At 43.7% G+C, this 288,358-nt stretch overlaps 3 protein-coding genes across 4 annotated transcripts in view; 2 read left to right on the top strand and 1 right to left on the bottom strand.

The window, feature by feature from the left end:
* The window catches only part of MAPRE2 (microtubule associated protein RP/EB family member 2), a 252,174-nt gene extending 146,625 nt beyond the window's left edge, over positions 1-105,549 (top strand). For both annotated transcript variants that reach the window (XM_075353292.1, XM_075353291.1), the window contains 6 exons: positions 12,745-12,872; positions 49,025-49,170; positions 73,206-73,419; positions 91,603-91,739; positions 96,755-96,913; positions 102,629-105,549. In XM_075353292.1, coding sequence (XP_075209407.1) covers positions 12,752-12,872; positions 49,025-49,170; positions 73,206-73,419; positions 91,603-91,739; positions 96,755-96,913; positions 102,629-102,706 — 855 coding nt within the window. In that variant the 5' untranslated portion in view covers positions 12,745-12,751 and the 3' untranslated portion in view covers positions 102,707-105,549. The remainder of the gene's footprint in view (positions 1-12,744; positions 12,873-49,024; positions 49,171-73,205; positions 73,420-91,602; positions 91,740-96,754; positions 96,914-102,628) is intronic.
* A 26,866-nt stretch (positions 105,550-132,415) lies between these two features.
* LOC142243841 (ethanolaminephosphotransferase 1-like) lies at positions 132,416-248,378 on the bottom strand. Its single transcript, XM_075316045.1, has 12 exons — positions 248,322-248,378; positions 225,415-225,519; positions 180,068-180,136; positions 172,087-172,195; positions 166,020-166,094; positions 163,031-163,299; positions 160,399-160,507; positions 146,319-146,367; positions 141,459-141,639; positions 141,102-141,284; positions 139,232-139,318; positions 132,416-135,684 (listed from the first exon to the last, which is right to left on the bottom strand). Exons 1-11 carry the CDS (start codon positions 248,376-248,378, stop codon positions 139,253-139,255), a joined length of 1,272 nt encoding a protein of 423 aa, XP_075172160.1. The 3' UTR covers positions 132,416-135,684; positions 139,232-139,252.
* Positions 248,379-263,286: 14,908 nt separating this feature from the next.
* The window catches only part of SPIDR (scaffold protein involved in DNA repair), a 667,795-nt gene continuing 642,723 nt past the window's right edge, over positions 263,287-288,358 (top strand). The window contains exons 1-3 of the mRNA XM_075353290.1: positions 263,287-263,365; positions 278,829-278,984; positions 284,439-284,508. Coding sequence (XP_075209405.1) covers positions 263,351-263,365; positions 278,829-278,984; positions 284,439-284,508 — 241 coding nt within the window. The 5' untranslated portion in view covers positions 263,287-263,350. The remainder of the gene's footprint in view (positions 263,366-278,828; positions 278,985-284,438; positions 284,509-288,358) is intronic.

The raw sequence follows: 288,358 nt of genomic DNA, 5'->3' as shown, positions 1-288,358 counted from the left end.
GATGACACTGCGCACCGTAGACAAAGGAACTTTCAGCTCTTTGGAGATGGACTTGTAGCCTTGAGATTGCTCATGCTTCCTCACAATTTGGATTCTCAAGTCCTCAGACAGTTCTTTGGTCTTCTTTCTTTTCTCCATGCTCAATGTGGTACACACAAGGACAGAGGATGAGTCAACTTTAATCCATGTTAACTGGCTGCAAGTGTGATTTAGTTATTGCCAACACCTGTTAGGTGCCACAGGTAAGTTACAGGTGCTGTTAATTACACAAATTAGAGAAGCATCACATGATTTTTCAAACAGTGCAAATACTTTTGTCCACCCCTTTTATGTTTGGTGTGGAATTATATCCAATTTGGCTTTATGACAATTTTTTTTTTCTTCACTGAAAACAAATTAAATGAAGATAATAATACCAAAGAATTTGTGATTGCAATCATTTTCAAGAAGAAACTGAGTATTATCTGACAGAATTGCAGGGGTGCCAATACTTTTGGCCAGCACTGTACATGTACACAGCTATGTATAAGACTTTGTAGACTACTCTTGTGGCTCACTTCCGTATGTGAACATAGCGAGCTGAAGAACGAAAATTATGGACCATCCTGAGTCTACCACCTTGTCGTGGTAGAATGGCTTTTATTAAACCGTTTTGATCAAAATAATGTCAACTAAGTATACTATGTTATTTATATGTACATTTTCTATTTATTTCTTTATATACATAGGGCATTTGCTCCTCTTGTTTTTATCTTGGGTTTTGTATACCTAGAGGTACCTAGTTTTATTGTAATTTTTCTTTTTTTTTTTTACAAAAATCAGTGCTACATGAATATATGATGTGTTGTATTAGATCTGAGCAGTTTGTAAACTAGTGGCTCAAACTCCGAGGGGAGAAGGGGGATGCAGCTGCAGAGATGTAGAGCAGCAGGGGAGAAAATTAGTTGCAATACTGCACAGCGCTTGCATCACACCAAAAGGGGTTTACTCTCCTGAACAAGCATGGAGAGAGAAACTATGCCATATAAAGAAACCAACACCGCAAGAAAAATCTTACAATTTGATAATTAAATTGCTGCACAATAAATCTATATTTTCAGTCTTTAGAAGTGACTGCAATTTTTTTTTTATTTATATTTTATCTAACGAAAAGCTACAATGAATATGACATCGAAAGCTTCATGTCATAAAATCAGAGCAAAAAATGTCTACCCTTGTACTGTGAGGTATGGTGTCTTTGATATAACGTTCTCATATTTTATTATAGACGGCTCACCCTCGTGACACCTGATTTACTAGATCATTTTACTCCATACAGTCCGTGAGTTGTAATCACTTCAGTGTATATTCTCTTCTAAAGACTGTCGGGGACCTACGTCCGCCGACTTATAAACCCCCATGTGTTAGATGAGAAAATATACTGAAACAAATTACTCATATTGTAACAATTTCTACCACACCCTTATGTGGCATTTTACAGGAAATCTGAGAAGCTTCTGTCAGAGAACTGTCCTCTCAAGAGCCAGCGAGGAAAGAGCGAGCACAATAAAACCGTTATACTGCGCAATCAATGCAAGAGCCGAGAATTCCCATTAGCCCTCAGTCTGCACCCATGAGATTTAACAGTGCATTTAATAAAGTGAGATTTCACCAGAGACATAACAGATAAAAATAGTTACAAGTGTTCCTGAAAGACTAAGTTACATTACTATAGCAACACGGCTGCCGAACTAAGCATTATATGAAGTGAAAAGTAGACAAGGAGACTGGTCAGAAGCACGTGGGTATAATGCGGACCCCCTTAGGAGTGTATGTAGCTGTGAGGGGGCAGTGATCTGTACACTAGCTAGGAGACGAGGAATGGGCAAATACATTGCATATGTTTCTAAATGAACATTATCACGAAAAGAATTCATGTGACTTGTGGTCCGAAGACAAAATGTTCTATCCAAGATGGTAAATATCAGAGCAAAAATGTATGGGACCGTGTCACATGCTGCAAGCCAGCTGGTTCTGATTTTATAGATCTGTATTGAATCCAGAGCAAAATATCTGTGGTGTAAAGTATCATCAAGATGCTTCTGATATATGTGTATATGTATGTACAGTGGGTACGGGAAGTATTCAGACCCCTTTAAATTTTTCAGTACATAGTTACATAGGTTGAAAAAAGACCTAGGTCAATCAAGTTCACCCTTCCTCCACCAGTTCTACATTTTGTCACTAAATCATTTATAACCAACAATGTTGTGTGCACTGAGGAAATCATCCAGCCCTTTTTTTAAAAGCGGTTATAGTATCTGCCATTACTACCTCTTGTGGTAGGGCAGTCACTGTGGAAAGCCCTAACTGTAAAGAACCCCTTCCTATTTAGTTACCAGAATCGCTTTTCTTCCACTCGCAGTGAAGAAAAGCGATTGGTGCCCCCTGGTCCTTAGTATTGTCTTTGGAAGAAATAAGCCATGTGCCAGTCCTTTATATTGACCACACAGTGTATTTATACATATAAATGAGCTCTCCTCTGAGATGTTTTTTTTTTTTTTTTTTAAGCTAAACAAATCTAACAGTTCCAACCTCTCATCATATGTGAGGCCTTCCATTCCTTGTAATAGTCTAGTTAACAGTCTTTGAATTGCCTCTAACTTCTGAATGTCCTTTTTAAAATGTAAAGCCCAAAACTGGATCCCGTATTCTAGATGTGGCCTTACAAGTGATTTATAGAGGGGTAACAATATGTTGGGATCACGGGATCTAATCTCTTTTTATACACCCTAGAATCTTGTTTGCTTTAGCAGCTGCTGCTTGACATTGAGTGCTGCTGCTCAGTTTATTTGTAATCAGAATACCTAAGTCCTTCTCCTGTTCTGTAGTCCCGAGTTTACTTCCATTTAATGTATACGCAGTTATAGGATTACTCCGTCCTAGGTGCATTACTTTACATTTATCAACATTAATCTCATTTGCCAAGTGTCTGCCCATTCTGACATCTTATCCAGATCTTTTTGTAATGTTGTACTATCAAGGTCAGTTTTTAATATCCTTCATAGTTTGGTGTCATTAGCAAAGACTGATACTTTACTATCAATCCCATCCACAAGGTCATTAATAAAGAGATTAAAAATAATTGGTCCTAGCACAGATCCCTGCGGCACCCCACTGCTGACTGCAGCCCATTTAGAGAATGTATCATTTATGACTACTTTGTTTCCTATCTTTTAGCCAATTGCATATAGTTTCCCCTAGTCTCTGCTTCTGGAGCTTTAGTTTAAAGCTATTACGTGGTACAGTATCTTTGCTTCATTGCAGCCATTTGATAAATTCAAAAAACTTCATTTTTTTTCTTCTCATTAATTTACACTCCGCACCCCATCTTGACAGAAAAAAAAACCAAGTATGGACATTTTTGCAAATTTATTAAACAAGAAAAAGTGAAATCTCACATGGTCATAAGTATTCAGACCCTTTGCTCAGTATTGAGTAGAAGTACCCTCTTGAGCTAGTACAGCCATTGGTCTTCTTGGGAATGCTGCAACAAGTTTTTCACACCTGGATTTAGTGATCCTCTGCCATTCTTTCTTGCAGATCCTCTCCAGTTCCGTCAGGTTGGATGGTGAACGTTGGTGGACAGCCATTTTCAGGTCACTCCAGAGATGCTCAGTTGGGATTAGGTCAGGGTTCTGGCTGGGCCAGGCAAGATTAGTCACAGAGTTGTTCAGAAGCCACTCATTTGTTATTTTAGCTGTGTGCTTAGGGTCATTGTCTTGTTGGAAGGTGACACTTCAGTCAAGTCTGAGGTCCAGAGCACTCTGGAAGAGGTTTTCTTCCAGAATATCTCTGTAGTTGGCCACATTCATCTTTCCTTCAATTGCAACCAGTCATCCTGTCCTTGCAGCTTAAAAACACCCCCATAGCTTGATCCTGCCACCACTATGTTTCACTGTTGGGATTGTATTGGGCAGGTGATGAGCAGTGCCTGGTTTTCTCCATACATACCACTTAGAATTATCACCAAAAAGTTCTATCTTCGTCTCTTCACACCAGAGAATCTTATTTTTCTAGTCTGGGAGTCCTTCATGTGTTTTTATGCAAACTCTATACGGGTTTTCATATGTCTTGCACTGAGGGAAGGCTTTTGTCGGGCCACTCTGCCATAAAGGAGCTCAACTACAGTGATCTTGGGGTTCTTCTTTAACTCTCTCATCAAAGCCTCTTCTCCCACAATTGCTCATTTTGGCTGGACGGCCAGGTCTTGGAAGAGTTCTAGTGGTCCCAAACGTTTCCATTTAAGGAATATGGAGGCAACTGTGCTCTTAGGAACCTTGAGTACTGTAGAAATTCTTTTGTAACCTTGGCCAGATCTGTGCCTTGCCACAATTCTGACTCGGAGCTACTTGGGCAGTTCCTTTGACCTCATGATTCTCATTTGGTCTGACATGTACTGTGAGCTTTGAGGTCTTATATAGACAGGTGTGTGCCTTTCACTGAGAACATTCAATACATTTTCCAAATCAAGTCCTATCAGTTTAATTAAACATAGCTGGATTCCAATGAAGGAGTAGAACCATCTCATGGAGGATCACAAGGAAATAGACAGCATGTGACTTAAATATGAGTGTCTGAGCAAAGGATCTGAATACTTATGACCATGTGATATTTTAGTTTTTCTTGTTTAAAAAATGTGCAAACATTTCTACATTTCTGTTAAGATGGGGTGCAGAGTGTACATTCATGAGAAAAAAAAGAACTTTTTTGAATTTACCAAATGGCTGCAATGAAACAGAGTGAACAATCTAAAGAGGTCTGAATACTTTCCGTACCCAATGTATGTGTGTACGTCTTATAGCCCCTAGGCAACTTCCTCTGATAGAGGAGAACTCAGACACAGCATCCTCCCGGATGAGCGAGCTGCCTGCTCTCCTCCTGCTGCACACTGCTCTGTGTGATTAGTGCAGAGCAGGGAGGGAACTGCCCGGACCTGAACGGACGGAGGCAGCAACAGCTGAGCAGCTGAAGGGCCTTCTATCCATTCAACACTGTTTAAACTTTAGGACCTATCACTTAAGCATAGTTATCTTTGTAGAAGATCCTTCAGCTGCTCAGCCTCTGTTCAGATCCCAATATATGTACATATATATTTATCACTAGCTGTAGTACCCGGGCGTTGCTCGGTATAGTAACTGTCTCTCTGTATCTTTCCCTGTCTGTCTTTGTCTGTCTGTGTCTATCGCTCTGTCTGTCTGTATCTATCTCTCTGTCTGTCTCTGTATCAGTCTCTCTCTATCTCTGTGTATCTGTGTGTGTCTCTTTCCCCGTGTCTGTCTCTTTCCCCATCTGTCTTTGTCTCCCTGTCTCTTTCCCTGTCTGCCTCTGTCTCTTTCTCCATGTGTCTTGCTGCCTCTTTCTGTCTGTCTCTCAGTCTGTGTCTTTCTGTGTCTGTCTCTCCACCGACATCATATTACCTCATACATAAGCTTCTTATACTATGAATGCCCTTTGTTCCTATAGCAATCAATCATAGCTCCTATTAATAGCCTGTAGCTCACAGCTCCATTTACTTTAATGTTTTTTGGAGACTAACTGTAAAGCACGGGGTTAAATTTTCTTGTCAATACATAATCTATGACGTTCCCTGAGTCACATGAGGCGTCTGTGCAAAATTTCGTGATTGTAAATGCGACGGTGCGGATTCCTTTAGTGGACACACGCACGCATACATACATACATACACTCAGCTTTATATATTAGATTTTATTTAGATGTATATTAAAAGCAGAAACACAATGAAAACTGGCAACCTGCCTAAATGAGTCTTTCAGTAGTAAATTCTGACCTGTAGAATATAAATTGAAATCTGATATATCTTGGACTAGTCAGCAGTGGTGGTTTTACATTGTGTCTCTTCACTTTAGCAGATGATGCATTGACTGAAGCTTCCTGATGGGGTAAAGTTGTGACAATGATTTTGTTATTACCAGCACTGCCAGCATTTCTATCCTGTCGGCTGAGTTGTGATTATTGGTCACCATTTCCTGCTCTGTCTTGGCTCTGCCGGATAATTCAGTAGAGCCAGCCTTTCCTCATTAAAATGCTCCACATCAAGCCTTTGTTCCTTTCCTGTTCCACCTCTGACCTCCATGTGCAGACTACAATGATACTGCAGTTTTGAATTAAAAAATGAGCTGGCAAACAAAGACGAAAAATCAGTTGAACATGCATGTTTTCTGTTGGGAAGTACACTGTATATGCTGTAAGTGATATGTGGCTATAGCTCAGGAAATAGAATTTTGCTAAGATAAACTACTATTTGCTGATGTGATTCCTACAATGAAGGGGCTGTAGCACCGCGGTTCCTTGAAGCGTTTTCCCTCCATAGAGCTACTGCAGTATAGATGTTGTGCAGATATTTCAACCTCCCATTCGCTAAAAAATGCCACGAAGCTCGCTGCCCCTTCATTTATGATAGTGCTGGATTATGCCCCTTAGACAAGAGTGGGGGGGGGAATGCGGCGCTTATCTGAGCGTAGCAATAGGTAATAAACGATGTGTGAGAGATTGGTATTGCACTTACCTGTTAGTCGGAATATAAGAACATATAGTAGGATTGTCCCCTACATGCTGAGAACCAGTGGCTGCCAGTCCGGTGATCTGTAGGAACCCTCCATTGGTTTCCGATCAGAGAATAGGGAGAGGGCTCCTTATTGTACCTGAAGAAGGTCTCACGGCTGAAACTGGTTGTATAGTGTTTATAATATTATTAAAATTCTTTCATTGGATCCGCGGGATATCATGTTTTTTCCCTGGATAGTCTGCCCATTGGCACTGTGAATGCAGCAGGCGCTAACCACTGAGGATTGCTCTCGCTCCTTCATTTGTTGTTGTGAACGCTCCGGCTAGTGAACCCCTGCAATCCGCAAGATTGGCATATGCTACTAATATGTAGTTATTTGCTGCCAGTTGAAGATTCTCAGCACTGACTTTTTTTACTTCACTATACCGTATGTGCGTCCAATTCCTAAGATGTAAATATAACAATTATTATCTGTTACAAAATTACTTTAAATGTTGCTTGTTCTCAAAAGGTTTCTTTGGGGTAAGTAAAAATTAAGCTAAAAGTAGTAAATGGCCTGAAATAATAGAGCCATTACTTAGCTGATGAATCGTTGGTGCCCCATCATCTGTGCTCCCCACCAGTCTGTTTACTGTCGCGTTTAGGTCACATGCTGTCTACCCATGTGACTGCTGTAGCCAATCCTTCACCTTAATGGTCCCATTCCATGTCATTAGTACACCACTGTTGAAGTAAACCGGCTGGCGGGAGCATCAGCAGTAGGATGATGGGATTTATCAGGCAAGTCATTTTTGTTTTATTTTATGGTGTTCACTGCCTTTAGCCAGATTTTTGTTTACCCATGGAACCGCCATTAAGTTTGTCAGCATATATGAATAGGCCAAACTGCTAATGAAAGGAGTTAGTTACTGCCTTTGTAAATAATACGTTTAAAGTAAGTTTTGTAGTCTGTATTTACAACCGTAATTTATTTGTGTAATAGAAACCACAGCCTGACACTGGATGTTCTGTATGACAGATAGTAATGGGTCCAGTGGACCCCTATGACCTTAGTCGGGTCTGTCAGGTCTTCTTGTGTTATAAATGGAAGAATAGAGTTGCCTGTAGAAAATAATGAGATTTGAGATGAAGGCTCTGAACAGTCTTTCATTGTGGAGCTTTACTGGTGTTGAATATTTCAGCTATTGGGAAGTATAATGTAGATAGTAATGTGCAATTTCTTTCTTACATATCATTTAACAGCATTTAGTTTGTTCGTTTTTGTCTTTGTAATATTTGCCAAGTTTTTGTCTAACATTGTGTGAAACGCATGTGTAGAATGTAGAATTTTGCCTTGATGCTCTATTGTGTTAACGATCTTCTTATAATAGCAGCTATCAGTTCTTGGAAGTGAAAACTGTGGAAATTGTGTATTGGAATGGCTTTGTGACACTTCCAAGTCTGTAATAACAGCTGCTGTTAACTGTTCCCCCCATAATCATCATGTACTTTTACAAATTACTTGGAGCTATTGGCGAGTGATCGGCAAAGTTTGGAATAATCTTTGCCACTTATAATAAAACTTTAGTTTTTTCTAACAAACTTAAACATTATTTCCAGCATTATTTACCTTTTATAGAAAAAAATATTGGAGAATAAATGCATGTTTACTATATTTGTTATAGGTTAAATTGGTGTTTGGACTCCTAATGGATTTTGCAAAATTATTTATGACCCCCCCCCCAAATCATATATTTTAATGACCTGCTGGTAACATAGATATTGCTGTGGATTTCGGACCATCTCTGGATTAAAAGATGTATGTTCGATCTCGGAAATGACACTAAAGGGTGCTTTACACGCTGCGACATCGCTAGCGATTGCTAGCGATGTCGAGCACAATAGCACCCGCCCCTGTCGTATGTGCGACATTTGGTGATCGCTGCCGTAGCGAACATTATCGCTACGGCAGCGTCACACGCACATACCTGTGCAGCGACGTCGCTATGACCGTCAAACAATCCCTCCTTCAAGGCGGAGGTGCATTCGGCGGTACCGCGACGTCACTAAGCGGCTGGCCAATAGAAGCTGAGGGGCGGAGATGAGTGGGACGTAACATCTCGCCCACCTCCTTCCTTCCTCATTGCCGGTGGACGCAGGTAAGGAGATGTTTGTCGTTCCTGTGGTGTCACGCATAGCGATGTGTGGTGCCGCAGGAAAGGAGGAAAGGAGCGACGTGTCACCAATCGCCGTTTTTTAACGATTTTGCGATCGTTGATTGTCGCTCTTTAGTGTCACACGCTGCGATGTCGCTACCGGCGCCGGATGTGCGTCACTAACGACGTGACCTTGACGATATATCGCTGTCGCAGCGTGTAAAGCACCCTTAAGGCCATGTGTACACAAAACAATCGGGATGAGCTGTAGTACACCACAGTCCCAAATTATTAGGATTACATTGATGCTATTTTCACTGACTTGTCATTGAGTATCAAATACAGTTATTAATTTAAAGGAATATCCTCACAATTAAGTTATTCCCTATGTATAGGATTAGTGTCCACTTTCTGATCCCTTGTGGTCCCGAGTGATCTTGAGAATTGAATTACGAATCCTGAGAACAACTTGTCTAAATGGAATGGAAGAGTAAATGCTCAACCTCCGCTCAATTGTTTATATCACTGATGGGAATAGCCACTTTACGGGGATATCTGTAGCAGTCCAATATACAATAAATGGGGTGTAGGTCGGGCATGGACACCTTTACACCATTTAGAAAGGTCTCTCCATCGTCTCATTCTTGGGATCTCTGGGGGTCCTTAACAGGTTGATCCATAGCGATCAGTAAGTTCTAACTCTCAACTGTGAGAATACCCCTTTTAATAACCATTTAGAATATAAAATTAAAATGTAAATATTAATAAGTGAGACTAAGGGGTACTTTGCACACTACGACATCACAACTGCGATGTCGGTGCGGTCAAATCAAAAGTGACACACATCCAGCGTCGCAGTCGATATCGTAGTGTGTAAATCCTTTATGATACGATTAACAAGCGCAAAAGCGTCGTAATCATATCATCGGTGTAGTGTCCGACATTTTCATAATTTTGCTGCAGCGACGGTAAGATGTTGTTCCTCGTTCCTGCGGCAGCACACATCGCTGTGTGTGAAGCCGCAGGAGCGAGGAGCATCTCCTACCTGCGTCACCGCGGCTCACGCCGGCTATGAGGAAGGAAGGAGGTGAGTGGGATGTTTACGTCCCGCTCATCTCCGCCCCTTTGCTTCTATTGGCCGCCTGCCGTTTAACGTTGCTGTGACGCCGCACAACCCGCCCCCTTAGGAAGGAGGCGGGTCGCCGGCCAGAGCGACATCGCAGAGCAGGTAAGTCCATGTGAAGCTGCCATAGCGATAATGTTCGCTACGGCAGCTATCACAAGATATAGCTGCTGCGACGGGGGGCAGGGACTATCGCGCTCAGCATCGCAGCATCGGCTTGCGATGTCGTAGTGTGCAAAGGGCCCCTTAGAGACTCATTGTTTTCAATCTAGTAGACTTTTATGGCTCAAAAAAAAAATATTAAAATGTGCTTCATGCAGAAAAAATGCTAATCCTTGATAGTCATGGGATAACCGTTCTCAAGAAAACACTACTGAAAGGAAATACTAAATGAGCGCTGTACAGAGCTATAAATAGAACACGACAGAAAAGCATTTTCCAGCCAAAGGACTATAAATAATGATACTGCAGTACGGAGGCCAGGTTAGTGCAGCGGTAATGGCTTCCCAAAAACAGTCATTAATGAAAATTGATAAATGACCACAGACCACCTATATAATTCTCCAATAGATTGTTATAATGTTAGCAGACCAACCACATGCTATTTTATACATTCGGCTGTATTTTTTGGAACTAGTCTTACCCAAGGTTTTCTTTTTTGTGCATTAGTTACTTAGTTACAGGCGGAACAATTTTCCCCATGATATATTAGATTGTAGTAAAAAATTATTAATTTAATGTCTAAACAGGTTGTCGGGAAAATGTTTTATTATTACTTTTTTTAAATAACTATAATTTTTGTATGCTAGGCTGAAAATCATGTTTGCAATTTGGTGTTATTAAAAATGTTGCACCATTTGCCTTGTATAACCACTGTATTACCCTAAAACTAAATAAACAAAACTAAAAATTCTCTAAAGGTGGCCAACATATTGAAAATAGCAATAAAATAAAAATTTCAACTGAACTAAATTGTCCTACAACAGTCCAGAATGTCTTCTAATTGGATCAGTCTAGAAGTGTTTGTTGTTTTAATGAGAAGAATAGAGGTGCATGCAGCACTATTAATTCAGCCAGAACTTCCAGAATTTGTGACTGAAGCTCTGACACCGTTTTGTACAGAGCACTATTATGGCCATTATCAAAGGAGTTTGCAGTACACACCTTTAACAAGTTTGTCTCTAATGTTCTTTCTAATCTCCTGAGACAACTCATTCCTCAGCTCTCTGGTCCATTTTCAGTGTGGTACACACACACGATATCAAACAGAACTAAGACTACTTTTCACTCTCTTAGGCCCCTTTCACAGATCAGTTTTTTGTCGTCAGTCACAATCCTTCGAATTTTAAAAAAAATGGATCCGGCAACTGATGCCGCTTGATTCGGGGTTTTTTTCTTATCAACTTGTATTAGCGACGGATTGCCTCATGTTTTATCCGTCGCTCCACGTATCCGTCGAAAATTGTTTGTCTGGCGGACGGAGACAATGGACAAAGTAACGGTTTTTTGTCTACGTTGAAAAATCGGACAATGACTGATCCATCGCCGTCCGTCTTTTGGTAGAATGGAAGCCTATGGGCACAGGATCTGTTGTAATCTGTCAAATGACAGAATCCGGCACCTGATTCCATTTTTTTTTTTTTTAACTGAGCATTCTCCAATTTATTATTTAGTATCAGCTAGTCGGATCCGTCAAAAAACGGATCAGTCTCATTAGTTTTGCCACAATCTGCGGCCGATCCGTCATTTTTTTACTTTTGTCATTTTTAAGTTATTTCAGTGACCATTGTGGGTTTTTCTTGCTTCTACATAACGGTGCTAACAAATTTGTCCATGCGTGTTCATAGGTTATGCAAAGCTGGGAACTGAATTTCATGTATATGGTTGGTCATGTATTTTACAGCTTCACAATAGCTGGTTAAAATTGTGTGGAGATTAACTAAAGACAAGACAAAAGAAAATTGGAGCTATTTCCTATAGTAAGTTCTGCTTTTCAGTGAAGTTCCATGGTTGTTATGGCCCAACATTCACATTCCCGCGTTGTTCTTCTGTGGGGTAACTATAGTGGTTCAAGTTGCACGTGGACCGTGGATCCTTGAAATTGAGCAAAAAAGGCCTTTTGACAAATGTTTTTTTGGGGTTTTTTTCAACGGTAATGAGTAATGGAACATTCTGTGTATCTGTTAGGTAGGTAGTGTGTGTATTAGTGATGAGTAAGTGTAATCATTACTATTCGCTACTCGCATGGATAGTACGGTATTCGGGTTACTCGTTACATTGCATTGTGCACTCTCCTCGCGATATTCGAATGTCCCGCCCAGCAGGCTTGGCGCCTGATTTGCAGCGACTAAACATGCTGGGCTTCTTAACCAATCACAGTAATGCCACAGCCATTTTGGTTGTGGCAATACTCTGATTGGCTGGCTCCACTTCATGCTTATCAATAACCGGCACGGGAGCGCGAGAGAGAGCCCAGATGTGAGTCAGAAATGCATGCAGGCATATTCTTCAGGCTCTCCCCATTCAATTTCATCACTTTCCCATCCCCCAGACCTTTTTGTTGGGTCCAGCAGAAAATTACTCGCATTTCCCTATTGACTTCCATTGTACTCACTATTCAGAACGAATACACGAGTATTATAAAGTACTTGTCACAAGTACAGCGATTACGATTATTTTGGTAGTCGCTCATCTTTAGTGTGTTTGTGTGTAATATATGAATGAATCCACCTAATACTGTTAATGTCTTTTATATCATAAATTGAAAGCAGGACTGTACTTTCACAAGCATTGTCTATTTTTGTCGCATTTCTTGGAGCCTCTTCTTCATGGGTTGTGGTTTTTGTAGTGTTATTAGATGCTTTTAATACTGATCTTATCATAAGGTTCCAGTCTTAATGTCATGTTTGTCTTTACAGCTGGGGAATGGCGGTCAACGTGTACTCTACCTCGATAACCCAGGAGACTATGAGCAGACATGACATCATTGCATGGGTGAATGACATTCTGTGTTTAAACTACACAAAGGTCGAACAGCTATGTTCAGGTACGAGATCCACTCTATATTGTAATAAAACCTGTTTGGGTCATTGGCTTCCAACAGATAAATAACATTTAAAGCACTGTGTCTATTTCTGGGTAAGCTGTCACATAACACGGCACATGCTTTTAGTATCAATAATACCTATAATATTGTTGTGATCCATTTCCCAGTGCCATCATATTACAAATGCTGCCTTTTTGTGCTTCTCTTACTATATTGTTTAACAATGCAGTATTGGTTGTGATAATTTGTTTTATTGATGTGATGGAATTAATAGAATCAGAGACCAAGTTGATTTATGAGGTCGTATAAATTGGTCAACCATATAGCGCTTTATTATTCTGAGAAGTAATACAATCCTTATTACAAGGCGAGATGGGGACTGAATTTTCAACATTTACTGGAAGTAAATTTGAAATATATGGCAATAAAATTCAACACAAAAACCAAGGGCATGTATGTTATAACATGAGGTTGTTATGGTTAAAGGAACACTACATATGAAGCCTCTTTTTGTTTGTTTGTCTCATACAACAAATAAAACTGATAAATGTCTAAAGAAATTTTGCCTCCTCTATTTGTCCTGTGTCTGGCTATATTACAAGAGGCTGCAGCAAGAGCCCTGCCCCCTAGCCCCTGGCTTTAGTTTAACAAAAGCCGGATCTTTCATCATTTCTAATGTTGAACTGCATGTGGTTGTGGCATAGAGCTGAATAAAACCTTTTTTTTTAATTAATATATATATATAATATATATGTGTGTGTGTGTGTGTATAATATATATTATATAAAAATGTGTTAATTTCTCTGCAATAGAGATTAAATTATAATCAAAGCTCTAGGCACCTAATGTGTTCACTTTTGTTATTGCCAAGTGGGTGTTATCAGATAGTTGTCACTGGGGGGTGTACTTGTACTCCCTCTATGAGTTGCTCAATCATAAGCAGGCAGCAACACAGTAGAAATAGACCCTCCCCCCAATAACTTAAAGCAGATTTCTCCAGGTCATACATGAGTAAGTGTGAGGGGAGGTGCAGTGCAGCTGAGTTTGGATGTGTCACATTACATGCCCTTCTATCAGCTCACCTGCTTTCATTGCACTGTCACCTCTGCTGTACTGCCTCCACCCCCCATAATGTCTGTCCAGAGCTAAGATATCAGCGTGTCAGTGCTCACACCTATGTCTATTGTGCTCAACTTATAATTGATCTGCAGTGGGACCAGGGTATCATTATCTCTAACACAGAAGTGGTCCAGAGCAGGCAGGTTGCTCCTGTGTGAGACATAATGACAGCAGAGCGAGTACAAGTTGCCAGACCTCAGCAGTCATAAATGTAATTACGTCTCACTCTGCGCTAAGGTGTTGTGGGATGTGTTCTTTTTCTTCTGTGTTGCTGCCTGCTTATGATTGGTCAGCATCATACAGGGAGAAGTACACCCCACCCAGTGAAAACTGTTTAGTAACAACCACCAGGACTTATCAAAAGCTAACTCATTAGATAACAAATACTTATATTGTAATAATCTGATAATAATGTGATATCTCTGCAACAGTAAGGTGAAGTAAAAAAAAATAAAATTATTCTACTCTACATCCACTATTACATCCTGTGTCCAATTGAACATGAAACATTTGGTGAAAGATCTTCTACCTGCTCCCACTCAGATTTCTAAGACAAAAAAAAATGCAACAGATCAGCAAGAGATTAGTTACCCCCTGTATTTTATGCAGGCGTTGTACAAGTCTATTTTAGGAACATTCATTAAATTATTCAGATTTTGTCAGTGTTTTTAGGCCATATTTTATGCATTAACATACTGAAAAATATGACTTTTAGACCGAATGCCATGGGATCCCCTGTGCAACTTTTACTGACACATAAAAATACTGGGATACTACTTATTTATCACAGATTTCCAACACTTTTCTAACTTAAAGAGAACCAGTCATCAGGATCATGTATGATAAACTAAAGGTATTGGCATAGAGGCGCCATTCTGCTGATTGAATAAGTACCTTCACTGTAGAATTCCACAGCCTGGTTATTCTTTAATCACCATTAGAAGTTTTGGTGCAATGAGCTGTTCATACATCGGGGTGGGATTGTAAATAGGGTCTCCATCTCTGCTACAGTCCCTCAGCTACCTCTGGTGTAAGTATCTTCATGCTATTTAAAATGCTGCACTGTTCTTAACCGTGGATGTTCCTTGCCTAGATTGATCTAGATCAGGCTTCAGTAAAATGCCACTGTTGTCGGCACATGTGCACATTAACCTCCCAGAAGGCTTCAAGAAAATGGCACCATGACTGTGCATATGCAGATTTAGATCTCGCCTCAATGATGACCCGAAATTTCAATCTGCGCATGCGCCACCACTGCACCATTTTCTGAAAGACTGCTGGGAAGTTGTGTACACATGTGCTGACAATGGAGCCATTTTACTGAAGCCATATCGATATGCGCAAGCGCTGCCCTTGGCTAAGAACAGCGCCGGTGAAGAATTTAACAGCATGAAGGTACTTAGACCACAGACAGAGGGGCTGTGGCAGAGATGAAGACCCTACCCACAGTCCCGCCCCAATGCAATAACCGTTCAAAACTTATAATGGTTAAAGAATAACCAGGCTGTGGATTTCTACAGTGAAGAGAACTATTAAACCAGCAGAACAACGCCTTTATACCCATAACTTTTTAGTTTTATTATGCCTGATCCTGATAACAGGTTCTCTTTAAGGAAGTGTTAGAAAACGCCTCTTTGATAGAATCTGATACACTTCATTCTTCTCTGTTCATAGACTAATAAATTATTTACTTGTACTTTTGTAACATTGCTTTTGTAACTCTTAACAAAAGCAAGAGATAAAGTATTTTGGATTCCTAAGAGAATCCTGACCCCGATTACTTTGTCTTGTCTTTGCAGTTTTTGGCGCCAAATTCATCAGAATGGTGCACGTGATTTTCAAGTTTGGTGCAAAGTCAATAATAGGCTTTCTACCTGTCTTGAACAGTTTTTGCAACTTTTGCAAAAAATGTGCCAATATATTTAAATATGAATGTTCTTAATATGAGTCTTGTAAATAAATCAAACAAAAAACCAAATGATGTGACACATGGTTTTTTTAATTTTATTTTATGCTTATGTGACTAAATTAGTTTGGGTAAATCAGTTACTGTAACCAAGTAGGACAGCAATTGAAAGTGAAATGGTATTTTCCTATTTTTGGACATTGTGTAGTTTCACGAGAACAGATGATCCTTTTGTGTGTAGGAGATATGGGGGTCTTGTTGTGTTACATTAAATGATTTGTAATGCCTATTAAACGTAATGTTTGTAGTTATGGCTCCCCTATACTTAATGTTTAAAGGGATTTTCCAGTTGTATGTAAATAACGGTTAAATCACTTTACAAATGCTAAAGGTCTACTTTCCAGTGTACTCTTGTGTTGTAGTTTGCGGTCGGTGACTCTTTACTTACAATCACTAATCCTTAAGGGGGCTTTACACGCTGCGACATCGCTAACGATATATCGTCGGGGTCACGTCGTTAGTGACGCACATCCGGCGCCGTTAGCGACATCACAGCGTGTGACAGAAATGAGCGATGATCAACGAGCACAAAAACGTGAAAAATCGTTGCTCGTTGACACGTCGTTCATTTCCTTAATATCGTTGCTGCTGCAGGTACGATGTTGTTCGTCGTTCCTGTGGCATCACACATCGCTATGTGTGACACCGCACGAACGACGAACATCTCCTTACCTGCGTCCACCGGCAATGAGGAAGGAAGGAGGTGGGCGGGGTGTTACGTCCCGCTCATCTCCACCCCTCCGCTTCTATTGGCCAGCCGCTTAGTGATGCCTCAGTGACGCCGAACGCACCTCCCCCTTGAAGGAGGGATTTTTCGGCAGTCACAGCAACTTCTCTGACAAGGTATGTGTGTGTGACACTTCTGTAGCGATAATGTTCGCTACGGCAGCGATCACCAAATGTCACACGAGCGACAGGGGCGGGTGCTATCGCGCATGACATCGCTAGCAATGTCGCAGCGTGTAAAGCACCATTTAGGTCCTTTCACCAAATTTTTCATGTTGAACTGGGCACATGATGTCGTGACTGCAAGGTGTAATTTAAATGTTTTCATTCATTATTTGCCTCTATGTTGTGGAGAAATTGTCAAAGTATTTGGCACTTAACATAAGTCCAAGTGCATGTTATTAGATATTTTTCACTGGGGACTTGTACTTCTCCCTGCAGAAGTTGCTATATGATAACACGTTTAAAAAACAAGAGTTTATTCTGGTCTTTGGCCACTATTACATCATGTGTCCAACTCAACATGAAAAATTTGGTGAAAGGTCCTCTAAGTGAATGCAACTGTATCAAGTCTAGGCAATACACTGAGCTAAAAAAGCTGCTATGATGCGCTTTTAATGCAACTATGGAACATGTAATTTTAACTTTTTTCTGAATAAAATTGATGTTTTAAATTTCTGGAACTGGATGCTGGATTATCTTCCTCTCCCTGAACTCAGCTAAAAAGCTGTCTGAGCTGAGAGGATAATAGGGTAAGTACAAGTTTGTAGCCTGTAATAATAATTTATAATATATTTTTTATTTCTATAGTGCCAACATTCCGCAGCTGTATACAATTCAGGGGGACATGTACAGACAATAAAGACATTTACAAATAACGCATTCAATAGATACCAAGAGGAGTGAGGGTCCTGCTCACAACCTTACAATCTATGTCAAATTTTCTTTCACTGACCGTAAATAAATTTCTGGAAACCGTTCAGGAATAGAGATGAGCGGACTTGCAGATAACGGAAACCAGCGGGTCCCTGCTTTTTTTTTTTTTAAAAAAAAATCCGGTTCCGGAGGGAGTATTGTATGCTGGCACGGCTATTGACCAGGAAGGCCTTGCTCTGGTGTGTTAGATAACAGAATAATGGGGTACAGGCCAGATGTAAATGTTAATTAGGGGGCTGAGAGGGGATTTAGGAGCCAGGAGCATCACAGAAAAAATGGAAGTGACGAGACGATTGATTGTAAAGGGGGGGACAGTTGAGGGGTTGTTAGTTGACCATAGATTTAGGTTGAATAGTTGGGTTCAGGGAAAGCAACGCTATAAGAACACCGAAAGAAAACTGAGGGCAGTTGGGGGGGTAGCCAACAGGTTTATAGTTAATGCCAAGAAGAGGACACAAGGTTGCGACCAGGCAATACATAGTTGTCAGTACGCATGCGGAGTTAAGGCAGGGAAAAGATCAGGGAAAGGCGCCAAGACACACACAAGTTAGAACATATAGCGACATAAATGTCCCGAGATGTTGGGATAATGGTTAAACTAGTCACTTGGAACGTAAGGGTATGTGCGCACTAGGCGTTTTTTTCACGCTGCGTTTTTATGTGCGTTTTTGTCTAAAAAACGCACCCGCGGCTAAAAAAAACGCGGCAAAAACGCATGCGTTTTTGCCGCGATTTGGTGCGTTTTTTGCTGCGTTTTTAATCAGTGCACAATGCCATTAAAGATTGTTGATGAAAAAAAAAAAAAAAGGTCTGTCATTTCCTTCTTCAAAATGTTCATTGTATGCAGGAGAGCAGACAGCTGCAGAACTAGTGTATGCAGGAGAGCAGACAGCAGCTGCAGAACTACAAGTCTCAGCATCCTCCATTCACTAGTGTATGCAGGAGAGCAGACAGCAGCTGCAGAACTACAAGTCTCAGCATCCTCCATTCACTAGTGTATGCAGGAGAGCAGACAGCAGCTGCAGAACTACAAGTCTCAGCATCCTCCATTCACTAGTGTATGCAGGAGAGCAGACAGCAGCTGCAGAACTACAAGTCTCAGCATCCTCCATTCACTAGTGTATGCAGGAGAGCAGACAGCAGCTGCAGAACTACAAGTCTCAGCATCCTCCATTCACTAGTGTATGCAGGAGAGCAGACAGCAGCTGCAGAACTACAAGTCTCAGCATCCTCCATTCACTAGTGTATGCAGGAGAGCAGACAGCAGCTGCAGAACTACAAGTCTCAGCATCCTCCATTCACTAGTGTATGCAGGAGAGCAGACAGCAGCTGCAGAACTACAAGTCTCAGCATCCTCCATTCACTAGTGTATGCAGGAGAGCAGACAGCAGCTGCAGAACTACAAGTCACAGCATCCTCCATTCACTAGTGTATGGAGGAGAGCAGACAGCAGCTGCAGAACTACAAGTCTCAGCATCCTCCATTCACTAGTGTATGCAGGAGAGCAGACAGCAGCTGCAGAACTACAAGGCTCAGCATCCTCCATCCAGGACTGTATGCAGTTTTTTGCCCAAAAAGAAAAAAAAAATGACATGGGCTTCGCCATATTTTTGTATGCTAGCCGGGTACAGCAGGCAGGTACGGGCTGCCCCCAACCCGCAGCTGCCTATTTGTACCCGGCTGGGAACCAAAAATATAGAGAAGCCCTTTTTTTTAATTATTTCATGAAATAATTAAAAAAAAAAAATGACATGGGCTTCGCCTAATTTTTGAGTCCAGCCGGGTACAACTAGGCAGCTGGGGATTGGAATCCACAGTGCAGGGTGCCCATGCTTTCTGGGCACCCCCACTGCGAATTGCAGTCCGCAGCCACCCCAGAAAATGGCGCTTTCATAGAGGCGCCATCTTCTGGCGCTGTATCCAACTCTTCCAGCTGCCCTGATGCCGGGTGGCTAGCTAGGTAATAATGGAGTTAGGGCTAGCTGTATATTATCAGCTAGCCCTAAGCCCGAAATTCATGGTGTCACGCCAATATTAGACATGGCCACCATGAATTTCTAGTAATGATAAAAAAAAACACAACACACAGAAAAATATTTTTATTAGAAATAAAACACAACACAATTAGTGACTCCATCTTTATTGAAATAAACCCCCCTCCGCAGTAATCCTGGGTTAGGGTCCCGCGCCGTCCAATCCGGATCCAATATCATCTGATCGGTTTGCTGGAAGGCAAAGCGATCAGATGATGTGTCAGGATCAAGTGCCTGAATCCCATCACACATCAGCTGATTGTATAAAAGCCGGTTATACAATCAGCTAATGCATCAGTGCCAAAAAAAAAAATACATACTCACTTATGTGCTGTGCTGATTACCGGCAGCTCCTGGAGCGATCGATTGGACAGGAGTATGATCCTATACGATCGCTGCCGGAGCTGCCGGTAATCAGCTGATGAAGTCCCCTGACAGCAGGATCAGCTGATAGCCGGCCGGGCGCGAAAAAGCCGGCGACACCGCGATCAGCTGATGCGTCAGGTGACTGCATCAGGTGATCCACCGCCAGGTCCTGCAAGCAAGGTCCTGCACCGGGGAGACTGCACACAGCCAGAGCGGCGGTACCGGGAGGAGCTGGGAGCGGGCATGGCATCGGGACCCTGCAGACAGGTGAGTATATGACATTTTTTTTTTCTACTGTTCACTTTGTTTTTCGCCGCTGCCTCCACCTCCTGCCTGTACATGGCGCCGCACGGAGCTGACATGCACAGGACGGGAGGTGGACGCAGCGGTGACGGTACCAGGAGGATTCCTGCTTCTGTGTTTAGCAACAGAAGGAATCCTCTTCCTGTACACGTCACTGTAGTGCCCACCCCTTGCGTTTATAGCTGCGTTTTTAGTCATAGAAACGCAGCTATATGCGTTTTTCATTGCGTTTTTAACATCTCATTGAATTCAATGAGTGAAAAACGCAGTGGAAAACGCAGAAATAATTGACATGCTGCGTTTTTGTGGTCACCACAAAAACGCAGCTAAAAAAAAACGCTGTGTGAGGACAGCACTTCTGAAAACCCATTGACATTGCTGGGGAAGCAATGTCACTGCGTTTTCAGCACAAAAACGCGGTAAAAAACGCCGCTAAAAACGCCTACTGCGCACAAGGCCTAAGAGGTTTGAAGTCTCCACATAAGCGCATGATGATATTACGACACCTTAAAAGACTGAAGGTAGATATCGCACTACTGCAGGAGACCCACCTGCAAAAAGGGGATTTTTTTCGTATGCAAAAATTATGGGTGGGGGCGGTAGTCGGGTCAGGATCCCAGGGAAGGAAGGCAGGGGTAATGATCTTAATAAACAAACACTTTACTCACGAAATAGTGTCCCAAGACAGTGATGATGGTGGGAGGTACATACATATCAAATTAACTAGCCCGCAGGGAGAGTTTAGCATACACAATATATACGCCCCTAATAACGAACAAAAAGCCTTCTTTGACTTTATCACCAACAAATTGGGAGTGGATGTAGACCCAAATAAGACAGTGGGGGGAGATTTTAATGCAGTAGTTTCAAAAGAGGAGGATAGGAGGTATGGCAAGGAACAAGGTAGGCAGAGTAGGAATACAAAGGGTTTGATGGCCAAATTACTGGAAGACACAAATCTGCAGGACAGTTGGAGAACGCAACACCCATATGAACGTGAATTTACACACTACTCACACCCACACGAAGCATGGTCAAGGATTGACTTTATGTTAGTAGACCAAAGACTCTGGCACAGGGTCAAGGATGTAGACATAGAGAACATGGTTATATCCGACCACAGCCCGGTGACCTTAGACTTAAATGACAGAATACAGAGGGGCTCGGATTATATATGGAGATTTCCATCATTCTTACTCAAAGATAAAGATTTTATTAAAACATTAAAGGAGTGGTGGGAGGAATATTGCGGCACTAACAGCGGGCACGAGGAAGAGGCAATGCTATTCTGAGAAACAGCGAAAGTAGTATTAAGGGGGAGACTGATGGGGCATGTAGCCAAAATCAGGAAACAGACGCAAAAACATTACCAGGAGGCAAGCACTAGTTTGAGAGAGAAATACACAAGGTACCTAGAAAACAAATCCCAAAAAGCAAAAGAAGAGTGGAAGGAAGCAAAACAAGAGTTTGACATGTGGGTAGGAAAACGAGAAGAACTAGTAAGGTCCCAGCATGAGGTTGACTTGCACCGATTTGGCAATAAGGCAGGTAAAGTGCTGGCTAACCTGGCAAAGGGAAGACGACCGTTGACGTTAATAGCTAGTATGACAAGACAGGATGGGACCAAATCGACGAATCCGCAGGAGATCAACCAGATCTTGGGGGAATACTATGCCAAACTATATAGTAAAGGGGATGAAAATAGAGAAGGAGGGAAGGAGTGGCTAAAGACATTAGGACTTACACAAATAACCGAGGACGAACTGACTAGACTGAACGCGGAAGTCACAATAGAGGAAGTGCAAACAACAATAGGAGAACTGAGTATACATAAAGCACCGGGGCCTGACGGGTTCAATGGGGAATTCTATAAAGTACTAAAGGAGGAAATATCACCGACGCTGACACGTATGTTTAATAAAATGTTAGGGGGTGCGGGAATGTCTAGCCACCTTAACACTGCATATATAAAACTTTTACCCAAAGGAGACAAAAATTTGAACAATCCAACGAATTATAGATCAATCTCACTAATCAACCAAGACCTTAAACTAGTGGCCAAATTGATGGCCAATCGATTAGCAGAGGTATTACCAAGGCTAATTTCTCCCGCCCAATCGGGGTTTGTAAAGGGGAGAGCAGCCGTGACAAACGTAAGAAAGGCCATGATAGTAATGGACGCCATCAGACACAGGGATCTACAAGGAGGGGAGTTGCCAGCCATGATCACGTTGGATGCTGAAAAAGCGTTTGATAATGTGCAGTGGCCATGGCTGGAAACAGTCCTAGATAATATGGGCTTCAGGGGAGCATTCAGAACATTTATAGGTATACTATATGCAAACCCTCAGGCAAGAGTGGCGACACCCGGATTTTTGTCACGACCCTTCTCTTTGACCAAAGGGACGAGACAGGGGTGCCCGCTGTCTCCTCTCTTGTTCAATCTAGCCATTGAGCCATTATCAAAACTGATCAATAGAGGAGACTGCTTTGAGGGCATTAACATTGGAATGGAAAAGGTACATTCAGCTCTATTCGCGGACGATATCATATTATTCATGAATAGACCACAGAATGACCTTTTAAAAGCAATACAACAGATAGAGAGATTTGGGTCTATGGCAGGTTTTCAATTGAACAAGACAAAATGTGAAATGCTGTTTCTGAATGAGCGAACCATGTCATCCCTGAAAACCTATGGAATAGGGGATAACATATGTGGGATACCGATAGCAAAAACTCACCTTAAATACCTGGGGATCCAGATGGGACGCCAGGTTGCCTCCATTTATGAATTAAACTTCAAACCGGTGATACAGAAAATAGAACGAGAGCTAAAGATGTGGGAGGGGCTGCTGCTATCTCTGCTAGGTAGAAACCACCTCTTAAAAATGATGAGTTTCTCGAAGCTGATATACCCAATGCAGACTATCCCTATATTATTAAAGCATGCGGATGTAAATAGACTGAATAAAGCATTTACAAGCTTCCTATGGAAGAGAAAAAGACCAAGAATTAGGGCGGAAAAACTAATGCTACCACTGGAAAAGGGAGGAATCAAGATGCCAAATGTGAGAGGCTACAACCTTGCATGCTTGATGAGACACGTAATAGACTGGCTGAGGAAGACAAATAGCTATTCTAACATAAAATTGGAAAGTGAGTACTGTAGACCATGGGACTTGGGGGCAATATTACACACGTCATTGGCCAATATTCCCAGGAAAATTAAGCACTCCCTGGTACGTAGGGATACGATAATGGCGTGGAAAGCAGTGAGGAAAAAGTTTAACCTGTCCTGGCGAATCTCCAAATACCTAAATATCTGGAATTTTCCGGAATTCCCAGCAGGGAGGGAAAACAAACTATTTCTAGAATGGAGAAATAAGGGGATCAGTGGGGTGAAGGATCTGCTCCATGAAACGGAACATAGGTGGTTGACCCTTGAGGAGATGGTGAACAGGTACGGGCTTTCCCCATTCCAAATCATACAATGCAAACAGGTGGAAAAGGGAATAATGGGACTATTGAGGGATGTTAGAAAAGAACAGGTAATGAATGAAATGGACCAATTTATAATGAAGGATAAACAGGAGATTACTATCTCCTCCCTGTACAAAGATCTGAGAACAGCACTGGTACCACTGCACTCGGACCAGGTCTGGGGAGCATGGGCACGACAACTAAAAGATACAGAGGCAGGGGAAAAGATACAGCAGGTATGGATGAGGATGAGGAAGGAGGTGATTAATGAGGGCTGGAGGGACACACAGTTTAGATTAATGCACAGAGCAATTTATGGTTTTAACATCCCCACCAAGCAGACGATGAATAAAATAGAACATTGCCCCAAATGTAAACAGCCAAAAACGGACTTATACCACGGGATTTGGCAGTGCCCACAAAGTCAGAAATTTTGGGGAAAAATGAAGACACTTATAGAAAAAGTATGGGAAGTGGAAATGGAACTAGACCCATTGTTATGGATTTTCCACCACAGGACTAAAAAGGAAGGAGGAGGAGATACACGGGGGACCACGATTCCAAGACTCTTTCATAATATTGCTATGATAGGGAAAAAGGCCCTACTACGCAGATGGCTCGAGGAATCTGTTCCATCAGAGGAGGAGGTGGTCAATCAGATTAAAAAGCTGCTCAATATTGAACAGTTGGAAGCCGAAAGAAATAAGGACGAACTAACGGGAAACTTTTTTAAAAAATGGAAGAGATTTATAGTACAACAGTATGGAGTTGCAGAAATACGGAAAGTGGTATCTCCTTTCACTAATACGGAATGGTATCTACTGGGAGACTTGCAAGGCACATTGGGAAAGCTGAAAATACACACGCAGTAGAGACACGACAGTAGGGCGAGACGAGGGTTTCAGAGAAATAGGGCTTCAAACGGGAATCAGAATATAGAGGAGCTGTGTGTTCTTTTGCGACTTATACCTGGTGTTCAGCGTATTAAAAATGTTGGGGGGGATAAAGTGGGAATAAAAGAGGGTGGGTTAAGACAAGGGTGGGTAAATTGGTAAGGTGAATTTATTCTTGTTCAAATGTTAGACATATTGTAATAATTCTGAAAAATGCAATAAAAATTTATGTTTAAAAAAAAAAAAAATCCGGTTCCGGTCCAGAATCCGGTACCCATATAAGTCTATGGGGACCAGAATCCGGCAATTAAAAATGTTGGTAGAAGGGATGGGGGGGGGATAGGAGCGTGTGTGGTGTACTCACCGAAGCTCCGTGTCATGGCGGCAAGCTGCTTCCAGGTCGGTCATTCACGTCCGGCGTGAGTCTAGATCGTGCACTAAAAATAAAGGTAGATGCTAGAATTTGCGAGCTCCTTCCAGGTATGACTTAATTTGTCACATAATAGGGTTGCGTGTTCAAAATACAGCCCGATGTTTTCCAGACGTAATAAATTATTTTTCTAAGGCCACGTGGGCATGGAGTTGTTTATAATAGAAACCGGGGTCTGGGGGTAAGATCCCTAGAGGGGGGGGGGGGTGGAGATGGGCAGATCTCTGCAACCATGATGTTTCCTCCTGTGCTCATCCTTTAGCCTTTTGGTTCATGATTCATGAACCAGGAGGCTCAGGATGAGCAGATCTCAGCGCCCGCAATGTTTCTCTTGTCCACTATAATCATGCAAGGGCGGAATGCGAGGAGGGGGGTGCCGGTGAAGCGCCCCCCCCCACCCCCCCACCCCTGCATGATTATAGTGGATAGGAGGAAATATCCCAGCAATCAGATTCATGTTGCCTGAACCAAGGATGCACAATTGCAGTCAAGTGTGGTTTACTCTGAAACACGGCAGTTTTTTGAGAGTAAACATTCTTTGGAAAGCTGACCAGAGACTATGGGCCTCCTGATTCATCAATGCTTTTGGGCCACAATTCTGGTGTAGATAGCTTTGCTAAGTCTCAACATTTTGGTACACTGCAAAGCTGCTCTAAAATTTTGTGACTTTTGGTCACAAAATGCATATTATGTTCTCACACCATTTTTACCCAGCTCCAACAAATTAGGTGGAGCTGGGGTATGGAACCCTTCACTAATCAAACTCCTGATGAGTGGCGGTGTTTGCTGCAGCTCAGATTTTATCCCAGCAGGGACGGGAGTAACATTTCTGACAAGGGTACAATGAGGTGAACACCACTTCAAGGCTCCTGATACATTAAGAGGCACATGGCTATTAATGAATTAGGTGAGGTGTGTACTCCACCCTACACCCTCATAAAAAAAAAAACGCAAAACGCTGGTCTTGATGAATCAGGCCTTAAGTGTCTCAGCTGACTGGTCCGAGGTGGGTCCCACCTTGGCTGCTCTCCGCACCAGTTGACTAATGGGTGTCTGCCCATGTTCACTCATAGGTAAAGAGTCCTATGTCAACTGGGACAGGGTGAGGAGAAGCCGCCTGGGACCCGCCATGGACAAGTCAGCCAAGCCAACTTTTCAAAGTATGTTTATTCTGAAATGCTGCCGCATTTGACTACTCTAGTAGTTGAACTGGTCACTCCAAATGACTGTACATAGGGTTAGATCTGTCTGTCTAGTGGAGCATGGTGGTAGAAGTCATCGCGGGATCCACCATGGACAAGTCAGCTGATGCACAGTCCCCGGTTGGCTTTTCAAAGAATTTTTACTCTAACGCTGTAGCTGCCTACCTGTGGTTTAGACAGTATAAATAGGATGAAAGTTTACCTTTTAAAGTGTACTTATTAGTGTTGAGCGAGTAGTTAACTATTCGTACTCGCTATTCTGTTAGCGAGTACTGTCCGCTACTCGCATATTCATTACGAGTAGCGGGCGCAATGTAAGTCAGTGGGAAATACTCGCTAAGTTGCGAGTAATCCAAAAGCCGTACTTTTCGCGCGAGTAGCGAATAGTAAGGTTTTCCAGTTACTCGCTATTTAACGAGTATTTCTCATTGACTTACATTGCGCCCGCTACTCGTAATGAATATGCAAGTAGCGGACAGTACTCGCTAACAGCATAGCGAGTACGAATAGTTAACTTCTCGCTCAACACTAGTACTTATCCTTCAGCTAACTTTTCAGAGTAATCTCTCCGTTCTAAAACCTGTGATCATCCCTTCTCAACATGCATGTTTATGGGGGAATCGGGGAAAATGGCTGAAACTGATTATTCTGGTTTTTGGAATAGATTAACCAAGAGTTGATTTATAATAATTTTCCCATTTCCTGGGTTTCTCTCTTGTAAAATGTATGATAATGCTTAGCTAAAAGCCAGTGGGGTAATTCTAGATGTTGCATTGGTCCAGGGCGCACAGAGGACCTCATTCCACCATATCAAGGCCTTATGGGACAGCATCCTTACAAATGCATTGTAATGGGCCTGAAGACTAGAGAAATCGCAGGAAGAGAGGCAGTTACCGTATTTTTTGCTTTATAAGACACACTTTTGTTCCCCCAAATTTTGGGGGAAAGTAGGGCGTGCGTCTTATAATCTGAATATACGGGTCCAGAGGAGGTGGGGGCAACTCTGGAGCCGTGCTGGGGTATGCTGGAGGCTGGTAGAGGCTTGTGAACGCTGCTGGAGATCTCCTGCTCCAGCTCATATAATATGCATAGCCACTGTCCATCACCGCGGTGCTGAAACCGCACCGCAGCAATAGGCTGGGGGAGTGGCGCATATTATATCTGCCTGCGCCCCCCTTTGATCGCACATGCCCCCCCCCTCCGTGTTAGATATCGCCTACATGCTGCTGCCCATCCTAAAATAAAAACTCTTTACTTGCCTCCTCCAGCGTGTCTCCCGGTGTCTCCCCGATCTCACTGCTGCCGCTGTTATCAGGCATGCAGAGATCGTCACTCTGCTGTGCAGATCACATGATCGGCACCGAGAACCAGGACATGCAGGAGCTGAGCAGCACAGAGGGAGACACGAGGGATTACAGCACTGGAGAAGGTAAAGTAAAGTGTTTTATTTTACTATGGGCAGCAGCATGGGGGCCATATCTAACACAGGGGGACGTGTGCCAGCAATAGGAGACCTGTGCCAGCTGTATTGGATGTGTGCCAACAATAGGAGACCTGTGCCACCTGTATGGGATTTGTACCAGCTATAGGAGACCTGTACCACCTGTATGGGATGTGTGCCAGCAATAGGAGACCTGTGCCACCTGAATGAGATGTGTGCCAGCTATAGGAGACCTGTGACAGCTGTATTGGATGTGTGCCAGCAATAGGAGACCTGTGCCACCTGTATTGGATATGTGCCAGCAATAGGAGACCTGTGCCACCTGTATTTGATATGTGCCAGCTATAGGAGACCTGTGCCAGCTGTATTGGATGTGTGCCAGCTATAGGAGAACTGTGCCAGCAATATGGGATGTGTGCCAGCTATAGGAGACTTGTGCCAGCTATAGGAGACTTGTGCCAGCACAGGGGGACATGTGGAATCACAGGGGGCGTGTGCCAGCACAAGGGGGCTATATTCAATATAAGGGGGCCATATCCAGATTAAGGGGGCTAATTATAGGATGGGGGGGCTATAAGAGACATATACCCTATATGATTTGTTAGACGGACACTGGCATTATAAGACTTACCCCATTTAACATTTAAAAGAAAAATCTCTTTTCCTTCACCAAATTTGGGGGTGCGTCTTATAATCAGGTGCGTCTTATAAAGCGAAAAATATGGTAAATGCCAGATTTTTTTTATTTTATTGATATGGTTTCTGATATGATTGGGGAGGTATGTTGGGGTCTGAACTCTGGGAAGGGAATGTATTAAAGACTTCACGTCATTTTAATTTATTTTTTTGCCCCTAAATCATCAGTAGTACACATGAAAATAAACTTTTTAATATAAGAAAGATCTACTTCTTTCTCTGGCAGGACTCATCAATCATTTTTAAGAGTCTCAATTCACAGGTAAAATCTGTATGAATATTACATTACAAAGATGGCAAGTACTACTGACAATATTCTATACAGATGGGAATCAGGAGGAGGGAAGATGTAGAGGCAGAGCTCCTCCGGCTTCTCCACCCTTCATTCTACATAGAATCTTATCAGTACTTTGCACGTTGCGACATCGCTACTGCGATATCGTCGGGGTCAAATCGAAAGTGACGCACATCCGGCGCCGGTAACGACGTCGCAACGTGTAAAGCCTAGATGCGTCGATAAACGATCGCAAAAGCGTCGTAAATCGGTGATCTGTGTAGCGTTGGACATTTTCATAATGTCGCACCAATAGGAGATACGATGTTGTTCCTCGTTCCTGCGGCAGCACACATCGCTGTGTGTGAAGCCGCAGGAGCGAGGAACATCTCCTTACCTGTGTCCACTGGCTATGCGGAAGGAAGGAGGTGGGCGAGAATTTTACGTCCCGCTCATCTCCGCCCCTCCGCTTCTATTGGCCGCCTGCCGTGTGACGTCGCAGTGAAGCCACACGACCCGCCCCCTTAGGAAGGAGGCGGGTCGCCGGCCAGAGCAACGTTGCAGGGCAGGTAAGTGCGTGTGAAGCTGCCGTAGCGATAATGTTCGCTACGGCAGCTATCACAAGATATCGCATCTGCGACGGGGGTGGGTACTATCGCGCTCGGCATCGCTAGCATCGGCTAGCGATGTCGCAGCGTGCAAAATACCCCTAACTCTCAGTAATGTATCAGTCCTCACTGAATACAGGTTTTACCTGTTAATTGAGAATCTTAAAAATAAATGATCTGTCCTGGAGGAGAAAGGAGCAGATGATGACTATGACAACACTGATTCTATTGCTATAGCGCCAACATATTCCGCAACACTGTACACTCAATATATTACAAAGTTGCTTTTTTTCATGCTAGTAATTTATAAAATAAAAATTTAAAATGACTGTTACTCTTTACAATGTTTGATAAGGGGCCACGCACTTTTTAATTATGCTCCTGTTGACCGCTTTCCCTTATAAACATTTACTATTTAATTTCCCTTCAGCTACTGTGACTCCAACTGGAAAGTAATAATCCCCACGGCTTTTTATCTAAATATTCCAGGAAATGTAATTTCCCGGAGTGTAAGAACGCTTACTAACTGACAGAAGGTTATCCTGGGGGTGGATAGCTGACCTAACCCTGACACATGTTCTTGGTGTGAGGTCACAGTCTAATGTATAACCCAATATTACCTCCAAAGTATTAAGTCAATGTATTCATTTTTAGTGGATGGCCTAGGATTACTTGTACACTATGTTATGAGATGTTCTTATGGGTAAATGACTCTGGCAGCTGGGGCTAATGAGAAGTCATTCCTCAATATTGTGTTTGTGTATACATTCTGAGGATGAGAATGTGCTATTCTTCATCCAAGATGTCTTAGTCCACCATACGGTTTGTAACACAACTTTGCAATGTTAGCACCGACAGTTCTTCTTTCTGGAGGCTACACAGATGTTCGTTATCTGTACAGTCCAACCAAATATAACCAGTTACAGTAATAACCTCTGGGTGTTGAGCAAGATGACTTCATTGATTTCGGGGATGGGAAATTCATCAGCCCATATCATTCCAATTTTGCAACAATGGAAACTTTATTTTCTTGTGAAAATGCTGTCCTCAAATCAAAATCTAAGTAACTGGATAGCCCAGATGATTTGGCCAATACTTATTGTTATATGACTATGGATTGCTTTGCTACAGATGTAAACTCCAGGGTGAAATAGGAATAAAAACGTGGCTAATCCCACACTGTTGTCGGTGAAAGAATCCAATATAAAAGCAGAGTTGAAAATAACAGGTGGTTTATTCAACGCGTTTCGAACTAAACTTTTACTACTACTTCAGGAAAGGCAACCAAAAAAAAGAAAAAAAAAATGTTTTGTGGTTGCCTTTCCTGAAGAAGTAAAGTTTACTTCGAAACGTGTTGAGTAAAGAACCTTTTATTTTCAACTCTGATGAAGGAACCCAATATAAAAGGTGGTTTATGCAACGTGTTTCGAAGTAAACTTTACTTCTTCAGGAAAGGCAACTAAAATTTTTTTTCTTTTTTGGTGGCCTTTCCTGAAGCAGAAATAAAGTTTTTAGTTCGAAATGCGTTGAATAAACCACCTCTATTTTCAACTCTGCTTTTATATTGGATTCATTCATCAAGAACAGCGCAAGATTAGCCATGTTTTTACTCGTGTTTTCCCCTGGATTTTGCACCTTAGCCCTCGTGGCTCGTGGTACATCAGCTGTACATGCGATTTACACTGGTCGTGGGTCATATAACCTTACCAGATGAGCTCTTTGCCTCTCTTTTAGTCTTCTGGTATGCTTAGATAAGATCCTATTGCGCTTTTTATCCACAGTTTTTCTTTCTTTGATGCAGATGTAACATATGTTATATCCTACCTTGCGTTAAAAAAAAAAAAATATGATCACATTTCAGTCTGATATCCACAAACCCCCATCTCGTAATTATTTTTCAGCTTTAACATGTGGTGTACAGTTACAACCTGCTCTTAGTTTGTCTTTTCTGTCCCTCATAGTAATATACATGCTGGATGTGAGGTCTGCATCCAGGATGCTGCAGCCTTTTATTAGGTTTTATTTATTAAAAATAAACTGAACAGGTTTTTACTATTTAATCTGAGAGCAGCATGATGTAAGGGCAGAGACTTTGATTCTAGTGCTGTCACTAACTGGGCTGCTTCTTGAAATTTCAATAAGATCTGTGTTTTATAAGCAGGAGATTATCACTAGAGGACTAGTTGTCTCTTGCCACATAGTCCTCCTGCTCTGCATAGCCTCACCCCCACCACTGATTGGCAGCTTACTGTATATTTACAGAAAATTGATAATCAGTGGTGTAGGCGGGGTTATACAGAGCTCAGCATTCAGAGAACTGCTAGACCTGCAGCAGGTAAAATTGGGATTGTATAAAAATGACATCAAACAACCCAGTAGGTGACACAATGGCTCTTCCTCTATTCCATGCTGCTCTCAGATTACTTAGAAAAAAACCTTGTGACAGACACCACTGGTTTATTTTTCTACAACTCCTGAAAGAGTCTTGTGCTTTATGACACTGACTTTGAGGAGTAACATCCAGTAATTTTCCCTCCCGGCAGAGCCTTCAGTGGGTGTTATTTTTATGTGATCTGCCTTTTCAGAAGCCTTGGATGCTTTCCCATCTCCATACTTTGATTTGCTGTAGACTGACACTATCTCCTTGCTGCTATCCCTAACACTAAGAGCAGAGAGAGGGAGCAGAGGGAGCCACCAAAATCAGGAGAGCGGTGTGCTGTCTAATCTATGGCAGAAACATCAGCACAACCAGTTTTGTGAAAGAGTTGCTCAGGACAGGGACCCTTTTGACATGACCCTGGTAGTAACAGTAATGCCATAAAAAAGGCTGTACGGTGCAGATCTAGATGTGACAAGCTATATAACATACCTAGAACATATTTATTTAGGGACCTATGTTGCAAACATGAAGGTAGGATCCCTTGACTAGCATACACCTTTGGCACATGGAGATGCAGTCCTCCGACTTTTTGTAGCTTTTTATAGACCTCTATAATGCTCATTTCCTATGAAAGGAAACCCAAGGGTGATGTCAGGAAGCAGATATTGTATATGTAGATGTCCTACTTTACTGGAATATTCTAGAGAGGATTACTTCTATTTGTCATTTTACAGCAAAAAGACAATGTCAATGATTTTTCAAAAAAGGTATTCTGTTTAATGTCTGTCTGACCTTAATCAGCGCTAGCAATCCAAAGAGCAATGTTTTATTGCGTTTTGCTTTTTTTTTTGCCAAAATGCATAATTTTGTGAACACATATTACTCTGCATGTATATGTATATTGTCTAAAGGCTGCTTTACACGTTACAATTAATCGTGCGATCGCACCCGCCCCCTATCGTTTGTGCTATATGGGCAATTTGTTGCCCGTGTCGCACAATGTTGTAACCCCCCCTCACACGTACTTGCCTTCCAAACGACCTCGCTGTGGGCGGCGAACATCCTCTTCCTGAAGGGGGAGGGACGATCGACGTCACACAGCGGCCGCCTAATAGAAGCGGAGGGGGCGGAGATGAGCGGGACGTAACATCCCGCCCACCTCCTTCCTTCCGCATAGCCAGCGGCCGCAGGTCAGCTGCAGTTCATCGTTCCCGGGATGTCAAACAGAGCAATCTGTGCTGCCTCGGGAACAATGAACAACAGGACGTTCAATTTTTAGAAAATGAGCGGCGTGTCAACCATGAACGAGAAGGTGAGTATTTCTGCTTATTCATAGCTGTCACACACTACGATATCACTAACTATGCCAGATGTGCGTACATCTCGTTAGATATATCTTAGCGTGTAAAGCCCGCTTAACTAGTGCAGATAATTTTACTTAATGGCGAAGGGCAATATGAATTGACAGTACTGTGCAAACGAGGCTATGTGCTCACGGGACCATGTACCGCGAATATATCCACAGGTACGTCCGCAGGTTGCCCACAGCAGCTCCCCGAAATCCGCAGCTATCCGTTGCGGTAAACCTGCGGACATTCATGCGACTTACCTGCAGACGTCCCGGCCTCTATCTCCGTAGTGGAGAGGCGGGACATCCGCAGGTATTTCCGCAGGATAAATTGACATGCAGTTACGTGCGGCTGCGGGACATCCGCAGCATATTCCACAGCCGCACATACTGCAGCCTAGACACAGATACTCCCCATGTTCCATAGGATAACATGGGGAGTGTCTGTACTTGCTAAAATCTGCAGATTTATCTAGAATATCTAGATAAATCCGCAGGTTTTCCGCAGCAAAATCTGCGGGTACGTAGTCACGTGGGCACATAGCCTTAAGATAGGTGTTGAAAAACAAATGTTGCAAAATAAAAAAAGTTTGATTGAAAAAAAAAAACACTTCTATTTTTTAATTATCAAAATGCAGTGAATGAACAAAAATGAAATCTAAATCAAATCAGTGTTTGGTGTGACCACCCTTTTTGCCATTAAAACGGCATCAAAGAATCAATCCTTGTAGATACAGTTTTTGATGGAACTCAGCAGGGCGGTTGTTCCAGACATCTTAAGGTACCGTCACACTAAGCGACGCTCCAACGATCCCACCAGCGATCTGACCTGGCAAGGATCGCTGGAGCGTTGCTACATGGTCGCTGGTGAGCTGTCAAACAGGCAGATCTCCCCAGCGACCAGTGACCAGCCTCCAGCGACGCGTGGAAGCGATGCTGCGCTTGGTAGCTAAGATAAATATCGGGTAACCAAGCGCTTGGTTGCCCGATATTTACCTTGGTTACCAGCACACACCACTTAGCGCTGGCTCCCTGCACTCGTAGCTAGAGTACACATCGGGTTAATAAGCAAACCGCTTTGCTTATTTACCCGATATGTACTCTGGCTACGAGTGCAGGGAGCCGGCACTGACAGCCTGAGAGCGGCGGACGCTAGTAACCAAGGTAAATATCGGGTAACCAAGCAAAGCACTTCGCTTGGTTACCCGATATTTACCTTGGTCACAGCTTACCGCAGGCTGTCAGAAGCCGGCTCCCTGCTCCCTGCAGATTCAGTTCGTTGCTCTCTCGCTGTCACACACAGCGATGTGTGCTTCACAGCGGGAGAGCAACAACTAAAAAATGGTCCAGGACATTCAGCAACAACCGGCGACCTCACAGCAGTGGCCAGGTTGTTGCTGGATGTAACACACAGCGACATCGCTAGCAAGATCGCAGTCGCATCACAAAAACCGTGACTCAGCAGCAATGTTGCTAGCGATGCCGCTTAGTGAGACGTGGCCTTTAGAGAAGTTCCCATAGATCTTCTGAAGAAGTAGACTAGCGCAAATCCTTCTGTCTCTTCATGTAATCCCACACAGACTCAATAATATTGAGAACAGTACTAGGTTTGTATGTTCTCCTCGTGTTTGCGTGGGTTTCCTCCGGGTTCTCCGGTTTCCTCCCACACTCCAAAGACATACAGATAGGGACTCTAGATTGTGAGCCCCAATGGGGACAGTGTTGCCAATGTATGTAAAGCGCTGTGGAATTAATAGCGCTATATAAATGAATAAAATTATTATTATTATTATTATTATTACTAGGTGGGATCCATATCATCACCTCCAGGCCCTTCTGTTATTTCCCTGAAGATATTTCTAAATGACATTGGCTGTATGTTTGGAGTCATTGTCCTATTGTTAAATCACACGTGAATCCAGATAAAAAGGGGAGATGTTGACTCAATCTTTGCATTATGTGTCTATGTGTGCCACACGTAGCATGGAGAACTGAAATAGGAGAAGAGAACTGTCTGAGGACTTATAACCTTGAGATTTGTTGATATTTTCAACAATTTTGGCTCTCCAGTCCAGTTACAGAGAGCTTGATGTTCCTTTGTCCATGGTGCACAATATGATAAAAACAAAACTTACAACCCATGGCACTGTAGCTAATCTCCCTGGACGTAGACGGCAGAGAAAAATTGATGAAAGTTTGCAACTCAGGATAGTCCGGATGTGGATAAGCAAGTTCCAAAGAAATTCCAGCTGTCCAGCAGGCTCAGGGTGTATCGACATTTGAAGTACTCAGAAACGGAAACAAAGAGCTGTATAGTTCTAAAGTGGCCAGCAATGAGTCCGGATGTAAATCCCATTGATCACCTGTGGAGAGATCTTAAAATTTCTATTTGACCTGTAGCTGTTTCCTAAAGAATATTGGTCCAAAATTCCAGTTGAGAAGTGTAAGAAGTTTATTGACATTTTTAGGAAGCGATTGATTGCAACTATTTATTCCAAAGGGTGTGCAACCAAATATGAAGTTGAGGGTACCAGCAATTTTGTCTGGCCCATTTTGGTGATTTTAAGTGAAATTATGTCCAATTTGCATTTTTTGTTTTTTTTCTGTTCCAATACACACAAAGGAAATAGACTTGTATAAAAAACATGTGTAACTGCATTAATTTCGTGGGAGAATTAATTAAATTTTCTGGAACAATTTCAAGAGTGCCACCACTTTTGGCCATGACTGTGTAACGTTGGCATCCCTGAATTGCACTGCTGCCTCCTTCCGGACAGGGACACCGACATACTCCCCTCCGTGGCTGCCCACGTGTTACTCTTGCTCCTGTTTCGGTACCCGCCACAGCTTCCACTTTCCCTGTCCTGCGTACACCTTGCAGGTCTCCTGGCCGTGTGTTTAACGCTCGCACACTCCCCGCTTCATAAAGGTGAAGCATGCATTCTCTGGAAGTGTCCTCAGCCTTTGGCGCTGAGGCGCTAGGTATTTAAGGCACCCTCTCTGTAGAGCGGTGTCTGAACAACTACAGAACCTGGTGTGTTTTGTACATGCTAGTATGTTGTCAGATCCATGTGATCATGTATTAACCTGAACCTGAATCTGACCTGTCTGAACCCAAATCCTTTCCGATCTGCACTAGTATTCAAACCAGAGCCTGTTCAGTCTGTACTTGCCATCCTGTCTACATCTGTATCTGAACCTATCCTGTCTGTACCTGCTGTCCTGCCTGCCCCTGAACCTGAATTTATCCTGCCTGAACCTGCACATTTACCCGAGCCTGTCCCGCCTGTGTATCTGACTCCTTCCCTCCTGCTATCAGTCCTGACTTCAGGCTGTGGCTTTTTCTCTGTCTCGCCTGCGGCCAGTTCAGACTCCAGCTTGTAGCTCCAACTCTGTCTCACCTGCTGCTGTTCAGATTAGCTACTGTGGACCCTGGAACTGCCTTGGAGTGGCACCTGGCTGGGAGCCACAGCGCAAACCTAACCAGAGGCTCTAAAGAAGACCAGGTAGCTGCTTAGTCGCACCGCTCTCGGGTAAACCCGGGCTCCATGGCCCAGGGGGTCCACACCCCCGTCTTGACCGTAATGATCACTTTTGCTCCGGCTGTAACAGACTGTATTTGTCTTGGAAAATGTTTTGTACCCTTTTCCTGACTAATAATTTTTGACGATGAGATCCCTTTGCTCTGTTGTTACTTGTTTACAGCGAATGGCTTTTGCTATACTATACAGCTAAGAAAATATCAGGAAAATCTTGCTAAAACATGATTTATTTTTTTACGGGGTTAAATGAAGACAACTGTGTACTGACTACTATTGAACATGAGTTTAAAGGTGATTTTGCTAATCCTGAACACAATCCCAACCCCAATTACCCAAGAGGGTGTTCACACCTATGCATCCACATTGTTTTAGTTTAGCTTTTATTTCCCTCTCAAAATGATTTCAGTTTGTCTGAATTGTTTTGTATGGGTGACATCAAAGGTGCAAACAGTTCTGGAATTATTCTTTATGGTATGACTTTTTGCTTCTCACAAAAACCTGGCATTTTAATATGGGTGTGCAAATGTTTTATAATTACTCTAGCTGGCAGAGGACATGAGTGGTTTTCACAGCGGCAGCTGCCCATATTTAAGTCAAGTAGGCCTGGTTTCACATCAGCGGTTTCCTGTCGCACTCGCAGATCCGGCACAAGGGCAGTACAGTACAATACAGTTCACTGGCAAGCTCCGGGCACATGCGGTCATGTGACCGGAGCATGTGACAGCATATAACCGGGGCTTGCCGCACTGTCTGTGAACTGTATTGTACTGTACTGCCTTTGTGCCGGATCCGGCAGTGCGGCAGAATACCGCTGATGTGTTTGTGCCCTAACTGAAATTTCTCCAAAATATGTAACCTAATATGGCCAGATCCTCAAAGCTTTTACTCTACAATGGTGGTGGCCAAGCTTTTAAAAGTTACAATCTTTTTGCGCAATTCAGAGCTGCATAAAAATTGTGAGTTTTTGCGTTTCACGCCATTTTGGATCAGCTCTGTCATAGTGGGCCTAGCTGGGGAAGGGTGAGGTGTGGCTTTACCCTCCATTGAATTCATCAAATCTGATGGGTTTTTCGATGCAAAAAATGCTGCGCCAGTATCTGACTAGAGTAACCTTTCTGGTGCAGTACATGCCACTTACAAGAGGCGCCAAAGTCATGCATCTCTTATTCAGCATTGTGTATGCTGTCGACTAGCAGAGCACGAGCTTGCACTACACCGGTCTTCATCAACCCCATTGTCTATAGACCTGATGTCATCCTGATATCATCACGACCAGATGTAATAATATAACAGATCAAGATCTTTTGGTTCTGTCAATTTGGTTGCCAAAAGTTGGGATCTGCTAATAAAAGAATTGATGATTGGTAAAGTATGCTTTTATATTCTTTGATTCTTATAGCCTATACAGTCTTCTTCTTCTTTTTTTTTTTTTTTCTTTCAACCGATTATTTTCATAATCCGATTCTATGCAGTCTTTATACATTTTACTACAGAGCAATGTTAAAATAATGCTTGTTCAGATGAAATTCCAAAGAGGTGCGCCATTTTCTATTTTAGTATTGTGGTCAGTTTACTGTAGGAACCATTGAAATACTCCTTATATGCAGTCACTGAATCTGGCAACTTGTACAGTACTAACCTTTCTACAGCAACAACTATTTCCTCCATTAATATATTATTTAAGATCCACAGAATCCTCCCCATAATCTACGGAAATTTAATCTACTACAATTCCTAAGAAATACTGTATTTCTCTGTGAAAATTTCCAAACACCAGCGGACAAACTCCAAGATTTTGTATTTCTCTATTTACAAATCTGTTTATTAAGCGATTGCTATGTAAACATTCTGATAACAATTAGTAATAACTTTGGTTCCAGAGTAGAGCACCGCTTTCGACATTTTGTAATGTGAAGCAGTGTTGCACTTGTGGTCTGCGCTAAGAGCTTCAAATCTATTTGTAGTGGAATGCCTCTATTTACAGTAGTAGAACCTGGGTCTATTTAGTAAAGTCATTATAAAATCTGGTGATACAACGTCTTATTTCTCTACTACAGCTGGATAGATTCTCCAGGGTCTGTCTTCTTGGCAAGGATCTACCTTGTGGAGGTGTGAATCTGTTGAATGTATGCACCTTATTATGTGTGTACGGTGCCGGAGGCTGGATAATTACACTATACGACTACATTAGTCCCTGAATAGCTTTCCTGACAAAGCATGATTAATCATTACAGCAAAACATATTGTAAATTGCTTTTGCAGTATCTCTCAACATCTGTATTATGCATAAATCCAGTCACCTGTTATCACCGTTTTCCTTCTGATCTTCCTTGTACACAATGTGCTTCAAGGAAATGCCGATGTAGATTTTCTCCTGAATGTTTTTCCAATTGGCACATAGACAGATATTTTTGATTAATATACAACTTTCCTTTCTATTTGTTCTGGCGTCCTGAGTAATACGGTTTTGTAATAGTTCCTGGCTACCCTTGTATTACTTAGATATTCACACTGAGAGTCACCTGTACTGTAGGCTGCCAAAACAAACAAAAAGCACAACATTATTTCTACAAAATAGATAAGTTATGCTCAGATTAAAAACCTCAAATATGCATTGAGGCTTATAGCATTCACTTAAAGTATATTTGTAACAAGGTTTAAAAATGCAAAGTCTATATATATATATATATTTATATTTATTATATATACCATATTTTTCGGTTTATAAGACGCACCGGATTATAAGACAAGACGCACCCCAAATTTGGAGATAAAAAAGGTAAAAATAAATAAATAGGGTCAGTCATACTCCGGTGGTGTCTTACCGTTGGGAGGCAGCAGCGGTGGTGGAGCGGGGGTCACAGGAAGCAGAGGCTGTGCTGGCAGCAGCGGCGGTGGGTCAGTGGTGGCAGCAGAAGCTGCGGTGGTTGTGTGGTGGAGCAGGCCGGTGTGGCGAGTGTCCCAGTTTGTCCGCTGTCTGGGCTTCAAAGAAATGGCGCCCCGGTCCGGCGCGTGCGCAGATGGAGCTCTCATCCAAGAGCTCCATCTGCGTACGCACTGACTCCCGGCGCCGTCATTTGAAGCCGGGACCGCAGACAGGATTGGACACCCATTGCACAGTCACCCGGCCGCACAGAGTGGCAGCCAGCAGACCACCCGCCCACCCACACTGACAGGCACCCGGTCGCTGGCACGCACCGCCAGGCACCCGGCTGTCCCCTCCAATTCACCTCCCAGTAAGCTATATTCACATTTTAAGACGCCCCCCTCATTTTCCACCCAAATTTTTGGGAGGAAAAGTGCGTCTTATAATCCGAAAAATATGGTGGTTCTCGAAGACCTGAAAAGGCTGGTATATTTGTGTTAAAGATTCATGTCACAACGGTTCTATACACCTTATAGAAAGTGTAAATACAATCTTAACCCATCTGATTGTCAGCTCCTCGGTGTCCCTCCTACTGCTTAAATCTCACAATGCTCTGTACCAGCAGCAGCTGTTACTGTTTGGGCAAAGATTCAATCGACTTGTCGCTGATTCACGAAGACTGGTGCTCGCCTTATTGTGCTAAGACTGGTTTTGTACCAGTCTTAAAAGGACTCTGTCCACACAGAATGACTGTACAAACAGAGTACAGGCGCTCTGTGCACTGTGGTGTGCCCAAACCTTTAAGTGCAACTTTCAACCTGGTTGTTTTTCCTCTATCTCCACCCTCCCCTTTTCTTTGTTTGAGAACTCTGGCTTATGCCACCTTCACATGTGCGCATAAAACAGTGAAAAACTGGGGCTGGTGTCATTGGTGTGCAGCCATTGTGTCATCGGTCTGATGCCATTGTGCCATCTGTATTTTTTCTGGTATGGGTAAAGAAATATAGAAATTATACAGCTTCTCCTATACTTTGCAATGTTAAGCACATAGAGCACATGGATGGCACACTGATGCCATCCGTTTGCTGTATGTGTTTTTCACGGACCTATTGACTTGTATTGGCCCTTGCCATCCATGCTGACAGAAAAAAGAAGATATGTCTCCATGTGGTTCACCCTGACACGTTTTGTGTGAAAATATGGATATGTGAAGATCACCATAGGTTATAAAGGGTACGTGTGTTATCGGTCAAAAAAAAAGATTCCACATGTACTGGAAATACGGACATGTGACGGGGGCTTTAATAGAGCTAGAGAAGGATGGCGATACATGAAAAACAAGTAAGTGGGAACTTGCACTTAAATGTTTGGCCCCGCCATGATGCACTGAATGCCTGTACTTGGTTTGAACAGTCATGATGTGCTGACAGTCCTTTAATGAAGGAGCTGGCTGAAGCACAGTGCACCTAACTTATTAAGTGGCGCATGCTGCTTATTTAGGCGCATCTGTTACTCTGAATGCACAAACCACCAGAAATGTTCTCCATACAGGGAATACATTACTTGAGTACGTTAGGCCACTGTAGGGATGTTCCTTTAGCATCACACCAACCCACCCATGATACTCCCATATTGCCATAGCTAGAAAGGACTGGCATGTAAATGGCAAATGTCGCAATATTTTAGCGCAACTTCTTAGTTACACAAATATATTGCGATTTATTAAGGTGTTTTCCTCCAGAATTCTGTCGTAAATGCCTTTAAGGTACTGCTCCCTTTAATTCATGAGCTCTCACACTCTCTAACTGGACTTTTAAAATGCTACTTTTAATAGCATTATGCCGCCAATCTGACAAGGATTCTAAAACAAGTCCACCAGCCTCCTCAGGTCTCTGAGATCTATTTAATCATGTTTGTAGTTTGTACAGTGCCTTGCGAAAGTATTCGCCTCCCCCCCCCTTGAATTTTTCAAACTTTTCCCACATTTCAGGCTTCAAACTTAAAGATAAAATTTTTTACATTTTATGGTGAAGAATCAACAAGTGGGACACAATTGTGAAGTTGAACGAAATTTATTGCTTATTTTAAACTTTTGTAAAAAATAATAAACTGAAAATTGGAGCGTGCAATATTATTCGTCCCCTTTACTTTCAGTGCAGCAAACCCACTCCAGAAGTTCATTGAGGATCTCTGAATGATCCAATGTGGTCCTAAATGACTGATGATGATAAATATAATCCACCTGTGTGTAATCTAGTCTCCATATAAATCCACCTGCTCTGTGATAGTCTCAGTGTTCTGTTTAAAGTGCAGATAGCATCATGAAGACCAAGGAACACAACATGCAGGTCCGTGATACTGTTGTGGAGAAGTTTAAAGCCGGATTTGGTTACAAAAAGATTTCCAAAACTTTAAACATCCCAAGGAGCACTGTGCAAGTGATCATATTGAAATGGAAGGAGTATCATACCACTGAAAATCTACCAAGACCCAGCTGCCCATTCAAACTTTCATCTCAAACAAGTAGAAGACTGATCAGAGATGCAGCCAAGAGGCCCATGATCACTCTGGATGAACTGCAGAGATCTACAGCTGAGGTGGGAGAGTCTGTCCACAGGACAACAATCAGTCGTACACTGCACAAATCTGGCCTTTATAGAAGAGTGGCAAGAAGAAAGCCATTTCTCAAAGATATCCATAAAAAGTGTTGTTTAAAGTTTGCCACAAGCCACCTGGGAGACACACCAAACATGTGGAAGAAGGTGCTCTGGTCAGATGAAACCAAAATCAAACTTTTTGGGCACAATGCCAAACGATATGTTTGGCATAAAAGCAACACCGCTTACCCTGAACATACCATCCCCACTGTCAAACATGGTGGAGGCAGCATCATGGTTTGGGCCTGCTTTTCTTCAGCAGGGACAGGGAAGATGGTTAAAATTGATGGGAAGATGGATGGAGCCAAATACAGGACCATTCTTTAAGAAAACCTGTTGGAGTCTGCAAAAGACCTGAGACTGGGACGGAGATTTGTCTTTCAGCAAGACAATGATCCAAAACATAAAGCAAAATCTACAATGGAATGGTTCCCAAACAAACGTATCCAGGTGTTAGAATGGCCAAGTTAAAGTCCAGACCTGAATCCAATCGAGAATCTGTGGAAAGAGTTGAAAACTGCTGTTCACAAACGCTCAAGTGCAAAACTGATAGACACATACCCCAAGCGACTTGCAGCTGTAATCGCAGCAAAAGGTGGCACTACAAAGTATTAACTTAAATGGGCCGAATAATATTGCACGCCCCACTTTTAAGTTTTTTATTTTTTATAAAAGTTTAAAATAAGCAATACATTTCGTTCAACTTCACAATTGTGTCCCACTTGTTGTTGATTCTTCACCATAACATTAAAAAATTTTATCTTTATGTTTGAAGCCTGAAATGTGGGAAAAGGTTCAAAAATTCAAGGGGGCCGAATACTGTATTTTTCGGACTATAAGACGCACTTTTTCCCCCCCAAATGTGGGGGGTGCGTCTTATAGTCTGAATGTGGCTGCGGGCAATGAGGGTGCTGCAGTGGAGCTGGTCATCGGGGGCACGAGCTGGTTCATTACATATGCACGCCCGTCCTCCCGCCCATCATCCCTCAGCTGAAGCCATCGCTGACAGGTGGGCGGGATGATGGGCGGGGGGTGCGCGCACAATTAACAGCCGGCATGCATGATCACCCCTGGCAACTACAGCCTGGAGGGATCATGTGCGGCTGTATTCACTGCACGGGGCGCAGTGAACATTACGGTATCACCGGTCACTTCCCTGCAGCACCGCGATCTCCTCCTGTCTGTCCCGGTCAGCTGATCTGTGTAGAGAGCGGTGAGCACAGTAATGACTCTATCGCTGTGCGCGCCGCTAGTCTCCACGCAGGTCAGCTGACAGGCAGACAACGGTGATGGCTCCACACAGATCAGCGGCGCTGCTGCTGCGGGCACAGACAGGGGGAGGAGCAATGCTGCATGGAGCGAGGAAAGGTGAGTATAAACTTTCTTTTTTTTTTGTGGGACACCGGATACATGCCATAATGCAGGATGGGGGTATTATAGCAGCATGCAGCCATATAGCAGGATGGATGCAGGTATATAGCAGGATGGGGCCATATAGCAGGATGGATGGGGGTATATAGCAGGATGAGGGCATATTCCAGGATGGCAGTATATAGCAGGATGGGGGTATATAGCAGGATGCCAGTGTACAGCAGGATAAGGGCATATATCAGGATGGGGCACATATATACAAGGATGGGGATCATATACAAGACAGGAGGATCATTACCAGGCTGGGGTACCTTAGTAGAGAATTTGAGGACATTACCACCATAACAGTGTCAGCAGCAGATCCTCGCCCCATAACAGTGTGTCATGACCACATTTTTTGCTTAAAATTTTATTTTCCTCCTCTAAAACCAGGATGCGTCTTATGATCCGGTGCGTCTTATAGTCCGAAAAAATACGGTACTTTCACAAGGCACTGTATGTAAAGCAGATCTGTCAACAGATTTCACAATACAATTTACTAATATATCCACTATTCTCCTTATGTCGACAGATAAGGAGATGTCACCGGATGTCATATCACTTTAATTGCTGCTGTTATTGAATGAGAACCTCTTACTGCAGTGGTTGTACTGACTGTACTGTAGCTGGGAATAGATGTTCAATTGCTACTTTAATATGCGAGAGATGCAGTTTATTGCTTCATTAATAAAGATGCTCCAGACAATATTATTTCAAGGGTTTTTTTTTTAATAGCTCAAAATAGGAGCTGATCCATGATGGGTCTGCAGTACTCCTCAAAATTTGATCTTGGTAACCTATCCAAAAGATGCGTCATCGATATCCTAGTTCAATAAGTTTGTAGCTCTGCAACACCAAGCTGAGAATGTCGAATTTGGTAATGTCAAAATCTCACCACTTTTCTAACATCCAGGGAATACCAGTTCCAAGTAAACCAAGCCAGGTTTTACTGTTATTCCATCCAGACTTAACCACATTCCACATATAGATTTAATTCCATTTCCCTGATAAACATTGAATATTGGCTACTCCTTGATAAGGGTTTCATAGCTGTTTTATGTCTGATGTAGAAATATATAGAAGAGAACCTCAAGATCTAATATATAAAGCTGAGTGTATGTGTGTGTATGTCCGCTAAAGGAATCCGCACCGTCGCATTTACAATCACGAAATTTTGCACAGACGCCTCATGTGACTCAGGGAACGTCATAGACTATATGTTTTGATGGGAGGATTTAACCTTGCGCTTTCCAGTTACTCCCCAAAATCCTGCCTCCATTAAACTGAATGGAGGTGGGAGCTACAGGCTATTAATGGCAACTGTCAGTGGTTGCTATTTGAACAAAATAAACTGTTAGTATGAGAAGCTTCTGTGTGAGATAATGATGTCGGTGGGGAGACTGATAGAGACAGACCGGACAAAGAGACAGACCGGGCAAAGAGACAGACCGGGCAAAGAGACAGACCGGGCAAAGAGACAGACCGGGCAAAGAGACAGACCGGGCAAAGAGACAGACCGGGCAAAGAGACAGACCGGGCAAAGAGACAGACCGGGCAAAGAGACAGACCGGGCAAAGAGACAGACCGGGCAAAGAGACAGACCGGGCAAAGAGACAGACCGGGCAAAGAGACAGACCGGGCAAAGAGACACACAGACAGAGACCTAGACACAGGCAGACAGAGACCTAGACACAGGCAGACAGAGACCTAGACACAGGCAGACAGAGACCTAGACACAGGCAGACAGAGACCTAGACACAGGCAGACAGAGACCTAGACACAGGCAGACAGAGACCTAGACACAGGCAGACAGAGACCTAGACACAGGCAGACAGAGACCTAGACACAGGCAGACAGAGACCTAGACACAGGCAGACAGAGACCTAGACACAGGCAGACAGAGACCTAGACACAGGCAGACAGAGACCTAGACACAGGCAGACAGAGACCTAGACACAGGCAGACAGAGACCTAGACACAGGCAGACAGAGACCTAGACACAGGCAGACAGAGACCTAGACACAGGCAGACAGTTACTATCTTGGGCAACGCCCGGGTACTACAGCTAGTAACAAATAAAAATCCAAGATCATGAGAACAGATTGTCAGTCGTTACATGTCTCTCACTGGTAACATCCCCTTTCATTTAAAATATATCTCCCTGAAAATCTGTCTCAGAGCTTATGTCAAGCCCATAGACCTAAAAAGCTAATGTAATGTGTAATAAAACATTGGATCACAGATATCAAGGTATCATTTTATTCAACCTTCTATAACCTACATGCCCATATAGATGGCTTAGGATTGATCCTGTTAACAGATCCCCTTTAAAAAATATGTGGCTGAATGTTGACCTTAGTTTATAGGACGCCAGTATTGCTGGAGAAACTCTTGGTCAGATAAGGCTGCTTTCACACTACGTTTTTTTAACATGCGTCCTGAACGTATTTTTAACGCAAAAACGGATCCAGTGCAAATGTGTTTTCATTTCAATGCATTTGCAATGGACTCGTGTCAACATGCGTTCACCTGCGTTTGCGTGCGTTATAGTGAGGATCCAGCGACTTGCAGTTTTTTAACTTTTTTCAAAAACGCTATTTGTAGCGTTTTTGAGCTGCGTCCAAATACTGTTTTTCACTGCATCCTGACTATACTGCACGCAAACGCATGTGAACGCTGGCATGCTGATAGACCGGATCCTGCTTGCTCTACTGAGCATGCCCAGAAACCAGCCTGGTATGATCAGTCTCTCTCTCTCCCCCTCCCTCTCTCCCCCTCCCTCTCTCCCCCTCCCTCTCTCCCCCTCCCTCTCTCCCCCTCCCTCCCTCCCCCTCCCTCTCTCCCCCTCCCTCTCTCCCCCTCCCTCTCTCCCCCTCCCTCTCTCCCCCTCCCTCTCTCCCCCTCCCTCTCTCCCCCTCCCTCTCTCCCCCTCCCTCTCTCCCCCTCCCTCTCTCCCCCTCCCTCTCTCCCCCTCCCTCTCTTTCCCTCCCTCTCTTTCCCTCCCTCTCTTTCCCTCCCTCTCTCCCCCTCCCTCTCTCCCCCTCCCTCTCTCCTCTCTCCCGCCTGAGAGCAGCGGACGCTCGTAACCAAGGTAAATATCGTGTAGCAAAGCGCTTCGCTTAGTTACCCGATGTTTACCTTTGTTACGTGTGCAGGGAGCAGGCAGCCCAGCTCCTTGCAGCTACGGATACTCGTAACCAAGGTAAATATTGGGTATCCAAGCAAAGCACTTCGCTTAGTTACCCGATGTTTACCTTGGTTACCAGCGTCTGCAGCTGTCAGATGCCGGCTCCCAGCCTATCACGTTCTGTTCCCCTCACTCCCGATCACATGACTTCAATGCCTGCCCATAAACTTCAAGTGACAGGATCCTGCAAAATAACACTTGCGTTTGCATGCGGTTTTCTTTGTAAAAACAGGATCCACTTTTACAGCAAAAAAAAGTTCATGACGCATGTTAAAAAAACATAGTATGAAAGCAGCCTAAAGTGTTCTGCATTCTAACGAGCTGGTTACATATGAATGTCTCTATGTAAGAGCTTTTTAGAACACTTTTTGGATTATTAATAAACCACAGGTAACAGCATTTCGAGCCCTCTTGGAGGAGTAGCCAATATTCAATCCGTAGCAGGGAAGTGGAATTAAATCTAAATGCTGATTGTGGTTACATCTGGACTGAACAATGGTAGAACCTGATTTCTTTCACCTGTCACTTCCCCTGGATGTTAAATGGGTGGTGAGTTTTTGACATCACCAAATTTGACTTTAATTCTCAGCCAGGTGTTGGAGCGCTACAGACTTTTTTTTTTTGCGAAATGTAAAACCCCAAATGATTGGATATACATGAACTATCCTGAGAATGGATCTTCAAAATCCTTGTATTATAAAGTCCCCTCAACTATATATACATGTTATTTTTGTTATACACTTTTTGTCAGGATTGCAATATCTGGCTCGATAGGGGTATTAAGCAATTAATGTACAGTAAGTCAAGATATTAGCCGATCAGGACAGGTATCGGGATCTGCATACAGACTGTAATTATCACAGACATATGACTCCAACTATAGGTACATTATTCACTCAAAAACTATATCATATATGTATGTACCTTTACCAGCTTGACAAGAATACAGTTCCACTTTATTCTTGGTGTCTGAAAATTTAGTGTTGCCCACTACTATAATATTGATCTATGTTATAATGGTGGGGGTCCATCACTCAGTAACCCCACTGATCAGCTGTTAATATCTCTGCAGAGGATGTATGCAAACAATGTAAAGCCCTAGAACAGCACATCCCTCCATACTTCGTAGTAGCCACCCTTAGGTATTACAACTCACCTCCAATTCACTTGCCTTGTTTATCTGTATTCAATGAGGACAGGAAAAGGATGCAGCTGGCAGGCAGTTCTGGCAGCAGCCTGTCTCTGTGAGAACAAAGAGACCAGGTGATTAAATTACAACTTATTTCCCCCAATATCATCCATTACAGAGATCACAACTGAGTGGAAAGAGGTTGCCCTAAACTAAAGACTCAATTATACATATGATTAAAGTTGGCCCACCCCACATTAGGTGGTCTTTCGGTTACACCATAATCAGTAGGTTGGGCAAACTTTAATCCTATGTATAACGGAGCCTTGGCAACCTCACTCCACCTATGTGTAGGACAATCTGGCCACCAGCTCCATAGACCATTTAGTACCAACAAATACTGCTTCAAAGACCGTATTCGTCAAGGTCACTAAAGCACCACCAAAGTTATAATTGTATACATTACTGCACTATAGAAGCACAGCATAAGAACATTGTAGAAACATTGGGTCTACGAGGGTCCCGATCCATTAAGGCTTTTACTCCATGTTCTGGTTTAAAAAGCTCTGAAAAGTTGCATTGTTTTGGCGCAAATAGAGGCTGCACTAAAATTTTATAACGTTTGCATACTCACACAATTTTTGCACAATTCCAACAAAGTAGATGGAGCTGGATCAAGACAAGGCCGTGACATCAGTCACTTGTCACTTTCATGATGAATGGTGGCGTTCAGTACACCACAAACCCTACTCCAGCAGGTACTGGAGTAGGAATTGTGGCGAGGTGCACAAATAGGTGTATGCCACTCATCCAACACTTCTCAGTCACAAAGAGGCATACAGCCTTGTCATGAGTCAGGAGCGTCTGACTCCAGCATGAGCATCTCCAGTCATAATGAATCTGGCCCTTTGTACTGAAAATATTGTGTGCACATAAGTCTGCACAGTTGCAGAAAACCTCCAGCTCCTATAAGCAGTCACAGCCTCCTCGGTACAGATTTCTTATATTAGTAAGAACAATGTTTACTTCTCAGAACATATTAGCTGTTCTCCTACATAAGGAGTTGGAAAGCACGGCTGATCACTTTGTGATGACAGCACACTACTGTTCCAATCTGTTAATACCCTCTGTATGACTCTCCTGGCTTCTCTCCACAGGTGCTGCCTACTGCCAGTTTATGGATATGCTCTTCCCGGGATGCATAAGCCTAAAGAAGGTCAAGTTTCAAGCCAAGCTGGAACACGAGTACATTCACAATTTCAAACTGCTACAAGCCTCATTTAAAAGAATGAATGTCGATAAGGTATAACTTTGCCAGAAAAAAATGGTTCATAGTTCCTACTGTTATTGCTGTCTGCTGAAAGTTTTGGGAAAGTGCAGTCTAGCTGGGTAATGACTAACATAGTGTGTGGCAACGTGCCAGAGCATGATTTGTATCTCCTCAGCATCTCCTGGGAAAAATGCAAAGCTGTCAGGTTTTCATGAGACCAGGCATCTGTCATTCAGTATGTTCTATGTAAGCATGGCTACGCAGGCCCTCAATCTTCATTGGGGCTATGTTTTTACTATTGCCTGGAGCTATGTAACCTTATAAGTTTGCTTAACCCCTTAATGATGCAGCCAAATTTAGTTTTTTTCACTTTGGTTTTCTCCTCCTCTTCTCCCGAGTGCCTTAACTTTTCTATTTTTAATGTCGAAATAACCATATGAGGACTTGTTTTTTTTTGCAGGACCAGTTTTCATTTTTACGAACACCATTTTCCCCCCTGAAAAACGGGAACAAAAAAAAATCCTAATAAGAGGTGAAAAAAGTTTTTTTTTAAAGAACTAAGAGTCCTCAGTAGTTGATACCTTTTAATGGCTAACTGAAAAGATGGTAATAATAGCAAGCTTTCAAGACTGCTCAGGTCTCTTCATCAGGCATGGTATAACACAAGTAGTCTCGAAAGCTTGCTTTGTGTTATACCATGCCTGATGAAGAGACCGGAGTAGTCTCAAAAGCTTGCTATTATTACCATCTTTTCAGTTAACCATTAAAAGGTATCAACTACTGAGGACTCTCAGTTCTTTTAAACAAACTTTTTTTTTTTTTTATCTCTACTGGCTAACACGGTACAAAGATATATTTTACCTGTAATAAGAGGTGGTGAGAAACAAAAAAAATAATAAGAAAGTACTTACCCCAATGGGGTGTGAGTAGGGCAATGTTAAACATGTGTAGTTAATTATTTTAGTGGCTTAAAAAAATTCTGAGCTTTGCTAAAAAAAAAAAAAAAAATTGGCCTTGGAAACTATTTTATGTTGATGATGCTGTGTGAGGGTTTTTGTTCTAATCTAGATCTTCATGTTTTCCAACCTCTGTATGAAATGACTAGGAACTGATCTGCAGTATCTGCGATAGACCACTAAACTGTATGACTAGAGTGGAGATGTTCCAATTCGTCTACTGTATACATCTGTCCACAGATTGTAACTTCTAGTGATGAGTGACCACTACCATGCTCAGGTATTTGGTACTCAAAACAAGCAGGTTGGACACCTGGACGGCCTCGACTGGAGTACAGAGTATAATAGTAGCGAAGACCTTCCGGGAAAATGCTTGAGTTTCCAATTGACTTCCATTATACTCCGTACTTGAGTCGAGCTTGTCTGAGCTGCTCATTTCAAGGACTAAGCATGGTCACTAGTAACTGCTGATCGGTGGAGTTGAAGGTTGTTAGACCCACCCCACCAATTTGATACTGTTGACCTATACTAAAAATCGATCTTCAATATCATATCACTTTAAGGCTAGGTTCACACACTGCGTTTTTTTTAATGCTGCGTTTTTGTGCGTTTTTTGCGGCACAAAAACGCACCCGCGTAAAAAAAAGCGGCAAAAAACGCACGCGTTTTTGCTGCGATTTGGTGCGTTTTGCTGCGTTTTTGCTCACTGCGTCTGTATGCGTTTTTTTTATCAGTGAACAAAAAAAAAGGTCTGATGTCATTTCCTTCTTCAGTATGTTCTTCATTCTCCACTAGTGTATGCAGGAGAGCAGACAGCTGCAGAACTACAAGGCTCAGTATACTCCATCCAATAGTGTATGCAGGAGAGCAGACAGCAGCTGCAGAACTACAAGGCTCAGCATGCTCCATCCAGGACCGTATGCTGGAGGGAGAGTCAGGGGGAGCAGACCTACAAGGCTCAGCATCCTCCATCCAATTGTGTATGCAGGAGAGCAGACAGCAGCTGTCGAACTACAAGGCTCAGCATCCTCCTTCCAGTACTGTATGCAGGATTTCTTTGCCCCCCCAAACAAAAAAAATGACGTGGGCTTCGCCATATTTTTGTATGCTAGCCGAGTACAGCAGGCAGGTACGGGCTGCCCCCAACCCCCAGCTGCCTATTTGTACCCGGCTGGGATCCAAAAATATAGAGAAGCCCTTTTTTTTTTTTTTTAATTATTTCATGAATTTCATGAAATAATTAAAAAAAAAATGACGTGAGCTTCGCCTAATTTTTGTGTCCAGCCGGGTACAACTAGGCAGCTGGGGATTGGAATCCACAGTGCAGGGTGCCCATGCTTTCTGGGCACCCCCGCTGCGAATTGCAGTCCGCAGCCACCCCAGAAAATGGCGCTTTCATAGAAGCGCCATCTTCTGGCGCTGTATCCAACTCTTCCAGCTGCCCTGATGCCGGGTGGCTCACTGGGTAATAATGGGGTTAGGGCTAGCTGTATATTATCAGCTGGCCCTAACCCCGAAATTCATGGTGTCACGCCAATATTAGGCATGGCCACCATGAATTTCTAGTAAAGATAAAAAAAACACAACACACAGAAAAATATTTTTATTAGAAATAAAACACAACACAATTAGTGACTCCATCTTTATTGAAATAAAGAACCCCCCTCCGCAGTAATCCTGGGTCAAGGGTCCCGCACCGTCCAATCTGGATCCAATATCATCTGATCGGTTTGCTGGAAGGCAAAGCGATCAGATGATGTGTCAGGTGCCTGAATCACATCACACAGCAGCTGATTGTATAAAAGCCATTTATACAATCAGCAGATGGATCGGTGCAAAAATAAAAAAAAAAAATACTTATGTGCTGATTACCGGCAGCTCCTGGAGCGAGTCTGATCCCGTCCGATCGCTGCAGGAGCTGCCGGTAATCAGGGATGAAGTCTCCTGACGCATCCGCTGACAGGTTAAACCGGCCGGCGGCTGGCGTCACCCCGAGACTTACGGTCAGCTGATGCGTCAGGTGACTGCATCAGGTGATCCTTCGCCAGGTCCTGCATCCAGGCATACGTACCCGGGGAGACTGCACACACCCGGAGCGGCGGTACCGGGAGGAGGAGCTGGGAGCGGGCATGGCACCGGGACCCTGCAGACAGGTATGACATTTTTTTTTCTACTGTTCACTTTTGTTTTCGCAGCCGCTTCCACCTCCTGCCCGTACATGACGCCGCACGGCAGCATACATGCACAGGACTGGAGGTGGAAGCGGCAGTGACTGTACCGGGAGGATTCACGCTTCTGTATTTACTGACAGAAGGAATCCTCTTCCTGTACATGTCACTTTACTACCCACCTCCTGCGTTTATAGCTGCGTTTTTGGTCTTAGAAACGCACCAAAACGCACCTATTTGCGTTTCTCATTGCGTCTTTCAACATCCATTGCACTCAATGGATGAAAAGCGCAGTGAAAAACGCGTTAATAATTGACATGCTGCGTTTTTGTGGCACCACAAAAACGCAGCTGAAAAAAAACGCTGTGTGCAGACAGTAAAAATGAAAACTCATAGACTTTGCTGGGGAAGCAAAGTCATGCAGTTTTCTGAGCAAAAACGCACCCGAAAACTGCGCAAAAACGCCGCAAAAAACGCACTGTGTGAACTTATTCTAAAACCTCTTTAACTCACCTGGCAAATTCTCTGTTCCTCAAGTTCTGAAACGCTGGGCTCAATTTACATAACCAGTCAATATCTCGGGTGAGAGCCACAATTGCCATGTGGCTAGATTAGCGTTATGCTTCACTCTGCAGTCAGAGATATCCCTCAGGAGACAAGCACGATCCTCCAGCTACTGATTCTAGCCAGCCTGATGCAGCTTTACAATGTTTTGTACCACTTAGGCATTGTCCACATTCACAGGATGTAGTTGCGCTGGCTGGACGGTGATTATCACAGATTCCAGCACTTCCCCGATGACTGGAAGTGAGCGACCGCAAGGAGAATTACATTTTCTCCCCGTTTCCCCTCTTCCAGTTCAAGAGCTGAACATATAAAACTTAATTTACCTCCAGATTACCACTATGTCTGCAGGTAGAGATACATGCAAGCCAGAGAAACAAAAAAAGTGGTATAACATGTATCTCTACCTTAGATTCAACCAGACAACATGTGTTGGATAACCACTACATCAATGCAAGCCAGAGAAACAAAAAAAAGTGGTATAACTCAAATATAAAACAAAATATTTTATTTCAAATATATAAAATCAAAACATAATATTAACAAAATTCACAGCAGTAAATCCTCAATAGAAGGTGAGCTGGTATCATACATATAGAAGTATATGAGACGTTCACAAAAACATGTCAGCAACAGTTAGTAATGGTATTCCATTCATGGTTTAGAAGAAAAAGTGTAACCAAACATCTATTAGGGCTTTAACAGTTAATCAGCCTCCGTAAAGGATAGGATGGTTATACCTGAGTCCGCAATGGGATGGAGACCTTGATTCCTGTCCCTATGGTTACCGTGCTGTCAAGACGATTTTGTCAATTACTGGAATCGGTAATTGACACTATGGAGAAATTATAGTTGGGATGGTCTGTAGACTGGGTAGTACTAATGGGGAAGATCTAGGCTGGACATCACGGGGTCCGGATGTTATGTGGGGGGTTTCAGGATAACACACTATAGACCCTGATTGGGTAAGAAAGATAACTAATGGAATAAGATACAGGATGGATGGCTTGCTGGTTATCCAGTAATTTGGGTCCTAACTAACCTTGTGAAGGGATCTGGGACAATTGAAATTTCTGGGTAACCGGTGATGCTGTGACATGCCTGTACTTCCGTACATATGTCTGTTCCTAGCCCTGCTCGCATGAAGTGCGGGTTGACGTGTTTGGCCAGTTTTAAACTGGCTATGGTTTAGCCGTACCTTATTGGTGGGGTGGGCTGAGCTGTTCTGAGCACTGACGTGATGGCTAATAACTGGCTCTTAATGTGATGAGCCGTAGGTGACGTCCCGGTGGGCGTATAATCCAGTCATCATGATGGCTAATATTGTAACTAGGGACGCCGCAGTACACCTACGCTTTTTGATGCATGCTCAGTTCCAGCATTATTTGTACGCTGTGCGGGCTGACGTGTCCGGCCAGCCGGAGACTGGATGCGGTTTTGCGGTGCCCCATTGGCGGACCGGGTGATTACGTCACAGCAAATGAGAGGCTCCCATTTGGAGGTAAACGTCCCGGTGGACGTATATTCTGACCAAATCATGATTCTTGAGTTTATTACGGCAACTAGGGACGCCGCGATACTTATATATATTTCAGTATAGGTGCTTTCTTAACACGACTTATGTGTTTTGCGGGATGACGTGCCCGGCCAGCCGGAAGTTGATCATAGCTATGCCGTGCCCCATTGGTGGTCCAAATACTGACATAAAGATCCATGATTGGTTATCAGTGCTATCAGTGTGATGAGCCGGAAGAGACGCCCTTAAGGCAGACACGCTGCTCCATGTACACAATCAAGTAACGGGGTCAGTACACATGTTTTCGATATTCAAGTGATTGCTTAACGTATATATATCCTCGATCCATCTTTGTCCAGCATACGTCCCCTGAGGAAGAAGGTGAAACGCGCGTTGGGACAGGCAGGTGTTGCGGTATCTATCTTACTGGTCAGTACATGGTTAGTTTCTGATGTCCATACTTTTTTAGGGATCATACTATCCTTTACGGAGGCTGATTAACTGTTAAAGCCCTAATAGATGTTTGGTTACACTTTTTCTTCTAAACCATGGATGGAATACCATTACTAACTGTTGCTGACATGTTTTTGTGAACGTCTCATATACTTCTATATGTATGATACCAGCTCACCTTCTATTGAGGATTTATTGCTGTGAATTTTGTTAATATTATGTTTTGATTTTATATATTTGAAATAAAATATTTTGTTTTATATTTGAGTTATACCACTTTTTTTTGTTTCTCTGGCTTGCATTGATGTAGTGGTTTCCAACACATGTTGTCTGGTTGAATCTAAGGTAGAGATACATGTCTGCAGCTGACAGATTTCCTTTAGGCTGAGGTTCCATAGCAATGTGTCACGCAACAGTAATTCACAGGCGTGAAACAACCAAAAATATCGGTGCAACTTGCTGTCGCATCACTATTTTAGAGCAATTTTGCTGTGATAAAAAGGACAAATCACAAATAAATTGCATGTCGTCACATGGTTTTCTTGAAGTGTATGGAAAATGAGTCGTGTGTGACTCGCAAGCAGCAGAAATATTGAATTAGTGTGGTTTCCATCTGTGCTGCTGAACTTGGCTGGTAAAAGATGTGGGAAACACAAATGATTCTTGCAGTTTATTTTCCACGCTTTTCAAGGTATTCCAACTTTTTCATCAGGAAAAACCACATTACAACATAATAAGGCACAGGCGTCTATATCAAGGCATCCACAATTTAAAAAGGTGGCAAAGATGAGCACATAACATCTCAGAGTTCACTGTCAGTTTGATTAAAAGAGTAACACTATATAAAAGAGAACATGGACAAACTATTTTATAACTGTGCTGACATGACATGTATATGCAAATGGTACAAAACTAGTGAGAAATATATATGTATAATTTATTTTGCGAATATTAAAAAAAGAAAATACTCTTTCTTTTAGATATTTCTATGTACGGTATATACTATGAGTATCGATCTCAGTCGTATGTGGAGGTGATTTCTTTGTGCATTTATTATGTTGTAATGTGGTTTTTCGTGATGAAGTGTTTAGAATACCTTGAAACGCGTTGAAAATAAACTGCAAGAATCCTCTGTATGTCCCACATCCTTTCACTAGCCAAGTTTAGTAGTACGGATGGAAGTCACACTGTATTTCCACTTTCTCCTGTTTCATCCCTCGTGTGACCTGCAGCAGCTGACATACCTTGAAGTTGTAGTGTGCTACACAACCAAATCCGGTGAGCACATACCCCTCATCATATCCAATGTTTGTACATTACCCCCGTTATTGGCGTTTGCTGCATTTTTTGCAGTGGTTTTTATTTTTCGGGTGCAGTTTACTTATATACGTTTTTTACAATACATGTTTCATAAAGTTATATATTATATCTTAGGGATTTATAACTGCAAATTTTACCCTCTTTCAACATGGAGGGGTGAAGTTCACAATGAATTAGCGCAATTCCACAACAAACTCCTCGTGTTACACAGATGCAGAAATAAGTTCCTTCCAGTGATCACCTTATTACTTGGATATATCCACTACATATATATTTATTTATTTTAAACTATCATGTCATTTTTACGAAGCATAGATGGAGATGTCTGGCAGTGCCGATAACCAGAATCTCTACCTTTTTTAGGTTCTTCTTTTACAATGCTGTCCCCAGTTTCTTGCTCACATATAATAATGTTAACCTGAATTTATTACGGTGTAGTTTGGTTCCTTTACTTTGAGATGCTGTCTTGCTTATCTTCTGCAGCTCAATTTCCATATTTCTCCCTTCCAATTGAAATACATTAAAATTACCATTTTATTCCCCCTTTACAATTCTATGAACAGTATGCAAATAAGCATTAAAATATACACCTTTATTGATATAGATGCTAAAAGGAGCAACCTTAATTACTCTAGTATAAACAAGTCAAGCTCATAAAGCCATCACCACCTACGGTGAATACACCATGGCCACTTGAGTCAGCCTAATGAAGGACATTCCAATCAGGGGTCCTATCTGGTGATGGCCACGAGATAATAAACACAGGGAAAAAACTAAACAAACAAACCAATAAAGTGACAATGCTGTGAGCAAAGGACAGTGGTCCAATTGACAAAAAAAAAAAACACAACAAAAGAAATAATACCTAAAAAAACAACAAATCAATGTGCGCTCATATTCCTGACAATGGTCAGTCATAGATAGACATTAATACACAATGGATTTTCTAGGTATTAAAATAGGAATGGTCTCACCCAGTCCTTTTTCATATGAGGGCATGCAGTCTCTCCATCCGAGTCAATAGAGTCGTCCACCATTTACTAACCCTACTACTCTTTGGATTCAGAAAATAAGAAATAACTGCTGCCCCAGACTTCCGTCCTAACAAGGACGGACCACATCTAAGGTCTCAAGCTGGACCCCTACGCTGACCCTGATGACATCACGACGCGTTTCGTCATTAAGACTCTTCAGGGGACACAGTAATTATCAGTCAGGTCCTTGTTGCCAGCCCTCACAAAACCATAGTGTCAGAGACACTATGGTTTTGCAGCAGTCATTTCTTATTTTCTGAATCCAAAGAGTAGTAGGGTTAGTAAATGGGGGTCGACTCTATTGACTCGGATGGAGAGACTGCATGCCCTCATATGAAAAAGGACTGGATGAGACCATTCCTATTTTAATACCTAGAAAATCCATTGTGTATTAATGTCTATCTATGACTGACCATTGTCAGGAATATGAGCGCACATTGATTTGTTGTTTTTTTAGGTATTTATTATTTCTTTTGTTGTGTTTTTTTGTCAATTGGACCACTGTCCTTTGCTCACAGCATTGTCACTTTATTTGTTTGTTTGTTTAGTTTTTTTTTCCTGTGTTTATTATCTCTTGTGGCCATCACCAGATAGGACCCCTGATTGGAATGTCCTTCATTAGGCTGACTCAAGTGGCCATGGTGTATTCACCATAGGTGGTGATGGCTTTATGAGCTTGACTTGTTTATACTAGAGTAATTAAGGTTGCTCCTTTTAGTATCTATATCAATAAAGGTGTATATTTTAATGCTTATTTGCATACTAATTATTTGGGATTGCTGATTTACAATTCTATGAACCGCCACAATCTTCTTATTAGCTTTTCCTTAGGAAAACATTACGTTATGTGACATTTATTGAACTATAATCAAATGAAAGTGATCCTATAGCAGAAACAACAGGTTAGTAAATAACACAGATATCTTTAAGATTATTGTCAAGGACAGGTAAAGCTGGTGTCACACACAGCGACAACGACATCGCTGCTACGTCACCATTTTCTGTGACGTTGCAGCGACGTCCCGTCGCTGTTGCTGTGTGTGACATCCAGCAACGACCTGGCCCCTGCTGTGAGGTCGCCGGTCGTTGCTGAATGTCCAGCTTCATTTTTTGGTCGTCACTCTCCCGCTGTGACACACACGTCGCTGTGTGTGACAGCGAGAGAGCGACGAAATGAAGCGAGCAGAGGGAGCAGGAGCCGGCGTCTGGCAGCTGCGGTAAGCTGTAACCAGCGTAAACATCGGGTAACCAAGGGAAGACCTTTCCCTGGTTACCCGATATTTACCTTCGTTACCAGCCTCCGCTCTTGCTGCCAGTGCCGGCTCCTGCTCTGTGCACATGTGGCTGCAGTACGCATCGGGTAATTAACCCGATGTATACTGTAGCAAGGAGAGCAAGGAGCCAGCGCTAAGCAGTGCGCGCGGCTCCCTGCTCTCTGCACTGTGACATGTAGCTGCAGCACACATCGGGTTAATTAACCCGATGTGTACTGTACCTAGGAGAGCAAGGAGCCAGCGCTAAGCGCGGCTCTCTGCTCTCTGCACATGTAGCACAGCGACGTTATGATCGCTGCTTCTGCTGTGTTTGACAGCTAAGCAGCGATCATAACAGCGACTTACAAGGTCGCTGTTACGTCACCGAAAATGGTGACGTAACAGCGACGTCGCTGTCGCTTAGTGTGACCCCAGCTTTACTCTAACGTTAAAGATAGCAGCAGTAAAAATTATATTTTCTGATGATGCTTTTAAAATATTATAAACTTGAGCAGTAATGTAGTATTTTAGTGTCATGCCAGGTGTGTCCATACTTTTAAAGGGTAAGAAAATGAACACGGATTTGAAAAGACTAAAGATGCAGGCAAAATAAATAGAGATGGCCAAACCCGCAGATGTTCGGGTTCGGTGAGTGCAACTTCGGGTTCAAGTCCGATTCGAGATTGAACCCGAACTTGAGCCACGATGTCAAACCCCATATATAAGTCTATGGGGACCTGAACTTGTGTGCTGTAAAATGGTGTTAGAGGGGCTGCGGGCTACAAAAGGAAGAAATATGGGAATTAGAGCAGGACAGTTATACTAACTGAGTCTCCCGCACACTCGTCACACTGCTTCCGGGTCGATAATTAACTCTCATGCATATTCACGGCTTCCCCCGCCCACCCTCTGTGACAGTGTCTGTGATTGGTTGTAGTCAGACTGCTGGCATGCCGGCATCTATGATTGGTTGTGAAGTGTAAAAAGAAATGGAAAAAATGGTGTAGGGTCCCCGGTATATTGATACCCAGCGCAGATAAAGCATTTACTACAGCCCCCAGCTGTGCATTATCTTGGCTTTGTATCAAAACACGAGGATACCCCATGCGGCTTTTTTAAATTATTTAAATAAATAATTTTTAAAAACTGTGTGCACCCCCAATTTCGATACCCAACCAAGATAAGAAAATCATCAACACATCTGAATATGTAACTCACTTCGCACTGCAGTGTGATAAAGTGCTATAGACTATCTAACAGCATGTAGGTATTTAGCAGCAAAACATTATAATGCAATAGAGTACTTATGTGTATAAAGCAACCAACATAATGATTTTGCATACACCACAACAACCACAGCAGATCAATCAGTTGTAAATCGATTTATTCCACTTACTATATATAGCATATTTGTCTTAATAAAAGTGCTATTGCAATAAGGTGCCTGAGGTACTGTATATATACGCATTAAGTGAAGATATTGCATGTACCTACAGTAGGTACGGAAAGTATTCACACCTTAAATGTTTCACTCTTTGCTTCATTGGAGCCATTTGGTAAATTCAAAAAAAGTTCATTTTTTTCCTCATTAATGTACACTCTGCACCCCATCATGACAGAAAAAAAAACAGAAATGTAGAAATTTTTGCAAATTTATTAAACAAGACAAACTGAAATATCACATGGTCATAAGTATTCAGACCCTTTGCTCAGACACTCAGATTTAAGTCACATGCTGTCCATTTCATTGTGATCCTCCTTGAGATGGTTCTACGCCTTCATTGGAGTCCAGCTGTGGTTAAACTAATAGGACTTGATTTGGAAAGGCACACACCTGTCTGCAGTGATCAAGGTTCCTAAGAGCACAGTGGCCTCCATAATCCTTAAATGGAAGACATTTGGGACCACTAGAACTCTTCCTAGACCTGGCCGTCCATCCAAACTGAGCAATTATGGGAGAAGAGCCTTGGTGAGAGAGGTAAAGAAGAACCCCAAGATTACTGGGGCTGAGCTCCAGAGATGGAGATGGGAGAAAGTTCTAAAATGTCAACTATCACTGCAGCCCTCCACCAGTCGGGCCTTTATGGCAGAGTGGCCTGATGGAAGCCTTTCCTCAGTGCAAGACATATGAAAGCCCGCATAGAGTTTGCAAAAAACAACATGTAGGACTCCTACACTATGAGAAATAAGATTCTTTGGTCTGATGAGACGAAGATAGAACGTTTTGGTGATAATTCTAAGCAGTATGTGTGGAGAAAACCAGGCACTACTCATCACCTGCCCAATACTATCTCAACAGTGAAACATGGTGGTGGCAGTATCATGCTATGGGGGTGTTTTTCAGCAGCAGGGACAGGACGACTGGTTGCAATTGAAGGAAAGATGAATGCCGCCAAGTACAGAGATATCCTGGAAGAAAACCTCTTCCAGAGTGCTCTGGACCTCAGACTTGGCTGAGGTTCACCTTCCAACAGGACAATGACCCTAAACACACAGCTAAAATAACAAAGGAGTGGCTTCAGAACAACTCTGTAACCATTTATGACTGGCCCAGCCAAAGCCCTGACCTAAACCCAATTGAGCATCTCTTGTGAGACCTGAAAATGGCTGTCCATCAACGTTCACTATCCAACCTGACGGAACTGGAGAGGATCTGCAAGGAAGAGTGGCAGAGGATCCCCAAATCCAGGTGTGAAAACTTGTTGCATCATTCTCCAGAAGACTCATAGCTATACTAGCTCAAAAGGCAGGGTGCTTCTACTCAATACTGAGCAAAGGATCTGAATACTTATGACCATGTGATATTTCAGTTTTTCTTGTTTAATAAATTTGCAAAAATTTCCACATTTCTGTTTTTTCTGTCAAGATGCGGTGTAGAGTGTACATTAATAAGAAAAAAAATGAACTTTTCTGAATTTACCAAATAGTTGCAATGAAATAACGTGAAAAATTTATAGGGGTCAAAATACTTTCAATACCCACTGTTTCTCCAGAGTATTTCCAGGTGCTTAGATGCATTTTTAAGTATGTGGACCTATAGCAGTATTTAAACTTACTCATGTGACTGCATGAGTACCTCTGTCTCATTTTACAGATGTCACATGTATATACATCGATCACAATGGCATTAATTCCACTGACAGGTAAAATTAATAACGTTATGACAATGGCACTTGACAGCTTGTGACCAGGGAGTTCTTGAAATCGATATGTTAAAAGCAGAAAAAAAAGACAAGTGTAAAGATATGTGATGACTAAATAATTGTGTCAGAGCATCTCCAAATGTATGCACTGGTTAGTACCTACTAAAACTGGTCCAACGAAGGACAAGTGGTAAATTGGTAATAGGGTTCTAGGTGGCAAAATCTCACTCATGTGTAGACCCTCACAGTGCTGTGGTCCATTGATGGAGGGAAGTGTTACCAGGCCCATCCATCAGATGCCTCCAGTATCCCCTAAGTACAGCATTAGGAACTAGTGTATGCAAGGTGCCAGTGTTGTTCATTGGTAGCGGCTGGTGCACTAGTCTGGTCACATTCCCATCAATCAGCGGCCATGTTTTGGACTAGAGCACTGCAATATGAGGCGTCGGCACTTCACAATGAAGAAATCTGTATTCCTGGGGTAAATGAGTTACTGCATGTTTCTTAACATTTGTAAAAAAAATAATACAAAGTGGCTATCCCCTTTAATGCAGGTTCTGAAACACAGCTGTCCAAACACCGAGCATACCAGCTTGGTTTGTGTGGAGCTGAATAGTCACACACCGGTCAGAGTGGCCACCAAAATGCCTGAAATAGGCATGCTAGTATCACAACTGGACCACAAATCAATAAAATAGAAGAAGGTGGACTGATCTAATAAATCTTGTTTGGGATGCCCATGTGTGTGTGCGCATTTGTTTGGAGAAGACATGGCACCAGGCTGCACTTTAGGAAGAAAGCAAGCTGGCTGACGAAACTCTGTGATGCTCTGGAAAATGTTCTACAGTACTGGTAAAACTTTGGATCTTGGCATTCATGTGGTTGTTACTGACATGTTCCAGCAACAGAAAACATTTCTGCAGACATGTCGCCACATTGCATACATTGTTCAGGATTGGTTTGAGGAACATAGCAGAGTTCAAGGTGTAGATGTGACCTCTAAATATCCCAGATCTCAATTCAATGATGCATCTGTGGTATGGGCTAAAAAAAAAAAAAAGTAAAATTGTCTTCCACTTTCTTGGTCTTGCAGCTTTCTTCACAAAATGAACAACACTTCTGCCCATACAGTGGCTGCTTAGGGAGGAACATGTGACAAGAAAGGTCCATTAGCCTCCTCAAATTGTAAAACACATGCTCCTTCAATAGTAGCCATTATATGGACAGACATGCTGTTCAATTTGTGAGGAAAGCTACTCTAACAAGAAAAGTGAAAAACCCTTATAAGGCCTCCATACACATCACAGAGACAGACTGAGACAGCCTTGGAGATCACTGATATATCCCACTGCTGCCACCAACTTCTCACCAACAGCACTCTGCTTCACCCAACAGTCAGGACACTTGTGCAATTGGCTGATGATTAATGTACAAGGCTGCAGCTGTTTTCACTACTAGGCCGATTATTGCGGAACTGACAGTGAGCATATAGTATATATGCAACCGATTCCTGTGTGTGTGTGTGTGCGTGTATGTATATATACGCACGCCCCCCTGACGAAGGCTAGCGCCGAAACGTGCGTAGGCGGGACCTGGCGTCATTTCAGCGGTGAGTGTAAATGTTGTCCGGTGATATACCTCTCTTTATATATTAGTTTCTTGAGGGATACTACCCACCATGGGGTGTACAATCTAGTTTATCCCTGGTACTGGGCTCCCTTGAGGCTATATTGAGTTGATTGTTTATACATTTAACCGGACATTAGGATTTTCCTCACTGCTCATGCACGCCACCTTTTGCACTGTTATGTAATTACACCCCTGCTCTGGTTTTACTTTTTTTCAATAAAGACTTATTCTTTTATCTGAATTTCTCTGATTCTTGTGTGTGAATTGGTTCTATATATTATATATGTATATATATATATTATATATTTAACCCCTTAAGGACGAAGCCAGATTTGTACTTAATGCCCAGGCCATTTTTTGCAATTTTGACCAGTGTCACTTTATAAGGTTATAACTCTGGAATGCTTCAATGGATCCCGGTGATTCTGAGATTGTTTTTTCGTGACATATTGGGCTTCATGTTAGAGGTAAATTTAGGATGATTTTTTTTATTTTATTTGTGAAAAAATCTGAAATTTGACAAAAAAATTAAAAATTTTGCAAGTTTCAAACTTTTAATTTTTATGCCCATAAACCGGAGAGTTATGTCACACAAAATAGTTAATAAATAACATTTCCCACTTGTCTACTTTAGATCAGCGCAATTTTTTGAAACAAAATTTTTTTGGGGTTAGGAAGTTAGAAGGGTTCAAAGTTCATCAGCAATTTCCCATTTTTTCAACAAAATTTTCAAAACCATTTTTTTAGGGACCACATCCCATTTGATGTGACTTTGAGAGGCCTGGGTGACAGAAAATACCCAAAAGTGACACCATTCTAAAACCTGCACCCCTCAAGGTACTCAAAACCACATTCAAGAAGTTTATTAACCCTTCAGGTGCTTCACAGGAACTAAAGTAATATGGAATGAAAAAAAATAAAAATTAACATTTTACCTAAAAATGTTACTTTAGCACTAATTTTCTTACTTTTTCAAGAGGTAACACCAAAAATTGGACCTCACACTTTGTTCCCCACTTTCTTATGAGTGCGCCGATACCCCACATGTGGTCAGAAACCTTTGTTTGGGTAAATGGGAGAGCTCGGAATGAAAGGAGCAGTATTTGAATTTTGGAAAGCAAAGTTGGCTGAAACATTGCGGGCACAATGTTGCTTTTACAGATCCCCTAAGGTACCTAAACAGCAGGAACCCCCCTCAAGTGACCCCATTTTGGAAACTAGACCCCTTAAGGCTTCTATCGAGGGGTATACTGAGCATTTTGGACCCACAGGTACTTCACAGATTTTGATAACGTTACTTTGTCATATTGAAAATTGTAATTTTTTTCTCAAAAATGTTGCTTTAGCATCAATTCTCTCACTTTTTCAAGAGGTAATTCCAAAAATTTGACCCAAATGTTTGTTACCCACTTTTTTATGAGCGCGGTGATACCTCACATGTGGTCTGAAACCTTTGTTTGGACAAATGGGAGGGCTTGGAACGAAAGGAGCAATATTTGAATTTTGGAAAGGAAATTTGGCTGAAAAAGATTGCGGGCACCATGTTGCATTTGGAGGACCCCTAAGGTACGTAAACAGCAAAAAACCACCACAAGTGACCCCATATTGGAAACTAGGCCTCTCAAGGAATTTATCTAGATGTTTGGTGAGTACCCTGAACCCCCAGGTGCTTCACAGAAGTTTATAACGTTGAGCCATGAAAATAAAAAAATAAAATTTTACCACAAAATTGTTACTTCAACCAGGTAGCTTTTTTTTTCACAAGGGTAACAGGAAAAAAATCACCATGAAATTTATTGTGCAATTTCTCCTGAGTTTGGTGATATCTTATATGTGGTGGAAATCAACTGTTTGGGCACACGGCAGGTCTTGGAAGGGAAGGAGTGCAATTTGACTGAACATTTGGCTGGAATAATTAGTGGACGCTATGTCGCATTTGGAAAGCCCCTAAAGTGCCTAAACAGTGGAGGCCCCCCACAAGTGGCCCCATTCTGGAATCAAGGAACCTCAAGGCTTTAATCTAGGTGTATATTGAGCATTTTGAATCCACGAATACTTCACAGAATTTGATAAGCTTAGGTTGCCATATTGAAAATTTTCATTTTTTTCACAAAAATGTTTCTTTAGCATCACATTTCTCACTTTTTCAAGAGGCAACAACAAAACGTGGACCCCACAGGTTGTTATCCAATTTCTTGTGAGCGCAGGGATACCCCATATGTGGCCAAAAATCTCTGTTTGGATATATGGGAGGGCTTGGAATGGAAGGAGCACCATTTGAATTTTGGAAAAGTTGAAATAAATTGTGCGCACCATGTCACATTAGCAGGGCCTCTTGGGTACCTATACATTAGAAACCCCCCACAAGTGACTCCATTTTGGAAACTGGACCCCTCAAGGATTTTATTCAGGAGTATAGTAAGCATTTTGAATCCACAGGTACTTCACAAAAATGTTGCTGTAGCAACAAATTTCTCTCTTTTAGGCTATGTGGCCATGATCCAGCGACACGGCGTCCAGTACACAGTGTCAGCCTTCCTGCAGAGATGTGAGTGTTGTCCACGGGAGAACACAGCTGCCCATGCCCACGATTTGGGTTCAGGCTGCTGTGGAGCTCTATGCTACCTGCAGAGCACACTCATCTCCGCAGCATAAATTGACATGCTGAGTCTCGGGAAGCTACGCCACAGGTCGGTTTATGCTGCGGAGAAAAGAAGCACAGTGGGCACGGGATTTCTAAAAATCCTTCAACTGTGCTTCTACTGCACAACGCAGCGTTATGGACGCAGGGAAAACACTCTGCGCCCAAAACGCTGCAAACCCTGATTGTGGGCACATAGCCTAAAATGCTACAATGGATGAATGGATAGATGTCAAACATATATAACGTCCCACCCCCCTGCATATTCTAAGCTGGCGCCCTTTAGTGCTTTTCATGTGGCACTAAAGGGTGCCTAGCCTTGTATTTAGCCCAAAAAGAAAAAAAAATAATTAAAACAAATGACGTGGGGTCCCCCCTATTTTTGATAGCCAGCTAGGGTAAAGCAGACAGCTGTAGCCTGCAAACCACAGCTGACAGCTTCACCTTGGCTGGTGATCAATTTGGAGGGCTCCTCAAGCTGTTTTTTTTTTTTTTTTTTTAATTATTTATAAATAAATAATTAAAAAAAAAAAACAAACGTAGGGTCCCCCCAAATTAGATCACCAGCCAAGGTGAAGCTGACAGCTGGGGTCTGGTATTCTCAGGGTGGGAAGAGCCATGGTTATTGGACTCTTCCCAGCCTAAAAATAGCAGGCCGCAGCCGCCCCAGAAGTGGCGCATCCATTAGATGCGCCAATTCTGGCGCTTCGCCCCAGCTCATCCCGCGCCCTGGTGCATTGGCTAACGGGGTAATAAATGGGGTTGATACCATGTGTGTAATGTCACCTGGCATCAAGCCCAGCAATTAGTTATGTCACGGCGTCTATCAGATACCCGACATAACTAATTGACAGTAATAAAAAAAAAAATTGACAACAAAAAAAAATTTATTTGAAAAAACACTCCCCAAAACATTCCCTGATTGACCAATTTATTGAAAAGAAAAGAAAAAAAAAATCCGCTGTAATCCATTTGGACGTCCCACGTCGACTCTGGACCTTCTAGAATATGGGGGGCACGTTCAGGGAACGTATCCCCCATTTTCTAGGAGTGCAGACCCTCCATTTGAGGAGAGTGAGTGCAAAGAATCTGCACCCACCCTCCCTGGGTCACAGCTGCAGTGTGCCGAGCAGCAGCCAGCGTCCTGAACACAGGAAGCTGACAGCCGCGCTCTGCACATGGGACCGGCGTCTGCTGTGAAGGAGCCGGAGGAGGGGGCCGCGGGGGATCAGCGCTCCGACAGGTATGTATGACACCGGGGAACACCGGGGGGGATGGGGGTGACCCGGCAGGGCCTGGGGAGCAGGTTTCTGTCGCATGTGTTATGGCACATACGACAGAAACCATAAGAAAAGTGTAAATGCGGCCGGCGCGCTGCTGTGCTCGCCGGTGCGCGCGGCGATCTTGGATTTTCGGGAGGGGGTTGGGGGTCGGAGGGGGCACTTTGGGGATACCGGGGGACTGGAGAGGACCGGGGGATGAGATTTATCTCCCGTCTGACATGTTTGTTTATGCCAGATGGGAGATAAATGATTTTTTACCGGCGCGGTCATTTACTGTAACCTGATCATCGGTATACTGTGTATACCGGTCATCAGGTGAGCGGGGACCGGAAAAAACGGCCAGAATCATGATCTCCAGGGTCTCAGCTACGCCCGGCAGCTGTGACCCCGGAAATTTTCTGACTCTGGGGGGCGCTAGACCCTTTTTTCCGACCGCCGTTAAAAAGCGGCGGATCGGAAGAAGTACCCTAATTTGTTGCCGTTAAAAGGCGTATCGGCGGTCGTTAAGGGGATATATATAATTATTATATTTTATTTTTATATATTATAATTTATTTATCTCTGTACAGTTACTTCCACCTTCACATTAGCGTAAAGGATTACTACTAGCTGCCACCACCAATCATTTTACAGGCTGATTGGACACCTGTTACAGGTAACGCATGGCTTTAGGGATGCTGTTAATAGAGCAAGAGGAACAAAGAAAATTGTAAAGTTTTATATATTTAATTTGAAAGCCTGCAGTGTTTATAAAATTATACAAAATATGTTACAAAGGGGGACAAAACAATAAAGTATATACAATTACATGAAATAAAAAGGGATAAACAGAAGAAAATGACTAAACCTGATGTCACTCCTATGGCTTCTGAGCTTAGAAAAGGTAGGTACACTTTAGGAAAGACAGTCAGAACCCACAGCAAGCTGTACCATCCATCAGTCGAACAAATAGTTGTTTCACTAGTAAAATAAAAAAAAACATCTCGTCACTCGGCCATCAGTTAAAGCAAACAATCATTTGCTTCTCCTAATTAGTTAACAATCAGTTGCTATTGTCGAAATTGGTCGTTTCAGCTGACTTTTAGCTGATGTGTGTGGGGACTCTTTCAAGACTTAGACATATTACTGCTACTGATAATACTGGAAAACTTCAAAGAATTTATGGGGTTTGTGCTTTGACAGGATCAGAGCTGTTCTATATCATGTTGCGAACTTAAACAAAAAGTTAACTGAACATTTTACTTGGTTTATAGAAAAATGCACCCATGTAACATTATAGTCTGAATAGGTTCCCATCCATCAGTATTCCAAAAATATACTGTCTGTAGATTACTGTAGATATCACTTGTTAACATGACTCTCCTATTATCCATCTCTCACAAGATAAGGAGTAGTGTTTTGTCTACTGATTCTCATGGTTCAGTGGTTATGTACTTGGAGAGCGAGTGCTGCAAATTAGAATATAATTTCCTTGTAAAAATATCTATAGAAAAGAAACATAAATTTAATACACTATTAGTTGGCATATTTAGTTTTATTTTTTTAATTTTCCCATGAAAAGGTGGGATCGTAGGAAAAGGGAAAATTGACCCCTCCTGTTGTTCCTGTAGTTTGGTTTGTATACCGTAATTTTACACAACATGTGTACTGCTATGGAGCTGGTTCGAGACAGAAGAGGGCCGTTAGACTCTGTGCACATGTTGCAGATTTGGTGTAGACATTGTGCAATCAAATCTTCCATCTTCTTGCAGGAAAAACACTGCAGCAAAAATGCACATTTTTGCCGTGATTTGCTGTGGGGTTTTTTTATGCTTTTTTTTTTTCTTCAATGGTAAACACACAGCCAAAAACGCAGAAAGAACTGACTGACATTCTGCAGATATTTTTCTGCAACCAAATCTGCAAGGAAAAATTCTTGAACATATGTACAACACTTAAGGCATCTCATAGACTTTCTGAAAATCTGCAAGCAAAAATGCTAATCACAAAATCTTCACATGGTTAAGTATTCTATGTACTGGCATCTTACTAAAGACCAATTTCATTCTGGGTTACTTTCAGAAATTAGTGTACAGTCACTAAAATTAAGGCACTTTTTTTTTTCCCATTGTCCATGACCGATAAAAGCCCTCATGCATATAGAAAAAATATCCTACAAGGATTTTAAAAAATGTAATTCTTATAGACTGGACCCAGAAAATAATGATGATAATTTGTATTTATGTAGCACCAACATATTCCGCAGCACTTTACAATTCAGGGGGACATGTACAGATATTATGAGACACTACAGAATAGCACAATTCAACAGATACCAAGAGGAGTGAGGCTCCTGCACTCGAGCTTACAATCTATGAGGAAATAGGGGAGGCACAGAAGGTAAATGATAAAAAGTGCTTGTATTGTATGGTCCAGTCATCAATATAATAAATAGGGGATTTGCCATTGTTAAAGGAACCTGTCACCTACTCGCCTGCAAGGGGGACTGATCCGTTGTGCGTCGATGTTCTCAGGTTCAGCACCTCCTCTATCCTTGCTGTTCTCAGTCTAGCACATCCTCTCTTCCATTCAACGCCGTTCTTCTAGCGTCGTGTGGATGACGCATCCAGTGTAATCGACATAGTGCGCTCTTGTGCACTTTGCTCTGCCCTGCTGAGGTCAAAGCAAAGTATCGTAATGCGCAGGCACGGCTGTTCTTTGCCCTTTCCATGCGCCTTCGCATTACAGTACTTTGCTCTGCCCTCAGCAGGACAGTGCAAAGTGCGCAGGAGCATAATGCCGGCCTGTGTGGATGACGAACACGTCATCCACACAAAGCAACGAGGACAGCGATCGCAAGAATAGAGGAGGCGCTGGACGCGAGAACAGCAAGGATAGTGCAGTCGTTGGACCCGGGAACAGCGACGCTCTTCAGATCGGACAGCCCCGCAGGTGAGAAGATGACAGGTTCCCTTTAAATGGTATCTATTAACATAGAATGACCAAACCAAGCAGAGGTGCTTTGGGCACCCTTGGCATGGCTAAACATTTTTTAAGTGAACCTTCCCATCTACTTATTTTCCCTCTGACTCCACTCCCTCTCTCTTTGATTTGACATCTCTGACTTCATAGAGCCAGAGAAGGGTGAAGTCACATGGAAAAGAGGTAGCTGGTGTATTTAAATTTTTGACCAGGCCAAGGGTGCATCAGGTGCCTGCATTTGGTTTGATCAGTCATTCTCTACAAACAGGCACCCTTTAAATGTTATGTTTGTTCTGGTAAAACTAACCACCTAACAATTTGCAATGTTCAGTTGTTAAAGCAAAAATCTCGTAACAGATTGCCTTTATCTGATAGCTGAATGATGATGGGATATAGACCCTGATTACAGTGATGTATCACTTACTTGACTGCTTTGTGTAGATTTGATATGTTATTGTTTTCTCTGCTGCAGATCTAGCAGTCCTCTGAATGTTGAGCCCTATGTAACCCCGCCCACCCCAGTGATTGGCAACTTTTTGTGTACATTCTAAAATGGCAGAAAGCTGCTAATCAGTGCTGGGGATGGGGCTACACAGCAAGAGGACTGCATGGCATGAGACGACTAGTAATCTAGTGATAATCTCCTGCTAATTAACCACTGATTTTATTGAAACTACAATCATCCTAATAAGTGACACATAGCTGAAATCAAGGTCTCTGCTCCTACATCATGGTGCTCTGAGATAAAATAGCAAAAACTTGCTGACTAATATACCCTTTTAAAAAAAACAAAAAACAAACAAGAAATCCATAGGACAACAATAGTAGCTAGTCTTTAATGATCCAAAAATGCTAATAATAAAATAAAAATCTTATTAATTTTAAAGCTGGTATTTTATATTCTTTATAGTATTTAAAAATAAGAGCCCACTGTTCAAATCTAACAGCACCGAATAAATGTAGCTAGCATCTGTGAGGGTCAAACACTGTAATGGGTTTGTTAGGCGGGGTATCTATTAAAGAATAGATAAATGCTGATGGTTTGGGGAGCGTGGAGGACCTTTCAGGTTCCCATTAAAGGGGTTGTCCGATCTAAATCCATAAGTCTGCAGTCACTCTGTGTCGCTCTATGCTCTCATGCACTGTGGGCTGTGAGGCGTCTCCTGTGTCAGAGGCGGTCAGTATGCGAGCGAATATGCGATATACATTGCTCCTGGCCACATTCCAACTAGATGGTCTCTGCCTCGCTCAATGCCAGAACAAATTAGTGCATATTCGCTAATGCTAATATGTATTATATGAAATGTACAGCTGAAAGTTCTGTCCAATATAGGACTAGATGTATCAGCAGGGTGTGTAAGGATCAAAAATATAAGGATTAATCCTGTGTTGGACAGGTTATTTAATTGTAGGAGCAGAAAATATATGGATAGGTAACCTGTCCAATATAGGATTAGATTTATCAATAAATTGTGTAGAAATACCTATAATGATAAAGTTTTAAAGGGAATCTGTCACCAGGTTTTTTGCTTCCCCCATTTTAGAGCAGCTTAATATAGAGACAGAGACCCTGATTACAGCCATGTGTCACTTACTGAGCTGTTTGCTGTCATTTTGGTAAAATCAATGTTTTCTCTGCTGCAGATCTAGCAGTTATACAGAGCTCATGAATGTGTTGACTACCTGGCAGCATGTCAAGTAGCCCTCTAATGATAATCTGCTGCTGATTAACCAGTGATTTTATCAAAACTACACAAAGCAACCCAGTAAAGGCCACTTCACACATAATGAGATCGCTAACGACATCTTTGCTACGTCACAGTTTCTGTGACGAAACAACGACTTCACCAGCGATCTCGTTATGTTTGACACGTACCAACGATCCACCCCCTGCTGTGAGATCATTGGTCGTTGCTGAATGTCCTGGGCCGTTTTTGGCTTGTTGGAGTCCTGCTGGGCAGGATGGATCTGTATGTTTGACACCTACCAACGATCTCATTAACGACCTAGATAAGAACTTAGTGTGACACGTAGGCGTGTAGTTGCGGCACCTTTTCCGCGCCCCCTCTGCACCGATTGGTTGGCGCTGAGAACAGTACTGATTGGGTATCGCTTCATGCTTTGTTCCTTTTTGAGCCTTGCTTTGAAGATAGAACCTGAGACTACACCCGGATTCATTTGTACTTTGTTCCCGATTGCTTGTTTGCTTTTCGGATCGTAGCTGAAGTCGCAGGTTCTATCCTCAGAGCAAGGCTCAATAAGGGACAAAGGATAAAGCGATACAAAGTTGTCTTCTAGGTCGGCCGCCTAATCAGAACGCAGTATTTGCCACCAATCGGAGCGGAGGGGTGTGGGAAAAGGCGACGCATATGCACGCCTATGTAGCTTACAACGTCAAACACTAGGCCCCTATTCGAGGTCGGAATCGTTACATAGCTGCTGTGTGACAGGGTCCCAATGACCAACAAGATCGTTATACAGGTCGCTGCATCGTTCTAAAGTCATTGGGAAAATGACTGTGTGACATCTCACCAACGATCTCACAAACGACTTAACAACGATCCGGAAACTGTGACGTAGTAACGATCTCGTTAACTATCTCGTTATATGTGACTGGACCTTAAGCTGGAATCAGGAGCTCTGTCTCTACATTAGGCTGCTCTCAGATTAGGTGCAAAAACCTGGTGACAGATTTTCTTTAACTACTAAACAAATGGCAATGTGAATAGCTACTAAATGGCATATTACATATATAGGAGATTACTATATGTAGATGGTGTGGCTGCAGTGCACAACTCCACAAATTGAATAGTGGGGCCAAAATAAAAGATTAGAATTCTGCAATTAATAATGCATTTTTGGTTGGTTTTCAGTTTTAGCTTATAGTTCATGATAAATGCAAGGTCAGGTTTTTTTTTGTTATTTAGAATTGCTCCAGATTTTTCTCAGTGTAAATCAGCCTCTGTTTGCAGTACAATGGTGAAGAAAATTGTATGTAGAGTTAAGGGCACGCTGTGGAATTTGGAATCCACAATGTTACTCCTGTGGTTACGGCAGGTGTGAATTTACAGTACATGATTGTATATTTATTTGATTGTTCCTATACTGTAAAATATTCAGTTGACTCTTTATTGGTTACTTTTTTAGGTCATACCAGTAGAAAAGCTGGTCAAAGGACGATTCCAAGACAACCTGGATTTTATTCAATGGTTTAAGAAATTCTTTGACGCAAACTACGATGGTAAAGAATATGATCCAATGGAAGCCAGACAAGGACAGGATGCCCTGCCACCCCCAGACCCCGGAGAACAGATCTTCAACCTGCCAAAAAAGTCTCATCATGCCAACTCCCCCACAGCAGGTACGGACCTATGTCTAAGGAGACATAGAACATTATTTTTCTAGATGATCGTGTTCATAGGAATTCATTATGTACAGTATATGATCAAAGAGATGCTGTTTTTTTATAAATGCACATACAGGGAATGGTGGAATGGTTATACTACATGGACATTTAGTGGTACGGAGCTGAATCTTACTTTAGGAATGAAAGTTAATTTGCCTGTGTTTGGTAATGCCTGAAGAATGTGAGTTGCTCTAAGCATCATTCCTCACAGGATTGGGGTTGTGTTTCAGTATTCTCTTGGTGTCTTGTCATTGTATAAATAATGTGCACATCCTCGGGGTCCAGGAGACCCTACATGACCCCTGTTCAGACTCATAAAATTTTATTTGAATTCCATTATTGTTTCAGTCATTCTTGTTTTCTTCTCTGACATCAGAGACTACTTATCGATGTCTCCTGAGCTTATATCTCATCTCTATACGATTGACAGATAAACCATGGAGTCATTACAAAATCCCTTTTAAGAAATTACAGACATTTTATTATGTTCAAAAGTAAAATTTCACTTTAATCTTATGTTGGTTTTGAGCAAAACATTTTTAATTATGTAGTAGATGCTGCATTTCAAAAGAGAGTGTGTGTGTGTGTGTGTGTGTGTGTGTGTGTGTGTGTGTGTGTGTGTGTGTGTGTGTGTGTGTGTGTGTAAGTAATAGCTCTGGAAAAAATTTAGAGACCACTGTCAAATTTTCAGTTTTTCTGATTTTCCTCTTGATATATTTTTGAATAAAATATAAATTGTTCTTTTATTCTATAAACTACTGACCACGTGTCTTCGAATTTCCAAGCAATAAATTTTGTATTTATTTTCTGAAAATGAGAAATGGTCGAAATAACAAAAAAAAAATGCATTGTTTTCAGACCTCAAATAATGCAAAGAGAACAAGTTCATAATCATTTAGTAACAACAATACTAATGTTTTAACTCAGGAAGAGTTCAGAAATCAATATTTTGTGGAATAATCATGATTTTTAATCACCGCTTTAATGCGTCTTGGCATGTTTTCCACCAGTCTTTTACACTGCTTTTGGGTGACCTTATGCCACTCCTGGTGCAAAGCAGTTCTTCTTTGTTTGATGGCTTGTGACTATCCATCCTCCTCTTGATTACATTCCAGAGCTTTTAAATGGAATTCAGGTCTGGAGATTGGGCTGGCCATGACAGGGTTTTGATGTGGTGGTTCTTCATCCACACATTGATTGACCTAGCTGTGTGACATGGTGCATATGAAGAGAAAAATCAGAGAAACTGACAATTTTGCAGTGCATTCTGTATGTGCATGGATGTCTGAATGAGCCCTTACTCGTATGAAAAAAAAGAATACCCTAAACTGCATAGCTTCTACATAACAATGGACAGCATATGGATAGTATTCGTGTGCCATCTGTGATTTTCACTGACCCATGGACTTGTGTGGGTGAAGTTTATTCGTGCTTCAGACTCCAAACTTGTATGCCTCCATGATTTTTTTGCAGACACGTGGTGCACAAAAAACACGTGAGCAGCCACATAATTTATAATAGGTATGTTTCTATCCCTGAAAACATGAATGAAACCTCTAAATGAACAATGAAAGTCTGAATGAGGTCTTGGGGTTTTTGCACGCAATGTTTTGTAAACCATGTTTTTACTGAAGCTTTGTCTTTGGCATCTTATTGGTCATTTATTTTAACTGTGTATATAAAAGTGAGCAGCTTCCAAAGTACTTGAAGAATGGTAAGGTGATATCTTTTAGCCGATTTATGACTTTCAAAGCCTAAGGCTAGGTTCACAGTTCCATTAAAATGTATCAGTCACAATCCGCGGCTATGGTAAACAACGCTATCCGTTTAGCGGATTCCGTTGTGTCCCATAGACTTGTATTAGTGGCGGATTGCGACTGATGACCTTGCGTTGGATCCGCTGCGTCGTGGTCAGTCGTTTTTTGACTGACCGCCGGACGGGAGGAACGCAGAATGTAACGTTTTTCTGGCCGTCAAAATTGACGCACCACGCAGGAATCCCCCGCAGTCCGTCACACTTGTAATGTATGTCTATGGTGCTGGATTCCGTCGTAATCCGTCTACTGAGCATGCCCAGCATGTTTGGCACACCCACATGACTGATCCCTCAAAAAACGGACGCATAGCGGATGCAACGGACGCAACGGATCAGTTTTTTCACAGGATTCCTGTGAAAGGAATCCTGTGAAAAACACATCCGTTGCATCAGTTGACAACTTAAAAACGACTGATCCAATGCTGGACCGGTTACTGTTGTGCCTGCAGTGATGGCATGTGTGAGGAAGGGAATTAAAACTAGTTTTTTCTGTGACGAAGTGGACTTTGAATGAAGAGGTGAGACAGGACTGGAATGGTTTCATGGATGACTGCACGGAGAGGGAGGGGCGGGAGAGTATAGCAATATGATGTGGAGCGACACGGCTGATGGAGGAGGTGTTCCTGTTAGTCTGAGGCATTATTGCATAATTTAAGTTTTGTTTATTTGTAGAGCCACGAGGTTTGTAGGCTCAAGCTATATAATATAATTATGATTTGAGAACTCTATTATATTTACATATATGCAGAGAAAGAACCTGATTTATAAATCACATGTGTTTATCTGTTTATTGTTATCAGTTATATGAAAAGTAAAATACTCTCTGTATTGATCCTTAATGATTTAATAAAAAAAGATCTGATTTAAAAAAAACGACTGATCCGTTGCTGACGAACCTGACGGATTTAAAACAACGGAAGTGTTAACCTAGCCTAAGGTGGTTAAAAAAAAGCTCAAAAAGACTGAACATATGTGCAGAAAGCAGTTTTGATATTGAGTGTATATGTTAATTCTTCTTAGCATTTTTTTTATGTGTAAATATCCGATGTTGGAAAAACAATGAAATGCTGATTGACCGAGAAAATAATAAGTTAAAGGCCCCGTTACACACAGCGATGTCATTAGCTAGATCGCTGAAACGTCACAGGTTTTGTGATGCAACAGCGACCTCGCTAGCAATCTCGCTACGTGTGACACACAGCAGCGACCACCCCCCCTGCTGCAATATCGCCGATTGTACCTGAACGTCCCGGTTCATTTTTTGATCGTTGGTGTCCCGCTGAGCAGCATGCATCGCTGTGTTTGACGCCATAACAACGACAAGCAATCTCGTTGGCACGCCTGGGTGGAAACACTATGCCTCTATCGAGGTCTGAGTCGTCAGAATAGCTGCTGTGTGACAGGGTCCCAACGACCACCGAGGTCAAGGTCGTTATATGGATCGCCGTATCATTGCTACGTTGTTAATTAGATCTGCCTGTTTGCCAGCTCACTAGCGACGTAACAGCGATCCTGACCAGGTTGTATCGTTGTCGGGATCGCTGGAACATCGCTACGTGTAATGGGACCCTAACACTAGGACAGTCTTAAACAGTAATGCAATATAAACAATGATTAGATTTGTAAATTACATCAACACTAACGTCATATAAGTTTTCCTCATGGCAAAACATTCATGGCCATCTAGACACGGATTCCATAAGATACCTGAAATTAACAGCTGGCCCTTTAAAGGGAACCTGTTACCATTTTTTTCACTATGAAACCAAAAAGTCCCCTTCTGCAGCTCCTGGGCAGCATTCTATGAAGGTGTACCTTGTGCCCTGACTCCCCTTGCAGACCCTGAATATAACTTTATAAAACCTGACTGTTAAGTATGCTATGGCCTGTATGGGTCAGATGGATGTCCTTATTTTCGTATACCTGTCCCTCCTTGTGGCCTTCTTCGCCATCCTCCTTTCATGATTGACGTGAAGATGCCGCCGTCATCATGCAGGCTGCTCGGCCAAATCTCACGTCTGTGCAGTAATTCCCTGGCTCGCACAGGCGCAGTTCACCCTTGCACGAGCCGTTGCGGTGTTTGCGCATGTGCGGGATTATGGTCGGGTACGAGGATGACGCAGAGGACATCATGCACATTGCCGACCATAGTCTCGCGGGAATTACTGCACAGACGCGAGATTTGGCCAAGCAGTGTGCATGATGACTGCGTCGTCGTCACGTCAATCATGAAAGGAGGATGGCGAAGAAGGCCACAAGGAGTGACAGGTATACGAAAATGAGCACATCTCATCTGCGCTCCACAGGGGAGTCAGGGCACAAGGTACACCTTCATAGAATGCAGCCCAGGAGCTGCAGAAGGTGACACTTTTGGTTTCATAGTGAAAAAACGGGTGACAGGTTCCCTTTAAGTACTTGGTTAGGTGCAGCCTCTATGGATCAGATTTGGCTTCTGAATTCTTCAGATCAGAATCTGATCAAAAAAATACTTTCTACTGTTCATGTTCCTGCTGAAAATGTCTATCGCCATTAGGAAATATCTTTGCTATGAATACTTGGTCTGTAACAATGTTTTAGGTCAAAATAACATCTATATAAATGCATGACCCAAAATTTCTCAGCAGAACATAAGCTCAGAACAGAACGTCGGTCATCTCAGTTTGATCATCATGCTCCATATTTCTCTGTATTTAGATCATTGTCCATATAATGGATCTGTTAGTTTGCCAATGGGCAAGACTTGGGTCTTCTCTTGCACCATTTTTGGTGCTTACTGACCCCTGCATACCCAGGACACCCTAAAGACCTGCAGTTTTGGAGATGCTTCTTGCTTGGACTACATTGGCATACATATTTCATCATTTTCTGTACGGTCTTTTTACTGGTTCATACCTTTATGGTTTTGCTCTAAACCTATAAGCTGTGCACTTAATGGTTCAGTTTTTTACCAGTTGAGATATTTTTAGTAAAACAGAATGGGCTGGGGGATTCTGTGCTGGTGGGAAAGGATACGCACATACCTTTGTGTGTGAGGTAATGTTACTTTCACTAGAAGAAGCACGCAGTCATGTGAACTGGAATGAGTCCAGATACAAAGTGCCTGTCCAGCAGTTATAGCATTCCTCTATGTGAAACATGGCTGACCACAGTGGATAGGATCTGTGCAGTGCAGCAGGAAATGACCGCAGCATATGTGCTCAGTGTAGAGAACAGATGAGCATGTGGAGCTACAACAAAAGATGACGAGAGCAACCTCTAAAGGCTTACCTCGGTGCATACATATACAGAAGATATTCTGGCCTTCATTAAAGGGTATCTGCGACAAGATTTTCGCTACCCAATCTGAGAGATCAGAGATCCTGACTCCAACGGTGTGTCATTTAATTTATTGCTTGCAACAGCTTTGCTAAAATCACTATTTTATGTATCTGCTGCAGGTCTACCAACTTTCTGACCACTGAGATCACAGAAGGGGCTTGGGCACAGACATCACAGTGGGCCGGAAGCTGGCAAGACCGTGGCTGCAGTCCCCAGGAATGTGTTCGGGGGCTGCAGGAAAAGTCACCCCTGCTCTAGTGTATAAACCCTTCAGAGACAGCCATGTCTGCCCATTGTAAATTATCCCATTACCGGAAGCTATTTCCTCTTACAATTATCAGTCCTTTCCTCTTGTAAGGCTATGTGCCCACGTAGCAGATTTGTATGCAGATTTTCTGCACACAAACAGGCATGTTTTAGCAGGAAAAAAACAGCAGAAAAACGTGCTTTAAAAAAACGCAATAAAAAACATTTTTTCCATGCATTTTTACAATTCTATTTTTTTTTTTTTTTTTGTCATGGCGATCTTGAGGGTTTGGTTGCTGTAACCCCGCGATCACGAGTGAGTCTCTGGCTGCTGTTACAACCGGGACCCGGCTCTCTGCTCAGAGCTGTGCCTGCGCCACTGCCAGTAGTTTAACCCCCTGAATGCTGCGGCATTCAGGGGGCAGGGAGAGGGATCACTTTACTCTCCCTCGCGATCGTGTCCTTGTAATGCGATCACAGGGACCCAATAGCTGCCATGGCAACTCTGGGTTGTCACTATGACGACCCCCGGATTACTGAGCTATCCACAGGAAAAAACGCTGAAAAATTTTTATTAGTCTTAACTTCACTATCACTTTTGCGTTTTTCTCTGCAGCAATTGGTCCTATTTAAGCCATTTTGGGTCAGTAAAGCTGTCGTCTTTAGGAATAAGGGAACACTGTATACTCCATGATTGTAGATATTCATACTGCAGATGGAGTAAATATGCAGCTTTATATTCAGCCCCTAGATGATGGACTTCTGTGATTTTATTTGGGTTATTTACAGCGCTTTCCTTTTTACTAAAAATTAACTTCAACAGATGGCAACATGTGATGGATGGCAGTAATTATTGCAATGTTCCAAATTTTGCTCTGCAGAGACCCCTACTGGCGCCTTCTCTTTGTTAGACAGTTTACAATCATGCCTTAGAATTCCTGTATTAATTTCCTTCTGACTAAACAGTGTAAATGTCGTCCATAGATCTGTATGCAGATTAAAAGCACTCGAGTCCATCCCTGACATAATAGAAAGCCAATAAACATGTCAGTATGCTTTTTTTGATTTTGTGAGGATATCAATCGTAGGCACAGACTGAGGATCTTATACTGAGGATCTAATACTGTTGTCCTGGGTAGTTTTTTTTTTTGTTTTTTTTAATAACTGTAGATTTTATTGAATTATATGAAGTTCAACAGATTATATCAGGTAACAAGCCCAATGCAATTGTATACTGTATAAAAAAAAAAAGTAAAGAGAGCACATCGGCCTGTGACCATGACCTCCAGTCACTGCCTGTGAGCCACGGCCTCCAGTCACTGCCTGTGAGCCACGGCCTCCAGTCACTGCCTGTGAGCCACGGCCTCCAGTCACTGCCTGTGAGCCACGGCCTCCAGTCACTGGAACTTAACTAATAGACACTGTCCTATGGGTGTTTTCCCCACAAACACTGCCAGAATGTGTTTAACACAGGATTGAGTGAGCACAAGGAGATCTGACAAACAACCCTTCATTAAGGAATAGATGCTGTAAACATTTTTCTTTTTTGTGTAGTAGGATTCCAGCTATTCTTTCTTCTTCTTTTTTTTTTTTAAGTTTTGTAATGGATGGCAAAAATGCTGTAATGTCAGTGATGTGATGACAAGCCTGCTCCATACCCTGATTAATAATAAAGGATGCATAACATGCCAAATTCCCAGGGTGCCTACTGACTAGCACAAAAAGATATTTTCCAGGCTCAAGTACTATTATACCTTTAGCATAGAATTATCTAGATAAAATCAATGGGGGTAGCACACCCGGAAACATTGCCGGTGAGGTATTCCCAGTGTTTGCAGTCACCAGATGTGAACAGTTGTGGCGTGCAACAGCACTGCACCATCAACTGTATAGTGGCTGCAGCAGGGTACTACATATCCACCCTTATTTTTTAAAAAAAAATAAGGGAGGGTGTGCAAAAAAATGCAGCAAAAAGACAACAACAAAAGCAGCTTTTTGACTGACGAGATCAGGTTTAGCTGCTGAAAAAAAATGTAGCAAAAATACACTGTGAGCATAGCCTTAATGTCACTCATAATCTGTACAAATGCACTGGGAAACAAACTGAAATCATTTTGAGAAGGAAAATACAAATAGCAAAACTAAATTGATGTGGTTGCATATGTGTGAACACCCTGTTATAATTGGGAATGTAATTGTATTCAGGATCAGCCAATCACATTTAATCTAACGTTAAATTGTAGTCAGTACACAGCTGCAATAATTTACAGTCATTACGATTAACCCCATATAAAGTTTAGGTATTTTAGTAGGATTTTTGTATCATTTTTATTAGTTGCATTTTACATCATAGCCATGATTCGTTAACAGCTTACAACACAGCAAAGGGATCTCATTGTTGAAAATTATCTACATTTCCAAAACCATGGAACACTGTGGAGATGGCAATCAAGATGTTGCTCAAATTTGTCACAACAGTAAAATGTTCTGAAAATTTTGTTTCCATATATTCATGATTTACAGATCAGTAACATGCCTATTGATCCTGTGATTTTCATAGTTCCAAAACTTTTCTTTATTGGTGCTACAATTTTAATGCTGAGACTCTCATACAAATTATTGAGTTGTTGTAGACACTACACATAAAGCTGCCAATCGGTGGTGGTAGTGGTGGGTGGTGGTTGGACTACCTGGCAGTAGGCCAAGTAGTCCTTTATAATTTCATACTGGTAAAATAGAGATCTTGTGAAAACTACAGTAAGCAACCCAGTAAGCTATAGATGGCTGGAATCAGAGTCTCTCTCGCTCTACATTATGCTGAACTCAGATAAGGTAACAAAAAAAAAAGGCTCTGGGGCGTCAGATCAACCATATTCATCTAAAAGGCTAAGTAATTATAAAAGAAAACCCTGCCATTCCAAGACGCTGGTGCATTGTATGAACCTCCAATTACAAGGCTGTACATCTGTAAGAACCCTGCTATTACAAGACGCTGCAGCGTCAGATTTATCACCTTTATCTCAAAGATACCTATTCTCGTTAAATCATTCAAGGTACCCACCATTGGTTACCACGAGTGCATACAGGCACAGGAGCACCTTTTGCACTACGTATCTGAGGGACAACATGAACAAGACCCATTTAGGGTCGAAACGTTGTTTTAGTCACTCATTTCCCGACACCAACTACTGCCCTGTACCACACTTGTGAATAAACTTTGAAAACTATTTGCAAACTACTTCTGAGTGTGCGGTGATTAGAATTATTGACTATTTGGGATTCTCATCCCCTCTACCAGCACCTCCATCCTGACTGAGTGCACGCCATACAGAATCTATAGGTGACTCTGATTTTCAGCGCCTATGCTTGGTATCAGTGTTGCTGTAAACTTATCTGACTACACTGCACAAGCAATGTAAATCATACTAGCTCAGCTCAGCTGTACGGAGTTAGGCAGCAGGTAGCCGGCTGTCCATCAGATTGACGTCAGCAGTGATGCCCCGTCAACTGACCCCAGCCTTAAAGAAGGAACTGCACCATCAATGTGACATTACAGTAAGCGGGAGATTTGATGCCAAGGAAAGGCACAGGCAGATAGTTAGCAACTGCATACAATTAAGTGCTTAGCCCCATAGAAGAAAAAAGGTCCCACATAACCCTTTCAAAGGGAACCTGTCATGTCAAACACGATGCTATTAAGGCCTCCTTCACAGTCAGTATTTTGCATCAGTGTTTGTATGCCAAAACCAGGAGTGGAACTTTGAGAGAAGAGCTGTAATTGAAAGACTGACACCTGTTCTGTGTTTTGGAGACACTCCTGGTTTTGGCATACAAATACTGATGACACACTGATGCAAAATACTGACATGTGAAAGAGGCCTAACCTTGAGATATGAGGATAATTTGCAGGTCAATAGTGTTCAAAAGCCATGCGCCCGCCGCTTAGTGTATAGTGAGCGGATGCGGTAACGACGCCCCCAGCACTGACTGACAGCTGGCTTAGCATTGCATCAGTACAGAGATGGCTGTCAGTCACTCGAGGGGGGGCATAGTTACAGCAGCCCATCACTATATACGGAGCAGTGACTGAAACCACGCAAGTCACGCCCATGGGACTGAAAGCCCTAGGCTGCCTGTAGGGATAAAGTTAATTTCCTCCTGGCAGCAGAGCTCTCTGTTTGCATGGCATCAGAATGCTGTTGACCTGCACATTAGCCCCATATCTGCAGGTTAATGTTTTTCTTACAGGACATGCTCCCTTTAAGTATATTTTTTTCTTAAGCATTTTGGACTGCTTAAAAAAATGGACAAACCTTCTAAATAAAGCACTTTTTTTTTTTTTTTTTTTTTTTTATTTAATTGGGTTAATGAAACTCCAAATCTTAAAGTGAGACTGTTACCATAGCAATTTTTCCTTATGCTGTATAATTCAGTCAAATTAACATCTGCGATTCCTGAATCATTAATATCGTTAGCATGTCAAATGCCAATACAAATTATATGCTCCACTTTCCTTCTTATCTGGGTGTTTCATCTCATCTTACCTTTATCGCTGGAAGCTGACCAGCGGAAACCAAGCCTTCTGCGGTGACCACTTTGCTGCTATTTTCAGAAGATGTCCAGTGCTGCACAATGTGAGCTGCTGAGAGTTGTAGTTCTTTTCTTCCTTATGTAAATATGAGCCTGAGGCTGTGCTGCGTTATCCGGAGATCAAATCCCCAAATCACCCATGATTATTTGATATAACCTCTGCCGATATGGCTTATTGAGAATATTTGGGGTAACAAAAAAAAAGTTGTGGAATGTGTTGGTTTTGCCGCCCTGTATGACTTACCCCGGAGGGAAATATGTTACGCTGATTACGTTTATTCACTGTCGTATCTCTTTAGGATGATCTCCGCTCTGACAACAGTAAAGGTCACACAAATGGTTTACGCATAAAGATGAAATTTTCTCATGCCGTACTTCTGGAGCATGAGATTCATGAAGATGGTGCAGGCAGTCTTCTCCCCCATTTTTCCCTGAAGGTACTCTGAGAGTCTGATGACTCATAAGTGTCTGGAAAATGCCACTAGATTAAGGGATTGCTAAAAATAAGCACCTACTGCTTGAAAGGGAAAAATAAGATTGGCAGAAGGCCCTACATGTTTGGGTCTCTGCTGTTTCGTGAGAATAGTGTACCGTCTGTAATAAGGAGAGTTACCAGATCCGCTGCTCTTATCATCTTGGTTACAAAAAAGAATGTAAAAATGGTTGAACCATCCTTGTCTCCAGTTACTGAACCTTTTCATTATGTAAAAATATTGACCTATAATATATTAAAGATTATTATAAAATGGTCACAATGGATGATCGTCAACAAGCTCAGTAATAAAGGATTCTGACTGTACTGGCATCTTGATCTTTTATATAGATGTTGCATAAATGGGCTTAACGTAATATAATAATAATAATAATAATAATAATAATAATAAGTCATATTCTATTGAGCTCTACAATTGTAAAAGATTAATTACAATGCACAATGTATTGATGAATAGAATTATATCCATGGTATACACATAGGTAATCTGGCAATCCATTAATATTATTCAAATCCAATACATTAAGGGTATGTGCCCACGATCTGGACACACTGCGTCATGGACATGGCAAGCCCTTTCCTGTGGGGCCGCGACTTCTGTCCGCAGGAGACCGCAGCTGCCAGTCCCCACAATCAGGGTTTGGGCCAGTGAAGTCTTTCTCTCTGTTCTCCCTGCAGAGAACACTCACTTCTCTACAGCAATAAATTGACATGCTGCGCCTCAGGAAGTCGCACAACAGATCAGTTTACGCTGCAGAAAAAAACAGCACAGTGTGCATGAGATTTCTATAAATCCCATCCACTATGCTTCTACTGTACACCATAGCATTTTGGACACAGTGAAAACACGTTGTATCCAAAATGTTGTGAACCCTGATCACAAGCACACAGCCTCAAGCCTCAGCACGACTTGCGCATCACTTCGATGCGAGTCCTTCTGGTGATATGCTAATGACCCTCATCTCAGGCTCTGATGCAACCGTGCGCAGAGTGTCATGTGACTCGCCATCAGATCACAGCTGTGGCGAAGAGAGAGGGAGCACGTTCTCCCTCTCCTCTTGCTTGCCTGTCTGTGCGTATATCACACTGCACTCGGTTGACTTGTGAGTGCAGTGCGATGTTTCACATGCACCCATAGATTTGTATGGGTGTGTGTGATGCGAGAATCACTGCCAAACAATATGGCATGAGAAAATAATCGCAGGTGGACCAAGCCCCATAGTTTTACACTGGAACGAGTGCAGTCCGATGTTTTATCGGATTGCACTCGTCCATGTAAAACGTAAGTGGAACCGAGGCCTCAGGCATATTCTAAATCCAGAAACCAAATTGAATGATTCGAAGTACGTCAATCAGATGTCTCTTATGTCAGTGGCTCCAGCCAGAACTGATTCTACACAATTCATCACACAGGACATGATTTCCACTGAGCAACTAAGGATGATCTGATTAAACTAAATCCCCATATCTGTGTGCCAAAGAATTAATTCTACACATTACATGACATTGTCCTTTCCAATAAGTGTCATTGTTTTGAAACAATGGTTTAGCATTATGTTTGATTCACCAAAATCCTCAGAAGAACCACATAGATTTGACATGGTAACCGTTGTAAGAATAAATAAATTAAAAAAAAAATATACGAACATTGCAAATTCAGTTTATTCACAACTGGGGAAAAAAAGAAACCAAAGTAATAAATGTAAATTAGTATAGAAAAGTTATATGTAGGTTGCCTGGTGCCTAAAGAAGATACAAATGTTAAATAGTTTATTATTGTAAGAAAAGAAGGACAACAGCAATCAGTAGTACTTGAATATGGTGCTTTTTTGTGATGTTGAGAAATCAACTTTGTAAAATTATATTTTATGAATTGAATTTTAAGACCAAGGCCCCAAGTGATTCATGTGATCCCCTCCCATGCCGATATGCTGGGCAGTCGTGTAATTTACAATATAACATTTATTTTAGAACTGGTTATTAGGGATCAGTGGGCTCATGGAAGTTCGGGTTCACTGGGTTTGGCCAGACTTTAATCAAAAGTTCTGTTCAGGACCCAAACTTGACCCTAGACTCCATATAAGTCAATGGAGACCCGAACTTCTGTCCTTTAAAATGGGTGTAAAGTTGTCATAGTAAGGGCTAGGGGGCTGCAAAAGGAAGTAACATGGAGCTAATTGCCCTGAAAACAAGTGTGGATAGTGAATGAATGAATAAAAAAAAAAAATGACTTGGGCTCCCACCATTTTTGATAACCAGCACAGGTAAAGAAGATAACTGTGGGCTGCAACCCTCAGCTGGTATTAAGTATAGAGGGGATCCCACACTGCTTTTTAATATTGTTTAAAAAAAAAATAACAGTGTGGGATCCCCTCTACTTTTGCTAACCAGCTGTCTGCTTTACCTGTGCTGGTTATCAGACATAAGGCCACTTTACACACAGAGATAAATCTGCGGCAGATCTGTGGTTGCAGTGAAATTGTGGACAATCAGTGCCAGGTTTGTGGCTGTGTACAAATGGAACAATATGTCCATGATTTCACTGCAACCACAGATCTGCCAAAGATTTATCTCTGTGTATAAAGTGGCCTATAGGCCGGAGTCCACGTCATTTATTTATTTCTTCTTTATTGTTCACAGCAGTGGACAAGCAACTTCTGCGTGGAATAAAGCTTGATAATTGTCTGCACTGCAGCCATTCAACAAACTTCATTAACACTCGAACACTACCCGAACTTTGAACTTGGACACAGACTTTTTTTTTTTTTTTAAAGTCAGTGTTTGAGTCCGAGACCCAGACATTTGGTGTCCGGTACGAATCCTAAATTTTACCGTTCGAGCTCTCATCCCTACTAGCCATACATCCTGTAATGTGTTCCATTTTTTTATTGATGGTTCTTGCATTTAATATGATACAAGTCACTATAAGGACATAGCAGTGCCTCTCGCTGTGTAGCAACCGTTGGTTGAACTATGTGGAAGTGAACTATAAAAGAAGTGTAGAATGTCAAGGCTGCTTTACACGCAGCAAAATCGCTAGCGATGTCGCTGGTGAAAGCACCCGCCCCCGTCGGTTGTGCGTCACAGGCAAATCGTTGCCCGTGGCGCACAACATCGCTAGGACCCGTCACACGTACTTACCTGCCTAGCGACGTCGCTGTGGCCAGCAAACCGCCTCCTTTCTAAGGGGGCGGTTCGTGCGGCGTCACACGGCAGCCGTCCAATAGAAGCGGAAGGGTGGAGAGCAGCTGAAAGAAAGTGATGCCCACCTCGTTGCCAGAGGACGCAGGTAAGGTGTTGTTCCTCGTTCCTGGGGTGTCCGACGTAGCGTGTGCTGCCTCAGGAACGACTAACAACCTGCGTCCTGCAACAGCAACGATATTTGAGATTAGAACGACATGTCAACGATTAGGTGAGTAATTTTGATCGTTAGTGGTCGCTCGTACGTGTCACACGCAACGTCGTCGCTAACGAGGCCGGATGTGCGTCACTAATTCCGTGACCCCAACAACATCTCGTTAGCGATGTCGTTGCATGTAAAGCCCCCTTTAGACAATCACAGGGAAAAAAGTAACTTTGTAATAGTCTTATCCAAGCACGGTGCTTTCTCTTCCTGGATTGATCTTTCATTCTGAAATGGGTGAAATCTGGGATTATTGACAAAGGAAGTAACTGTTGCTTCCTTTAAAGTTCTATGGAACAGGGGGATGCTGGAGGCAGGCCCAGACATTCTGCTGCAAGTTCTCCTGAAACCACAGTTACAGATCTGCATAGAACTTTATTAGCACCAACCGTTTCCTACCTCAGTGATGGGGTATTTCCTGAAAACAGATTTTACCCATGAATTGAGAATTACTGATCAGAAAGACAGAAATTTCTCTAATAAGGTTTAATAAAAAAAACTTCTCATTTTCAGGTATACTATTGCTATATGAAAGAAAAACCCACTTACTCTTTCAGTATTGCTTTACTTAAATATGATTTGAATATCCATGGTGAGTAACCAAACATGTTTCCTTTATTGCCAAGTTTCATATAAACCACATAATAATTTCAGTAATGCTAAAACCCATATTGTATTAGGCAAGAAGCCTGCGATCCACAAAGCCAGAGAAATTTAGACAGCAATGTGAAATATTTCTAAGGAAATAAAAACTAAAAATATGCAGGAAAATGACCAGATGGTAAGATGCACTGGCTAGTACAGCTAGTGAGAATGTGTGACATGGGACTGCTTGTGTTTAGCTGTGTTTTGCTATTCGTTTTCATCTGGTCAGACACAAAAGTGAGTCCATCATAGCAGTTTGTATCTATTCCACTATAAACTACAGACCGATGGGGAGAGAATAAGCTGGTATTGGATCCCTCTGAAGTTGGCTTATATCTGGTGGGTACAAAACTACAGGCTCCACACACAAACTCATCAACTTAACCTGCCGAAATTTCAGGTTTAGAAAAATGTTTTGTATGTGGCCAGCTTTAGATGTTCCTGATGCATGGACATAGTTCCACTGAACTAATATCTATTCCTGATGGATTTCCTGATTAATATGGTTATGCATAGGGGAGACTGAATAGAAAGGGACGGTCAGCACTCCTGCAGGATACAAATTACACAGAGACCTGTAGTCCTTAAGGTCCACAAGGAAGCGAGGTTCCAGCAAAAGGATCGTTTAAAAAAACTTTTAGGCTAGGTTCACACACTGCGTTTTTTTGACGCTGCGTTTTTTTGCGGCAAAAAACGCACATAAACGCACCCGCGGCAAAAAACGGTTTGCCGCAAATTGGTGCGTTTTTTGCTGCGTTTTGCTGCGTTTTTGCTCACTGCGTCTTTATGCGTTTTTTTATCAGTGAACAAAAAAAAAAGGTCTGTCATTTCCTTCTTCAATATGTTCCTCATTCTCCACTAGTGTATGCAGGAGAGCAGATAGCTGCAGAACTACAAGGCTCAGCATACTCCATCCAATAGTGTATGCAGGAGAGCAGACAGCAGCTGCAGAACTACAAGGCTCAGCATCCTCCATCCAATAGTGTATGCAGGAGAGCAGACAGCAGCTGTCGAACTACAAGGCTCAGCATCCTCCTTCCAGGACTGTATGCAGGATTTCTTTGCCCCCCCAAACAAAAAAAATGACGTGGGCTTCGCCATATTTTTGTATGCTAGCCGGGTACAGCAGGCAGGTACGGGCTGCCCCCAACACCCAGCTGCCTATTTGTACCCGGCTGGGAACCAAAAATATAGAGAAGCCCTTTTTTTTTTTTTAATTATTTCATGAATTTCATGAAATAATTAAAAAAAATGACGTGAGCTTCGCCTAATTTTTGTGTCCAGCCGGGTACAACTAGGCAGCTGGGGATTGGAATCCACAGTGCAGGGTGCCCATGCTTTCTGGGCACCCCCGCTGCGAATTGCAGTCCGCAGCCACCCCAGATAATGGCGCTTTCATAGAAGCGCCATTTCTGGCGCTGTATCCAACTCTTCCAGCTGCCCTGATGCCGGGTGGCTCACTGGGTAATAATGGGGTTAGGGCTAGCTGTATATTATCAGCTGGCCCTAAGCCCGAAATTCATGGTGTCACGCCAATATTAGACATGGCCACCATGAATTTCAAGTAAAGATAAAAAAACCACAACACACAGAAAAATATTTTTATTAGAAATAAAACACAACACAATTAGTGACTCCATCTTTATTGAAATAAAGAACCCCCCCTCCGCAGTAATCCTGGGTCAAGGGTCCCGCGCCGTCCAATCCGGATCCAATATCATCTGATCGGTTTGCTGGAAGGCAACGCGATCAGATGATGTGTCAGGATCAAGTGCCTGAATCACATCACACATCAGCTGATTTGTATAAAAGCCGTTTATACAATCAGATGATGCATCGGTGCAAAAGAAAAGAAAAAAAAAAAAGAAGAAAAATACTCACTTATGTGCTGATTACCGGCAGCTCCTGGAGCGATGGGGCGGGAGTCTGATCCTGTCCGATCGCTGCAGGAGCTGCCGGTAAGGGATGAAGTCTCCTGACGCATCCGCTGATAGATGAAGCCGGCCGGGCGCCAGCGTCAGCCCGAGACTTACGATCAGCTGATGCGTCAGGTGACTGCATCAGGTGATCCATCGCCAGGTCCTTCATCCTGCAGGCATACGCACCCGGGGAGACTGCACACACCCAGAGCGGCGGGACCGGGAGGAGATGGGAGCGAGCATGGCGCCGAGAGTCTGCAGACAGGTGAGTATAACGTTTTTTTTTTTTGTTTTTTTACTGTTCACTTTTGATTTTGCAGCCGCTTCCACCTCCCGCCCAGACATGGTGCCGCACGGCAGCATACATGCACAGGACGGGAGGTGGAAGCGGCGGTGACGGTACCGGGAGGATTCACGCTTCTGTGTTTACTGACAGAAGGAATCCTCTTCCTGTACATGTCACTTTACTACCCACCTCCTGCGTTTATAGCTGCGTTTTTGGTCTTAGAAACGCACTAAAACGCACCAAAACGCAGCTATTTGCGTTTCTCATTGCGTCTTTCAACATCCCATTGCACTCAATGGATGAAAAGCGCAGTGAAAAACGCGGGAATAATTGACATGCTGCGTTTTTGTGGCACCACAAAAACGCAGCTGAAAAAAAACGCTGTGTGCAGACAGCAAAAATGAAAACCCATAGACTTTGCTGGGGAAGCAAAGTCATGCAGTTTTCTGAGCAAAAACGCACCCGAAAACTGCGCAAAAAAACGCCGCGAAAAACGCACTGTGTGAACTTACCCTTATTGTGACATTGCCATATAGTGGAGACGTTTAACCAGTTGGGAAATTGTGATAATCTTTGAAAACCTGATGAGGGAGATCCCTTTAACACTGGCAATACTATACAAACTAGTGTCCCAGGCTCCTTCCAGTGTAGCGTTCTAACATTAATCAACCTGAAGGCCACAAAGTCCCATTTTTCGGACACATTTGTATTTGCTGGGAACCAATGCATGGACTTCCTAAATATGGTGTTTGGCCTAAACTTCCAATGCCATTATGATACAAAAAACATCTCCCGTATTTCCCACAAAATGTCTTACTCCATCAGTACAATATGCATGTTGATTATCTACTGAGGTGTATGTTGTCTCTAGAGTCAAAGAAAACATAAGTGTAAAAAACGACCCTTAACTGTGGCTATAATCTGTGGGAAGCTGCATATTCTGAGCTATACAAATAACCATGCATAGAGCAACAATGTAAAGTTAGAAATTCCAAGGTTGGATAATACTATTAATATTTGCTTATATAGCGCCATCATATTCCGCAACGCTTTACATTCATGATTATCACTGTCCCCATTGGGACTCACAATCTAGATTCCCTATTAGTATGTGTTTTGAACTGTGGAAGGATACCTGAAAATCCAGAGGAGACCCACGCAAACACGGGGAGAACATACAAACTCCTTACAGATGTCCTTGCTGGGATTTGAACCCAGGACCCCAGCGCTGCAAATAAACATTTACTGAGCCATCGCGCTGCCCTGTCTACCTCTCTCTTAGAGATACAATGAAGGAGCAAATTTCCACAAATTGTTGAAAGTGTGTCTCCTTGACTGAACTATGCATATGATCTATCCCTGAGCTATATGTGCTGTTACTGCATTGTTTATACAGTTTTTTGTTTGTTTTCTTAACTCCAGGTGCTGCAAAATCAAGTCCTATTGCAAAACCAGGGACCACATCATCTCGCCCATCATCTGCAAAAAAAGCAGCACCTAGTTCTTCAGTAAAAAGTGATAAAGATTTGGAATCACAAGTTGCACATCTTAATGAACAGGTAACTTTGTATGAATGAAACCACACAAGCGAATTATCTTTCATTTCATCTTTTATCTACAGGTTTTTAGCATGTTTTCATGTGACGGTTTCTCTTCAAATCTCAGTATATACAGAGCACAAACCCCAAACAGATTCTGTACAACTTCTGCTTAAATACGATCGGACAGTACTTTAGAGATGTTACAAGCATACCGCTATCCTGCTGTCTTGACAATTACAGCGGGTGAAATACCATGTTTCCCCAAAATAAGACTGGGTCTTATATTATTTCTTGTTCTGAAAAATGGCCCAGGGCTTATTTTTGTGAGATGTTTTAGTTTTTTTCCCCATGAAAAACAATACACATATTTTTTTAAACCAAAAATATTATTTTGTTCAAACAGTCATATTGCATTGTAAAACATTAACATAACTCTCCAAGCCCTGTGTGTAACACGTATGTATGTGTATCGCCCCGCGCTCAGCTGCAGCCGAGCCGCTCTGGTCCGGGCTCGTGTGGTGGGTGGCTCGAGCGCCTCCGGACCCGGGGGTCACGTCGCTCTGCAAGGGGATGCTGGCGATCTCGATGGGGGTGGCTAGGTAGGTGTATGGCCGGAGCAGTGTTTTAAGTTCGTGACGCCACCCACGGGACGTAGTGAAGGTGTAGACAACACCGCTGCGGTTTCGGGGGCATCCGGGGGAGATGGTAGTGCAGCAAGATGTTAAACCCTCCGTGGGCAGGGATGGTGGCCCCGGGACCGCTTGGGGAGATTCCCAATTGGGCGGTGCAGGGCGGTGTGCGGCCGGATGGCACTGTTGTACTCACGATTACTGACATACACAAGTCTCTGATGAACAAAGTTGATGGTGGTCGGTGTCCGCAGCCGGCTGCGTCTTGTCCCCCACCCGGGTTGGTGGTCCTGGCCTTTTTCCTGCACCTCGTTATGTTCGTGTAGACTGCCTGTGCCTTAGCAGCGGGAATCCGCTCCCCGGCTGTGTATGTACCGGTGTAGTCAGTTTGCCCGCAGGCACTGGCCCGTGGGATCTCTCTGGCTGTGCGGTAGCTTTCTATCCCCCTCGGTGGGCTGTTGCCTTCTTTCGGGTCTTGGGATGGGAAAAGGACCTAAGGTCCAGACCTCAATCAGTGAATTCGACGTGGTCCAGTGACTTCTGGGCCTCGTTCTAGGTCTGAGTACCCCCCTTGTGCTCCGATTTCCAGTCTGTTCCCCGGTTCGGTACTGGCGGGCCACTACCTTGTCCCGGTCTTTTACGGTTCCACCTGGCCGTCTTCCCGGCTCCTGCAGGCCAGGCCTCCTAGCCAAGGTGTGCGGGATACGAACCTCACACCTTTCAGTTTCTGCTACAGACCTGGGCACAGGTCTGCCGCACTCGCCTCCTGTCAACAACAACTCCCAAAACTGAACTGTCTGTTTCTCCTGCCTCAGGCCCTCTGGACTAGGTTTTAGCGTGGTTGGCGGCTGTTACCTTTTTAGGGGACGGGTGTTATGCAAGGGCCTACCTGTGACTACCTGGCTAGTCCAGGGCATCACATATGTATGTATGTATCTATCTATATCTGTCTATCTGTCTATCTGTCTGTCTGTCATCCAACACACACACACACACACACACACACACACACACACACACACACACACACACACACACACACACACACACACACACACACACACACTGTACATACATACCAGTCTGTTTCCTCTTCAGCTTTAGATTCTTGCAATGACCTTTAGTCATAAGACGTGATGTCACAAATGTCCTGAAGCAGTGTTGTCATCAGGCTATAAATGCTGGGGCCCCAAGGAGAATGGGAACTCTATGAAATTGCCCAGTTTGCTCTTCCTTCCCCCTAATGTCAGTCCTGCATACCGGCCTGTCTCCTGTTCAGTTCTTATAGACTTCTGCAATTAAGCGATAACTGGTCACATGACTGTGAGGTCACCAAAAGTCCTTAAACAATTTGAACCATGGAATAAAATCACTGGGGTTCCTAAAATAGTGGGACCCTGAGAAGTTGTGAAGTTTGACTCAAACACCCCCCCCCCCAACAGCGGCCCTGACTGTAACTAATGCTTATTTTTTTAGTAGGGCTTATATTTCGAGCAAACTCCAAAAACACTATAAAATTATGCCATTGCTTATTTTTGGAGTAGGTCTTATTTTTGAACACTTCTCCAATTTTTTCAGTAAATATATTTCTAAAGGTGCTATTAACATGAATTTCTCACCAGATGTCAGAAATGACACATTCAATCCACACACGCAAAGAAGTCTTAATATAGCTGTCCATATATTTAGTGATGTGGAATAATGAGCGATAACTCAAGGGATAAGTATTGAACATGCTTACTGAAATTTATTTAATACTTTGTACAAAAGCCTTTGCTGGTTATGACCACTTCAAGACACCTCATGTATGGAGAGACTCGTCGCATGCATTGCTCAGGTGTGATTTTGTTGCGTTCTTCCACACAAACAATTCAAATCCTTCCATACATTTTTGATTGGATTCCAGTCAGGTGATTGGTTGGGCCATTCTAGCAGCTTTGGGTTCTTTCTCTGAAACAAATTGAGAGTTTCCTTGGCTGTGTTTTTGGGATCATTGTTTTGTTGAAATGTTCACCCTTATTTCATCTTCTTCATCCTGGAAGAGGGCAGCAGATTTTTGTCAAGAATATCTCCGTACATTTCTCCATTCATCCTACCATCAATTACATGTAGTTTACTTATTACCGTGTGCCGAAAAACAACTCCATAACATGATGTTCCCACCTGCAAGATACTGTTGATATAGTGCACGCAGCTTTGTTCCCCTCAGCATTGAGCTTCTCTGATGCCGGGTGTATGTGTCCCGACGCGCACTATGCCTCTCTGTAGCCGGCACACGTACACCCAGCTTCAGAGTAGTGCGCATGAGAGGAAGTGCGGACGACTTCCAATCATGCGCACTGAGCCACACTAAAGCTGGGATGCATACATCCAGCATTAGAGAAGCTCCATGCTGAGGGGAACAAAGCCACATGCATGTGTGACTTTGTATAGCGCTGTCGTAGAGACGCCACTTTTGTAAAGCATGTTATCATGCCCGTGATAATACCAAAAAGGGGCAGACTAGTTGAGAAATCAACGCCCCTGTGACTATTCACAGCCCTAATTAACATAGGGAAAATTAACCTTATAAATCATTTTTTTAAAACATTGACATTGCCTAATGCTATTGTAAAAATCAATGTTTAGACAGGGATGGTTAGGCAGGGAACTCTGTGACCCATGCATGTGATGGCTGCTAGGTTAGAGGGCATTGGCACCTGACAGGTTCCCTTTAAAGACCTCCAAACATGGTGTGTATTATGGGATCCAAAGAATTCAATTTTGGTCTCATCGGACCAGACTATGTTCTCCCAGTATTTCACATTGTCCAAATGTTGTGGAGCAAACTTTAAACACACTTGAAAATGCTTTATAATCAGCAAAGGAGTCTTGTGTGGTGAGCAAGCATACAGGCCATGGAGATTGAGTGCATTACTTATTGTTTTCTTTGAAACTATTGTCCCTGCTGATTCTAGGTCTTTCTGTAGCTCTCCACAGATGGTCTTTGGCTCTTGGACAACTCTTCTGATAATTATTTTAAATCTTCTTTCTAAAATCTTGTGGAGAGCACTTGGTCATGGTCAGCTTATGGTGAAATTATGTTTTTTCCACTTCCGTATTATGGCCCCAACAGTGCTCACTGAAACCTTCAGTAGTCTATAAATTCTGTAACCAATGTCATCAGTATGTTTTGCAACAACAGTAAGGTTACGAAGGTCTTGTGACAGCTCACGGTTTTACACATTTCTTGTGTGGCACCTTTTGTAATGAGATACCTTTTTATAGACCATCAGTTGAACCATCTGATATTATTTTTCACTAAGTGGCAGGATTGCTTTATAATTACTAATAGATTTCAGCAGGTATCTTGACTTTCCATGGCTTTTTGCGCCTATCTTTCTTCATCTGTTCAATATTTTTTCCCCGTGTCATTTCTCAGACATAACTTAACTTATAGACATCTATGGTTTGATTTCTTACTGACATCTGGTAAATAATTCATGACAATAGCACCTTTAGTAATATATTTCCTTGGAAAATTGGTGGCATGTTTAATACTTATTTCACCCGCTGTATATGTGATGGAGAGGATTAGATACAACGTAGAAATGCCTAAAATTGTCAGCAATAATATACACATCTGTAAGTCATTTTGTAGTCCCGCGAAATGTGCATTGTGAAAACATGTGGGATTCTTATTCTGAGACATGCATCCATGCAACATACATATATTAAATGCCCTCACTTTGTAAGTTTAAAGGGGTTGTCCAGGTTTGGGCAGCAAGGTGGCTCGGTGGCCAGCACTGTTGCTTTGTAGCAATGGAGTCCTGGCTTCATTTTCCATCAAGGACAACATCTGCAAGGAGTTTGTATGTTCTCATGTTTCCTCTGGGTACCTTGGTTTCCTCCCATACGCCAAAGACATACTGATGGGGGAATTTAGATTGTGAGCCCCAATGGGCGATGATGATGATGATAATGATTCATCCATCAATAATCATCCATCAATCAATCATCCATTAATCAATCATCCATCAGTCAATCATCATCCATCAATCAATCATCATCATCTCTCTAAAGCCCTGTGAAATATGATGGCGCTATATAAGCACGCATAATAAATAAGTAAAGTGACTGCTGACCTTTGAATCCTCATAGCATGTACACCACATGCTGCCCGGATCCTCTGGTGCCGGCGGCTAGAGCTGATAATCACGTGACCACAGGTATCTGATTTGCTTACGGTCATGTGCTTACTAGATGTGTGATGCCTTGCTAAATTCATTGAGTGAGGCCACTCACGTCTAGTCATGACCACCTGCTCTTGCTGCCGGCATTGGAGCCCTGACAGTGTGCAGTGCGCTCGCTAAAAGGATTCACGTAAATTAATAATATTGTGATCATTTCTGTTATTATTTGTAGGTGCATTCTTTAAAAATTGCCCTAGAGGGAGTGGAAAAAGAAAGAGACTTCTACTTTGGAAAGTTAAGGGAAATTGAACTCCTGTGCCAAGAACACGGACAAGAAGGTGATGACCTTGTCCAGCGGCTAATGGACGTGCTGTATGCGACAGATGAGCAGGTAAATCATTCAAAAAGCCTATTGATCTGCAATATTTAATTGCTTTATAATAAAAGGAATCCATTTAGTTTTTGTGACCCAAATATTTCAGGATATAATAATTACAAGTGATTACAGTTCAAAGCAGGATGGAAAGTCCTCAGTTACTGATGTTCTCACTGAACTATAGCATTCCCTAGCTGACAAGCACATTTAACTAGTGATCTATCAATGCCTGCTAATAGATTTATTTATGCTGACAGGAGCATCCTCTACCTCTTTCAGGAACATAAAAAATGAGGTCATTGGACAAATCTTTCAATGATGGGACTTCCCACAATTACTGCCCATAGGGGGAATGGTTATTTTGTTTGCGTCACTTTTGCAGCATATCATATTTTCTCATTTTGTCGAATAGTGCTTGTAAAATCAAGTATCTTTATAGTTGGTTGACTAGAACATCGACCACCACTGTTGGCTAGTCTTTAAAGGGAACCAATCACCAGGATTTACGTATATTGCCTAAAGCCAGTGCTATACTGGCACTATCAGGCTGATTCTCTGCATACCTGTGGTGGTCAGCTGGGATGTTTACTTTCTTGGATTTCAAAACCTAAAGTTTATAAAATCGGCAGCTGCTTGAGTAACTGCAGCTAAGGAGCAGATAATATCGGGGGGGAATTCATAGTTATCACCCCCCCCTGCTAGAATTAACATAAGTATTGTACAATCAATGTAACTTGTCACTTCCAGGACCTGTGGTGAGGTCATACCCATGTGACCAGAAGGGGCGGGGCCTCAGCCAACAAAGCTGATACCACAAAGCAACATTTTCCTATTGGCTGAGGCCCCGCCCCTTCTGGTCATATGAATATGATCTCACCACAGGTCCTGGAAGTGAAAAGTTACATTGATTTGTATAATACCATTATTAGTCAGGTCGTTTACTTTCTTGGATTTCAAAACCTAAAGTTTATAAAAACGGAAGCTGCTTGAGTGACAGCAGCTGAAGAGCAGATAATATCTGGGGGGAATTCAGAGTTACCCCCCCCCCCCCTGTTAGAATTAGCATAGGTATTATACAAATTACATTGATTGTACAATACTTATGCTAATTCTAACAGGGGGAGGGGATAACTCTGAATTCCCCCCAGATATTATCTGCTCTTCAGCTGCTGTCACTCAAGCAGCTTCCGATTTTATAAACTTTAGGTTTTGAAATCCAAGAAAGTAAACGACCTGACTAATAATGGTATGTAGAGAATCAGCCTGATAGTGCAAGTATAGCACTGGCTTTAGGTTATATATGAAAATCCTGGTGATTGGTTCCCTTTAAACAATGCTCTGATGTTGGCTAGGAATAGGTTAACCGCGCAATCCAAGAGGATCTTGACCAGTTTGAAAACAATGCTTAAAAACTCATTAGAAACGAGCTAGTAAGCACAATGCATGTCCTGCTGTCTATCAATAGTGGTCGGTCTCCAAGGCAGCAAGCTGAAAACAAGAGGAGAAAAGTGTTTAATATCTCAAGCACTGATAATTATAATAAGCAGTGAATTGATATTTTTTTTGCACTTACGAGCACTATCTGACAATACCCATTTATGAAGCTGGACATAACCCTTTAAGTCAAGCAAAAGAACAATTCTATAAATCAGGTTCTTGAAGTGAATCAATGAAGGATAGAAATGAGATTTCCCAATTTATAAAGTGATGGCTTATCTCTAGAATAAGGGGATCCCAAAGGTCCTGGGAATGAAGAGATAATAGTGCTCATTTAGCACTTTGTCCTATTAACTGTTACCACCATGCACAATGGCCTCTGGCTACTACCTGTGTAGAGAAACCTAATAAGGGGAAGCTGTACTATATGGGCACTGTGGCCCCTTCATCCCCAGGGTCACGGGCAGCCCCAGAGGTTGGATCTCCATTAATTGTAAAAGTGCTGGCATACCCAAGGGATGTAAGGGTCCTTATACATGATTGATAATATAGTAGAATAATTTGTGCTCCTTGTAACAATATTGAATTTTGGCACTGTTGGAGGATTTTACACCAAGGTCTTTACATTACCGTCTGCAGCACATGCCGTTTACAGGGATGGATGTCCTGATGGCCCGCGATATTTAGTTCTGAGAAAAAGATGTGATGGGTGAATAGAGTAAATTATAACTAATTGTTCACTCACTCAGCTTGTTTACCCTGGGCAGTGATGGGGAACAGTCATGTCTACGTGGGACCATTCGAGCGATAGGCACCTGTGTTAAAGGCCCTCAAGGCTGTGACTTCCCATAGTTTTGTTCCAGGTTTTGGTGTTATGACTAAATACACAATGTATTTTCCTCTATACACAACGTGATTGAATAAAACAAGCTTTTCCCCTTTGATTGTGGTTGGAATGTGATTTCCATCCTTTGCCCAGATCTTCTCCATTATTATTATAATCGGACTGCTGGAAGCCAGGCCTTTTCTGCTGGAGGGCAAATTACTTCAATAATGAATGCTTCTCAACTTAAATACTTTCACGTAACTGACAATTGTCCATGTGCCTGTGTGAAGGTCCAGGATGGGTGCAATTGATAGACTTGTGGCCCATGCATATTCCATAAGACTCGATCGATTCATGGTCACTCTGCCGCTTCGCTCTCATTTTCTGTATCTGAGTAATATTTATTTACTAGTTTTCCTTTATTGTCCAGGAGGTCTTCTAAATTGGAGGAAAGGACATTGGCATCGCCGATTAGCAACTGGTTACATTTATATTACCATTGCCAATTGCTGTAGTGGAATCTAAACATACAGCATTGATTACTATGGAAAATTTTCTTCGATTTTAGTTTTTGTGCTACTTTTATTTATTTTTTTTGTTACTTGATGTTTTTCTTTTTCTGTGCTCTCTTACGCTGAAGGTTTTAGTGCGATTGTCATATTCAAATTGTGATTTTCCTGATCCTAAGAATGTCCTTATCTGACCTGTGGATTACTGTAAATTTCTTTACTTGCTTGAAATTCATCAGTCTTACAGATGGTGTTTTTTGTGTATTTGCTAGAATACCTTACACAGAGATGTGAACATGCCTAATTCTTACAGTAATTAAAACACTTTTTTTAGTCATTTATATAGCTTAGTTGAATATAAGTTAATGGAAATGAGAGCAAAGAACATCACCAAACTGTTCCTTTATACTGAAGCCACTAACGAATGACTGAATCCAGAGAATGACAAGAAGTGAACAAATGATATTAAGTGTCTGTGTGTATGTAAAAGTTAATTAAAATGAGCCCCTATCAATGTCTTTTGTCCCTGGGAGAATTACATTTTCCAAAAATAAATTTTAAAGCTAGAAGACATTTCTAATGAAGAACACATCTGCCCGGCCAGAACGGATTCTGGAACTAGGTCATTCTTAATAAGGAGCTCATTGGTTTTCTGATGCTTCCACCTTGTGGCTGAATGTGTTGCCTGCTACAGTATATTCATCTGTGTTCTTGTACCTTGCCTTGCTGAGAGTAGCGGCCATTAATTTGAAGACATACATTGGTGCAACCTGTGGAGCCTCACAGGGGCCCAAGAGCTATTGGTAACCCTTTTCTACCTCCAAATCAGATGGAATTGTGCATTTTGATGAGTTATTGGAATGAAAGGGGCCCTTATACTGATTTTGCACAGGGTCCCTCTTCTGTCTGTGTACACCAGTGGAGCAAAGCATAGGTGTGCGATTATAACCTCAAGTAGCAGAACAATGAAACATCTTCACAAATGTTTTCGTGCCACATAACATAATATATGTAAGGAATGTCATGTATTAGTCACAGTCCTAGTATAAAAGAGCCAAAAACTCACTGTCTACCTGTAATCCACATCAACTCTGCAGTCCGATGACTGTAAGGATCATAATCTCTTTTACCTAATGAGAGTGCTCATGTACAGTGACGTCAATGGGAGATTTCTTCCACATGCGCTGCTGTTAGTGAATGCAAACGGGTGAAACACTATACTTCAGTTCGCGCCCACAGTGTACGCTCGAAAGTGCAGGTGATGATCGTTTCTAATGAGGTTGCGTCTAGTTATTTAAACCAGGTATACACAGTCTTCTGATACTCCCCCTTGAGAAATCGCGAAACGCGCTACGGGGCCTGTCCCGCCAGCCTGGATATCGCAGCATGACTATTAATACAATTACGTAGGCATACGCACTTTGCAATGCACTTTGTGGAGTCTGACTACCTCATATCTGATTTCATTCTGATTCTGTGCTATATTACATTTACTGTCTGATGACATTCCAACACAGTAACTAATAACTGTGCTAAGAAATAATAGTGTAGTTTGATGTTAAATTGAAGGGACTATTATTTTACTTTCCCTGATAAACCTCTCCTTCCCCGTTGTTGCTATTGGGTGTATTTTAATTTAAAATTGATCTTAATAAAGGTGTTATGTTTTATGAATATAGTGCTCAAATTGTTTTTTGTTACAAATTTATTCAAATTATGATTGTTTATAATCCTCCATATATATTTAAAGGGGCAAAAATATGTATAAACTAACAAAATGTGTATTTTTCAAGAATGTTCCCTTTTTTTGCGAATATTTTGATACATCTGCGTGTTGTAATATTGTGAATGGTTTAAGATCTTTAATATACTGACATTTTGAATTTTTGTCATTTAAAAATGGCATAAGACTCCTTTTTATCAATGCTTTATAAGTGAGAGACATTTCTCAATAGTTTACATCCGTTAGACTCGAGTGACAATATCAAAATGAGTTCCTTAAAGGGGGTGTTCCCGACTTGTTGGAGAAGGCTGCAGAGTCTATGTGACTGCAGACTGATTAATCATGACACAATGTAGTGCGCACACTGTCATGATTCCCTGGTATTGTGGTGCGGTCACATGTCGATAACACACATTTGGCTTCTCAATAGAAGTGAATTGGGAAAAGCTGGATATGTCTAGTCACAACATGACTACCTGCTCATATAGTTACTGCAGACTTTTGCCCCCAAACCTGAGGAACCTCTAACCATCCCATACTGCTCCTGTGCTGACACTTTTTTTTGTCCCACAGTTTAGTCAGGTCTTGCAATGAAGTGATGGATGGATACATGACCCCTGTAGTCAATTACAGGCTGTAACTGTGAATTCTTGACACCACTTAGGTCACCTCTTTTGCCATTGATTTTTTGCCGGTGTCCACTTTCAATGGTGACTCTGGGTGATTAGAGGCTAGTGAACCAAAGGCAAACAATCCAATTTATACCTTTTGTTAGCTGTTCAAAAAAATAAAAAAAATATCATATAATTGAAAAGCCCTTTAATAGATGACCAATCTCCTCTGATGACATCTCTGTTTTAGTAAATACATATGGGAGCCACAATTCCATGACAACATTCAGGAGGCAAAACCGGAATCCATAACACAGCTAGGTGTTACCATTGCCTTCTTCTCCCCAAAACTGAAAACATTGAGTTTTGAGAGGTCACATCCACCTTATGTAAATCACATAATTTCTGTCTCCAACCTCATTCCTCATGGTATGCAGATGAATTTTATGACATTTTGTAATTTAAAATCTACTCCAATCGTTCGTGGTTTATTTTTGCGTGTGTTACTTCATACAAATGTAAAGTTCTACATGAACTACCTTATTGATTACTAAGATCATGTTGGCTTTCTTTTATACTTTTTTTTTTTTTATGTCACTAAAGCAATTTTTTTTCCCTTTCCAGGAGGGCCAAACAGATCATCATGATGGCGATGAGCATGACCATGTTCAAGATGATCCACAGCAGCAGGACGAATACTGACCCCCACCTCCGCCCTTCCACCCACCTCACTGTTGTCATTTCACGTGGAACTTTCTTTTAAGAGAGCAATGTGTGGCCAGTCACTCTCGGCACACCCCTACCATGTAATGTACTATAGTGAGCGCCAGCAAACCACTGCATTCTGTACCAGTTACTTTCCCGAAGCGTGTTTACAGAGGTTATTCCAGCCCAAGCAAAACGGAGAGGCGTGGGGCTACTCGGCAGCAGCTTGTATCACTTGACTGTTTCAAATTGTTTTCAAATCTTTTCCCATATTTTTTTATTTATTTGTAATTGAGCTATTTCCTTGTTTTCCAAACTGCTTGCTTCTAATTGTAATATCGTACAATATTTATATATACATGTTATACATAGGAACCATCACTACCACGTATCACGAATGTAAAAGTGGAAAGTTAACATTAAAAAAATAAAACAAACAAAAAAATAAAATAAAAACATACACATGTCCCATAATAACGTATCATATGAAGGAGAATGGATTGCTGGCATGTAGGAGAGAAAGTGTTGACCCGTTTTAGGGGGTATGTTTTGGTAAATATATACTAAAGGGAATAATTACACTCCTTACGTGAAGATCTGATTACTATCCTACATATAGCAAAGATTCAGCCATCCGATAACGGAAGTCTCCCAATATCAGTGGAAAGAAGGAGACCTTTGTTCAAGGTAATGTATATGTTCCTAGGTCTTCCATAACATCAGGATTTTCTCTTTTGTCTTGTGCAAGATCTTAAAATTCCTGAGCTGCATGCATTTTACACCTTTAAAATATTCATAGCTTCTTATTACAGCTGTTTTGTTGACATAATTTACTTTTATTTTTTTCCATTTTTGAGTTTATTTTGTTACATTTAATTTTTTTCCATTATTATTGTTGAAGGAAACTATTTGCAATACATAGATTAGGTGTAAGGATGGCGGCGTCAGACTGAAGCATGCAGGGCTCGTGCATCAGAGAGCAAATTGTTGAGGTACATATGGGACGTTATATGCAGTATTTTTTTATTATTATTTTTTATTTTTATTTTTTTATTCATACATTTTTTGTTTTGTTATTTAATGATTTTGAGGTATTGTAATAAAGAACAGTTAATATTTCCCACATTATCATTTATTATGCATTTGCTGAAGGCTTGGGAGGCAGCAGAATTTCCCAGTCTGCTCGGACACTAAGTTTTCGTTATTGGGCTTGGCTTAACACTCATCTTTAAAGATATTTGTATCCTATGTACATCTATAGCATCGGCTATATGACATGTACAACAACTAAGTGGCATCATACTGTCCACATAATGACATGAGCTATTCTTTTTACTGCTGGATTACTGACAGCCATATACATTATATAGATGAACTTTTGGCCACCAAATCGCTCTCCTGACTGCATAATACATATGCATGCTTGGCTCGGATGTTTGTGCATGTATTCTTAGTATGAAGAGGCAAGTAAGCCCCTGCCAGCCATCTTTGGGCAGCAGCTCATTTCCACTAAAGAAAAGGATTGATGTATTATATTTCAACTACACGTTTCTGATCTCACCCCCCAACATCTTCTATCGGGGAAAATCAGGAGGCCCCCTATACATATTATCAGCTGGTCCCATCAGAAAGGCAGCTATATACATCTAGTATGCATTTCCAGTTTTAAAACTAAAACACACAAGGATTATAACAAAATAAGTTCTCTATATAAACCTATACCCAATTGCCATCGGACAAAGCATAAAATGCAGTAATTCAATATGGCAGCAATATTCTACGGTGAACTATGTTTATTAAGCTGTTGTAGTGCACTATATTTCTCTGAATGCAGTATTAATGGACTTGAGTATACAATGACACCAGTAATAATAATATAATCTGTCCTGTTTATGTACTACCTCTTCTATTTTTTAGCAAAGGCTTGGGTGGCCACCCGCTTAGCAAGCGTCATGGAACCTTTTTAGTATGTTCTTGAAATGCCTCTGCTCTCTGCAGTAAAAGCCATTTTGTATCGCAAACCAATATTCCTAAGTGTGTAACATTTAAAATCATTGATATTAGCCAAGCGCTAAATGGGCAGTTATCGCTCAATGGTCAATGAGACGTTCGCCCAACTCTACAAAAATAAGAACCATCAGGTTTATCGCACAGCTAATGCTATTAAATCTAGTGCATTTTTAGGCTTCAGCATTACAAAAACTAGACCAGCCCTCAAAACGACTATTTGTGCATAGATCCTGTAGAAACAGCTAAATGCTAAAAGAGCCAAGCCGAGATCATTTTGGAACTGACAATTACGTGAGACTGTTTTCTATGGATTGTACTGCTGTATATTTTCAATGCCTGTTGTTTTTTTCTGCTTCTTTTGCAGTATTTCTTTTTGTTTCTGTTTTATATTTTTATTTTTCTGGGTAGCACATCATACAAAGTTATATATGAAATGTAAACTGAAAGGAATGTAAACATATGTACTGTTAAATATAAATAGGTAATGAAGTCCTGATTAGGTGGAAAGAGTCTTATTCGGATGTATCACACTCATTTTACCATACACATGACTTGTCGCATGATAGAGTAGGTTTTTTTGTCTATGAATATGTGAATAACTTGCGTTTTATCTTTTTACATATTTAATAAAAAATGTATATGTTATAAAAAAATGCCAATTTTACCAACTATTCAAATAGGGCAAATTGTAACTTTTGTCTGTCTGTTATTAAAACGCCACAGTCATTTTAAAATGCATTTTGTCTATTACACTTTCAGCTGAAAGGATATGGGAGAAATGATCATGAATCCTATCTGATTAATAAAACACAGCCCGGTTATGAACATTATTGGTTTCTTTTGGTTCCCTGGTTTTACTTATGATCCTGTAGAGGCATATAATGTACATGCTGTGACACTACAATCAAGAAAAACATTCAACCAACTCAGTTTTTTTCAACACAGTCAAATTTATTACGTTTGTTGAATCTTTAAATCTCAAAATACCTTGCAGTGATGCAAGGAGTAAACTGTAGAGCCATTTAGGGGATAATGCCAGAAATGGATCCAGCAGGAAGGAGGAATATAAATCCTTATTTCATTTTTTTTTTATTCCCCTTGAATCCACTTCGGACTTCTGCTAGAATTTGTGAGACCTCTGTTTGTCCATCTAAGAATATGTCCTGTCTAGAGATGTGCAGACCCTTGGAAATTCGAGTTCTGCAGGTTCAGCTGAACTTTATATAATAAAGTTCTGTTCTGGACCCGGACTTGACCCAAACTTAATTGGAAGTCACTGATTGGCAATTCGGGTCTCTGGAGGGCAGAGGGTTTTTATTTTTTTTTGTTTGGTGCACATTACATCCAATCACGCTGTTGTTCCCCAAGTTCGAGCCATTCAAATATTGCAAGCAGCTTGCACTGGGCCAAGCACCGAACACATCCTGAGCTCTATAGTGCTTAGATGCATGCCATGTTTAGTGTTAGGGACTGTACATGTCATTCTTGTGCTTTGTTTACATGTACTGTATGTTCAGTGTATATATACCCCAGAAAATTCTGTAATGTTCCTCTAGATCATTAGGCAGATACTGTATATACCAAAATTGTCTATTTGACAGATGGATTGAAAAGCACAGTTGTCTATGCATGTGAATATAACTATATGCAAATGTAATACACAGGTAACTTAGAGGTTGGCCACTACTTCTACATTGATGGTTATCCTTAGAATAGGTCATCAATGTCTGAACGGCCGGAGTCCAACACCCCACACCCCTGTCAATCAGCTGTTCTCGATCCTGGCGACAGCAGCAGTCTGCTGCGAATGCTCCATTCCGGAGCTGCCGTGTCTCGGAGCTGCCCCGTCTTCTGATAGCGGCCCTGTAATGCACATCTGCCTCCTATTCATTTGAATGGGAGGTGGATGTGCAGTACCCAACTGCAGCTGCTATCAGTTAACAGGGCAGCTCCAGAACTGCCGGTGACTGCACCAAAAACAGCTGATCGACGGGGTGCAGGGCACCGAACCCTGAACCGATCATACATTGATGACCTATCCTAAGGAGGCTATTAATGTTAAAATAGTAGCCAACATCTTTAGATGATTTGTACCTTTTCAAAAACTTCCCTTCATTGGCTGCAGTAGCTATGAAAAAGAGAAAAATAAAACCTAAAATGTGTACAAAAAGAAAAATTAAACAAACTCTGCACTATCTCTCCAAAACCATGTGAAAACTGATTGTAGCCTGACTCCATGAATGGTGGTGCTCTGCTTAAAAGACCCAGTGAGAGTAAAATGCAAATAGAGTAGTGTTGAGAGCGCACTACCATGCTCTGTACTTGTAATGAGCAGTTGGATGCTCGGTTGGGCAAGTATAATGGTAGTCAATGGGGGACTTGAACATTTTAGCGGGAAATCTTCCGGAAAAATGCTTGAGTCTCCCATTGACTTTCGTTATACTTGGGTACTAAAGTCGCACCTATGCCAGTGCTTGCTCATCACAATTAATAAGGCAGAAGAGAAAGCGGCACCTGCAGATCCACGCAAGTGCAAAACGGTCATCTGTTTTATGCACCTGATACACCTCTTTCCCCAGCTACCATCAATGTCATGAAGTTTTAATAAAAATGGAATAAAAGGAATAGTTTTACTATTTTGGTGAGTGCTGCGTTCTCTGCTGTTTCATTAAAAATAAAACTTGCCCTTTCTGGGTCCAGCGCTGCATCTTTGCTGATACCCCAATCGGTGATCTCGTGTAGATGGTACAAGCCGCTGCTCTCATTGACTGGCTGCAGGGCTGTTGACATGACCAACACTGTTCCCAGGAAGTGTGAGTACTTTTATTTTATTTTTTTTTTTATCTATGGCTGTCACAGCCTATGAAATAAAGTTTTCTGAAATGTGTCATATATTTGCTTATTGCTATATTGACAAGAATAGACAACTGCCATTTTCAATCCATCTAGCAACAAATAAACCCTATCTTGGTATACATCTGCCTAATAATCTAAGAGCACATACAATAATGGATTTCTGTGGTACAGCTCAAAAAATTTCAGACTGTATATTGTATTTCACAGAGTTTGCTTCCTTAGGCGATTATCACTTGATTAGGAAAACTGAACAGATGAATGCAAAAACTTGCAGGCAATGAGAGGTTTCTCTCTTCCCCAACTCATTTATTGGTTTTGTCTTAAATGCTTAAGAATAATTCCCCTAAAGAACCCCATATATCTTTTCTGCCATGTTTCATGTTGCTTCTCTTCCTGTGTCATGGCACTAGCTCTGCTGTCATAGTGATGAGTTCCTCGTCAGATTAATCTGCTCTCTTCTGACTACATTTCCCAGCATTCCTTGTGCTGGGCTGCAAGCAAGCAAGCAGTGTCACACCCCCTGTAACCCACCTACACCTCCCCCACCCCTCCCCCAGTGTAACACATGGTATCAGCACAAACTCCTGTTCCCTGTAAAAGTTTCCTGCCTGACCAGAAGTAATGCACAAAACACCACAACAGCAGCTCTGGTAATAAAGTTTATGCCCTACTCAACCTCATGCATGGAGGAATGGATAGAATAGATGGATTGGATGTGATAGATGGATGGGATGGAAAAAGAGAAATTAATGCATTCATAAAATAGAGGTATAGAGTGGTGTATGTCATTACAGGGGCGTAACGGTCGCGGAGGGTGTGATCAGGCATATACTGCTGTGGGGTCCGCCAGCACATATTTCAGCTGGATGTGCATCCTTGGACAGTGTATTGTGTGAAGTGTATTGCTGTGCAGAGACCTGCCGGGTCCCTGCCCAGCAATACAAGCTGCTGGTTAATTAGAGGCCAGCAGCTGAAGTCTATTCCCCTGTGACTGCCAGCACAAGACAGTGATATCATGCGCAACCCGTTGCTTGCATGTGTTAATCAGTTGCCAGCTTCAGAAGAAGCACTGGAGGAGAGGAGGAAGGGTTTGTAGAATTGTTTTTTTATGTGTTAAAACACAGCACCAAAACAGAAGAGATATACACTGGGATAGGAAACTTTAAACTACTCACAAAAAGTTAAGGATATTTGGCTTCTGGTAAAATTTCAGGATGATCCTAAAATGCCCTTTAAGTAGAACTGAGCGAGTACCTAACTATTTGTACTCGTTATTAGTATAACGAGTACTGTCTAATACTCGCGTATTCGTTCTGAATAGCATGGGCAATGCAAGTCAATGGGAAAAACTTGCGAATCAACGAGTAACCCAAATGCCGTACTATTTGTTGCTCACAGAAATAGTACGGCATTCGGGTTACTCGTTACTTTGCGAGTTTTCCCCCATTGACTTGCATTGCTCATGCTATTCAGAACGAATACACTAATATTAGATAGTACTTGTTATGAGTATAACGAGTACAAATAGGTACTCGCTCAACTCTAACCTTTTCAGGTGAACTTAATGTGACCTGTAAACTTTTGAATGCACATGTTAAACTGTTCAATATTTCAGGACTTTTTGCACAACTTGCTGTTCTCTAAGAAGTAGCTTAATAGCAAAATTCATAACAGGTGTTTAATCTATGAATCACCCAATAAATATTGGGCTTCAATTAGAATTGGTATTAGGCTATGTGCCTATGGGACAAAGTACCTGTGGATTTTGCCGCGGAAAACCCGCAGATTTATCTGGATTTTCTAGATAAATCTGCAGGTTTACGCAAGTACAGACACTCCCCATGTTATCCTATGAGATTTGAGGAGTGCTGTATCATTGCTGCGGTATGTGAGGCTGTGGAAAATGCTGCGGATTTACCGCAGCCGCACACAACTGCATGTCAATTATTCATGATGAAATATATGCGGATGTCCCGCCTTTCCACTATGGAGACAGATGGCGGAACTTCCGCAGGTATTTCTGCTCTTGTCCTGCAGGTTTACAGCAACAAAAATGCTCGAATTCCCGGGAGCAGCTGCGGTAAACCTGCGGCAAAGTCCGCGGGTATGTTGTCCCGTGGGCAGTCCTCCTCATCATGCTGTTAACATTTTAACTACAAAACATATACAGCTGCACACTGAAGTGCTAACAACGAATAAAGGAACTCTGGTATTACATTAGTGCTATCGGAATATTTGGGAAAAAAAAGAGATTTACTATATGTATTGGCCAATGCATGTGAGCCTGGTAACCAGCGGCAAGGTAATCTCTGTATACTGGGAACCTAACCTGTAATGCCACTATCTGGGATGAAAACCTCCATGTCTGGGCAGCTAGATTCCAGCTATAAAGGGGAGTGAACACAGCCTAGTTGTAGGATGGAATGCTCAATCAGAAAGAAATGAACTATAAATATACAAAAAGACTGACCCGCACATCCAGCAGGTGTGAATAGGTGCTAGCTGAAAACACATTACAACTATAAAACATATACAGCTGCACACTGAAATGTTAACAATGAATAAGGGAACTCTGGTATTGCATTACAGCTATAGAAATATTTGAAAAAAAAGATATTTAGCTTATGTATTGGCCAGTGCATGTGAGCCCGGTAACCAACGGCAAGGTAATCTCTGTATACTGGGAACCTAACCTGTAATGCCACTATCTGGGCTCACATTTTGACATCATGAGACTAAGACGACTCTTAACAATTGATCAATAGTTAGGGCTGATCGAATCCGCCAAAATCCTGAACCGGCGGATCACTGCCAGATTGAACAAAAAAATCCGGATTCGCTCTGGATTCTGGTGCTCATATAAGTCTATGGGACCAGAATCCGGAGATTAAAAACGTTTGTGGAGGGGACAGGGGGGGGGTAGGAGCATGCGCGGTGTACTCACCCGAGGCTGTATCATGGCAGAAAACTCTTTCCCTTCTGGGGCCGACAATTCAATTTTTGTTTTGCCCACCCACCGGCGTGTGTAATTGGTTGCAGCTAGACATGCCCCCCCATCCTGAGTGTCAGCTGACTGCCACCAATCACAGGCGGCAGGACGGCCGGTGGGCGGGGAAAGCAGTGCAAATGTCTGCGGGTCAGTATGGTGAACGTGCATGTCTTTCGAAAACACATGCACGCTCCTGTCAGAAGCGTGTGCAGCTGTGTTGGTGATGCGGCTTTTTTTTTATTATTATTATTATTATTTAAATAAATTTAAAAAAAAAAACGTGCAGTCCCCCCTAATTTTGATACCCAGCCATCATAAAGCCGGCTGGGGGCTGGTATTCTCAGCCCGCAGCCGCCTGGTATTACCGCATCTATTAGATGTGACAATCCCGGTGCAAAATCGTCTCTTCTCGATTGCCCTGGAGCGGTGGCAATTGGGGCAATAAGGGTTTAATAGAAGCGCACAGCTGCTACTAAACCCTAGGTTAGTGTGATAGCACAGGCGTCTATGAGATACCTGCATCACACTAACCTGTACATGAATGTAAATGAATGTAAATAAACAGACAGAGAAAAATCCTTTATTTGGCATAAAATACAAAACACACACCCTTCTTCACCACTTTATTAACACCCAACACAGCCCTGCTGGTTCGGCGTAATACACACGAGGTCCCACGACACTTCAGCTTTGCTAGATACAGCCAGCGGCCATAGAGCACGACCGCTGGCTGTGCAAACAATGACAGCCGCGATGACTGCACGGCAAGCAGATACTGCCATAGGCTGGGGGCGCATCTGCCTACAACCAATCACAGACGAGAGGATGGCCGGTGGGCGGGGAAAACACGGAAAGCTGTGTTTATACGATGCACAGTACAGGAAGTGAATGCATGACCTGAAAATGGTGTGCTGCCATGACATCGAGTCTCGGTAAGTATGAAACGCTGTTTTATTTATGTTTTTCTCTATTTTTCAATTATTTTCCCCAGTGCCGGATCTTCCACCCGGAATTCCGGATCCGGCACCTGGAAATCTTTGAAACCGCGCGGATCCGGATTTTTACAATTCGGATCTGCTCAGCCCTAACAATAATACCTCACCATTGAGAGGCTTCAAGCACAATGTTCTCAGTCTGAGGTGGCCACTGAACTTAATGTCATCACCAGGTTGCAACAGAGAGACTGGTGAGTCACTGAGAGTATAGAAGTGGACGTCCTTTGACTACATCCCACACTGATGACAACTTCATTGTAAACAATGTCTTTTGGAACCTGATGATGAATGCTACAAAACTCAAGGCACATTTAAGGAAAATGAGAGATGCCCAAATTTCAAGCAGACCATTCAAAACCATTTACATCAATGTAGTCTGCTTGCTAGAAGACCTACAAGGGTATTTCACCACACCACCAGGCACAGGGCCAGGTAGTATCTACACTGAACAAGACACCAATGAGCCTCAGTGCTGATCACTGATGAAGGTCGATTCACCGTGAGCAGAAATGATGGTCTTTAACGATGTTGTAGAGATAAGGAGAGCACTATGCATCCGTCACTGTTGTCTCTAGATGATCCTTTGGTGGTGTTGGTGTGGGCAGTGCATCTAGTCATCACAGAACTGCTGTACACAATTTGAATGGTACAGTGACAAGTCCCTACTACTTGAACAATATCATTAATCCAGTCATTGTGCCTCTGCATGACAGCAGGCATAATGACAACACAGGCCTAATTTTATCTTCATGAATGACAATGCTCCAGTTCATCAACGTCGCATCAAAGTGGAGTGAAATCGTTGTCTTCTTCTGTTAACCATGTATACCTCCAAGGAAGCAAACGTAGTCATCTTTCTTTGCATCACAAAGGTTTTGCACACAAGGACATTGCTGATTGTAAGATTGCCACTGAATCAACCATTTAGTAAATCATCAAGAACTTCAAAAAGCAACATTAAATTGCTGTGAGGAAAGCTTCAACATGCCCAAAAAAGTCTACCAAGTGCAATGACCATCTCCTAATGGAGGATTCAGCTATGGGGTTGGTTCAACACCAGTGCAAAGTTTGCTTAGAAATGACAGTAGGCAGGTTTTAGTGCATCTGCACACACAGGATGGAGGGCTTAGGCCCTGTGACCATGGGAGAAAATAACTGCGGAATGTTCAGCAGGTAAATCCGCACGTTCACTCAGCAGCTCCCCGGAATTTGCAGCTATCCATTTTTGCGGATTTCATGTGGAATTTTTGCGTAAAATGTGCGGAATTCGAGCGTTATTCCTATGGATCCCCCCCCCTCGTATGTCCATAGTAAAAAGTCAGGAAATCCGCTGGACTATCTGCAGGAATAATTGACATGCAGTTCTTTGTGGCTGCTGGAAATCCGCAGCATATTCCGCAGGTGCAAAATCCGCAGCATTGGCACAGCACTCCCCAAATCCCATAGGATAACATGGGGAGTGTCTGTACTTGCGCAAACCTGCGGATTTATTTGTAAAATCTAGAAAATTTGAAGGTTTTCCGCAGCAAAATCCGAAGGTATTTTTTCCCGTGGGCACAGGGCCTTAGTGTAAAGAATGGCTGCAATGAAGCCACTTCTTTTTAAGAAAATAAACTTGTGATCATTTGATTACTGGTACAGTGCAGTAAATTGTACAATTACTAATTTTCTATGAAGCCATTGGAGATTAGGGAAGTTGATGAGCGTCTGAAAGGAGATATTAGCCTGCGTCTGGTTTTTCGCCTTCACTAGGCTTACAAGCCTGAAAATTGTGCACGACAAGCTCGGCAGTCCCCGCGTCTGGGCTTTAATAGGCATGGCCCACCCAGTCTTAGAATACCAGCCCCCAGCTGTCAGGCTTTATCATGGCTGGAAAAACAATATAGCAAAAGCAATTACCCAATGTTTGAGAGGGTTGGTAGCTAGATAATGTTAAAATTTAACCTTTAATATAATGATTAAAAACAGGGGATGTGAGACAAAATATATAAAACATGTAAAACCCTTAAAAAAGGGTCAGAAAACCAATGTCCGTGTAGATAGGGAAATCCACTAGCTATGACAAAATGGATGACTCTGTATGAGTTTGGGTTAATGTAATAAACCCCACCTATTATAAGGTATGTAAAGGTAGAAATGGAACAATCTCACCGGTATGAAGTCCTGGTCCGGTGTAGATATTCATAAGAGGATGCTGGATCTCCAAGGGGGAGCTAATATGTATTAGCGGGTCAGCAATTAAGGGGTATGGTGTAGCTATTGGTTTTCTGACCCCTTTTTTAATGGTTTTACATGTTTTATGTATTTTGTTTGTCTCACATCCCCTGTTTTTAATTATTATATTAAAGGTTATATTTTAACATTACCTAGCTACCAACCCATGGCTGGGTATCAGAATTGGCGGGACCACACGCCGGTTTTTCAATTATTTATTTAAATAATTTAAAAATTGAAAAGCCGCATACGGTTCTTATTATTATGATACACAGCAAAGATAAGTGCATGGCTGGGGGCTGCAGCCTCTATATGCTTCATCTGTGCTGGGTATCATAATATTAGGGGATTCTAGACCAATTTTTTCTTTATTTATTGATTTCTACTCCAACAGTGATCCGCAGACAGACATGCTGCCACTCGGGCTGGGGGTGTTGTCTGACTGCAACCAATCACAGACGCTGGGACAGGAAGCAGTGACTATATATATATATATATATATATATATATATATCTATATATGAAGCTAATGAACAATCTTAGAAGCAGTTACAGCTGTGCAGGAGACTTGTTAATTATAATTGCAATCCCTCTATCCCTTCTACCACTATTTTTAAGTGCCAGAATCTGGTCCCCATAGACTTATATGGGGACTGGCGGCTGGCTAGATATCCGGGATTAATTCTGTCCGGAACCAATTTTTGTTTAAAAAAAATCTGGTCAGACCCGCTGATCACGGATATCTGCGAGTTTGCCCAACACTAACTGTGACGAATCTTTGAAATGCTGTGGGCCAACCTCAGAAATGTATACCAGTGCATGGCCGTTCATTAATATATGTAAAGTGTCCAGAGAAATTCACCACCCTAATATTAAAATATCAGACCTTTATTAAATGTTATTTAAAATAAATACACACCAAAGATTACGTGAGAAAATATTGAAACAAGCACCAAATTTATTAAGATAAATACACAAGTATTACTGAATCAGGGCTTATTTTGCAATTAATGAAAAAGCAAAATCCCCCATTATAAAGACTTCTTTAATATTTGCTACCTTTTCTACAGTATTTATTTCAGATTTTTATACTCAGCTGGTGCAGTTTTGTGAATAAAAAAGAAAAGAAAAACTCATTGTATAATGACCAAAATACTGCAAAATATTTTATCCTTATTGCATCAATCTGTCTTCAGTATCGCGCCCATTTTTCAAAGTAATTTTTTTCTGCTATTAAACCAAGTTTTTGCCACCTAATCTGAGAGCAGCATAATGTAGAGGCAGAGATCCTGATTTCAGTGATGTGTCACTTACTGGGCTGCTTAGTGTAGTTTTGCTAAAATCACTGTTTAATCAGCAGTAGATTATCATTAGAGGACTACTTGACCTGCTGCCAGGTAGTCCAGCATATTCATGAGCTCTGTATTACTGCTAGATCTGCACCAGACAAAACATTGATTTTATCAAAATGACAGCAAACAGCTCAGTAAGTGACACATCGCTGGAATCAGGGTCTCTGTCTCTACATTATGCTGCTCTCAGATGAAGGGTCAATAAGCTGGTGACAGATTCCCTTTAATACAGATGATATAATTATGCAATTTCATCTGTAAAACGTCTATATTATAGATCCACTTTATGGATGAAGACCAGTATGCTCAAGTAAAATCATGTCGGAATGATCTTGCCCAAATCATGTATAAATACCTTTAAAGATTCCAACTGTCACAGTCAACCCCAATGTCCTCATCTAGAACAGGCACAAACCCTTCACTTTTTTTTTTTTTAACCCTTTCTAAACATTCAGTGGTCTTCCACATTTGTTACCCAGTACAGGGCTCAGGTTTCTCTGATATCCATTTCCAATTTTATATGCCCGTTTATAGAATACATGGGAAAAATAAATTGGAGGCCTATTCTGAGAACCTTAGGTTTCAAAACAGAGTTCTTTATGTGCTATTTTAATGCTCCATACAATTAAGAGGTTTAAGCTTAAGTTCCCACGTTGACTTTTTGGTGCTTCATATTTTCAATGTGTAAAAAACAGTTTTTTACAGTTCCAGCTAAATGAATGGAATTTAAAGAAATCTTGTGCCCACCATGGTTTGTTTTTTTTTGCTGGTTAAACTGTGGTGCATTTTTGAAACCCGCAACATGTCAATTTCTCTTGCGGGTACAAAGAGTTTTATGGGTGGATATTCCCCATAGACCAGAGTCGCCAACTTGTCTTTTTATTTTTTTGGGAATCTTATCAAAAATCACCGACAGGCAATATTTTTTAGGACAAATTGGAAAACCATAATAAATAAATATGATTATAATTAATCCATATCTACAGAATATAATTTTGATGTGAAAACATCGGCTGCATTCACTGTAAAATTATGATAATGACGGTCAATAAAAATCCCTGTTTCTTCAGCCTCATAAAAATCACGGACACCTTAAAAAAATGTATGGACAGGGCAGAAAAGTTCCCTGTTTTTCACACTGTCTGGGGATTTTTGGACAATTGGCAACACAACCATAGAATTGCATTAGATGTGGAAAATCTGAAGTAAAAAAATAAATATGCGTTTTTTGTGCATTTCCATTGTGGAAGGGCACTAAAAATGCATGTAATCCACACATGACTATATCAAAGTTGTGTCAAAGCCAAATATAAGGAATTATAAAAAATTAAGTATTTTTATTTAAAACATGAAATACCAAAAAGAGACACAAATTGCACCATCAAAATGCATGTAAAATAATGCAAGTAAATTTGTTGCAAAAATCTGCATCAAAATTTCACCAAATACTCATCATGGGAAGATAGTGTCTATAAATTGTTTATAAATATACAAAAAGACTGACCCGCACATACAACAAATGTGAACAGGTGCTAGCCGAAAACACATTATAACTACAACACATATACGGCTGCACACTAAAATGCTAGCAATAAATAAGGGAACTCTGATTACTGTATTACTTCTAAAGGAATATTTGAAAAAAAAAAATTGATATTTAGCTTATGTATTGGCCAATGCATGTGAGCCCGGTCACCACAGCAAGGTAATCTCTGTAAACCGGGAACCTAACTTGAAATGCCACCATCCATTATAAAGTTATAGGCACGAGCCCTTAGAGGTGTCGAAACCTAGATCACGCAAACAAATTTAGCCAGGTTGGTTGAGGAAACAGTTAATATTGGTTTAGACCTTTGTATATCAATCTATAAAAATAAGGAAGCAAACGAGCTCACAGTATCTGCCTCGCCCTCTGCTGTAAAATATGCGACACACAGAGATCCCTTTATTGTTCTTAAAAATAACTCGGTCTGACAACTTTTTAGTGACAATACTTCTTTCTTTGTCAGAGATGATCTGCGCCATCTGCTGAAGCATCATGTGGATCCTGTGAATCTACAATGTGGACACATTTTCTGTTGGGACTATTGATAATTTGCTAACTATACAGGAGAAATATGGATTGTACATCTGTCCCGAGTGCAAAGTACAATTTAAAGAGCGCCCGGAGTTGCAGGTGAAACTGAAAAAATCTCCAGTAAGTGAAGACCCAGAAACAACGATCTTCTCTTCTTACTGTATATTTCCCAATATGTCCGCTGCTAAATTCTGTGCAATATGTGATCCCTTCCTATCAAGTGATCATCTGACAGTCCACGTTAAGTCAGCAGAACATCTTATCTGACCCAGCACTACCCTGGAAAGAAGGAGATGGTCAGATCACAAGGTGTTGGAATATTACTGCACTGAAAACAATTCATCCACCTCTGAAGTTTGCTGTAATGGAGAGCACAGAGGACACCAGACAGAAGTTGTTCCCAAAGTGACCATGAAGTAGAAGTTGAAAAATGCTTTAGAGCAGGGCTGGGCAAAGTGCAACCCATGGGCCGGATGTGGCCCTCTGATTGTTCCAGTCCAGCCCACTGATCGAGACAGCCAAAGGGCTAAAAATAGTGTACCACGGACCGCATCATGGCATCCGCCTGCTTCCCAATGTCTTCGCTATTTTCATCCACAGGATACAGACAGGGGTAAATACATTGGTGGAGGACTGTGCCACTGCCTCTATCTTCCACCAACCAATGTGCGGCACAGCAGAATGACGGTACATCATCGAGTGTGCTGTACAGAGTCTCTACTTATTATTTTATTCATTTATTTACTGCGCCGGAACAGATCATCGGTGGAACGGTAGCAAGGCAAGAATGTGATGGGTTTTTTTTCATGTGTATAAGATGTTTGCATGTATCTATACAGGAGGTTATGTGAGGGCTCAGAAATGTATATAGCAGGCCTGTACGGGGGCTCATACTGAATATAGAAAGGTTATGTGGAAGCTTATAGTGTATATAGGGGAATATGTGGGGGCTCATACTCTTTATAGGCAGCTATGTGGGACTCATAATGTATATAGGAGGCTATGTGAGGGCTCATACTCTATATAGGGGACTATATGAGAGCTCATATCGTATATAGGAGACTATGTGGGGCTTATACTATATATAGGGGCTATCTGGGGACTCATACTGTATATAGGAGGCTGTGTGTGGGGCTCATACTGTATATAGAGAGGCTATGTGGGGGGCTCATACTGTATATAGAGAGGCTATATGGGGGGTTGATACTATGTAGGGGGCTGTCTGGTGACTCATACGGTATGTAGGGGGCTGTGAAGGGGCTCATACTGTATATTTGAGGATATGTGGCAGTTATGGAGGCTCATACTATATATATGAAACTATTTGAGGGGCTCATAATGTATCTAGGAGGTTATATGGGGTTTCTACTGTATATAAGAGGCTATGTGGGGCTCATGCTGTATATATGAGACTATGATGCTGCTCATGCTGTATTTTGGAGGTTGTGTAGCTCACAATATAGGAGGCTATGTGGAGGCTCATACTGTATATATGACGCTATGTAGTGGCTCATACTGTATACATAGAGGCTACATGGGGCTCATAGTTTATATAGAGACTATGTAGGGGGCTCATACTGTATATAGGAGACTGTGTGGTAGCTCATACTGTATATACAGAGGTTATGTGGGGGGACTCATACTATATATTGGGGATATGAGGGGGTTCATATTGTATGTAGGGGGCTGTGTAGTGGCTCATGCAGTATGTAGGGGGCTGTATAGGGGATTATAGTGTATATAGGAGGCTGTGTGGGGGCTTATACTGTATATAAAGGGTAGGTGGGGGCTCATGCTGTCTTTAGGGGGCTGTGTGTTGGTTCATGCAGCATAGAGGTGGATGTTAGCATACTTAATTCTGCTCAATATTAGGTGATACAATTTATATTAATTTCAAATTATAATTAATATATTAATATTGAGCAGAATTGATTTAAGCAATTGGTTTGGCCTAGCACGCCAGTCACGGTCTCTCATGTGGCCCCTCTGGAAAATTAATTAGTCATCCCTGTTAGAGGATCTAGCTATCATGAATGTGGTCACTGATGCTAGAGTTTAGAGTTTGCAAAAGCATTTGAAAAATGTACATGGAAAGGCAAATAATGTAACAGAAAAAAATAACAAGTGTGTTATTACTCTCTATACTAGGACACAGCTGGAAAATCTAGAGAAGAGGATCCTAAGAGAGATCATCATACAGAGAGGAGTCACCCTCAGTCTCAGGCTTAATCAAGAATCCAGAAACAAAAAGGAGGGATCTCTTAAGAAACATTTATCGAATTTGGAAACTTTACAATGCGGCCAATCCAATATCTATTGTAGTAAATCACATGATATACCAAGACAACATCTGCAACTCTGCGGAGAAACATAATGCAAACGTTAGTAATCTCCCCCATAGTAGTATAGGTGAACTGGATGAAGATCTGGTTACGCTGACTTTGCATTTGGGCTTACAAAATATGACAAGTGTTAAAACAGGGTCTGACATGCAGGAACCAGCAGACATTTTACTGGATAGTGACACAGCTGGTCAGTTTGTACATGTGTCCTGAGACCGTAAACCGGCATCTCGGTCAGAGGTGAAGCTGGAGCGGCCAGAAATGCTACAAAGATTTCAATGCTGCCAAGTATTAAGCATCACATGGATTTCTTCAGGTCATCATTACTGGGAAATGGAGACAAGTAAATTGTCTTGGAAGATTGGAGTATGCTACCCAAGTATGGACAGGAGATTCAGTGAGTCAAGTACTGGAAGTAACACAAAACCTTGGTGTTTAACCAGATGGTATAATACCAATCAATACAGGGCGACACATAATAGTGAAGATATGAAAATAGCTCTGGATACAGAATGTCATACATTTGGAATATATCTAATTACAGTGCCGGACAGTTGTCCTTTTATGCCCTATGTAACCAAATCAGACACTTACACACTTCCAGCGCCTCTTTATGCCACATTCTGGGTTTCGGGATTTAGTATGTTGTATAAAGACATCTGGGTGAGAATTACAAATTACGAAAAGTTCTGATACAAACAATTGTCCTTGGTATCTAAAGTAATAAGACTTTGGATGTTAAGGTTAAGTTCCAATAATAATAATAATATTTTTTAATTTATATAGCACTGTTAATTCCACAGCGCTTTACATATATTGGCAACACTGTCCCCATTGGGGCTCACCATCTAGAGTCCCTATCAGTATGTATTTGGAGTGTGGGAGGAACCCGGAGGAAGCCCATGCAGACACGGGGAGAACATACAAACTCCTTACAGATGTTGTCCTTGGTGGGATTTGAACCCAGGACCCCAGCGCTACAAGATGCGTATATGGTGAAATTGATTTGATTCAGTGTATTAAAGTTCTGGCAAAGTAAATTGGATTTATAGAATTTTCCTGCCCACTTTGCTTTTCATTTACGCTGCATAAATTGATATGCGGTAATCTGCAACATGCCAATTTATCCAGCAGGTACGATGTATTTTATGTTAATATTTTCTCTAAACAATTGCATTAGATGTGGAAAATCTGCAGGTAAACAACACATATGCATTTCTAGTGTTTCCACTGCAGAAACATACTTAAAATGCATGCAATTCGCCCATGACGGTATCAATAAAGTTTTCTCAAATTTAAATACCATGAAGTGTCAAAAAAAAGCAGCTTTAAAAGACTGTGGGATCCTGGAATCCTTTTCAGGCTAAGGTCATATGATCATAGATTCCCTAATCTGATAGAATCGGGTCAATTACGCTATTGACTCTGATAAAACTCTGATCCGAGTGTCTGTGTAGTGTGATCAGATTCTCTTGGATGAAAAAATCGGAGCACACTGTGAGGAGAAGATGGAAAACAAAATTTCTGTATTGTGTCAGTGCGAGGAAATCGGACTACACTCCGATGTTATCTGAGTACAGCTCGATAGTTTCCACGCACTCATTGACTTGCATGGCCGAGTGCGAAATCAAACTCAGAAGTGTTGAGATTTTTTTCCTTGACCGACACGGTTTGAGGGAAAGCATCAGACAGGCATGTAACCTTATAGACTAACATTCGTCCTAGTGCAATCTGATGTTTTGTCAAATCGCACGCGGACCGATAATACAGTGGTGTGAGCAAGCCATATCGCTAATTGTTTGTATCTACTTACAACTTTGTGCTTGTTTGTATTTTTGTGTGTGACAAATACCATTTTTTTACAATTCAGTTCTAATTATTAGAATTATTAGCCATGGCTATTACCTCATGTGCAGGGCATTGCAGCTTAGGTATCCATGGTTACGACCACTCATATAGTGACAGTTAGTTAGTTGGTTGCTCATGATGGTAACCATGGATACCTAAGCTGTAATGTCCTGTGCATGTGGTAAGAGACATGGCTATATCAGTAGAACTATACTAAAGGGTGGGCCATTTATATGGATACACCTAAATAAAATGGGAATGGTTGGTGATATCAACTTCCTATTTGTGGCTCATTAGTACATGGGAGGGGGGAAACTTTTCAAGATGGTTGGTGAGCATGGCCATTTTGGATCAAACTTTATTTTGTCCAATGGAAAGAGGGTCATGTAACACATCAAACCTATTGAGAATTTCACAAAAAAACAGTGGTGTGCTTGGTTTTAATGTAACTTTAGTCATTCATTAGTTATTTACAATTTTATGTAGCACCACATTATGGATGTCAGGTCCGAGCATTCCTACATGAACAGTGTCCTGGAAAGTGGATTGGTCATCGTGGGCCAGTTGCATAGCCACCAAGGTCTCCCAATCTGACCACCTTAAACTGTGGAAAAAAGAAGCGCAATAGGGTCTTACCCAAGTAGCAATGGGGGAGAGAGAGATAAGGTACTACTCACCTATAGGGGTTGTGACAGTCACAACTCCTATAACAGCATGTATGTAGATAATTCCAAAGCCACGGCAGCGGTCCCTCGGTTGGCAAATAACAGAGAGTAGTAGGATGAGGGTTTCCAGGCCGCGCCAATGACAAGCCGATATTAAGATGTTAGATTAATGTTGCTTTTATTCCAATATACAGGTCTACGTGTTTCGGAAGGCACCCCTTCCTTCTTCAGGAGCAAATGGCAAGAAAACATCAAATCTGCTGTACAAGGAATCCTTACAGCACTATATACCCCACTGATGACGTCATGATCCACCCACTTTTAGAAAAAATCGGCGGGAATCTATACATTAAAACAATACAATGACGTAGTATATTAAATTTCTCAAGTTTCATGACTGGATCACTTGTAACCATTTTTATCTATCCCAAGGGAAGGAAGGTGAACATTAAAAATAAAAAATTTTCAAAATATATAAAAAATGCAATCTGTGTGTGAAGCCTCTTTTTTTATTTCTTTATATTTGTATATGTCAAGAAAAATATATGTGTATATATATATATATATACACCTTTATATATATATAAGGTGAGGGTATGTGAAGTGTCACAACCTTGCCTAGAACACCATATAGACACATGACATCTAGATCAAGGTTGTTGGGTGAGCTCCCCATATATGGCCGGAGCCACAGATGGGCTGTTATCAATAGCGTGAAAATTGGGAGGATATATGAAGGTGAACATTGTGACATAATTCAGAAAGAACCGTCCCAGAGAAAAAGAAGAAAGGAAGAAAAAAGGAAAAAAGAAGGGAGAATCCGAAAAAAAACCCTTGTGTTATATGCTGTCCTCAATTGGCATTGCAGGACGGATTTCCCTTAAGGGAAGAAAACAGACATTAAAATCCAATGTCTCCGTATGCGAACCCTGTGTGCTAACTTCTCAAGGTGAGTTGAACTCGGAAGTTAAAACCCAGTTTGGGTACAAACATGGTGATTACATTACTGTGAACATAGCTATCCGACACTGAGAATACATGTGAGTGCAACTAAGTGAACAAACACCTCAGTAACGTGAAAGTTTATGTCAGGTCAGGAGCGTGGGAAAAAGAACAACCGCGCATGCTCTGACTCAGATATGTAGCGAGTGTAGAAATAGAATCCATTGAAGGGGTGAGAAAAGTTCAACAGCGTGGGAAAAAAACAAGTGCGCATGTCTGCGATCTGTATCTCAAAGGAAAGTATTATGATACCTCTATTGTGATATTATGTTTTATAATATGATCAAGATTTGTGCAAGGAAATGGGGCATTAAAATAGGTGGTACATTACAAAATTAAAATCGCGTTATTACGACCTAAAACAATTTCTATACAAAATCTCACATAAAAACTACTTAAAAGACATAAATATGAAATATAAAAATATAAAAACTAAAACCAATTGTTATATGATTAAAATCAATAAATGTAGAATATATCTATCAATTTTTAACGGGCAGTAGGATAACTCATGTTATTCAATCAACAAGTGCAAGGACCAACAAATACGGGAACTTACAGAATAGCTCATATTCTATACATATTCTGAGGACCTAAAAGAACAAGTCTGTTACCTCATTTAGACCCAGGGGTTTTAGCGTATTCAATTTGTAAATCCAATATGTCTCTTTCCTTTTCAATGCATCCATACGATTATGGGAACAAGAAGGTATTTGTTCAATAGGAGTAATCCTGAGCTTAGAATTCCCATTGTGACCTACCGTAATATGTCTAGATAGACCATTCATCATAAATCCTATTTTAATATTGTGTCTATGCGAGTTGACCCTATTGTGTAGAGCCTGAATCGTTCTCCCAATATATTGTTTGTTACATTCGCATTCAATTAAATATATAACATAGTCGGATTGACAGGTCAGATGTGATCTGATAGGAAACACCTCCCCCCCTGTAATGGAACTAAAATCGAGTCTTTTATGTTGAATAGACTTGCAACATAGACAATTTTTGGACAAACATTTAAACGATCCCATGATTTTATTTTCAGAACCCGAAGTTTTGGTCCCTCTAAGACGGCTAGGGGCCAATTAATTTTTTAGGGTGGAAGCTCTCCGATAGGTTATACCAGGAACTTCTGGAATTACATCCTTCAAAAAAGGGTCATTCAAAAGAATTCCCCAATGTTTTCTAATGATGCTTTTGATCAAAGCACTGTCATTACTGTATGTAATCAGCAAGTTAGAAGCATAATTAAACCTGTTATTATCAACCTGATGGACAATTGGTTTTATTAGATCAACCTGTGTCAAATCTTTGTTGACCTGGTAAGCTTTTTTGATTAAAGGAAGGGGATAGTTTTTTTCTAAAAAATTTTCCTTCAAAATGTCGGCCTGTGATTTAAAATCACCATCCAACGTACAGTTCCTTCTGATCCTCTGGAATTGATTCCTAGGAACATTCTGTAGCCATTTGTTGTAATGATTGCTGGAAAAATGGATGTAGCCATTACTGTCCACTTTTTTGAAAAAGGTCTTTGTGTAGACCCCACCATCTTTATGTGTAATCGTGAGGTCTAAGAAGTCAATGCTGTCTTTTCTCACAATGGGGGAAAACGTAAGACCCCAGGAATTGTTATCTAACTGACCCAAAAACTCCTCCACATTATCCTCTGTATTGTTCCAAATTAGAAAGAGGTCATTAATATATCTTTTGTATATGATCACATGTTTAAATAATGCAGAATTAATTATATATTGTAATTCAAACATCCCCATAAACAGATTTGCGAACGTAGGTGCGACCTTTGAACCCATCGCAGTCCCGCAAATTTATACTGTCTAATAATTATTTTACATTCCAAGATACATTGTATCACCAGCGCTGCGGGACTGCGATGGGTTCAAAGGTCGCACCTACGTTCGCAAATCTGTTTATGGGGATGATTCAATTGGCCCCTAGCCGTCTTAGAGGGACCAAAACTTCGGGTTCTGAAAATAAAATCATGGGATCGTTTAAATGTTTGTCCAAAAATTGTCTATGTTGCAAGTCTATTCAACATAAAAGACTCGATTTTAGTTCCATTACAGGGGGGGAGGTGTTTCCTATCAGATCACATCTGACCTGTCAATCCGACTATGTTATATATTTAATTGAATGCGAATGTAACAAACAATATATTGGGAGAACGATTCAGGCTCTACACAATAGGATCAACTCGCATAGACACAATATTAAAATAGGATTTATGATGCATGGTCTATCTAGACATATTACGGTATATCACAATGGGAATTCTAAGCTCAGGATTACTCCTATTGAACAAATACCTTCTTGTTCCCATAATCGTATGGATGCATTGAAAAGGAAAGATACATATTGGATTTACAAATTGAATACGCTAAAACCCCTGGGTCTAAATGAGGTAACAGACTTGTTCTTTTAGGTCCTCAGAATATGTATAGAATATGAGCTATTCTGTAAGTTCCCGTATTTGTTGGTCCTTGCACTTGTTGATTGAATAACATGAGTTATCCTACTGCCCGTTAAAAATTGATAGATATATTCTACATTTATTGATTTTAATCATATAACAATTGGTTTTAGTTTTTATATTTTTATATTTCATATTTATGTCTTTTAAGTAGTCTTTTTATGCAGATTTTATGTGAGATTTTGTATAGAAATTGTTTTATCAGGTCGTAATAACGCGATTTTAATTTTGTAATGTACCACCTATTTTAATGCCCCATTTCCTTGCACAAATCTTGATCATATTATAAAACATAATATCACAATAGAGGTATCATAATACTTTCCTTTGAGATACAGATCGCAGACATGCGCACTTGTTTTTTTCCCACGCTGTTGAACTTTTCTCACCCCTTCAATGGATTCTATTTCTACACTCGCTACATATCTGAGTCAGAGCATGCGCGGTTGTTCTTTTTCCCACGCTCCTGACCTGACATAAACTTTCACGTTACTGAGGTGTTTGTTCACTTAGTTGCACTCACATGTATTCTCAGTGTCGGATAGCTATGTTCACAGTAATGTAATCACCATGTTTGTACCCAAACTGGGTTTTAACTTCTAACTAAATCCGTCCTGCAATGCCAATTGAGGACAGCATATAACACAAGGGGTTTTTTTTCGGATTCTCCCTTCTTTTTTCTTTTTTTCTTCCTTTCTTCTTTTTCTCTGGGACGATTCTTTCTGAATTATGTCACAATGTTCACCTTCATATATCCTCCCAATTTTCACGCTATTGATAACAGCCCATCTGTGGCTCCGGCCATATATGGGGAGCTCACCCAACAACCTTGATCTAGATGTCATGTGTCTATATGGTGTTGTAGGCAAGGTTGTGACACTTCACATACCCTCACCTTATATATATATATATATAAAGGTATATATGTGAAGATACAAAATGTGCTGCACCTGAAACAACGGACACCTAGCACTTCTTCTGCGGTGTTGCTATCAGTGTGCAAGAGTGGGAGAAGAGGGTTGCATTGACAATCCAACACAATGGACAGCACTTTGAACACATTTTATAAATAGTCATAAAATTGTAAATAACTAATGAATAAATAAAGTTACGTTAAAACCAAGCACACCATTGTTTTTCTTGTGAAATTATCAATAAGTTTGATGTGTTACATGACCCATTAGGAAAAATAAAGTTGGATCCAAAATGTCCGACTTCAAAATGGCCACCATAGTCACAATCCATCTTGAAAAGTTTCCCCCCTCCCATATGCTAATGAGCCACAAACAGGAAGTTAATATAGCTAACCATTCCCATTTTATATAGGTGTATCCATATAAATGGCCCACCCTGTAAATTTCTAATTTAATTAGTAGTAGTATGTCTACTACATATTGGGATAGGACCTTGAAGATGGGACTACCCATTTAATTACAGCTATACGGGAGATGACTTTGAACATAATAAAAGGCCAAATTCTTCTGAAAGAGTGGCAAAAACAAATACTAAAGAAGTGGCGTAAACCTATAAGAGCCATGAGTGATAAAACACAATCCAATTGCTTTCTAATTACTGATAGATTTCAGCTGGTGTCATTACTTTCCATTTATTTTTCCACCTCTTTCTTCACGTGTTCAATACTTTTTCCCTGTCATTTCTAATTATATACATCACTAAATGTATGGACATCTATGGTTTGATCTCTTTGCCTGTGTGGATTGGATGGGTTGTTACAGAAATCTGGTGGGAAAGTCATGTCATTTGCACGTTTAGAAATATATTTACTTAGAAAATTAGTGACACGTTCAGTTCTTATTTCACCCGAAATTCAGGAATTGCAGCTTTTTGCATTCTCCATGTGTGCTTTTTGACATGTGTAACTTTTTTAGTTTTACATCAGCAAGATCAGTGGTTGATAAATTCTAATAGTTAACAAAAAAGGTATAAACAAAATAGCAAGCTTCCAATGCTTGTTGAGGAGACCTAAGGCCACATGCACTCATTGAATATTTGGTGAGGTTTCTACCTCAGTATTTGTAGCCAAAACCAGGAGTGGAACAATCGGAGGAAAAGTATAATAGAAACGGGCACCATTTCTGTATTTATCACCCACTCCTGGTATCATTTAACAAATGATGAGGTAAAAAACTCATCAAATACTCATCGTGTGAAGCCTGAGGGTATGCGAACACAGTGTTTTTGAAGTAGGTCTGCTCTAAAAGAAATGCTTAAAAATCAATTAAAAGAACATTTGAAAGGCTCATTCATGCTTATGGTAAAACTGTTTTAGGCTATGTGCGCACTGGGAAATGGAATTTTCTTGAGAAAATTCCGCATGCTCTCAAAGATTACCGCACCCGCGGTAAAAAACCGCGGGACACCGCACCCGAAAACCGCATGCGGTTTGCCGCGGTTTGCTGCGGTTTTACCACGGTATTGTTCGTGGTATTTCCGCGGTTTTGCCGCGTGCGGGTTGGGATGTGCTTTATTGCATTCAATGCAATAAAGCACATTGAAGAAAAAAAAAAAAAGTCATTTAATTCTGAGATAGTAGATAGACAGAAGAATAGATAGAGGGATAGATAGATAGACAGACAGATAGAGGGATAGATAGAGGACAGATCGCTGCATTTCCCACGGTCGGCAGTGAGTTCACATTACCGGCCGTGGGAAATGACCGGTAATTACCTCTGCTGTCTGCTGCTTTCATTCAGCGCTGTGTCTGTGACAGTCGCGGCTGGATGGAAGCAGCGCAGGACCTGTGGATTACGCCAGAGCGGTGGATTACGCCGGAGCTTTGGTGCGGGAGGAGTTAATAAAATGGTGAACGAGGCTTGTTTGTTTTATTTAAAATAAAGGATTTTTCGGTGTCTGTGTTTTATTCACTTTACTTACGGGTTGATCATGTCAGCTGTCACATAGATGCTGCCATGATCAAGCCTGGAGTTAATGGCGGTGGTCCCCCACCATCATTAACCCCTTGTATTACCTTTCTGCCACACGGCGGCAAGAAGAGACGAGGACACGCCGGTGCTGCCGCATAATGCATGCGACCGTGCCGGGGCAGCTGCGGCTGATATTCTCGGCTGCGGGAGGGGGAGTGAGGCAGGGGACATTATCCCTGCCCCTCTCCCTCCCCAGCCTGAGAATACCGGGCCGCCGCTGTGTGCTTACCTCGGCTGGAAGGTAAATATGCAGCAGAGCCCACGTTCTTTGTTTTCTATATTTCCGTTTTCTTTCTATGTGTGTTCTATGTGTCTGTGTCTGTGTTCTATGTGTCTGTGATGTCTGTGTGTGTGTGATCTGTGTTTGTGTTTACTCTCTGCACGGCTTCCTCTTCCTGTAATGACATCACTTCCCTGCAAACTGCAGACAAGCGATGTACATTACCGGAGGTAAACCGCGAAATACCGCAGGGAATAACGCAGCAAAACGCAGTGAACCGCACAGAATTTGCTGCCTGCGTTATTCCCTGCGGGATTTCATGATTAACATTGGAGTCAATGGAGTGAAATCCCGCAGCGACGTGCGGAAAATAATTGACATGCAATTGTTTTTGCTGCGGGATTCCCGCAGCAAAACATGCAGCTGTCAAATTCCGCCCAGTGCGCACAGGATTTTTTTTCTCCATAGGATTTGCTGGTGATTCACTGCAGAGATGTTATGAACATTTTCTGCAGCGAAACATGCAGCAAATCCGCGGAAAATCCGCGGCAAAATCCGGTAAGTGCGCACATAGCCTAACTGTTATGGGTTCATTATTTTAGTGATTTTTTACACCATAGGTTCGAAAACATTTGGTGAGAAAAAAGAAAGCGCATGTAAGCTCTTTAAAGCGGTTACTGATAGAATAAGCTCCAAACTAGGCACTGTCCAGTCACAAAGAAAAAAACACATTAGGAGGAAACAATTCAAAACTGCTTCAGGAAACTAAAAATAACCCCAAAATATCAGTATTTCCTGAAGTGGTTCTTTTAAAAAACACTCTGTTTTTTAACACCTCAATAAAATACTCTGTGCACGTGACCAAAATCCTTTGTAATCTTCAGATTTAATGGTGCCTGTCCTTGGGAGACCTGTAGAAGTGTGTTTGACACAGGAAATGGCTGTAGTCTGTGTGCTGTGCGTCCTCAGTATGCAACCCTGCCTGGACGTTTGATGTGTACCTAATAAAGACTCGTTTTACGGATGGTGAGTGCAACTTGGTTTTCTGTTTTGTTTCAAATCCCAGATCAGACCCTTCCTCAAATTCATGATCCTTTCTTGCTTCTTTGTACTCTTGTACTCTGGATGCCATAGAGCTCAGTTCTGATGCCCCATCACCTAAGCCAAAAGAAAACCCGATTTTCAGGAGTAATTAGAGTAGTTAGATCAGCAGCTCATCGGCCCTGCACTGCTCACCCATCAGTGATTTATATATATATATATATATATATATATATATATATATATATACAGTTAGGTCCAGAAATATTTGGACAGTGACACAATTTTCGCGAGTTGGGCTCTGCATGCCACCACATTGGATTTGAAATGAAATCTCTACAACAGAATTCAAGTGCAGATTGTAACGTTTAATTTGAAGGTTTGAACAAAAATATCTGATAGAAATTGTAGGAATTGTACACATTTCTTTACAAACACTCCACATTTTAGGAGGTCAAAAGTAATTGGACAAATAAACCAAACCCAAACAAAATATTTTTATTTTCAATATTTTATTGCGAATCCTTTGGAGGCAATCACTGCCTTAAGTCTGGAACCCATGGACATCACCAAACGCTGGGTTTCCTCCTTCTTAATGCTTTGCCAGGCCTTTACAGCCGCAGCCTTCAGGTCTTGCTTGTTTGTGGGTCTTTCCGTCTTAAGTCTGGATTTGAGCAAGTGAAATGCATGCTCAATTGGGTTAAGATCTGGTGATTGACTTGGCCATTGCAGAATGTTCCACTTTTTTGCACTCATGAACTCCTGGGTAGCTTTGGCTGTATGCTTGGGGTCATTGTCCATCTGTACTATGAAGCGCCGTCCGATCAACTTTGTGGCATTTGGCTGAATCTGGGCTGAAAGTATATCCCGGTACACTTCAGAATTCATCCGGCTACTCTTGTCTGCTGTTATGTCATCAATAAACACAAGTGACCCAGTGCCATTGAAAGCCATGCATGCCCATGCCATCACGTTGCCTCCACCATGTTTTACAGAGGATGTGGTGTGCCTTGGATCATGTGCCGTTCCCTTTCTTCTCCAAACTTTTTTCTTCCCATCATTCTGGTACAGGTTGATCTTTGTCTCATCTGTCCATAGAATACTTTTCCAGAACTGAGCTGGCTTCATGAGGTGTTTTTCAGCAAATTTAACTCTGGCCTGTCTATTTTTGGAATTGATGAATGGTTTGCATCTAGATGTGAACCCTTTGAATTTACTTTCATGGAGTCTTCTCTTTAGTGGTGACTTAGAGACAGATACACCTACTTCACTGAGAGTGTTCTGGACTTCAGTTGATGTTGTGAATGGGTTCTTCTTCACCAAAGAAAGTTTGCGGCGATCATCCACCACTGTTGTCATCCGTGGACGCCCAGGCCTTTTTGAGTTCCCAAGCTCATCAGTCAATTCCTTTTTTCTCAGAATGTACCCGACTGTTGATTTTGCTACTCCAAGCATGTCTGCTATCTCTCTGATGGATTTTTCCTTTTTTTTCAGCCTCAGGATGTTTTGCTTCACCTCAATTGAGAGTTCCTTAGACCGCATGTTGTCTGGTCACAGCAACAACTTCCAAATGCAAAACCACACACCTGTAATCAACCCCAGACCTTTTAACTACTTCATTGATTACAGGTTAACGAGGGAGACGCCTTCAGAGTTAATTGCAGCCCTTAGAGTCCCTTGTCCAATTACTTTTGGTCCCTTGAAAAAGAGGAGGCTGTGCATTACAGAGCTATGATTCCTAAACCCTTTCTCCGATTTGGATGTGAAAACTCTCATATTGCAGCTGGGAGTGTGCACTTTCAGCCCATATTATATATATAATTGTATTTCTGAACATGTTTTTGTAAACAGCTAAAATAACAAAACTTGTGTCACTGTCCAAATATTTCTGGACCTAACTGTATAGTACATACAAGTGTGCATAAATGAATGTTGTCAGCATTGCAGATCCGTGCATCTCTAAGGGGTACTTTGTACACTACGACATCACAAGCCGATGCTGCGATGTCGAGCGCGATAGTCCCCTCCCCCGTCAGAGCAGCGATATCTTGTGATTGCTGCCGTAGCGAACATTATCGCTACAGCAGCTTCACATGCACTTACCTGCCCTGCGAGGCCAATAGAAGCGGAGGGGCAGAGATGAGCGGGACGTAAACATCCCGCCCACCTCCTTCCTTCCTCATTGCAGCCGGGACACAGGTACGGTGATGTTCCTCGCTCCTACGGCTTCACACACAGCGATGTGTGCTGCCGCAGGAACGAGGAACAATATCGTACCGTCGCTGCTTGAAAATTATGGAAATGTCGGACCCTACACCGATCATACGATAACGACGCTTTTGCGCTCGTTAATCGTATGTAAAAGAAATCACATACTGCGATGTCGACAGCGACGACGGATGTGCGTCACTTTCAACTTGACCCCACCGACATCGCACCTGCGATGTTGCAATGTGCAAAGTACCCATAAGAGATATGGCTAAAGTGCTATAGTCATCATAACCACTGTGGGATCTTAATCTTTCCATAAGAGAAAAGTATGAGGTCTTGCTTCTGTTTTTACCTTTAAAAAAATTAAAAAGAAACAACAAAACTTTATCAAAACTAAATGTATAACCCAGCATCCATAACAGCATATTTGACGTTAACAAACTCTGTGCATTTGCTTTTATTTCTAAAGAAACAGATACAACAAAAAAATAATATTTAAATACATTTAAAATATCATTTAAGATTGTATAAAATGATGTAAACCATAACCCAGTTATATACAGTACTGTGCAAAAGTTTTAGGCAGATGGGGGAAAATGCTGGAAAATAATAATGATTTAAAAAAAGAGAAATATTAAAATTTATATTTTTTACAAGTTAACAAAATGAAAGTGAATGAAAAAGAAAATTCTACGTAAAATTAATTATTTGGAGTGATGACATTTTACCATCAAAACAGAATCAATTTTTCTAGGTACAGTTATAAGCAATTTAGTAGGATAATAGTAAGGTGTATGAGTAACTTATTTTACTAAACGGGTTATATTAGTCATCATTTTCTTATATAGGTTAAAGCACTGTTATTAACTGAAACAAACATCTGTATAGGAGTCTTAAAACTGGGTGAGGAATAGACAAATTCTGCTACAAAGGTGAGGTTGTGGAAAATAGTTTCATGTCACAGGTCATATACTGTGGCAAGAAGAAGAGGCACATCAGCAAGACACAAGGTAGTTATTCTGCATCATCAAGGTTTATCTCAGGCAAAGATTTGAACCCCTTCCCGACCTATGATGTACCTGTACGCCATAGGTTGTGTGTGTTCCTTTAATGCGGGCTCGCGCAGCAAACCCGCATGTTTCCCTGCACCTCTCAGCTGATCTGATCAGCTTACATGTGCAGCTAATAGGTACGGGTAAAATGATTTAAATCACCCTATCAAACTCAGACAAGGGATTTAATGCGCTCCCCGCGGCCATTCCCCGTCCCGTGATCACAGGGTGCTCATGAGTTGTCATGACAGCCGGGGTGAATGCTAGCGTTCACAAGACATCAGCATTCCTGCTGTTCAGATCAATGCTGAAGCATCGCTCAGAATAGCAGGTGATCAGAGTATATCAGCTTCAAGTTCCCTAAGAAAACTAGTGAAAACAAGAAAAAGTGTTAAATAAAAATATAAAAATATGAAAAAAAACCTCCAAAACACAAAAGTTCTAATTACCTCTTTTGCTCCATTAAAAATAAAACAATTAAAAATAAATAAAAAATACATGTTTAATTTTGCCAAGTTCAGAAATGCACGATCTATCAAAAGATAAAGTAAATTTATCTGATCTGTAAAGGGCGTAAGAAGAAAGAAAATCAAAACGACAGAATTATGGTTTTTTGGTCACCACAGCATTGCAATAAAATGCAATAACAAGCAATCAAAAAATCGTACCTACCCAAACATGGTATAATTAAAAACATCAGCTTAGGAAGCAAAAAAAAAGCCATCACACAGCCACAGATCACGAAAAATTAGAAAACTACAAGCCTCGAAAAAACGGCAACACTGACAAGAGGAATCATACTGCTAGGTCAGTTTTACCATATAGTGAACAATGAACATAGTAAATGAAAAAAAGTGATGGAATAGCACTTTTTTTTGCAATTTCACTGCACTTAGGGAAAAAAATCCATGTACACTGTGACAGAATGAATGGGGTCTTTCAAAAGTACAACTCGTCCAGCAAAATGCAAGCCCTAATATGGCTATATTGACAGAAATGTTATGGCTCTTAAAGAAAAAATGGAGGAAATAACAAAAAAAAGGTAAATCGCCCGGTGGTGAAGGGGTTAAAGCTGATTGGATTTTAACCTGTTCAAGCTTTTGAGGCTGGAATCACACTTGTGCATGTAAAATCGGACAGTCTCATGCTAGAAAGTTACATGAGCTCTGTTCAAGTTGTGATCAGTGGGTAATGCAACTGAAATGCGATCCTGTGAATTTTCAATTGATTGTAGTCCGTGTGTAATCCGTGTTTGATGCGTATGTTATCCGTTTTTATTCTCAGTAGCTATGTCATCTGCCATGAATGTCAGAATGAAGTCGGATGAACGTCACCCGAATACATTGTCATCCCGCGGCTCTGTCTGTGTGTCATGGCCTGATTTTCGGTCACTGGTAAAGGTCTCACCGGTGACCCCAAATCCCCTGAGTGACTGCAGAGATCTGCACTATCAGCGGTGCCATCACTGAGGTTACCCGCGGCCACAGCTGAAGTCCTTCTGCTGAGATCTGTGGCCGCGGGTAACCTGAATGACGGCACCGCTGATAGCGCAACTCACTTCACTCGCTGCGGGGAGCTCACAGAGAGCGGTCGTGGTCTATGACCGCTCTGTCAGCTTCTGATGTAGCAGAGCTGAAAGCGTCGTGGGACCTCTGTGGATTACGTCGGACATGGAAGGGTATTTGGGGGCTTGAATAAAGTGGTGAAAGAGGGTGGTTTTTTTTGTCATTTATTTTAAATAAAGGATTTTTGGGTGTATGTCTTTATTTTCTTTAACTTACAGGTTAATCATGGAAGGTATCTCGGGGAGACGCCTGCTATGATTAACCTAGGACTTAATGGCAGCTATGGGCTGCCATTAACTCCTTATTACCCCGATTGCCACCGCACCAGGGCAATTCGGGATGAGCCGGGTACAGTCCCGAGACTGTCGCATCTAATGGATGCGGCAATTCCGGACGGCTGCTGGCTGATATTTTTAGGGTGGGGGGCTCCCCATAACGTGGCGCTCCCCATCCTGACAATACCAGCCTCTAGCCGTATGGCTTTACCCTGGCTGGTATGAAAATTGGGGGAACCGCACGCCATTTTTTTAATTTAATTTACTGCACGATATAGACTCACTGGACTGGTGAATCAAAATCTGAAATGTATGGCTGTAATAAAAGGCAGTTTGTTTGCCAAAGTGTTGGGGAATACTGTACAGTAATGAGTGTCTGCAGGAAAAAGTGAGCAACCTATCTGCTGAATGCCTTCAAAATTTGTGTACAAGTGTACATAGAAGAATTGATGCAGTTTGGAAGGGAGAGTGGAGTCACACCAAGAATTGATCTGATGAGGATTTTTCTTTTCTTTATTCATTCACTTTTCATTATGTTACTTACTAGATATAAAATATTTACATTTCAAATTTTTAAAGCATTTTAGTTTGCCGCATTTTTCTGACATCGGCCTAAAATGTTTGGACAACACTGTAGATGAAGTAAACCCTGGCTCCACTCATTCACCATTATACAAGCTTTGCTCATTGTGCTGTAGTCTTAAAATGACAGACATCTGTCTGCTTAAATAAAACAAAGCTTTTAGAGAGTTTTGATTTTCAGGCTTTATACAGTTTCTTCAAGGAAGGCGTTTAAATGGTGAAATCTTTTGTCAGATGATTTCCCTAAAAGAGATTAAAATAATGAACATCCATAATAATGTTAAGGAACGTGATATCAGAGCTACAGAAGTTCGTACAGTGAACACAAACAAGGTAATGCAATAATTGGGAGCAGGAAAAATATGAGCAGAAATATATTTGGTTATGGCTCCTAAAAAAACATACTATCTGTAGTACCCGGCATTGCCCGGGATAGTAACTAAGTGTATTTCTGTCTCTCTCCCACTCTCTCACTCTTCCTCTCTCCCTGTCTGTCTGCCTCTGTCTGTCTATGTCTCTGTCTATGTCTCTGTCTGTTTGTCTCTGTCTGTCTGTCTCTGTCTTTCTGTCTGTCTTTGTCTGTCTGTCTCTTCCTGTGTCTGTCTCTGTCTGTCTCTGTCTGTCTGTCTCTCTCTCTGCCTGTCTCTCTCTCTGTCTCTCTCTGCCTGTCTGTCTCTCTCTGTCTCTCTGCCTGTCTGTCTCTCTCTGTCGCTCTCTTTCTGTCTGTCTGTTTGTCTCTCTGTCTGTCTCTGTTTCTCTCTCTGTCTCTGTCTTTCTCTCTTTCTCCACCGATATCATATCACCTCACACATAATCTGCCTCATACTAAGAATGTCCTTTGTTGCCTATAGCAACCAATCAAAGCTCCTATTAATGACCTGTAGCTCCCAGCTCCATTAACTTTAATGTAAGCAGGTTTTTTGGCGAATAACTGTAAAGCGCAGGGTTAAATTTTCCCCTTAAAACACAGTCTATGATGTTCCCTGAGTCAAATGAGGTGGTTTCAGTTTCAGATTGTAAATGCGACGGTGTGGATTCCTTTAGCGGACATACACACACACATACACTCAGATTTATATAACATTTCTAACAGATTACCAATCTACTAATACCTCCGAGTCTCTGCAAAAGCCTAATGGTGCTCCTCAACTTCTGAACTTCACAACGCGCAAAAGTATCATCTTAGTAAATGCAATTTACCTGCAGGTATATATTATTAATCTGCAATTAAACAACATTACAATGTTGCCTGACCATCTCAATTAAAGTATGGCTAACAGGAGAGAAAAAACTTATTTCCTCCCTCAAGCCACCAGCTTTCAGTCATGGGGGCATGCACGGAGTGGTAACAGTAACTGCTTACAGCTCGGCTCGCTATACTATGAGCGGTGGCTATAAGCATGCCCTTGCCATTTCATTAAAGTGGTTATCCTCTACTAGGACAACCCCTTCTCATACCAATTGTTTCCCCAAAATAAAATTTCCTCTACTCACCTCCCATGCCTACGCCGTTCCAGCGACTCACATGAGGTTGTGATGTCACATAAACCCTAATCACCAATGGCTTCTATCTTCCCACCTTCAGACATCAAAAGAAGTGAGAACTGCGGCTGCTGCTCACTTCATGTTGATTACTCCTGAGTACAAAGGAGAGAGAAGCTGGCGGTGATTGAGCTCGGGGCATACTGCACGTGACATCACAACCTCATGAGAACTGCTGGAATGGAGCAGGCACGGGAGGCGATATAAGCTTTTTTATATTAATTGAGGGAAACATTTGGAAAAAGAAGGGGTTGTCCTAGCAGTGGATAGCCCCTTTAACAAATGGTTCTGCAGCGCATAAGTATAGTGAGCGGTGCTGTGGGTGACTATTATTGCTCCATGCATGTCACCATGAGAGAAAGCAGTCGATTCCCGGGAAGTTATACGTTAATTTCCTCCCGGTAGTTGCACTTTCAGTAATGTCAGCACTGTAACGATATTTACCTGCAGATTGCGTTTTCTGTGGAAACAGGTTCCCTTTAGCAACCACATATACAGCATTGCAATACTTTAATTAACCCCTTAACGACCACCAATATGCATTAAAATGGCGGTCATTAAGCATCTTTATTCCTTACTGCCGTTTTAAAATGGTGGTAAAGATTAAATGAATAGTGGCCCCCATGGGTGAAATTCCCACAGATGACAGCTGTAAATGATAGCTGACACCTGCGGGCATCAGTCCCAACTGGCTTTGGAACCGATCGGGGTGATTTAATTACTGTTGTCACTACTGACAGTGGCGTAAAAGTAATTAAAAGGGGGAAGACTCCCCTTTGACAGTATTGGTCCCCTGCTTTGCCTAATTGCGGGTGCTGATCTTTGCCATGGTACCCGAGATCATCTGATAATCCTAGGGTACGGTGGCCTGTTATGTTCTGCTATGAGCGGGATCTATCAGGCTTAATCAGAAGACTTAAGGCCCCGTCACACTCAGCGATTTCGCTAGCGAGCGTACCCGCCCCCGTCGTTTGTGCAAATTGCCTGTGGCGCACAATATCATTAGGAGCCGTCACACGGACTTACCTGCCTAGCGACTTCGCTGTGGCTGGCGAACCACCTCCTTTCTAAGGGGGCGGTTCGTGGGGGCGTGACAGTGGTGTCACTAAGCGGCCGCAACATCCCACCCACCTCCTTCCTTCCTCACTGCCGGCGGCCGCAGGTAAGCTGTAGTTTGTCGTTCCCGAGGTGTCACACATAGCGATGTGTGATGCCTCGGGAACGACGAACAATCTGCGTTCTCAACAATCAACGATTTTTTGAAAATGACCGACGTGTCAGCGATGGACAATTTGGTGAGTATTTAACATCGTTAACGGTCGCTCGTTGGTGTCACACGCAACGTTGTCGCTAACAATGCCGGATGTGAGTCACGGAATCCGTGACCCCGGCGATATATCGTTAGATACGTTGCTACGTGTGACGGGGCCTTTAGGCTATGTTCATACAGTGTATCTTTTATTGCGTTTGTAATGCGTTATTGAGGTCACAAAGATGCACCTAAATGCATGCATTTAATTTCCCCGGCAAAGTCTACAAGATTTCTATTTTGCTGTCCACATTGTGAATATTTTTTGTCTGCATCTTGACTGCGTTTTTGAAGATGCAACATGTCAATTCTTTTTACATTGTTCCAGCATATTTGAGCCCTTCCAATCAATAGATTTGAATTAAAAAATGCATTCGGCAAAATGCGATAAAAACGTGGCAAAAACGTATGCTTTTTTTATGCGTTTTTACCACGCGTCCGTTTTTTTGTGTGTTTTTTGGGGCACAAAATGCTGCATCTTTGTGGTTAGAAAAGATACACTGTGTGAACATAGCCATAGATTTAAAGCACCACATCATCGAGGAAAGAAAACAAAAAATTCTGGAGTGCTGCTTTAAAAAAGCACCATTTGTTCCAGCAAATTTTACTGGATACCAGAGTAATACATGACTAATGACTCTAGTCATTCTTCTGAGCGCAACCTTTTTATTGACAGTAGAGCCTATCCATTTGTCGTTGCAGTGAATTTAGCCTCGGCAAAAAAAACAAACAAAGACAACATGGAATTAAAATGTATCAATGGCCCAAACTAACAACTCTTAATATAGCTGTTAATTTTAGTACATGTTGGAAAATAATAGTAATTTTGCCATACTTTCAACAATGATTAGTGTTCGTTCTAGATGTACTCAGAATCCAATAATATTCATATTTACAGCATTAAGCATACAGTTCTTAAAATATAATAAAATATAAAACCTGTAGATTTACGTCAGTTACTCAATCTGCATACCACTTCTTTAGGGAGAATACGTAAATATGGAAATGTTGGCTCAGTTGTTTCCCCTAAAATAAAATACAAGATTAGTATTTTACACATTAAATATTATGTTCAAAACTTTGTTGCAAGAATACAAGATGAAACAGGGTTCTATATCAGATCTAACCAAAGTCCATCCCTTTGGCTTTTCCTCATGGGTAGAGACATCTGAGGGACTGAAAACAGTGGTCCACAGGCCACACCATACAACCAACCTCTCCTGCCTGGCATCTCGATTTCACCTAGATGCAGATAGAGGTAACTATAAGGCTATGTGCGCACGTAGCGTTTGTCCCTGCAGAAATTTCTGCAGGGATTTGAACAGCACACGTGCGCTTCAAATCGCTGCAGAAAGAGTCGTAGGCGCGCACAGGGCTCTTTCTGTCTGACGTTGGCCAATGCCAGTGTCAAAACATATTTTTGTGGCCGGAGTTTGCCCTCACCTCACCAGTCCTGGGGATCCCGCTCCTCTGCACGTCCCACGCCCAAAGTCCGTCTCTCTACACTAGACCCGCTGTAGCTCAACATCCTCCCGCCAATCTCAGGGATCTGGGTGAGTTACTTTCAATTTGGAATCTTTTTTCATGTACATATAGCAGTCGCAGTATTGTCTATATAATGTATATAGACTCTTGTTTGTACATTATAGAGGTCATACTGTGACTGCTGTATACAAATTACATAGATGATGGGTGATGGGTATGATCAGTTATGTTCAGGCACTTTATATTTATTCTTTATCAATTCTTTATTGTGTCTTGTATGTTCTGGGGGCCTTACATATATTCCCTTCATGTTTGTCTGTCCAGTATGGTTGTCATTGTATTTATTTTGATTTTGCTAGTCATCACTTAGATTTGATTTGTTGTTATTTTATGTCTGTACTTGCTTATCCTTGCCACATTCCCCAGCAATCTGTCGCAATACCCAGGCATTCCAATAGGCTCATCAGCCCAGTAGTGATCCCCACATGGTGCACCTCTCACAGCTTTACAGGTCGTCCACCATGAGCACTACTGACAGTGTATTTTCGAGAAAGGTCGGTGATACCGAAACGTCAATTTAATGTGTACACTACCCATGGTGCAACCAATTAAAGGGATCTTTTGTTTCATTTTAATACATCTGAGTGCCGGATTCTCTGACTTTTATATTGCGGGGTTGGACCCTATCCGGGCACAAATCACAACTCCAGGAATGCTGTACCCCAGTCTTATCCGGTTCTCTTTAACACTACCTTACTGTGCATTCTGTGTGATATCTATAAACTGCATATTTGTTTATTTGTGCCTCAGCATCAACTTTGGGGACGTATCAAGGATTATTAAATCCATCCCCTATCCTAGTACTGCTTGTTTCTGTCGATTTTTTTTTTCTTCAATATTTTTTGACCAGTGTGTTTGTCAGTTTTTTGCATTTTTGTCAATAAAAACCATGTTTTTCATATGATTATTGGGAGTGCACCTTCTTTCTATGCTACTTTTTTCTCATTACCATTAATTCTTACTGCACAGGCATCTGTCCTAACATTTCAGTACAGGTTTCTGTCAGTGGAGCACGATGACGGGCATTTTAATTGTATGATTGATTACCTTTGTAGTTAAATGAACTGTGATATAATAATTTCATTTAATTAATTTTTCTTATTTCCAGAGAACCTCTTTAACCCTTTGTCAGCAGATGAATAGCATTTCACAACATGAAAGGTTCCTTTTAAAGCCCTTCAAACGTTGACGCACAGGGTATTCGCCCACAGGTGGCACTAGAGACTACATTTTTTTTGTTAGATTGATGGAAGCAAGCACTCACCACACAAACTCCATAATGAATGTGAGCAGCTGTAGCAAAAGCTGTGATGGCAAAGAAAGTGTGCTCTTCTAGGGACCCAAGACATCCAGATACGGCTAGACCAACCATTAATGACAATGGCCAAAGAAGCCAAAAAAAGACTTCTGATCGGGTGTTACTCATCTGGCATATAATAACTCTGCACTATCAAATAAAGGTATAAAGGTATGGATGATGAAAGCTGAAATAGTATATGACAAATGGAAATAACTGTATACATTATAATAATATACAAGTAATAAGAAAATCAATATCCAGGAACAAATGTCATAGCTTTCTGGTTACACTATAGAACAAGCGTACACAACTCATACTTACAGTTACATTTGAGAAAAATACACCAACCATCCATAAAAATAACCTTGGCTGTTTGTCGAGGATGTTACTTGGAGAATAAATAGTCCAGACAGTCAACAAAATAAATAAAAGGGAAGGAGAAAATAACGGTAAAAGTGCTTCATACAGAGAGTCCTTCAGCAGGGTTTTCTGTCGATAAGCTCTACAGAAAGAAGAAGTGTTATTGTTTGTTTGTTACAGGCATGAGAACATAGAGCAAAGTTCTAATGTTATATTTTATTAAAATAGGAATTCTACAAATAATTTACTGTAGGGTTTTGTCTTCAAAATAAGGTATACAGAAAAAGACATTCTGTAAATGTCTCTTATATACAGTTGAAACCAGAAGCTTACACAGAACCCAACTCCTTCCTGAGCGGTAGGATGGCTGGACATTCCCATCTTGTCTGTACTTGCATATAATTGTTTGTTTAGATGAACAAGGCATTCGTCCCATATTGTTTAAAGGCACAGTACTCTAAAGGCTGCTTTACACGCAGCGACATCGCTAGCGTGAAAGCACCCGCCCCCTTCATTGGTGCATCACGGGTAAATCGCTGCCCGTGGCGCACAATATTGCTAGGACGCATAACACATATTTATTTTCCTAGCGACGTCTCTGTTGGCGGCGAACAACCTCTTCTTAAGGGGGAGGTTTGTTCGCCGTCACAGTGACATCACACAGCGGCCCGCCAATAGAAGCGGAGGGGCTTAGACCAGCCGCATTAGCGACACGCCCACCTCGTTGCCGGCAGGATGCAGGTACGTTGTTGTTCGTCATTCCCGGGGTGACACACCTAGCAATGTGTGCTGCCTCAGGAACGACGAACAACCTGCGTCCAGCACCAGCAACGATTTTTTGAAAATGAATGACGTGTCAACGATCAACGATTAGGTAAGTATTTTTGATCGTTAACACTTGCTCATAGGTGTCACATGCAACGACGTCGCTAACGACGCCAGATGTGCGTCACGAATTCAGTGACCCCGACGACATATCGAACGGGAATAATGATAATAATAATAATTCCGTGACCACGTCGAAATGGAATAATTAATCTTCAGGTGCGGGACTAAAATCCTTTCTCGTCTTGAGCTCCCGGGAACCGGCCTGCTGACTGTCCGTGCACTGATCATCCAAATCGGCCACAGCTAATCCAAAGGTGAGCTGAACCTAAAAAAACCTTTTTTTTCCTGCTAGCATGTCCGTCTTTTACCGTCAGCACAATAACAAGGGCCTATACAATTCTATGAGTCTGTGAAAAACACGTACAGCACATGAATAGCATCTCTGTGTCATCTGTGTACTGTCCGTGTTTAACATTGCAAAGTATAGGAGAAGCTTTGTAATTTAATTCTTCTTCATCCACACTGGAAAAACATGGCTGACACAAGCATGCTAAAAACGGACACACGGGGGACACACTTATGACACCGGTACAGTTTTTTCATGTTTCATGTATGTGTTTTATATGGATATTTATTATGAGGGAGTTTGTCCCTGTTTAATGATGCACGGGGTTCAAGAAATATATATTGAGTTGATACACACAGCACTTCTGGGGTGGTGCTCAAGTAAGGTCAAAACTGTCTCAAGTAGATGTAGAAACTTGGCACTCAAGATCAATGTGGATATTGGTTTTTATTGTGAAGAACTTGTAGGACCAGCACAAGCACAAACATTTCAGTCAAAGACCTTCATCAGTGTGCGTGCAGAGGGTTCTCAGAAAGTATAGCAACTTAGCAAACGGCGTAACTGGGTATGACGCGGTGTCCACCGCTGTCTATACAGACTCTGCACGCACACTGATGAAGGTCTTTGACCAAAATGTCTCTGCTATGGCATGACAGGTTTTCTTTAAGTAGACGTACACAAGAATATATAAAGGCAGCATAGCATGGTGACAATATACAGAATATATGTTAATTAATAATGAGTATAGCCTACTAGGATATTTGGAGGACCTATCGATAAGGAGTCCTAATGTATTGCAATGTATTCAGTGGAGATACACCTATAGTGCACCTATTCTCACTCAGAACCACAGACCTGGTTTGAATTAAAACCGCCAGACTAGTCCCCAACATGTTTCACTAGCATGCATTGGCTTCCTCAGGGGTAATGGCAATGCTTAGTCCTACTACTTCTAAGGATACCAGTGCATAACGGTGAAACACATTGAGAGGAATGTCTAATGATTTTAATTCAAACCAGGTCTTTGGTCCTGAGTAAGAATAGCTTAGGAGGGGCACTACACGTACATCCCTACCGTGTGCGTTTAGGACTTGTCATCGGTAGAGCCTCCTAATATACTTGAATACTGTAATCATTTATAGATCGCTACTTGCTTGCTTTTAAAGTACTAGTGATTTTATGGCAAACCAAGAAAGTTTGTAATTGAATTTATTAGGTAGAAATATGGAGCTTGCAATATAATGCTGCTTCAGTCGAGCAGTAAATACAGGCATTGATTTGTCCCTGTAGCAAAATTGTGTTTATAAAGGATAGTATAGAAAACGCCTCTCAAACATTTTAACAGCTTATATCAAGCAAACAGTATGGATGACAGGAGATCCATTTGCAACATATTGGTGCAAAGGTAAAATATTATAATTAAGACTATTGAGGCAGTTTGTGCGTTTTGATACTCTGGTTTTGAAAAACTATTGACAAACAAAATAGATAGTAAAAGAGAGGACTTTAATTCTTTAACAGTGAGAATCCATGAGATTATACATGTCTCCACTCCGTTGTCAATAATCTTGCAGATCACCAAAGAGTTAAATGTTGATAAGTCTCTAGCAGACTTGAAATCTTTTATTTGGCTACTTGAATTAGTGATTTTAGTCCACAAATTAGATCTAACTTAGACATCATATCTCCATCTTTCTTTTTTTGGACAATCGGTCCATCAAACAAATGAACATGTCAACATTCTCATAAAGCATAATAGGTACATCATGTTTTATCATGGAACTTGGAAGTTTGAATAGTGCCTATAAAGTGCAATCAACATTCAGCTTGTAAAAGTAACTGCGCTATGTAGTATGTTGTGATGGCTGGTGTTCCCGGCTCATGTACCTGTAGTGCACCTGAAGCCATCAGGGTGATACAAGGTTCTGCATCCTCACCAGGATGCAGGGCCTACCCCCTAGGGCCCCAGAAGAGCAGTGATGGTAACACACAAAAACTCCAGGTAATCCCAGTTTTCCCCAACAATCCCCCATACAATGGTGCAAGGCTAGGGTCAGACCAATGGATGGCCACCTAGAGGTGGAGCCAGTCCAGTCCACTAGTTGACCACGTGGGAGGGGCAGACTGTGGACGGTAGTCAGAGTAGTTGAAGTCAAGCCTATGCTCTGGAACACACTACCAAGAGCAATCCGATTAATTACCAACATCCACACCTTTAAGCGGGCCCTAAAAACTCATTTCTTTAGACTAGCCTATCACCTCACTGCTCTGATCTAATCTAGTCCCTTTCCGCCCTTCCCAAAAATTTACTTCCAAATCTTGTCCCTTGTACCTGTATAAATTCTGGCCAATGACGGGTTCATGCAGCTGCTTTTGAATCCCCTATTAAATCGATGGCTGGACCATATATGACAAGCTTTTCTCCCCCCATTCACCTTTTGTGCCTCCCCTATTTCCTCATAGACTGTAAGCTTACGAGCAGGGACCTCACTCCTCCTGGTATCTTAATTTTGTTATTTTGTATTGTCTCATACGTCTGTACATGTCCCCTCTGAATTGTAAAACGCTGCGGAATATGTTGGCGCTCTAGAAATAAAACGTATTATTATTATTATTAGAAGGTGGACGTGAGGAGACATACCGACACGGAGTTAACAGTAACCTGGTGCCCAGGAGGGTAGTTGCCTGTGGAGTACTCCCAGAACTAAGCACCAACGGGGTACAGGACCCTAGGACAGGCATAAAGCTCCACGCAGCCTGTTAACACCTGCACAGTGAGGGGACCTTCAAGGACCTTGCTGACCCTAAAAATTCGAGACTCAGTAGCAAAGAGCGAGCCGGGGACAGGACCAGAGACTCGAACCCCACAGCTACCGCATCCGGCAGCAGTGGAAAGCAACACCACCGGATGGGGACCCCCAGTTGCTCTACGCCACGGGGACCCACTAACCAGAGACAGGTGCAGGGGAAGATGGTACCAAATTACTACACTGGCACTGGGACAAAGGGGACCTGAAAGTGAAACCAGCCGGCCTTGGGTGACCAGTTACCACCAAAAAGTGAGTAAAGAACCAGTTGCACTAAAAACCTTGTGTGGGGTACCTTCTTCCGACACCCATCATATCACCTACCCTCTGGGGCCTGGTCCTGCTTGCGGAGGGTCTAACATCCATGCTGCCATTAACACCAGCCCCAGTAGTGGACATTGTGCAGCGGCGGCTTCATCTACATAGCCGTAACACTGCAAGTGGCGTCACGTATAAACACTAATCTAATCCCCTGTAAATATACCTCCTTTATAAAAAGGGCCCAGGGCATGGAACCGGGCAACAGCCACCACCGTGACATTCCCAAGATATACACCGCCCGGGACCGAGTACCCCACCATATTCCTGGGTGACATACCCCCTGCAATTACGTCTTTTTGAGAATTAGTAATGCTCATACTTTATTTTACACTTTTACAGATCTAGTGCTTATTATACAACAGAAAGAAATGTATTCCAATATACCGTATACTGCTCAAAAAAACAAAGGGAACACCAAAATACAAAATCCTTGTTTAACTGTTCCCTATCTTTAGCAGTAAATCAATTCAACAATTTTACCTCTCCAAACTAAATTGTAAATTTAAAATGCCAACTTACACAGCAATATTAAACAGTGTCTGGGGAAGGGCGATCAGTATGCTGCATCCTAAAATAGCAAAGACAATTATTTGTTGAGATATCTTGATTTTTATATAAACAAGATAATTAGATTTCAATTGTTTTATTTGTCTTTACATTTTTATAATAAATTAATATAGAAGTCTAAAAACTATAGCATTAAGCAAGTGTCATGTCAATAAATATAACAAGCAAATATAAGAAACTTTGTTATATATACCAGATTTTATCAGAGAAATATGCTTATTTCTCCCCTTACACTATATGGAAAGAAATGTGGGACACCATCCTACACATTACACCTAAAAAAGCTTTTGTGATGTCTCTAAATCAAATCCATAGACATTAACATGGAGTTGATTGTCCCTTTACAGCTAACATCTTCCATTCCTCTGGGAAGGATTTCTAAAAGATTTTCTAGTTTGTGAGAATTTCTGACCATTCAGGCAGAACAGCATTTATAATGTCAGATATTGGATGAGCAGGCCTGGCTCATAATCTCTATTCTAGTTTACCCCAATGATGTTGGATTGGGTTAAGGTGAGGGCTCTGTGTAGGTCATTCAAGTTCTTCAACACCAAACCCCCCAACCATGGACCTCGCACAAAAGTGCTGGAACACAAAAGGGCCTTTCCCAAACTGTTCTCACAAATTTGGTTATAGTGAAACAATGTTGGAAGACAAAGGAGCACGAAATAGGGTTTTATCAGAGAAGAAACAGGTGAAAAAAACCACACTGGAGCAGCTCACCTTTGACGATTGTAAAAGTCACAGGCAACTATAAAACGTTTGTAGGACATGGCTGCTGCAGCCCTACGTGGAGATAGAAGATGATCCGTTAGATAGATAGGGGGTGATGCCGCAGTGAGGAGGCAGTCCACGATTTAACTATAGTGATTTTATTTTAACGCGTTTCGGAGAGAACCCCAATCCTTCTTCAGGAATAATCACATGATTATTTATTTCATCCTGAAGAAGAGGGGTTCTCTCTGAAACGCGTTGAAATAAAATCACCATAGTTAAATCCTGGATTATCTCTTCAGCATGGCAGCGTGGCATCACCCCCTGTCTATCGAAAGGTTCATCCTCACAAATTTGAAAGCATACAACTGTGCACAATGCCTTGGTATGCTGAAGTCATAACCAAACAGTTACAATAATCATTGAGACTATATACTGTTCTCCATGTTGCAGCTGGTTCTAAGAAGATGCTACATAGAGACAGGATAGCAAAAAGCCATCATGCCTTAGCGTGTTGTGTATGGCAGACAACATAACAGCTAGTCTCCACCCAAAAAGCTAAAATTAGAGATAGATCCTGCAGAGGGGAAAGCTGGTGATATATGTCAGATAATGGCCTGCAATAGTGTTTTTTCCTCATATACAAACATAACATATTCTGGAAAGTCACCTTAGACAACAGGTACATGTTAGAAAGCCATTGATGGAGCAGGATTCATGTTCTGATTCTAAAACGTATTCCTGTACCATTGTGCCCATTTGTCCAAATCACTGTATAAATAAAAACTTCCTAAATTACTTTGAATTTTAATGTTTCATTGTCATCAAGCTTAAAGGGAACCTGTCACAAGGTTTTTGCCAAAGTAAGCCCCTATATACAACATTCTAGAACGCTGTATATAAGTCCCGAAGCCAATCTGTATAACATAAAAAAGACCTTTTATTATACTCCCCTGCGGGGCGGTCCGGTGACCTAGATTTGGTGCATCCTCTCTGCATGCGATTGCTGTCCTCTTTCCCTGCTTTGTGTGGATGACGTGTCCTAAGTCATACACACAGTATCCTCCATTTAGCTCCTGCGCACTTCTCTCTGCTCTGCTGAGTGCAGAGCAAAGAATTGTTGTGCGCATGAGTGGGTGTTCTTTGACCTTTCCCACGACTGCGCATTACAGTACTTTGCTCTGTCCTCAGCAGGGCAGAAAAGAGTGCATTTGCGCAGGATCACAATGGCAGACACTGTGTGGATGACATAGGACACGTCATCTAGACGGAGCAGGGAAGGAAGACAGCGATCATTATAAGATAGCAGGCGTCGGACTGAGAGCAGCGATGCCCTTTGGACTGGACCGCCCCATTGCTGAGTATAGTAAAAGGTCTTTTTTAAGTTATACAGATTGGCCTGGGCACTTACCATATTTTTCAGATTATATGGCGCACTTTTCCTCACATATATTTGAAGCCTGCTCCGCCGACAGTTTCTGGTTGCTCCTCCTGCCTCACAGTACTCGAAGCAAGCATCTGGCACACCCACTGCACCCCCCCACAACATTGCCCTACTCCAGACGGACCCCATATTCCCCCCCCCCTTTTTTCTTTAAATTTGGGGTGCATCTTATAATCCGGTGTGTTTTATAAAATGAAAAGTACAATCTATACAGAATTCTAGAATGTTGTATATAGGGGCTTAATGACGGTGGCTGCTGCTTATATGGTAAAAATCCAGGTAACTGGTTTTCTTTAATTTGATTGTTTGACAAGCAAGCACATACCCTTGACTACAAACACCTGTAACCACTTCTTTGCTGAGGGGAGGAGAAGCTATTTACTGTTTTTCAAACTGTAACACTAGCATATTGTAAATGGGGAGGAAGTGAAACATTAAAAAAGTTGTCCAACTCCTAAATCAATTTTTTTAAGCTAAGGTGCTGTGTTGTAATATACAACACACCTATAATTTTAGTTGTTTTTTGTTTTTACCTTTTGTTCCGTCAGAATTTAACGTCATTCCTTGCATCTACTTTGTTTACCTGCGGCCCTACCAAACTTGGCAGCTCTCTCTACTTGTTTTTCTATCTTTACAGTCATAGCTGGCACCGCCCTCTGCCCGTCCATTGCACACTCGTTGGCTGTTAGTAATCTGCCCCAGCGTTGATCTCTATCATCACTCTAGCATTGGAATAAGGATGGGCAGTCTGGCTCTTTTTGGTGATCCAGCTCCCTTGCTTTTGAGGTAGTCTATTATGGATTTTGATGTGTGTTTAGGATCATTATCCATTTGTAGAAGACATCCTCTTTTCAACTTCAGCTTTTTTACAGATGGTGTTATGTTTGCATCAGGAATTTGTTGCAATTTCATTAAATCCATTTTCCCCTCTACCTGTGAAAATGTTCCCCGTGCCATTGGCTGTAACACAACCCCAAAGCATCATTGAGACACCCCATGCTTAATGGTTGGAGAGATATTCTTTCCCTTAAATTCTGTGCCCTTTTTTCTCCACACATACCTTTGATGATTGTGGCCAAAGAGTTCTATTTTAACTGCATCAGTCCAGGACTTGTTTCCAAATTGCATCATGCTTATTTAGATGTTCTTTTGCATACTTCTGATGCAGAGCTTTATAACTTTATGGTTAGGACACAGGAGAGGTTTTCTTCTGATGACGCTTCCATGAAAGCCATATTTATGTAGGTGTCTCTGAACAGTAGAACAATGTACCACAACTCTAGTCTGCTAAATCTTCCTGAAGGTCTTTTGCAGTTAGGCAGGGATTCTCATTTGCCTCTCTAGCAATCCTGCAAGCAGCTCTCACAGAAATTTTGCTTGATCTTCCAGACCTTATCTTGATCTCCACTGTTCTTGTTAACTGTCATTCTAAATTACATTACATTTACAATTACATTTTGAACTAAGGAAAAGGCAACTTGAAAATGCTTTGTTATCTTCTTATAGACTTCTCCTGCTTTGTGGGCCTCCACCATTTTCATTTTCAGAGTGCTAGGCAGCTGCTTACAAGAATGGCTGCTGTTTTATGGCACATGGTTAGAGGAAGCTACGTTTTTATAAATGTGTGAAACTTGCATCCCCCGACCTTTCCTAACAAGCCATTACCCTAACAGGCTAATGAAACCTTGGTCAGTTATCTGAGCAATCAATTTTACATGGGTGCCCAAACTTTTGCATTGGACCATTTTCCTTTCTGTAATTTTTAAAATGTAAAAGATGAATATATGAATATATATATATTGTGAGACTGTGACCGGGGTTATCTATGACGGCCGGTATGTCTCGCCCCGGCTGTGCTCCCTCCATGATAGAAAGTAAATCCACTCCAGGGTTAATGCTGTTTCCCTACAGGCTGAAGGAAGGGTTAAATGGAAACAGGAACGAGAGCAGGTGTGCCGGATGTGAGGGAGTGAACAGAACTCCCTGAGCTATCTGCTGGAGAGGCACATGTATATTGTTGTGGACTTTTGTTTTGGATTAAACCGTGTGCTGTGAACCTTAATGCCTGGATCCCGTGTCTTCTGCTGCGCAGCCGACCACGCTACCTCACATATGGTGGAGAATGCGGGCATGACAGCCGGTGAGGTGTAGCATCCATCCCTGGTGACCCAGCAGCACATGTCCTGGATTCGAGCGGCTATACTACAGCCCAAACCCGGCGACGCCATGGAGGACATACTAAGGCAGCAGCAACAGACTAATGCACAGCTGCAAGAGGCTAATGCACGGCAACAAGAGGCTAATGCACAGCAGCAACAGACCAATGCACACCTGCTCCGGGCGTTGGAACGTCAGCAGCAATCCTTACAAGCGCAGGAAAAAAGGCACCAAGAACAGATGGTTCTCCTGGCCAAGTCGATCCGTGCCGGACCGGCAGCAACAACCCCGGGACCGGGTGACGACGGCAGCGTCCGGAAAGCGGTGAGACAAACGTTGCAAAAGATGACCCCGGGGGATGATGTGGAAGCGTTCCTGGCGGTGTTTGAGCGGGTGGCCGAGCGGGAAAAGCTGCCGACCCCCCAGTGGGCTGAGGTATTGTCGCCCTATCTGACGGGGGAACCCCAAAAAGCGTACCTGGACCTCTGTACCGAGGACGCCATTGACTATGTGACCCTGAAAGCCGAAATACTGGCTCGGTTGGGGGTGAATACCTATGTACGGGCTCAGCGGGTAAATCAGTGGTTCTATGAGGAAGCCAAACCCGTACGCTCCCAGGCCTATGACTTGTTGCATCTTGTAAAAAAGTGGTTGCAGCCTGACACTCTGAGCCCGGCGCAAATGGTGGAAAGGGTAGTAGTGGATCGTTTTGTGCGCACTTTACCCGTCACCGTTCAACGGTGGGTAGGACAGGGTGACCCGAGTACCCTGGACCAATTAGTGTCCCTGGTAGAGCAGCATGTGGCTACGCAGGACTTGATATGGGACACTGAGACTTTGCGTACCGCTCGTCGGTCCGGCCCCTCCAAGCCTAGGGCCAAGGACCCACCGCTGACAACGGTGCAGGAGTCCCCTACCGTCCCGTCTGAGGCCGCGCCCACCATTCCTGAGGTCCGGAAGGTTCTGTACCCTAAACGACAACCCGTCAAGGGGGTTTCCGTCCCCATTAGATGTTGGCGGTGCCAGCGGGTGGGACATATGGAAGCCCAGTGTCCACTCACCACGGAGCCCATGGATTGTGGGGTTACCCGGCGGGGTTCAATGTATGCTCAGGTGGTGTGTACCGCTGACTTGGTCTCCCCAGAGACTGAGCCCCACTTGTGCCAAATACAGGTGAATGGATGTCCGGTTACAGGATTGTTGGATTCCGGAAGCTTAGTGACCCTGGTGCGATCCACCTTGAGGGCTAAAGTAAAGGCCACAGGACGTACCGTGGGGGTGGTTTGCATACATGGGGACCGCCGAGACTATCCCACGGGGATTGTCACCATCACAGCACCTTGCGGTCAGGTGCAACATGAGGTGGGACTTCTTAACACTCTTCCCTATGACGTGATCCTAGGAAGGGATCTGCCCTATTTTTGGACTTTATGGAAGGGACCCCCTAAGTCTCCTCAGATATTGGTCAGTCCGGGACCTGAGCCCTACAATCCTGAATCCGGGACACCTGCCGTAGGGGTCCCCATGATAGGGACAGAATGTGAGCCCGATAGGTCGCCCCTAGAGGTATTGGCAGGAGAGGCTGAGACGGTCGAACCCATCCCGGAGTTGGAGGCGTCCCCGGATACGTTTGGGACAGCCCAACTCCAGGACCCTACATTAATACATGCCCGGACCGGGTGACAGTAATTGACGGGGTGGCACAGCTGCCCGGTGCCCAGGTAAGGTACCCCCATTTCGCTCTTAAGCAGGATTTACTCTACCGGGTAGATGAAATACGGGGCGTGGGGGTAGAGCAGTTGGTGGTGCCCCAGCCGCATCGCCGGCGGGTCCTCGACTTGGCTCATAAACACCTGATGAGTGGCCACCTAGGGGTCAAGAAAACGCAGGAGCGAATATTGCAAAGGTTCTATTGGCCCGGGGTCTTTGGGGAGGTAAAACGGTTCTGCGAAACCTGCCCGGAGTGTCAGCTTACCGCACCCCTGACCCATTTTCGCAGTCCGTTGGTACCGTTACCCATTATAGAAGTCCCTTTTGAACGGATAGGGATGGATCTGGTGGGGCCCCTCGTAAAGTCCGCTCGAGGGCACCAACACATCCTAGTGATCGTTGACTATGCCACCCGGTACCCCGAGGCGATACCTCTCAGACATACTGCAGCAAAGCTTATAGCTCGGGAGTTGTTTGCTGTGTTCTGCCGGGTGGGGTTGCCCAAGGAGATCCTTACGGATCAGGGGACCCCATTCATGTCTAAAGTGACCAAAGAGCTATGCCGGCTACTCCAGATCAAGCAGTTTCGTACGTCTGTGTATCATCCTCAAACGGACGGTTTAGTCGAGCGTTTCAATAAAACCCTGAAAACCATGCTCAAAAGGGTGATTTCAAAAGACGGGAAAGACTGGGATATGATGCTTCCCTATTTGATGTTTGCCATCCGTGAGGTGCCACAGGCATCCACGGGGTTTTCGCCTTTTGAATTGTTATACGGGCGACATCCCCGGGGATTGTTGGACCTGGCAAGGGAAACATGGGAGCAAAAGCCCACCCCCCATAAAAGTGTGATTGAACACATTTTGGGTATGCAGAACCGCATAAGCGCGGTCATGCCAATTGTGAAGGAGCATTTACAGGAGGCTCAGGCCGCGCAAAGCGGCCGCTACAATAGACAAGCCACCGTGCGGACCTTTAAACCCGAGGATCGGGTGTTGGTATTAATCCCCACGGCGGAGAGTAAATTCCTGGCTCAATGGCAAGGCCCCTACGAGATAAAGGAAAGAGTAGGGATGGTTAACTATAAAGTATTGCAGCACGGTAGGCGGAAACCTGAACAAATATACCATGTCAACCTATTAAAACCTTGGCAGGAACGGGAAAGCCTGATGGCTGTTTTTTCCCCATCTCCCTCCTCTTCGGGTCGTTCACCTCCGGCTCCAGCGACCTCCGGAGAGGATGAACCGGAAGTAAGGATTGGAGAAGCCCTCACCAAGACTCAGAGGCGAGAGGCCAGACGGTTGGTTCAGCAGAACCCCGATGTCTTCTCCGAGCTGCCCGGTAGGACCAGTCTGATACGACATGATATTGTCACCGAGCCCCACCTGAAGGTACGCCTGAAGTCATACCGGGTACCGGAGGCTCGACGACAAGCCATATCGGAGGAAGTAAAGACAATGTTACGCCTGGGGGTCATCGAAAAATCCTGGAGTGAATGGGCTAGTCCGATTGTCCTAATACCAAAACCCGATGGCTCCTTAAGGTTCTGCAATGACTTTAGGAGATTGAACGAAATATCCAAGTTCGATCTCTACCCCATGCCCCGGGTGGATGAGCTGATTGATAGGCTGGGACAGGCGCGATATTTCACCACGCTCGACCTGACCAAGGGGTACTGGCAGGTGCCACTGACGGAGTCCGCCAAGGAGAAAACCGCTTTTGTTACGCCGGAGGGTCTCTTCCACTATGTTGTCTTGCCTTTTGGGTTACATGGCGCTCCGGCCACGTTCCAGAGGTTGATGGACTTAGTGCTGGAACCCCACCAGGCGTATGCATCAGCGTACCTTGATGACATCATTATTTACAGCTCCGATTGGCAGACCCACTTGGAACAGGTACAAGCGGTGGTGGACGCGCTTCGAACAGCCGGATTGACAGCCAATCCCAAGAAATGTGCATTGGGACTCACGGAAGCCCGCTACTTGGGCTACGTGATAGGCCAAGGAGTGATTAAGCCCCAAATTAACAAGGTTGAGGCGATCCAGAAGTGGCCTAGACCCCTGACCACGAAGCAGGTTAGGGCCTTCCTGGGTATCGTGGGGTACTACAGGAGGTTTGTAAAGGATTTTGCGGGACTATCAGCCCCCTTGACGGACCTTCTCAAAGGCAAGAAGTCCGTCATGGTGCGCTGGACTCCGCAGGCCGAGGACTCCTTCCGGGCCCTGAAGGGGGTCCTGTGCGGACAGCCCGTTCTTGTACACCCTGATTTCCGGAAGGAGTTCATAGTACAGACTGACGCCTCAGAGGTCGGCCTGGGGGCAGTGTTGTCTCAGGTGGTTCAGGGGGAGGAACACCCCGTCACCTTCTTAAGTAGGAAGCTCACCCCTCCCGAGCGGAATTATAGCGTAGTGGAGGAGTGCCTGGCGATCAAGTGGGCCTTGGAGTCCCTACGCTATTACCTGCTGGGACGGCAGTTTCGCTTGGTGACGGATCACTCTCCACTGGTCTGGATGAGGTCCGCCAAGGAACGGAATGCCCGGGTTACACGGTGGTTCCTTTCTCTGCAGAACTTCCGGTTTACGGTTGAACATAGGGCCGGTGGGTTGCAGGGCAACCCCGATGCCTTGTCCCGCGGCCCGTGTTTGATGGCGAGAGTTCAACCCCGCACGATTGAACTGAGGGGGGGGGTATGTGAGACTGTGACCGGGGTTATCTATGACGGCCGGTATGTCTCGCCCCGGCTGTGCTCCCTCCATGATAGAAAGTAAATCCACTCCAGGGTTAATGCTGTTTCCCTACAGGCTGAAGGAAGGGTTAAATGGAAACAGGAACGGAGCAGGTGTGCCGGATGTGAGGGAGTGAACAGAACTCCCTGAGCTATCTGCTGGAGAGGCACATGTATATTGTTGTGGACTTTTGTTTTGGATTAAACCGTGTGCTGTGAACCTTAATGCCTGGATCCCGTGTCTTCTGCTGCGCAGCCGACCACGCTACCTCACAATATATATATATATATATATATATATATATATATATATATATTGGCTACAACACAAAGGAAATGCCTTTTAAAGATCATTTCATTTTCAACATTCAGAATAGCAGTATTTTTGACCAGAGGTGCCCAAAAGTTTACATGCCACTGTATAGCTTACAATAACCTCATTATAGACTTCAGCTGCTGCAGAACCTCATGATACACAACAAAGCTGCTGCAGAACCTAATAAATCTTACCTTGACTGCTGCAGAACTTCATAATTCACAGAACCTACTGCAGAACCTCATAATACACACTACCACTGCTTCAAAATCTCGTAGTACATACCTAAGCTACTGCAGACTTCATAATACACACCTCAGCAGCTGCAGAACCTCATAATTCACACCCAAGCTGCTGAAGAACACTGTAATTCACACCTCAGATGCTGCAGAACCATTGTAATAATCAATTCAGCTGCTGCAAACCTCACAATACGCACCTCAGCTGCTGCACAACTTCATAATTTATGCCACAGCTGTTGCAGAACCTCCTAATACACTGCTGGAGAACCTCATTATAGACACCTCAGCTGCTACTGAACCTCATAATAGAACACACAGCTGCTACAAAACCTCACAATACATCTCAGGCCTCTTTCACATATATGCGTGAAAGCATGGTCCATTCTCACCAAATGTATATACGTGTGTACTGTCTGTGTAAGGCTAGTTTCACACTTGCGTTGAACGGTATCCGTTGCATTGCGTTGTGTAACGGATGCAACGGATGTGTTGCATATAGTGACACAACGGATGCAACGAATGCTGCAAAACAACGCAATTCGTTTTGATTTTTTTTTTTTTTTTTTTTACAGTTTATTACCAGCGGCAGACTATTGTGAACGATCAGCTGATCGCTCCCTGCAGCCGGCCGCCGGGTGATCAGCTGATCGCTCCCTGAAGCCGACCGCCGGGTGATCAGCTGAGCGCTGTCACTTGCCGGCCGCCGGGTGATCAGCTGATCGCTCCCAGTAGCCGGCCGCCGGGTGATCAGCTGATCGCTCCCGGCCGCCGGGTGATCAGCTGATCGCTCCCGGCCGCCGGGTGATCAGCTGATCGCTCCCTGCAGCCGGCCGCCGGGTGATCAGCTGATCGCTCCCAGTAGCCGGCCGCTGGGTGATCAGCTGATCGCTCCCTGCAGCCGACCGCCAGGTGATCAGCTGAGCGCTGTCACTTGCCGGCCGCCGGGTGATCAGCTGATCGCTCCCTGCAGCCGGCCGCCGGGTGATCAGCTGATCGCTCCCAGTAGCCGGCCGCCGGGTGATCAGCTGATCGCTCCCAGTAGCCGGCCGCCGGGTGATCAGCTGAGCGCTGTCACTTGCCGGCGCCCGGGCATGCTGGCGGGCGCTCAGCTGAGCGCTGTCACTTGCCGGCGGCCGGGCATGCCGGCGGCCGGGCATGCCAGCGGGCGGGCGCTCAGCTGAGCACTGTCACTTGCTGGCGCCCGGGCATGCCGGCGGGCAGGCGGGCGGGCGCTCAGCTGAGCACTGTGACATGCCGGCGGCCGGTCGCTCAGCTGAACGTTCGGCCACCGCAAGCCAAAATAAAGTTTGATTTAAAAAAAAAAGAGCATGGGCAGTGAAATCCAGAGGATTCCGCTGCTCAAAACAACGTTACATGCTGCGTTCCTCCCGCTGGGCGGAAGCATCGGAGCGTCGCCCAGCGGAAGCAACGCAGGTCCTTTTGGTACAATCCGTCAACCATACAAGTCTATGGGAAACAGCGGAATCCGTTAATGGATTCCGTTGTTTTCCAAAAGGGCGGATTGTAACGGAAGGAAAACAACGCAAGTGTGAAAGTACCCTAGCACTTACCAGAAAAAAATGCATTCAAGAAATTACTGATTGTTATTGTAAAGATCTGCAAAAATAATGCTTGATAAATAGATAGATGGATAGATGGATGGATGGATGGATGGATGGATGGATGGATGGATGGATGGATAGATAGACTGACTGATTAGTAAAAGTGTAACAATGTTCTGAACTTTTGACTTTCAGTCTCCATATTTCACCATTCACTACAGCTTCAATATATATGATATACAGTTAGGTCCAGAAATATTTGGACAGTGACACAATTTTCGCGAGTTGGGCTCTGCATGCCACCACATTGGATTTGAAATGAAATCTCGACAACAGAATTCAAGTGCAGATTGTAACGTTTAATTTGAAGGTTTGAACAAAAATATCTGATAGAAATTGTAGGAATTGTACACATTTCTTTAGAAACACTCCACATTTTAGGAGGTCAAAAGTAATTGGACAAATAAACCAAACCCAAACAAAATATTTTTATTTACAATATTTTGTTGCGAATCCTTAGGAGGCAATCACTGCCTTAAGTCTGGAACCCATGGACATCACCAAACGCTGGGTTTTCTCCTTCTTAATGCTTTGCCAGGCCTTTACAGCCGCAGCCTTCAGGTCTTGCTTGTTTGTGGGTCTTTCCGTCTTAAGTCTGGGTTTGAGCAAGTGAAATGCATGCTCAATTGGGTTAAGATCTGGTGATTGACTTGGCCATTGCAGAATGTTCCACTTTTTTGCACTCATGTACTATGAAGCGCTGTCCGATCAACTTTGCAGCATTTGGCTGAATCTGGGCTGAAAGTATATCCCGGTACACTTTAGAATTCATCCGGCTACTCTTGTCTGCTGTTATGTCATCAATAAACACAAGTGACCCAGTGCCATTGAAAGCCATGCATGCCCATGCCATCACGTTGCCTCCACCATGTTTTACAGAGGATGTGGTGTGCCTTGGATCATGTGCCGTTCCCTTTCTTCTCCAAACTTTTTTCTTCCCATCATTCTGGTACAGGTTGATCTTTGTCTCATCTGTCCATAGAATACTTTTCCAGAACTGAGCTGGCTTCATGAGGTGTTTTTCAGCAAATTTAACTCTGGCCTCTCTATTTTTGGAATTGATGAATGGTTTGCATCTAGATGTGAACCCTTTGTATTTACTTTCATGGAGTCTTCTCTTTACTGTTGACTTAGAGACAGATACACCTACTTCACTGAGAGTGTTCTGGACTTCAGTTGATGTTGTGAACGGGTTCTTCTTCACCAAAGAAAGTATGCGGCGATCATCCACCACTGTTGTCATCCGTGGACGCCCAGGCCTTTTTGAGTTCCCAAGCTCACCAGTCAATTCCTTTTTTCTCAGAATGTACCCGACTGTTGATTTTGCTACTCCAAGCATGTCTGCTATCTCTCTGATGGATTTTTTCTTTTTTTTCAGCCTCAGGATGTTCTGCTTCACCTCAATTGAGAGGTCCTTAGACCGCATGTTGTCTGGTCACAGCAACAGCTTCCAAATGCAAAACCACACACCTGTAATCAACCCCAGACCTTTTAACTACTTCATTGATTACAGGTTAACGAGGGAGACGCCTTCAGAGTTAATTGCAGCCCTTAGAGTCCCTTGTCCAATTACTTTTGGTCCCTTGAAAAAGAGGAGGCTATGCATTACAGAGCTATGATTCCTAAACCCTTTCTCCGATTTGGATGTGAAAACTCTCATATTGCAGCTGGGAGTGTGCACTTTCAGCCCATATTATATATATAATTGTATTTCTGAACATGTTTTTGTAAACAGCTAAAATAACAAAACTTGTGTCACTGTCCAAATATTTCTGGACCTAACTGTAGCCAAGATAATTGTCTATAAAATGATGATAGTCTCACGTTCAAAGCTGCAGTGGATAGTGACATATGGAGCCTGAAAGTCAAAAGTTCTGAAAATTGTTACCCTTTTGCTCATCAGTGTAAAGAAAAAATCTCATCCACAGACTTAAAAAAAACTGTGTGCAATCTGTGCTGAAATTGACCAGTGATGTGGACTTTGAATGTGCTGCATTTATGCTGTTATCTTCATTGTGGCATTCACCCTTTGCATAGGATACATTTATCACACATTCCAGACAAAATCTATGATAATTCTGCATGTGTTGCAGTATTTTGCCGTATCAGGCTTTTCCTGCACAATTTATGTCCCATATGAATTAAAAAGAATCACTAGGTTTTTGCAACCTAATCTAAAGGCGGCGTTACACGCTACGATTTATCTGACGATCTCATTAGCAATGTGACACGCCCAGATCGTAGTTACAATTTGCCGAGATCGCTCATAGGTCGTTTATTAGCGGTCACACATACCCATCTCACAAGCGACGCAAAATCATTCAGCGATATATTGCTTGACCAAGGCGGTCGTGTGGATGTTGTTCGTCGTTTGCAGGGTATCAAACATAGCAATATGTCTGATGCGTTCCAAACGATGAACAATATTTTGACACTGAACGACGTGTCAACGATCAACGATTTTCAACCTATTTGCGATTGTTCGGAGTCGCACGTAGGTGTCACACGCAACAATGTCGTTAACGATGCCGATGTGCGTCACGGAATCCGTGTCCCCGACGACATATCGTCAGATAAATCGTAGCGTGTAACGCCGCCTTAAGGGATTGATAATGTAGTTGTAGAGACCCTGATTCCAGCAATCACTTACTGGCCTATTTAGTGTACTTTTGATAAAAATCACTATTTTATCAGCAGATTATCACTAGAAGACCAGTAATTTTTCTGCCAAGTAGTCAAGTATATTCATGAGCTCTGTATAACCCCACCACAACCATATTTTGGCAGCTGTGTACACTGTACATGGGCAGAAAGTTGACAATCAGTGGTGTGGGCATGGTTATCCAGAACTCAACATTCAGAGAACTGGTGGATATGCATCAGATAAAACAGTGATTTTATCAAAATGACAGCAACCAGCTCAGTAAGTTACATACTGCTGGAATAAGGGTCTCTGTCCATACATTATGCTGCTCTTAGATGGGGGAGAAAAATCCTGCTGTCAGATTGCTTTTAAAGATTCAAGTGCAGTCATTGCTACAACAAAAAGCAAAACAGCAATGTAGTTTGTCATTTATGTATTAATTTAAAAATTGTACATACCTACAAGAAATGTAATTAAAAAGTCCGTCATGTATACATGTGGAAACACCGGTTTATGGAAAGTTTCTACTCCAACTATCGCAGTCAGGAGGTAAACCAAAGTCATTGACTAAACAAAAAAACAATAAGATCAAGGTTAACGGTCCATGTTCAGTAATCTGTGGCCAAATTAAACTGCTTCCTATCAGCTGTATACAAACGGATCATTTAATGTCCTTTTTATACAGGCTGGTCAGAATTTTATACATACAGAATGATTGTTAATACAATAAGTAGCGGACATATCATTGGTGTAACCTGTGCAGCGGCACAGGGCCCCAAGAGGTTGGGGGGCAATTTCTACTTCAAAACAAGTAGAATTGTGAATTTTAATGAGATATTAGGCTGAAAAGGGCCTATACACTGTTCTTGCATAGGTGCCTTTTTCTGTCTGTGTCCGCCAGTGGTTAATACAATGATGATGTCGCCCCCAACCTACTAATCAGGAAAGGCATAATGTATGATAAAAGGTAGGAGGAGGGCCGCAGGCTTCAGGTTCAGTGGCCACGGAATAGTGATGTGGTTGATGCACAAGGATCCTTAATTACTGGTCTGACTCCCCATTAGTCCAGTGTCACACTTGCATGTAACTTGCATGAGTCTTGCACCGCATCACCTGGTATGGCCTGCCGCCCTCCGGACAGGTTTCGGATCAGCTGCATGTATTATTAGTATTTCTATGCAGCTGAGATGCTCTTGTCCAGAGAGTGGCACGCCGTGCCGGATAATGCGATGCAAGACTTGCACGAGCCACTCGCAAGTGTGACTTTGGCCTTAAACAGGTTTACTACTTCTGAATAAAGAATAACAAATACACAATATATGCAGCATCTACCACTAGATTTTTTGGCCCTGATTCATCAAAGAATTCTGGCCTAAATTTCATTGAAAAGTCACCAAATATTCACACAACAAAATTTTGCAACATCTGACAGTTCAATGACAGTATCTTCTCAGCTCCACCAAAATAGGCAGAGCTCGGGCACAGAAGTAGAGCGGTGGTGGCCTGATTCCATGGCTTGCTTAATTCATGTGTGGAGCCCCGCATTACCTTCAGGTCGCCTCAGGGTCTTTAGGGACTCCACGTGCTGGTGATCTTCTGGCCACAGGTAGGTCAGGTTAACTTCTATGGGAATCGTGACGCCACTCTCGGTATTTGCGGTCAGGGGGTGACCGCCACTGCAGTTTAGGGAGCGCCTGGGGCTGATGGTAAATGCAGTCAGATGTTGTAGCCTCCCGAGAGTGAGGCTGGCCCCAGGGCCCAGTGTAAGTGTGTAGTACCACAGGTCGCAGAAGAACTCACATACAAGCAGCAATGTCGTTCAGGGTTTTTACTCACTTTCAGATGGTAGCTGTGAGTCAACCCGGGCGATGCTATGATGAACCAGGTGGAACCAAGTATCCCTTCGGCTGATGTAGGGGTGACTGCTGACTCGCCTTCCTAGCACTTCTTGTTTTGAAGTGACTCCTACTTGTAGTATTACTGGAATCACCCAGGGAAGTCGCAACTGCCGTTCTCCCCTTTCTGGCCCGTTTGCTGACAGCATGGCCCAAGGATAAGATGGCTCCAGGCTCGATCCTCCTTATGGGCCCCCTCGTTGCTGTTGATGCTGCGGACTCTGTGTAGGTTGGTGAGGCACATACAGTACCCTCACCAGCAGGTTTAGCAGGCCGAGTAAATGGGTTCCTGCTCTAGGGACCTGTTTCCCCGTGCGGGCTGCGTCTACCGGTAGTCCCCTTACTCAGCCACCTCTTGCTACTGCCTAGGTGGATTTCAGGTGGCACCAGTGGGTCGCCTCTTTCCCCCGCCAGCAGCCACTACAGGTGCAGGGTCTGGCAGAGTCCTGCTCCACTGTTCTACACTCCAGATGCGGCTCCTCCACTCCTTCTCCTCTGGCTGCCACTGCACGCTCCCTGTCTCCAGTCCCACTACCCACCACTAGCTGGGATGCGAGGGCCACGCCCCCTCCCTGGGACTGCCCAGGGGTCCCCTCTACCGTATGTGTGTTCCTGGTTACTAAGTGTCTGTGTGTCCACACCCTAATCAGCCATCAGGATTACCTGTTTGTAGTGACCCAGACGTAGGTGCAATACTCAGTGGTGCCTGACCAGGTCAGGGGCGCCACACATGACAAGCGTTGGTGTTTCCAACGCCAAATATCTTACTCAACCGAGCTGGAGTAAGATCTCTGGCATGGCGGATGGATATGCACACCACTCAAGAGAAGCACGTGTCTCTTCATGAATCAGGAGCATCTGACCACAACACACCACGTCATCAAGACCAGCGAGAAAATCACCAGTCTTGATGAAACAGGACCTTTATTTTTGTCTTGTAGATTGGAAGTCCTTGTAGGTAGATCCCTTTATCTTTCTTTCTATACTAGTAGGTGTTAAACCCATTCATATATACAGCCTCATAAATGTAAATGGTGTTTTAACATAAATATAAAATTAGTGCCTCCAAATGCTCACTATTGAAATATGTTTTTGTGGGAATATTATTTTATGTACCTTTTGCATATTTTCTTTTGACCAGACTTGCATGTAATTGGAAAGCCTAGAAAGAAAGTTAAAAAAAGTGGCAACTCACCAACTGGCTGATATCATATGCCCATGGAAGAAAAAGAATCCCAGTGTTGTATTTTTCCCAGTGTGAGAGCATAAAGGTGAAGAGTACAACACTAGTCACTAAGTACATCCTCATTGGGGTTAATCCTGCTTCTCCTGAAACACATCCAAAAATTGAGAACAAAGACAGTGGAAAGATAGACGCTGTCCAGCTGTCAAGCCCATGGTCAAATAACTCTCCCAGGGGGCTGCTGGACTGAGTCCTCCTGGCATGTTTTCCATCAATTGAATCTGCAAACAACAAAAATGTAAGCTCTAGTTAGTAAACGATACATGCACACAAATCATACGTTTAATAAGTAAAAGTAAACCTTAGGCCTTACAAAGATATGAATGTTATATGCACAAGGGTATATGTTTGGACCACATGTGTAAACTAAGAGCCCCTACTACAACCATAAAGCCTGCTTTACACCTTACGATCCAGCATACGATATCGTATGCGATCGTAACCGCCCCCATCGCATGTGCAACACCTTCAATTTGTTGAATGTGCCGCACATACGAGTAACCCCCCGTCACACGTACTTACCCGTCCATACAACCTCGATGTGGGCGGCGAACGTCCACTTCCTGGAGTGGGAGGGACGTTCGGCGTCACAGCGACGTCACGCGGCAGCCGGCCAATAGAAGCGGAGGAGCAGAGCTTAGTGGGACGTAAACATCCCGCCCACCTCCTTCCTTCCGCATTACCGGCCGGGAGTTGCAGGACGCAGGTAAGATCTGTTCATCATTCCCGGGGTGTCACACACTGCGATGTGTGCTGCCCCGGGTACTATGAACAATCTGATGTTCAATTCATGAGGAATGAACGACGTGCGTGCGATGAACATTTTACCGTTCAATCGCAATCGCACGTAGCTGTTACACACTGCAATGTAACTTACGATGCCGGGTGTGCGTCACTTACGACGTGACCCCGCCGACACATTGTAAGATACATTGCAGCGTGTAAAGCGGGCTTAAGAAGCACTGATTCTAAGGGAAAATAACTCTGAAAGTCAGCAATGGGATGTCAATACATATCACCAAAATATATATGAAAAATTACATTTAGGTGTAAAGATAGACTACTGTATTTTTGAAACATTATAGATTGGTCAGAATTGCACTGCTGCTTTGCAACGCTGAGGTCCTGGGTTCAAATCCCACCAAGGACAATATCTGCGTGGAGTTAAGGGATGGTGAGTATAATTGTTTATTTTATTTGTGTGTGTGGAGTGTTGGGAGGTATACACATCAGGGTGGGACCAGGATGAGGGACATATACACAATTATTGGGGACATACATACCAGGATAGGGACATATATACCACGATGCGGCGAAGATGGGGATCACATATAACAAGATGGCGATTATATATAGCAGGATTCGGATCATATATAGTGACGCCCTGGCAAAACCAGGTAGTCACACAGTGTAGGCCCCCGCACAACACTGCTCCCACACAGGGTTAAAGTAGCCGACAAAACCCTAGTCACCCCCTCAGGGAAGGACAGACACACCAGTGGGCGGGACCAGGCAGAAAGGAAACGCCCACCTATGGGTCTGGAGAGCCCGGGGCGGGAAAAGCAGTAGTTGAAGTTTAGAGCTCAAGTTGAGAGGAGTGAGGAGGAGAAGCTGACACGTGTCAGGGTCGGAGCCCTGACACATTGGCTAGGTGACAGACGGTGGTCACCGTCAGCAGGAGACGGGAAGACGGCTCAGCAGATCCGAGGTGGACCGGGGGCAGGGTTGTAGCCCGCCGGTACCGACACCGGAGAACCGACCCGGAAACCGTGCACACAAGGGGGGTACTCGGACCCTGAAGCAATGACCGGCACCAACGGCCTAGCTAATTAACCGATTGAGGGCAGGATTCCAGGTCCTGTCCCAACCTAAGTCCCAAAAAGTAGACAACTACCCACAGAGAGGGATAGGGCATCTGCCTGGGCCCGGTAGATCCTACGGGTCAGCGTCTGACGGGCACGGCTCCCAACCAGAGGACCAGGAGCGGACTCCTGCGTTACACACCGGGAAGTCTACACAAAGAAACACAAAGTGCAGAGGAAAGGGGCAGTGACCATCAGCCTGGGTGTGGGACGAGATACACCCGTTTGCGGCAGCCAGCCACCATCACCTTGGTTTACCAAAAGACTTGTGTGATTGATTCCACAGTGAGTAACTTTCCCGGCCTGACTGGGTGCACCGGCCCCTGCCGTTATCATCCCCTGCACAGAGACATTGGGCCCCGGGGCATCCATCCCTGCCCACGAAGGGGTTCACATCCAACTGCCAGTCCATCGCCCCTGGGAGCCCCACAACAGCAGCGGTGGTGCTACATCTCACCACACACCGTGGGTGGCATCACAGACAGTTTTCAACAACCCCCGTACAAATACGTTCTCCCTTTTTATTCGAAGTTTCCTCATGACCCCCGGGTCCGGTAGAGTCCCTCGAGCCATACCGCAGATCCAGATCCGAGCAGCACGGCTGCTGGCACGGGGGTGGCACATATATACCAGGATGAAGATTATATATACCAAAGTGGGAATCATATATGCCGGGATGAGAACCACATATACCAGGATAAGCCCAGGATGAGCATCGTATATTTAAGTATGGGGAGATATGTAACAGGATGAGGGCCATATGTACCAGGATGGGAAAGATATATACAAGGATGAAGGACATACACACCAGGATGGGGACACATATACCTGGAAGGGGCCCAGGATGGGGAATATTAGTACAGAATTGGGCACTTTACCTTCATAATAGTGTCAGCAGCAGATCCCCCCATAATAGTGCATCATGGCCACATTCTTTGCTTCAAATTTTTTTCCCTCCTCTAAAACCTAGATGAGTCTTATGGTCCGGTGCACTTTACAGTCCAGAAAATACTGTATGTTTGCTGCAAACTTGTAAGAATTCCTAACACACATATTTGTGATTAGATAGATTATCATACCCAATGCATAAGCCAAAAAGTTTCCTAAAGCTGCAGAGATCCAAATCCAGTTAGGAATATGTTGATTGCCAATACCTGAAATAATAAAAAGGTTTAAAGTTATCATAAAAGACAATGGACAAAAGTATGGGCCAGTGTTCATCAATCTAAAGGAGTAAATGTACTAGGAAAGCTCTATAAAAAATATTTATAAACAGAAGAGGTGAATTCAAACAAGATGTAAACAATTACCATTCAATCTTCCAAATATATAATTTATTAATTTGTGATTTTGTTAGCAGTGTACTAAAGCAAATATAATACACTAGAAGGTGGCCCGATTCTACGCATCGGGTATTCTAGAATTTACGTATTGTGTAGTTCATGTATGATTTTTGTTATATATATATAATGTTGTTGTGTGTAGTTACCAAGTGTTTGTGTAGGGGCTGTACATGTTCTGGGTGTTGTCTGGGTGTGACGGGGGGTGAGAGCGGTGTTGTATGTGTGTTGCGTGTGTTGCGTTGTTTGTGGAGCGCTGTGTGTCTGTAGCGTTGTGTGTGTGTTGCGCGGTTTGTGTGTGTGTGGTGTGTTTTGGGGGGAGGTATGTTTTGTGCAATGTGTGTGTTGTGCGGTATGTGCGTATATTTGTGTGTGCCGCGGTGTTTGTGTGTTGGGTGTTGTGTGTGTGCAGCGTTGTCTGTGTGTGTGGGTGTCTGTGTAGGGCAGTTGTTTGTGGTTCCCAGTGTGTGTGTGTGTGTGTGTGGTGTGTGGTGTGTTGTGCAGTGCGCGCGCGTGCGTGCGTGTGTGCGTGTGTGTGTTGGGGGGAGGTGCGCACTCCCAAACGTGCTCCATCCCCCATGCAGCGCACTCCCCATCGTGCTCCATCCCCCATGCAGCGCACTCCCCATCGTGCTCCATCCCCTATGCTGCGCACCCCCCATCGTGCTCCATCTCCCATGCTGCGCACTCCCAAACGTGCTCCATCCGCCATGCTGCGCACTCCCAAACGTGCTCCATCCGCCATGCTGCGCACTCCCAAACGTGCTCCATCCGCCATGCTGCGCACTCCCAAACGTGCTCCATCCCCCATGCAGCGCACTCCCTATCGTGCTCCATCCCCTATGCTGCGCACCCCCCATCGTGCTCCATCTCCCATGCTGCGCACTCCCAAACGTGCTCCACCCGCGATGCTGCGCACTCCCAAACGTGCTCCATCCCCCATGCTGTGAACTCCCCATCGTGCTCCATCCCCGATGCTGCGCACCCCCCCCATCATGCTCCATCCCCGATGCTGCGCACCCCCCCATCGTGCTCCATCCCCCATGCTGCACCATCATCAGCCTCTCTGCCCCCAGCATCAGCTTCTCAGCCCCAGCATCAGCTTCTCTGCCCCCAGCATCAGCCTCTCTCCTCCCAGCATCAGCCTCTCTCCTCCCAGCATCAGCCTCTCTCATCCTAGCATCAGCCTCTCTCCTCCCAGCATCAGCCTCTCTCTTCCCAGCCTTCCCCAGCATCAGCCTCTCTCCTCCCAGCCTCCCTCCTCCCACCCTCCCCCAGCATCAGCCTCCCTCTACCAGCCTCCCCCAGCATCAGCCTCCCCCAGCATCAGCCTCTCTTCTCTCAGCCTACCTCTCCCAGCCTCCCTCCTCCCAGCCTCCCTCAGCATCAGCCTCCCTCTCCCAGCCTCCCCAAGCATCAGCCTCCACCAGCATCAGACTCTCTCCTTCCAGCCTCCCCCAGCATCAGCCTCCGCCAGCATCAGCCTCTCTCCTTCCAGCCTCCTCTAGCATCAGCCTCCCTCTCCCAGCCTTCCCCAGGATCAGCCTCTCTCCTCCCAGCCTCCGTCCTCCCAGCCTTCCCCAGCATCAGCTTTCCCCTCCCAGCCTCTCTCAGCATCAGCCTTCCCCAGCATCAGCCTCTCTCCTCCCAGCCTCAGCCTCTCTCCTTCCAGCCTCCCCCAGCATCAGCCTCTCTCCTTCCAGCCTCCCTCAGCATCAGCCTCCCTTTCCCAGCCTTCCCCAGGATCAGCCTCTCTCCTCCCAGCCTCCTTCCTCCCAGCCTCCCCCTCCCAGCCTCCCTCAGCATCAGCCTTCCGCTCCCAGTCTCCCCCAGCATCAGCCTCCCCAAGCATCAGCCTCCACCAGCATCAGCCTCTCTCCTTCCAGCCTCCCCCATGATCAGCCTCTCTGCTCCCAGCCTCCTCCAGCACGCCGTGCTCCTCTGCCGACACTCACACACCCGATCGCATCCACTCACACACACCCGATCGCATCCACTCACACACACCCGATCGCATCCACTCACACACACCCGATCGCATCCACTCACACACACAGACACTGACGATATCGCACATACGCGCTCACAGTCACAACATCCGGGAGATATCACATGCTTCTGGCCATGTGATCCTCCGGCAGGTCCTGGAAGCTCACAGCACAGTATCGAGGCCGAGAAGCAAGCGATATCGCCGGATGCTGTGAGTGTGTGGATGCGATGTGTGTGTGAGGTGTGTGTGAGGTGTGTGTGAGAGTGAGTGCGATCTGATGTGAGTGATGATCTGATGATGCGTGTGTGTGTGCTGTTATGTTTGTGCGTGTGGAAGTCCCGCCGCTGCAGGAACTTGATTTACTGGTAACTATGCAAGCATGGTTACCAGCGCAACACGTCCCCCGCTCGCACGGGAGCCCACACCAGCATACGGCGGCGTACGCTGATGTGGGCTCCCGTTGGTGAGGGGGGAAAGGGGGGGGGAGTACAGTACTCACCTGGGATTCGTGGCTCCGTGACCGTGTCAGTTTGGGCAATGCGGGGGGGGGGGAGGCGAGAGCTAACGTCTATTGCGTGAGGGGGGCGGGGCGTGGCGTGGCACCAGCATACAGCGGCGGCGTACGCTGATGTGGGCTCCCGTTGGTGAGGGGGGAAGGGGGGGGGAGTACAGTACTCACCTGGGATTCGTGGCTCCGTGACCGTGTCAGTTCGGGCAATGCGGGGGGGGGGCCAGAGCTAACGTCTATTGCGTGAGGGGGCGGGGCGTGGCGTGGGCGAGTTGCCAATGCCTGCAGGGTGCCGGGGCGAGAGGCCAATCTGTGGAGGGGGCAGAGCCTGGGCGAGCGGCTGGCCAATCCGTGTGGGGGCGCAGCCGGGGCGAGAGGCCAATCCGTGTGGGGGGGGCGGGGCCATGGCGAACCCAGCGGCCAATCAGCTTTGTGTCACCGTAAGGACATGTCACGGTGACACAATGTCACCGTGACACAATTTTGAAGCATGACAGACAGACAGACAGAATAAGGCAATTATATATATAGATACAACACCACAGCTGATGTAGAACCATATAGTCATGTGCTTTTCATTGTTGTGGTTTGGTAGGTTTTTTATACATGTGGATATTTTTTTTTTAACAATTTCATGCCATAAAACTCATCACAAACACAAAATCAATTTTATTCAGGGCCAGGGGCGTAATCGTTGGCCCTAGGCACCTTCTGGACCAGCCCACACCTACACCTTCTTCCCCTCCAACTAGCTAGTAGCTTGGATATATTATTCCTACCTCAAGAATTACAAAACAACCACATAACCACATAATAATGCCCTCACATGCTGATGTGCTACAATATATCAATAATGTGCCCTTGAGTCACCATATATTAACAATGTCCCTTTGCGCTACTGTATATTACATATTACTAATGCTTCCTAGTGTTGCCATATATACTGTACCTTGGTGCACCAGATATTATTAATGCCCCCTTGTGCCCCCATATATAAATGCCCCTTTTTTCCTACCATATATTAATAATGCCCCCATGTGCCACTGTTTATTAATGCCCTTTTGTGATAATATAATATTAATGTCTCTTTGTGCTATTGTATATGAAGAAAATCCCCCCTAGTCCCACTGTAAATTATTAACACCCACTTTATTATCAATGTTCAATTGTGCCACCATATTAGTAATGTCCTGATACATTAATAATCCTTTTTTGTCCCTGACATGCATTAATAATATCCCTTTTGTGCCACTATATAATAGTATATATTAGCACTTCCAAACCCTCTTTGTGCCCTCAAAAAAAAATATACCACTAAGCTCGCCTCACTCCCACGAAGAAGGACGCAACTCTGCTCCTTCTACCTGCAATAAGCTCCATGCAATAGGTGTGATGAAGTGATGTCATCACAGCGCCTGACGTGCTCACTGTGCTGTCTGACAGGCCACCGACCTAACGTCCCTTCACACGTCCTTGATTCCGGTACGTGTGGCATCCGTTTTTCTGTGTACCCGTTATAATCTATGGTGCTGCTTACAGTCCGTGTTTTCACACGGATCATGTGTCTTTGAACCACAAGGAGACATGTCCATTTTTTCTGGGCAGCACGGTTCACACGGACCCATACAAGTCAATGGATTCTTGTAAATACATACACGGATGACATCAGTGTGATGTCCGTGTGACACGTGCTAGAATTAAATGAATTCAAGAAATTATTCATTCAGAGTTGCCAAGTCATGCACAGAGCAGGGTGATCCAGAACGTCTGAAGAGCGGTAACGTTACTGATGTCACTGCTCTTCAACGTTGATGGCTATTGCGCAGCGTGACCTGGAAGTATTGGGAAAGCCTATGGAGCGTCAGAAAAAGGCTCCATAGGCTTTGTTAATTGGATTCATTGAACTATGTTGAATGTGAGTAGGATTTTTTTTAATAAAGTGGTGAAGGAGGGAAAGTGTCTGTTTTATTTCCCTGTTTATATTTTTTTCAGGTTTTCATTTGTGGACTGCAGAGATTCAGTAGCACATGTCAGAACTGCATGTTTGGTTCTTTTTTTAAATAAAGTGGTGAACGAGGGAAAGTGTTGGAGTGCTTAGTTCAATAAAGTATTTTTATGTTTTTCTTTTTTATTACTGGGCTAATAATGGGGGTGTCTGATAGACACTACTCCACTACTAACACCAGGGCTTGATGCCACCTGTGTTTTTGGACAATTCACAGCTGACATCAACCCCATAAACCATTACCTTGATTGTCACTGCACCAGGGCATAGGGAAGAGCAGAGGCAAAACACCAAATTGGAGCATCTCAAGTGATACTCCACTTCTGGGGCGGCTACGGGCTGGTATTTTTAGGCTGAAAAGAGCCTAATAACCATGGATCTTCTCAGCCTGATAATATCAGCCCACAGCTGTTCATTTTACCTTTGCTGGTTGACAAAAATGGATGGGATCCTAAGTGATTTTTTTTTCAATTATTTATTTGGTTAATATAAAGCTGTACTAGCTATTTATATATCCATCTATCATTATCTTTGTACAACTTTAACTCACAAAAATCAGTAATTTCTTGAATGCATTTTATTCCGGTACATGTCACACGGATAACACATGGATGACGCACACATACACATGGATGGCACACGATTGGCACACATATTGAAAAAATGTACACATAGAAGTTGAAAAAACCCCGACATGAATGGTCAAAATAGAACGTGCCACACGTGCATTTTTTATGCAGAGGCCTAAAGCATTCTGTAGCTGGACAGGGGTAAGTGACAGAAGAGGGAGCCAAGGGGCTCCCTAAGTTTCTGCTACTGATAGATAGACCTAACCATTTTGTTTTTAGGTAAACTAAGCCAACTGTGCACGTGTGTGGGGAAGCTTAAAAAAATCCCTTCCCTATCATATTCAATTCTACAATCTCTGTAATGAAACACATACATTTCCACCTCTCTGCTGAAAATGAATCAGATACACCATTTTTTGTATTTATTACTTACCCCCATATAATTATATGCTAATTACCATATAATGTAGAGTAGAATAGAGAAAGTAGAATGTAGAATGTAGAGGCCTTGACAAGTGTATTTGAAAGAAAAAAATATATATATATATATATCATATTAATGTAACTCACATTTATATAATATATACACTTATATATACACATTATTTATACTTAAGTGATTAAAATGATATATTTATATGTATTATGTGATGAAAGTTTAAAATGTTGTGCGCCACAAAAAATAAGCGACATGTTGAAAAATTGCTGTAATATTTAAATGCACCTATTCTTACCTGATGCTGAATAGTCCCAATCATAACACGACAATAAGATATAATTTATTAAAATGATCAAAAATCCAGAGAAAGTTAAAAAGTTTGGCGCAATCCAAAGTGGCACTACCTGACAAAAAAAAAATAATATTAATGAGAATATTAATGTAAGGAGTGTTATACAACACATTCATGTGCATGAAATGCTGAACCAGTAAGTGTGACACCAGCAGATCTACGGATCCCAATAGCAGCTTTCCGTCAAATTTCTCTACAGGACACGGTTGGGCAACAAGATTACATCCAAATTGTAGTTTTTGACAGAGAGGCAAACATACAATTATTTCACTGGAGTGGCTTGTGTGTAGCTTAGACAAGGGGCTATTTTACTTAATTAATGGTAATTAGCAGCAGATAATTGGCTGCCTTGGTTGGTTGTGTAAATTAAAGCTACCATTCACCCTTGGAATAAACATTGACAATATATTTCTCTTGTGCAGACACTATGGTGTCTTCAGCTGGACACTCGCTGCCTCCTTCACTTAGATTGGCGTTCCACTGCTTCCAAGATGACGAGTATATGTCACGTGCGGAGGAGGGGACGCCGCGCCCTCCCACTGCTCGGGTCCGGCTGCCGCGGCCTGTCCGGGGCACACACCCAGACCAACTTCAGGCTCGCTTAACTGTTCCTTTTCTCTGCCTCTACTCTCCCTGTTTACTCCTTCACTTCCCTAGCTTAACTGCCTGGTTTTCCCGCCTCCAGGGCTGTGAACTCCTCGGTGGGCGGAGCCAACCGCCTGGCCCACCCCCTGGTGTGAACATCAGCCCCTGGAGGAAGGCAACAAGGATTTTTGGTAGCCTAGGTGTCCCTAACTGGGGTGTAGGGTGTGGTGGTGTGATGACCTGTGACCCCTGGCTTGCCCAGGGCGTCACATTCCCTCTTAGCAAAATGCAGACCGTCCGCGGGCTGCCCGTCCAACACCGGTTTTATTTTCTGAAAAATATATAAAAAGGTAAAACGGTAACATAACAATTCATGACATCATCCCACATCGGGAGGCACATTTCTTAAACGTTGCAAACGGTTTACGGTTACGGTCTCCGCTCTCTCCCACCCAAGCAACCTGGCCCTGATGCTGCCCCTAAAACCCAGGCAGCACCCCTTGACCCAAGTCCAGCACAAGTTACCCGAGCGGGATCTGTCCTTCCCCTCCAGAGGGTAGCCACCGGTTCCTGTGGTGGCTGGGCCCCAGCCTGCTCTGCTGAGGGCCCTCCCTCCAACCTGCCTCTCCGGAGGTGGCAATGCGGAAACGGTAACGGTAAAACAACTTATTTACAAGCCACTAACGTTTGTGGTTGCCCTGCAAGTTCACGGGCTTGTCAATGGAAAGTCCTCCATGCAACTTTTTGAACGGTCCCCACGAGGACAACGGTGCCGGCAACGGCCGGTTTCCAAATCACGGTAGAATCAGTTGAAGCTTCGGTAATCATTCTCATTTTTAAACTTTCAAACACAACTCAGACAAACACCTTTTTCTTCTGTTCCCAACGGGGACTGTGCAGCGGCACTCCGCTGCCTTTTGCGGCTCAACAGTCCATTTCCCATTCGTGGGGCTCTAGTGCCACCTTCACATGGTGCACCGCTCTGGACCCCAATGGTAGCTCGCTGCAGGCGATCTTCTTCCATATACATGCGGGCATGCACATCTGCCCTACACCCCTCTCGGGCATCGATCTCCCTGCGCAGCTGCTGTTGCCGCCGCTCCCAGTCTGGAGCACTTTCTGCTTGCTCCTGTTCAGCGTGTGCGGGGGATGGACCCAGCCGGAGTCCCTCCGTGTCGGCTACGACCGGCACCTTCAGTAATGAGGGACCCCGCTGTGACGTGGCCTGCTCTGCCGCTTGGCAGCTACATCCCCCCCGTGCCTCAGCCGAGGCCCGGTGCCTGGGAGCGGTCAACGTGACTTGCGGTGTTGGCGTTTGATCGAGGATCGCCTCCGCTACGGCCGGGCGGACTGCCGGGGCCGTCATCATCCCCGTCGCGGCTGGGATGGAGGCCAGGACGGGTGCCAGGGCGGTGGTAAAGGTAAGGCCCGGGGGCCGCAGGTCTGGGCCCTCTCCCACAGACGCTGCGGGCTCCGCTACCGGTGGCAGTGGTAACGGGTCGGTCGGGGCACTGGCCGCAGGCATGGGCAGTGAGGGAGGTAGCGTGGTGGACGGCAGCAGGCCGGGCCCCTCAGCCGTATCGACCGATCCCTCTGGGACATAGGGGTGTGGGTCGCTTACCCGCTCCTCTGAGACCACCTCCACTTCGGATGCCCAAACGGTTGCGGCCAGGCCCTTCATCTCCGACGTCCACTTCGCCAGCATGAAGTGGACTTGGGCCTGGAGCTTCTGGCACATCTTGCTTCTGGATCCAGGATCGTGTTTCAGCAGAGTCCTGGTGTCCCTGCACGCTAGAGCGCTAGTTACATGCGGCTGCGACCACCGCTCCTCCAGCGGCTCTGTCGGGCGCAGACATCTTGTTTTCGTCCCCCTTAGCTTCTTTTTAGCACTTCCTTCTTCAGGGGGTGGGGCTCCACTTTCGCGCCTTTCCTGCTCGGGGAAGACGCTCGAGCGGGAAATTTTCGCGCCCAAGATGGCGGTTTTACAAAATTTTCGGCCGGACACCTCCGGCGGTCACAGGGCGCACCTCTACCCAACGGCAGAGCGGTAAGATCCTGTTCGTGACGCCAAGTTGTCGCGGGCGGAGGAGGGGACGCCGCGCCCTCCCACTGCTCGGGTCCGGCTGCCGCGGCTGCTGCGGCCTTCCGCTGCTCGGTGGCTCGAGCGATGGGCCGGATCCCGGGAACTCGAGCGGCGCTCCTCGCCCGTGAGTGAAAGGGGGTTTTTGGGTGTGGGGATTGTTTATTGTCCGTGACGCCACCCACGGTTGTGGTGATTTGTTGACACCACCGCTGCTCTGTATGGGGATCCCGGGAGGGATGGTAAGGAGCAGCCAGTTGTTGTGTTGCCCCTCCGTGGGTAGGGGTTGGTGATCCCGGGGCCCAGTGATGAGGTGGGAGATGCAGGGCTTGGTGGGCGCAGGGACGCGGGGGCAGCGCTGTGCCTTGCGGCACTGTGGTACTCACTCAGCCTGAGACGATGACACAGTTCTCAGTAAAACACACGGCTGGAAAGACGGTTCCCACGGACGGCTGCACTTGCTTTCCCCAGTAGGTGACGGTGACGGTCCCTCTGTCCTGCACCTATGATGATAATGGTTGCGATGGGTTCCCACCGGTAACCCGCTCCCCGGCTTGGATATGGGCCGGAGGAGCCCTACTTTGCCCGCAGGCGCTGGCCCTGAGAAACTGGTGCCCTGGCGGTGGCGGTGTCTCTCCGTTGCGGTTGGACTGTTGCCTTCAATCGGGACTTGGTTGTTGGGAGACAGACGTCCCCTTCACTGACGGATTTGGCAAATTATGGCGACTCCTAGCCTTGCCGGGATCCGAAAGGCCCCTGCCCTGGTGCTGACTGTTCTTCGTATACTGCTCCAGACCGCCGGGTCACCACCCGTCCGCGGTCCTTCCAGCAACCTCCGAGCAGTCCCCCTGCAGACTATCACCGCCGTCTGCTGACCTTCCTGTCACTGTCCGGGGCACACACCCGGACCAACTTCAGGCTCGCTTAACTGTTCCTTTTCTCTGCCTCTACTCTCCCTGTTTACTCCTTCACTTCCCTAGCTTAACTGCCTGGTTTTCCCGCCTCCAGGGCTGTGAACTCCTCGGTGGGCGGAGCCAACCGCCTGGCCCACCCCCTGGTGTGAACATCAGCCCCTGGAGGAAGGCAACAAGGATTTTTGGTAGCCTAGGTGTTCCTAACTGGGGTGTAGGGTGTGGTGGTGTGATGACCTGTGACCCCTGGCTTGCCCAGGGCGTCACATATATGTACACAGTGTACAGTCACCTATTAGTTCCACTGTGAAGGGTCGTTTTAAAAGTATTTTGGACACAGTGAGCTTATTAAATACAGAATTCCTATGAAGGTTGCTGTATTAAAGGGAATCTCTCACCAGGTTTTTGCTTCCCCATCTGAGAGCAGCATAATGTAGAGTAATAATGTATAAACTAAACTAACCAGCCCAGGAAGTCACACATCGTTGGAATCAGGATCTCTGCCCCTACATTATGCTGCACTCTGAATAGTTGACAAAAACCTGGTGACAGATTCCCTTTAAGTGCCAATTTTATCAGGATATTAATTATGAATGTGACACCCCACGGAGCCCAGGATAGGAGCTTCAATCCTAACCTGGTATACCCGTCAGTGGTTTGCAGATGTTGTGGCCTGACCCGGTTCCATAGCCCCGTGGTGCACAGTAAGAGGGGCAAGCATAGATTGTTCCCGGAGAGGTTGTCACAAGTTACAGTGGTGACTGGGGTCCTGACCTCCTCCGCCCCGAACCCTTCCTATGACCTTCCCTCCTCTAGGAGTGGAACGGATGATGCCAACTATGCCAAGTTTGGGGTGTGACGCCCCAGGGCTGTGGAATACTCGGTCCCGGGCATGTGGTGCGCAGGGGGAAGAAAAAAAAAAAATTGAAAAAAATCCAGCACTCAAAGCATTAAACTGAAATTATTTTGTATTTTTATTTATTCATTGATTGGAACGCAATTCTGTGTAACTATTTACGTTTCGGTCATCCGACCTTCATCAGATTTACACTACAATAAAGAGATACATAAAAAGATTTTTAAATGTACAGAAATAATGGCATTGTACAATCATGGTAACAAAAAAAGGCAGAAATTTCACCAAACTATAATACATTAATCATAGAATATGACATGCAAAAAATGTCAACACAAAAATAAAAATAAAGAATCTGTCAGTTGAGCCGCTTCACTGGCAGATATAATGTCCTCCTGAAGATACAAAAATTACAAGTAAAATGTATAATATATCGGAATCATTAGGGAAAAGGACCAAGCAAAGACCAAAAAAGTATGTCCTGCTGATTCAGAATTTAATTAGCAAATAAAGAAAAGCACCAAAGTAACAGCACTGAGACACTAATCTGATCAAATAAAACAGATGATAAACAGAGATGCCATGCAATAACACTCACCAGAAAGGGCTCCGATATGATATATGAAGAGTCTGTGCAAGAGGAAAAGCTGCCCGTCCGGGTCTGCTGTCTGTGTGATCTGACAGTCCAACACCCAGGTTTAAATAGACCGCTTAATTGGCACAAATCAAGATACGGAGCGTCACTTCCGGTCCGAAGGCTGGAAGTGACGATCCTGGCTGGTAATATGTAAATCCAAATGGTTGGCAGACACAGACACACACAGACAGCCGCTCATCACCGCGGAACGTCACTTCCGGTCCACGAACAGGAAGTGGCGATCCTGGTTGGCAACATGTAGACCTGATGGTTGGCAAGCGCGAACTCGCGCTGACTGCCCACACTACCGCACACTATATGATAAACTATGTCCCCTTATTATAAGATAACTATAAGATAGAAGTAATGGAACCCCACTGAAAGTGTAATAGATAAGAAATACTATGAAACAAATTGCAAAAAAATAAATAAAAGAGAGAGGACTGAGGGGATGGTGTATGTATTTGGAATAAACATATTAACAAATTGATAATTCTCCATCAACTATAATTGACCCTAGTGTAAAAAAGGAACATGTATAAGGAAACTAAGGGAATGTTAATGGGAAGGGAAAACAAAGTTGGGGAAAAAAAGGGGGAGGGAAGGGGGGAGGGAAGGGGGGGGGGTTGGGGGGTTGGAGTTGAGGTTGGGATTAAGGGAAAAATGATATATTAAGGGAAACACACAAGAGCAGATAAAGAAACTACAACTAGGGGAGAAAGGAAAGAAATATCATGTTAAAGAAGGGGCAGAAAAAAGATTGTAGGAAAATACCTAAAGGTTGAGTGCTGGATTTTTTTCAATTTTTTGATCTGGGGTGGGACCCTAGCCAAGCACCAGCGAATAAAGGAGTGCCACATTTCTATATTTTTTATATAGTATTGCGCAGGGGGAAGAGTCGTGGTCGATGCCCGGTTCCGTGACCCTGGGGGTCGCTCCAATAAAAGTGGTGAAAAAGAAAAAAAAAAAATATTAAAATAAAATGAAAGAGTTTTGGACTACGCCATTTGCGGTGTGCGGCCAGGAGTCACGCTCCCCGGGTCCCGGCACCGCCTGTCACTCACCGTTCCGGTCCCTGGTCCTCCTGCCCACGGCATTCCCGTACACTCCTCCTCCCGTGCATCCTCCATGCCTCCCGTCCGCCGCTCCCGGCGCCACGCTGCGACCCAGGACCCGGTGCCTGGCTCCTCTGCATCCCCTCCACTGTCCTCCCTGCTTCCTGTACTGGCCTCTGGCACTCGGGCATCGCGCATTAGGGCGCGGGCGCGCTCACTCACCTTTTCTTAAAGGGTCAGTGTCTCGGGAACAGGATATGGCTGATACAGGTACAGGGTATATAAGACTTCCCTTTCCAGGTGGGCGGTGCCTGTTCAACGTGTTCCCATAGCTAAGTGTTCAGGTCCCTCTGTATCTTGTACTGCCGTCTGCCGTCTTGACCTGGTCACAGATGCCGATAGCCCAGGAAGTGTCCTGGTGACTGTTTGCTGAGGGACCCGTACCCCGTACTCCCAGTGTTCCAGCTGCCGTGCATTTAGGACCTCTGGTGGGGTGACCAGACAGTCCCTGTATAGGGGTTAGCTCTTGGTTGCCTCTCAGGGGGAGTCCGGTGCACGGTCCCGTGAATCCACCTCTAGGACGTTACACCAGGTTATTGAAGCCACCGCTGCAGGGTCCGGCTGGGGCTGGTGGAGTAATGCAGCTTAGGTGTTTTGGGCCCTCCGCAAGCAGGGCTAGGCCCTGACAGTGTATGATGAGGGGGATATAGTAGGGGACAGTAAGTGTACGTGTATGGAGGCGAGAAGGAAACAGTCCACACCGGTATTGCAGTTTCAACTTGCCTTTTTACTTTGGCTTGGTACCTGAACCCGCTGGTGCCGGTTTCAGGTGTTCCCGCTCCCCTTATTCTCCATGACAGCTGTGACCTGGGGTAGCTGTCCTTCATGCACAGTTGTTGGTAGTGGGCTCCTGTGGCTTAGAGCTTCAAGGGGAGCCCCTCCTTTTCAGTCTTGGTCCTATTGCAGGCAGCCTGCTGGACTATTTAATGGGTGGACTTCTGTCCCTGATCCAAGGTCCCCACTTTGTTGCTGATGCTTCAGACTCTTTGGTTGGTTGGTGAGGGACCCTGGAGATCCCCTCACCTGGCAGATTTAACAGTTAACCATAAAGTGTCCTGCTGTCCTAGGGTCTGCACCCCGCCTTGTGCTGAGTCCTGTGAGCCTTGGTTCCGTACTTTCAAAGGCGCCCCGCGGTTCCTGGAATCATATTCTTCCACAGGTAACCCACGGTTCCTTACTCCGCAGTCCCTCTCTCCTTTACAGCGTCCCGTTCTGACTTTAGGTCTTTACACCTTTCCTTCTTTACTTCACTCCTCACTCTCTCACTCCTCACTCTTAACTCTCCTCACTCCTTCACTTCAAACCCTCTTCTTCACTTCCTTCCGCAAACTTCCCACCTGACCCCTCTCCTTGCTGGGTCTCTCCCTACAGATTGGGTGGCAATTAGCCAATAAGTGCCCATCCCTTTTACTTGTTGCTAGGCAGGCTCCCAGTCTGGAATTGGGGTTATGTATGTGGCCTGAGGGTGCTGGTGTGTTGACTGGCATGGATATGCCGGGGTTTGGGTTTCCACAGTTCACATTTTGTGGCACCTGATACCTCAGGGGTGCTACATTATTTTTTGCACAGAGCCATTTAACATTGCAAATCAAATCACATCAGCAGTTTTTACAGATAAAATCTAAGAAAAATATCTTACTAGCACGTTTTTTGGCTGCATCTTAGCAGGTAATGCTATATGTCTGGACGAAAAATAAATTATTAAGTGCAGAAGTAAAAAGCAAGGTAAATGTATCTCACCTGTACAACTTTGTTCCATATATGTTGCATGACATACACAGATAAGGGATTTGTGTCCACTGCACTATACTGATAAAAAAAAGAAAAAAACCCAATCAGATTCCATATGTCAGGACATAATAATATAGAACTTTTTTTATATTGACAGTAATTGTAAAGGTAATGTTACACAAATAAGAATTTAAAATATACTACATAAGGCCTCTTTCACACTCACGTACCTCCGGTACGTATTTTGCAGTTTCCTCACGTACCGGAGACACGTACACACGTAAACCTAGGTATTCCTATGGTTTTGGACACACGTAAGTATTTGCGCACAGAACGTGTGTCCGTTCCATACTTACATGTGTCTGTGTGTTTCTCACGCCGACATGTCCGTTTTCTCTCCGGCATCACGGGTGTCACACGGAACGCAAACGTGTCACACGTAACACACACGGACTACACGGATGTGTTCCGTGTGACACGCACCGGAGAGAAGACATGTGTCTGTGAGAAAAAAAACCCCAAAACTTTACTCACCTTCTCCAGCCCTGAGTCTCTGCCGCTGCTGTCACTTGCTGCCGACCGCCGCTCATTATGCTCATTGCATATTCACTTCACTGCGGCCGGAAGCAGCAGCAGCGGGGAGTCTGCAGGACCGGAGACCGAAGATCAGCACCACGGACAGCGACGCCAGGGACAGGTGAGCAGAAAATTTCCGTTCTCCGTGTGTTATCACGGATAACACACGGAGAACACATGTGTGCCATAAACACGGCTCACGGAGGGTAAAACGCATCTTTGACACGTCCGTGAAAAACGTGCGTGGTTTTTAACGGACGTGTGAAAGAGGCCTAAACCACATTCTGTCAGTATGCATTGCCCTTTTGGACTGACCCACAGCGAAACAGGCATTATTTATTGTAGAGTTATTATTGCTGTGATCTACCAAAACAAAGGAAACATCCCCAAGGATTTCACCAAGGATTGTAATGGGAAGTTTGACGTTATGGGTGTTTTGTAATTTTTTTTTCACATTTGTGCCATATAAAATAAAAGTAATTTTAAAATACATAGGTTAAACAGTTAAATGACCGAATACTGTGAAGATGACATTAAAAGGTGGTTTATTTTCTATGCGTTTCAGAGTGGACCTCACTCCAATCTCAGGAAAGCCACTGGGTACAAAGTAGTAACAGTTACATGGCTTAAATATAACCATTTTTATTATTAAGATGATTTTTTTTATTCTTAACATCATTATGTTTTGAACAGTTCCTAAATTCACTTTATGAACTTTCATGTAACAAACGATGTTCTTCTTTTGGTGCCATTTTTAACAGTTTGCATACTATTTAAAGGGAACCAATCACCAGGATTTTCCTATATAACCTAAAGCCAGTGCTATACTGGCACTATCAGGCTGATTCTCTACACACCTGTAGTGGTCAGCTCTGGTGTATAGGTTTTGAAATCCAAGAAAGTAAAGTTTATAAAAGCAGCACCATCTTGAGTGACAGCAGCTGAGGATCAGATAATATCTGAGGGGTATTCATAGTTATCCCCTCCCCCTGTTAGAATTAGCATACGTATTATACAATCTATTTACTTTTCACTTGCAGGACCTGTGAGGTCATACCCATGTGACCAGAAGGGGGGGCCTTAGCAAACAGATAAATTTTGCTTTCAGGTATCAGCTTTGTTGGCTGAGGCCCCGCCCCTTCTGGTCACATGGGTATGACCTCACACAGCTCCTGCAAGTGAAAATTAAATAGATTGTATAATACTTATGCTAATTCTGACAGGAGGAGGGGATAACTATGAATATATTATCTGATCCTCAGCTGCTGTCACTCAAGAAGCTGATGATTTCATAAACTTTTCTTTTTTGGATTTCAAAACCTAAACATCCGAGCTGACCACTACAGGTATGTATAGAATCAGCCTGATAGTGCCAGTATAGCACTGGCTTTTGGTTATATATGAAAATCCTGAAGATTTGTCCTTTTAAGCTGTGAAATTATTACCTCTTTCTAACCCAGTGGATGTTCCTTTTAATGTCATCTTCAAAGCATTCAGTCATTTGATTTTACTCCAGCAGCATAGTTTTGAAACCGCATTGCACTGCAGTTGCCTTTGCACTTTTCTAGCCTTATAGCTCGTGGTACCTTCAGCGGCTGGTTTTAGACTCTTAGGCTATGTGCGCACGTCGCGTAAAAACATGCAGTTACGCTGCGCTTTGTAGCGCAGCGTAACTGCATGCGTCCCGCGTCCCCTGCACAGTCTATGGAGACTGTGCAGGGGCCGTGCGCACGTGGCGTTTAAGAGCGCAGCGCTTCGGCTACTGCCGAAGCGCTGCGCAAAAAGAAGTGACATGTCACTTCTTTCCTGCGCTTTGCCGGCAGCTCCTGCACGGTCTATGGCAGGAGCTGCAGGCAGAGCGCATGGAATCGGCGCTCACTACGGACATTTCTGCAGCGATCTAAAGCGCACATGTGCTCTTCAGATCGCTGCAGAAATTTCTGCAGGGCTTGTACGCAACGTGCGCACATAGCCTTATCGAGATTGTGTGAGGCACAACTATATCAGGTAAGAGACTTCCCTTTTTTTTTGCCATGTATCATATTTTCGCAGATAAGATCCTATTTGCACTCATTTTATCCACAGTTGTTTTCATTTTATCGGTCTGTGGCATTTAAAAAAATAGTAGGCAACTTCACACATATCTGAGCACTACAGATTACAACTGTCTCCTTTTTTTTACAATGTTGCATATTCAGTTTGCACCTGTTCACATTAGAAAGGTAGGATGTGCCATCAGTCTTTTTCTTAGATTACACTTGCTGCATGGAGCTCACAGCGGGCACTCTTGTTCTATGGCCGCTCGCTGTGACTGTCAAATGTAGCAGAGCTGGAAGCGTTGTGGTTCCTCGTCTGGATTACGTCGGACCTGGAGGGGTGTTTGGGGGGTTATTGGGGTGTTTGTGTTTATTTACTTTCATTTACAGATTAGTGATGGGGGTGTCTCATATACACCTGCCATCACTAAGCTAGAGCTTAGTAGCAGCTGTGGGCTGTTATTAATTCCTCATTACCCCGACTGCCACCGCACCAGGGCAATGGGAAGAGCTGGGCCCAGTGCCAGAATTGGTGCATCTTAGGCTATGTGCGCACGTTGCATAAATACATGCAGTTACGCTGCGCTTTGTAGCGCAGCGTAACTGCATGCGTCCTGCGTCCCTTGCACAGTCTATGGAGATTGTGCAGGGGCCGTGTGCACGTGGCGTTTTAGAGCGCAGCGCTTCGGCTACTGCCGAAGCGCTGCGTTCTAAGAAGTGACATGTCACTTCTTCCGTGCGCTTTGCCGGCAGCTCCTGCTCTGTCTATGGCAGGAGCTGCAGGCAGAGCGCATGGAATCGGCTTTTTTTTTTTTTCACTACGGACATTTCTGCAGCGATTTAAAGCGCACATGTGCTCTTCAGATCGCTGCAGAAATTTCTGCAGTGAATGTACGCAACGTGCGCACATAGCCTTATGGATGCGCCACTTCTAGGGCGGCTGTTGGCTGCTATTGTTAGGCTGGAAAAGGCCAAATAACGATTGGCCTTCCCACCCTAATAATATCGGACCCCAGTTGTCTGCTGTACCTTGGCTGGTCTTAAAAAAATGGGGGGGACCCCACATCATTTTTTTATTTTACTTTTTTAAATAAATCAAATAATTAAAAAAAAAGCATGGGATCTCCTCATAGCCATCATCATTTTCATAACCAGCCAAGGTACAGCACACAGCTGAGGGGTTTCAGCCTGCAGCAGCTGCTGTTCCTGTGCTGGATCTGAAAAATGGGGGGGTCCCCACGTCATTTAAAAAATGACAAAAAAAAATTAAAAAACAGCTGACCAAACTACAGTAGCTCTATTCTAGGTGTTCTTTCTATTATTTATCTCTTGTCTATCTATAATCTATTATCTATTATTTATCTATTATCTGTAATCTATTATCTAGCTACCTATTATCTATCTATTCTCTATCTATATATTCTAGCTATCTATCAATTATCATATCTTATCATGTTTAGGTTTTGAAATCCAAGAAATTAAGTAAAGCTGGGTTTACACACTGCAACATCGCAAACGACATCGCTGTAACGTCACCGGTTTTGTGACGTTACAGCGACCTCCCCAGCGACATTGCAGTGTGTGAAACCTATCAGCGACCTGGCCCCTGCTGTGAAGTTGTGATCACTACAAATCGTTCAGGACCATTCCTAGGTCCTTTGTTTCCCGCTGTGCAGCATGCATCGCTAGCAAGTTTCAGTGTGTAAAGGGGACTTTCCAGCGACTCCGCGGCTCTGTCTGTGTAGCGTCCTGATTAGCGGTCACCGGTGAAGGATTCACCGGTGACCACTAATCCCCCGAGTGACTGAAGTGTCCCCCCCTCTCTCATACTCACCGATCCCCGATCACCGGCACTGCACGGCATTCACTCTGCTCCAGCGGCTTTTCCTTTTTTGAAAAAGCCGGCCGCTCATTAAACAATCTCGTATTCCCTGCTTTTCCCCGCCCACCGGCAAATATGATTGGTTGCAGTGAGACACGCCCACACGCTGAGTGACAGCTGTGTCACTGCACCCAATCACAGCAGCCGGTGGGCGTGTCTATACTGTGCAGTAAAATAAATAAATAAATAATTAAAAAATCCGGCGTGAGGTCCCCCCCAATTTTAATACCAGCCAGATAAAGCCATACGGCTAAAGGCTGGTATTCTCAGGATGGGGAGCTCCACGTTATGGGGAGCCCCCCAGCCTAACAATATCAGCCAGCAGCCGCCCAGAATTGCCGCATACATTAGATGCGACAGTTCTGGGACTGTACCCGGCTCTTCCCGATTTGCCCTGGTGCATTGGCAAATCGGGGTAATAAGGAGTTATTGGCAGCCCATAGCTGCCAATAAGTCCTAGATTAATCATGTCAGGCATCTCCCCGAGATATCTTCCATGATTAATCTGTAAATTACAGTTAAAAAAACACACACCCGAAAAATCCTTTATTAGAAATAAAAAACACTAACAATTTCCCTCATTACCAATTTATTACCCACAACAAAGCCCTCCTTGTCCGGCGTAATCCACGGTCCTCCAGCGTCGCTTCCAGCTCTGCTGCATGCAGGTGACAGGAGCAGCAGAAGACACAGCCGCTCCTGTCACCTGCACGCAGCTAATGAAGAGAGCCGTGTGATCGGCTGAGCTGTCACTGAGGTTACCTGGATCCAGCCGCTCCGGTCAGCTCCACGCAGCAAATGAGGTGAGTAGCGCGATCAGCTGAGCTGTCACTGAGGTTACCCGCGGCCACCGCTGGATCCACCGCTGGATCCAGGTAACCTCAGTGACAGCTCAGCCGATCACACGGCTCTCTTCATTAGCTGCATGCAGGTGACAGGAGCGGCTGTGTCTTCTGCTGCTCCTGTCACCTGCATGCAGCAGAGCTGGATGCGACGCTGGAGGACCGTGGATTACGCCGGACAAGGAGGGCTTTGTTGTGGGTAATAAATTGGTAATGAGGGAATGTGTTTGTGTTTTTCATTTCTAATAAATGATTTTTTCGGGTGTGTGTGTGTTTATTTACTGTCACTTACAGATTAATCATGGAAGGAATCTCGGGGAGACGCCTGACATGATTAATCTAGGACTTATTGGCAGCTATTGGCTGCCAATAACTCCTTATTACCCCGATTTGCCAACGCACCAGGGCAAATCGGGAAGAGCCTGGTACAGTCCCAGAACTGTCACATCTAATGTATGCGGCAATTCTGGGCGGCTGCTGACTGATATTGTTAGGCTGGGGGGCTCCCCATAACATGGGGCTCCCCATCCTGAGAATACCAGCCTGCAGCCGTATGGCTTTATCTGGCTGGTTTTAAAATTGGGGGGGACCTCACGCCGGATTTTTTAATTATTTATTTATTTATTTTACTGCACAGTATAGACACGCCCACCGGCTGCTGTGATTGGGTGCAGTGACACAGCTGTCACTCAGCGTGTGGGCGTGTCTCACTGCAACCAATCACATTTGCCGGTGGGCGGGGAAATCAGGGAATACGAGATTGTTTAATGAGCGGCCGGCTTTTTCAAAAAAGGAAAAGCCGCCGGAGCAGTGTGAACGCCGTGCAGCGCCGGTGATCGGGGATCGGTGAGTATGAGAGAGGGGGGGAAATCACCAGCAAATGAGGTGAGGAACGCGATCAGCAGAACTGTCACTAAGGTTACCCACGGCCACCGCTGCATCCACCGCTGGATCCAGGTAACCTCAGTGACAGCTCAGCCGATCACACGGCTGTCTTCATTAGCTGCGTGGAGGTGACCGGAGCGGCTGTGTCTTCTGCTGCTCCTGTCACCTGCATGCAGCAGAGCTGGATGCGACGCTGGAGGACCGTGGATTACGCCGGACAAGGAGGGCTTTGTTGTGGGTAATAAATTGGTAATGAGGGAATTTGTTAGTGTTTTTTATTTCTAATAAAGGATTTTTCGGGTGTGTGTTTTTTAACTGTAATTTACAGATTAATCATGGAAGGTATCTCGGGGTGACGCCTGACATGATTAATCTTGGACTTATTGGCAGCTATGGGCTGCCAATAACTCCTTATTACCCCGATTTGCCAACGCACCAGGGCAAATCGGGAAGAGCCGGGTACAGTCCCAGATCTGTCGCATCTAATGTATGCGGCAATTCTGGGCGTCTGCTGGCTGATATTGTTAGGCTGGGGGGCTCCCCATAACGTGGGGCTCCCCATCCTGAGAATACCAGCCTGCAGCCGTATGGCTTTATCTGGCTGGTATTAAAATAGTGGGGGACCGCACGCCGGATTTTTTAATTATTTATTTATTTACACGGCACACAGAGCCGCGCGGCATTAAATGAAGTCGGGTGAAGTTCACCTGCTTTTTTGACACGTCCCCAACGACCAGCTAGTCGCTCTGCAGGTCCGGATCGCTGTTAGGTCGTTGGCCAGGTCTGCCTGTTTGACAGCTCACCAGAGACTTTGTAGCGATCCCGGCTAGGTTGAGATTGCAGGTTGGATCTCTAGAAAGTCTCAGTGTGTAAACCCAGCTTTAGGTTTGTAAAGTCACCAGCTTCTTGAGTGACTGCTGCTGATAGCTGGGGGGTTTTCATAGTCATCCACTTCTCCTGTTATTTATGCTAATTCTATTATAGAATCGATTTACTTTCTGACTAAAAGGACCTGTGCCGCACATTTGTGACGCACATCCGGCCGCTTTAGCGATGTCGTTGTGTGTGACACCTATGAGCGATTTTGAATCGTCGCAAAAACGTTCAAAATCGTTCATCGGTGACATCACCCCTCTTCCCAATTATCGTTGCTGCTGCAGTAACGATGTTGTTTGTCGTTCCTGCGGCAGCACACATCGCTATGTGTGACGCCGCTGGAATGACAAACATCTCTTTACCTACGTCCACCGGAAAAGGAGGAAGGAAGAAGGTGGGCGTCATGTTCCGGCCGCTCATCTCCTCCCCTCCCTTTCTATTGGGCGGCGTTTCAGTGACGCTGCTGTGATGTCGCTGTGGCCGGTCACAGCGACGTCGCAGAGCAGGTATGTGCGTGTGACGCTGCCGTAGCAATAACGTTCGCTACAGCAGCGATCACCACATATCGGCCGTGCGATGGGGGAGAGTGCAATCGCGCTCGACATCGCTAGCAAATGCTAGCGATGTCGCAGCGTTTAAAGCACCCCTTAGTATATCACGTGATTAAGTTGATGATAAGATTTAAATGTACAACTCATCCCGCAAAAAACAAGCCCTCACAGGCTATGTCAAAGGAAAAATAAAAAGTTACAGCTGTTATAATAAGGAGGGGATAATAACAAAAGTTTAAAAACGAAAAATCGCTGGTCCTTAACGCTGATTCCAATGATGTATCACTTAGTGTACTGAGTGCAGCAGTTGAGACTCAATTAAGGTTTTTAGATGTAGCACGCTGCTTATCAAAGGAGGGGACATGGTTGGTCTAGCAGACACGTGTGCTGTAGTCTGGGCAGTGATAATCTACTGTTGATAAAACAATCATTGTATGAAAACAACATGACACTACCTAACACATCTCTGAAATAAGTACATCAACCTCTATCGCCTGCTGTCCTCAAATTACACAGCAATAACCCATTGACAGATTTCCTTTGAGGGGTTAAGTTGATGCCGCAATAGTACAGCACTATGAATTATTAAGTGACCAGCCGCCCAGAGACTATTTTTTGAGACAAATTTCTGGAATATATAATGCAGTCTTTGCAAAACTTTATACTTATTGGTTCCTGGTAGAGATGGGCGAATCCACAGATACTCGGGATCGGCAGGTCCAACCAGATTTAAAAAAAAAACCCGGTTCGGGACTGGAATTAATCCCGAATAAAGCTTGGACGCCGATCCCCATATAAGTCTATGCGGACCCAGATATTGTGCTTTAAAATGGTGGTAGAAAGGGCTAGGGGAATAAGAAGAGGAGTGTTATACTTACCGAGTCTCCCGCGCAGCTGTATTACAACTTCCGGGGCCACTCATTAACCCTCATACATATTCACTGCTTCCTCCGCCCACCGGCAGTCCCAGCATCTCTGATTGGTTGCAGTCAGACCGTGCCCCCACCCTGTGTGACAGTGTGTATGACTGCTTGGAATCACACACGCTGTCTGCGTCTCTATAGTGATGTAAAAATTAATAAATATAAAAATTGGAGTAGGGCCCTCCCCATATTATCATACCCAGCAATGATAAAGCATATGGCTACAGGCTGCAGCCCCCAGCTGTGTGCTTATCTTGGCTGTGTATCAAAATAAGAGGGACCCCATGCAGATTTTATTTTGTTATTATTTAAATAAATAATTAAAAGAAACTTGTGTGTGGTCCCCCCAATTTTCATACACAGCCATGAAAAAGCCGACAGCTGGGGGCTTATATTCTCAGACTGGTTATTGGGCCCCTCAGCCTAAAAATATAGCCTACAGCTGCTTAGAATTGTCGGCACTTTACCCAGCTCATCTTGATTGCTCTGGTGCAGTGGCAATCGGGGTCATATAAGGAATTAATGACAGCTCACAGCTGCCACAAAGCCCTAGATTAGTGATGGGAGGTGTCTGAGAACCCCCATTACTAATCTGTAAGTCAAAAAAATAAACATAAACACAAAAAACCCTTTTTTTTTTCAAATAAAATACAAAAAAACCACTCTTTTTCCAATATGTTAACCCCAAACACTTCGACATAATCCACATGAGGTTCCACAAAGATTCCAATACTGCTATGTACTGAAGGCACAGCACGCGGGCACAGAACATGTCTGCATGCTGTGGCTTCAGGCAGAGACTGACTTAGTCGCAGCTGTGAATGGTGACATCACTCAGTTTATCTGTGGTCACAGCTGAAGGTTTTCACGGTACCCCACCTGTGACCGCAGGTAAACTAACCTTAGATGACCTCATTGAACTCAGTGACCTCACCTCAGGCGAACTGAGTTCACAGCCCTGGATCTCCTGGCAGAAAACCGCAGTTTTTTACAGTTTGAAATTTTTAATCAGTAAAATATAAAACTATACAAGTTTGGTATCGTCGTAATAGTGCTGACTTAAATAGTTGTATTGACTGGTCATTATTAACTACACGATGAATGGCATTAAAAAAATCTACATTTTGTTTTACCATTTCATCCCTTATTGGAATCTTTATCCCATTTCCAGTACATAATATAGTAAACTGAATTTTCAAAACTACATATTGAAGCTCAAAAAAATAAGCTTTACTATGTCAAAGACAAGGGGTAGGCACCACTCCTGCCTTCCCTAAGGGGGCACAGTTTAAAAAAAACCCGGCTCTTCGAGGAGCGCTTGCAGCCACAAGGCACCTTCCTTAAGGGTACTTTACACACTGCGATATCGGTACCGATATCGCTAGCGAGCGTACTCGCCCCCGTCGGTTGTGCGTCACAGGCAAATTGCTGCCCGTGGCGCACAACATCGCTAACACCCGTCACACAGACTTACCTTCCCTGCGATGTCGCTCTGCCCGATGAACTGCCTTCTTTCTAAGGGGGCGGTTCGTGCGGCATCACAGCGACGTCACACGGCAGCCGTCCAATAGCAGTGGAGGGGCGGAGATGTGCGGCTGGAACATGCCGCCCACCTCCTTCCTTCCTCATCGTGGACGGAGGTAAGGAGATGTTCGTCGCTCCTGCAGTGTCACACATTGCGATATGTGATGCCGCAGGAATGAGGAACAACATCGCTAGTGCCCAAACAACGATATTTGGTGTTTGAACGACCTCTCCAAAACCAACGATTTTTACCACTTTTGCGATCATTGAAGGTCGCTCGTATGTGTCACACGCTGTGATGTCGCTAACGACGCCGGATGTGCATCACAAACACCGTGACCCCGACGATAAATCGTTAGCGATGTCGCAGCGTGTAACGTACCCTATAGGCCACAGGCATTCAGTACACTGACAGATGGGGAGCAGGCACACAGGTAAGTCACACACCGCTCACCTCTCTTTCTGCCTGTGTCCCAGCCATCGCTTCCTCTATGCACTGAATTGTATTTTAATCTGTCAGACATGAATACAATTGATGTGAGCCACGAGCTGCCCTGAATAGAAGAACTGTAATCCGCTCTTTGCACCATTGAGACCTCCAGAAGAATGCAGGCCCCTTCCAGTTTGCGCACTGTTGGAGATGGGCAGATGGCACACGCAGGGGACGTCGGGACGCAAGATTGAAGAGGAGTAAGCAATTAAGGTATAAAGGGAGCCTGGGCCAAGTGAGTACATTTGTTTTCTTATATTATTTGGCCATTAATGGGGGACATTACAAAAGGGACTGCAGGGGACTTGATATTAGGGGCTTTGAAGTGTGGGGACTTGGGAGGACCAGTTTGGAGAGGGCCACGTGTTCAGCGGTATGAAGTCGTTATTTGGGACATAAAGAGATTTATGTAAGGGAAAATAGTGGAGAGGGGACAGCAGTGGTATATTCTGTGGTTCATAAGGGTGGATGATGTAATAGTTATAGGTGATAATGGCAAACAGTGGACTGGTTATAACTCATTAAGGCAGACAGTGTGGATGCCATATACCACGGGAGGCTTATTTAGGTGCATAGTATCCCAGGGGTGGATATATCAGTAGTACATGAAAATCCCTCAAAGCATCTCGACCCTGACTGCTACCGGGATATAACATTCTCCTTCCTGGACTTTGATCTAATTGTCCCCTGATGAACCTTGCAGACCGAACAGGGGGAAACGCGTTGGGATGATGTTTCTGATGAGGACCTTGACTGCTGGACCTTTTTGCCAGATGAGTGACAGCTTTATTATTGATAGCATATTAATGCTCTGTCACTATTAGGCTACTTTCACACATCAGTTTTCTGCATTCAGGCACAATCCTTTTTTTTCCTGATCCAAAGGATCCGGGAAAAAAATGTAAAACCGTATCCACCGGATCCGGTTTTTAACGGATCCGTTATGCCGGATGCGTAAAAAACCGGATCCGTTGGATCCATTTTGCATCCGTTTTTGCATCCGTTTTGTCCGTTTTTTTGATGGATCAGGTTTTTTTAATTAATTTGGTGCATGCGCAGTTTACAAAAACGGATCCGGCAGCCTCATCCATTTTTTACCGCATTGCGCCGGATCCGGCATCCATAGGCTTTCATTGTAAAACACGCCGTATCGCGCCGGATCCGGCGCAATGCAATTTTTTTGCCGGACAAAAAAACGTTGCAAGACATGTTGCCTCCGGCCGCCGCTTTAATTAATTTTGCCGCATCCGGAAAGAAACGGATGCAACGCAAAGCCATCAGGTACAATCCGGTAACAATGCAAATTTATGGGGATAAAATGGATGCGGTACCGGATCCGTTTAACCCGTTTTTTTCCGGATTGTACCTGATGGAAAAAAACTGATGTGTGAAAGTAGCCTATGTCTGACTTTTAAAATTTTCTTTTTTCTTTTTTTTTGGGGTGGGTTATTTGTGTAGTGTAAGGTGTAATAGGGATTTTTAGGGTTTCTCATCGGTGAATGGGAGCGCCACAACCCTAGAGCATCATAACCTCCATTGCTAGGTAGGGACAGACTAAGGGCTCATTAGGGTCAGTTGGTATTACCTATTTGTTGGTATTACCTATCCCATCCCTTTCAGTACATTAGTGGTTTTGATTGGAAATTTTACACCTTTTAAAGGTATTAATTAAAGGTTATATTTTATATGGGGTTTTTTCTTCTTTAGGTTTATATGTCTTGTACCCCTGTTTATTATTAGCTGCAGCTTTTTGTTTTTTTTCTCTCACAAAAAGGCAATTAGTGTTTGATCCCTTCAGGAAGAGGATGTTCGCTGCCCACAGCGAGGTCGTTCGGGAGATAAGTACGTGTGATGGGGGTTACCAAGTTTGTGCGACACGGGCAACAAGTTGCCGTGTCACACAAACGATGGGGGCGGGTGCGATCGCACATGCGAACGCATGATAAATTGATACGTGTAAAGCAGCTTTTAGTCAGCAAAATACCTTGTCCCGTCCCTGATTATGTCTACAGAAAAATAACTGACCATTTTATGAGCTATGTATCTCATTATCAAAACTTATACAGTATTCAATAGAAGTAATGAGGGTCCAAAATTCCCATATTTAATGTTTGCATACCTTTGCATTTCAGAGTGTAGCTATATTTTTTTTTATCAGTACATTGCATTTTCAGTTTGCACCTGTTTACATTTGACTGTTTGAATGTGCTAGTAAGCTTTTTATTTGATATTACAGAAAAATAATATTATGGCATTTGTTATTGTGGGACAAGTAAATGTTTCATTGCAAAAGATAACGTATCTGCTGTATGATATATTAAATTATTGTATTCAATCAGCGATCAGTACTCTGTGGCACAGTCCTAAGAATGATTTGGGTTTGTCAAATCACAAAAATAAGGCATAAATGTATTAGCTTCATTCATTTGGCTGTCACTAAAATCTTTAGCAAGTGGGATGCATAGTTAAAACATAAACCTCCAGTGCAATGAACAGACATGGAGCAAGTGCAAGCAGAAGAGGTTAGAGGTACCCAGGTAAACAAATTTGGCACATCAAGCACAGGTCTCATAAATGGATGGTGTGACCTCCTTCACTTTGAATAAGATTCTAGAGATAAATAACAAGAGCAATACCACATTTACAAAATTAGTGGGAGTGACTGGCAGTTCCAACATGGATGGAAACATCCTACATGCAAGCAGATTTTCATGATATGACTTGTTGGATAATGATGTTGTCCCTCAAGCTAGGTGGCCCTATGCTATCCCTAATCTCAGGGAAACGCCTAATGGTGGAGATGCCTGAGTCCCATTCATGGCCCTGCTCCAGACCAGACCTAGTCTGATTTCCCCCTTCCCCCTGCCACCAGGGAAGGATGGGGCAAGAGCGTAATATTAAACACAGATAAAGACAGACAAGGGAAAACCAAAACTCTGGACACACTGCACACACAGGACAGGACAATAAGAGATTCAGGAGGAAAATGAGCAAGAAGGAACCTACAAAAGACAAGTGGGGTAAACTGCACAAAGCAACAAAAACTACAAGCACCAGAAAGTCTGAGACACCAGAGTAACTAAGCCAAACTATAACTGGCATAGGAGGAAGGACCCAGCCAGTATATATATATGCGGGGAGCAGATGTGATAGGCTCCCACACAACAGGTGATCAAGGAGAGCAAGCAAGCAGACTAGCACAGATTAACTCTTGTTTGCCTGCCTATGAATCCGCACACAGCAGGTCGACGCACAAGTCTCCTACATTGCTCTCAGACACCAGAGAATCTCTCTGGTGGGGTGTCAGAATCAGCAATATGTACAGGACCTGACACCGTCATGACAGTTGGTGAAGTTACAGAAAATCTCTGTGTGACACAGATATACAAAAATTAAGTATGGGGAGGAAACTAAGAGTGGAGGGGAGTGAAAGGAATGTGACGGAGTGGAGTTAGCACCTGAGAATGTGTGTCAGAAAATCAAAGGAAGTCACCTATTTTTGTATTGTGGTATTAATTGATGTTTTTGGCGGCAACTTCATTAAGATGGTGCCCACAATTCATGAATTTGGCGCATAGTAAAAAATGAAGTTTCTTCATGTCCTGAACTGGTTTTGTAACTTTTGGCACCAAAAGGTCACAAAAAAAGGGCACATGCCCACGATCAGTGTTAGCAGCAGTTTGGACGCAGCATGTTTTCAGTGCGTCCAAAATGCTGCGTTGTATAGTACAACTACAGTGGATGGGATTTATAGAAATCCCTTGCCCACTGCGAGCTTCTTTTTAGTCCTGCGTAGACTGACCTGCGGCACTGATTTCTGATCCACAGCGTGTCAATTTATTCTTGTGGAGACGCTAGTGTTCCGAGCGGAAGGAGACATAAAAAAACATCGTGTCCATAATCCTGTTTGTGGGCATGTACAGCATGTTCTTCCACGCAGTACACTAGAGGGGAAACAGATTCCAGTGGCTCCTGGGAAGCTTAAAGTTAACTCCATGCCGAAGAGAGTTAAGGCAGTGTACCGCCTGCCTGGATCCACAAAGTTCAGATGGGCTGTAATGGACAGGCTAGAGGGAAGCCACTCACCAAGCAGGACCCCTAGAACCCTGAAACCCTTTAACCCCTATACAGGGATTTGGAATTACACAGGGCCCAAGGTGATCACTACCTGTGGAAGGCTGCAGTCCGAGAGAGTAGTAGTCCGACAGAGTCAAACCAGGAATAGCAGAACAGAGAGGCTAGAGAAGAAGGAGAACAAAGATGGCCCAAAGAGGCGGCTCTGGCACCGGACAACGGAGATGCCCATTAAGCCCTCATCCACCGCAGAGCGACCGTTAGGTAAGTATTATAAAGTGTTTTTTATGTTGTCACAGCGACCTGGGCTCTTAGATACAGCATGTTAGAATGCTGTATATAAGAGCCCGGTGGTGGTGGCCACAGCTTATACACCAAAAAGTGGTGACAGGTTCCCTTTAAGAAGGGTGTGGTGTCTTCCCATTGGTTGTAGCTGAATGATGGTAACTTTAGCTGGAAGAAACACACCACCTATAGTCAGCCATTGTGGTACTGCAGATCCCAGGGAAACCCAGCCCAGTGGATGAGCGGAGCTTGCGCCCACGGGCGCCGCTGGCATCGACTTCTCTCCCATCACCAGCACTATCCACGGCAGGAACACGGCGTCGCCTGGTGATTGGAGTAGAAGTCGCTGAGCGGACTCTGGTGGTGACGTAACAGGCAGTGATTGTAAATAATGGTGGCCACACAAAATATTGACACTTTGGCAATAAATTGCCCATTTTCCCATATGTACTCAATTTTGTTGACAGAGCAGCAAGTCAGGCAGTGATAATCTCCTGCCGATAAAATACTAATTGTATTGAAAAAACAGTACACAGCCTAATAAGTGGCACATTGCTATAATGAGTATCTGTGCCTCTACCTCATTCTGTCCTCAGATTACATAGCAAAAACCTGCTGACAGATTCCCTTTAAGAAATTATTAATAACCAGAATAGAACAAGAAAACCAGATACATGTAATAATGAAGGTGGGTAGAGTAGCGAGAAGAACTTATCCATTCAACTACCAGATAAGATGTAAATATGATAATTGCCTGTAACACGGTGTGGCGGAGAATGTGTCTAGTAGGCCAATGGAAAAGGAAATAAGATAGAAGAAAGGTGATATGCAGAAATTAAAAGACAGTGCTGTAAGATAAATGAGGCAATAATGGGAATAGTATATGAAAGACCGCAAAACACTGCAAATGCAAACAGATTTAAATTAACCTTTAATGATGCTGCCTAGAAGAGAACACAACAATGTTTTAATTACTTCCTCAGGTAGCATTATCTATTTATTCTCCAAATTGTCTTGGTTATATTTATATATTCTATAGAATGTTAAAAGACATCTTTGTTATTATTTGCTTAAAGTTAATTTGCCAGCAGAATTTTACCCCCCAAACTATATATATGCGCGTATAGCTCTTTCAAAGACAAGTCCAACAAAACCTTTACATAGCCAGTCCATTCTTCTGTTTCTGAGAAATCAGTGTTTAATTGATATGCAAATGAGGCTTTAGATTTGAAGCCTCTGTCGCAACAGTTTTTTCTTCACCCAGTGTTGCCACATCCTCCTGTTTAACTGATGGCTCCTTTGCCTGAAGTCGAACATCCAGGGGAGGCCATCAGTCAAGCAGGAGGAGGTAACTCTATACGAGTAATAGAGCTGGAGTGACTGAAGCTTTAGATCTTCAGCCTCATTTGCATATCAATTTTTGCTGATTTTTCAGTAACGCTGAAATGGACTAGCCATGTAAAGGTATGGTTGGACTTGTCTTTGAAAGAGCTGCATAGGCATAAAAATAGTTTGGGGAGTGAAGTCCTGCTGAGAGATTCCCATTAAAGGAGATGTCCAGCTTTGTACAAAATTCTGCAGTCACATTATGTGACTACAGACTGCTAAATTGTAACAGTGTGCAATACACACACTGTCACAATTCACCAGTAATGCTGGTCACCGCATGTATGTGATGTGCATACTTGAAATCATGTGCCAATTAGACGTATCCAGCTTTTTTTCTACTCTCTTCTATAGAAAGAAGTCGAAAACTGTCCAGTTGGCAATTGACCACCTCTGCTCACACTGGCAATACCGAAGTACCATGGCAACTGAATGGGCATCCGAGGACACAGATCCCGCTGAAAACAGTGCTCATATCAGTAAGGCCCCCATACTCCACAGGCCTGGTCATACCCCCTACAATCATGATTATTACACCCTTGTACTATGGACTACAATGACCTCAGTGGACTGCAATTAAAGGCCGCTTTACACGCTGCGACATTGCTCAAGCGATCTCGTTGGGATCACGGAATTTGTGACGCACATCCGGTCGCTTTAGCGATGTCTTTGTGTGTGACACCTATGAGCGATTTTAAATCGTCGCAAAAACGATCAAAATCGCTCATCGGTGACATGCCCCCCTATTCTCGAATATCGCTGCTGCTCGGTGTACGAAGTAGTTCGTTGCTCCTGCAGCAACACACATCGCTATGTATGACACCGCAGGAATGAGGAACCTCACCTTACCTGCGACCGCCCTCAATGAGGAAGGAAGGAGGTGGGCGGGATGTTAAGTCCTGCTCATCTCCGCCCCACCGCTTCTATTGGGTGGCGGTTCGGTGACGCTGCTGTGACGTCGCCGTGACGCTGAACGAACCACCCCCTTAGAAAGGAAGTGGTTCGCCAGTCACAGCGACGTCGCTAGGCAGGTAAGTAGTGTGATGGGTCACCGCGATGTTGTGCGCCACGGGCAGCGATTTGCCCGTGTCGCACAACCGATGGGGGCGGGTACGCACGCTAGCGATATCGGTCACGATATCGCAGCGTGTAAAGCGGCCTTAAAGTGAATGCAAGGAAAACAAGCGGTTAATGCTTTCTTTGTTAGAACAACTGCTTATCATTAATACAAGCATATATAATGTATATATAGAGAGATATTGATTCATGTTATCAACTGACTCAATTTGGTCTTTCGATTCTCAATATTGGTATAATACACATAAGCATATATAATAGAATGTAAGCCCAATGGAAACAGTGATGAATATGTCTGTGACGAGCTGTGGAATAAGATGATGCTAATTAAAGGGGTTGTGCATTACTCAGACAACTCCTTCTAAATGAGAGTGTTTGCTCCTGTTAAAATTAAAACAGAGATTGGGCGCAGAGCTAGCGTGATATAACACATAAGAATACCTCCCAACTTTTCAAGAAAGGAAAGAGGGACAAAGTATGCGCCGCGCGCAGCGCGCCGTGGCAAATTTTGACCACTCCCCTAGCCACACCCCTAGCCACACCCATTTAGCAGTAAGGGTCATTCAGCAGATGCCCCGGACTGTTCATTCATATTTATAGCAGTCAGAATTTTTTTATATTTCTGTGTCACTATTTGACATGTTGCTTATTTGTGCCTATCAATCCGTGCTCACACGTTGCATAAATTCTGTTTCTTTTTGTTTCTGTCTGCACCAAACTACACAATAACAATCTTCTCTGTTGTTTCCATTTTTGCTGCATTTTTTCTGCCTTTTCTCCATTATTTAATGCGTTTTTGGTTCAGATGTGAATCTGCGTTTTTAAGTGTTTTTATGTACAGAGAAGCTTTTTCCTGCATTTTTTTAAGCTCCACATAGAGACCTCCAGAGAACCCCCCCCCCCCGAAAACCACAGAATTCAGCGGCGTCTTCTGGAATCACATCCACTTTACTTGGACAATTAAACACAGCAGAATAAATGTGCAAAGAAACAGCAGAAAAAAATGCAGCATTTACACTACATGTGAACACGGACTAATTGTCCAAGCAAAGTGGATGAGACGTCCTGAAAGCTCCGCTCCTGGTGCGTGGAAAGACGCCGCTGAACAGTGCGGATTTGGTGTTTCTTTCTTTATAAGCTTCAGGATTCACATCAGCAACAAACATGTATCAAATAAGGGGGACAATGTATAAAAAATACCGCAAACACGCAATAATCAGAGAACATTGTTATTGCACTCGTGGCGCGGACACCTGCAGAAAAAATGCAGCATTTACGCTATGTGTGAACACGGCCTCAGTGATCCATTTTTATTACATTTTTTATGGGTTTTAATAAAGAAAAATAATAAATTGCGCCTTTTTTTTCCCCGCCATTTACCGATCCCCATAAATAATCTGATCGCTGTGTTGTTCAGGTCATTACGATTACAGGGACACCAAATATGTTCATGTTATTTGCTGATTTGTAATGTTTATTATTTTATAAAAAGTGCAATAAAATTACATTATTCTATTTTTTTTATTATTTTTAGTAACTTTATTAGAAGAAAAAAATCCTCTTTTCCTCTCCCTCTAGAATACAGGACACAGAGATGCTGCTCTGTACAATGTAGCTGTGTCCTGTGTAATCTGCTGTGTAAGAGGCTGCATTGTAGGTTCATTTATGTGAAATCCTCCCTCTGACATCATCAATCCTAGTGGCTCAACAGCTAGAGTAGCTAGGAAAGCCAGGAGGTTGCTGGACACAAGTTTTGAACATTGCTGGTTTGAATCCAAGGTGGTGAAGATAAAAAAAAAATAAAAAAATTGTATTTGTATTTTTTTCCTCATTTCTTTATAGTAGTTTTATGGGAACAAATGAATCTGACTCTTTCACCAACATTGAGATAGATAGATAAATACTGTATCTATCTATCTATCTATCTCTATCCATCTATCTATCTATGATTCTATCTATCTAACTATGATTCTATCTATCTATGATTCTATCTATGATTCTTTATATGATTCTATCTATCTATGATTCTATCTCTCTATCTATCTATGATTCTATCTCTATCTATCTATCCCTCTATCATCCATCCCTCTATCATCCATCCATCCCACTATCATCCATCCATCCCTCCCTCTATCCCTCCCTCTATCTCTCCATTCATCCCTCCATTTATCCCTCTATCCCTCCATTCATCCCTCTATCATCCATGCATCCATCCCTCCCTCTATCCCTCCATTCATCCCTCCATTCATCCTTCTATCATCCATCCCTCCCTCTATCCCTCCATTCATCCCTCTATCTCTCCATTCATCCCTCCATTCATTCCTCCATTCATCCCTCCATTCATCCCTCTATCCCTCCATTCATCCCTCTATCATCCATGCATCCATCCCTCCCTCTATCCCTCCATTCATCCCTCTATCATCCATCCCTCCCTCTATCCCTCCATTCATCCCTCTATCTCTCCATTCATCCCTCCATTCATCCCTCCATTCATCCCTCCATTCATCCCTTTATCCCTCCATTCATCCCTCCATTCATCCCTCTATCCCTCCATTTATCCCTCCATTCATCCCTCTATCATCCATCCATCCCTCCCTCTATCCCTCCCTCTATCCCTCCATCCATCCCTCCATTCATCCCTCTATCATCCATCCATCCCTCCCTCTATCCCTCCATTCATCCCTCCATTCATCCTTCTATCATCCATCCCTCCCTCTATCCCTCCATTCATCCCTCTATCTCTCCATTCATCCCTCCATTCATCCCTTTATCCCTCCATTCATCCCTCCATTCATCCCTCTATCCCTCCATTCATCCCTCTATCATCCATGCATCCATCCCTCCCTCTATCCCTCCATTCATCCCTCCATTCATCCCTCTATCATCCATCCCTCCCTCTATCCCTCCATTCATCCCTCTATCTCTCCATTCATCCCTCCATTCATCCCTCCATTCATCCCTCCATTCATCCCTTTATCCCTCCATTCATCCCTCCATTCATCCCTCTATCCCTCCATTTATCCCTCCATTCATCCCTCTATCATCCATCCATCCCTCCCTCTATCCCTCCCTCTATCCCTCCCTCTATCCCTCCATCCATCCCTCTATTCATCCCTCTATCATCCATCCATCCCTCCTTTCATCCCTCTATCCCTCCATTCATCCCTCCTTCTATCCCTCCATTCATCCCTCCATTCATCCCTCTATCATCCATCCATCCCTCCCTCTATCCCTCCATTCATCCCTCAATTCATCCCTCTATCATCCATCCATCCCTGCCTCTATCCCTCCATTCATCCCTCTATCCCTCCATTCATTCATCCCTCCCTCTATCCCTCCATTCATCCCTCCATTCATCCCTCTATCATCCATCCATCCCTCCCTCTATCTCTCCATTCATCCCTCCATTCATCCCTCTATCCCTCCATTCATCCCTCTATCATCCATCCATCCCTCCCTCTATCCCTCCATTCATCCCTCTATCATCCATCCATCCCTCCCTCTATCCCTCCATTCATCCCTCTATCAATCCATTCATCCCTCCTTCTATCCCTCCATTCATCCCTCTATCATCCATCCATCCCTCCCTCTATCCCTCCATTCATCCCTCCATTCATCCCTCTATTATCCATCCATCCCTCCCTCTATCCCTCTATTCATCCCTCTATCCCTCCATTCATCCCTCTATTCATCCCTCCTTCTATCCCTCCATTCATCTCTCCCTCTATCCCTCCATTCATCCCTCTATCATCCATCCATCCCTCCCTCTATCCCTCCTTTCATCCCTCTTTCTATCCCTCCATTCATCCCTCCATTCATCCCTCTATCATCCATCCATCCCTCCCTCTATCCCTCCATTCATCCCTCAATTCATCCCTCTATCATCCATCCATCCCTGCCTCTATCCCTCCATTCATCCCTCTATCCCTCCATTCATCCCTCCCTCTATCCCTCCATTCATCCCTCCATTCATCCCTCTATCATCCATCCATCCCTCCCTCTATCTCTCCATTCATCCCTCCATTCATCCCTCTATCCCTCCATTCATCCCTCTATCATCCATCCATCCCTCCCTCTATCCCTCCATTCATCCCTCCATTCATCCCTCTATCATCCATCCATCCCTCCCTCTATCCCTCCATTCATCCCTCTATCACTCCATTCATCCCTCCTTCTATCCCTCCATTCATCCCTCTATCATCCATCCATCCCTCTATCCCTCCATTCATCCCTCTATCACTCCATCCATCCCTCCCTCTATCCCTCCATTCATCCCTCCATTCATCCCTCTATTATCCATCCATCCCTGCCTCTATCCCTCCATTCATCCCTCTATCCCTCCATTCATCCCTCCCTCTATCCCTCCATTCATCCCTCCCTCTATCCCTCCATTCATCCCTCCATTCATCCCTCTATCATCCATCCCTCCCTCTATCCCTCCATTCATCCCTCTATCCCTCCATTCATCCCTCCATTCATCCCTCCTTCTATCCCTCCATTCATCCCTCCCTCTATCCCTCCATTCATCCCTCCCTCTATCCCTCCATTCATCCCTCTATCATCCATCCATCCCTCCCTCTATCCCTCCTTTCATCCCTCTATCCCTCCATTCATCCCTCCTTCTATCCCTCCATTCATCCCTCCATTCATCCCTCCATTCATCCCTCCATTCATCCCTCTATCATCCATCCATCCCTCTATCCTTCCATTCATCCCTCCATTCATCCCTCTATCATCCATCCATCCCTGCCTCTATCCCTCCATTCATGCCTCCCTCTATCCCTCCATTCATCCCTCTATCATCCATCCATCCCTCCCTCCCTCTATCCCTCCCTCTATCCCTCCATTCATCCATCCCTCCATCCATCTTTGCAGCTGAATAATGTGCTTCTGGTGTCTCACCTGCAGTATAGAGGTCAAGATAACAAAATCTTCCTATTGCTTTCAATAGAGGCAGTATCTCAGTGGTAAAGCTGCTGCCTTTGAAACAATGAACTCACAGCTCCACGAGTTCGAGTCCCGGCCGCCCCGAAAATCCAGCCGATGATAATTTAATTTAATTTATTCACTTCACTGAGGGGAGGAGCCGGGACATCAGCTGTGAGCCACGGGAGTGCGGGACAGCCCTGATAAATCGTGCAAGTCCCGCAGAATCCGGGACAGATGGGAGGTATGCATAAGCCCGTTCTGCCACCATTGGAATGCCGATGGCATCGAGGTGAGTATAAGTGTTTTTATTTTAACATGGCAAACACTCTAATTGAAAAAGTGTTGTCAAAGTAGTAGAGAGCCCCTTTAAAGGGAAACTGTTAGGTGCAATATGCACCCAGAACCACAAGCAGTACTGAACACATATTGAACACAGGTATGCGCGGCACCGCTGGTGACATGTTGGTGAATAGCATGTTAGCACGTCCCTGTGGGCGTGCTAACATGTTAAGAGGGCGGCTAGTCAGGGAATATAACACCCTTGGGACTAGTCCCCACACTCATTAGCATAAGATAAAAGATCTTTTGAAATACTTTTTCTAAAGATCCCTTTATCTATGCTAGTGTATACAGGGACTGTTAGGCAGGGATTAGCTATATGCACCCAGAACTGCAAGTAGTTCTGGGTGCATATTGCACCTGACAGGTTCCCTTTAAGTAAAATATACATTGCTCAAAAAAATTAAAGGGAACATTTAACCAACCGAATATAACGCCAAATTAGGGTGGCTTTACACGCTGCGATCTCGCTAGCGAGATCGCTAGCGTGCGTACCCGCCCCCATCGTTTTTGCGACACAGGTAAATCGTTGCCCGTGGCGCACAAAATAGCTCGGACCTGTCACACTACTTACCTGCCTAGCGACGTCGCTGTGACCGGCGAACCGCCTCCTTTCTAAGGGGCGGTTTGTTCGGCGTCACAGCGACATCATTAAGCGGCCGACCAATCAAAGCAGAGGGGCGGAGATGAGCGGGAGGAACATCCCACCCACCTCCTTCCTTCCTCATTGCTGGTGGGACACAGGTAAGGAGAGGTTCCTCGTTCCTGTGGTATCACACGTAGCCATGTGTGCTGCCGCAGGAACGACGAACTACATCGTCCAAGCAGCAGCAACGATAATTGGGAAGAGGGGGTGATGTCACCGATGAACGATTTTGAACGTTTTTGCGACTATTCAAAATCGCTCATAGGTGTCACACACAACGACATCGCTAAAGCGGCCAGATGTGCGTCACAAATTCCGTGACCCCAACGAGATCGCTTTAGCGATGGAAATTATTGTCAATTATCAAGAGACACTCAATAAAGGAGTGTATCTGCAGGTGGGGACCACAGACTACATCTCAGTACCAATGCTTTCTGGCTGATGTTCTGGCCACTTTTGAATGCTGGTTGTGCTCTCACACTCATGGTAGCATGAGACGGACTCTACAACCCACACAAGTGAAACAGGTAGTGCAACTCATCCAGGATGACACATCAATGCGAGCTGTGGCAAGAAGGTTTGCAGTGTCTGTCGGCGTAGTGTCCAGAGGATGGCGTCACTTCCAGGAGACAGGCCAGTACACCAGGAGACGTGGAGGGGACGGTAGGAGGGCAACAACCCAGCAGCAGGACCGCTACCTCCGCCTTTGTGCAAGAAGGAACAGGAGAAGCACTGCCAGAGCCCTGCAAAATGATCTCCAGCAGGCCACAAATGTGCATGTGTCTGCACAAATGGTTAGAAACCGACTCCATGATAATGGCATGAGGGTCCGATGTCCACAGATGGGGGCTGTGCTCACTGCCCAACACCGTGCAGGACGCTTGCCATTTGCCACAGAACACCAGGATTAGCAAATTCGCCACTGGCGCCCTGTGCTCTTCACAGATGATAGCAGGTTGACACTGGGCACATGTGACAGACATGACAGAGTCTGGAGACGCCATGGAGAGCGATTTGCTGCCTGCAACATCCTTCAGCATGATCGGTTTTCCAGTGGGTCAGTAATGGTGTGGGGTGGCATTTCTTTGGAGGGCCACACAGCCCTCCATGTGCTCGCCAGAGGTAGCCTCACTGTCATTAAGTACCGAGATGACAGCCTCAGGCCCCTTGTGAGACCGGTTGGCCCTGGGCTCCTCCTAATGCAGGACAATGCCAGACCTCATGTGGCTGTAGTGTGTCAGCAGTTCCTCCAAGATGAAGGCATTGAAGCTATGGACTGGCCTGCCCGTTTCCCAGACCTGAATACGATTGAGTACATCTGGGACATCATGTTTCGCTTCATCCACCAAAGAGACGTTGCACCACAGACTGTCCAGGAGTTGGCGGATGCTTTAGTCCAGGTCTGGGAGGAGATCCCTCAGGAGACCATCCGCAACCTCATCAGGAGCATACCCAGACGTTGTAAGGTGGTCATACAAGCACGTGGAGGCCACACACAATACTGAGCCTCATTTTGACTTGTTTCCACTTTATTTTTGTCTTCTTTTGTCTTGTTTTGATTTTCATTGTGACTTGTTTCCACTTTCATTTTTTGTGTGTCTTCAAATCCAGGTCTCCATTGGTTAAAACATTTGATTTCCATTGATGATTTTTGTGTGATTTTGTTGTCAGCACATTCAGCTTTGTAGAGAACAAAGTAAAGTATTCAATGAGAATATTTCATTCATTCAGATATAGGATGTGTTATTTGAGTGTTCCCTTTAATTTTTTGAGCAGTGTATATTGTCTAAATCTACTGCACTAAATTGTTACTTTCATTATTGCTAGGTTTTTATAACTGTGGGGTTATTAAAGGTTAATAGGTAGGTAGAACCATCTGCTATTCACAGAGATATGAAACAATAGTGATTTATCTGTCGCAAAGTTATTGAATGTTTGCCATGTGAGGCACTGACTGCGTAGTTTACTATTAACTGACAAACGTACCAGGAGGTGCAGCAAGACTTGCTGTGATAAAAAGCAATAAACAGAAGAATAGTACAAGTGTACTTGTCATTAGCCAAATGTAATGTGTCCACCCACTGAATTCCCAAAGATGAATTTCCATTGATCCATACAAAGAAAGATAAGAAGCTTTACATGAAACAAACTACAGTTGAAACCAGAAGTTTACATACACTATCTAAAAAGACACATATGTATGTATGTTTTTCTCACTATACCAAAATTATTTATATTTGCCAAATGCCAGAAAAATGAGAGAAAATGCTTTTGAGGCATTGTTATTACTTTCTGCAAAGTCAAATGTTTACATATGTTTCACTTGTATTTGGTACCATTGCCCTTAAACTGTATGACCCGGGTCAATTGTTTTGGATATCTTTCCACAAGCTTCTCATAGTAGTTCGTAGGAATTTGGGCCCATTCCTCCTGACAGAACTGGTCTAACTGAGCCATGTTTGTTGGTCGTTTTGCTTGCACCTGCCTTTTCAGCTTTGCCCATAAATTTTAAATAGGATTGAGATCAGGGTTTTGTGATGGCCACTCCAAAACATTGACTTTGTTATCCTTAAGCCAGTTTGTAACCAATTTGGCAGTATGCTTTGGGTCATTGTCTATTTTTAAGACCCATTTCCACCCAAGCTTTAAGTATCTGACTGATGTCTTGAGAAGTTGCTTCAGTATTGCCACGTAATCTTCTTTCCTCATGATGTCATCTATTTTGTGAAGTGCACCAGTCCTTCCTGCAGCAAAATAACCCCACAACATGATAATGCCACCCCTGTGATTCACAGTTGGGATCGTGTTCTTAGGTTTCAAAACTTCTCCCTTTTTCCTTCAACCATAACGAAGTTATTATGGCCAAACAGTTGAATTTTAGTTTCATCAGACCCCAGGACATATCTCCAAAAATTAAGGTCTTTGTTCTTGTGTGCATTTGCAAACATTAGTCTGGCTTTTTTTATGTTTCTTTTTTAGTAATGGCTTCTTCCTGACAAAGTGGCCTTTCAGCCCATGTTACTACAGTACTCACTGTGTATAATGACACAATCTTACCAGCTTTTGCCAGCATCTTCATAAAGTCATTTGCTTTTATTCTTGGGTTGATATACACATGTCTGACGAAAGCACTTTCAGCTCTGGTACAGAGAACCTATCTCCTTTCTGAGCAGTATGATGGCTGGACATTCCCATCTTGTTTGTACTTATGTATAATTGCTTGTACAGATGAACAAGGCACCTTCAGGTATCTGGAAATTGCACCCAAGGATGAACCAGATTTATGTAAGTCCACAATTATCTTCCTGAGATCTTGGCTGATTTATTTTGATTTTCCCATGATGCTACACAAACAAGCAGAGTGTTTCAGGTGCGCATTAAAATACATCCACAGGTGTGTCTCTAATTAACTCAGATGTTGCCAATAAACCTATCAGAAGCTTCCAAAAACATGACATCATTATATTATTTGTCCCATATTATTTAAAGGCATAGTACGCTTATTGTATGTCAACATTTAACTTTGCAGAAAGTAATAAAAAGGCCTTAAAACATTCTCTCTCTCATTATTCTGGCATTTGGCAAATATAAATACTTTTAGTAATCCTAATTGACCTAAAATGAGAACGTTTTATTCTGATTTCTTGTGACATAGTGAGAAAAACATGCATATGTGTCTTTTTAGTGTATGTAAACTTCTGGTTTCAACTGTATATACACAAAAGTATTGTGACACAACACCTGATCATTGAAGTCAGATTTTCCATTCAGTCCCAATAACACAGGCGTATGAAATCCAGCTAATCCGTGAAAAACAAATCAGGTTTATGAAGATGTTTTGTAAAAAAAAGCTTCAATATTTTATTGGAATGCTATAAAAATAGATGCAGTAAAATAATAAACTCCAGTTCTACCAATGTGTTTCTGGTGTGCTGGACACCCTTACTCATGGTAAGTTAAAAGTGATAATACGCACTGTGATTTACAACAGTTCCAGTAAATGATGAAAAAAATACTCCTCCAATTTACGATTTTTAAATGTCAAACAGTGTTACAAACCCAGTATTTGGTGGGGTCATTAAAATTTAGCCCCTAGACATGCATTAGGGCTTTACATGCCTTTATGATACAATGGGCCGTTAATTTTTTCCTTTTATATTTGGCAAAAAATACGACAAGGCGAGTAATTTTTAAACACTAATTTCGACTTCATGTCTACAGCTAGCTTTGCAAAATAGTAGGGTAAAGCCTGCTTTACACGTTGCAATTAGTTGTACAATCGCATTTGCGATGTGACACGCCCAGGTTGCATACCGGATCTTAAGAGATTGCACGTAGGTCGTTCATTTGCTGTCACACGTGCGTTAGTAGTCTATGTTAAATTGATCAATTTTGTATGCGATCCTTTAGATCATGTGTTCTGTGACGTATGCATTGGGCACCCTTTTTTTTTTTAGTTTTTTTATTTATTGACTTGCCAAGCGTGTGTAATGTGTAGGGATGCGTTTTTACTATGTCATCTGCCATTCAGCTCTGCTACATGGCCGTTAACAGCAGACACAGACAGCCATGTAGCAGAGCTGAATGGCAGATGACAGCAGACACAGAAAGAGCCGCACGATCAGAATGAACTCGGGTTAACTTCACCCGACTTCATTGCCATGCTGCGGCTCTGTCTGTGTCGCGTCCTGATTAGCGGTTACCCATGAAGGACTCACCGGTGACCGCTAATCCCCTGAGTAACTGAATTGAGCAGCCCTCTCTCATACTCACCGATCCCCGATCCCCGGCACGGCGCTGCACGGCATTCACACTGCTCCGGCGGCTTTTACTATTTTGAAAAAGCCGGCCGCCCATTAAACAATCTCGTATTCCCTGCTTTCCCCGCCCACCGGCGCCTATGATTGGTTGCAGTGAGACACGCCGCCACGCTGAGTGACAGGTGTCTCACTGCACCCAATCACAGCAGCCGGTGGGCGTGTCTATACTGTGCAGTGAAATAAATAATTAAATAATTTAAAAAAACGGCGTGCGATCCCCCCCAATTTTAAAACCAGCCAGATAAAGCCATACGGCTGAAGGCTGGTATTCTCAGGATGGGGAGCTCCACGTTATGGGGAGCCCCCCAGCCTAACAATATTAGCCAACAGCCACCCAGAATTGCCGCATACATTATATGCGACAGTTCTGGGACTGTACCCGGCTCTTGCCGATTTGCCCTGGTGCGTTGGCAAATCGGGGTAATAAGGAGTTATTGGCAGCCCATAGCTGCCACTAAATCCTAGATTAATCATGTCAGGCATCTCCCCGAGAAACCTTCCATGATTAATCTGTAAGTGACAGTAAATAAACACACACACCCGAAAAAAATGCTTTATTAGAAATAAAAAACACAAACATATACCCTGGTTCACCACTTTAATAAGCCCGAAAAAGCCCTCCATGTCCGGCGTAATCCACGGACCTCCAGCGTCGCTTCCAGCTCTGCTGCATGGAGGTGACTGGAGCTGCTGAAGACACCGCCGCTCCTGACACCACCACGCAGCAACTGAAGACAGCCGTGCGATCAGCTGAGCTGTCACTGAGGTTACCCGCTGTCACTGGATACAGCGGTGGCCGCGGGTAACCTCAGTGACAGCTCAGCTGATCGCGCTACTCACCACAGTTGCTGCGTGGAGCTGACAGGAGCGGCGGTGAGTAGCGCGATCAGCTGAGCTGTCACTGAGGTTACCCGCGGCCACCGCTGCATCCACCGCTGGATCCAGGTAACCTCAGTGACAGCTCAGCTGATCGCGCGGCTGTCTTCAGTTGCTGCGTGGAGGTGACAGGAGCGGCGGTGTCTTCAGCAGCTCCGGTCACCTCCATGCAGGAGAGCTGGAAGCGACACTGGAGGTCCGTGGATTACGCCGGACATGGAGGGCTTTTTCGGGCTTATTAAAGTGGTGAACCAAGGTATATGTTTGTGTTTTTTATTTCTAATAAAGCATTTTTTCGGGTGTGTGTGTTTATTTACTGTCACTTACAGATTAATCATGGAAGGTTTCTCGGGGAGACGCCTGACATAATTAATCTAGGATTTAGTGGCAGCTATGGGCTGCCATTAACTCCTTATTACCCCGATTTGCCAACGCACCAGGGCAAATCGGGAAGAGCCGGGTACAGTCCCGGAACTGTCGCATATAATGTATGCGGCAATTCTGGGTGGCTGTTGGCTGATATTGTTAGGCTGGGGGGCTCCCCATAACGTGGGGCTCCCCATCCTGAGAATAACAGCCTGCAGCCGTATGGCTTTATCTGGCTGGTTTTAAAATTGGGGGGGACCGCACGCCGTTTTTTTAAATTATTTAATTATTTATTTCACTGCACAGTATAGACACGCCCACCGGCTGCTGTGATTGGGTGCAGTGAGACACCTGTCACTCAGCATGGGGGCGTGTCTCACTGCAACCAATCATAGGCGCCGGTGGGCGGGGAAAGCAGGGAATACAAGATTGTTTAATGGGCGGCCGGCTTTTTCAAAATAGTAAAAGCCGCCGGAGCAGTGTGAATGCCGTGCAGCGCTGCGCCGGGGATCGGGGATCAGTGAGTATGAGAGAGGGGGTAAGAGGGATAGACTGACATGGACAGAGAGAGAGGGACAGAGATAGTGACCGACTTACAGAGATTAGTGAATGACAGACATTGTGAGGCGCTTCAGAACGCAGCTTTTCAGCTGCGCTCTGAAGCGGACCTTTTTTAAGCTGCGGTGCAGAGCGCACACCTGCGCACATAGCCTCAGACATCAAAATCGTATGAGGGATGTCACACGTTTCAATCGACTAGGTTCGTGCAACAAAACGTTCAATTCTAGACAAAGATACGATGTGTTTGCGATCAACGGTTTTGCGTTCAATCCTGATCGCACTTAGGTGTCACACGCAGATACCTCACAAACGATGTCGGATGTGCGTCACTTACAACTTGACCCCAATGACGGATTGTGAGATATATTGAAGCGTGTAAAGCGGGCTTAAGCACAACAGATTGGAGCTTTACTAGACTTTCCACCTGATAAAAAAGTGAATAAAACATCTATCATAAGAAAAGTGTCACACACCGATTTTGAGTTCATACATGGTATGGAACCTTTCATGGTTACAATTGTTACATTTACTTTAATAGATTGTTGTAAATGTACAAGTGCATCCAGGGGCGTAACTAGAGTTTGATGAGCCCCGGTGCAAAGTTCAGACCTGGGCCCCCCCTCCACGTACATCGACATTTAGGGTACAGGATAATGACACTGACACTCGGGGTACAGGATAATGATGCTGACACTTGGCTCTTACCCACAGCACCCAGATTTCCCATGATCTGAAATCCCTCTATCAGCACCCAGCTTTCCTATTTTCTGATATCCATCTTGTCCTCGGCACACTGCTTCCCCATGCTCTGCTATACATCTTTCCCTCAGCACCCAGCTTTCCCATATCAGAGCATGGGAAAGCTGGGTGCTGAGACATGATGTATAGCAGAGCATGGGAAAGCTGGGTGCTGAGAGAAGATGTATAGCAGAGCATGGGAAAGCTGGGTGCTGAGGGAAAAGAGCCTTTTTCCCTCAGCACAAAACGTTCCCATCCCCTGCTTGTATCTTTGTCCCCCCTTGTATATAGTTCTCCAAATACAATAATGGCACCCACATAGCCTTCCAAATAGTATAAAGGGTCTCACATAACCCTTCATATATTAGAATACACTTCCATAGTCCTCCATGTATTATAATGCATTTCCCATAGTTCTCCATGCATTATAATTCACCCCATAGTACTCAATATATAATACTGCACCACATAGTCCTCCATATATTATAATGCACCCCCATGATCCTCCATGTATAAAGTAGCCTTTCAATTATTATCTTGAATTTCTCATAGTTCTCTATGTATTATATTTCACCCCATAGTTCTCCATGTATTATACTGCACCACATAGGCCTCCATATATTATAATGCAGCCCTATAGTCCTCCTTGTATAAAGTAGCCCTCCAATTATTATAATGAATTTCTCATAGTTCTCCATATATTATAATTCACCCCATAGTTCTCCATATATTATACTGCACCACATAGTCCCCAATGTTTTATAATGCACCCCCATAGTCCATGTATAAGGTAGCCTCCATAGTCCTCCATATATTATAATGTAGCCCCATAGTCCTATATGTATTATAACGCAACCCCATAAAACTTCATATTGCATTATGCAGCCCCATACTCCTCCATGCATAAGGCACCCCTATATTCCATGTATAAGGTGTCCTTCATTTTGTATTATGCAGCCCCCCCAGACCTCCATATATAATAATGCAGCCAGTCTCTCCAGGCCTCCATGTATAATAATGCAGCCAGCCTCCTCAGGCCTCCACGTATAATGTAGCAGCCAGCTTCTCCAGGCCTCCATGTATAACAATGCACCCAGCCTCCTCAGGCCTCCATGTATAATATAGCACCCAGTCTCTCCAGACCACCTCCATGTATAACAATGCACCCAGCCTCCTCAGGCCTCCATGTATAATATAGCAGCCAGCCTCTCCAGGCCTCCATGTATAACAATGCACCCAGCCTCCTCAGGCCTCCATGTATAATGCAGTATCTCTAGGCCTGCCTCCATGTATAATGCAGTATCTCCAGGCCTCCATGTATAATAATGCAGCTTCCCCAGACCTCCATGTATAAACCAGCCTCTCCAGGCCTCCATGTATAATAATGCAGCCACCCCAGACCTCCATATATAATGCAGCCTCCCCAGACCTCCATGTATAAAGCAGCCTCTACAGGCCTCCATGTATAAAGCAGCCTCTCCAGGCCTCCATATATAATGCAGCCTCCTCAGACCTCCATGTATAAAGCAGCCTCTCCAGGTCTCCATATATAATGCAGCCTCCTCAGACCTCCATGTATAAAGCAGCCTCTCCAGGCCTCCATGTATAATAATGCAGCTACCCCAGACCTCCACATATAATGCAGCCTCCTCAGACCACCATGTATAAAGCAGCCTCTCCAGGTTTCCATATACAATAATGCAGCTTCCCCAGAACTGCCTTCCCAAGCCTCTGGCCACCATTTACTCACTTATATTAAAAAAAAAAACCAAGTACTCATCTTCTCTCTTCCTTCCACCGCTGCTGTCTTCCCCGCTGCTCGTTCTCCCGGTGCTGCGGTCGGCGTCCTCCTGTCCTGCACTCTGTGCACTCAGCACCGCAGTCGCTCGGGAGTGACGTCATCGCACAGGGGGAGAATGGTGATGCATAGCGCGGCACCGGCCGCGCTATGCTTCATCATTACTGTGCGCGGTGACGGGGGAGACCCTGCAGCCGCTGACACCAGGCAGGGGGCCCCGGTGCCGCCACTGACATCAGGCAGGGGGGCCCGGTGTCGGCGGCGGCAGCGGGTCAAATAGCGGCCGTGAGGTCTGTGACAGATCAGCGCAGCTCCTCTCACACTGACAGGAGCTGGCTGCTGATCTGCCTGGCGGCCGCCGGGTCCCTAACCTCCCGGGCCCGGTCGCGACCGCGACCGCTGCGACCGCGGTAGTTACGCCACTGAGTGCATCTCAATAAATTAGACTATCATCAAAAAGATATTTTTTTTCAGTAATACAATACAAAAAGGGAAACGCATAAATCACCTAGAGTCATTACACACAGAGTGATCTATTTCAAGTGTTAATTTCTATTAATGTTGATGATTATGGCTTACAGCCAATGAAAACCCAAAAGTCATTATGTAAAAAAATTAGATTATATAAGACCAACTGAAAAAATGATTTTAATCTCAGAAATGTTGGCCTACTGAAAAGTATGTACAGTAAATGCACTCAATACTTGGTCGGGGCTCATTTTGCATGAATTACTGCATCAATGCAGCGTGGCATGGAGGTGATCAGCCTGTGGCACTGCTGAGGTGTTATGGAAGCCCAGGTTGCTTTGATAGCAGCCTTCAGATCATCTGCATTGTTTGGTTTGGTGTCCCTCATCTTCCTCTTGACAATACCCCGTAGATTCTCTATGGGGTTTAGGTCAGGCGAGTTTGCTGGCCAATCAGGCACAGTGATACTGTGGTTATTAAACCAGGTGTTAGTACTTTTGGCAGTGTGGACAGATGCCAAGCTCTGCTCGAAAATGAAATTTCCATCTCCAAAAACCTTGTCGACAGAGGAAAGGATGAAGTGCTCTAAAATTTCCCAGTAGACGGCTGCGCTGACTTCGGTCTTGATAAAACACAGTGGACCTATACCAGGAGATGACATGGCTCCCCAAACCATCACTGATTGTAAAAACTTCACACTAGACTTCAAGCAGCTTGGATTGTGGCCTCTCCACTTTTCCTCCAGACTCTGGGACCTTGATTTCCAAATGCAATGCAATGCAATATTTACCTTCATCTGAAAACAATACCTTGAACCACTGAGCAACAGTTCAGTTCTTTTTCTCCTTGGCCCAGGTAAGATGCTTCTGGCATTGTCTATTGGTCATGAGTGGCTTGACACAAGGAATGCGACAGTTGTAGCCCATGTCCTTGATACATCTGTGTGTGGTGGCTCCTGAGGCACTGACTCCAGCAGCAGTCCACGCCTTGTGATTCTCCCCCACATTTATGAATATTTTTTTCTTAACAATCCTATCAAGTCTGCAGTTATCGCGGTTGCTTGTGCACCTTTTTCTAACACACTTTTTCCTTCCACTCAACTTTCCATTAATTTCCTTGGATACAGCACTCTGTAAACAGCCAGCTTCTTTAGCAATTACTTTTTGCGGCTTATTCCCCTTGTGGAGTTTGTCAATGACTGCCTTCTGGACATCGGTCAAATCAGCAGTCTTCCCCATGATTCTGTAGCCTACTGAACCAGACTAAGAGACCATTTTAAATGCTTAGGAAGCCTTTGCAGGTGTTTTGTGGTAATTATTATAATTTTCTGAGATAATGACTTTTGGGTTTTCATTGGTTGCAAGCCATAATCATCAACATTAATAGAAATTAATACTTGAAATAGATCACTCTGTTTCTAATGACTCTATAAAATATACGTTTCCTTTTTGTATTGAATTACTGAAATAAATTAACTTTTCGATGATATTATAATTTATTGAGATGCACTTGTATTTAACCCCACATAAACACAAAAAGCTGCAAAAATAATGAATACCAGAATAAAGAGATTTCACATAATACAACGTGAAGGTATTAAAGCCACCTTCCATCCCTGACATTAATATTTCTAAAGTAAAGTGACCATATCTAATGCCCCTCATTATGCTGCTGCTGCCTCTGGCTGTTGGATGGTCATCCCATTTTCTTGTACTCTAAAATGACTCCCACAGAGGCACGAGGAGGGTTATGGAAGGTCTGAATCATGCCTTCCTGCCTTTCTTATGGTGTGCGATGGAAAGGTAAGACTGGAGCATTGCTTTAAGCAGTCTGCAATTATGTCTAGGTACACAGACCATAAGCAATTATATCTCCTGACGTACAGTATATACAATTAGTCACCCAAATTTTACCATTTAAAAAAAAAAAATGCAATATTTTCACCTTTGAAAATTGCAGTGAATTTCAGTTACACAAGATAATCCCATTAAGAAGAAATTAATCAACAGGATATGTCCAGATACAGCAACATAGTCATCCAGGATACTCTAATATTCACTTGCAGCTTCTATCCTTCACTTATTTCCTCCTTGTAGACCATTTTTTTTATTTTTTTTGAAACCAAATTTTTTATTTCTTTTCTTGTAATGGTAAAATAGGGTACAGAATGAAGAAAATAAGGGTCAACAAATCAAAATATCAAATAACATAGTCTCTACAATTTATCGATCAAATATTTGTCACGGTCATCAAATTTGCTCCTTCCCCTTCTTCGTCAATGTATATTTCCATTATTCAGTCTCCGCTACCCCCAGACCATTTTGTAGGCCGTTCCTTAGTTAGTATCTATGGTCCTCTTCTTTTCACCATCGTGGCCTCCTCGCCGGCTGCGTTCAGGCTACAAAGGTTACCTGGTGTCATAAGGTAGCAGCGCCCAACTTGATGTCACAATGTCAAAACCTTACATTGACCTTGAGGCCTGGATGCAGCTGACATTCAGTCTGTAAAATAATGGTCATCTGAAGTCCAATTGAATAACACTGTTATTAGCCTTGTCTGCGTTAGCATGTAACCTGACACAGGAAAAGTTGGGGCAGAGCAGATAGTGCCATCAGAACCACAGACTAAAAGACAGGTAAGTACCATGTTTTTCCAAAAATATGACACTGTCTTATACTTCCCCCCCCCCACCCCCCCCCACAAAAAAAAGCACTAGGGCTTATTTTTGGAGGAGGTCTTATTCTTGGAAAAACATGGTTGGCATGTAAGTTTACCACCCAAAAAAGCAGACCGCCCCCTTCCCAGGAGACTCATACTTACCAGACCCAGACGTCTGTGTGGCTCCTAGGTCCTCCCTGTGATCTCCGGTGGGTGCTGCATGCCGTCCTCCCCTGCTTCTGGACGACACACTCATGTGTGTCGCCCTGGGCAAGCCAGGGGACACAGGTCACAACACCACCACACCCCACACTCCAGGTAGGCACATCACAGCTAACCAGAAATCCTTGTTGCCTTCCTCCAGAGGTTGATGATGCACACCAGGGGGTGGGCCAGGCGGTTGGCTCCGCCCACCGAGGAGCTCACAACTCTGGAGGCAGGAAGAAACCAGGCAGAAGAGCTCAGGGAGAGCTTGAGTGAGGAGTTCTGTCAGGGAGGAGGAAGTGGAAGGAGTGCAGTCGAGCCCAGGCAGGGCAAGAGTAAAGAGGAGAGTTCAGTTTAGGAGTTAAGTGAAAGTGAAAGTAGAAAAGGAGGAAAAGCAAGTAAAGTGACAGAAGAGAAAGACAGCCTGAAGGGTCCAGCTTTGTGAGGGCCAGAACAGCAAGGTCAGCAACGGCGGTGACTGTCTGGAGGGGGACCGTTTGGAAGTTCCTGGAAGGACCCCGTTGGCTGTGTGCCCGGTGGTCTGGAGCAGTGTTCCGAAGGACAGTCAGCACCAGGGCAGGGGCCTCTCGGACCCCGGCAAGGCTAGGAGTCGCCAGATTTGCCAAATCCGTCAGTGACGGGGACGCAGATCCCCCAACAACCAAGTCCCGATTGAAGGCAACAGCCCAACCCGTATTGGAGAGACACCGCCACCGCCACGGCACAAGTTTCTCAGGGCCAGCGCCTGCGGGCAAAGTGTAGAGCTCCTCCGGCCCAGATTGCAGCCGGGGAGCGGGTAACCGGAGGGAATCCACCGCTACCATCAGTCAACACAGGTGCAAGGAAGAGGGACATCACCGTCACCTACCGGGAGTGCAGGTGCAGCCGTCTGTGGGACCGTCCTACCAGCCGTTGGTTTACCGTACAAACTATGTCCGTGTGTCAGGCTGAGTGAGTACCATAGTGCTGCAAGGCACAGCGCTGCCCCCACGTCCCTGCGCCCTCCAGGCCCTACACTTCACATCTCATCACCGGGCCCCGGGATCACCAACCCCTACCCACGGAGGGGCAACACAACACCTGGCTGCTCCGCATCACCATCCCCGGGACCCCCACACTGAGCAGCGGTGGTGCAATCACCACAACCGTGGGTGGCGTCACGAACTATAACCATCCCCACACCCACCAAACATCCCCTTTCACTCACAGGCGAGGAGTGTCGCTCGAGACACCCCGGGATCCGGCCCACCGCTCGAGCCACCACTGAGCAGCTGCCGGACCCGAGCAGAAGGGGTGAGCGCGGTGTGCTGACACCCTCCTCCCCGCCCGCGACAACTTGGCATCACGAACAGGATCTTACCGCTCTGCCGTCAGGTAGAGGTGCGCCTTGTTACCGCCGGAGGCATCCGGCAGAAAAATTTCAGAAGCCGCCATCTTTGGCGCGAAAAGTTCCCGCTCGAGCGTCTTCTCGAGCAGTAGAAGCGCGAAGGCCAAAACTCCGCCCCGAGAGAGGAGGGGCCGGAAAGAGCTAAGGGGGACGAAATGGCGGCTGGCCGCATGTAAGCGCGGCTATGGAAGCAGGGACGCCAGGACCCTGCGGCCATTTACTGGTTCCTGGAAGAGGCCGCTGCTAAAGATGCTGAGTCCGACCAACAACACCGTGGTCCCCGCGCCTGGCATGGCGGCGTGGGTCAAAGTCCGGACCGCCCAGCTAAGCAGCCGTCTGCAAGTCCACAGGCAGCTCCTCCTGGAGGAGCGGGAGGCCGACATGGTGGAAGTGGTGGCTGCTATGTGGAGATGCGAGGTGTAGGAAGATTTGGAGGAACGGGTAAGAGACCCACGTCCCTGTATTCCCGAGGGATCGGCCGCTGCGGCTGAGGGGCCCGGCCTACACCCGTTCACCCTGCTGCCTCTCCCGCTACCCGCGTTAGCTGCTGCTGCCCCGCCACTAGGCCCGCTACCACCACCACCGGTAGCGGTACCCTGCCAATCCGCCCCGGCGGACCGACCTGCAGCAGAAGCTCATGACCACCCTGAACCGCTTATATGGAAGAAGCCAAAGGCTGAGCCCGTCAGCAAAGATGCACCGGAGGCACGGCGGGGATGCAGCTGCCAGGAGGCAGAGCAGGCCATGTCACAGCGGGGTCCCTCATTACTGAAGGTGCCGGTCGTAGCCGACACGGAGGGACTCTGGCTGGGCCCGTCCCTCGCACACGCTGAACCGGAGCAAAAAGAAAGTGCTCCCGGCTGGGAGCGACGGCAACAGCAGCTGCGCAGGGAGATCGATGCCCGAGAGGGGTGTAGAGCGGATGTGCATGCCCGCATGAATATGGAAGAAGATCGCCTGCAGCGAGCTACCATTGGGGTCCAGAGCGGTGCACCATGTGAGGGTGGCACTAGAGCCCCACGATTGAGGATGGACTGCTAAGCCGGCGGTCCTCCGCCTAAAAGTTGTCCCCGTTGGGACCAGAAGTCAGTGTGTTTGTTTGAAAGTTTGCAAAAGAATGATAAGAAATATGACCGAGTACATAACCTGATTGTCTGCAGTGATTGAAGCGGCAGGAGCTGGCACCGTTGTCCCCGTGGGGACCGTTTAAAGTTTAAAATGCATGGGAACTATCCATGGACAAGCCCGTGAACTTGCAGGGCACCACAAACGTTAAGTGGCTTGTAAATATGTTGAGTACCGTTACCGATTCCGCAATGCCGCCTCCGGAGAGGCAGGTTGGAGGGAGGGCCCTGAGCAGAGCAGGCTAGGGCCCAGCCACCAAAGGAACCGGTGGCCACCCTCTGGAGGGGAAGGACAGATCCCGCTCGGGTAACTTGTGCTGGACTGTGGGTCAAGGGGTGCTGCCTGGGTTTTAGGGGCAGCATCAGGGCCAGGTTGCTTGGGTGGGAGAGAGCGGAAACCGTGACCGTATACCGTTGCAACGTTTAAGTAAATGTGCCTCCCGTCTTGGGAAGAGTTTTGATTAAAAATGTTATTTATGTTTTGCTTAACCCTGTTATCCGCTTTTTACAGAAAAATAAAACCGGTGTAGGACGGCAGCCCGCGGACGGTCTGCATTTTGCTAAGGGGGAATGTGTCGCCCTGGGCAAGCCAGGGGACACAGGTCACAACACCACCACACCCCACACTCCAGGTAGGCACATCACAGCTAACCAGAAATCCTTGTTGCCTTCCTCCAGAGGTTGATGATGCACACCAGGGGGTGGGCCAGGCGGTTGGCTCCGCCCACCGAGGAGCTCACAACTCTGGAGGCAGGAAGAAACCAGGCAGAAGAGCTCAGGGAGAGCTTGAGTGAGGAGTTCTGTCAGGGAGGAGGAAGTGGAAGGAGTGCAGTCGAGCCCAGGCAGGGCAAGAGTAAAGAGGAGAGTTCAGTTTAGGAGTTAAGTGAAAGTGAAAGTAGAAAAGGAGGAAAAGCAAGTAAAGTGACAGAAGAGAAAGACAGCCTGAAGGGTCCAGCTTTGTGAGGGCCAGAACAGCAAGGTCAGCAACGGCGGTGACTGTCTGGAGGGGGACCGTTTGGAAGTTCCTGGAAGGACCCCGTTGGCTGTGTGCCCGGTGGTCTGGAGCAGTGTTCCGAAGGACAGTCAGCACCAGGGCAGGGGCCTCTCGGACCCCGGCAAGGCTAGGAGTCGCCAGATTTGCCAAATCCGTCAGTGACGGGGACGCAGATCCCCCAACAACCAAGTCCCGATTGAAGGCAACAGCCCAACCCGTATTGGAGAGACACCGCCACCGCCACGGCACAAGTTTCTCAGGGCCAGCGCCTGCGGGCAAAGTGTAGAGCTCCTCCGGCCCAGATTGCAGCCGGGGAGCGGGTAACCGGAGGGAATCCACCGCTACCATCAGTCAACACAGGTGCAAGGAAGAGGGACATCACCGTCACCTACCGGGAGTGCAGGTGCAGCCGTCTGTGGGACCGTCCTACCAGCCGTTGGTTTACCGTACAAACTGTGTCCGTGTGTCAGGCTGAGTGAGTATCATAGTGCCGCAAGGCACAGCGCTGCCCCCGCGTCCCTGCGCCCTCCAGGCCCTACACTTCACATCTCATCACCGGGCCCCGGGATCACCAACCCCTACCCACGGAGGGGCAACACAACACCTGGCTGCTCCGCATCACCATCCCCGGGACCCCCACACTGAGCAGCGGTGGTGCAATCACCACAACCGTGGGTGGCGTCACGAACTATAACCATCCCCACACCCAACAAACATCCCCTTTCACTCACGGGCGAGGAGTGTCGCTCGAGACACCCCGGGATCCGGCCCACCGCTCGAGCCACCACTGAGCAGCTGCCGGACCCGAGCAGAAGGGGTGAGCGCGGTGTGCTGACACCCTCCTCCCCGCCCGCGACACATGCACATCAGATCACACACACATCAGATCACAGACAGACTCACTCACTCACTCATCACATCCAGCGTTAAAGAATGCTTCCGGCCGCAGGGAATGATGGGAGGAAGTCACGTGTGTCCGCAGATCTTGTAAGCTAACATTGCGGCAGGTCCTTGCGCTCCAGTGCACAGCCTCTCTGGATTCTGCTGGCGAGAAGAAATCGGTGTCTCTGGATGTGGTGAGTATGTATATGATCTGATGTATTTGTGATTCGATGTTTGTGTGTGCGTGAGATCGGATGTGTGTGGGGGTGCGATCACTGCAGGTCCTGCTGCTCGGTGTGTTGTGAGTGTGATTGCGGGGTGTCCGCTGTGTATAATGAGGTGTCCTGTAGTATTCTTTAACTTTTTTAGCTGCACGGACACTTCATTATTGAACTGCTACTAGGGCTTATTTTCGGGGGAGGGCTTATATTTAACCCCTTAAGGACGAAGCCAGATTTGTACTTAATGCCCAGGCCATTTTTTGCAATTTTGACCAGTGTCACTTTATAAGGTTATAACTCTGGAACGCTTCAATGGATCCCGGTGATTCTGAGATTTTTTTTTCGTGACATATTGGGCTTCATGTTAGAGGTAAATTTAGGATGATATTTTTTTATTTTATTTGTGAAAAAATCTGAAATTTGACAAAAAAATTAAAAATTTTGCAAGTTTCAAACTTTTAATTTTTATGCCCATAAACCGGAGAGTTATGTCACACAAAATAGTTAATAAATAACATTTCCCCCTTGTCTACTTTAGATCAGCGCAATTTTTGAAACAAAATTTTTTGGGGTTAGGAAGTTAGAAGGGTTCAAAGTTCATCAGCAATTTCCCATTTTTTCAACAAAATTTACAAAACCATTTTTTTAGGGACCACATCCCATTTGATGTGACTTTGAGAGGCCTGGGTGACAGAAAATACCCAAAAGTGACACCATTCTAAAACCTGCACCCCTCAAGGTACTCAAAACCACATTCAAGAAGTTTATTAACCCTTCAGGTGCTTCACAGGAACTAAAGTAATATGGAATGAAAAAAAATAAAAATTAACATTTTACCTAAAAATGTTACTTTAGCACTAATTTTCTTACTTTTTCAAGAGGTAACACCAAAAATTGGACCTCACACTTTGTTACCCACTTTCTTATGAGCGCGCCGATACCCCACATGTGGTCAGAAACCTTTGTTTGGGTAAATGGGAGGGCTTGGAATGAAAGGAGCAATATTTGAATTTTGGAAAGCAAAGTTGGCTGAAACAGATTGCGGGCACCATGTTGCTTTTACAGATCCCCTAAGGTACCTAAACAGCAGGAACCCCCCTCAAGTGACCCCATTTTGGAAACTAGACCCCTTAAGGCTTCCATCGAGGGGTATACTGAGCATTTTGGACCCACAGGCACTTCACAGATTTTGATAACGTTACTTTGTCATATTGAAAATTGTAATTTTTTTCTCAAAAATGTTGCTTTAGCATCAATTCGCTCACTTTTTCAAGAGGTAATTCCAAAAATTTGACCCAAATGTTTGTTACCCACTTTTTTATGAGCGCGGTGATACCTCACATGTGGTCTGAAACCTTTGTTTGGACAAATGGGAGGGCTTGGAACGAAAGGAGCAATATTTGAATTTTGGAAAGGAAATTTGGCTGAAAAAGATTGCGGGCACCATGTTGCATTTGGAGGACCCCTAAGGTACGTAAACAGCAAAAAAACACCATAAGTGACCCCATATTGGAAACTAGGCCTCTCAAGGAATTTATCTAGATGTTTGGTGAGTACCCTGAACCCCCAGGTGCTTCCCAGAAGTTTATAACGTTGAGCCATGAAAATAAAAAAATAAAATTTTACCACAAAATTGTTACTTCAACCAGGTAGCTTTTTTTTTCACAAGGGTAACAGGAAAAAAATCACCATGAAATGTATTCTGCAATTTCTCCTGAGTTTGGTGATATCTTATATGTGGTGGAAATCAACTGTTTGGGCACACGGCAGGTCTTGGAAGGGAAGGAGTGCAATTTGACTGAACATTTGGCTGGAATAATTAGTGGACGCTATGTCGCATTTGGAAAGCCCCTAAAGTGCCTAAACAATGGAGGCCCCCCACAAGTGACCCCATTCTGGAATCAAGAAACCTCAAGGCTTTTATCTAGGTGTATATTGAGCATTTTGAATCCACGAATACTTCACAAAATTTGATAAGCTTAGGTTGCCATATTGAAAATTTTCATTTTTTTCACAAAAATGTTTCTTTAGCATCACATTTCTCACTTTTTCAAGAGGCAACAACAAAACGTGGACCCCACAGGTTGTTATCCAATTTCTTGTGAGCGCAGGGATACCCCATATGTGGCCAAAAACCTCTGTTTGGATATATGGGAGGGCTTGGAATGGAAGGAGCACCATTTGAATTTTGGAAAAGTTGAAATAAATTGCGCGCACCATGTCACATTAGCAGGGCCTCTTGGGTACCTATACGTTAGAAACCCCCCACAAGTGACTCCATTTTGGAAACTGGACCCCTCAAGGATTTTATTCAGGAGTATACTAAGCATTTTGAATCCACAGGTACTTCACAAAAATGTTGCTGTAGCAACAAATTTCTCTCTTTTAGGCTATGTGGCCATGATCCAGCGACACAGCGTCTAGTATACAGTGTCAGCCCTCCTACAGAGATGTGAGTGTTGTCCACGGGAGAACGCAGCTGCCCATGCCCACGATTTGGGTTCAGGCTGCTGTGGAGCTCTATGCTACCTGCAGAGAACACTCATCTCCGCAGCATAAATTGACATGCGGAGGCTCGAGAAGCTGCGCCACAGGTCGGTTTATGCTGCGGAGAAAAGAAGCACAGTGGGCATGGGATTTCTAAAAATCCTTCCACTGTGCTTCTACTGCACAACGCAGCGTTATGGACGCAGGGAAAACACTCTGCGTCTAAAACGCTGGAAACCCTGATTGTGGGCACATATCCTAAAATGCTACAATGGATGAATGGATAGATGTCAAACATATATAACGTCCCACCCCCCTGCATATTCTAAGCTGGCGCCCTTTAGTGCCTTTCAGGTGGCACTAAAGGGTGCCTAGCCTTGTATTTAGCCCAAAAAGAAAAAAAAATAATTAAAATAAATGACGTGGGGTCCCCCCTATATTTGATAGCCAGCTAGGGTAAAGCAGACAGCTGTAGCCTGCAAACCACAGCTGACAGCTTCACCTTGGCTGGTGATCAATTTGGAGGGCTCCCCAAGCTGTTTTTTTTTTTTTAATTATTTATAAATAAATACTTAAAAAAAAAAAAACAAACGTGGGGTCCCCCCAAATTAGATCACCAGCCAAGGTGAAGCTGACAGCTGGGGTCTGGTATTCTCAGGATGGGAAGAGCCATGGTTATTGGACTCTTCCCAGCCTAAAAATAGCAGGCCGCAGCCGCCCCAGAAGTGGCGCATCCATTAGATGCGCCAATTCTGGCGCTTCGCCCCAGCTCATCCCGCGCCCTGGTGCATTGGCTAACGGGGTAATAAATGGGGTTGATACCAGGTGTGTAATGTCACCTGGCATCAAGCCCAGCAATTAGTTATGTCACGGCGTCTATACCCGACATAATTAATTGACAGTAATAAAAAAAAAAATTGACAACAAAAAAAAATTTTATTTGAAAAAACACTCCCCAAAAACATTCCCTGATTCACCAGTTTATTGAAAAGAAAAGAAAAAAAAAATCCGCTGTAATCCATTTGGACGTCCCACGTCGACTCTGGACCTTCTAGAATATGGGGGACACGTTCAGGGAACGTATCCCCCATTTTCTAGGTGTGAGGACCCTCCATTTGAGGAGAGTGGGTGCAATGAATCTGCACCCACCCTCCCCGGGTCACAGCTGCACACACAGTGCCGAGCAGCAGCAGCAGCAGCCAGCGTCCTGAACACAGGAAGCTGTCAGCTGCTCGGCACATGTGACCGGCGTCTGCTGTGAAGGAGCCGGAGGAGGGGGCCGCAGGGGATCAGAGCTGCGACAGGTATGTATGACACCGGGGAACACCGGGGGGGATAGGGGGTGACTTGGCAGGGCCTGGGGAGCAGGTTTCTGTCGCATGTGTTATGGCACATGCGACAGAAACCATAGGAAAGGGGGAAATGCGGCCGGCGCGCTGCTGTGCTCGCCGGTGCGCGCGGCCATCTTGGATTTTCGGGAGGGGGTTGGGGGTCGGGGGGGGCACTTTGGGGATACCGAGGGGACCGGAGGGAACCGGGAAAAAGATTTATCTCCCATCTGGCATGTTTGATCATGCCAGATGGGAGATAAATGATTTTTTACCGGCGCGGTCATTTACTGTAACCTGATCATCGGTATACGGTGTATACCGGTCATCAGGTGAGCGGGGAACGGAAAAACCGGCCCGAATCATGATTTCCAGGGTCTCAGCTACCCCCGGCAGCTGAGACCCCGGAAATTTTCTGACTCTGGGGGGCGCTAGACCCTTTTTTCCGACCGCCGTTAAAAAGCGGCGGATCGGAAGAAGTACCCTAATTTGTCGCCGTTAAAAGGCGTATCGGCGGTCGTTAAGGGGTTAAGCCTTGCTCTGAAAATGCTTATTTTTGGGGGAGGTCTTATTTTTGGAAAAACACGGGTGGCTAGGTGCACTTAAATGTTTGGTCGCAGTCATTCTGTGCTAAGGGTATGTGCGCCCACTGCAGAAATTTTCTGTACAAAAAACACACCTTGTAGCAGAGAAACGCATGCATTTTTTAGTGAAATCATTGGCAGGAAGGACTTAAAAATGCAGGAAAAAAAAACACTTCAACAATTGACATGCTGCTTCTTTTTTTTCTGCACCTAAAATTGCAAGGAAAAAAGAAGCAACGTATGCACAGCACTTCAGAATTCTCAATGACTTTGCTGACATAAGGAGAGACATGTAGATTTGGGCAACAATCTGCATGATAAAATGCACCAAATCTGCAACAAAAAAACTCAGCGTGTGCACACAGACTTCCTGTGGCTCATACTGGCAGACACTTTAAACATTATAATAGGAAATTGCATTAACTATAATTCCTAATACAGAGAAAACATATTTGAAATGGTCGGGACATCAAATATATCAATTATCCCAGCAGTGCACCTAATAAAATAAATTTTCAGCGATTGCGCCATCAAAGTACATTGATTATGGCAGCCTGTATTCTGAGATGTAGTGAGCAATGAAGCTTCACTATTAGATTGTTCATATATCCAATAATTATTTCCATTTTTGGATCTGTTTTGAGCTAAAAAAAAGAATGAAAAAAAATACATAAAACAAATTCAGTAAACAATGCATTCATTTGATAGGTAATCAGTGTCATAAAAGTTTTTTGTATTTGTCACCTTTATAGCTGCTATCAATTTTACCTGCATGTAAAAACGTAGTCTGCGCAACTTTTAAGTCAGACCCCACCCCAAAAAACAGGGCAACTAGAGACATTCTATTTTTAATATTGAAGACTGTGGGAAAGGGATCACAATAGAGGATCATCCATTATGTCATCTGCTAATACATACATAACTGCACTGCATATAACAATAGAGGTGTTTCTTGACACTATTAGTAAAAATGGAACAAAAACAAATCCAAAACGGATTTATTTATTTTTTTTTAAGAACAGAGTGTAATGCTGCTGGCGACCCATATTTCCTCACCCTCCTTCTGGCAGGGACACTGGCACGCTCTCCTTCCAGGCCAGACTGCTGTGTCCTCCTGCCCTACTGCGTCTTCTTGCCCACATGACCAGCGCACGCTGCACAGGACTCCTAGGAGTATGCTTAGGTGGAGGGGCATGCGAGTGCTCCCTGCCTCCTGCCTCTTAAAGCGACAGAATGCCCAAATTCAGAAGTGCCTCAGCCCATACCTGAAAGGCACTGGGTTGTTAAAGAGGATTACCATCAGGATTTTCAGATATACACTAAAGCCAGTGCTGTGCTGGTGCTATCATGCTGATTCTCATCATTCATTCCCCTCTCACCCACTCCGCCGCCCCCTCTCTCTGGAGCGCTCTGGAATGCCTGTTCTGTCTGTAATAAACTGCACATCATTCACGATCTCTTTACCTCTAGCAATCTATCCTTTCTGGGCCTCACCGAAACATGGCTGACACCCTCCAACACTGCCTCCCCTGCTGCGCTATGCTACGGCGGCCTCCACTTCACCCACACTCCTCGTCCTGGCAATAGACAGAGCGGAGGAGTGGGCCTTCTTCTCTCTAACAACTGCAGCTTCAACCCAATCCCATCTCTACCCTCCCTTGTCCTGCCTTCCTTTGAAGTGCACTCTGTCCGCATCTATTCTCCCTCCAACCTCCAAGTGGCCGCCATATACAGACTCCCGGGCCCAACCACTGCCTTTATCGACCAGTTCTCTGCCTGGCTTCTACACTTTCTCTCTCCTGACATCCCCACTATCATCATGGGTGACTTCAACATCCCCACTGACACCAACCAGTCAGCAGCTTCCAAACTCCTCTTCCTCGCTTCATCTTTTGGTCTAACTCAGTGGTCCGTCTCTGCCACCCATAAAGATGGACACACACTAGACCTTATCTTCACCCGTCTCTGCTCTCTATCTAACCTTACAACCTCCCCTCTCCCCATATCTGACCACCATCTACTGACCTTTTCAGCCCTGTCCTCCTCACCTGCCCCCCCTGTCCAGCACCTAATACACCCCCGCAGAAACCTTGCACACATCAACATACACACCCTTTATGACTCTGTCCTACCACTGTCCTCCATATCTTCACTCCACGACACAAACAGTGCCACCACTTTCTACAATGCCACTCTCACATCAGCTATTGATTCAGTTGCTCCTCTTGTGCATGGCAGAGTGAGACGAATCAATAGACAGCCCTGGCACAACAGCCTCACTAAAAAGCTTCGGCAAGTGTCTAGAGCTGCAGAGCGGCGCTGGAAGAAAACGCACTCCCAGGAAGACTTCACCACATTCAAAAATGCAATTCACACATTTCGCTTGACCCTTACCTCTGCTAAACAGGATTACTTTAGAAACCTCATATCCTCTTTAACACACAACCCCAAGCAGCTATTTAATACTTTTAACTCCCTCCTTCACCCACCGCTGCCCCCTCCAACCTCCCTCATCTTCGCAGAAGAATTTGCTACACATTTCAAAGAAAAGATCGACCAAACCAGACAAGTCTTTTCTGCTCAACCACCACAACCCCTTCATATAACAGACCACTGCCCCTCCCCCATAAACTTCCTCCCCACCATCACCGAAGGAGAGCTTGCACATCTTCTCTCAAAAGCGCACCTCACCACCTGCGCACTTGACCCCATCCCATCCCACCTCCTCCCCAACCTCACCACTATCCTTATTCCCGCCTTAACCCATCACTTCAACCTATCTTTAACAACTGGTACCTTCCCTTCTGCCTTTAAACATGCAACAGTCACACCCATCCTAAAGAAACCTTCCCTCGACCCAACCTCTACTATCAGCTATCGCTCCATATCACTACTCCCACTTGCCTCAGAACTCTTGGAACAGCATGTTCATGCTGAACTTTCCTCCCACCTCTCCTCTAACTCTCACTTTGACAACCTACAGTCCGGGTTCCGTCCACATCATTCCACTGAAACTGCCCTGACTAAAAACACGAATGGCTTACTTACTGCCAAAGCTAACAACCACTTCTCTATACTCCTACTTCTAGACCTGTCCTCAGCCTTTGACACTGTCGACCACTCCCTGCTACTACAGATCCTCTCTTCCCTTGGTGTCAGAGACCTCACCCTCTCTTGGATCTCTTCATACCTCTCCAACCGTACTTTTAGTGTCTCCCACTCCCACACAACCTCGTCATCCCGCCATCTCTCTGTTGGCGTCCCTCAAGGCTCTGTCCTGGGACCCTTACTCTTTTCCATCTATACATTTGGCCTGGGACAACTCATAAAGTCCCACGGCTTCCAGTACCACCTATATGCCGATGACACTCAGATCTACCTCTCTGGTCCAGATGTCACTTCTCTGCTGTCCAGAATCCCAGAGTGCCTATCGGCTATATCTTCCTTCTTTTCCTCTCGCTTCCTAAAGCTCAATGTGGCCAAAACTGAACTGATCATCTTTCCTCAGTCTCACCTACACTCTCTACCTGATCTACCTATTACAATAAATAACATCACGCTCTCACCAGCACCCAAAGTTCGGTGCCTCGGAGTGACCTTTGACTCTGCCTTGTCCTTCATACCACACATCCAATCCCTCACCACCTCCTGCCGTCTTCAACTCAAAAATATTTCCAGAATCCGTCCTTTCCTCAATTCTCAATCTACAAAAATGCTAGTGCATGCTCTCATAATCTCCCGCCTTGACTACTGCAACATCCTCCTCTGTGGCCTCCCTGCTAACACGCTCGCCCCTCTCCAGTCCATCCTTAATTCTGCTGCCCGAATGATCCACCTCTCTCCTCAATACCACCCCGCCTCTCCTCTCTGCAAATCCCTCCATTGGCTCCCAATCTTCCATCGCATCCAATTCAAACTACTAACACTGACCTACAAAGCCATCCATAATCTGTCTCCTCCGTATATCTCTGAACTAATCTCTCGCTACACTCCAAAACGTAATCTCCGGTCCTCCCAAGATCTCCTGCTCTCCTCCTCTCTCATTCGCTCCTCACGCAACCGACTCCAAGACTTCTCCCGAGCATCCCCAGTCTCCTGGAACTCGCTGTCTCAATGCGTCAGACTATCTACTACACTTGCAAACTTCAAACGGAACCTAAAAACTCATCTGTTCAGAAATGCCTATAGTCTTCAATGACCCCACTGCCCCACCACCGTGCGGAGCTGCCGCTCCACCACCGTGCAGAGCTGCCGCCCCACCACCGCGCGGAGCTGCCGCCCCACCACCGCGCGGAGCTGCCGCCCAACCTACACCCCACCTACTGTCTCCTCCCCAAAATCCTTTAGAATGTAAGCCCGCAAGGGCAGGGCCCTCTTCCCTCTGTACTAGTCTGTCTATTGAAACTTGTATATGTATTCTGTATGTAACCCCCTTCTCATGTACAGCACCATGGAATCAATGGTGCTCTATAAATAAATAATAATAATAATACCTTTAGATATGAGATCGGATGTTTACTTTTTGAAACATAGGCAAGTAAAGTTTGTGAAATGCGCTGTTATTTGATGAGAGGCACAACAAAATATCTAATAGGTGGGTTGGGTTTTACTAGTTATTCTTGCCACTGTCTGCCTGCCTGTCCTTCCTCCTCCTGTAATAACAGAGACGAGGAGGGGCGGGGGAGCAGGCAGATAGACATGGATGGGAATAACTAGCAAAACCCGACCCACCTACTAGATATTCCATTGGAACTATCATCAAATGACAAACTTTCATTTCACATTTCAAAAACTTTGCTTACCTATATTTCAGAAAGTATACATCGATATCACAACTAATGGTATGTTTAGAATTAACATGATAGCGCCAGTATAGCAAAGGCTTTAGTTTATATATGAAAATCCTGGTGGTTGGTTCTCTTTAAGGCATCCTCCCATTTAGGGAGGTGTCTGAGCAACATGTAAAATGAGTTGTTACGTTTGCTAGTTGTCAAGACCCCTGACCTGAACCTGTGTTCCTGAATCTGTACCTTGCCTGTTCAACCGTTCCTGATTCCCGTTGTATCCTGCTCCTGTGTCTGCCTATGTTCCCCAGATTCAGATTAACATGCACCTGTGTTCCAGCACTAGTAGTAGCCCAACAAAACCATGTATGTATTCTTGTCCTGTCTGTAAAAGCTGTACAGTCTGTTCTTGTAGTCCTGCAGACCCATCATTTGTCCAGAGTCCATACCTTCTAATCCTAACATAAACCACTTATGGGAGAGAGGCAAATTCTTGTAGTCTCACAACCTGCACAACTTCCTGGAGGAATTCCGTAAGGTTTTTGATGAGCCGGGTGGAGTCACATTGTTTTTTCTTTTGTTAAATGTCAGTCTACTTACCTTTTTTTCTGCTGTTCTCAGTCATCATCCCTTTTGCGCTCGGTCTGTATCTTCCCCTGTCGCATACTCACCGATCCCCGATCATCTGCGCGGCAAAGAACAGCTGTTCTAAAGATATGCGGCTTCAATTAATTTGAAAAAGCCGGCCACTCATTAATCAATCTCGTATTCCCTGCTTCCCCCGCCCACAGGCACCTATGATTGGTTGCAGTTAGACACGCCCACACGCTGAGTGACAGCTGTCTCACTGCAACCAATCACAGCCACCGGTGGGCGGGTCTATACTGTGCAGTAAAATAAATAATTTATTAATTAAAAAAAAACGACGTGCGTCCCCCCCAATTTTGATGCCAGTCAGGATAAAGCCATACGGCTGAAGGCTGGTATTCTCAGGATGGGGAGCTCCACGTTATGGGGAGCCCCGCAGCCTAAAAATATCAGCCAGCAGCCGCCCAGAATTGCCGCATCCATTAGATGCGATAGTTTCTGGTACTCTACCTGGCTCTTCCCGATTTGCCCTGGTGCATTGGCAAACGGGGTAATAAGGAGTTAATGGCAGCAACTCATAGCTGCCACTAAGTCTTAAGGCCCTGTCACACACAGAGATAAATTTGTGGCAGATCTGTGGTTGCAGTGAAATTGTGGACAATCAGTGCCAGGTTTGTGGCTGTATACAAATGGAACAATATGTCCATGATTTCACTGCAACCACAGATCTGCCAAAGATTTATCTCTGTGTGTGATGGGGCCTTTAGATTAATCATTGCAGGCGTCTATGAGACACCCCCAATGATTAACCTGTAATTTAAAGTTAAGCCACCGCTGGATCCTCCACCTGTGACAGCAAGTCACCCGAGTGACAGCGATGAAGTCACAGGTGAGTTGCGGTCTCGGGGGGAGGACTCCAGCTGGCCGCGGGTAGCCTGAGTGACAGCAGCGCTAATCGCACTGCTCACTTCCGTCACTCAGGGGATTAGCGGTCACCAGTGAGTCCTTCACAGGTGACCGCTAATCAGTACGCGACACACAGACAGAGCCGCGGTATGACAATGAAGTCGGGTGAAGTTCACCCGAGTTCATTCTTATCGCGCAACTCTGTCTGCTGTCAGCCGACATGTATCAACGACATTGTGCATCACACACGGAACATTTCACACGGACATTACACGTAGGCATACACAGCCATTCCACACGCACACATGGCTAGCATACGCCATCACACAGATGTTATACGTACCGGAGAAACGCCCATAAAAAACGGAACACGGACCCGAAAAACGGAGCGTGTAACACGTACGTTTTTTATGCAGAAGTGTGTTTTAGGCCTTAAAGAGGCAGAACGCCTAAACCCGGAAGTGTCTCTCAGCCAATGGCTCAGAAACACTGTGTTCTGAAGGCATCCTCCCATTAGGGAGGTGCCTAAGCAACATGTAAAGTCAGTTGTTACTATGTTTGCTATTCAGTACCTTGCCTTTTCATCCTTCCTGATTTCCATTAGCGTATACTGTATCCTTTATCCTGCTCCTGCAGCCCAGTACCTGCCTGTGTTCCTGAGGGTCCTATATACTCGCACCTGTGTTCCAGCACCAGCACTAGCCCTGTGAATCCATGTCTTTGTTCCTGTCCTGCCTATTCCAGCCATCTAGTTTGTTCCTGCAGTCCTGCAGACCCGACCTCGTTGTTTGAAACGCACGAACGACCGTTAACTATCGAAATTACTCACCTAATTGTTGATCGTTGACACGTCGTTCTAATCCCAATTATCGTTGCTGTTGCAGGATGCAGGTTGTTCGTCGTTCCTGCGGCAGCACACATCACTATTTGTGACACCGCAGGAACGAGGAACATCACCGTACCTGCGGCCGCCCGCAATGAGGAAGGAAGGAGGTGGGCGGGATGTTCCGCCCACTCATCTCCTCCCCTCCGCTTCTATTGGGGGGCCGCTTAGTGACGTCGCTTTACTGATGTGTAATGTCTTGTTATTTGTAAATATTGTAGATAATGGAGATTTTCCATATTAAATTTTACCGATACCTCCGCCCAGCTCAGAACTCTCCCCTCCTCCGTTTTCAGTAAATCACCCAACCATCGTATCCCCCTCTGCTTCCATCCTTGAAATAATTTGTTTTGAGACCCTTGAATAACATTTGGATCCTCCAACAACGGGGTACATTTTGACAGACAATAAAGGAGTCTATACAGTTTTCTCAGTGCCATGCCCCCACCGTGTCCTTTATTAAACAGCTCTGTTTCACATATGTTGGTATTATATCTAGCTTCATATGTAATACCGCCACCAAGTTAAAAGGGCTTGTTAGCTCCCTCTCCAGCTGAACGTTAGAAAAGAAGGTTGTCCCATTAATCCAGTCTTTTATATGTCTGGCAAGCGCCGCTAAGTTGTACAATCTAATCATGGGCATTTGGACCCCTCCATCTTTTTTCTGTAGACACAGCTTTGAGTAGGCTACTCTTGGTCTCTTTCCCTGCCATAAAAATTTTACAAACGCTTTTTGCAACTTGTTGATATCGGTGTATTTCAGTAGTAAAGCAATAGTTTGTAGAGGATAGAGCAAACGGGAGAAGCTGATCATCTTTATCAGATGTGCTCTGCCAAACAGGGACAGGGAAAGATTTTTCCACCTGTCTAGCTCTTTAGTTATTTTTTCAATTAGGTGTGGATAGTTAAGTCTATATAATGACATTGAGTCTCTGCCTATTTTAATTCCTAAATAAGTGATGTAATGGGGGGCTATGGCGACTTCTATTCCCTCACCTTGCCTATTTCCCAGGGGTGTCAAATATAGAATCTGACATTTACTGATGTTTATCCTGTAGCCCGAAAAGGAGCCAAAGTACGCCAGTTTGTCTATTACATTCTTCAGATGATTGTCTGGGTCTGACATAAATAAAAGCATATCGTCTGCAAAGCAGGTTAGTTTTATCTCACTATTCCCCACCTTGATTCCTGAGAAATCGTCGGATTTTAAGTATTGGGCTAGTGGTTCAAGGGCCAAGTCAAACAGAAGAGGGGACAGGGGGCACCACTGCCTAGTCCCCTTCTGTAGCTGAAAAGATTTTGACAGAAAGCCCATTGTCGAAATTCTAGCTTCAGGCGTAGCGTAAAGTGCCTGCATATAGTTCTGAAAAGTACCCATTATGCCAAATTTATCCAATACTAGCCCTAACCAATGCCAATTTACATTGTCAAAGGCCTTTCCGCATCTAAGGCCAACAACGCAGGGTTCCCCTTTATCAGGCCCGGTCTTTTTGTTCCATCTAGTACCGCCAACACTGTGCGAATGTTGAATACTGCTGACCTATGTCTAACGAACCCCACTTGATGTGGTCCTACTATCAATGGGAGGATCAATGCTAGCCGGTCTGCCAGGATTTTAGAGATTATTTTAATGTCTTGATTTATCAGCGATATGGGCCTGTATGACGAAGGGTCCGAGGGGTCTTTTCCTTGTTTGTGTATTACCTTTATATACGCCATATGGCCAGACTGTAGTAGAATTTTATCTTGGCGAGTGTAGTTGAAAACTTTTACTAAAGTGGGCATAACATCTTCCTGTAGTATTTTATAAAATTCCCCCATCATTCCATGGTGTTTTAAAGTATTCATCAAAGTCTTATCTAAAATATTGTTTGAATTTGGAAAATCAGAAGTTTGTTGTCATATACAGTACATTTAGAATCGCAGGCAGTCAGTTTATAACACAGGTTTTAAAAATTGACAATTCCTGGGAATATGCTGATGGCAGCTAAAATTTACACCGATAACAAGAAGACTTTTATAGCATTTTTATGCAGGCAGATAACTGATAAGATACACAGAATATAAATGTGACATTTCAATGAACAAACCGCAATGCACATGGTGTAATGGAAAAAGCAGAATAACCATTAAAGGAAAAGACAGATAGATAGATAGATAGATAGATAGATAGATAGATAGATAGATACAGTGCATTGAACACGTATTCATATACAGTTAGGTCCAGAAATATTTGGACAGTGACACAATTTTCGCGAGTTGGGCTCTGCATGCCACCACATTGGATTTGAAATGAAACCTCTACAACAGAATTCAAGTGCAGATTGTAACGTTTAATTTGAAGGTTTGAACAAAAATATCTGATAGAAATTGTAGGAATTGTACACATTTCTTTACAAACACTCCTCTTTTTAGGAGGTCAAAAGTAATTGGACAAATAAACCAAACCCAAACAAAATATTTTTATTTTCAATATTTTGTTGCGAATCCTTTGGAGGCAATCACTGCCTTAAGTCTGGAACCCATGGACATCACCAAACGCTGGGTTTCCTCCTTCTTAATGCTTTGCCGGGCCTTTACAGCCGCAGCCTTCAGGTCTTGCTTGTTTGTGGGTCTTTCCGTCTTAAGTCTGGATTTGAGCAAGTGAAATGCATGCTCAATTGGGTTAAGATCTGGTGATTGACTTGGCCATTGCAAAATGTTCCACTTTTTTGCACTCATGAACTCCTGGGTAGCTTTGGCTGTATGCTTGGGGTCATTGTCCATCTGTACTATGAAGCGCCATCCGATCAACTTTGTGGCATTTGGCTGAATCTGGGCTGAAAGTATATCCCGGTACACTTCAGAATTCATCCGGCTATTCTTGTCTGCTATGTCATCAATAAACACAAGTGACCCAGTGCCATTGAAAGCCATGCATGCCCATGCCATCACGTTGCCTCCACCATGTTTTACAGAGGATGTGGTGTGCCTTGGATCATGTGCCGTTCCCTTTCTTCTCCAAACTTTTTTCTTCCCATCATTCTGGTACAGGTTGATCTTTGTCTCATCTGTCCATAGAATACTTTTCCAGAACTGAGCTGGCATCATGAGGTGTTTTTCAGCAAATTTCATGGAGTCTTCTCTTTACTGTTGACTTAGAGACAGATACACCTACTTCCCTGAGAGTGTTCTGGACTTCAGTTGATGTTGTGAACGGGTTCTTCTCCACCAAAGAAAGTATGCGGCGATCATCCACCACTGTTGTCATCCGTGGACGCCCAGGGCCTTTTTGAGTTCCCAAGCTCACCAGTCAATTACTTTTTTCTCAGAATGTACCCGACTGTTAATTTTGCTACTCCAAGCATGTCTGCTATCTCTCTGATGGATTTTTTCTTTTTTTTCAGCCTCAGGATGTTCTGGTTCACCTCAATTGAGAGTTCCTTAGACCGCATGTTGTCTGGTCACAGCAACAGCTTCCAAATGCAAAACCACACACCTGTAATCAACCCCAGACCTTTTAACTACTTCATTGATTACAGGTTAACGAGGGAGACGCCTTCAGAGTTAATTGCAGCCCTTAGAGTCCCTTGTCCAATTACTTTTGGTCCCTTGAAAAAGAGGAGGCTATGCATTACAGAGCTATCATTCCTAAACCCTTTCTCCGATTTGTATGTGAAAACTCTCATATTGCAGCTGGGAGTGTGCACTTTCAGCCCATATTATATATATAATTGTATTTCTGAACATGTTTTTGTAAACAGCTAAAATAACAAAACTTGTGTCACTGTCCAAATATTTCTGGCCCTGACTGTATCCCGTAAACCTTTCCATATTTTTTTCACGTTACACCCACAAATGTAAATGTATTTTATTGGGATTTTATGTGATACACCAACACTAAGTAGCTAGTATTTGTGAAGTGTAAAGAAAATGTTACATGGTTTTCTAAAAATTTTAAAAATATAAATTTGAAAATTGTGACGTGCATTTGTATTCAACCCCCTTAGTCAATACTTTGTAGGACCACTTTTTGCTGCCATTACTGCTGCAAGTCTTCAACGGATTGTCTCTACCAGCTTTGCACATCTAGAGGCTTACATTTCTGCCCATCCTTCTTTGCAAAATAGATCAAGCTCAGTGAGATTGGATGGAGGTGTCTGTGAACAGCAATTTTCAAGTCTTACCACAGATTCTCAATGGGATTTAGGTCTGGACTGTGACTTGGCCATTACCACACATGAATATGCTTTGATCTAATCCATTCCATAGTAACTGTTTATGGTCATTGTCCTGTTAGAAGGTGAAGCTACGCCTCAGTTTCAACTCTTTTGCAGCCTTCAACTGGTTTACCTCCAGGATTGCCCTGCATTAAGCTACACACATCTATCCATCAATTCTCACCAGTATCCCTGTCCTTGCTGGGGAAAAGCCTCCCTACAGAATGATGCTGCCACCACCATGTTTGACAGTGGGGGTGGAGGTTTTAGGATGCTGTGCATTATTAATTTTTTGCCACACATAGCGCTTTGCATTTAGCCCTAAAAGTTCTACTTTGGTTTCATCTGTCCTGAACACCACCTTCTACATGCTAGCTGTGTACTGTACATGTTTTTTTTGCAACTTTTTCTTTTCACTATTCCATAAAGGCTTGATTTGTGGAGTATACAATTAATAGTTGTCCTGTGGACAGATTCTTCCACCTGACCTGTGTATCTCTGCACCTCCTACAGAGTAATCATGGTCCTTTTGGCTGCTTCTCTAATTAGTGCTCTCCTTGTATGGTATGTCAGTTTAGGTGGACGGCCATGTTTTAGTAGGTTTATAGTTGTGTCATACTCCTATTTTTGGATGATGGATTGAACAGTGCTCTGTGAAATGTTCAGAGCTTGATATATTTTTTTTATAACCTAACCCTGCTTTACTCTTCTCTACAACTTTATCCCTGACCTGTCTGGTGTGTTTCTTGGTTTTCATAATGCTGTTTGATCCCTAATGTTCATGAATATACATCTGAGGTCTTCACAGAACAGCTGTAGTGATACTGAAAATAAATTACACACAGGTGGACTCAATTTACTAATTAGGTGACTTATGGAGGTATTTAGCTACTCAGGATTTTATTTAGTGGTATGATACTAGTGGGCTGAAAACAAATGCGTGTAACAATTTTCAGATTTATATTTTTAAAATATTTGAAAAACCATGTATCCCTTATACTTCACAAATACTTTCTTATTTGTGTTAGTATATCACATAGAAGCTTACTAAAAATACATTCAAGATTGTTAGTGTAGCCTGAAAAAATGTGGGAAAGTTCATGGGTATGAATACTTTTTAAAGGCACTGTAGATACATAGTGATCTGCGTAGATAGTAAGATAGTAGATAAACTGATCTGAGCTACATAGTTATATTCTCACGTGATAGATTTTTTATAGATTTGTTTCTGATTATTCCATATATTTTGGATTTGATGAAATACCATACCTTAACGTCCACCCAAACACACTTGCCTGAATGCGCTCTTTTAAGCGAGGTCAGTCAACTATGTATTGTGAAGGGGACTTTCCATCTCTACCCTAATATTTTGTTGATTTTCAATGCCAATTTTTTTTGTTTTCTTAGCAGTGAAGCTGCTTTGAGAGGCAGTGGCGTAACTAGAGTTGGATGGGCCCCGGTGCAAAGTTCAGACCTGGCCCCCCGCCTCCACATACACCGACACTTGGGGTAGGGGATAATGACAGTAACACTCTGGGTACAGGATAATGACGCTGACACTTGGCTCTTACCCACAGCACCCTGAAATCCCTCTATCAACACCCAGCTTTCCTATGTTCTGATATTTATCTTGTCCTCAGCACCCAGCTTTCCCATATCAGAGCATGAGAAAGCTGGGTGCTGAGAGATGTACAGCAGAGCATGGGAAAGCTGGGTGTTGAGGGAAAGAGCCTTTTCCCCTCAGCACAAAACGTTCCCATCCCCTGCTTGTATCTTTGTCCCCCCTTGTATATAGTTCTCAAAATACTATAATGGCCCTTACATAGCCTTCCAAATAGTATAAAGGGTCCCACATAACCCTTCATATTAGAATGCAGCTCCATAGTCCTCCATGTATTATAATGCATTTCCCATAGTTCTCCATGTATTATAATTCACCCCATAGTTCTCCATATATTATACCGCACCACATAATCCTCCTTATATTATAACGCAACCCCATAAAACTTCAGATTGTATTATGCAGCCCAATACTTCTCCATGTATAATGCACCCCATTATTCCATGTAAAAGGTGTCCTTCATTTTGTATTATGCAGCCCCATACACCTCCATGTATAATGCAGCCCCATAGACCTCTATGTATAATACACCCCTATAGTCCATGTATAAGGTGTCCTTCATGTTTATTATGCAGCCCCCCCAGGCCTCCATATATAATAATGCAGCCAGCCTCTCCAGGTCTCCATGTATAATATACCAACTAGCCTCTCCAGGCCTCCATGTATAATATAGCAGCCAGCCTCTCCAGGCCTCCATGTATAATATAGCAGCCAGCCTCTCCAGGCCTCCATATATATTAATGCAGCCAGCCTCCCCAGGCCTCCATATATAATACTGCAGCCAGCCTCTCCAGGCCTCCATGTATAATAATGCAGCCAGCCTCTCCAGGCCTCCATGTATAATATACCAACTAGCCTGTCCAGGCCTCCATGTATAATATAGCAACCAGCCTCTCCAGGCCTCCATGTATACTAATGCAGCCAGCCTCTCCAGGCCTCCATGTATACTAATGCAGCCAGCCTCTCCAGGCCTCCATGTATACTAATGCAGCTAGCCTCTCCAGGCCTCTATGTATACTAATACAGCCAGCCTCTCCAGGCCTCCATGTATAATGCAGCTTCCCCAGGCCTCTGGCCACCGTGTATTCACTAATTTATGTAAAAAAAAAAAACCAAGTACTCACCCTCTCTCTTCCTGCTCTGTCTTCACGTCTCCTCATTCCACTGCTGCTGTCCTAACTGCTCTCCTCATTCCCCAGCCACTGCTCTGTCCTCACTGCTCCCCTCATTCCCCAGCCGCTGCTCTGTCCTCACTGCTCCCCTCATTTCCCAGCCGGTGCTCTGTCCTCACTGCTCCTCTCATTCCCCAGCCGCTGCTCTGTCCTCACTGCTCTCCTTATTCCCCAGCCGCTGCTCTATCCTCACTGCTCTCCTCATTCCCCAGCCGCTGCTCTGTCCTCACTGCTCCCCTCATTCCCCAGCCGCTGCTCTGTCCTCACTGCTCCCCTCATTCCCCAGCCGCTGCTCTGTCCTCACTGCTCCCCTCATTCCCCAGCCGCTGCTCTGTCCTCACTGCTCCCCTCATTCCCCAGCCGCTGCTCTGTCCTCACTGCTCTCCTCATTCCCCAGCCGCTGCTCTGTCCTTACTGCTCCTGTGATGCCCTGGACTAGTCAGGTCGTCCCAGGTAGTCCCATGCCCACACACACCCTCCCTAAAAAGGTGACAGCAGCCAAACTACAAAACCTTGTCACCACCCTCCAGTTTTAATGTCCACACCAGGGGGTGGAGCCAGGCGGTTGGCTCCGCCCACCGAGGAGTTCACAGGCCTGGAGGCGAGAAAACAGTAGTTCTAGAGAGTAGTTCTAGTTGAGGAGGAGAGAAGTCAAGTTCAAGGGCAGACCTGTGACCAGGCCTGCCAATAGTCTACTCAGGTGTCTGGGTTGGAGCCCAGTCACCTCTGGCAAGGAGGCAGATGGTGGTGGCCGCCTGCAGGAGCTGGGATTACAGCCGGTGGAACCATAGAGATCGGGGTCGGGCGGTGGCCCGCCGGTACCGAACCGGGGAACCGATTGGAAACCGGAGCACCAGGAGGGGTACTCAGACCCAGCACGAAGCCCAGAACCAACAGGGCTGAGTCAAATCAACTGATTGAGGACTGGACTTAAGGACCTTTCCCACACAAGACCCGACTGAAGACAACAGCCCAACCATTAGGGTAAAGCCACCACCAGGGCATAGAGACCCAAAGGGCCAGCGTCTGCGGGCAAACAGGGCTCTCCCGACACCCAGCAAGCCGGGGAGCGGACTACCATTGCTTAGGCATAGGAGTCATAACATTCACATTAAGGAGGTGCAGGAGAAAGGCGGAAACCACCAACCTGTTAAGACAGAAGCTTCAGCCGGCTGCGGGCCCCGTTTATCATCCCGTTTGGTCATAGTGAGTACACTAGTGCCTTCGGGCCGCGCACCGCGCCATACCGCACCAGCACGCACCCATCCCCACGCCTCAGCACCTCCCTCGGGCCCCCGGGACCATCATTCCCCTACCCATGGAGGGGTCAACACCAAGCTGCGCAACACCGTCCCCAGGAGGCCTAGTCAACGGCAGCGGTGGTGTCCATCCATTCACCACAACCCGTGGGTGGCGTCACGAACTTAAATCCCCTACAAACCACCGCGGCTCCGGCCGTGGAACTCCCCACCGAAGTCCCTGCGTGTAGCGCCAACAACCCCCCCTTACGGAGCGAAGTGCGCCTTGAAGTTATTGTTAGCGGCGTCACACTCCCCTCACTCCCATATCCCCGTCGCTGCTTTGTCCTCACTGCTCCCCTCATTCACCATCCGCTGCTCTGTCCTCACTGCTCCCCTCATCCACCGCTGCTCGTCCTCCCCCTCCTCGTTCTCCCGGTGCTCCGGTCGGCGTCCTCCCGTCCTGCGCTCTGTGCACTCTGAGCACAGCAGTCGCACAGGTGTGACGTCACCGTGCAGGCACGGTGGGGGGTGGGAAGGGATCATGATGATGCATAGAGTACCACTGGCAGCTCTATGCTTCAACATTACTGTGTGCTGTGACAGGGGAGGGTGCCCCGGTGCCGCCGCTGACTCCAGGCAAGGGGACCCGGTGTCGGCGGCAGCAGTGGGTCATACAGCGGCCGTGTGTTCTGTGACAGATCAGCGCAGCTCCTCACTCACTGACAGCAGCTGGCTGCTGAACTGCCGGGAGGCCGCAGGGCCCCTAAGCTCCCGGGCTCCGTCGCAATGGCGATTGCTGCGACCGCGGTAGTTACGCCCCTGTTGAGAGGTATAAGCTTACTCTCATATCACCATTGAAAACAAATAAATAATCGGATGAGCTGAACTTTCTCATGCATGGGAGGAGTCAAGAAAGATAGCTGTTGACCTAAAGAGTGTTTGTCCAACAGGTATCCAGAGGTTAAAGGCACCTTAAGATGTGTAATGTGAAATTATGCATTTTTGTAATAACCCCAGTACTCGGAATTCTTGCATTTTGATTTTACAGTAGAAGTCCCAGAGAGGGGTCATTTAACATTTCTACCTTTGGAACCCATAGAGCTCGAAATTCCTGGGACTTCTAGTGTCAAAGCGTTATTCCTGGTATTGAGCAGGACAGGTGTTAACTGTCTGATCAGTGGGGGTCTAACCAAACATCCCAAGAACAGGAAAAGCTCCATTTAAATGAAGAGGCTGCCAGTCCAACATTCATTGTTTATGGTACTGCTGAAAAAACTGAGCGGTGAACTGGAACATTTCCAGTAGTCCAATAGAGAATGAATAAAGCATTGAAAAGCCGCTGCTCTATTCTGATGGGGAATTTCAAAGTCTCCCTCTACGGATTGTGTCGGTACTATCGGTCAGAATCTCACTGAAGAGAACAGCATCACCTATACAGTAAATTGTTATATTTCTCTGTTAAGAATAACTGAAGTGAAGGTTGGGGAACCGAGTGAAGTGCAGGTATTGCAGACAATAAATATGGCAAAATGAGGCAGAAATAAGGTCATCTGCAGTCAATTTACATTTGTGCTTGTATAAAGGAAGACTCCCTATAGGCTTTACCAAACTTTTTTAATCCTATAGAAACAAATAATTAGCAATCTGCTGAAGTGATTTCCCATTTCCCAAAAATGACTATTAAATCTAGTCTTCTTTTATGATATTCAACATGAATAGATTTAAATAACGTTTATTATATTATATGTGAACTTGCAACAGAATCCAGCTGGTAAGTGCAGAAGCAGGCCACTTGAAGAAATAAGATCTAAATTTGGTTAATTAATAATAAGCCCCTTTCACCTAGATCACTAACACACTGGCACTAGTTAGGTGCAAAACAAACTCCTCTCTGAAAAACTTAAGACGCTGAGAGATACTATGTTAACAATATACAATGTGTGATCATAAAGTAGAGTTTGGTAACTCCTTATCTGCTCAAAACCGGAAGTTGTTCTCAAACCAACTTTTTTTAGATTTGGTTCACAGGAAAAAAAAGAGGTAAAACTGAATCCAAACTGCTTAGGCAAAAACACTTTGAAAAACCTAAGACACTGAGACATGCCATGTTGACAATACACGATGGTGATCGGGAAGTACAGTTTGGTAACATTAACTCCTTATCTGTTCAAAACCAGAAGTTGTTCCCAAACCAACTTTTTCTTAGAGATGTTTCACAGAAAAAAAGGCAAAACCGCACCCAAAAAACACTTTTGGAGAATAGACATTTTTTATTTAGATTTCCACGGAAGCACTGACTGATTGGCAAGATGTAATTTAAGAATGTTACATTTTTGTATCATCACAGTAACATTTCAGCATTGGATTGTGGTTTTGAGAGGATTAAAAAGGCGTGGAAAACATATTGTACTCCTCTGGGTAGTTTCATACATGTCCTATGTTTGAAAAATTCTACTGCAAAGCCAGAAATTGACCCAGAAGAAAGAAGAAGTAGAAATGCTTCCATTAGACTACCCATTCCTTTTGAATTCAACAATGGCTTTGACCACAAAAATTGAATGAAAAATGTACGTGAAGCCATCCTTAACCCCTTATCGACCCATGACGTACTGGGTACGTCATGGATCGTGTGCCGGTAAGCCCCGCCCCCTGCCGCCGGCAGGCGGCCGCGATCCGCGCACATATCAGCTGTTATCAACAGCTGACATGTGTGCCTGCTAGCCGCGGGTGGAATCGCTTCCACCCGCGGCCATTAACCCCTTACATTTCGCTGCCAAAATCTGGCAGCGATATGTATATGGGCGCCGCCATGACAGTCACTTACCCCGCCCCCGCCGGAAGTCACGTGACATGATCACGTGACTTTCGGTGGTTGCCATGGTAGCACAGGGTCATGTGATGACGCCTGTAGCTAACATGACTCACTTCCTCTCAATGCCGGAATACAGCCGGCATTGAAAGTAAAGCAGCAAATCTGCAGTTCTCAGCTCTGTAGCTGAGATCTGCAGATAGTGCAGAGCGATCGGATTGCTGATCGCTATAGCCCCCTAGGGGGACTAGTAAAATAAAAAAAAAAGTAAAAAAAAAAGTTTTAAAAAAATTAAAAAAAATAAAAAAAACCTAAAAGTTCAAATCACCCCCCTTTCACCCCATTGAAAATTAAAGGGTTAAAAAAATACAAAATACACACATATTTGGTATCGCCACGTTCAGAAATGCACGATCTATCAAAATATAAAATCAATGAATCTGATCAGTAAACGGCGTAGCGGCAAAAAAATTCCAAATGCCAAAATTACGTTTTTTGGTCGCCGTAAATTTTGCGCAAAATGCAATAACAGGCGATCAAAACGTAGCATCTGCGCAAAAATGGTACCGTTAAAAACGTCAGGTCGAGACGCAAAAAATAAGCCATCACTGAGCCTCAGATCCTGAAAAATGAGAACGCTACGGGTTTTGGAAAATGGCGCAAAACGTGCGCCACGTTTTTTGGACAAGCTTGTTTATTTTTTTAACCTCTTAGATACAAGTAAACCTATACATGTTTGGTATCTACAAACTCGCACTGACCTGAGGCATCACATAGATACATCAGTTTTACCATATAGTGAACACAGTGAATAAAATATCCCAAAAACTATTGTACGATCACACTTTTTTTGCAATTTTTCCGCACTTGGAATTTGTTTGCCGTTTTCCAGTACACTATATGGTAAAACTTATGGTTTCATTTAAAAGTACAACTCGTCCCGCAAAAAACAAGCCCTCATATGGCAAGATTGATGGAAAAATAAAAAAGTTACGCCTCTCGGAAGAAGGGGAGCAAAAAACAAAAACGTAAAAACGGAAAAGCTGAAGGGGTTAAAGAGAACCAATTACCAGGATTTTCGTATATAAGCTAAAGCCAGTGCTATACTCGCACTATCAGGCTGATTCTCTGCATACCATTAGTGGTCAGCTTAGATGTTTAGGTTTTGAAATCCAAGAAAGTAAAGTTTATAACATTAGCTGCTTGTTGAGTGACAGCAGCTGAGGATCAGATAATATTTGGGGGGGAATTTATAATTATCCCCTTCACTTGTCAGAATTAGCATAAGTATTATACAATCGACCTAGCAGGACCTGTGGTGAAGTCATACCCATGTGACCAGAAGGGGCGGGGCCTAAGCCAACAAAGTTGGATACCAGATCACATGGGTATGATCTCACACAGGTCCTGCTAGGTCAATTATGTAATACTTATGCTAAAACTAACAGAGGGAGGGAATAACTATGAATACCCTCCCAGATATTATCTGCTCCTCAGCTGTTGTCACTCAACAAGCAGCTACTTTTATAAACGTCACTTTCTTGGATTTCAAAACCTAAACATCCGAGTTGACCACTAAAGGTACGTAGAGAACCAGCCTAATAGTGCCAGTATAGCACTGGCTTTAGGTTATATATGAGAATCCTGGTGATTGGTTCCCTTTAATAATACAGAATTAGTTTCAATAAACACAGTATTTTGTCCAATGACAGTAAATATCATAACATAACAATCATTATCACTTGATTAATCCTCTATTATTCAAATGCCCCTTGCTGGTCTCTACTTCTCTGCACCACTCATGTGCCGACCACCCACGTGACCACCACAGTTAATTACTGGCCTTAGCGGGAATCTTGAGGTGGACAACATGATGGCTACAAAGTATAGTCAAAGAGTCCAGTAGGGAGAAGGAGCTGCAATGCTGGCGCAACAAATGATTAAACAGCTGAGTAATATTAGTACTGTTCATCTGATACTAGTTTCCATAGTAGTGCCACATGGTTATACTTCTGACCTCAATGGATCAGTAAGGCAAAAGACTAGTAATATCATGTGTTATACACAAGGTTTGCAGGCAGATACTATACCATTGGTAGGACCTAGGACCACTCAACAATTCAGAATATGTCTCTATAGTCAATAATATCATCCGACATGAATATGTATATACAAAATGAAGTGCACTACTGAAATGGGAAAATCTGTGGGAGCACTGGCTGGACTCCCCAAGTATTGCACCGATATCACTTTCCATTTCCAGGATATTTACTCTGAACTAACCAGGTTGCTATCTGATGCATACAGTCTCTGGCCCATGGCTCTTCTCTTTTTTACTTTTGTTAATAAACGACACACTGTCACAATGTGACTGTAGGAACGTGAGGGACAGAGGCTCCTATGCTGCCCCTCATGCTAGGTTTCCCTACACTATCCCTAACCTGAGGGTTAACTCTAATAATGGAGATGCCTGAGTTCTGTGCCTGGCTATGCTCTTGACCAGAACTAATTTGATTCCCCCTCCCACCAGGGAAGGAAGGGGCGGTAGTGAGATGGAAACACAGATAAAGACAGACAAGGAAAAAACAAAACTCTGACACGCTGCATACTCACAAAAAAACAATGAGAGATTCATGAGAAAAGTAAGAGTAGGAAGGTAGCAACAAAAAGAATACTAGCCTTAACTACACAATAGCACACAGCAACAAGTACTACAACCACCAGTTAGTCTGGATCACAACACCACACCAGACCAGCTTAGATAAACTATAACTGGCATATAAGGGAGGATCTATCCAGTATATATAGGGAGCAGATATGATTGGCTCCCCCACAACATGTGATCAAAGGAGACTCCCAAGCAGACCAGCAGAGATTATCTCTTGCAAGCATGTGTATGAACTACCAATCTGTTGGTCGACACCCGAGTCTGTCTGCGCTGATCACAGACATCAAAGACATTAGCAAGCGGAGTATCAGACTCTGTAGACTGAACAAATCCTGACGCCGCCATGACAGTCGGCGATGTTTGTTAAAACCTCTGGGTGACACACACATTTTGTAGAAAAAAATGGTAATTTTATAACATTCGTTTAACAATTTCATAAACATTTATTCTCAGCATGGACAGTGACACTCTTATGACTGACCATTGGAAACGCCTCAATTGTCAAGGACAAAATACTTATTTAAAGCTTGGAAAATTGATAGGCTATATACTGAAAGACTGATGATGCATTTTGTTGATGTTTTGATGGACAGTGAGGAGAGGGTGAAGGGAGGTATTTTATTCTGCTATTTTTTTGTTACCAACTTTATTTTTAAGCATTTAATGTCTTCAGCCATATTTACATTAATCCAGGAAAACCTCTTTAAAATGCATTAAAAATGATAACAGAAATGTCTGTCATTTTTGGGAAAACATTTTTACTGGAATCTTTCTTAATTATGTCATTTTATACATGTTTTTAATTTTTTAATTATGGTTTTTAAGCTTCTTATAGTCCATGAAGCACAATGCTACAGATATTCCATATTGATGCCATACAAAGCTTGAAATTCTAAAGAGATGTCCTCAAAAGAAAATGCTGTGCACAGAAACATTCATATGTATGGTACCTATAAAATGATAAAATCTATGACTGCAGTGGTCCTCGCTTTGAAAAATAAGAAAAATGAACCTAAATGCTGGTTATAACTTCACCTGAATAAGAATTAATAACTTTAATTTTTAAAGGATTTGACAGTAAAGAAATAATTTTCATTTTTTGTTTACCTCGCCAAACATCTGGCAGAAAAGTAGCTCTTGGGAAGGTGTCCCATTAAAGCAGCCTATGGATGCACTGCAAATGAGAACAGCCTAAGGTCTTCAAAACGGCATCAAAATATGCAAAAGTATTAGATGCAGATTTTGTCATGACTTTGCTTTGGAACTGGCTGAAGAGTTCAACATTTGTTTTGAGTTGAATCCTTTTCAAAATGTAGAAAAAAAATCTTAACACTAAAGATTTTAAAATCTGCATCTTGCCCTCAAAGCAACACAAATTAAAAAAAAAATGTGTGGAGTATTGTAAGGCCTTGTTCACATTGAATTCTAATCCCAGTTTAGGACTTTGTCAGGGGCTTCTATCTACGTGGTAGAAAAATGAAATCCAGACATTCCCCGACAAAGCTATTGAGTTCAATAAAGGAAGCATAGTCCAAAGCATGAAAGTTTGGGCACCTTTTGACCTCATATTCAGCGTTGTCTTTTAGCTGGATACAATATCATAGTAGACCAGGGGTCCTCAACTTGTGGCTAGGGAACCACATGTGGCTCGTTGGCCCAGGAAATGTGAGTCACGGCTGTTTTACAGCTTGGTGGATAAGCCTCAGGTCCAGGAGACAACTATGAAGAGCAGGTCTCCAGATGGTGACTTTTGTGAGTAGCCCCACATAAGAGAGCAGATCTGAATGGGGGTAAGATAGATCTTGGTATATTTGGTCTTGGTATATCGCCCCAATATGATTTATGCGGAAAAGCTTTGGCTGTCATTATTCCGGTAATGGGTGCCCTGGGATTCACTACTGTGAGGGGGCAGAAGCTGGATGTGGCTTGCAACCCTCTCTCACAGCTGAATGTTTCTTGCGACCTTCTTTCAGGGATGAAAGTGGCTCTCAAAGTCAGAATAGTTGGGGACCTCTGTAGTAGACTATGGAGCTGAATAGAGTCATGTGTTAACCTGGCCATACAGGTGAGCTGAAAGTAAACAGATACTACTACACTACCCCCCCTCCCCTACAGTTTTTGTCCATTCAGAAAAAGTAAAATCACAAATCCAATTATTTTTATATTAACATAGAGGATTAATAATAAACTTGCACTTGTATGTGGGATAAAATAATAAAATAAAGGATCACCATGCCCTCTGCTTGTTGTGCCCAGTCTGCATTGTTCCTGCCCCTAACAGGCCAGCTGGCCTTAGGTCTATAGATGTAACCAATTCTATTTTACTTTACATCTTTCAATTGAAATGTGACAATATTGTACTTTTTACTTAAAACTTAATCAAACCTGTGACATAGAAGTAATTTGCAATCATAGAACATAATAAACATAGAATACATAGGAATTCTCATCATATCTTAATAGTAAAGCAAAATCCATTATCACGATCCTAAAAGACGATTGAAATGTGTAAATTATCTCATAAATTAGATTGATACAAATACGTGAATTTAAAAATATATATATATTTTCTTACCTTGTACTTGTCAAAACCAGCGAGTTGATCTGAGCTGATATACTGGTAACTAAACATGATTGTTGGTTACGCAGCTCCTATTCAACTTTTTTCCTCCCCACAATACCTGGTCTGTATGTTTTCCCCCAGGCAGCAGGATACAGGTCCTGTGGTTAAGCAGCAGGTTCAGAAAGAACAGCAGACTGTGTTCGTCAGTCTATGTCCTGCTATCTTATCTCTGAAGAACACAGTTCTTGATGTCACTAGTCAGGAAGGCAGGTATATAAGAAGTAAAGGTATCACCTTGCTTGTATGGATGACAAAGTGTAACTTAGGGAAAACTGAACAGTATGAAACAACCACATAAATGAATAACACAAGAATATGATTTATAGTCACTAGGGATGCATTTATATTAAGTGGAAATATCTTGTAGCATGTAGTCATTCACATTAACAGTCAATGAATGCTACCGCAGAAAAAATAACATAAAAAATGATAAAAAACCCATAAAAAAGCAATAAAGTCAAACTATAGACGCTAAAAATGTTATTTAGAAACTTGATCGGAAGAAGAAGCTCTAGTGACAGACACTATTATTTTAGGAATCCTTAAGGTCCCATTCACATGGGATTTTTTTCTTAATTTCTATCACGTGAGCAGACAGCACATAGATGTATTGGCTGTGTTCACATGTTGCAGACATTATTTTTTTTCTTTTATAAGCTCACTTATGCATTGTTTTAACAAGATTTTCCACAAATGTTTAAACACAGCCTTAGAATTACGAGTACAGAGCTTGTGCTAAAATTACTGTAGGCAGCGCTTTTAGTAATGGGCAGAAACAATGACCTGGATATGTGAAGACAGCTAAAATATTAGTTTAGAAGATTACTGTCTGTGGTTCTTTTCTGCGTGATGGCCCTTTAAGAATTGTTTAGAAGCTGGCCTATGGACTTCAGCCTTTGCAAATCAGAACTATTGCAGGGCTGTTATCACTAAATGCACAGGGAACACATAGCACCACATTCACCCCTTCCTTGCCATGAATGAGCAGATTCCTGAACATTGACTTCACAGGTTTGGTTCCCACATGGGGAAGCCAGTAAAAAAGTGAAGCAGTTCACAAACTTAGGACTGTCCTAGAATAGTTCCCTTTATGATTCTGCATCAACTTTGTATTAGTAATTCAACTAAGAAGGTAAGAATGAACAGAAAAATTGCAAACGTGTGCTGTCAATTCACTGCCAGATCATAGCAAAAACAAAAAAAAAAGGAATTTCCTAAAGATTAGGGTGGGCCCAGGGAGGGTTCTTTGTAGCACTTTGTTGCCATGTTGAGAATTTGATGCGTTTTTGCTGTTTTATTCACCTATCTTGTAAATTGTGTTTTTAATTGCCTTTTTGTCTCTTTTTGGTACGTCATGTTTTAAATAAAGCTGCTTTGTTTTTTACACTCTCTGGTATTTGGCTTTGATAAAACTTTATTGATAAAATGAATGTGATCCGCACATGATAGTAAATGCATTTCCACATATGAAACACACTAAAACACACACATCTTTTAGCGGATTTAATTCTATGAGGAAATCTGCCAAAATAAATTGACATATTGTTGATATGGAACACAGACTGCAGATCAGGAAGAGAAAGCACAGTGGGCAGGAGATTTCTATGTATCTCATGTACTTTGATGCAACTGTAAGGCCATATGCATGTCACAGGGTGTGATGGAATCACTAGGAGTAGGGGAGCCTAAACTGGCCCAAAGGCTAGGGGAAGCCTGGCCTGATCCCAAAGATACGTCTGAAGGTGATGATGTTTGGGTCGCCTTCCTAACCCTAGCTCCTGAACAACCCTGGTCTAGTGGCCCCCATTCCTCCACCCAGGAGTGGGCCGGGAGAGGAGTGGTTAATCCCACACAAATAAACAGATGGTTAAAAAACAATCTCAGGCTATGTGCGCACGTTGCGCAAATACATGGAGTTACGCTGCGCTTTGTAGCGCAGCGTAACTGCATGCATCCTGCGTCCCCTGCACAGTCTATGGAGATTGTGCAGGGGCCGTGCGCACGTGGCGCTTTAGAGCACAGCGCTTCGGCTACTGCCGAAGCGCTGCGTAAAAATAAGTGACATGTCACTTCTTTCCTGCGCTTTGCCGGCAGCTCCTGCTCTGTCTATGGGAGGAGCTGCAGGCAGAGCGCATGGAATCGGCTTCACTACGGACATTTTCTGCAGCGATTAGAAGCGCACATGTGCTCTTCAGATCGCTGCAGAAATTTCTGCAGTGAACTGTACGCAACGTGCGCACATAGCCTCAAAGTCACAGCAATCACTCATAGAGGTATAGACAATACATGCACAGGTGGAAACTAAAGAAAGTGAGGAAATACTCAGACAAGAGTATTTCCACAACACACCAAACAACAGACAGACGTTCCCCAGCAAATGGATATCAAAGCACAAGGACCAGGATCGCATAAAGCTATCATCGCCATTGATATTATAAAAATGTCAGCAAAGAGCTCAGTAAGTGACACATCGCTGGAATCAGGGTCTCTGTCTCTATATTATGTTGCTCTCAGATGGGGGAGCAAAAACTTGGTGACAGATTCCCTTTAACTTAAATCCACGCTACAAGTGCTGTCTGCTGAGCTGACTGTGCACAATGTGACAGCTTGCCTTTGAGGTGCAGTTCTTTGAGCCAATGTCAAAAGTGAAATTAGTATATATAAAGAAAGAACTTATCATCTTTCCTGTCAGATTCACTTCTGATTGAGGCACCCCCATGATCAGCTGCAGCCAGATGTATTCAGTGAACTAATCTTAACAGCACTGCTCCATTCACTGTGTACTGGCCATTCTTGGGTATTGCAGCTCAGCTGCCTGGTACTCTCACACTATGTCAGGTGTCACACTTGCTAGTGAATCGCGCAAGACTCAAGCCGCATAGCCTGCCACTCTCTGGACAGGAGTGTGCAGCTGCATGTATTTCTATGTGTGGCACCCCTGGGCTTCAGGCGTCACAGGGTATTACACCACTTTTAAGGGGTAATATCTATCTCGGGTCAGGAAAGGGTTAACTGCCGGTGCCTTAACAAAACCACACATATATAACAGTAAGGTGCAAGACACCTTGCCACCAGACAGCCAGCTTACCAGACACAGTTCCTTTAGCACCCAGCCTGCTGTCATTACAGGCACTATCACTTATTTACCCTGGTCTCCTATGACTCACCTCTGCCTCCTCTGGTATCTGCTAGTCTAAGCCCATATTCTGCCAAGCACCTATACTTGCATTTATCTGCCTCATAATATACATGCCTTGATAAATGGCTCAAATGTGAGCCGAAACGTTGGCATTTTTGGTTGTCTCCTTTTGCAGAATATGAAAATAAAATATTCTTCAATATCATATTGACATCTTTTTCCTGAGTGTGCCAGAAATATCAGTATTAATGTTAAAAAAAAAAATTCTGAGCACCAACATATTACATGTTTGTAGCAGAGCTTTTCACTTCATACCGACTATCCAGGATCGGTTGGAGCCCATCGTGGCAGAGATCGGTACTCTGGGCAAGCACCTGAACTACTTGTGAGTAAAAGACCTGGAACCGCAGCCTCTGCCTCTGCCTCTCCTTTGCCGGCACCATTGCTCAGCGCTGCAGTGCTAACGGGGACTACCAACGGCGTCCTCTGTCATCATCCCTGGGGTAATCCTGCTCCGCCTGGGGGGTGCGACACTATCCTAGCTGCAACTTTCACCATCAGCCCCGGAGAGCAGCATCCGCAGTGGCGGCCCATCCCTGGCCGTGTATCACAGGTGGCGTCACGATCATAAAAGACTTTCCTAACCATCACTACCACCCCCATCCTCCATCCTGCCTCCCGTCCACCACCTTCCCTCTCTTCTGTACGTCTCGGGGTCACGAAAGCGGGCCAGGCCAGCCCGTGATGACACAGAGGATCTGCACCCCTGACCCGACGATGAGTTACATTTAGCGTCACAAACAGGATATTCGTGCCTGCAACAACCGGGTACTGTGCGTCTATTGAACTTTCTGTTTATGGACTGTGTGTGGCGTATTAGCAAAATCAGTAGACGCCATTGTTCACAGGAGGCGTGTCTTTGTGGGAGAAGCCCAGACAAGTGCACGAAAAAGAGCCCACTGCCAGGAAAATTACCAGGAAACCCCGTGTCTCCATGCAAGAGCGGGAACTGTTTTCTAGGATAGACTGTACAGCTTATTTGAACTTCAACTCCAGATTTTGCAACTGAGTAAAGGCATGGCTATTCTGATCAAGGTAATGCAGACCGAACCAGAGACCCAGCAACTGGTGAGCATGAAACTGGCTTCCAGTGCTAATGACCTTCCCTGGCGACGACGTGGCAAAGACCCATTGTACCAAGTTCCTGCCCAGTTTACTGCTGACGGGCAGCCCATCTGTCGCCATTGTGGTAAAGCGGGACATTTTGCAAGGGGCTGTCCCTTGAGTGTCCAGAACCAGGGGGCCGGGACCAGTTTCCTGGTACAGCCATCTCCACCAGAGGCATCAGTAAAGAAAGAGTGATAGTAAATGTTTTTTTTTGCATAAGACAAAGTTAATGTTGATTTACTATGCTGCACTTTGAAAATTGATATGACCTGTTGATCTGTCTGAAAAAGTTTAAATGTTTGAAATGTATTATTTGCTTTGTCTCTCAAAAAGGGAAGAAATGTTGTTTGGTTAAATGCATAACAAAATGCGGTGATTCCTGGAAAATGTTGCAGCCCCGGAGTGCTGCCATTTGCCACCGGGGAGTGTGGCGCCCCTTTTAAGGGGTAATATCTATCCCGGGTCAGGAGGGGGTTAACTGCCGGTGCCTTCACAAAACCACACATATACAACAGTAAGGTGCTTTCCCACAGGGGGTTGGACTAGCGCAGACAGGGTGGTTAGCCATCACACTTGAGCAGACCTTCCCGGGCGGCCCATCCACAGGTGGCGTCACGATCATAAAAGACTTTCCTAACCGTCACTACCACCTCCATCCTCCATCCTGCCTCCCGTCCACCGACTTCCCTCCCTTCTGTACATCTCGGGGTCACGAAACCGGGCCAGGCCAGCTCGTGACGACACAGAGGATCTGCACCCTTGGCCTGGCGACGAGTCGGGTGAAAACCCCAGGGTGTTACATATACAGCTGCATGCTCCTGTCAAGAGAGTGTGCGACTGTGCCAGGTGATGCAACTCGATTCTCGCGCACGTCACTCACAGTGTAACACCAGCCTAATGGATTATTATATATTCCATCATGGATGGATTATGCAAATGACACTTGGCTCAAACTCTGCTCCGAGTTTGAGTCAAGTGTCATTTTACTATGATCAGACTCTCTTACATGCAAGAATCAGAGCACAGGTGAGGAGAAGATATAGAACTTTATTTCTCCATCTTCTCCATAGTCCTTGGTGGCGCATATCGGACTGAAGATTTATGACATCCAAGTGAAGTCCGATGTTTTGCACGCACCCATAGACCTGAATGGGTGTGTGCCATCCAATATACACTGCCAATTGCAACATGCAACAATCTTTTTCTCATGCCGGATCAGTATGAGCATAAATAGAACTGGTCCGCACTGCTCCATAGTATAATGTTGAAACGAGTGCGATCTGATAAAACATTGGATAGCACTTGTATTAGTTATACGTTAGTGTGAGTGAACCCTAAAGTTAAGTGAATATGAATTGTGCCGCCCAGCTCCATTCACTGTTTACAGAGTGAGTTGGGGCAGTATTAGTGGGCGAGGGATTGATTCCGAACACCCCAGCATGCTACATGAAAAGACTCCTTCTGCCTGGGTGTGTGGACTTGTGTCGTCTGGACTGTGAACCCATGTAGTCTACATACTGCCTCTGACATCGGCTGGTCAGGAACGCATGACGACTCATACTCACAAAGAGACCAACAGTTTGTTTCAATCAACACTTTACTCAGTAGTTCATTCTTGACAGCTCTGATAGAGGGCACATAACTTCCAGCACATTATAGTTTTCTACTGCATTATCAGACACAGTTCAAGGTCCTGTGAGTCCCAGCGAAACCCAGTCAAGTGTTACAGCACAGACTGTGACGATCATCTTCCCTTCCCACAGTCCTATGTCCAGTTTCCTTAAGGTCACATCATGACTCCCGGACATCTATAGGGAAACCGCTCGGGTAGTAGACTACATTCACATACCAGTAACAATTAACCTGGTACTTTGTCTGGCCACTAGAGTCCTGTCCTCCGGTTCTGTGTAACTGTTTTTTTTTCTTTCTTTTTATATTGGTGTAATAACTTGCATTGGTCACTTTGATCTGCAACAAGGAACAAAGTAGGATATATCTGTGATTCCCTGGCCTATCAGGTCGTCACAGGGTATTGTGCAATCTGCCCTTCTGTGCAATATCCATCTCCTCCTTGGTTAGGGGTCCCCAACCAATGGTGTTGCCAACAGCAGCTAAATCCTAGGAACACTCTGCACCACACCCACCAGACACACCAGTGGACGGCCTGAGTGGAATAGGGTCGCCCACTTGGGGAGTTGGTTAAGGGGAGGTCAGGAGTGTCAGGAGACGGAGAAAGTTGGAGTGAGAGTCAGGAAGTGAGAGGAGGTCAGGAGCTGGGCTCCTTGGAAGTACTAGGTAGCAGACGGTGATCTGGGCCTAGTAGGAGCTGGACCCCCAGTCGCAGGGGATTGTGACAAGGGGCATGGCATTGTCGAGGAGGACAGCCGGCGGCCTTGTACCATCACCGGGCTGGGACCAGGGCACGACGGGGTACGTGGACCCTAGGTCAGCGAGTAGCTTCAGGCAACCTGACAATTGACCTGACGAGAACGGAGCCTTCAAGATCCGCTCTCCCCCTGATCCAAAATCGGGGTACTAGCGCAACGAGGGGGATAGGACTTTCCACTACACGGTCCAGAAAATCCCAAGCGTGAATCCTGAGAGCAAGGTCCCTCAGTTAGCCATACTGGGGAGCGGGACCCGACTAGTTTCAAGCTATAGGGGCCAACTAAGAAGACAACAAGGTGCCAAGGGAAAGGTCACAGATCATCAGGCAACACCAGTGGGAACGGGACCCAAACGTGCTCCCCTCAGCGGCAGCGGTGTCCAGAACTTTGGTTTACCAAGTTGTCGGTGTCAGCTTTATGGACCAACTGAGTACGCAAGTGACCCTTACCTCCCCAACGGCACGTCCCCGTCACCATCACCGAGACCCGGAGCATTCCCCCTACTCGTGGAGGGATTAAACACCTAGCTGCCCACTCCATCGCCACCGGGTACTCCCCAGCTGCAGCGGTGGTACTCCATCTTACCACACACCACGGGTGGTGTCACGAACTTTAACCAAACAGCCCCATGTAAATATCCCCCTTTTTATTTGAGTGGCCGCATGACCCCGACCCCCGGGTCCGGATGACCCTCGAGCCACCGCGGATCCGGATCTGAGCAGCCCGGCTGCTGACGCGGGGGCGGCACACCTCTCCATTTTTTTTTTTGCAGACAATCGTTCTACCAAAAAAAGTTACATGAGAAATAGTACTTTCATTCTAATGAATCGCTGATATAGCTGAAAAAATAACAGCACATGAATGAGAAAGAAACTGAAGTGTGAAAGAGCTTTGTTGGGTAGAACGACAGTGACATTATTTCTGTGGTTATATTTTTTCTCAAAAAACAAACTGGTTATATAAAATATCCACCAGATCAATAATGGTATTTACTCCTGATGAACCTGTTTAGGGGAAACGTGTCGAGTGAAGACATACTTTTCTTTGTTTTGATAAGTTAAGATATACTCTTTATGAGTTGAGATTTACTCTATATACGTCAGGGGTGGACATATCATTAGTGCAACCTGAGCGGCCCAAGAGGACATGGGGCCCATTTTTACCTCCAAAGCAGAAGGAATTGTGCATTTTGATCAGAGTGATATGTCGTGTTCTTCCCAGGGGCCCTTTTCTCTCTGTGTCTGCCACTGATACACGCATTAGATAGTTTTGCTGGATACTACTGAAGAAGTGCAAAAGATATAACTATAGCCAATAATGACATATATTTTGGCTTTGGATTGATTGATGTGTCATTTACCAAATTTCTGGCTATATGAGTTAATTGTTGCTTGATATCTTGGCATAGTCCCCTGGTGGATTTTTGTGGCCTTTTGAGGAGACAATCCCCCACCCTACCCTGACAGGACAGGGTCAGTGCATGGATGGCATGGGGAAGCCAACATTGCGTTCAAGAGGATCAGGTAGGGGTAACACTGGAGGCAGATCATGGATTGTCTGCCCTTACAAAGGATATCCCATATATATTCACATAGCTGGGTTTTGTTTTCATTTGATCATTTGTCCTTGAGTACATTTTTACCCATTCTTTTTTCAATAAAATGTTTGTTTTTTTTTTAAAGGGAATCTGTCGCCAGCTTTTTTCCACCTAATTTAAGAGCAGCATAAAGTAGGGGCAGAGATCCTGATTTCAGCAATGTGTCACTTACTGAACTGCTTAGTGTAGTTTTCATAAAATGACTGTTTAAATCAGCAGTAGATTATCATTACAGGACAACTTGGCGTGCTGCCAGGTAGTCCAGCATATTCATGAGCTCTTTAGAACTGCTAGATTTACAGCAGAGAAAATGACACATCACTAGAATTGGGGTCTCTGTCTCTACATTATACTGCTCTTAGATGGGGGAACAAAACCCTGGTGACAGATTCCCTTTAAATAGTGTAATTTCTGAGAGCAATAAGGAAACCCCATTACATAGTTTATCAACAATTCGACGAATTTCTACATTTTCACCCGCTAGTTTTGGCTTACTAATACAGATCTAAAATACTAACCAAACACATGACCTGAAATCTTCCTGAATAAGCGCTTCAAAAATGCAAAGAAAAATTAATATATGCATTGCAATGTCTAAACGTCTTACTGTGCATATGTTGTCTTTTTGAGGTTCTTTTAACCGCTTCTGTTTGAAAGCTGTTCATTAGTTTACATATACAGTTAAAAAAGAAAGCTGGTGGTGGCGAAGCCAAAGCAAAAATTACCAAAAAGATACTAAAGATGCTTCAGGAAAAACATTTTTTTGAAGTGTCTTCAGCTTCAAAAACTTAATGCAGGGTTGGGGAACCGTCGGTGCCTGGGCAGATTCCTGGGCCAGCAGATGCATTTTGCAGGCCCTTTAAACCACTCTTGCACTTTGAACATGCGCATGCATCAGAGAATACCGTGTGTTTATGCATTGATGGATTACATCCTCACACTGGCCAATGTCAGCGTCACTTTGTGGATGCACTGCCATCCCATAGATAAAGACAACAGCTTCCCCCCCCAGCCTCCCCAGTGATGTATATGCCCTAATATCTCCTGTTATGTACAGTGCCTTGAAAAAGTATTTGGCTCCCTTGAATTTTTCAACCTTTTCCCACATCTCAGCCTTCAAACATAAAGATAAGAATTTTAATGTTTTTGGTGAAGAATCAACAACAAGTGGCACACAATTGTGAAGTTGAACGAAATTTATTGCTTATTTTAAACTTTTTAAAAAAATAAATAACTGAAAAGTAGGGCGTGCAATATTATTCATCCCCTTTACTTTCAGTGCAGAAAACTCACTCCAGAAGTTCATTGAGGATCTCTGAATGATTCAATGTTGTCCTAAATGACTGTGTGTAATCTTCATCAACAGACCTTGAGATTTCAGACATACTGTCAGGGTGAAATTTTGTGTAATGTGTCTTTTAATTATTTGTACAATGACATCTAACCTGATACATTTTTATCTTTCCCTTTTTTTTCCTTTCACAAATATACCATTTTTGTTTAACCAGTAAATACATTTCTTGTCTAGTGTTATTATTTCCTTTGCATTGGGGATTTGATCTCCTCTTGTGTCAGGAGGAAATTTATCAAGAGTTGAAAGTCCCTTTTATGGCATAGTAGTTGCAATTTTGGCACTAGCCACGTTTGCAGAAAAATGTGACTTCATAAGTTTTTGCCTTCCTGTCATTTTTAGTGAATTCAGTGCCTTGTGAAAGTATTCGCCCCCCTTGAATTTTTTAACCTTTTCACAAATTTCAGGCTTCAAACATAAAGATAAAAATTTTACTCTTATGGTGAAGAATAAACAAGTGGGACACAATTGTGAAGTTGAACGAAATTTATTGCTTATTTTAAACTTTTGTAAAAAAGAATAAACTGAAAATTGGGGTGTGCAATATTACTCGGCCCCTTTACTTTCAGTGCAGCAAACTCACTCCAGAAGTTCATTGAGGATCTGTGAATGATCCAATGTTGTCCTAAATGACTGATGATGATAAATATAATCCACCTGTGTGTAATCAAGTCGCCGTATAAATGCACCTGCTCTGTGATAGTCTCAGTGTTCTGTTTAAAGTGCAGATAGCATCATGAAAACCAAGGAACACAACAGGCAGGTCCATGATACTGTTGTGGAGAAGTTTAAAGCTGGATTTGGTTACAAAAAGATTTCCAAAACTTAAAACATCCCAAGGAGCACTGTGCAAGAGATCATATTGAAATGGAAGGAGTATCATACCACTGCAAATCTACCAAGACCCGCCGTCGATCCAAACTTTCATCTCAAACAAGGAGAAGACTGATCAGAGATGCAGCCAAGAGGCTCATGATCACTCTGAATGAACTGCCGAGATCTACAGCTGAGGTGGGAGAGTCTGTCCATAGTTCAACAATCAGTCGTACACTGCACAAATCTGGCATTTAGGAAGAGTGGCAAGGAGAAAGCCATTTCTCAAAGATATCCATAAAAAGTGTTGTTTAAAGTTTGCCATCAGCCACCTGGGAGACACACCAAACACGTGGAAGAAGGTGGACTGGTCAGATGAAACCAAAATCAAACTATTTGGACACAATGCCAAACGATATGTTTGGCATAAAAGCAACACAGCTCATCACCCTGAATACACCATCCCCACTGTCAAACATGGTGGTGGCTGCATCATGGTTTGGGCATGTTTTTCTTCAGCAGGGACAGGGAAGATGGTTAAAATTGATGGGAAGATGGATGGAGCAAAATACAGGACCATTCTTGAAGAAAACCTGTTGGAGTCGGCAAACGACCTGAGACTGGGACGGAGATTTGTCTTCCAACGAGACAATGATCCCAAACATAAAGCAAAATCTACAATGGAATGGTTCACAAATAAACGTATCCAGGGGTTAGAATGGCCAAGTCAAAGTCCAGACCTGAATCCAATCGAGAATCTGTGGAAAGAGCTGAAAACTGCTGTTCACAAACGCTCTCCATCCAACTTCACTCAGCTCAAGCTGTTTGCAAAGGAAGAATGGGCAAGAATTTCAGTCTTTCGATGTGCAAAACTGATAGACACATATCCCAAGCGACTTGCAGCTGTAATTGCAGCAAAAGGTGGCACTACAAAGTATTAACTTAAAGGGGACGAATAATATTGCACGCCCCACTTTTCAGTTATTTATTTTTTAAAAAAGTTTAAAATAAGCAATAAATTTCGATCAACTTCACAATTGTGTCCCACTTGTTGCTGATTCTTCACCATAACATTAAAATTTTTATCTTTATGTTTGAAGCCTGAAACGTGGGAAAAGGTTGAAAAATTCAAGGGGGCCGAATACTTTCGCAAGGCACTGTATATGTATTATAATGCAGCCCCATAAACCTTCATATTGTATTATGCAGCCCCATACTCCTCCATGTATAATGCACCCCTATAGTCTACGTATAAGGTGTCCTTCATGTTGTATAATGCATCCCCATAGACCTCCATGTATAATGCAGCCCAATAGACCTCCATGTATAATGCAGCCCAACAGACCTCCATGCATGTATAATGCACCCCTATAGTCCATGTATAAGGTGTCCTTCATGTTTATTATGCAGCCCCATAGACCTCCATGTATAATGCAGCCCCATAGACCTCCATGTATCATGCAACCCCATAGACCGCCATGTATTATGCAACCCCATAGACCTCCATGTATCATGCTGCCCCATAGACCTCCATGTATCATGCAACCCCATAGTCCTCCATGTATCATGCAGCCAGCCCCCCATAGGCCTCCATGCATCATGCAGCCAGTCCCCCAGGCCTCCATGTATCATGCAGCCAGACCCCCCAGGCCTCCATGTATCATGCAGCCAGCACCCCAAGCCTCCGTGTATCATGCAGCCAGCCTCCCCAAGCCTCCATGTATCATGCAGCCCCCCAGGCCTCCATGTATCATGCAGCCCCCCAGGCCTCTGGCCACCATGTACTCACTAATTTATAAAAATTAAAAACAACAAGTACTCACCTCTCTCCTCCTTCCACCGCTGCTCTGTCCTCACCTATCCTTGTTTCACCACTGCTCCGTCCTCACCTCTCTCCTTGTTCCCCCGCTGTTCCAGTCGGTGTCCTCCTGACCTGCACTCTGTGCTCTCAGCACAGCAGTCGCACAGAAGTGACGTCACCGTGCAGACACAGGGGGAGAATGATAAAGCATGGAGTGGCGCAGGCTGCTCGTTGCTTTATCATTGCTGTGTGCGATGACGAGGGACGGGGGCCCGGTGTCAGCAGCGGTGGCACCGGGTAATATAGCGTCCACGTGGTCTGCGACAGAACAGCGAAGCACCTCTCTCACAGAAAGGAGCTGGCTGCTGATCTGCAGGGCTGCCGCGGGCCCCTATACTGCCGTGCCTGGTCGCAATGGCGACTCCAAAAATACATGTCAATGAGGGGCGTAACTACCGCGGTCACAGGACCGCGATAGTTACGCCCCTACTAGACATGCATTTTTGTGAAACAAACTGCATGATAAACTGCACCAAATCTGCAACAAAAAACTCAGCGTGCACACAGCCTAACACCTGCATGGAGCTGTATGCTGTGATGTTCCTGTGAGTTTCCTACACACGATAAACACATAGCGATCTCTGAAGGGACATACTAAAAAGAATGATGAAAAGGAATAAATAAAAAGAATGAGGATAATAACTTATTAGGTATATATTATGTAGATGTATAAAAGGTTTCTTTGGCAAGTTAGACATGGAATGAACATTATATATGAGCATTATAGGTGTGCAATGATCAGGAAATATATTTAGATAATAGGAAAATGAACGCATATGCCATATAACCAGGTATATATTACGTTACCTGAGCATTATAGGTGTGGAATGATCATGAAATATATGTAGATAATAGGAGAATGAACGCATATGCCATATAACCAGGTGTATATTATGTTACCTGAGCATTATAGGTGTGGAATGATCATGAAATATATGTAGATAATAGGAGAATGAACGCATATCCCATATAACCAGGTGTATATTGTTACCTGAGCATTATAGGTGTGGAATGATCATGAAATATATGTAGATAATAGGAGAATGAACACATATCCCATATAACCAGGTGTATATTATGTTACCTGAGCATTACAGGTGTGGAATGATCATGAAATATATGTAGATAATAGGAGAATGAACGCATATCCCATATAACCAGGTGTATATTATGTTACCTGAGCATTATAGGTGTGGAATGATCATGAAATATATGTAGATAATAGGAGAATGAACACATATCCCATGTAACCAGGTGTATATTATGTTACCTGAGCATTACAGGTGTGGAATGATCATGAAATATATGTAGATAATAGGAGAATGAACGCATATCCCATATAACCAGGTGTATATTATGTTACCTGAGCATTATAGGTGCGGAATGATCATGAAATATATGTAGATAATAGGAGAATGAACGCATATGCCATATAACCAGGTGTATATTGTTACCTGAGCATTATAGGTGTGCAATGATCATGAAATATCTGTAGATAATAAGAGAATGAATGCATATTCCATATAACCAGGTATATATTACGTTACCTGAGCATTATAGGTGTGGAATGATCATGAATTATCTGTAGATTACAGGAAAATGAACGCATATGACATATAACTAGGTGTATATTATGTTACCTGAGCATTATAGGTGTGGAATGATCATGAAATATATGTAGATAATAGGAGAATGAACGCATATAACACACGAACAAGTGTGTATTTTATTCCCTGAGCTTCTTAGGTGGGGAATGAACATGGAATATATGTAGATAATAGGGGAATGAACACATCCCACACAAACAAGTGTATATTTTATTCCCTGAGCATCTTAGGTGGGGAATGAACATGGAATATGTGTAGATAATAGGGGAATGAGCACATATCCCACACAAACAAGTGTAAGATGCTCACGGAATAAACTATAATTGTTTGTGTGGGATATGTGTTCATTCCCTAATTATCTACATATATTTCATGTTCTTTCCCCACCTAAGAACCTCAGGGAATAAAATATACACTTGTTCGTGTGGTATATGTGTTCATTCCCCTATTATCTACAGATATTTCATGATCATTCCACACCTATAATGCTCAGGTAACGTAATATACACCTGAATATATGCCATATGCGTTCATTCTATTATTATCTACAGATATTTCATGTTCATTCCATGTCTGACTTGCCCAAGAAACCTTTTATACATCTACATAATATACACCTAATAATGTAGGCGTAAAACACCTAAACATAATATACACCTTCATTCTTTTTATTTATTCCTTTTCATCATTCTTTTTAGTATATCCCATCTCTGAAGAGTATAGCATCACTCAATACATGAAGATAAACCGCAGTACATGAATGACGGTGCCGCATACAGCGGGTGTGCACAGGACAGACAGAAGCAGCAGAGCCGTGCTGCCCCCTCGTGTGCAAGCAGAAAATAACTGAACAAAGCGTCACGCCACGTAACGTCACGACGTCAAACTTCGCGCAGCCGCAAATCGAGTTATATACCCACATTCCGATTGGCGCGCTTCCCAGCAGTGGGTGACCAATCAGAAGTGGATATCAGATATGCGCGCCAGAGATCAAGACCGTCGGCTTGTTGTGTGAGCCAGGAGTACGGGAGGGCGGAAGGGTCATACTCAGTGGTCGCGATGCCACACGGGAAGGTAACGCTTCTGTAGTTACTTCCGCCGTCGTGTCCATGTGCGCAGTGTAGAGCGCCGGTTACCTCAGTGCATTGCCCTGTGCGCCGTACACGTCAGACACAGCCGGCTCCGCGCAGTGTAGAGCACCGGTTACCTCAGTGTACTGCCCTGTGCACGTCAGACGTGGCCGGCTCCGTGCAGTGCACACCGTCCGCAGTAGCCTCCTAACAGGAATTGTGTAGTGAAACTCTTGGTGACAGTAATGCGTCCCCTCCGGAGTCCTGCCATTCCTGAGTGTTTCTAGAGAGGGGGATTGTCAGCTATACAATATATACTGTACATACACACTGCTAATATGTGCCCAATGTAAGAAATATTACAATGTGTGATATATGTAGAGGAAAAGACCCATGACTAAAGATGCAAAGAGAACCGAGATGTGGCCCACATGGATAACATATTAATGTCAAAAAGGCGACATAAGACCTATATTTCCAGTGGATCTGCAGCTCGGCCAGAAAGGCGTATAGAGGCAACAAAATCCTTAAAGGGGTTTGACCCATGAATGTTAAGTTTAATGAATAGATCTTGAAATAATAATAATTTCCACAATTGGGTGTATTAAAAAAAAATATATGTTCCTGCCCTGAGATAATCTTATTAGTGTCTCTATGTACTGTGTAATGGCCGTGTCTGACCGTACAGGGACATGGTCTGATCATACCACAGCTCCTGGGCCAGGGAGGATGCAAAAGAATATACAGACATTACAGCACGGGATCACAAATCTTTCTTTGAGGTAAACATTTTTTAAAAACGGGCAGGGGAATGTTTTTCCTCACAAAAAGAATCAGGTATGATCCTGTGCTGTAATGGCTGTATACTTTTGTTACTTCCTCCCCGGTCCAGGAGCTGTGGTATGATCAGACCATATCCTTGTATAGTCAGACACAGCCATTACACAGTACACAGCAGGGGCACATTTATAAGATTATTTCAGCACGGGAACATTTTTTTTGTTTTAATCATCCAATTGTGGAAATTATTTTTTCAAGATCTATTGAGTAAAATCAGCTTTAAAATCAACTTTGTATCCCCAGACACTGGAAAATCACCACATCCTCATCTATTAAAGGGGTTGTCCGACATAACAAAAATTTTTGAGTTTAAGCTAATCTGTGCTGTCATATTAATCACACCTACATTATTTTTTGTTTTCTAACATTTGTTCCTCTTGAATTCACTCTTTATTCTCTGCAGCTTCTTGTTTACATTCAGCTCCAGCAAACTGACCATTTCCTGTGCTGAACCTCCCAGTCACAGCTGGCACCGCCCGGCCTCAGTGTCCAGCCCCTCCCCAGTGTCCAGCCTCACCCTCTGCCCACTGCCTGCACACACATTCCCTGTCAGTATATTCTGCCCCAGCATCTGACCTGTTATCACTGCAGGGCAGGACACTGCAGGGCAGGACACTGCAGGGCAGGACACTGCAGGGCAGGACACTGCAGGGCAGGACACTGCAGGGCAGGACACTGCAGGGCAGGACACTGCAGGGCAGGACACTACAGGGCAGGACACTACAGGGCAGGACACTACAGGGCAGGACACTACAGGGCAGGACACTACAGGGCAGGACACTACAGGGCAGGACACTACAGCACACTACAGGGCAGGGCACAACACTACAGGGCAGGACACTACACAGCAGGGCACTACAGGGCAGCACACTACACTACAGCATTGCAAATAACAGCCCCACATCGGGCTCTGCACCCCACACCACATCGGGCCCTGCACCCCACACCACATCGGGCTCTGCACCGCATACACACACATCGGGCTCTGCACCGCATACACATCCATCAGGCTGTGCACCACACACACACACACACACCAGGCTGTGCACCGCATATACACACGCATACACACACACACACATCGGGCTGTGCACCGCATACACACACACACATAACCACCCCACCCCATCCCATCCCATAGGGAGTACATACTCACCCTTCCTCGGTCCCCGACGCTCCTGCATGTTCGCGCGCTGTCTCTGCTCTGGCCATATCAGCACAGTAGTGACGACACCGCTGTGCTGAAGAGAGCACAGACAGCGTGCAGTGATGAGAAGCAGCGCAATGCTCCCTCTCATCAGCGCTTTCAAATATACCGGCATCTGTGATCTGTGATGTCGGTATATTTGAATGTGTGATCCTGAGCAGGGGGCCCGGTGCTGGCGCTGACACCACGGCAGCCGCCGCCAGGCCCCTCCCCCAGGTCACGGACCCCACAGCAGTGCAGGGGGAGGTTGTGGGCAGAGTACGGGGTGCGGGGGAATGTGTGGGAGGGTGCAGGGAAGGGGGCGGTGACTCCTCGCACTGTACAGCCCAGCAGGGAGGCGACATGCTGTTTCCACATTTGCATGTCAACATGGCCCTGCCCATGTTGACATGAAATGACCGGAAGCTGCAAAATCGCGGCAGGAGCGGTCACATGACCGCTCTGAGCCGGGGGAGAGGGGCTGACAGCAGGGCAGGTAAGTGGTCTCTATCTACTTACCTGCCCCAATGTAGCCCAATAGGGAAATAATAAAAAAAAGCAAATTAAGCCGGATAACCCCTTTAATGAATGATATTCTGAAATGGTTGACATTTATAGAATGGAGGAACTCTCTGCTGACTTTGCGGGGTGTAGCGATACGTTCTGTAGGACCTTGAGTGAGTGGATCCTTTTCCATGACTGCCCCAACAAGATTTTTCAGTAGGCCTCAGGGCTTTGGTTTGGTGCTGTGGATCGCTTAGGTTCTGGGAGTTTCACCATTCCCCCTCCCCTCGGCGCCCCTGCTTCAATTCCCCCCCCCCTTTTCTTCCCCCTTCTTTCCCCCCCCTTTGTCGCCTGGTGTCTCCACCTTTTTTCCCCCTCTTCCTCTACTTCCATCCTCTTTCTACTTCTGGCAGTTTTCTGCCTTCTCTGGAAGACATGTACTCTATATGGGAGATGCCCCCAAGCCAAATGATTGGTAGTTATCACTTCTCTTACTTCCTACGGATCTGCCCAATAATTTTATGTTGGGAATATTGTGAGGTCACACTTGCTGGGATAGATCCGTTCTGTTTGTAATCCTGTAATGTCATCATTGCCTCAGTAACTTCTTTATGTCCACTGGGCCTCTTATTGCTATACTTGAATTATTTGTTGTAAATGCTTTTGTGAATGCTTTAATAAAAATAGATTGAACATAAAATCAACTTTGTGGGAAAACCCCTTTAATGTACAAGGATGTGCTGTGTTTATGACCAAAGAAGATAAATGCTGTTGGTTATATTTGGCGACCTGTTGTTCTTGATTTGAACATAAATAAAAAAAATCTGATACACACTGAATAAGATTTTGTGACAATGCACAGGTGAATAAAATATGTGCTTAAGAAGATTTAAATAGGCATATAGGAATAAGTGCATCATATACACCAGGTATACATATAAATACTCCATGTACGAAAGCCCAAAAAATTAGCTAAAGTGTGGTGCGCTTCCACCTATAAATTAATTGTTACTGTGTTTTTTCCAAAAGTAAGACACTGTCTTATACTTTTTTTTTGCTCCCAAAATGCGGCTAGGGCTTATTTGGAGTAGGTCTTATTCTTGGAGAAACATGGTTGGGGGTAAGTTTACACCCCCCAAAAAGCAGACATCACCCCCCCCCCCCTTCCCAGGAGACTCCTACTCAGCAGACCCTGGACGTCTGCTTGGCTCCCAGGTCCTCCCTGTGATCTCCGGCGGGTACTCCCAGCAGGTATGCTGCACTGTTCTCCCCTGCTTCTGCCCGACACACGCATCAGATCACACACACACGTCATTCACCACATGCGGTGGTACAGAATGCCTCCTTCTGATGGGAAAGATGGGAGGAAGTTAGGCATCGCAGGTCTTGTAAGCATTCCATCCACAGCTGCAGGTCCTTGCGTTCTACCGCACTGCGTCTCAGGATTCTGTCGGCCAGAAGAAATCTCTGTCCGTGTTCTGATGTGTGCGATCCACTGCAGATCCGCCCTCCGTCTGGTGAGTGTGATTTCGGGGTGTCCACTTTCTATAACGAAGTGTCCAGTATTAAGTTTTTTATCTGCATGAACACTTCATTATTGAACCGCGACTAGTTCTTCTTTTCGGGGTATGGCTTAGTTTTAAGCCTTGCTCTGGAAATCCCTGCTAAGGCATATTTTTGGGGGAGGTATTATTTTTCGAAAAACACTGTAGATAAAGAGAGGTTTAGCCCAGGAGCTGTGATACGATAAGACCATGTCCCTGTACGGCCAGACATGGCCATTTAGTGTTTCTAAAGATCTTTTATCATATGTTTATCATACCTAGTGCTGTGTGATGAAGCCCTGTTTTTGAGAGAATGTCCCAGTGGTCAGAAAGTACGGTAGTTTCTCTGACATTATTGTACATATTACTTTGTTGGTAAATTTTTGTCAATATGTTTTTTTTTTTTTGTTTAAGAGATTTTGTAAAAATTGTGAGCTTTAAAAATCTGAAATTTCTCTGCATATAGTACAGGTAGTTACACCCCACAAATTCATTGTAGTATATGTGTAGTTTGAAGGGACGTTTTAGAATAAGGTGTCATGTGTAGATGAGGAACAACACTGTTTCTGGCTCTTATAACTTATAGACTGGCGTCACACTTCATAGTTTCATGTATTTTTATGCAGCCGACATGCTCCTGTTATGAGAGCTGCTGACCAGTCCAGGCAGTGTGATGCGATCCTCACACAAATCACACGCAAGAGTGACTCCAGACATAACCTGTATGGCTCTATCTCCAATGTTCCGTTTTCTCTGACCTCGTGGTAGGAAATTATCTGCTATGATGTCTCCCATATACAGCACACAGAAACAGAGATTTCTGCTCCTCGTTTTCTGATGTACACACTCAGAGCCATCAGCAGCATGCAGGGAGGACATTGTGAGACATTATACTGAGCTGTGTGTTTGTGAATTCAGCACTGAAGTGAAATTTGCTAGAAGCTGCAGCTTACTCTGCCTGATACCTTACTGTGCTGAGTGCTCCTCAGTCCCTCTCCGTCTTCACGTCTCCATAAACTTTAACCCCTTAACGACTGCGGGCAGTAATATTGTTAGAAAAACCACAAAGAACTATATCAAAAAAACACCAAAAAGGAGCCAAGACAAATGATATGTGCACACACAGAATGTGGTGAGCCTTCCTCATAAAGATGGCTGCAGCCGAGGTGCAAGATGCTGATGTCACAGCCACTTTTTTTTAATTTGGATCTGAGTTTTATTTCTTATTGGATACTGCATGCATACCTAAAAGGTGCGCTCATCGTGAATCTTAATAACATCTCTAAATCCAAACCATTTTGGGATAGATGTTACTGTTTTTACTCCATATGGAGAACATGTGCTTCACATATTTCCTGAAGCTGACCATAAGAGATTTATCTTGGCTGAGGTCATTGGAATATAGCCAATAATTCTTGTTATATAACACAGCCTAAATTTCTAGTGTTTGCTTACTAGTACTGAAATTCCAATTATTGCCATTTCTATAGATTGCGTGGAATCCAGAGGATCCATAGTAAACGGAATACTGTATTTGCATGATGAAATATTAATCAAAGCTTTTACCAATTAGGAATCCAAAATCATATGAACTTTCTTATTCTGCATATGTCTACTCCGTTATAATCTTAGTATGTAGTCCATGTATAAAGTACTATTTCATATGTTTTCCAGTGACTTAAAGTATTTGTGACAAATGCCTGAAAGAGACTTTCTGTATATATCGGGCCTATAGTAAATATCTTCGATGCATGTCAGATAAATATCCTGTGTATATCCGGCTGTAAAATTTATAATGTATATTTGGTAATCACATCGATCATTAGTAAGATATTCAAAGCAACTGTCCATTTTGGAGCCCCAAAATGATATACAGTACTGTTCAAAAGTTGTACACAGGCTTGGGGGAAAAAAAACTGTAAAGTAAGAATACTTTCAAAAATAGAAGTGATATTAGTTTTTCCATTAAGCAAATGGAGTGAATGAACAAGAGAGACATCTAAATCAAATCAATATTTGGTGTGACTTCCACCCTTTGTGTTCAAAGCACCATTAATTCTTCTAGGTACACTTGCTCACAGTTTTTGAGGGATGGAAGTTGCTCCACACATCTTGGAGACCTGACTACAGATCTTCTGTAAATGTAGACTTGACCAAATCCTGCTGTGTCTTCATGTCATTCCAGACTGACTCTATGATTATAGCAGGGCTCTGTGGGGGCCACATAATCACTCCCAGGTCTCCTTATTTACACTAAAGATTGTTCATAATGAAATTGTATTGTCCTGCCTTAGGTAGATTAATTTTGGAGCCAATCAGATGCCTCCCTGATGGTATTGAATGATGGATAAGAATTCCGACGTCCAGAACTAAGCGATGTTTGAGGAAGAACCACAAATTGCTTAGTGGCTATTGTCAAGTACTGTGCTCTACCTCTCTTTCACTTGATATTGTTTAATTCCTCCGTGTACATCGCTTAGTTCCTGAGGCTGCCGGATCTGATTTAAGCTGATCGGTGATTGTGCTGGGTGTTGTACCTCCATCAATATCATATTCATGGCTTTTCCTATAAGGCAGTTATCAATATTAATGTCTTTAGACAACCCCTTTAACCTGTTCGGTTTGTTATTGCTGATCCTGGAAGTTGTAGCAGGCTTCCTGCTGTCAATTATAGGAGCTGTGCCTGCAATCACAATGTTATAAATGTTATTTTGTTGAAACTGTACCACTGAATGATGCACATGTGAACAATTTAGCATTTGAGTTTAAATAATCTCTTAAAAAAATACATTTTGGGACATTTTTACATAATCTCGATTTTTCGTTAAATAATTTTAACCAGACACCAAACCAGGTTATCTTCTAATAAAGTTTCCGAAGTGTTTCATTTTTCTTTTCCTTTATTTTCTGTACAGTTCAGAGATATACTTTTGCAGTGTTTGGTGATGACTAGAGATGAGTGGACTCACAGATAACTGGGACCAGCAGGTTCCTGCTAAATTTTTTTTTTTAAAAACATCTGGTTCCGGTCCAGAATCCGGTACTCATATAAGTCTATAGGGACCAGAATCCGGCGATTAAAAATATTGGTGGAAGGGATAGGAGGAATAGGAGCGCGCGCGGTGTACTCACCGAAGCCCCGTGTCATAGCTTCAAAGCTGCTTCCAGGTCACGCATTCACTTCCTGCGATGCGTGCGTCTAGATCGTGCACTAAATATAAAGGTAGATGCTGCAATGTACGGGCTCCTATCAGGTATGCCATAACTTGTCCCGTGATGGGGAAGGGGGGGCGTGTTCCAAATGCAGCTCCATGTTTTCCAGAAGGAATAAACATTCATTTTCTAAGTCTACTTGGACATGGAGTTGTTTATAATAGAAGCTGGGGCCTGGGGGTAAGACCCCTACATGGGGAGTGGGGGATGTGCAGATCTCTGCGCCCGTGATGTTTCCTCCTCTGCACAGCCTGAGCATCCTTGTTCATGAATCATGAAACAGAAGGCTCAGGATGAGCAGATCTCTGTGCCCGCGATGTTTCCTCGTGTCCACTATAATCATGCAAGGGGGGACTTCACCTCCCTTTCCCCCTCGCATCACCCCCTCCGGCCGGCACTGTCAGTGTTAAAGGGCTGGCGGGGTGCGTGGCACAGCTCCATAGTTTAAGCCAGAGTGCTTCAGGTCACTAGAGGTCATACCGTAGGAACCCGGGTATGACCTCCAGGGAACCGAGGGACGTCACTGCTGCCAGTCGGGTCCTTCTTGCCAGTGTTTCCCGGAGTCTGGAGAGATCGGACATGTTTTCGGTCCCTCCAGCTCAGATGAGGCAGAGTCAGAACCATCATGGGACCTTGTGTGAATTACGTCAGAACTGCTGGGGTGTTTTTTGAGGTTAATAAAGTGCTCAAATAGGGTATTTTTTTATTTTATTACAAATAAAGGATTTTTCTCTGTGTTTGATTGCTTATAGGATTAGTGATGCGGGGTCTGATAGACCCCTTACCATCGCTTACTTTGGGCTTGATGACAGTTATGTGCTGTTATTAATCCCTCATTACTTGGACTGCCACCGCATCAGGGTAATCGGGAAGAGATGGGTAAATCGCCAAGATTGTCACATCTAATGGATGCGCCTATCTCGGGCAGCTACAGGTTGCTATTTTTAGGCTGGGCGGGGCCTAAGACCTATGGGTCTCCCCAGAACAACCAAAAAAGCTTTTGTCCAGCTCACCTATTACTCATAGGAGACCGCTCATCCAGGACTGTGCAGGGAAAAGGAAGGTAGCAGAACTCATGGCAAAATTTTCTAAAGGAATTCCAGCAATCAAGTCCACGGAAAAATTTTCTTCATTAAAAATTGTTACTTTTATTTATAAATCCATATTAAAAAAGTCCATATTATGATTCATCTGCCCCACAAGAGGACGCGTTTCGAACAAACAAGTTCTTAGTCTGTCTCACAGACTAAATAAAAGTAACAATTTTTAATGAAGAAAATTTTTCCGTGGACTTGATTGCTGGAATTCCTTTAGAAAGTTTTGCTATGGGTCTCCCCAGTCTGAGAATCACAGCCCCCAGCTGTCGGGCTTTATCATAATATGGGGGGAACCCTACACCAATTGTTTTTTTTATTTTTAAACCATGATACTGACCCGCAGACAATGCCTGTCATTGGTTGCAGGCAGACGCTTTCACACAGGCTGGGGGGACGTCTGACTGCAACCCATCACAGATTTTCTCTTTGTTTTTCTACTTTACTGTTGATCCCCATTTGATAGGTGCTCCATGGACAATGCTACCAGGTGTGTATCTTGTCAGATGTATGCATGCCTTGAGCAGCCGTTCGAGGGTGAATATGTCTGCACTCGATGCAAGCATGTTGCGTGTTTGGAAGCCAAGGTAACTGATCTAAATAAGCAGCTTGCAACACTAAGGGGCATTGCAAACCTGGAGAGGAGTTTAGAGCTCACTGAGCTTTCTCTGGCTGGGGCCAGTGATATGGAGGAGGGTGGAGGTGGGGAAGATCAGGACCCAGAGGTAGGTAGCTGGGTAACAGTTAGAAGAAGAGGTAGGGGGAAAAGTGTCAGGGAGCCTAGTCCTGACCTGGCACAACCTAGTAAATATGCCTGTTTGGCTGATATTAGGAATGAAGGGCCTGGACTAGGGTCACTACAGCAGGACGTTGCTCCTAGCAACCAGGAAAACAACTGCTGTAGGAAGGAGGGAAATAGGAGTGCAGCAAAGCCCAGACAGATGTTGGTGGTAGGGGACTCTATAATTAGGCGGACAGACAGGGTCATCTGTCGCCGAGACCGTGAATGCCGAACAGTGTGTTGTCTGCCGGGTGCTCGGGTTCGGCATATTGTGGATCGGATAGACAGATTGCTGGGTGGGGCTGGGGAAAACCCAGCGGTCATGGTGCACATTGGTACTAATGACAAAGTTAGAGGCAGGTGGAAGGTCCTTAAAAATGATTACAGGGAACTAGGAGAGAAGCTGAAGTCCAGGACCTCCAAGGTGGTGTTTTCAGAAATACTACCGGTGCCACGAGCGTCACTAGAAAGACAGCGGGAGCTTAGGGAGATAAATATGTGGCTTAGAAATTGGTGCAGGAAGGAAGGGTTCGGGTTCATGGAGAACTGGGCCGACTTCTCAGTCGGCTACAGGCTCTACGGTAGGGACGGGCTGCACCTCAATGGGGAAGGTGCAGCTGTGCTGGGGGAGAAAATGGTCAGACGGATGGAGGAGCTTTTAAACTAGGATCGGGGGGGAGGGAGGGTAGTGGAGCAAATAAGGGGATAGATAGAGCAGATAGAGACAGGGAGACGGTAGGGGTCAATGAAGGATTAGGGGGGGATGGGACATGCAAGGAACGTAGGGAGGCTAGGAGTAATAAAGGTGTTAATAGGATTAAATGTCTACTGGCAAATGCAAGAAGTCTTGCAAACAAAATGAATGAATTGGAGACTCTTATGTCAACCATGGATTATGATGTGGTGGGCATTACGGAAACCTGGCTGGATGAAAGCCATGACTGGGTGACAAACATACAGGGTTATAGTACATTTAGGAAGGACAGGAAAGGCCAAAAAGGTGGTGGGGTGTGTATATTTATCAAATCTAACCTAAAACCTGTGTTGTATGATGACATTGAGGGGAACAGCAACAATGTAGAGTCAGTATGGGTAAATGTACATGGGGAGGGGAATAATGGAAAAATGCTAATTGGAGTTTGCTATAAGCCTCCTAACATACCTGAACAAATAGAGGGTGAAATGCTGGAACAAATTGAAAAGGCAGCTAATAATAATAATCGGGTTCTTATTATGGGGGATTTTAACTATCCAGAGATTCAGTGGGACATAGAATCTTCTGGTTCTGCTAAAAGCTGTAAGTTCTTATCTACCATTCAGGACCATTTCCTCTCTCAGATGGTAGATGAACCGACCAGGGGAGATAATTTGCTAGATCTGGTCCTGTCAAATAGACCGGATACAATTTCAAATCTACAGGTCCGGGAGCACTTGGGCACCAGCGATCATAATATGTTAAGCTTCGACATAATATTCAATAGAACATTTCAAAGGGGGAATGCTAAAACCTGGAATTTTAGGAAAGCTGATTTCAACAAATTAAGGGAAGAGCTTAAATGTGTAGATTGGGACAGAGTCATGGTAACTGGGGATACCGAACATAAATGGGGTAAGTTTAAGGATATACTGCTAGAGTCCTGTAAAAAACTTATACCCAGTGGTAATAAAATGTCCAGGAATAAAAAGAAACCACTATGGATAAATAAGACTGTACAAAGTATAATAAAACAAAAACAAAGGGCGTTTAACATCTTAAAGGCTGAGAATACAGAAATAGCATTGCAGGAGTATAAAGATATCAATAGGCAATGCAAAAAAGAAATCAAACAAGCAAAACTAGCTACTGAAACAAAAATCGCCAATGACATTAAAATAAATCCCAAAATCTTTTATAAATACATTAATGCCAAAAGGAAAACAAAGGATAGTATCGGACCCTTAAAATATAATAACAAGTTAGTTATAGAGGACAAACAAAAAACTGAGATATTAAATAGGCATTTCTCATCTGTATTCACCAAGGAACTGACTGTACCAGGGATCATTCAACAAGTGAAAAATCAAAGTCCACCACCCGATATAATTAATTTAACACAAGATGAAGTACGCCTACGTCTGAGTAAATTAAACATTGACAAATCCCCAGGGCCAGATGGCATTCATCCACGAATATTGAGGGAATTGAGCTCCGTAATCGACAGACCGCTGTATCTCATCTTTTTAGACTCACTTGTAACAGGGTTGGTGCCTCAGGATTGGAGGATTGCTGATGTGGTACCGATATTTAAGAAAGGTAAGAGGGTAGATCCAGGCAACTACCGTCCAGTAAGCCTGACATCAGTAGTATGCAAAGTTTTTGAGGGCATTTTAAGGGATGACATGCAAAAATATATTGCAGAAAATAATATGATAACTGACAAACAGCATGGATTCATGAAAGATAAGTCGTGTCTAACCAACCTGTTGGGGTTCTATGAGGGGGTAAGTGCAAACCTGGATATTGGTAATGCAGCTGATGTGATTTATTTGGACTTTGCAAAGGCATTTGATACTGTACCACATAATAGCCTTATACTAAAGCTCCAGAAGCAAGGACTAGGGGACACAATATGCAACTGGGTAAGGAATTGGCTAAAAGATAGGAAACAAAGAGTAGTCATAAATGCTACATTCTCTAAATGGGCTATAGTCAGCAGTGGGGTGCCGCAGGGATCTGTGCTAGGACCAATTCTTTTTACTCTCTATATTAATGACCTTGTGGATGGGATTGATAGTACAGTGTCAGTCTTTGCCGATGACACCAAACTATGTAGGATATTAAAAACTGACCTGGATAGTACAATCTTACAAAAAGATCTGGATAAGATGTCAGAATGGGCAGATACTTGGCAAATGAGATTTAATGTTGATAAATGTAAAGTAATGCACCTAGGACGGAGTAATCCTATAGCTGCGTATACATTAAATGGAAGTAAACTCGGGACTACAGAACAGGAGAAGGACTTGGGTATTCTCATTACAAATAAGCTGAGCAGCAGCACTCAATGTCAGGCAGCAGCTGCTAAAGCAAACAAGATTCTAGGGTGTATAAAAAGAGAGATTAGATCCCGTGATCCCAACGTATTGTTACCCATCTATAAATCACTTGTAAGGCCACATCTGGAATACGGGATCCAGTTTTGGGCTCCACATTTTAAAAAGGACATTCAGAAGTTAGAGTCAGTTCAAAGGCGGGCAACTAGACTATTACAAGGAATGGAAGGCCTCCCATATGATGGCAGATTGAAAAAGTTAGATATGTTTAGCTTAGAAAAAAGACGTCTCAGAGGAGATCTCATTTATATGTATAAATACATGTGTGGTCAATATAAAGGACTGGCACATGACTTATTTCTTCCAAAAACAATACTAAGGACCAGGGGGCACTCACTGCGAGTGGAAGAAAAGCGATTCCGACACCTAAATAGGAAAGGGTTCTTTACAGTTAGAGCAGTCAGACTGTGGAATACACTACCACAAGAGGTAGTAATGGCAGATACTATAACAGCTTTTAAAAAAGGGCTGGATGATTTCCTCAGTACACAAAACATTGTTGGTTATAAATGACTTAGTGACTAAATGTAGAACTGGTGGAGGAAGGTTGAACTAGATGGACCTAGGTCTTTTTTCAACCTAAGTAACTATGTAACTATGTAACAGATACCGAGATAGCCAGTGGGCGGGGAAAACAGCGAAAGAAGTGCATATGCGCAATGAGCAATGATGAGCGGCAAAGGAAGTGATGGAGCCTTGGTAAGTATGATTCTTGTTTTCTTTATTTTCCCTTTTATTTATTTTTTGTTTATTTCTCAAGTGGCGGATCCGGCTCAAACATGCGGAATCCTGAGCCCAGCACCCAGGTATATTTGAAACCGCACGGATCCGGACTTTTACAGTCACTAGCGATGACCCATTGACTTCTATGAGAGAGTTTTGTTTACATGTTCAGTGATGTGTGCGGAGCTCATTGTGCTGGGGGAGGAAGAAAGTAAGATGTAATGAATATAGATGTTACCTTTTAGGGTACTTTCACACTTGCGTTATTTTCCTTCCGTTACAATCCGCCCTTTTGGGAAACAGCGGAATCCGTTAACGGATTCCGCTGTTTCCCATAGACTTGTATGGTTGACGGATTGTACCAAAAGGAGCTGCGTTGCTTCCGCTGGGCGACGCTCCGTTGCTTCCGCCCAGCGGGAGGAACGCAGCATGTAACGTTATTTTGAGCAGCGGAATCCTCTGGATTTCACTGCGCATGCTCTTTTCTTTTTTTTTTTTTTTTTTTTTTTAAATCAAACTTTATTTTGGCTCGCGGTGGCCGAACGTTCAGCTGAGCGCCCGGCCGTCGGCAAGCGAAAGCGCTCAGCTGAATGACCGGCCACCAGCATGCCCGGCCGCCGGCAAGTCACAGCGCTCAGCTGAGCGCCCGCCCGCCGGCATGCCCGGGCGCCGGCAAGTGACAGCGATCAGCTGATCACCCGGCGGCCGGCTGCAGGGAGCGATCAGCTGATCACCCGGCGGCCGGCTGCAGGGAGCGATCAGCTGATCACCCGGCGGCCGGCTGCAGGGAGCGATCAGCTGATCACCCGGCGGCCGGCTGCAGGGAGCGATCAGCTGATCACCCGGCGGCCGGGAGCGATCAGCTGATCACCCGGCGGCCGGGAGCGATCAGCTGATCACCCGGCGGCCGGGAGCGATCAGCTGATCACCCGGCGGGCGGGAGCGATCAGCTGATCACCCGGCGGCCGGCTACTGGGAGCAATCAGCTGATCACCCAGCGGCCGGGAGCGATCAGCTGATCACCCGGCGGCCGGCTACTGGGAGCAATCAGCTGATCACCCAGCGGCCGGCTGCAGGGAACGATCAGCTGATCGTTCACTATAGTCTGCCGCTGGTAAAACCGGGAAAAAAAAAAAAAAAAAATCAAAACGAATTGCGTTGTTTTGCAGCATCCGTTGCATCCGTTGTGTCACTATATGCAACACATCCGTTGCATCCGTTACACAACGCAATGCAACGGATACCGTTCAACGCAAGTGTGAAAGTAGCCTTACCTGTTAATTTGCCTGTGATGATAATGAGATGATTGCTGAGAATTGATCACTCCAGGATAAGTATCGGCTAATTAGAAAAAAAAAAAATCTAAAAGAGAAAATTTTTTTTAGAATAAAACTTGACTTAAATAATTGGGCATTGTGAAGACCATTCAGTTCTTCTAAAGAGAATCTGCCACCAGGTTTTTGTTACCCAATCTGAGAGCAGCATGATTTAGGGTCCTAGACCCTGATTTCATCAATGTGTCACTTGCTGTAGCTTGTGTGGCAGCCAAGCGATTGACACATTGATATAAGCATTTCAGCCCCTGCATTTTGCTGCTTTCAGTTTAGGTGACAAAAACCTGGTGACAGATTTCCTTTCAGGGTACATACACATGTTGCTTTTTTGCTGCCTTTATTTTGCATGTTATTTTTCATGAGTTTTATGTAAATTAAAAGCTGCTTTTTACAGCACCAGCAAAACTGATGAGAAATTCTAGAAATCCCATGGAGAGACACACACTTGCTTTTTTTTCCTGACTGAAATGGAAAACTGCTGTGATTTTTAAAGAAGCAGCATGTCAATTATTTCAGCGTTTTTTTCAGCATTTTTTCACCATTGAAGGCAATGAATGCAAAAAACGCAACTGTTTTTTATGCTGCTTTTGTGGCAAATGAAACTAGTTATATTTAAACATATACTGTAGACAAATGACACACCCAAAAACATAGCAAATAAATAAACGCAGTAAAACCTGCTTTTTGGAAGCAGCTTTTTTTACTTCTGAGAAAGAAGGTTTTGCTGCAGAAAAAAAGCTGCAAAAAAATCAATGTGTGAACATACCCTTAGGGTATGTTTTCAGGATCAGAAGCGTAGCAGATTTTTCTGGAAAACACGTCCTTTTACAGTAGAAGCTCTGTGTATGAGATTTTTAGAAATATTATGTACTTTCTGCAAAAAATCAGGAGTATTTAAATTTATTTTGGAGATGTGTTTGTAATGCAAATTATAACATTTGCAGCTTACCTGCAGTCATGTCTATTGCGGATTTCACTCCAATTTTTTTCACTCTGAAAGGTCAAAAATCGCCATGTAAACGGTACCCTAAAAGAGGTTATCTACTCACATGGTTCCTCTGCTGGACCAGGATCCCCAATGGGATGTTTCCAGTCGTTAATATTTACTTTCTGGTACTGAGAAACTAAACTGAAAATCTAATTTTCATCTTATAGGGGAAACGGACATCAGCTAAGATACATGACGTTTTTCCAGATGAATTAGGTCATGGTGGCAAAAAATCTGCAGCAAAGTCTAACTTAATGCCCCAGTCCCTCAGTAAAGCTTGGATGCGATGTGCTGAAGGATTTGATGGTTGTCAGGCTGAAAAGGTATGGGTTTCCCTGTTGTTTGTTGTTTTTTTGTTTGTTTACTACTATAATATCTTTATATGTCTTTCAATATAAAATATATTCCTTTTTTTTAATTGTGACTTTTGCATAATGTTTTAGTTTATTATCTGTACTGTGAAGCACTGTCTAATCAACCTTGCTACATTTGGTTGACTGAGTAGAAAGTATCACCCTTAACACTTCAGGATTCATTCGGCTGCTTCTGTCTTCAGTCACATCATCAATAAACACTGGTGACTCAGGGCCATTGGAAGCCATGCATGCCCGGCCATCACGCTGCCTCCACCATGTTTTACAGAGGATGTGATATGCTTTGGATCATGAACCGTTGCAAACCTTCTCCATGCCTTCTTCCCTTCATTCTGGTACAGGTTTAATCCTAGTTTCATCTTTTCCAGAACTGGGCAGCCTTTTGTATGTTTTTTTGGCAAAGTCTAATCTGGCCTTTTATATTTTTAAGGTGGATAAATGATTTGCACATTGTGGTGAACCCTCTGTATTTGCTCTCATGAAGTCTCTTTATGGAAGACTTAGATACTGAAACACCTACTTCCTGGAGAATGCTCTTCACTTGAGTGGATGTTGTGAAGGGGTTTTTCTTCACCCAGGAAACAATTCTGCAGTTATCTACCACTGATGTCTTCTGTGCATGTCAAGGCCTTTATGAGCTCCTTAGCTCACCAGCCAGTGCGCTCCTTTTTTTCAGAATGTAACAAACTGTTGATTTGGCTACTCTATCTATCTATCTATCTATCTATCTATCTATCTATCTATCTATCTATCTCTCTCTCTCTCTCTCTCTCTCTCTCTCTCTCTCTATCTCATATATATAATTATAATGTGTGTGTATATATAGCAACATAAAGAAGAATAAATATCCTCCAAAAATTAAGTATTTACTTACAACAATCGCCCAGGCCACAAACTAATACTCTAGCACGATGCAGTCAAACCCCCACTAAGTGGAGATATCACAGGTGCAGGAGGAGCAAATTACACACACACTTCCAAAACATGGAGGGGGCGATTGCTGGATGATAAAACTGCACATTGATGGCTTGCATAGAGCGCTGTTCACACATGTAGATGCACAGTCACAAGTCCGCAGCCTATTAGGTGACGCACATACTATTAGATCAGTTGGGCTTCCAAGCCGTACTCCATGGTGGTCTGTCTTTTCTATTGAGAGCTCTTTTGACACAGTTTTGTTGTGGGTTCACAGAAACAGGTTAAAAATGTAAATTACAGACCTTCTAACTGCTTTATTGATGACAAAGGAATATCCCATGCAGCCCATTAAAGAGCTTTTGAGATTATTGTCCGATTACTTTTGGTCCCTTGAAAATCTAGCAGCGACATATTAAAGAGCTGTAATTCCTAAAACCTTACTCCAGTTAGGATGTGAATATTTTCAAATGAAACTTGAGTCTGCACTTAAGTCCCTCATTGATTATAATCAATGATTATAATAATAATAATATTATTTAACTGTATCTTGAATATGTTTTGGTAAAGCGTCAAATCTTGTGTCACTGTCCAAATATATCTGGACCAAACTGCTTAATTGAATATATTCACTATGGTATTACTAGAGGCTCACCTTAATTAATATATATATAAAAAAAAAAGCATTCAACGTTCTTTTCGCATGAAGCTTTGTTGAAACTTTTGTTTTCGGTAGATGAACCTAGACTAATACCATGGTGCACGGGCGGCACGGTGGCTCAGTGGTTAGCACTGCAGTCTTGCAGCGCTGGGGTCCTGGGTTCAAATCCCACCAAGGACACCATCTGCAAAGAGTTTGTATGTTCTCCCCGTGTTTGCGTGGGTTTCCTCCGGGTTCTCCGGTTTCCTCCCACACTCCAAAAACATACAGATAGGGACTCTAGATTGTGAGCCCCAATGGGGACAGTATTGCCAATGTATGTAAAGCGCTATGGAATTAATAGCGCTATATAAATGAATAAAATTATTAAAATTATTATTATTATTATATGCTGTTATACAGTTGAAACAAGCAGTTTACATACACTATCTAAAAAGACAGAGTTGCTTGTACTGAACAACGCAGCGTTTTGGACGCAGCAAAAACTCGCTGCTTCCAAGATGCTGGAAACACTGATCATGGGCACGTAGCCTTGCAAAGCTATTTGGTAAACTATTGAGCTTATTTTGATAATTTCTGTAAGGATATTGCAATGATCAGACAATGTAACAATGTTTTACTCTCAGAAAATAATTATTGCTGAAAGGGGAACAGATTTTAAAATGTATCTTAGTTGTGAAAAACTTGAAAAATGGACACATTTATTTTCCCACCTATATCACCTGATATAAAATATTGTGAAAATGCACATTTTTTGTTTAGATGTTTTTAGCTACGTATGTAGACTGAAAAATATATATCAGACTCTGTCCGTCGAACGGGAGCATTTGATAATAATCATGGCCAAAAGCGTTAACCCCCTTGATATTATTCCAGAAAATGAAGCATTTCTCCCATAAAATTATTGCAATTGCATATGTTTTGTCATAAGCATGTTTATTTCCTTTGTGTGTATTGGAACAACACAAAAAGACAAAACAAAAAAGGCAAATTGAACTTCATTTTACACAACCCCAAACATGGGCTGGACTAAATTGTTGGCAACTTTTCCATTATTGTGGGTAAACAACTTTATTTTAAGCATGTGATGCTCATTCAAACTCACTTGTGGTAACAGGTGTGGGCAATATGAAAATCACACCTGAAACCAGATAAAAGGGAGAAGCTGACTCAATCTTTGCATTTTGTCTGTGTGTGCCAGACTAAAGCTGGCTTTACACGCTACGACATCTCTAATGCGAAGTCGTTGGGGTGACGGAATTTGTGACGCACATCCGGCCGCATTAGCGATGTCGTTGTGTGTGACACCTATGAGCGATTTTGCATCGTCGCAAAAACGTGCAAAATCGCTCATCGGTGACATGGGGGTCCATTCTCGAATATCGTTGGAGCTGCAGGTACGAAGTAGTTTGTCGCTCCTGCGGCAGCACACATCGCTCCGTGTTACGCCGCAGGAACGAGGAACCTCTCCTTACCTGCTGTCGGCCCCAATGCGGAAGGAAGGTGGTGGGCGGGATGTTACGTCCCGCTCATCTCCGCCCCTCCGCTTCTATTGGGCGGCCGCTCAGTGACATCGCTGTGACGTCGCTGTTACGCCGCACGGACCGCCCCCTTAGAAAGGAGGCAGTTCGCCGGTCACAGCGACGTCACAGGGAAGGTAAGTATGTGTGACGGGTCCGGCCAATGCTGTGCGACACGTGCAGCAATCTGCCAATGTCGCACATCCGATGGCGGGAACGCACGCTAGCGATATCGGTACAGATATCGCAGCGTGTAAAGCGGCCTTAAGCGTGAAGAACTAAAAGTGGAAAAAAGAACTGTCTGAGGACTTGAAAACCAAAATATATGAAAAATGTCTGCTATCTCAAGATTACAAGTCCATCTTCAGAGATCTTGATGTTTCTTTGTCTATGGTGCGCAACATAATCAAGAAGTTTACAACCGATGACACTGTAGCTAATGTCCCTGGATGTGGAAGAGAGAAAAATTCATGATAGGTTGCAATGCTGGGTAGTCCTGATGGTGGCTAAGCAGCCCCAAAGAAATTCAAGCTGTACTGCAGGCTCAGGGTGCATCAGTGTTAAGGCCGCTTTACACGGTGCAATATCGTTACCGATATCGCTAGCGTGCGTACCCGGCCCCATCGGTTGTGCAACACGGGCAAATTGCTGCCCGTGGCGCACAACATCGCCCGGACCCGTCACACTACTTACCTGCCCAGCGACATCGCTGTGACCGGCAAATCGCCTCCTTTCTAAGGGGTGGTTCGTGCGGTGTCACAGCGACATCACTAAGCGGCCGCCCAATAGAATCGGAGGGGCGTAGATGAGCGGAACGTAACATCCCGCTCACCTCCTTCCTTCCTCATTGCCGGCGGCCGCAGGTAAAGTGAGGTTCCTCATTCCTGCGGTGTCACACGTAGCGATGTGTGCTGCCACAGGAACGACTAACTACATTGTACCTGCAGCAGCAACAATAATTGAGAATAGGGGGGCATGTCACCGATTAGCGATTTTTGGACGTTTTTGCGACAATTCAAAATCGCTCATAGGTGTCACACGCAACGACATCGCTAAAGCGGCTGGACGTGCATCACAAATTCCGTGACCCCAACGAGATTGCTTGAGCGATGTCGTAGCGTGTAAAGCGGCCTTTAGTGTATCTGTCCACATTTGTATTAATGATACACCATGGCAGGAGACCCAGAAGGACCCCACTCCTGAATAGGAGACATAAAAAAAATCTAGACTGCAGTTTGCCAAAATGTACGTGAGTAAGTCAAAATCCTTCTGGGAAAATATCTTGTGGACAGATGAGACCCAGATAGAACTTTTTAGTATAGCACATCATTCTATTGTTTACTGAAAATGGAATGAGGCCTACCAAGAAAATATCCGTACCTACAGTCAATATAGTCAGTATTGACAGTACCTACAGTCAATATGTTGGAGTTCAAAGATGTTTTGGGGCACTAGGTGTTTTGACTGGGTGCACTTTATCATGAAATCTGAAGGTTACCAAAGGATTTTGTGTTGCAATGTAGTTTCTAGTCTCAGAAAGCTTGGTTTGCATCCTAGGTCATTGGTCTTCCTGCAAGACAATTACCCCAATCATACTTCAAGAAGCACTCCGAAATAGATAGAAACAAAACTGGTGGAGAATTCTGAAGTGGCCAGCAATGAGCCCGGATCTAAATCCCATTGATCACCTGTGGAGAGACCTATAAAATTGCTGCTGGGAGAAGGCGCCTTCAAATTTGAGAGACCTTGAAGCAGTTTGCAGAACAGTCCAAAATTCCAGTTGAGAAGTGTAAGAAGCTTGTTGATGGTTATAGAAAGTGATTGATTGCAGTTATTTATTCCAAAGGATGTGTCCAAATATTATATTCAGGACACCAACAATTTTGTCTGAACCATTTTTGGAGTTTCATGTGAAATTTTGTCCAATTTACCTTTAAGTGTTGTTTTTTTTTTTTTGTGTGGGGTTTTCCAATACTCACAAAGGAATTAAACATGTATGACAAAACATGTTTAATTGCAATATTTATCTTGGATAAATACTTCATTTTCTGGAACAATTTCAAGGGTGCCAACACTTTTGGCCATGAATATTTGTGGCCATATTCGGAGCATATGCTGACTGTAAGGAAAAATGAAATGTGTCTAAAGCTGAAAGGAATCCCAAAATATTTTTAATGCAACAACCAAAAATGTACCTGTAAGGGTGAGTAAAACAGGTTCTATTGACGTGGAAAAAATTATCTGAATAAGCTTGCTGATGTTTATTCAGTTTTATATTTTTATGTTTTCTTTCCTTGTATGTAATAGACATTCAGCTCTTCTGAAAGAAAATCGAAAAATATTCAGCTCTTAGAAAATTCATTTGAATTTGATGAAGGTAAATCAAAACTTAAACTACTTTCTAAAATTCTATAAGGTTAATAACACATTCACATTATTTTTTCAAAACCACAGTAAATATACATTTCTTGTGAACATACAGATTAAACTCAACATAATGTTTCTTGCTTTACCTCTTTGTATCTGTTACTGCTAACTCAGGGTAAACATACAGTACTCTCTACTTTTCACTGAGTTTTTAAAAGCAGAAACTGTGCATAGACTCACCAAATCCTCCTCATAATAAAACTACAGCTTTTGATAAGCTTTTAATTCCAACATGGCTATGTACACCTCAACTGATCAGTTAAGATCAGAACCACCTTCAGTACATGAATGCAAAACTGCAAGTGGTACATGAATGCAGCACCAGAACCACAATCTGTACATGAATGCAGCACCAGAACCATCGACACTGATTGCAGTAGCAAGCTTAGTACAGTGATTATTTGCAATGTCAAATCAGCCTCAAATATACTTGAATCACATGAAGCTACAACTCTCAGTATTTCCCGATTCCTGATACAACCTGATCTATAAAATGGTCATGCTAGTTAACCCCCCCTCTGTGAACGCTGTAAAAAAAAGTAAAAAAAAACAACAACAAACACTAGGTCTTTTCATCATATAGCTGACAAAAAAGGGAAATAAAACGTGATAAAAAAGCACATGTAAATAAAAACGTTATAGCTAAAACCATAATCGTATCCCACAAAAAAACAACCACCATACAGCTCAGTCAGCAAAAAATTAAAAAAGCAGTAGCTCTCAGAATTCAGCAATGCAAAAACAATTTTTTATACATTATAAAATTATTTTAATTCGTAAGGTGAATTTATTCTTGTTCAAATGTTAGACATATTGTAATGATTCTGAAAACTGCAATAGAATTTGTGTTTAAAAAAAAAAAAATAAATATATTTTTATGGTGTAAAAGCGGCAAAACATTAAAAAAAAATCTATATAAATGTGGTATTGTTGTAATCGTACTAACCGGAAGAATAAAGCTGTTTTATCACTTTTATAGCATGGTGAATGACATAAAAAGTTACAAAACAAAATTCCTGAATTGCTGTTTCTTCTTGATTCTGCCTCACAAAAAGCAAAATAGAAAGCGATCAAAAATTATATGGACCAAAAGGGTACAAGTAAAAACTCTCTCATCCCGCAAAAACAAGCGCTTACATGACTCTGCTGGCAGAAAAATGAAAAAAAAAACTATAGGCTTCAAAATATGGTGATGCAAAAAATTTTTATTTTGTAATACACCAAATTCCTGCACCAAATCTGCATCTCCTGGAAAAAATACAATCGCATTTACAGTTCGGGTTCGCCCATCACAGAGATTATGCCATCCAGGACGATATGTTTAGGGGACTCGGATCCCAAAGAAACAGAGTCTTCCCTGTTAACCAACATGCCAGAGCCATGATCATGGAGGAATGGGAGGAGACTGAGAGGAAGCTGGTGATCCCCCGTTACTTGAAGATCTTCCTTTTGAACCCGAGGACATCAAGGCAGGGGAAGATATTCCCATGATTGATCTTCCTGTAGCAAAGGTGGCTAGGAAGACATCCATACCTTTTGAGGACTCTTCCAGTCTTCGAGACCCTATGGACAGGAAAGCAGATTGTCTTCTGAAGAAGGCATGGGAAGCTTCAGCGGCCACCATTGAAGCTAATATAGCAGCTACTTCTGTAGCTGGATCCATGTCTAGGTGCTTGGATTATCTTGAGTCTCAGATCAGGAGTAAGTTCCCGAGGGAAGCCATAAGAGATTCCATTCCCCTTTTAAAAATGGCCATGGGGTTCATGGCAGATGCCTCAGCAGAATCTGTAAGATTTATTACTAGGAATGATGCGTTAACAAACTCAGCCCGTTGTGCTATATGACTTAAAACTTGCTCAGAGGGTAGCATCTTTAAAAATAAGCTTTATTCCATTCCCTTTTCAGGGTTCCGGTTGTTCGGCACCATGTTAGACGATATTCTGGAGAAGGCGTCTGATAAAATAGGGGGATTCCTAGAGGAGAAATCTCGGCGGCCTCTGCCCTCTTGTAGATTTTGGTCCTACAAGGGGCAAGAGTACAAAGGAAAGGGGAAAATCGGGATGTGAAGCTACCCAAAAGAGAGGAAGGATAGCAACCTCAATTTGATTCCTGGAGAAAACCAGATAGGTCCTGACATCAAGTACATAGGCGGGAGGCTGTGTGGCATTCTGGGAGAGTGGAGGAACACATCCTCCAGATCATAGCTCAGGCACTCCAGCTCGAGCTTTCCCACGGCCCCCCCCCCAATCCCACCCGAAAGATTCATCTTCACAAGGCCCCAATCTCCGTCCATTTACAACCGACTCTGGTCAGATGTAAAAATTTAATTGAAGAACACGCAGGGTGTAATTTCGGTTGCCGCCCCAGAACAATTTCAGGGTCCTTACTCAACCCTCTTTTCCGTAAACAAATTAAAAAAATTGGGTGATTTCCGCACTATAATAAACCTAAAACCCTAAACCAGTGGATCTGATACAAAACATTTCGTATGGACTCAATCAAAACTACTATCCCTTTTATCAACACAGATTCAGTCATGGCCACGATAGATCTAACAGAGGCCTATTATCACATGGATTCACCCAGACTCCCAGAAATTCCTAAGGTTCGCCATGGAAAAAGAAGGAAAGGTTTTCCATTTTCAGTTCCGGTGCCTCCCCTTCAGCCTGTCCTGTGCTCACAGGACCTTCACAAAAGTAATGGCCGAGGTAGTCGATCATCTCAGAAGAGACTGTGATTGCACCCTGCCTGGTTATTCAGTGCAGATAGAAAAGACTGCTACAGGCTGCAACCCCCCCAGCTGTATTTTTATCTTGCCTGTGTATCAAAATAAGATGTACCATGTTTTTTTTTTAATTGAAATAATTAAAAAAACAAAACAAAAACACAGCATGCTGTTCCCCCTCCAATTTTGATACATAGCTATGATAAATTCAACAGCTGGGGGCTGGTATTCTCAGGCTGGGGAGGTTCATAGTTATTGGGCCCCCCAGCCTAAAAACAGCAGCCTGCAGCTGCTCAGATTTGTCAAATACATTAGATGTGACAATTCCAGCACTTTACCCGGCTCATCCCGATTTGCCCTGGAGCGGTGGTAATTGGGATAATATTACTAATATTACTAATCCTGTAAGTGAAAAGAAATAAACACAAACGCCTTTATTTGAAATAAAATGCAAAAATACCCACCCTCTTTCTACAATTTTTTTTTTTAACCCCACAAACACCCAGGTCCAATGTAATGCACAGGAGGTCCCACGATGATCCCAACTCTGCTACATACTGAAGTAGCAGTGCATAGGCACATAAGAAAACATGTCCACCCACTGCGGCTTCAGGCAGAGACTGAGTGAGCTGCTGCTGTGAGCGGTGACGTCACTGAGTTTATGCGCGGTCACAGCTGGAGGTTGCCACGGTACTCCACCTGTGATAGCAGGTAAACTCACCTCAGGAGAACTGATTGAACTCGTTGACCTCACCTCAGGTGAACAGAGTTCAATTAGACCTGCATCTCCTGGCAGAAAACCAAACCACATTTTTTTTTGCCAAGAGATGCAGCTTTGATGCTGAAATGTATACACCAAATTCCTGCACCAAATCTGCATCTCCTGGGAAAAAAAAAATCGCATTTACAATTCGGGTTCGCCTATCACAGATGTTATGTCATCTTGAATATGCTGGTTTGGTTCCTGTGTGGTCTTCTGTAGCATCTTGCTCGGTTTTATTCTGGCTGTACTTGGATTCTTTTATATTTTATGCTTTTTAAATAACATACAGTATTTGATTTTATGAGAACAATA

This window comes from Anomaloglossus baeobatrachus, chromosome 6 (assembly GCF_048569485.1).
Source record: "Anomaloglossus baeobatrachus isolate aAnoBae1 chromosome 6, aAnoBae1.hap1, whole genome shotgun sequence".
NCBI classification, from domain to species: Eukaryota; Metazoa; Chordata; class Amphibia; order Anura; family Aromobatidae; genus Anomaloglossus; species Anomaloglossus baeobatrachus.
This window is presented reverse-complemented; position numbering and strand designations above follow the sequence as displayed.

Coding starts and splice junctions, on each gene's coding strand:
- LOC142243841 (XM_075316045.1), bottom strand. CDS start 248,378: ATGTTTAGTTACCAGTATATCAGCTCAGATCAACTCGCTGGTTTTGAC. Junction 166,095..172,086: donor TTGGGACTATTCAGCATCAG/GTAAGAATAGGT, acceptor TTATTATTTCAG/GTATTGGCAATCAACATATT. Junction 139,319..141,101: donor TTCATTATGGAGTTTGTGTG/GTGAGTGCTTGC, acceptor ATTTTATTTTAG/GGGAAACAACTGAGCCAACA.